At 36.4% G+C, this 288,358-nt stretch overlaps 2 protein-coding genes across 2 annotated transcripts; both read left to right on the forward strand.

Annotated features, from left to right (window-relative positions):
• Positions 1–23,501: 23,501 nt before the first annotated feature.
• Positions 23,502–150,395, forward strand: LOC150098377 (ovochymase-1-like). Its single transcript, XM_090405173.1, has 16 exons — positions 23,502–23,577; positions 38,609–38,695; positions 41,292–41,531; positions 41,638–41,708; positions 56,120–56,238; positions 58,857–59,110; positions 59,224–59,387; positions 63,408–63,578; positions 99,112–99,260; positions 108,963–108,985; positions 143,499–144,278; positions 144,401–144,474; positions 144,563–144,684; positions 146,855–147,111; positions 149,746–149,894; positions 149,990–150,395. The coding sequence occupies exons 2-16, from the start codon at positions 38,635–38,637 to the stop codon at positions 150,149–150,151; spliced, it is 2,796 nt and encodes a 931-aa protein (XP_090261299.1). The 5' UTR covers positions 23,502–23,577; positions 38,609–38,634; the 3' UTR covers positions 150,152–150,395.
• Positions 150,396–171,769: 21,374 nt separating this feature from the next.
• LOC150098378 (venom protease-like) lies at positions 171,770–202,494 on the forward strand. Its single transcript, XM_090405195.1, has 8 exons — positions 171,770–171,849; positions 176,336–176,410; positions 179,950–180,078; positions 182,223–182,296; positions 182,459–182,592; positions 188,563–188,819; positions 189,004–189,155; positions 202,106–202,494. Exons 2-8 carry the CDS (start codon positions 176,359–176,361, stop codon positions 202,268–202,270), a joined length of 963 nt encoding a protein of 320 aa, XP_090261321.1. The 5' UTR covers positions 171,770–171,849; positions 176,336–176,358; the 3' UTR covers positions 202,271–202,494.
• Positions 202,495–288,358: the final 85,864 nt, after the last annotated feature.

Consider the following 288,358-nt stretch of genomic DNA (forward strand, 5'->3'; position numbering starts at 1 on the left):
CTTCCTAGAAACGATCCTTACTGGTGACCAGACGTGGCGTTTTAAGTAGGAGTCCGAAACAAAGCGCCAGAGTGCTGAGTGGAGACCACCGGAAGAGGGGCATCCGAAAAAAGTCGCTTGGAGAAGTCAAAAGTATATATTTGTTGCTGATTTGTTTCTACGATTCCAAGGGCATTATCCACAAAGAATTCGTTCCGCCTGGCCAAACGGTGAATGGTGAGTTTTATCTCGAAGTTCTGAAGCGATTGATAAGGGGAATTCGTCGCTTACGGAATGAATATCGTGACGACCGACCGTTGGTCAAAACACACTGTCACTCTTGGCACTATAACTCTGCTTCTAATGAAACAAATATCATAAGCAGTTTCACAGAACCCTAATGAAGGTTGCCGCTTTTGAGAACAAAAAGATACAACAGGTGGCGCCACTAGTTTCTTCTATTTTCGAAAAATTCAGTGTAGTAGTATTTAGCAACTAGAATATTGTACTGGTAAATCAAGTTGTACTGACAAAACAAGTTGCCGGTAGATGGTAGCACAATATATGTGAAAGGTTGCTAAACTAATCATATTTTCCTGAATACGATTCAATTGCATTCTCATTAAGCAATTCACATGGTCTGCTGGCTTTCCTTGAATGTGATCATAGCAACTCGCTTTCTCATTCCTGTCGTAAGAAAATGAGGTGACGTCAGCTCCCTCTCTATGTAAAATACCTACGATTCTGTAACAGCTCGGATTCTTCTCAGCAAGGTAGTGAAGTTTTCGAGGGCATTTGATATCGTGATGTGTGTGCCAACCACTTGTGACTTTTCACTGTTTGGAACCCAAGGGAAGGACTTTTCAGTTTCCTGACTTGTGAAATTCCAATTCCGATGTCCATTCTGCCCTTCTCCTAACAGGTGAGTCTCTTATCGCAATTATCGTTCAATTTCCGTCTTCGTTTCTAGAAATTCCTAATATCAGAGAGGGCGCTTTGGTCACCTGTTTCCTCCTTTGAGGGTGTCAGACCTTTTCCAACAGGAAACTTAGAATTACCTGAGCTGATTGATAAAATAGTCAGCTACGAACTTTTGGGACATGTTTGGGACCTTCGGGACGTCTAGGTGAACAATTAACCAAGTCACGAATTAAAAAAAAAAAAAACAGGTAAGAGGTGCCAACTTTTTTTTTTTTATTTGTTAAGGTGCAAGTGACAAAACCTTCAATATACGTGCACACATAATCAAGTTTTTATTATAAATAGTTTTAGAAATCAGGAACTCGTTTATATTCTATCTTCTAATTAAACGTGCGATCTGCTTGTAGAAATGTGTGGAAACTGAGTGAAAGTCATATGGGATAATTGCAAAATAAATAGACACGAAGATCATAGTGCTATTTATTTTCACATCTTTTAGTTTGCAGATTTACCAACTGTGAAGAAATTCAATAAAATCATAGTTTGAATGTGATCTTCGAATGACTTAATATCCGTTGATAACTTCAATTATAATTACGACTCAATTATGTGCAATATCATGTTACAAATTCTGTCTAGTAGGTCAATGTGCCGTAATAAAAATTCTTTTAAAATTTTAGCTTAAAGATTTTCAATTGCCTACAAAAAGCCATACATTTAAATTTATCACTTTGGTTCATTTTTTTTTTCTTCATAATTTCAACTTTAAATAAATTTAAAGCTTAAATTTAGAAAACTGAACTTCTTGCAAGAAAAAGTTGACCTTGGATACAATTTGTGTTTCAGCTATTCCCTGAATTATTGTAGACCTGAGAGGTCTTTTAGAACGTATTCGAAATGAAGAGTGAGCGAACAGTAAAGTAGAACATTTGAGAGGATTAACAGGGGGTTACCAGGAAGGTAATAGGGAAAGTGGTTTCTCATTATAAGTGGATGTCTTGTTCGCGGAGTAACACGGCTTCAGACTACACTGGGGATATGGAGAAGGGAAGCTAGTCAAGTCACGTGTCACACACACACACACACACACACACACACACACACACACACACACACACACACACACACACACACACACACACACACACACACACACACACACACACACACACACACACACACACACACACACACAATAGAAAATTCCCGAATTATACAATTTATAATTATATCGGCAAAGTGGATATTAAAGATCCAATGAAGGTTTCGTAAGTTGACCTACGACCTTACGAGACTACAATCCTCGGCATCCACGAGTTTACTTTGCTTGCAGCACCTGAATTAAGTAGCTAGGAATCTTAGGTTGCTAAGATTCCATTCACAATCATATAACTTTATGTTGTTATTATTATTATTATTATTATTATTATTATTATTATTATTATTATTATTATTATTATCTGAGTCCTCCAGGGAGTCAAGGGCTCATCGACGGAGGCTATAAATCACCAAAACCAGATATTATACCTTCCCTTAAATTCATTTACACTAGATACACTCACTACCCTTAAGGGCAAATTATTCCACTCATTCACTGCTCTCTGAGAGAAAACCCTAGCTCTTACCCATTTCTTGACTGAGAACAACCTTAACTTCCATGGATGCTCCCGTGTTTTCTCCCTGCCTTCCATATAACGAAATTTTTCATAATTTGAAATGCTATAAAGCTCATTCAAAAGTTTACAGACCTCTATCCATATCACCCTTCTTTCTCCTGTTAACCAGAGTCTGCAATCCACATATTCGCAATCTGTCCTCATAATCTAAATCCCATAATCCGGATATAATCTTTGTAACTCTTCTTTGCACCCTTTCCACAGCTTCTTTATCCCCATGGAACCCGGGAGACCAAATCTGCGCACAGTAATCCAAGTGTGGTCTTATCAAAGCCTTATTAAGAGGCAAAATTACTTTATCGTTACATGTTAAGGTTCGCTTCAGCATAGAAATTATCTTCTGAGTTGTATTTGCAACTTTTCCTATGTGACCTTTGAACTTTAAATTCTTATCCACCAATACACCAAGATCCATTGCCTCTTCAGTTTCTTGTAACATAACCCCGCTAATATAATATGCCTCTGGAACTCTAATCACGCCAAAGTGCACAGCTTTATACTTATTAACATTAAATGGACAGCCATTTTCTTGCTAAAATTTCCGGTCTGTTCAAATCATTTTGTAATTGCTGATATCAGTAGCATCCCTGATTGCCCTGCCTATCTTCGCATCATCGGCAAACAATTGCACATCTGATGATAGACCCTGCTTGATGTTAATGTATAGATTGAACAATAATGGCCCAAGAACTGAACCCTGAGGTACACCGTCAGTTATTTTTATTTATGTATTTATTTTTATTAATCTTTGTACTGTTTATAGGCAGTACTACCCTTACATCAAGACTTGATAGAGGCCTAAGCCTTTACAAGTGTTTTACCCTATGCCTGTTCTACTTATCACTGTAGTCATTCTCTGGTAGCAACACCATGCCACCAGTGTGCCCTGTAGGGCCCTCAAGGAAAGAACTGTTATATCCTTCTGCGTAAGCCCAAGCTGTTTTAAGTCCTTATAACTTTCTGCGCTCAATACGCCATGTAAAGAGATGGTGGCGCTGGTAAACCTCGGAGTTGCCTCATGCTCCTCCAGTATCTTACTAACTAGATCTTGGGATAAATTAATGGGATAAAAATCCCTTATTATTTTACAGCAAGTATGCGAAACTCTAAGATCGAAAACTACGATCTACGAGTTTCATGCCGAAGAATTATCGGCGAATCCAAGCGTAAGTGACCACTTGGTAGTACAACACCAAGGCAACTCGAAGTATATATATACATATTATAGTATTACTCCATAATACTATAATTGATTCGCTTCCATCCTTGTGTATGGTTTTGTATTATATCGTTATAACAGCAATGAAATAAGTATGGCATGTGGGTGTGGATGTGAGCGAGTGGATAGCTTGTTTTTTTGAGAAAGATACCCGAACACTCAGTATTTCTGAACTGTTTGAAATGTTTCTCTGAATTTGTTGGATGTAAGACATTCAAGTTGGCTTGCATCAAGGGACAGCATTAAGTCCGTTCCTGTTTAATATTGTGATGGAGGTGGTGACGGAGGAGGTGAAAGAAGACGCGCCTTGGACTATGTTGTATGCAGATGACATCGTGCTGTGTGCAGAATCAAGAGAAGAAGTGGCAGCCAAACTGGAAAGTTGGAGGAAAGTACTGGAAGAGAGGGGTATGAGACTGAGCAGAAGTAAAACAGAGTATATGTGTTGCAAAGTGGATGGCAGCCAGGAAACAGATCTGGATCTGGAAGGAAATATCATCAGGAACGTCAGTGACTTTAGAGACTTAGGTTCAACAATGAAAGAGGATGGTGAGGCTGAGAAGGAAGTAGAATGCAAGATGCAAGCAGAATGGAGGAACTGGAGAGAGGTCGTTGGAGTGCTATGCGATAAGAAGGTGCCGATCAATCTGAAAGGCAACATCTACAGGAGAGTAGTGAGACGTATGCTATGGAAACTGTGTCCCTGAGGAAAAATAACATCAGTAGGATGGAGATAGCGAAGATGAGAATGCTTAGGTGGATGTGCGGTGTGACCAGAAAGGATCGTCTGAAAAATGACTATGGCAGGGGAACGATGAAAGTTACAAACTTGGGAGAAAAGATACAGGAGGCAAGGTTGAGATGGTTTGGTCATGTGATAAGGAGGAAGGAAGAGTATGTGGGAAGAAAGGTCATGTAGATAAATGTGCAGGGGAAGAGGAAGGCCAAAGAAGAGATAGAGGGAGATGGTGGAGGAGGACTTGATGATGAAGAACTTGGATGTGACTACAGGCCAAGACAGGAAGTTGTGGAGGAGACTCACTACAAACAGCGAATCTACTTAAGTGGGAAATGCTCCAGAAGAAGAAGACATTCAAGTAATTGCATTATTTTGTAATTCTTGAATAAGGTTTTTGTGATTTTCACTGTTTTTTTGGATTTTCCAAAGATTGTCCTGGATTGTTTTCTTGAGACATAGGTGGTATATACCAGCTATTTGGTATATATATATATATATATATATATATATATATATATATATATATATATATATATATATATATATATATATACCAAATATATATATATATATATATATATATATATAGACCTGTTTTAATGAAGATTTTATTTCCTCAGCCGACAGAAGGCGCATATTTTGAAAACATGTGTGGATGGATGCGATAACATTCTCATATTAGGAGCAAAAGTGGCCATTAATAACCTGACAAGAGCAGATTCTACTCTCAGTGTTTAACACAGCTAAAAAGTTATATATTATTTCACAAGGATTTAAAGAAAGTTCTCTTGTCTTGGACACACCTTTAAGGAAGACACTGATTGGTTCAGAACAGAGATGGCGAATTATGTCGACATCAAATGTCAATTCTAGGCAGTTCTTTGTGAAATGTATTACTCTTACTACATTGCCATTCAATATCTTCTTCAGATATGCTATCAAAAAATATGTTCTCAGTATATGGAAGAGAAGGTTGCACTCCCAACGATAGGCCTCCTGATATCAAAAATCTGAACTCAGTTCTGATCCTCCTACCACAGAAATGTATTCTAAGTCTTTCTTCGACCAGTTCACAGGTTATGCTATCTATGCTTTTGTATCTCGGAAGCGGGTTTTTCGTTCCGTAAATTCAACAAATTTGAGCGCAGAACCCACACATTCAGATAATAATGTGTTTTAATATAGTTAACAATAACAAGATGGCCCCACTTATTTGTGGTTTCTTTAGTGGATGCCACTTAAAATCAGTGATAGTCTTGAACTTGCTATATCTGATTGGCTACCTGTGTAGACTTAACCTTCCCCCTCAGTCTTCAAAGTTAGATGGAGCTTAAATATCTTCGTTTAACTCTGCCATTGAAGGTCCCAAGCCCGGATGAGAAAGGAGGAGGGTTGTACTTGTGGCTAGCAACTATAATACGGAAAAAATATATTGCTATAGAAATCTCAATCATTGTTGGAAAACCGACACGAAACCAAGAGGGAGAAGTACTGGGGAAAATGAAGAAAGCCAGTGAAAGCCCCATTGGGGAAGCTGACAGGCGACAAACTCCAAGAAAAAACCTCTTTTGTCCAAAACGTTTAACCAAAATCGGATGCGAATATTAGGACTTTGTACGAAAGTGGAAAAACTAACTTACTAACCAGAGAACTGGACAGATACAAAATAGAAATACTAGGTCTAAACGAGAGAAGATGGAACAGTAGCGCAGAACTCCAACTAACAACAAACAGATACATTTTATATTCTGGAAACCAGAAAGAGGATGACACACATAGCAAAGGGTTACTTTTATGCTAACAACAAATGCTAGTGGAGCACTAATTGAATGGAAACTAGTTTCTGAAAGAATCATAAAAGCTAGATTTAAAACTAAATACAGAAATGAGACCACAATAAACATATATGGACCAACAAAGAATGCAAAACAAGAAGAGGAAGAAGACTTCTATGATATACTGCAAAAAGAAGTAGATGAAGTAAAAAGTAAAGATATGCTTTAATTATAGGTGACATTGTTATACTGTTACTTTTCCTAAAATAATTTACTTTCTTTATGAATTTACCTCTCTACAATATCTACAAGGCTTACAAAATTTTCTTGACTCTAATATCACTTCTTACGTGTTCATTCTATAAGGAAAGCAAATTCTGTATCTCTAGCCGATTCCTAATTTTACTCACGTGCTTACCGTGACTGTTCAAGGTTATTCCTTGCTAAAAGAAACGAATCCTCTAATTTCTTTCTGGGGCTGTCTCCTCTTCAGATATTGACAAATTTGTTTTTTAAAGCTGTGCCAGCTAATATCTTAGAATAGAGGGGGACTCTTATTCAGGGAGACTTTTCCAGACCTTTTGTGCACATAGGTGAATAAATCTAGTGCTTAAACTCATAAATTAAACACTTTACTGTGGATAAATAAATTCTGGTTTGCAGTCGTAACCTCTATAACAACATGTCATACCTTTCTTTCAATTCCCCCACCCCACTATGGTTCAGATTAATGAGTGGTAGTTTTGATTCATATCACAGGCAAAACTCAGGTATAGAAGAAAAAACATATTTATTGGAATCTAAAGACATACACTAAGACCAATCTCACTTTCCATTAGTTCAATGCCATGCTAAATCAAACTGTATCAAACTTATTAATACTCTGATGCATGAACAATAAATCCTTCTTTTGAGTTAGAGATTAAACACACATAATATACACATTATCCACTTCTAATCAATATTCTACCTACTATGTTAGTCTTGCACATTAAACTAGTCACAATCATGTATGATCATTCCAGACAATTTGTCTTATGGACATTAGCCACTGCTAAATATTCACATAAAGTTCTTAAATACTGTCCATACTCGATTAATACACTATAATGATCTTTCCCTTTTACTGACTGGGTAATTATACAACAAAATCTGTACTTTACCATTTCTTGAGCCAGGATCTCCAGGTCAGTCTGAACTGTCCTTCTTTGTTTGAATTACCTCTTGATACTTCCATAAGCCTGCGTCCACGTGGTGCGTCACTATGGTCATCAGATTAAGCTATGCTCTGTACCTGGCGTTTTTCGCTCGGGCCATCCTCGTTTCTACCGCCGGTTCATGGGATACATCCACGATATTATTCCGTCGGAACTTTCAGCAAAGTAGTGAAGAGAGCACATGCCAACATCTCACGCTTTAGTATCGGCAGAAATTCAGACATCGAAGGGAAAGGCGCACCGTCCGATATCGTACTATCGCCAAGAAACACCATCAGGAACTTCTGGTCCACTGGAGAAGTGGAATCATCTTCCAGCAAAATAGGCGAAAAAAAGCCTTGAGGAAGGGGTGCAAACCCTTTTTATTCTCCTCCCTTCACTTCCCCCTTTTTAGCACCCTATTGTTAGCTGCGATCTTATCCTGCCCGCTACGTTTTTCGTCCGCGGAGATTTCGGCACATCACGAGATCTCTAGCAGCGTCTTCCGGGAAACGAATGTGCGTCGCTTTCCAAGATTGCCAATGACTCAGGCCCCCCGTGACCTTTGGACTATTGTTTACATCTAATTTACCCAATCATTGTATACATGATGCATTCATATAATACTAATTTATATACGAAGTTCTTTAATGGTATTACAATTCTACTAAAAGGAGGTAATTCTATTTCTATTTACAGTTAGTACATTATTTCTTCTGCTCGAGTACAAGTTTTTTCTCCTTGTTTACATTTTAGACTTGTTAGATCCTGAATGAATAATTTATTTTAATAAATGTTTCATTCAGGATGTAACAACAGGAAAGCAAAAGTAGGAGATAATAGCATGGGATATGAATGAATAATGAGAAAAGAAGGTTTAGGAAACTGTAATGAAAATGGGGAAATCCTAAAAGACTTTTGAACTTTCAATGATATGATCATCGGAGGAACCTTATTTAAACATAAAGACATCCATAAACAGACTTGGATATCACCTGATAAGAAATCCAAAAACCAAATAGATCATATTTTAATAAACAGACCTTGGAGAACTTCTTTGATGGATGTAAGAGTTTGGAGAGGTGCAGATGCCTTTACAGACCACTTATTATTGATTGCAAAAATAAAAATGAAACTAAGAAAAATATCTAAAGGCAAGAACCAAAGAATGAAATACAACATATACAAACTGAAAAACAAGGATACAAAAGACAAATATAAAGTAACATTAAGGAATAAGTATGGAAGCCTTATAGAACAACATAAGGAAATAGACATTGAAGAGAACTGGGAAAATTTCAAGAATATATTTAATAGTACCGTCGAAGAAGTTCTAGGAAGGCAGAGTAGGAATCACAAACAATGGATCTCTGAAGAAACCGAAGAAAGGAAAGCTTTATGGAATACACCTCTGCAAAGTACAGAAGAAATCAAAATAAATGGGATAAATGAAAGATATAGACTTAAAAACGGACTGGTCAAAAAAAAACGGGCAAGGAAAGATAGAAGAGTTTTCCTGGAGAGGAAATGTATAAAGAGGCTGAAGAAGCAGCAAGTAAATTTGACTCAAAGAGGTTGTTTGAGATAACAAGAAAGTTAGCTGGGAAGAGTTTTAAAAGAGAAGGACCTGTAAAAAATAAACAAGGAAAGTCACTCACAAATGAAGCAGACATAGAAAAAAGATGGGTAGAACATTTCCAAGAAATTTTAAGTGGAGAAATAGAAATCCTAGAACAAGAAATACCAGAAGAAGAAATACTTAAAATAAATACAGGAACTATAACTAAACTAGAAATAACTCAGGCAGCAAAGAAAACAGCCTGTATGTTGAGTGACAATATACAGGTTGAACTACTTAAAGCAGATATAAACACTACTGTTGAAATGCTACACCCGCTATTTATTCAAATATGGGTAAAGGAGGAATGGCCAGAAGACTGGATTACAGGACTCCTGGTGAAACTGCCAAAAAAAAAAGGGAGATATAACACTTTGTAAAAATTGGAGAGGGATTTCACTTCTAAAAAAAAAAATGTAAGTAAAGTATTTACTAGAATTTTGCTAGAAAGAATGAAACAAGAAATTGACACTAAACTGAGGAAAGAACAGGCTGGGTTCAGGCCAAACAGATCTTGTATTGATCAGATAATAACATTAAGAATAATCGTTGAACAGTCAATAAAGTGGCAGAGTAGCCTATATTTGGGATTCATCGACTTCGAACGTGCATTTGATAGCATAGACAGAAAGACTATATGGAAGTTAATGAAGTACTACGGGATTCCTCAGAAAATGATAAATATAACAAAGAAAACTCATGAAAAATCCAAAATCCAAATAATAAATAATGGCAAATTATCAGAACCATTTGCAATAAACACAGGAGTAAGACAAGGATGTATACTCTCCCCGACCATCTTTCTGATTGTTATTGATTGGATGATGAGGAAAACATCTGAAGAAAGAATTGCCATTCAATGGAGATGGTCAAATAAAATCAGTGACCTGGATTTTGCAGACGAATATGCCTTTTGGCACAAAAACATCAACACCTCCAAAAGAAAATAGATAATTTAAACCAGGAAGCAAATAAATGTGGATTGAAAATAAATCATAACAAGACTAAAGTAATGAAGATAAACCCCTAACAAGAATTAGTCTTTGAAATAGTAGGGAAAACATTGGAACAGGTAGATAACTTTGTCTACCTGAGATTAATCATCAGCACACAAGGAGGAACCAAACAGGACATACAAAATAGAATCCAGAAAGCACAGATTGCATTCAGTATTACGAAAAAAATTTGGGTGTCCAAAGAAATAAAATTAAAAACTAAAATTAGGATTTTCAACACTAATGTTCAACCAGTTTTAATATAAGCTGAGACATGGTTACTAACCAAGGAAAACTTAAATAAAATACAAGTCTATATAAACAAATGCTTGAGGAAGATACTAGGAATATACTGGCCAAATAAAATAACAAACAGAACTTTGGGAGAGAAACGGTCAAACCAGCATCAGAAACGAAATCACTAATAGAAAATGGAACTGGATAGGTCACACAATCTGGAACCCAGATAAAGAAATAGCAAAAATTGCACTAGAATGGAATCTCCAAGGCAAGAGGAAAAGAGATAGACCCAGGATAACATGGAGAAGAGAACTAGAAACAGAGGCAAACCAGTTCGGAGATTCCTGGAAAGAGATGAAAAAAGAAGCATTGAATAGAGTCAAATGGAAGTCAATGGTTGACGCCCTATGCTCCGCAGGAAGCGAAGAGGATAGGTAAGCTAAGGACTTCGCCTACTCCCTATAGGGGAATAAAACGCATTAGCTGATTTATTATTATTATTATTATTATTATTATTATTATTATTATTATTATTATTATTATTATTATTATTATTATTATTATTATGTATATCTACAAAAGTACCCACAGCATCGTGCAATAAATGTAATAATTATATATTAATATTCCATGTATCAAGGCGCCTTGGATCACTACACATATCCGTAGATATTAATTACTGTTTAGCATTAAGCACGTAAACCAAGTACATCCATGTACTTGGTTCTTGATGTTTAATGTCTTAATGTCTAGGTGCTTAATGCTAACAGTAATTAATGTGTATAATATAATATAATATATTTTCCTGCCTATAAAAAGTGAAACAAATTCTTGAAATTTTATTTCCCAAATTTTCTAAAATTAAATGGGAGTTTTATTTAAAACGAGGTGTATTAAAACTATAAAGTGGATGATTGTGATCAACTGCGAAGGCTCTTCTAGCTTTGATAGGAATTAATCGTGCATGGAAAGTGGTCAATGGGGGGGGGGGGTTGTTGAAAGGAAGATATAAGCGATGGTATTTCCAGAGTGTCGAATACATAGGATATAACTGAGTGATTAAGTGATGACTTTGGTAAGGTATATATTTTAGACAACCTCGTTCCCTCCCCCCTCCGAAATCTGAGTTGGATGTGGATGGAAAGATAACGTGCGAGATGCACAGGTATTAGAAGTATTGAAGAGCTTGATGTTACAACAGCTTTGACTTGCGTAAAAGGAATGTTCCAAAGAATTTGCTGTCTCTTAAACATAGTTCTTGGGATATACTTATTACCTTAAACTGATTTGTTTTTTCCATATATAATAAAAATTTCTTTCTTTGATAACTTGAGTCGATTCATCATGCTTTTGACGTCCCACCCATTACTTTAAACAGCTGTCGTACCACATAATTAAACCTTCATGTGCCACAGGATTCTTCTGGTATGAACTAAAATTGAAAATGAAGATTAGATTGCTTTGAATTACTGCAGAAGCAACTAGGGCCATGAGGCTAATGTACTGTGCGTGTCTGTCTGTCTGTCTGATGACCGTGTGTATTACCTTGTGTATTCTTCTGTTCGGTCTGCTTGTTCTTCGGAGCAAGAAAAAGCTCCTTCCTCGACTACATAAGAGAGGCGAAAACTCACTCCAGGTGAAAAGTGCCTTAGAAGATTCTTCGATTTTTAGAAGGGATTAGAACCCAGTTCTTTGCAGCTGAAGAATGTCAAATTTCATTACAAAACGTAAAGTAGTTATGTGTCAAAAGGAGCCTAGTATCAGACACATTTAAATTTTGCCGTATATAATTTACACCTTCTATCCAAAAAGAAACCGAACTTTTCGAAAATAGAAGAAACTAGTGGCGCTACCTGTTGTATATTTTTTGTTGTCGAAAGCGGCACCCTTCGTTAGTGTTGTGTCAACTGTTTATGACATTTGTTTCATTAGAAGCCGAGTCCTAGTACCAAGAGTGACGGCGTGTTTACCACCTAAATGGGAACAAATAACAAAAACAGAAAGAAAATTTAAAACATTTGTTTATAAAACTAGATTATTAAATTAAACAACTATACAATGGCTATATCAACAAAGAATTAACCAATATCTAGATAAAATAAAACAAAATGAAGAAATAGAAATAGAATGGCTTAATATAAAAACGATGCTAAATACAGCAGCAAATGAAAGCTTAGGAAAGACCAAAAATTTGGGATGCTGCTTTCCTTAATGTGTAAGATTTTTATTACTATCCTATTAAGCACTAGCTGTATGCTTCAGATGTTAGCTCGACTAATGTGTCTGTCAGTTGCAGGTTTTACGGTGCTTTAGTTCAGGATCAAATGCTGCTCTACACACATATATATGCATTTCTGGGTTCAAAATGTGGTAGTAAGTTTGTATAATATAAGATATCCAGTCATGAAAATATCCATTTTTCTTCATTTTGGGGTTCAGCTATTAACATCAAATATATGTTATTTCTTCTTCTTCTTCTTCTTCAACCTTTTGGTTCTGTCCACTGCTGGACGAAGGTCTCTCCCAATGATTTTCCAAACCACTCGGTTTCATGCCTCTCTCATTCATCTCACTCCCGCAATTTGTTCCAGTTCATCCCTGCACCATTTTCTCGGTCTTCCTCTTTGTCTTGTTCCATCCATTGGTCTACATTCTGTTGTTTTTCTAGTCCATCTCCCGTCACTGCATCTGGCAATATGGCCAGTCCATCTAGACTTAGCCTGTTTAATGTATTTTGCAATATCCATAACATTTGTTTGAGATCTTATCCAGGTAGTTGTCTTCCTATTTAGCATACGTCTCTCCATGGCGATGTTGTCTGTACACCGGAGTTCCCAAATATCTACCCTAGGTAGCAAAAACCACAAATATTCCAGATAAAAGCAAATCAAGATAAATGTCGGCTACAAAAAAAGTGAAATTTTTGTTCACATATCAAAGATTTTACTGTGAAATTCATCTTTCATGAAGTAAAGTACGAGGATTGTTGAAAAGGTTTGAAAAAAAAAAGTTAAACACATTTTTTGGAAACAGTAACCTTTATTTCTCAACACTGTCTTCATCGAGGTCTACACAATTGATCCAGAGAGTTTCCCATTTTTGCATCCCATCTAAAAAGTAGGATTTGTCAAACTGCAAAATAGTGAGTGGCTGCCCTGATGACATCCTCGTTCTAAGAAACTTTTTTCCCACCGAGCCAAATTTTTACATTTGGGAAGAACAAGAAGAAGTCACACGGGGCCAAGACCGGAGAATAAGGTGGATATGGAACCAATTCGAACATCATTTCGTGCAATTTTGCCATTGCCACGGCGATTTGTGTAGGACGGTATATTGTCTTGATGAAAGAGCACTCTTTTGTGCTCCAAACGTGGCCGTTTTTGTCTTCAGTTCTTCTTTTAAATGGTCCACAATGATGCATAATGGACTCTTGTTATTATCGTACCCTTTTCCAAATAGTCGATCATGATAATTCCTTGGGAAACCCAAAAAAACAGTGGCCATCACCTTCCCAACTGACAAAATGGTCTTCTCTTTTTTTCAGTGCTCTTTCACCGGGAATTGTCCACTGTTTTGACTGTTGCTTGTACTCAGGTGTGAAGTGGTGGATCCAAGTTTCGTCTACAGTCACCAGTCGACTCAAAAAAATCCTGATTAAACATCGCCAAGTACTGCGTTGAAATATCTTTTCGCTTGCGTTTTTGATCGACAGCAAAAATTGAGGCCCCATCGCCCACACAGCTTTTTCATGTGCAATTTTTCGTGCAGGATATTATATTCCCATTCAGTTGAGATGTCTATAATCTCAGCAATCTCACGCACTTTCACTCGGCGGTCCTCCATAAAAATACCATGGATTTTGTCAATCATTTCCTTCGTAGTGACCTCAGTCGGGCGTCCGGGGTGCGCTTCATCTTCGATAGACTTGCAACCATGTTTAAACTCATTTATCCAAAACTAAATAGTCTTTAATGCTGCTGCCGAGTTAGATGCAGTTCCCACGAACTGCATATAACTCGGCTTTGATCTGCACAGCCGTCCACTTCTTCAAATAAAAGTGTTTTTTCACTGCACGAAACTCGTTTTTCTCCATTTTTATGAAAAATGCGAACCCAGTCATTTTAAATGTTTGCCAAACGAGAACTATGCATCGCACGTGGCTAAACGTTTGTTTGCCAGAAATCATGAAAAAGATGATACGTGCTGACACTGGTGTGAAGGAACGAATTGTGTCGTCGTCTAATGGAAATTGACCAAACTTTTCAAACGAAAAATATTGTAATGAATTGTTTCAATATTTCTGTCCCTTTTTTACTTCCTTGTCTAAATTAAATAAATTTTGATTTTATAACTTAATTTAGAAAATATAGAGCACAGTTAGAACGCGTGATATGGCATTACATCTACACAGTTAGGTAAGGTTCATCTTAAATGTCCATAGGATTTAAGAAGATGTCCAGTCACTATGAACCAAAAGAGGTAGGGAAAAGAGGGGTATGTGATGTCACTGACATCTGATTTATGAGAACTAGACATGTGACGTCATTGTAGGCACCAACTGTTGGTGATGTATCAAACTGATAACCATTAATAGTGACGTCACTGTTTGTGATTATCAGTTGAAGGGATGTGTCGACCTGATAACTACAAACGGTGATATCTCATGAGTGACATCACTCATACAGGAGTGACGTCACTCACCCCTCTTTACCCTATGCCTGTTTGGTTCATAGTGATCAGACATCTTCTGGAGGGGTCACTGTAGGAAAGGGTGACGTTACCCTCTCTCTCTCCTACCCCATCATCCTTCTAAAGCTGACCGTATTTGGTTCCTCTGCTCATTACAAACCCATGATAACTGTAAAAATGGAAAAGAAGGCATGATCTCATGAAGTTGTTCATTAAAATATATCTATGACAATTTATCACATAATTATACCATATAACAGACACTACTATAGCCTTTTATCAAGCCATAAAGTCGCATTGTAAAAAATCCTTACAAATACATTAACTCTAGTTACCTATGAACCTTCTATTTTTTTTGTTTTTCATCCCACCAGTTTTTGACATGAGAATATCAAAAGTCTGTAAGAGCAAGTAATATTAGTAAGACTCTCGATGCAATCTTCAAAAACAGAGAGCCAAAAACTAATGACTATGCTCGGGCAGCTAAAGAGGATACAACTTATTTTCTTTTCATGCAATTGTACATGGCAAAGTTTTAATGCACGTGGCTGCCATCGAAATTAATTTCAAAACTTTATGACCCAAACTCTTCCAGTGGCAGAACAAACACAGAGGCTATAGCTAATAACATAATTGTGGCAGATGTTTTAATCCAAAACCTGACTGAAACTCTTTTAAAAAGTTTGTTATAGAAAATAAAAAGGTATTGTACTCTGCAGATAACTCAAATACAAATTTTAGAGGAATTTGAAGTCAGGGAAAACTAACGTTTATACAAATTTACAACAAGAAATGGGCAGAAAAGTTTTAGGAAATGGCTCATACATTTTCGGATTTTTATAGTAAAAATAGAAAAACCAAAGGAAATTTGCGAGTTTTCAGAGAGTGAGTATAAAAACGTATTGTCACACAGTACTATAAGTTTTTTAGTCTTCTACCTAGTCGCAAAGAATTCTTTTGATTTGGAAAGGATCGAAATCTTACTTCCTTTCACAGTGTGAAACATTCTTGCCCCAAACTAATCAGAGACCTTTTTTGAAAATCGACTCACTGAATTAATACCCTTATTTGTTCATGCCTGCCTTCAAATTTTTGAAGAAACTATCTCAACTTTAAAAAAAAAATTCAAATACAGAAGTAGCTTTGAAATACTAGGAATTGAATGTAAAATTAATCGCCAGAAGTGACATGTTCATCCCTAAAGCTTTGCGAGCAAAAGCTGTCTCTGTATGCCAAAGAAAGAGATGTGAATAACGAAGATTTTGAAGAACATATTTTGAATTTCCATGTGGAAATTTAAAATATGTGGCAGAGCATTCTCGAAGCTACAGAGCAGTTTTCTTGAATACAATAAAGTCGTATTTTGAGCCTCTGTGGCCATATATTGAAGAATCTGAAGAATTTGTTAATTCCATAGCTCCTTCTGAAAAAGCAGTTGCTGAAATAGACAAACTTTTTGATGAAGTTTCAATTATAAAAATAATACTGCAAGATTTAAAAAGTAAAATTGAGAAAGCAAGCTATCAGATGGGGGAAATATTGAAGAATATCAGAAGGCCACATTGAGTGTTGTTAATTTATGGATTCAGCTATTGAAATTGATTAAAACCAAAGGGACGTGAATGTCAAAACTTTGAAAAGCTGATGAAGTTCACATTCTGCTTGCCGGGGTGAACAGCACCAGTTGAAAGGTTTTTTTTTTGTTTTTCTCTGATGAACAATGTTTGGTCTGCTGATCGAAACAGATTTTTAAATGAAAACACAAAACGTTTCCTTCAAATAAAAGTGAATTCAGATGTGATATCGAAGTTCTATGAACTGATAAAAAATGACACAACTTTTTTAAAGAAAGTTCATTCCTCCGAAAAATATGAATGGTACAATTCAAGTGAATAAATATTTATTTGAATGTAAATATTTCATTTTTCTTTACACATTAAGTTTAAAGTATCTCGCTCTATGATGAATTCTACTGATTAAACTGTTGCAAAAATGTCAACGTATTAGTCCAGGTGTCAGGATATTAATTCTGACAAATTAACCCATTATTAGAATAATGCTTACAATGTCATGCTAACAGATAGATATAGGTAGATTGGAAAGACAGAAGGCTAATTATTTCATTATATATGGGACAAACTGCCATGTGGAGAGACATATATGGTACAACAGAACCAAGTCTCATTGGACGAGGAGTAAGACAAGGCTCTTCTCTGTCACCAATTTTGTTCAACATATATTCCGAAGCAATGTTAAAAGAAGCACTGGAGAATTCGGAAGAAGGAATAAAGATTGGAGGTAGACAGATATTTGCAATAAGATACGCAGATGACAAGGCATTATTATCAAATACTGAAACAGGACAACAACATCTGTTGAACAGATTACCGGAATCCTGTATCAATTATGGAATGAAAATTAACATCAGAAAAACAAACGTAATTAAAATAGCAAGGAAAGAGGCAAGTATGGATATCAGAATAAATGGAGAAAAACTGAATCAAGTAAAGATATTTAAGTATCTAGGAAGTGTGATTAGCTGTGATGGAAGATGTAAAAGTGACATAAAAGCAAGAATAGCAATGGGAAGAGATGCCTTTAATAGAAAATGGAATTCATTCAGAAGTAAAATGGATAGAAACCCAAAGAAAATACTAATAAAATGTTATGGGTGGAGTGTTGCCCTCTATGCAGCTGAAACTTGGACATTGAAGAAAGAAGAAATTAAGATTTTGGAAAGCTTTGAGATGTGAATTTGGAGAAGGATGGAAAAAATCAAATGGGCAGATAAAATAACTAATTAAGAGGTCTTAAAAAGAGTAGAAGAAGAAAGAAGTCTGTTAAGGAGGATAAAAAGAATCATCAAAGATGCCATCTAAGGGAAGATAGACGGATAAAGACCCAGAGAAAGAGTAATGAAAACAATGCTAGATGACATGCTCAATGGAAGCAGGTACTCAACCTTGAAAGAGAAGGCTCAGAAGAGAGTGGAAGGAAAGTTTCTGCTACTGAAAGAAGACCTACTCAATTGCAGAATACTCAAGAAGAAGAAGTTCATACTAACAATGGTCAGTTAATACATAATCAAAAATTATTGGAAACAAAGATTTCTGCTTATTTATGCATGAAAAAACTATTTACTCTTGAAAATGACCAAATCATAGTGCCAACTGTTCACACTGTAGTGAAATTAACAGAAACTTGCAAACAGGAATTACGATGTCTTTACCAACGCATCCTCACTGATGATGCCATAAAATAAGATATTGTATATCTAAAGTATAATGTTTGGAAGTTGTAACATAGGATTTAACATGAAAATTATAGTACCAGACCGAATATTCAGTTGAAATAATAATAATAATAAATAATTGCTTCATTTTTGTTGGAAGAAATACATAAACATAATAAAGAAACACAATGAAGAAAAGCATTCCAATACGGGTGGAAAAAATCGGAAATTTCCGAAATGACTAGCATTAGAGATGAACAATTTCCTTATGGTAAAGACGCAACTTTATCTCCTGAAGAAATTCGCATTTTGGATGGAGTTATTGTACCATGATAAAACCACTTTATAAGTGGAATGAATTAGCTGAAAAAGTTAAAAAGCAGAATCGTTGATTAATTAAATACAACCACCAACTGAAATGGAACATTGGTTCTCTATCTCTGGAAAAACTAAAAGATTGGATAATACAATCGACATGCAAATATTGTTCATTAAATGTATAGAAAAATCGATAATGTTATTGAAATTATTAGGCAGACTTGATCTTGATTTAAACGATATTGGTTGTCCAAAATGAAGACATAGTGTGTACCTACTCATGTTACTGGAAACATAACCAAAGATTCATTTTATGGCTATTTTAGCCTACTTTTTTGTTTAGGGGTGTCCCATTTATAAAGTCATTGACTTTTCACTCAGTTTTAGGGAATTACTGAAGCTATATGAAGAATATAACAGAGAGAAAATTCGGACATACCTTTGTAGGATGCTGCTGGCTGTCATCTTATTCAGCAGCATCCTGGCATCTAGTGATATACATTCATCTGCTGTTAAACGAAGGAAGTATGATTGGAAGGAAGGGGGTTTGGAAAAGGTGGGGTAGAGCGATGTGTGAGAATTATTGGTGACGCAAGGGGTATGCGAATCTTTTTGAAATATCCATTTTTTTATACATATATTATTAAGGATGGGCAGAGAATATTTTGGGGGAATAAAAACAATTTTTTAGAGGAGGGGAAAGAAGGGATTCTGTTTTCACCCCCTACCAAAGTATTCTCCGCCTACCCAAAGAAAATAAAGTCGGTTCCATCAGCAGGAAAGATCATGGCATCGGCGTTTTGAGATAAGCATTTTGTTTATAATTATATTGAAAAGGGTTAAACAATAACTGGGGAATAATATTCCAATCCCTTAACCAGACTGGACGAAAAACGTTTCGGCAAACCGGGTCTTTTAATGAGAAAAGATACGGTTTGCTAAAGAAAAATATCTTTCATCAGAACAATGCACCTGTCTGCAAAGGCGTTTTCGCAATGAGAAAATTAAGGGATCTGCACTATGAATTTTGAAACATCCACCTTATTCCCCAGATTTGGCTCCTTCTGACTTCTATCTCTTCCCAAAACTAAAACTCTTCCTCGCTGGTCAGCATTTGTTTCGAATCAAGAGGTGATTGTAGCTGTAGAGGGGTATTTTTTAAGATCTTATTGAGAACCATTACAGGGACGGGATAATGGCGCTGCAGCATCGCTGGAATAAATGTATTAGTCTTAAGGGAGATTATGTTGAAAAATAAAAATAATTTTGAAATTATAAATTCGTTTTTTCATTGTTAGACCAAGAAATTTTCAGACCACCCTCTTATATATGTTAAAATTATTGGAAACAAAAATATTTCTGCTTAATTATGCATGCTTAAAAATATTTAAGATTGAAAAATATCAAATCGTAGAGAAAATATTACAGTGAAATTAATACCGGAATGAAGAAAAAGTTGGGGAACATTAATATCCAGTAATTAATTATTTTAGAAAAATATATACTGTTATCTATTGACAAGAAAACGTGAATGTAAAAAAGAAATGTGGTGACATCTCTTTACAGTAGAATGAAAATTCCCATAGTCTAATTAACGGATGGAATACCATACACGCACTTCAATTATTTGAAAACTCTTGCTGCCACTTATAGACAAATATTCTTCCCTATAATTCCACAAATTATTGGGAGAATATTTGACCCCAAAGCCAAAGTCCCCCAACACGTGACCAAATATCCTCTCTCATTATTGCACACTAACTATTACCAGTAACTCCACACTCTAGCCATTACCCAGAATTCCACACTCGAACCAAAGACACAACGTGACGTCATAAACACCTTGGTTCAGAAAGGGGGGGGGATTCCCAGGATTCCACACTCAAAATATCACCCAGAATTCTAATCGAACCATTACCCATAATGCAGCAATCCAACCAATCAAAAAGAGGGCACTTACATAACTCAGGCATCCAAGATACAGATGACATCACCGACAGCTGATGTCCCCACTGCGATATCACGTTTTCAACATCTGATAAACGACGTTACTTATCTCAAACTGATAACCACAGACAGGGACGTCAGCGACGTCACATCCCTTCTTCTTTACCCTATCCCTTTTGGTTCATAACAACTGGGCGTCTTCTTACGTCCTATGGGCATTTAAAACGAATCTAACAGGTATTGTCCTTTTTCAAACGTCCTCTATGTGATCCTTGTATAACAAACAAGATGGGTTTTGTACATATTTGCAATCAGCTATAAATATTATGTGAAATCTGCGCACAAAATATGTAATATTTTACGAAGCACAGTTGAATATAGAGTGGATATGTAAGAACGTTTTTTGCAATGTTTGGCTTGAAAAATATTTGATTTTTCAAGCCAAAATGAAATGGCATCATTTGTTTTTAATGTGCTTATAAAAGTAATTATTATTATGACTGAATGAATTTTATAAATAGTTTAAGGAAATTAGTTATCCCGAAGTTTTAAAACTATTATATGCTTACCAGTGGGGGCTCGTGGCTTGAAATCGTGGGATGCTGCAACTTTCGAAATATACATACATACATACTATAAGTACAGTGCATACATGCATATTTGGATAAATTATCATAATTATGGTAAAAATTAAAAAAAAATTAAACATGAAAAATATTGTTAATTATCGATAAAATTATACAGTTTAGTATAATTAAAAATGACTTAAATCCATTTTCATAACCCCAATAAAGTTCTAAAATAAAAACTATAACAAATGTTACGTCTTTAATTGTAATGTCCAAATATTTAAAGAGACGGAGTAAACACGATAAGCACTACGAACACTCTACTGCTGGCGCAAACAACAGTGGAACTGCGCGACGGACAGTGCCACATTACGCTAATAGCTGGCATCTCACTATGACGTGCATATGCTTGCGCGCGTAGCAATATGACACTGTGGTAAACACAGTGCTGCTAGCGTCCTTCGCCCTCCTAAGTGCTACAAGATGGATTTATATTATTTTTTATACAAAATAAGAGAATTGTTGATGATAAAATTAAATATTACAAGCAAATATAAAAAAAATTAATAAATATATTTATATATCGAGAACAATTGGGGGTGCTGCAGTTCCCCAGTGCCCATGCACGAGCCACCCCTGATGCTTACATAAAAATGTCGCTTTTATTTACGTATTTACCAATTCTGATTTAAATTATACGGATATCTAGTTTAAAAATTCGCTAAATGTCTGGGAAAGATGCTAACTAATAGCTTGGTTTCGACTAGACGAAGTTTAATTAAATTGGGTATTTAGGATACCCATTAAATCATGCCCAACGAAAGTTAGTTTCAACCAGACCATTTTAGTGTCAAGCGATTGGTCAAATACAAAATGACATATTACATATAATGACAACATGCAAATTTTCGACATGCCCCAAATCGCTTTCAGTTAATTGATTAATAATGAATGGTTCCATATTCATGCACGATAATGAAAAGTCCCTAAATAATACAGGGTGATCCAAAAGTAACAGAAAAAGTAAAAATTCAATAATTCGAAAAGCATAGAAAGTAGAACGATGCGGTTTTCACAGCACAGAAAGACATGGGATTTTTTTAATAACGCAAAAGTTTATTACCAGAATAGTCACATTTGCCACCGACAGGTGACGCTTCAGTTGTGTCAGTAGTTTGTGCAGTGGCACAACACAGTTCGCAACGCAGCTAGGATTACAAATGTGCAATGTGACGGTCGTCATTCATGAGAATGGACGTCAGACGTGGCACGACATCCTGCACAGCATCGAAGAGGGTTTCAGATGTAATTCCTGTCACATGATGGCGAATAGCTTCTTTCAACATGGCCAATGACGTCGGCCGACATCTCCACCTGTGACTTCAAGTAGCCCCATAGCCAAAAGTCACAAGGTGTAAGGTCTGGAGATCTTGGTGGCCATTCGTGCGGGAAGGAGCGACTGAGGACAAGGTCATCGCCAAATGTCGATCGCAGCAGGTGCTTGACAGGACCTGTGATGTGCGGAGGTGCTCCATCCTGCATGAATGTTACACTATAGAGCGCTTGCCTCTCTTGCACATTCGGAGTTCTGATAATACATCTTAACTAAAAGTGCTTTATCTCGTAACGATAACATGCCTCACCTTGGCAGAACGTTTAATTTCAGTAATAAACGTTAAATGCTGAAAGTTTAACTTCAGTATTCACTACATCTGAAATTTACGTACCTCACGGTTTAAATAGTCACAAGTAGCGGCTCCGGGACCGCTACAGCGCCACCTGTCGGTGACAAATGTAACTATTTTAATAACGAAAAATAAAATTTTTCGTTATTAAAAAAAGCCCATGTCTTTCTGTGTATTTCTGTGAAAACCACATCGTACTACTGTCTATACTTTTCGAATTATTGAAGTTTTATTTTTTCTGTGACTTTTGGATCACCCGGTACATCCGGATTGTATATGAATCTTTCAATAATTCTCTGCGTTGAACCGATTTAATAAAGACTGAGGAATATTGCCATTTAGAAAATTTGGGAATTGTGAGAGCCAACCAAACTAGCCAATTTCTTCGCTTGTAGGTTGTGTAGGTTTTTGGTTGTGAAGGTTGTGTAGGTGGCGTTTGTGACTTTCCAATGTTTGGAACCCAAGGGAAGGGCTTTTCAGTTTCCTGATTTGTGAAATTCCAATTCCGGTGTCAATTCTGTCCTTCTCCTAACAGGTGAGTCTCTTATCGCAATTATCGTTCAATTTCCGTCTTTGTTTCTAGAAATTTCCTGATATCAGAGAGGGCGCTTTGGTCACCTGTTTCCTCCCTTGACGGTGCCATACCTTTTCCAGCAGGAAATATGGAATTACCTGAGCTGATTGATAAAATAGTCAGCTATAAATTTCTGTGACGTGTCCACTTACCTGGGGGACGCAAAGGGGAACAATTAGCCAAGTCGGGAATTAAAATAAAACAGGTAAGAGTGCCAACTTTTTCTCTTTTTTAAAGTGCACATTACAAAACCTTCAGGATATGTGCACATCTACTGAAGTTTTTATTGTCACTAGTTTTTGACATCTGCAACTCGTTTTTCTTCTAAACAATCGCGCAGTCCGCTTGTAGAAATGTGTGGAAAGTGAGTGAGACGAATACAGAATGATATGAACATAAATATACACGAAGATTATGGTTTTTGTTTATTTTCATATCTTTTATTTGCAGGTTTGACAACTGAGAAACTATTCACTAAGATCACGGTTTGAGTATGATCTTCAAATGACTGGATATCCATTGGCAATTTCAATTTTAAATTCGACTCAATTATATGTTATTGAAATTGACCTGCTAGTAAGAAATTCTGTCTAGGTCAATGTACCTTAAACAAATTCTTTTAAAATGTTTCTACTTGCCTGAACAAAAGCCATACATTTAAGTTTATCGTTTTGGGAGAGTTTTTTTTTTAATTTAAACTTTAAGTAAATTGAAAGATTAAATTTAGAACACTTATTACAGAAAAATATTGACCTTGGATAGAGTGTTTTTTTGTTTCAGCCATTTCATAAATTATTATAGACCTGACTGGTCTTTCAGACTGTGTTAATAATGAAGGGTGAGCGAACAGTAAAGAAGAACATTTGAGAAGGGGAATGAGAGAGAGAGAGAGAGTGAAGATTAACAGGGGGGGTTCTAGAAAGGAACAAGGGAAAGTGTTTTTCCATTATAAATCGATGTCTCGTTCGCAGAGTAGCACAGCTTCAGACTACTGGGGAGTATGCAGAAGGAAGATGGATCAGGTCACGTGTTCTTGTTGTTGGGAGATGTGACAGTGCTCTTGCAAGGGTTGGGAGAATTCCCCCCCCCATACACACACTTAAGAGAGAAAAAAAAGGAAAAAAAAACACTTTCAGTGGATACGTAAAGCAGAAAATCCATCTACTAAACTAAGATATGTTTCAGAAGATGTCTTATATTAATCTATTGAAATGTTTAATTTTGTACCTCCTTTACAAAACGAAATAAAAACTACATTTATTTTCTTCTTCTTCTTCTGCAGCTTCTCCCACTTAAGTGGGGTCACTATTTGTAATAAGTCTCCTCCACATCCTCCTGTCTTGGGCTGTCACCACATGCAAGTTCTTCATCTTCAAGTCCTCTTCTACCAGCTCCCTCCATCTCTTCTGTGGCCTCCCACGCTTCCTCCTTCCTTGCACATCCATCTGCATGACCTTTCTTCCCACATATTCGTCCTCCCTCCTCATCACATGACCAAACCATCTCAACCTTGCCTCCTGTATTTTCGCTCCTAAGTTCGTAACTTTCCCTGTTCCCCTGACATAGTCATTTCTCAGACGATCCTTTCTGGTCACACCGCACATCCACCTAAGCATTCTCATCTCTGCTACTTCGATCCTGCTGATGTTATTTTTCCTCAGGGCCACAGTTTCTATAGCATCTGCCATAGCTGGCCTCACTACTGTCCTATAAATTTTGCCTTTCAGATTGATCGGCACCCTCTTATTGCATAACACTCCAGCCATCTCCCTCCAGTTCCTGCAACCCGCTTGTATCCTGCATCCCACTTCCTCCTCATCTCCTCCATCTTCTTCCACTGTTGAACCAAAGTATCTAAAGTCTCTCACCTTCCTGATGACATTTCCTTCCAGCTCCAGATCTGTCTCCTGGCTGCCACCGCCCACTGTGCAACATATATACTCTGTCTTACTTCTGCTCACTCTCATACCTCTCTCTTCCAGTACTTTTCTCCATCTTCCCAGTTTAGTTCCCGCTTCTTCTCTTGAATCAGCACACAACAAGATGTCATCTGCATACAACATTGTCTAAGGCGCATCTTGTCTCACCTCCTCTGTTACCACCTCCATCATAATATTAAATAGAATATTAAACATATTAAAAACTATATTTATTTTATTTTTTAAAGAAAGTTTCACCCGTCCTTTAGTGCACAACCGCTGCGATATTTTTGACATAATAAGAATTTTAAGTGACTGATTTTAAATGTCATATTATTATTATTATTATTATTATTATTATTATTATTATTATTATTACATATTTCTGAAGTTATTTAAAGTAGGAAGTCACTAATATTATTTCTCGCAAATTACACGATGAACCACATCACAGTCACCACACTGTTATACAGATTCTACACTTACTTCCATCTAGAATCTGTATAACAGGAAATTATTTAAGTTTCACATTTATACATGTCTGTTTTGATATGAAACGTCTGAGATTGAAATCGTCATTTGTTTTGGTTGAACAAATCAGCGAACGTAAATTTCACATCATTGATAGGAGATGAGGAATGCGTTTCATGAACTTTCAGTTCGTTACCTGATTCACAAATGTTAATGATAAAGTAAATACTGATTTTTTTCTTCAGAATCTGGCTCAACATTTCCGGAAATAAAAGAAAAAATCTGTCTCTGATCGAGAAACACTGAAACGTGATGTCAAGTTTATGAAAAATGACTGCAGGTGAGAAGAGCAACTTTTTTTCTGTTCGTTGGATTTTTTAATATTTTTGGTACTAAGAATTCGGACTGCCTGAATTTATTCCTACCCATTAAGGACTCCCAAAGAAAATTATCTCAAAATTTTTTTCTCTATCTTCCACGTGTACTAAAATTGATGTCACATCATAATTCTTTCACCAAGCAGAACTGTATAGAAATCCACGGAAAAGCATCAACCAAGGAAGCCCTAATACAGCCCACCCCAACGTATCCAAATCCCTGGATGCTCAAATGCTCCCTAAAGCAAAAACCTTAAGAGAGGAAAATCTCTGCTGCCCCGAAACTATCAACCAGTTTCACTGCGGGGTTACCTCTCCAAAAACTCGTGAACTCCTCGGATCACCCAACAATAAGCTACCCGATCAAAAACTCAGCGTTGTTCCCCTCAGTAACAGGCTCACCTTGCCACTGAGAACTCTCAGCATTGGCTCTACCCCAGGGTAGGCTCACCCCACCAACGAACAGAGCCACTCATAATTCATCTGGGGTGGGGAGGGGATAACAGCAACAGCCATGCTTCAGTTAACTTCATGGGCTACAGCATTGCCATTCATCACCCAAGCATCCAACCGGTTTCGACCTTTATTGAGGTCTCTTCAGTGGGAGCTAGACCCGGAGGTGATGCTAAGGTTGAAATAATGCAGATGCCATATTTCATATAGGAGTAGCCAAACGGTTTCACATCCTATTATTAAAATACTCCGGATTACAGATAGCTGTTGGTAGTTTTTCCACATGGTTATACTATAAATTAAAAATACCAAGAATTTATTACTTGGTTTAATCCTTTATCCAAGTATAAGCGAACAATTTTTGCGCGTTAAGTGGCTTCACGACTTCGCTGCTTATATATAGAGTCTAATGACATCACATCAATTGCCTTAGTATCCTATAATGCAAAGTGATCACCCTTTATATGGCTATGCATTGCCGAACTCAGAAGAAATCTCAAATTTGTAGTAATGCAAAAATCGTATATTTCCATTTACGCTATTCGATCAAAAGTATCCGCACACCCCTCTGTAATTCGTAAACTGATGTCTAGATGTCACTACGACCTCACTTACTGTAATACAAGGAGGCACGGAGTTGTGTGTTGTTCGGTGATAGGAAGTACGATCAGAATGGGTAGGTCAAGGGTGCTCAGTGACTTCGAACGCAGACTAGTTATTGGGTGCCACATCAGTAAGAAATCTATCAGAGATATTTCAACCCTCCTCAAGTTGCCCAAGTCAACAGTTGGTGATATGATTTTGAAGTGGAAACGTGATAGCACAACCAAAACAAAATGGTCGGGTAGGCCGCGTTTAATGACAGACAGGGACCGTCGAGCGCTGAAGAAGGTGGTTCGTGGAAATCACCAGACACCGAGTGAAACAATCACCCTGGAGTTCCGCAGTGCCACTAACTGTCCAGCCAGCACCATGATTATGCGTCGAAAGTTAAGAGTAATGGAGTTCCATAAACCAAACATTTCTCCTGTGAACGCTAATCGACGCCTACAGTGGTGTAAAGAGCGACGCCACTGGACAGTGGACTACTGGAAACGTGTGATTTGGAGTGCTGAATCACGCTTCGCAATGCGGCAGTCCAATTGGAGGGTTTGGGTGTGACGAATGCCTGGAGAACGATTCCTGCAAGCGTGTGTAATGTCAACAGTGAAATTTGGAGGAGGTCGCGTTAGAGTGTGAGGGTGTTTTCATGGAATGGACTTGGCTCTCTCGTATCACTACAGGGAAATCTAAATGCACAAGGGTACAAGGACATTTTGGCCCGTAGCGTACTGTCTACGGTAGAGGATCAATTGGGTGATGACTATTGTTTGTATCAGCATGACAATGCAATCTGTCATAAAGCAAGTACCATGACTGTAATTGGCTTCCAGAGATGGACTCGCCTGCCCAGAGCCCTGATCTGGATTGCATAGAACACCTTTGGAATGAATTAGAAAGCCGACTTCGCTCCAGCCCTAACGACCCACATCAAGAACTACGTGGGCTACAGCGCTTCAGAGAGTATGGGCTGCCATTCCTCCAGAGACGTTCCGACACCTGGTAGAAAATATCCCGCCAGACTTAGAGCTGCCATAGGAGTAAATAGTAGATCCACCCCGTATTAACTTTCACTACTGGAAAGTGTGTTACAGTTTCGAGTAGGTGGCCGAACACTTTTGATCAAATAATGTATTATTATTATTACAGGCAACTCCAAGGTGTCCTTCCTTAGACTCATGAAGGGAATCCCTAAACACCATGTGAAGAAGGATCCAACATTCGTACAGAATCTAACATATTTTGCTTGAATTCATTCACAGTCATGGCAACCACAATAGACTCTGGCAACTTATTCCACTCATTCATCACTCTTCAAGTAAAAAATCTAGTTCTAACACCCTTGCTAACTACATTTTTGCTCAATTTCCATGGTTACCTCTAGTTCTCCCATCACCAGACCTGTTCTGAAAAGTTTCCTTTGAATTAATCTTGTAAAAACCCTTCAGTAATTTGAATGTCTCAATCATATTACCCCTTTTCCGCCTATCAACCAGTTTCTGTAACCCACAAATCTTCAACCTGCTCTCGTAAAGTTCATTCCATAGACCTGCTACCATCTTGGTCACTCGTCTCTGGATCCTCTTCACCTCCCCTCCATCACCAAGAAACCCTGGTGCCCAGATCTGCGCACAGTAGTCAAGATGGGGTCTTATTAAGGCTCGATAAAGAGGAACAATAACCTGCTTGTCTCTGCTCGTCGAAGTACTCTTCAGTAACCAAGGGATCTGATGAGCTGCTTTAGCCGCTTTTGCTATGTGCCCCCTAAACTTTAACTCTAGTGGCGGCCGGCGAAGAGTTTAAGTGCGAGTGCTGTATATACAAAATTAAAAAAAAAAAAATTTTTTTTTCCTAATCAGTAACCAATTTATTAATAAATAAATTTACATATTAAAAAATTGCTTTATTAAAAATATATCACCCTCACCACGAACAAACACCAATAATAAAAGTTTCGTATCTCACAGAAATAACGCTGCAAGCATACGATTTATCTGTAGCAACACTGCTCTACAAGCAGTGTCGGATTCACTTGTTACGTGCAGTGACAAGTGCAAACGAATATCGGCGAGTCTAGCTGTAATTGGGCGAACGTGATAATTCCGACACTGCGTTAGATCGCAGTGCATTTGTTTCTTAATCTAAAGCGTCAATCAATCAATTCCAATTATTAACTACTCAATCAATGTTGAAACATAAGCTGTAACTTTTAACACGTTGTATTGCATTTATATAATGTTGTAAGCATTGTTATTATTTATAAACACAAACAAAATTTAATTTTTTTCGTTTTTTCCTTGGGGATGCTGTAGTCGCAGTGCTTATGTACAAGCCGCCACTGTTTAACTCCCTATCTACTAACACTCTCAAGTCTCTGGCTTTGTCAATTCTGGAGTACAGATCCACCGATGTGGTATACAATTGGTAATCTTTTTACCCCATTAAACTGACATCGATTTTTCTTTATTCCATTCTACCAATCTTATCTAATCATTCTGCAAAATTTTGGCATCATCTTTATTAACTATTGCTCTACCAAACTTTGAATCATCGGCAAAGTACAAGTAGTCAGTGTCAATTAATATTATTAAAGTACTTTGGATTAGAGAAAGATGTTGAAAGTTTTTTTTTTTTCACTTGCTTCTTGGTTTAATGCTTCATCCTAGGGGTTCTCAATCTTTTCCAGTGGCGTACCACTATATTTAATTCAAGATATTAGATGTACCAGTTAGGCAGTGGCTCACGTACCACCAGTGGTACGCGTACCATAGGTTGAGAATCCCTGCTTTATCCAAATGTAAGCAAACAATGTTTGTGCTTGAAGTAACTTTATGACTGTGCTACTTATATAACGAGACTAATGAATAGCACTATACACATAACGGCGTGTGCTTTGAAACTAAAAAAAATTTTCAACATCCGTCTCTGATCAAGAGTATATTATAATTAGGTGTGACACCAATTAACTACTTGTATATGGAAAATATATGACTTCTGAATTACTTCAAGCTTGGTATCACTTGAAGGTCTGGTTTCCACTGATCACATTTCTTAATCCTTGTCTTTGGGTTGCAGAAACCTTCCATCGAGTGGATGGAAGGTTTTTGCCTGAAACTAGGTGGAACCACAGTTAGGTTTCCTGTCTAGTTAGGAGTAATGAGTTTAGTGGTGATCCTTTATGGTCACTAACTGCGATTTATAGCGATCTTGTAGATCACATATTGTTTTTGGAGAGGTATTCCCGCACTGAAACATACCTCACTAAAGTTCAAAACTAGTCTGGGTAGTGGCCCTTCCCATAATCCATAGCACTGTACACATCCGAAAGACCTTGCTTTGCATTATGGGATAATAAAATAATTGATGTGATGACATTGGTCTCTATATCCAAATGGCTTACTCCTGAAGTTACTTCACTCGGGGATATTGCTAGCTTAAACTGGAATAAGCGATTGGACCAAGAATATAATTTCTTGGCATCTTTAATTTACTAATGGCGCCACCTGTTGTATCTTTTTGTTCTCGAAAGCGGCGGCATTCATTAGTGCCGTGTCAACAGTTTATGACATCTGTTTCATTAGAAGCCGAGTTATAATGCCAAGAGTGTCTTTTGGCGAACGGTCGATAGTCACGACATTCATGCCGTACGCGACGAATTCTCAGTATGAATCGTTTCAAAACTTCGAGATAAAACTCACCATTGACCTTTTTGCAAGGCGGAACGAATTCTTTGAGGATAATGCCTTTGGAATCCTAGAAACAAATTAGCATTGTCTTTACTTTTGACTTCTCCAAGCGACTTTTTTTTCGGATGCCCCCCCCCCCCTTCTGGTAGTCTCCACTCAGCACTCTGGTGCTTTGTTTCGGGCGTATACTCAAAACACCAAGTTTCGTCGCTAGTAATGATCGTTTCAAGGAAATTTGAGTCCTTACGAATGGTTTAATGAGGTCCTTGCAGTGTTCAAATCGATACATTTTTTGGTCATTGGCCAAGTTGTGGGGAACAAATCGCGAATTTAATTTACGAAGGCCCAAACTCTCGGTCAAAATTTTGTGCAGAGTTGATTCTGAAATTCCCAATTCATCTTCAATCAATCTCACGGACGATGTCTGGTTTTCTTTGATGAAATCACGCACTTTTTAGATGTCAACTTCGCTCAGTCCAGTTTTTGGAAGGCCTGGCTTTTCGTCGTTCTCAAGCTTCTCACGACCACTTTGAAATCGCTTAAACCACTGGTAAACTTGAGTACAGGATAAGCATTCATCACCGTATGCTTCGAGAAGCATTTGATGCGTTTCGGTAATATTTTACTAAGTTTAACACAAAAGTCAATCCCAGCTCGCTATTTGAAATTCATTTTCCGACCGTTCGTCAAAACACACCGTCACTCTTGGCACTATAACTCGGCTTCTAATGAAACAGATGTCATAAACAGTTGACACAATATTAATGAAGGTTGCCGCTTTCGACAACAAAAAGATGCAACATGTGGCGCCACTAGTTTCTTCTATTTTCGAAAAGTTCGGTTTCTTTTTGGACAGGGGATGTATAACCAAGTAAAAAAACTGTGAACAAATATCAGCCCATAGTGTTCGTATTAGCCACTTTGCATGAGTTAAAGATTATATAATTTGAAAATTCTCTTCTAGACAATAAACATGGAGCTTAGTCACTTTATGCCTTCACTAGCAAGAGTGGTTCTCTGCCATTTGGAAATTTTTAATTTAGGAAATTCAAATACTACCTTGAATCACTTAGAAAAAGCATCAAGATTACATTTGAAAATAAGCCTGACAAATCATGTCTTGTTCACTGTGCACTTTATCATTCACAAGATTTAACAGAAGGAAACCAGAGAAGTCCTCCACAGAAGCTGATGCCTCATTGATGCAGGCCTGGTTGCCCAGTTGGTTAGCATATCCGCTCTCCAGCCAAAAAGCTGCGGGTTGGAATCCCGCCATGGGAATGGATGTTTTTGATTGTCTGTGAAAATAATAGTGGTGGTGGTGGGCAGTAGACGGCGTCGCTATAGATGATAAGAGCAGTTGTAGTTGGAGAGTTGTAGAGTCGGTGCCCTCCCTCAATGAGTCTTTGGACTCCTTAGAGGTGTCAAGTAATAATAATAATATGATACTAGTAATTTTGATGCTCAAAAGCTTCAGTTGTCTCTACATAAACTGTAAATGAAGGAGCTGATAGAATACGCTTCCTTTCTCTGAAAACCTAGTCACTATCTTTTCAGTAAAAGGGAACAGTTAGCAGGGCCCACTCAGTAACATACTCGTACAACGAACACTGTTCAAGAGTTCAGAACACGTTTGCAAGAACCAGATGAGGAAACCAGACTCCGATACCTGCTTTCAGGCTGCGTTTTAGCAGAAGCCAGAACGAGAAACGATTGCGTCTAGAATTGGAGCGATCCATGGAAAAATGGTAGCCATATATATATATAATTTATTTATTTCTTTTTAAACATACCAAGAAATTTTATACTTGGTTTTAATCCTTTTCCCAAGTAAGCAAAACAAAGTTTTGCGCGTGAAATATAATCACGTCTGAGCTACTTATATATAGAGGCTAATGACTTCATATCATTTGCCTTAGTATGTATGTATCCCATAATGCAAAGCGCACCTCCCCCTTTCAGGCGTGTGTAATGCAATGCATAATGGGAAGGGCCACTACCCAGACCGGTTTCGACCTTCACTGATGTTCAAGTACAGGTCAAACTCCAAAAACTCAGCGTTGTTCCCTTCAGTAACAGGCTCACCCTGCCACTGAGAAGAACTCTCAGAACCGATTGGCTCTACACGGGTTGGCTCTACACTCGCTGGTGGGGTAAGCCGCCAGGCTTACCCCACCAGCGAGCAGAACCGCTCATTTGCTCATATCTCGAGGGGTAACAGCAACAGCATTGCCTCAGTTAACTTCACAGGCTACAGCATTGCCATTCATTACTCCCCAACCCGGGCCTCGGTGAAAGCAACAGCCAAGCCTCAGTTAAAACTTCATGTTCTACAGCATTGCCTTTCATCACTACCCAGACTGGTTTCGACCTTTGTTGAGGTCTCATCAGTGAGTGGGTAGCCACAGATGTTAAGGTCTCATCCTGAGTTCTCTTCAGTGGAATAGAGACCAGGGAGAGATACCGAGGTGACAATTGACATTTATGTCTTTAGGGATGAAGCAAGATGCTTTTCATATTCCCCGCTATCTGTTGTGGTTACAGTGAGGGTAAAATTTACGAGCGGTTTGCTCGCCCTGAATGGGCATGGAGATTATGCATCGCTATAGAAGGCTAATATAGCTTTTGGTCTTCTATATTTGAATATGTCCGTTGGATCGTATGCTGCAGCTTGCTGAACCAAATCGTTGGGATGCGTGGACGTCTTTGGGAAAAACTTGGATGCTAAGGATTGTAGAAAAGAGAAAATATAGGGAATGTTTGTGTCTCTGTGGAGTTGATTGTTTCTAACATACCACGGGGCGTTCAGAATCATTCTCAAGCACTTGTTCTGCACTCGCTGTATTTTGATAATGTTAGTATTAGAGGTGTGGCTCCAGGCCGGAGAGGCATAGGTGATTATAGGACGAATTGTCATCTGGTATAGCTGCAATTTGACTCTGTTGTTGAGCTTGCTGTTTCTATTAATTAGCGGATAGACCTGAGCTATGGCTTTTGATGCCTTTGCACACGTAGACTTGATGTGTTGGTTGAAAGATAGCTTTTTGTCGAGAATCACACCCAGGTAATTTGTTTCTGTCTGCCGGGGAATTTTAGTATTGAATAGTAACACATCTCCTGCAAGAGACATTGGCCTTTTTGAGAAAAGAACGGCTGAGCTTTTCAGAGGGTTGACTTTCAATCTCCACTTGGAGAACCAACCCTCCAGCTTTAGAAGGTTTTCTTGAAGCTTTCTGGTTACGAAGTGGGGTCTGAGAGATCTGGGTGGTATTGCCGTATCGTCCGCATACAGTGCCAAAATGGAAGTCATTGGATTGTGTGGGATGTCTGACATGTATACAGAAAACAGCAATGGAGCCAGTAGAGATCCCTGCGGCACTCCAGCAAAGATATGCCGCTGGGAGGATGTAGAACCGTTGATTTTAACTTGCATTGATCTATTCTGAAGATATCAATGGATTAGATGAACCATTTTTAGTGAAGTACCGGCTGCGATAAGTTTGTGTAGGAGTCCAAAATGCCAGATTTTGTCAAATGCTTTGAATAAGTCTAGGAAAACAGCTCCTGTGCACTGGCGCCAGTTGTAGCTGGTGGTGATGTATTCGACAATTCTGTGGATTTGCTGGGGTACTATGGTGTTGTCGAAAACTAAACTGTTCTTTAGGGAGGATGTTTAGGTCATTTACTGAGGTTTGGAGTCGTTAGAGAATGACCTTCTCTGCAACCTTACCCAGATTGGAGATGAAACTGATTGGACGATAATTCTGCGGTAAGTGTGGGTCTTTGCCTGGCTTATGTATAGGAATCACATCAGCTAGTTTCCAGGTGAAAGGAAAATAGTGAAGTCTTAAGATTGCATTTATTATACTGGTCAGGTGCACTATAGCTTTTCGGTGCAGCAGCTTGATCACCCTGTTTGAGATGCTGTCTGGTCCAGGAGCTTTATTGTTCTTAAGTTTTTTAATAATATCATATAATTCAACAGGTGATGCGGGCGCAATATTGTCCGCACTGGTATCTGGGAGGTTTAGTGCATGCCTGACCTGTCTGTGGATTTTGTACAGATGATTGAAATCTAGGTTGTTATAAGAAGGTTTGCACTGATCCTCAAGATTTTTTAGTATGGCTTCTGCCTTATCTGCATCTGTGTGGACTAGGCCCTGGTTTGATATCATAGGGTGGGAGATCTGTTTTTATTTTTGATGTTTCTCAGTAGTCCCCAGATAGAGTGATCAATAGATGAGATAGAGGCTAATGTTTTATCCGAAACTTGGTTTCTATGTGTTTTAAGTGCATCTCTTACTGCTCCATTCAATCTGTTAAGTACTGTCTTGTCCTGAGGCGCGCAAGTGTTATGAAATCTCTTCCTAGCTCTGCTCTTCTCTCTGATCAGGTCCATAATGTCCTCAGGCAAACGATCAGGCTTGGGAACAGGTTTCTGGACGGTTGCAACCATTATAGCGGACTTAATCTGTTGGGTGAGGCTGGTCACTGCAGATTCCACATCTTCTGGTGTGCATATGTGAGGGATGGGTCCTATTTGATCCCTAAGTGCTTTAGACAATCTCTCCCACGATATGCCTGAATGAGAGGGAGGAGACAGACATTCTTGTTCTCCCAATTGGAGTAGAATTGGGTTGTGATCCGACGACAGCTCGTTTAGTGATATAAGGCTGTACTGTAGTTTAATGTCTTGCAGGATGGCTATATCCAGGATGTCAGCAGTGCCAGACGTACTGAGATGAGTTGGTTCGGTAGGTCCAGCCACCACAGCATAGTTTGATCCTGTGTATCTAGAAAGGATGCGACATTTCTATTGGTAGATTTACTGTTCCAAGCAGGTTGTTTTGCATTGAGATCTCCAGCAATGACGACCGGTCCTTTTACTCCAAGGATAGCATCCAGATCCGAGGTCAATAATGTCTTTAATGGAAGGTTGTAGGCAGAAAAAATTTTAAGGTTTCCAATTGAGTTTGTGAGGACATTAATTCCTGTGATTTCGAGGTTGGTAGTAGTAGGGTTGGTTATTGAATGATGATTGATATAGGTTTTGATAACGGTGGCTGTACCTCCACCTCTATAACCAAGTCTGTCGTTTCTGTAAATCTGATACCCTCTGATTTTCAGGGTGTCAGCAGACCTCAGGTGCGTTTCAATGATTAGCAATATATCTGGGTTGTATCTATTATTAAATTCCTGGATTTCTAAAAGTTTATTTTTTATACCGTTGGCATTCCAACCGGTAATCCTAAGAGAGTTTGTGGCGATTTTTTTCCTATGCATTAGAGAGTGCTGATAGTATGGATTGGGTTTGCTGTAAGAATCTTTTTGTGACACTTAAGGATGGATTTGAGTTGCTGAAATCCTACAGCATGTTTGCAAGAGAAGAGGTGATAACAGCTGTTAGATTTGAATGTGGATTATTCAGGTTCTGGGTTTGTACTATCTGTTTGGAGCAGGCCACATCAGCATATGTTCTCGCTTGATGTTGAAGATTCGTTTTCTTAAGGGGCTCAGTTAATGATGGGCGAGCACCTGTTGTCATGATCTCGCTCTTGGAGAACTGAGGAGCCTGAGCTTCAGGAACTCTCGCACTAGATGACGAGGTAGATTGATGATTTAGATCATTCCATCTGTTTTTGGGGTAATGTATACATCCTCTATAATTAGCAGGGTGAGGACCCCACAATTAGCGCACTTAGCTGGGGTGGATTTTGGCTTGGCTCAGGTGTTTGTGGGGTGATTCTCGCCACATTTTAGGCATCTGAACTGAGCTTTGCATAGCTTCTGGGCATAGCTAAATTTTTGGCATCGGAGGCACTGCCCAGAAGATGCTTTCTTTCTCAATGGTTCTGGGGTGATTCTGAGTCCACAGATTGATTTTAAATTATAGATATTTTTGTAAATGTTATGAATCTCAACCAAGACCAAAGGCATAGGTGTCTAATTTGATCTAAACATTCTAGTGACCTTTATGGGAGGAAGTTCCTGTAAGTTAAGATCAGTAACTATTTCATCCGTGTCAGTATCCTCGGATACTCCTCGTAGGACTACTTTCAGATTTTTTTCGGAGGCAAGTGAAAATGTGTGATAGTGCTCCTCTTGCGTCCAATTCCTTCGTAAGATTTCTATAATCAGCCACCGTGGTGGGCTGAATTCTTATACCTTCGTCTGCATTTTTAGCAGATGTATAACTTATTTGTAAATTAGCCATGATGATTCTGAGTGTTGTCCATCTCTGCTTTTCCCTTAGGATAATCGGTGGCACCTTTTCATTGGGGGAAGCAGAGGGATCTGAAATGGGAACATCCTCGTCCATACCGACAACATTTGTTGCCTCAGCAGCGAGAGGTTTTCTCCTTACTAGCGTAGATTTCTCCTTGATCAGAAGGATTAGAGGAAGAGACAACTAGACTGAGTTTTTCCTCCATTTGAGGAGAGTCTTCATTTTTCTCAACGTCGACTTCAGGTGAGGAATACAAGTTTAAATAGCCGGGCCAATCCTGTTCAAACTTTTTGAGAAGTTTTTTAATAATAGTGAGTGCTAGCCTTTTATCGAGTGACTCGATAATGATGTCAGGGTCGATCATGCTAGTAGACCATGTCAGCTTGAACTTCTTTTGGAGTTTATCAATAAGTACAAGAGCCGGCTCTTTATCGAGAAAATCAGTCTAGGTCAGCTACGCTCATATCGTTTTAACTGCGTATGTGCGTTAATAAAAATCCCGCAGGTCTAAAGACCTGCCAGCAGAAAGTTTTGTAGAATATTCCGCAGCCGTAAAGGACTGCCAGCAATATCAAGCGTAGGCTAAAGAAAGCGATAGCAATTAAATTGCATCTAAACGAAGTCATACCTTGATATTTCACGAAATGCAGAACGCCATTTTTCTAATTCACCACAAATTCACATTCACACCAGCTTATCGAATCACAGTTTAATTTTCTGATCGCTTAACTTCAACTGAAAGCAGACAATTGAAGAGATACTGAGGCTTTCCTTATAAGGACTGGCTTAAAGGGGCGAAGCAAGAATGCTTTTCATCTTCCCCATTATCTGTAGAGGACAGTGTAGAGATAAGGTGTAATTTAGCTATTAAAGCTCTGATCATGGCAGGAGGGTAACAGCAATAGCCCAGCCTCAGTTAGAACTCCATTAGCTACAGCATTGCCATCCATTACCCTCCAAGGGTATTTTTTGGATTGAATGAATCAATCACCGCATCTCACGGTCGATTGATTCCCATTCCTCCTGATACTGAGGCTGAACTGCAGAAATGATATATATCTCATATACAAATAAAAAAAAGGTGCCTGATCTTCTTAATAAAAATCTCTGGATGAGAGAAAGATATAGAAAGTTTTTAGCTTGATTATATTACACGTTAAAGGTACCAAGAAATTTTATATCTGGTTTTAATCTTTTACCCAAGTAAGCAAAACAAAGTTTTGGCATAAGCCTGGAGAGACGTCAATAAAGATCGAAACCGGTCTGGGTAGTGGCCCTTCCCATTATGCATTGCATTATACACTCCTGAAAAGGGGTGTGCTTTGCATTATGGGATACACACTAAGGCAAGTGATATGAAGTCATTAGCCACACACACACACACACACACACACACACGCGCGCGCGCGCGCGCGTGCGTTATAGAAGTATTTGTAAAAAGGGGATATTATTTCCTATTCGTTATTTGCTAACGTTTCCACTTATTTTCGCTCTTTCTTTTCAGACATTAAGGGACCTGAGGTCTTTTCAATGGGGACTTTTTCGTTCCTGGTGTATTTTGCTACAACCATCATATACCCTTCCTGTTCAGGTAATGTTTAGCCAATTGCTTTGGAATAAATTTATTAACGAAGCCTTTGATTCTTCATTTGATTATTAGATTTATTTATTTTATCTTTGGAAAGTCTCTCGAGTCTCAAAACAGCCTTTAGGTATTAACAGAAAAGCAGATAATAAAAGTTCATATGCCTGTCTAATTTAGGGATCATCCCCTGACCTCATCACTCCCTTATCAACTCCTAATCTTTATCTTCTTCATCATGTTAGTAATGATCATTTTAGAGAAGAACAAAAAGATCGAAACAAGCCTGGCAACATATTCCACTCACTCACCATTCGCCATGAGAAAAATGTGTTCCCCACTGTCCTATAGACTGAACGTTTATTTAAAATCGCGAATGACATCTGATACTCTCACCCACTACAATGTGTTAAAAATCTCTCCTGAATCTTATAAAACACTCAGAGCACTTGTTGTTATTGTTAATTTCTTCCTACCTCTGCTTTACAAGCTCTGCAACTTGTAATTTAATCAGGCCTCATAATGAGCATTCTACAATCAAATTTAATTGCGCAGGAAATGCGAAGTGGGAAAAATATTTTAGTTTTAGGTTACTCAAAATCATTATTATTAAGAGTGACCCCAGATCTCTCATAATAATAATAATAATTAACTTTTGATGAGTAAGGGACTCATCAGGGGAGGCTACATACTAAACCCACCCCCTCATAGTTCCTGAATTTCATTCACACTATTTACACTTCCAATATCCAGTGGGAATCCATTCCAATCACATACAACTCTATGAGAGAAAAATCGAGGTCTCACTCTTCTTGACAGCATTCATTTTCAACTTCCAAGGATGCCCTGTCTTCTCCCTTCATAAAATGAAAATTTCATTCCAGGAACAAAGTCTAGGCCTGTCTTTATTATTATTTACGTGACATCGCAAGGCAATAATAATAATAATAAATTAATACAAAGTTACAGAGCAACTTTGTAGTAACTACTAACTATTTGTAGTAAATGTTAACTACAAAGTTACATAATAAACGTGTAGTTAATATTTATAATCTTTTATTTAGTAATTATGGAAACTTTTAAAATTGTTTTAAAAATGTTTCATAAATATAAAAAAAATGTTATTGTTAATAATTCATAACACGTATAATAAATTAGCCTTAAATATGCACCTGTGTGAGTAATCTGGTGAAACAAAACCATATGCACATTTTCACTGGAATTAGACATTAACATTAATAATAATAATAACTTCATCGGAGCTTAAGCCTACTACTGTCGTGAGGCACTCTGTCTTCTGTGCATTTTTCTGCACAGAAGACAGTGTTTTTTTGGGTTTTTCCTCCCCAGAAGAGGCAAACGGGCCCCATGAACACATGCACCTACTGATATAGGACAATCCTGGTATAAGGATTGACTGATCTATTCGATGGGACTTTCGGTTTCGAATGCCTGCATGGTGAATTGTGTGGTCTACACATGAGCATGAATCAGGATCAGGACTCTTTAAAGATGAATAAAATATTGTATATGAATATAACATTTTTCATCAGTATTTTGAAGTAACAGTGCAAATCATGAAATGCTTTGCAAACACACCTCTAATTTATTAATATATTTTTATAATAAAATCATGATGAGATTTATCTCTTTTAGGATGGAGGTGAGCAAAGGATTTCATTCAATCCAATACCCTTGGAGGATAATGGATGGCAATGCTGTAGCCAATGAAGTTCTAACTGAGGCTCAACTATTGCTGTTACCCTCCTGCCATGATCAGAGCTTTAATTGCTCAATACCACCTTATCCCTACACTGTCCTCTACAGATAACGGGGAAGATGAAAAGCATTCTTGCTTCGCCCCTTTAAGCCAGTCCTTATAAGGACTTTTTTAGGATATTGCGTCTTCTATATTTGCGCTAATATTTCTTTTGTTGATGTTGGAAGCTTGTGACATTTAAAGTTGTAAAATTTATTTTCATATCTAAGTTTTTACACAGCTGTAGACTTATATTTTTTTCACAAGAAATTTAAAGAAAGTTCACCTGTCTTGGACACACCTTTCCTATCTTTTAAAGGAATACAGTGTTTGGTTCGGACCAGAGACTCCAATACACACATCGTACTGTCTCCACCACTTTCTTATATATATATATTATTATTATAATTATTCATTATTATTTTATATTATATTATTTTCCTGTTTCACTATAAAAAGTGAAACGAGTTCTTGAAATTTTATTTAAATGTGGGCATATGTGAAACTATAGGTGGATGAATAGGATAATGACCTGCGAAGGCTGCTTGTAGCTTTGTCAGGAATTAATACAGCATGGAGAGTGGTCAAAGGGAGGGGTGTTGGGAGGAAGCATAGGAAATGATAAGAAATATCGAAGAGCTTGATGATAGAACAGCTTTGAATCGTGTTAAAGGAATGTTCCAGAGAATTTGCTGCCTCTTAACGCAGTTGTTTAATTTGGGATATACTTGTTATATTAATTTTTCTTTTATATTATATTTGTCTATATAGATATTTTTGAATGATTACTATTGAAAAATATATCACTTAGCAACATAAGCAAATTAAAAAATACAATTTTTATAGGCAGTGATGATGTATTGCCAAACAAGCCTTGCATAACGTTGGATGGCGAACCAGGACTCTGCACATATCTACTGTTTTGTCCCGAAATATTCTCTTCCTTAGAAAAAGGCAGAGATGAAGTGTGCCAGTCAGAAGACAGAGTTCCTCTCGTTTGTTGTCCCCATGAAAAAAAAGAAGAGCTCGGTTCTAGTAAAAGAATTCAGAAGAGACAAACGCCTATGCCGGATCTGAGAGTACGAGGTAAACTAACAAAGGTTTTTAATACGTTTCATAGATGAGCATCTTTTATAATTACCCATTGAGCTATTTCACTAACCTTTAAATTTTATTTTTTATTCTTTTACAGGATGCGGAGTTAGAACAGACGTCACCAGTTTTGTAATCGGAGGAAGTGATGCAAGTCAATGGCCGTGGATAGTATGTACTGACATAAGATAATATATGGTTTTATAGTTTAAAATATTTAAGTATGAAAGAGATGCATTTACTTTTACAATTATTTTATTTGCTTATGTTGCTAACTTGTGGATGAAGGCCATTGAAAAATATGTAGAATTATTAGCAGTTGCTGTTCTTAGGTATACCATCCTCGTTCTGTATATGAAAAACACATTTTGCTAATGTCATTGCACAGAAAGAAACTTCTCTTTCTTATCTAATAAAAAATTAACTCCACAAAATAAATAAATAATTGATAAAATAAACTAAAATATCAGTTATATATAACATGAAGGATGCTATAAATGTATGAGATAGATCGGACTGTGCTGAATAGGAGTGCTGAAAATCAAGACGTGTTCTGGCGTGTTTTTTCTTGTCCAAGAATCGTTTCTTATTTTTATCCGTTTTTCTCAAACATTGTGCTCCAGAGCTGATAACAGTACAGTATCATCTCTACGATCAATTATAGACAGCGGTTACTTATCCCAACTTGGGAAGCAATCACATATCCAGTATCTTCTAAAAAAAAGGAAGATATTCTAGAAGTCTACTGTCAAACTGCCCACTAATTGCTATCACTTTCGCCGTCTCAAAGTAATGGAAAAAGTCATCGATAGCCAACTTCTCCATTTGTGGGTTTCTCGGTAATGGAGAAATTGGCTGTCAATGGATTTCGTCATTCAAGATCGGCAAGTGGCCTCTGAGCTTACATCATCCACCACTGGAGGCGTTCAATGGAAAGGTTAGTGAGACTTGCTGTCGTTCTTAACATTTTCAGAGCTTTTGATCGTGTTTGGCATCGAGGCTTACGAAACTAACTGGTATCCTTTGATATACCCACCACCCTGTGTAACTGGGTTGCCAGCTTCCTGTTTGGTTGTTCACTGTGTGCTATTGTTGATGGCTTAAACTTTTCGAGTTTCAAACACCAAAGCAGGAGTGCCTTATCACTACCCCTTTTCTCATGTACATAAAATACCTATTCTCAATCACACATTCTTAATCATATCTACAGTTTTTCAGATGATAGTGCTCTCCATCCATCTTATTCATTGACAAACTACGGACATCCCAAGTATCGAGATTATCTACAACTATTGCCTTAAACGTTGATCTACAGCAGTAGGGTAGTCACTAGTGACCAGATCAAGATCAAGATAAGATAAGGAATCGTGACGTGATTGGTTGTTCATTTGATGACGTCATTGTGTATGACGTCATGAGTTGGAATGTTTGGAATTTCCCTGGAGAATATGTGTCAGTGGCTTCAGTTCTTGTGTTTTGGTTCGCATATGGAATTATGGGTGATGGTAGAGATAAGGATTCGTGTCGTCATTGGTGGGACACTTTTAACCAGATCAAGATAAGATAAGGAATCGTGTCATCGGTGTGTGTGTTGTTTTCAGATGTAGATAAGTGACGTCATTTGTTGTTGTAAATAAGTGACGTAATTTGTTAGTTGTAATTAAGTGACGTTATTGTTTTGAATGGAATAGGGAGATATATTAGTGGATAAGGATTCGTGTCGTGATTGGTTGTTCATTTGACGATGTCATTTTGTGTGACGTCATGAGTTTGGAATGTTTGGAATTTCCCTGTGGGCATATGTATCAGTGACGTCAGTTCTTGTGTTTTGGTTCGCGTATGGAATTATGGGTGATGGTAGAGATAACGATTCGTGTCGTGATGGGTGGGGCATTTCTGACCAGATCAAGATCAAGATAAGATAAGGAATCGTGTCGTGGGTGAGTGTTGTTATCAGATATAGATAGGTTGACGTCATGTGTTAGTTGTAAATAAGTAACATTATTGCTTTGAATCGAAAAGGAAAATATCAGTAGATAAGGAATCGCGTCGTGATTGGTGGGACACTTTTAACCAGATCAAGATTAAGATAAGATAAGGAATCGTGACGTGGATGTGTGTTATTATAGAGTTTGGAATGTTTGGAATTTCGCTGGAGCCTCTTCTATCAGGGACATCACGCGGTGTGTTGGGTTCGTGTGTTGTATTGTATTGTGGGTGATATTTAGAGATACGAATCGTCACGTTATGTGTTGGGAAATTTCAGGGGAACATACATCTCTCTGTGATATCACATGGTGTTTTGGTTTGCCTATGGAATTGTAGGCGATGTTTTTGAGATAAGACATCTTGGAATTTTCCCAGGGTGACACACATTCGTCATTGTCATCATGTTTTGTCTTTGGTTGTCTATAGATGTCTGTACTAATTTTCCAATACATTTTGTGATATTTCTTTCCTGTTAAAGGGTGGAAATTCTTAGAGTAAGTCGTAATGGCTGCAGTGATTAGATTTTTCTGAATAATTTAATTATATGCTGGTGACCCTCAAACACAAACCTTTTTTTTGGCTCCGAATTATCTTGTTTACAAATGTTTGGGTATTTGTGTTTTTTTTTAGTTTACCGTGAAGAGAAAAAACAAACGGTACTTTAAAAAAATAATAAATTAAAAATAAACGAGACTTAAAGGCTTACAATAACTTTTTTGTATGTAGTCTAGAAATTCTAATGATAATTTAAATTTACTTGCATTCTTTCCAGAATGAATCTTCTTAATGCAAATAGATACTCCGAAATAGTTGAATTTTTATTCACAGCAGAACACACACACACAAAAGCACAATCTTGAAAGAACGAAACTTCGGTGATAACCTCAATAGCTATTTGATTTTTTTCTTTGATTTTCTGTCCGTTTGTTACTTTGTTAATTCCTTCGCATTGAGTAATAATATGTTTTCATTCCCAAGATGGTGAGTATAACCTCAAACTGTCTTTTGCTGATAATATATCTGCCAGAGATCGATAATTGTTGTGTCTACTTGTGAACTTTTCTGACTGGGGATTGAAATTCTCCTGGTCTTACTTGAGGGTTTGAAAATACTTCCCACACGACACTCCGAACGTCACCTTTTTCATGACTCATATTCCCCTTTGATGTTTTGCTCGGTATTATCAGTTCGGGGAAGTACGACTTTTTCTAGTGAAAAATTCTTATGACACATATCCTAAAATTATTCATTCCTGATTAATGATTTTATACACTTATTGTTTTCAAGTAGATGGCTTGTTTGTTTGTTTACATTTTGTGTAACTAGGAAACTGGAATTTATTTCAAATGAATATTAGCTCTGTAATATATACTTTGCTAATTTCTATGTTACCTTTATTAGGCTGTAACATTATTAACAAATTGTATTTACTGAATCAACATACAGAAATCAAATAAAGTGAAATATATATATTTTTCTTATTCTTTTGATTTAACATTTTGAGCTGATGTTCATAGTGTATGATTTGCAACTGGTGCTTACGTGTAATTCATATGATTTTTCTCCATGTGACATTTCAAAACAAGTTGAACTATGGTTTTTACATAGTTCAATTATGTAAAACTCATTTCCGTTAGTCCCAATTGAGTGTTATCCTCTCAGCCGGACATTTATTTCACAGTAGGGATATTTATGTATATAAATTAACACAAGTATGATATTTGATATTCTTTGCAATACAAATAAATAATTATTTATTCTTATTTCAAATGAAAATTAACTCAGAAAGAAAGAAAGAAAGAAAAATTGTAAAGAAAAAAAATGTTTATCCTCAAATAAATATTTATGATCACAGCAAACAACAAATTTATCACCCTTTCAAAGTTTGGAAATTCATGCACATATTGTTTTCATCATTTGGTATCATTTAAATGAAGAAAGAGTCTGGCTATTAAGTTTGTTAATGTTTTTTTTATTTTTCTCTTCCAATGGCGAGCATTTTGTGATATATGCATGTTGATTCACTTGTTATCTCCATACTACGATATCTTTTTATTTATACAACAAACTTTTTAAGAGTTTAGTAACTTGATGGATTAAAATATCTAATGTCCCTTTGTAAATAACCAAATTCTAACAGTCGTACTTTAAGTACGATTGTTTTTTCTAGTCTATTGGAGGTATCTACATATATAATAAATAAATTGTCACTTTTCAGGTGAAATATTCTCCGCTAAAATTCTGTCTATTAATTTAATACTCGATTCCTTTTGCTTCCAAGTGTTGACACAGTTTCTTGAAATATTTGAGGGCTTGCATGAACAAATAAGACTTTTAATTCACTGAGTGGATTTTCAAAAAAAAAAAAAAAAGAAAAAAGTTCTTACTTAAATTTGTATAACACATCAACGACAAACAATTGTTCATTTAAATTTACATTTCTTTTTTGAGTATAATATGTTGTCCAGAATATCTCTCAAATCTAAATAATTTTTTAGAGTATCTGGGCATTCCAACTTCCACACACCATCCTTCAGATTTCTTCCTAATGCGTTTCTGATGGAAACACGACTTTCATGAAGCAGGAAGGGGAGTGATGACATCTGATCAAATAACCACTTCTTTAAATCACTGTCTTCGACAGCATCAAGAAACAACTTATTTTTTAACCAAGTTTGCTTCTGTAAATTAATTCCTGTGGCCACCATCAACCTAACACTCCTCTTGTTTCCGCTCCTGGCTAGTCGAAACAACGGTGAAGTGTGCCATCTTTTACATTTCCTCAGATCGTAGTTAGCAATGACCAATTTTTCCACAACATCAGGCAGTTCTTAATCTGAACTCATTCGCATCACATCCGATCCTGATGAATCGTTTACATCTGCACCTGCATCGAGCATGTATTGTATGGCTTGCAATTGTTCGTTGTATGAATAGGAATCACCTTCTAAATGATGACGAAGCGTCTGGGTAATGGCAAAGTGGAGAGCTGTGCAATTATTGTTTGAGAATCGGTGATTTACCTGAGAAAAAAAATAAATAAAAATGTTAGCTAATGAAAATTGCACATTTTTAGAGCTTCTGTAAGGCATTCATGGAGAAGATACAATATTTGTCTATTTGCAAGAAATAAGTGGCATGTAATGTCTTTAATTTGCTCCCAAGGTTAGCAAAGACGACACCACATCAGAATTTCTGGAGATAGATGCAATAAGTAATGGGGTAACCCCATCACCATCAATGTAGATAACATCAGCCCCGTTTGCGATAAGATACAAAACTCCAGGATCACATTTTTTCTTGCAGGCCAAAATCAGAGGCGTAAGGTTACTGTTGTTCTCCACATTGATCTCACAGCCAGTGTCAACAAGCATCTGTAAAAAATTCTGAAATTAAAATTTAAAAAAAAATAGTAAAATTAGCGATTATTGTCAACAAAAATTCCAATTAATATGCACAATATATGTTATTTATATATTTAACAGTAGAATATATAATATGTGTATATATTATTTTAATTAAATGGCTGTTAGTAATTATACACTGGGAAATATCTTCTGATTATCAACGACTTTTTAAGGATTTGGTGTGTACCATCGAATGAGCAATGAAATGAATAAGAACAGTCTGCAAATGGGTGAGCAGTTTAAGTTTCATCATTCCAAAAACACTCGAACATTATTAATATGTGATCCAAAATAGAAACCGGGATACTATTTTGTACTACGAAAAAAAAAAAAGTGTACTTGTACTTACCCCAGCTATACTCATCACCGCAAAAAGTCTCGTGCAGGGGTGTGTTTCCAGTAAGAAATGTTTTCACTGAAAAATACGCTCCGTAGTTTAATAGTAAATTCACAATTATCACATCCTTCAGTCTTGTTGCTAGATGCAAAGGAGTCAAACCTCTTCTGTCTTGAATGTTCGCATCATATCCCCACCTCAGCAAACATTCAACTATTAAAAAAAAAAAAAAACATTACTAAGAAAATCATTTGTAGCCAAACGGGAAATAATTTTCCCTTTTTCTTGTAGATGGGATTTAAAAACTAAATGAATAATCTGAATATTACCAAGATCGGCATATCTTCTTCTGTCAGCAAAAAAAGAGCACAGGGACTTCCCTGTAAATTGCATTTGGATCTGCACCATCCATCAAGAGATGAATCACTCATGATATATTCCTCCATTGTAGGGCTCTTAGAAATTGTCGATAACGAATGACGAAATGCTGGAAATTGGTCTTTCCATATTTTGTGATGATTAATAGCAAAAAACAAACAAACAACAAAAAAAGCACTGTATCAACCTAATATTGATGATTTCTGTACTGTTCAGATGTAACAACCACAAAATGGTTTTCTGAATTGAAATAAGGTTTAGAGTCCCAGAAAGTTTTCAGATCCAGGACAGTGACGTCGCTTCCCCATTCATCCTACCCCTGTTTTGTTCAGAATGTCCCACCAATCACTATACGAATCCTTATAGATACACTCATTTCCGCTGAATTCTTTTCACTCCTCTTTTATTGTTCAAAGGTATCGTACGATTTCTTTACTCATATCCTTCCTTTTGATTTATGTGCTCCTTCTGTAGTACTAATAATTCAGTGAAGGTGGGATTAGAAAATTGGTGTCATTAGTATTACAGAAGGACCGCATAAAACATCAAAAGGAAGGATATGAGTAACTGATTTCCTCCCAACAGTTCTTAATGTAGATTTTCAATGGCTTATTTCCTGTGTTTGGTGAAGAAAGTTTTTTGGGTGGGATGACACATACATACATACATACTAAGCAGATTATAATCAGTTCTGTATGTCAACAAAGGTGACAATAAAGTAAATTAAGAAACGCATATTTTGAATTCAGTGAAGGTGAAATTAGGAAATTGGTGACATTAGTATTACAGAAGGAGCGCATAAACATCAAAAGGAAGGATATGAGTAAATAAATCGTACGATACCTTTGAACAATAAAAGAGGAGTGAAAAGAATTGAGCGGAATTGACTGTATTTATAGGAATTCGTATTGTAATTGGTGGGACATACTGAACAAAATAGGGGTAGGGTGAATGAGCAAGCGACGTCACTGTTCTGGATCTGAAAATTTTCTGGGACTCTAAATTTTATTTCAATTCAGAAACCCATATCGTGGTTGTTACATCTGAACAGTACAGAAATCATCAATATAATCATCACAAAATATGGAAAGACAAAATTCCAGCATTCGTTATCGCCAATATTTAAGAACCATACAATGGAGGAATATACCACGAGTGATTCATCTCTTCATGGATGGTGCAGATCCAAATGTAATTTACAGGGGAGTCCCTGTGCTCTTTTTTGCTGCCAAAAGAAGAGATGCCGATCTTGGTAATATTCAAATTATTCGTTTTGTTTTTTAAATCCCATCTACGAGAAAAAGGGAAAATTATTTCCAGTTTTGCTACAAATGATTTTCTTAGTAATGTTTTTTTTTTAATAGTTGAATGTTTGCTGAGGTGGGGATGTGATGGAACATTCAAGACAGAAAAAGGTTTGACTCTTTTGCATCTAGCAACAAGACTGAAGGATGTGATAATTGTGAATTTACTATTAAACGACGGAGCCGATTTTTCAGTGAAAACATTTCTTACTGGAAACACGCCCCTGCACGAGAATTTTTGTGGTGATGAGTATAGCTGCGGTAAGTACACTTTTTTTTTTCGTAGTACAAAATATCCCGATTTCTATTTTGGATCACATATTAATGATGTTCGAGTGTTTTTGGAATGATGAAACTTAAACTGCTCACCCATTTGCAGACTGTTCTTATTCATTTCATTGCTCATTCGATGGTACACACCAAATCCTTAAAAAGTCGTTGATAATCAGAAGATATTTTCCAGTGTATAATTACTAACAGACATTTAATTAAAACAATATATACACATATTATATATTCTATTGTTAAATAGACAAATAACATATATTGTGCATATTAATTGGAATTTTTGTTGACAATAATCACTAATTTTCTATTTTTTTTAATTTTAATTTTGGAAATTTTTACAGATGCTTGTTGACACTGGCTGTGAGATCAGTGTGGAGAACAACAGTAACCTTACATCTGATTATCTGATGTTGGCTTGCATGAAAAGATGTGATCGATTTGGTTTTGTACCTTATCGCAAACGGGGCTGATGTTAACTACATTGGTGGTGATGGGGTTACCCCCCATTACTTATTGCATCTATTTCCAGAAATTCTGATGTGGTATCGTCTTTGCTACCTTGGGGCAAATGTAAATTCCCAAATCATCATCGTTTTTTTTTTTTTATTTTTTTTTTTTTTACTGACAGCTTCTGTAAGGTAGATGACGAAATAAAATTTAGAGGTATGGAATTTGATGGAGTTCGAGGGATTATAAAGACATGTAGAATTCCATAAGATTTTTCAACAGGATCTGTTGAAAAATCGTTTTGCATTCTTCAAAATATCATACCATTAACAGATGTTAATTACAACCTTATACATAATTATATTCAAAATGTAATTTACCTGTTGTAAAACTTTTGGTTGTAATATATGAATGGTCTTTCCTTTCATGCGGAACTACAAAAGGTATGCAACGCATGATATGTATCATGTATGTTTCATGTTCCTATTCACCCAGTCTATTATCGTCATTTGTGGATGAAATTTGGATCTTCCTGAATTACATTCTCGAACTTCGCTATTAGTGCATATGATTGCATAACTACGACTATGTGAGTAACAGAAAGACATTACACGTCACTTATTTCTTGCAAATAGACAAATATTGTATCTTCTCCATGAATGCCTTACAGAAGCTCTAAAAATGTGCAATTTTCATTAGCTAACATGTTTGTTATTTTTATTTTATTTTTTTTTTTTCAGGTAAATTACCGATTCCTGAATAACAATTGCACAGCTCTCCACTTTGCCATTACCCAGACGCTTCGTCATCATTTAGAAGGTGATTCCTCTTCATACAACGAACAATTGCAAGCCATACAATACATGCTCGATGCAGGTGCAGATGTAAACGATTCTTCAGGATTGGATCTGATGCGAATCAGTTCAGATTTCGAACTGCCCGATGTTGTGGAAAAATAGGTCACTGCTAACTACGATCTGAGGAAATGTAAAAGATGGCACACTTCACCGTTGTTTCGACTAGTCAGGAGCGGAAACAAGAGGAGTGTTAGGTTGATGGTGGTCGCAGGAATTAATTTACAGAAGCAAACTTGGTTAAAAAACAAGTTGTTTCTTGATGCTGTCGAAGACAGTGATTTAAAGAAGTTGTTGTTTGATCAGATGTCATCACCCCCTTCGCTGCTCTTCAAAGTCGTGTTTCCATCTGAAACGCATTAGGAAGAAATCTGAAGGATGGTGTCGAGAAGTTGGAATGCCTAGACACTCTAAAAAATTATTTAGATTTGAGAGATATTCTGGACAACATATGTCTTCAGGGTAATTAATGATGAAAAAACTTTCGCATAAGCATTGGGAAATCATAACCTGCGACCGCTAATATTACAATAATAGTAAGGAATAAATTAGAATGCAGTTTTCAGTTTATTTAATTTCTGAATATTAGATTGAAAAAAAAGTAACATTGTAAATAATATTATACTCAAATAAATGTGTAAATTTAAATGAATAATTTTGTCATTGATGTGTTACACAAATTTAAGTAAGAACTTTTTTTTTTGAAAACCCACTTAGTGAATTAAAAGTGTTATTTGTTCATGCAAGCTCTCAAATATTTCAAGAAACTGTGTCAACACTTGGAAGCAAAAGGGATCGGATGATACCAAATGATGAAAACAATATGTGCATGAATTTCAAAACTTTGAAAGGGTGATGAATTTCTTGTTTGCTGTGATCATAAATATTTATTTGAGGGTAAACGTTTTTTTTCTTTACAATTTTTCTTTCTTTCTTTCTTTCTTTCTGAGCTAATTTTCATTTGAATTAAGAATAAATAATTATTTATTTGTATTGGAAAGAATATCTAATGTAATAATTGTGTTAAATATATATATATATATATATATATATATATCCCTACTGTGAAATAAATGTCGGGCTGACAGCTAACAGTCAATTAGGACTAACAGAAATGAGTTTTACGTATTTGAACTATGTAAAAACCATAGTTCAGTTTGTTTTGAAATGTCCCATGGAGAAAATTCACATAATTACACGTAAGCACCAGTGGGAAATCATACACTATGAACATCAGTGCAAATGTTAAATCAACAGAATAAGAAAAAAAAATATTGTCTTTTTCACTTTATTTAATTTCTGATCGTTAGATTCAGTAAACACAATTTGTTAATAATATTTCAGTCAAATAAGAGGTAATATAGAAATGAACAAAGTATATATTACAGAGCTAATATTCATTTGAAATAAATTTCAGTTTCCTAGTTACACAAAATATAAACAAACAAACAAGCCATCTACTTGAAAGCAATAAGTGTATAAAATCCTTAATTAGGAATGCATAATTTTAGGATATGTGTCATAAGAATTTTACTAGAAAAACAGTCTTACTTCCGCGAACTGATAATACTGCGCAAAACATCAATGGGAGAATATGAGTCATGAAAAAGGTGACGTTCCGATTGTCATGTGGGAAGTATTATGAAACCCTCAATTAAAACCAGGAGAATTCCAATCACCCCAGTCAGAAAAGTTTACAAGTAGCCACAACAATTGCCTATCGCTGGCGGATATATTAGTCAGAAAAAAACAGTTTGAGGTTACACTCACCACCTCGGGAATAAAAACATAGAATGACCCAATGCGAAGGAAGTAGCAGTGTAACAAACGGACAGAAAATCTAAGGAACAAAAGTCAAATAGCTTTTCAGGTTATCACCGAAATTTCGTTCTTTCAAGATTGTGTTTTTGTGTGTGTGTTCTGCTGTGAATAAAAATTCAACTATTTTGGAATATCTATTTGCATTAAGAAGATTCATTCTGGAAAGAATGCAAGTAAATTTAAATTATCATTAGAATTTCTAGACTACATACAAAAAAGTTATTGTAAGCCTTTAAGTCTCATTTATTTTTAATTTATTTTTTTAAAATACAGTTTGTTTTTTCTCTACACGGTAAACAAAAAAAAAAACACCAATACCCAAGCATTCGTAAAGAAGATAATGTAAATTCGAAAACGAGGTTGTCATATGCCAATAATCTTTTAGTTATGTCACATCCAACTGATAGTGATAACTTCGGAGCAAAAAAAAAAGGTGTTTGAGGGACTCCAGCATATAATTAAATTATTCAGAAAAACCTTATCACTGTCGCCATCATGACATACTCTAAGAATTCCCACCCTTTAACAGGAAAGGAATTCCCCAAAATATATTGGAAAATTAGTAGCCATCTATAGACAACCAAAGACAAAACATGATGACAATGACAGATGTGTGTCACCCTGGGAAACTTCCAAGATATCTTATCTCAAAAACATCGCCCAAAATTCAATAGGGAACCAAAACACCATGTGATATCACTGAGAGTCATATGTTCCCCAGAAATTTCCAAACACATAACGTCATGATTCTTCTCTCTGAATATCACCCACAATACATTATGCAAACCCAACACATCACGTGATGTCCCTGATAGAAGGGGCCTCGGTGAAATTCCAAACATTCCAAACTCTATAATAACACACATCCACATCACGATTCCTTATCTTATCTTGATCTTGATCTGGTTAGAAGTGTCCCACCAATCACGACACGATTCCTTATCCACTAATATGTCTTCCTTTTCCATTCAAAACAATAAAGTCACTTATTTACAACTAACAAATGACGTCACTTATCTACATCTGATAATAACACACACCCACGACACAATTCCTCATCTTATCTTGATCTTGATCTGATCAGAAGTGCCCCACCAATCAAGACACGAATCCTTATCTCTACCATCACCCATAATTCCATACGCGAACGAAACACAAGAACTGACGTCACTGACACGTATGCCTATAGGGAAATTCCATACATTCCAAACTCATGACATCAGACACAGTGACGTCATCAAATGAACAGCCAATCACGTCACGGTTCCTTATCTTATCTTAATCTTGTTCTGGTCACTAGTGACCACCCTACTACTATCTACGTACCCTCCTTCAATGGAGCAAGGACAAAGAGGCAAAATACAGTCTTGCCTCTTCTCTCATAAAAGAAATTTCAGCTCATGTTCTCTTAACCTTAGGAATACACAAATCACCAGAGAAGATCAGATCTCTCTTCTTGGGCTGACATTCACCTCCAACCTCTCTTGGCACAAACACATCGGTATAGCTTCCTCAGCTGTCGAAAAACTAGGCATTTTCTTTCGTTCAAGATGCTATTTTACACCCAACCAACTCTGAATAATGTAGAAATTCAAAATCCGCCTCTGCTTAAAATACTGCTCACATGTTTCGAGTGGAACATCTAAAAGTTCTTCACAGGTACTTTAGAATGTCCTTTTTACATTGAACTGGCAACAATCATTCTCCCACTTTCTGTTGCACCTGTTAATACAAGAGAGCAACTGACGGGTCCCCCTTTACTGTGCAACTGCAAACACACCGAACCTGATTTTGTTCTTCTTTTATTTCATATATCTCTGTCTTCTGGAACATCCTAACGCAAATTTAACGCTAATTAAATTACCTTCTGCATAGCTGATTAACAAACTTTCGTTCACCTTTCACAATAAGGTTATTAAGAACAAAGAATCAATATTACCTTGAATAAAGTTGGCGAAGTTCGCAAGCTACACTTGGGATGCCATTAAAAAGCACATGAATTGCAAGTAAATTTCATTTGTGAGATTGCTGACTGCCAAAAATTGGATTTGCTCGAATAGAGATAACGCTGGCCTGACTGGATTGCATCCCCCTGCCAATAAATACACCGTACATTAGAATCCATCTGTTTTTCTGGACATTTGTGAGCGTCGTTAAGTTCTAGATAAGAATTGTTTTCTGCTATGTAATCACTATTCTGCTTACTAGAACCTGAACTGGCTTGAAAAAGGGATTATGTTTAGACTCTTAAGCGATGAGCCAGGATTGAGTAACCTTTAACCTATGTACATTCCAAAGACCAAAAAATGCTATTGGTTTACAACCTATCGCAGTTAAATCGCAACTTATCGCAAAATGACATATCACCTTCTTAAAAAAGTCTAGTCTTTAGTCTGTATTATAGAATTTAGTTCATGTGGTAAATTGTGTGTTCTTTTGAGACAGTCTTCATAGGAAATTAACTTCCACTTTTCCACAGAACTATTTTCTCCTGCAGGGATGATTCTACTCATATTGTCCTAATTCAACCCACATGCGTGCGATAGGTATACATTCAAATTTGGTTCAACAGTTTCTGAGCTCATGGGTCTTTCCTCGCCTGGGAACATTGCTTGGTTTCCAGTCGAATTCATTAAAACTAGAGTTATGAAGTGGAGGGATATTCACATCACCATTAATAGAGTCTATAAAAACCAACAGACTAATTCTATACGATCAAACAGTATTCCATGAAATCACCATGAAGATGATTTACAGCTGCATAAACGAGGACTTTCTGTAGCGAGGTTCATCACACCAATGCTTTCAGTCTGTGGACCAAATTCACGTTTGTGGCTTAAGAACCGCAATTGTCGCAAGCATACATGGGTTGTTCGTATGGATGTTCATATGTCATCATCCATATGAATGGCGACACACGAACAACCATATAGAGAGAGGTGAGAAATATCAAGTTCAGTCTAATGGGATTCAGTGTGTTTTTGCGATATGCTTTTGAATATGCACCATGCTATCATTAATTGGAAACTATATATTTAAGAAATCATTTTGATTTTGACCAATCAGTTCTTTTGCTGATTTACCTGCGTGTGCATGGCCGTACCTACAACTTGCAATGATTTGTTTTTGCATATTCAAATACTCATAAACGACCAAACGTCAGGGGGTGAAGAATCATCAAGTTGCCATTAGCAACAGGGATTGTGGAAACATTCAATAAGTACTGACAATAGGGTGACTATTAAGTGTCAGTACGAACGCAGATTTCTCGCTGTTCTGTTTATGAATATTCACAAGATTCATCACTTCCACAAAGAGGAGAGTGCATATCTTGCTTCTTCCCGATTTTTCCCAATATTTAGGGAAAAATCGACCGATTATCTACGTAAAGAAGTGATGCACAATCAAGTATTCTTTGAAATGAAAAGAGTATCATTTCTCTCTCTCTCTCACTCCCATAAAATAAAGTCGTTGTTTGTCTACGAAAAACTGACAATTTTTTTGTTTGATTACGAAGAATATAATATTATGCTTCTGTGGATAACAACACATTCCGCATGAGTGCTAAGATCCGATATACATAAGTCTATTATGCATATTGTCAATAAGTTATGTTAAGAAATTAATGACATTTTAGCCCGCTACATTAAAGATCCACATCAATCTTAAAATTAAAAAATAAAAATGGCCAACTTTAATTTTTTATTCTTTTGTTTAGGTTTGTCGTATTAATTTCTGTATATTATATTTTTGCTAGGCAGCCGTGTATTTGCTAAGGCCGGATTCGACAGAAAGATTCCAATGTGGAGGCACCGTTATTAGCGCCGGATATGTTCTGACAGCAGCTCATTGCATGCTTGATGGAAGGGAGCCTCGGTAAGTATTTGGAATTGGATTCTGTGATGGTCAATGCAACCTGCAGGATATTTTTTAATCTGTTGCTGATTAACTAATGTGTTAGTGATAGTGGGAAAGGTTTGAATGGTTATATGTAATTGTTTGTAGATGATGTAAAGTGGAGAAGAAAAATAAGGAATGGAACAAATTGAAACATAGGGACCTAAATTGGAGAGTGCAATACAGCCAATTTTGCGATCATGCGGAGGAGCACTGACATGTACATCAAGATGTTAAGATTCTATTGTACACATGGCTATGCTCATATCGTATATGGATTACTATAGTATATGGCCATATTTGGTCACTGGATTTCGAAAAGATGACGAAATTTTGGAAGTGGTCTTAAGACTATTCCAAGGTGGTTTCTGGAATGCTGAATATCAGAACAGATTGTGAGAATGCAAAAATGCAGTCCAGCTAATTAGAAGAGGAGGATACACTATTGAGACAAATAATTTAGTAAGGGGTTACTTCCAGATTACTGAGGATGAAATATTTTATATAAATGGAAGACAAGAGGTCATTCCTGGAATCTGTATGAGAAGATTATGAGCAATGAAGGGGACAGAAAGGTTTATACGTGGTGAGTGATAGATGATTGGGATGCTTTGTCAAGAGTCAAGTGAGTGCAGAAATAATGAATGCATTTAAGTAATGGAATGATGAGCTGTGCACGCATCATATCGAAACCTCCAATAATCAATCTTTGACACTTGAGGTCTAATAATTATTTTTTTTTTATCTCGGTGAGATGTAATGTCTCTGCTTGCATCCTCGATCTTTTTAATGAGCTTATCTGAGGATGACACAGTTTACATATATGGTTTTTTTAAATTTTTTTTATTGATTTGATTGCTGTGTTGGATGTAGGATGATGTTTGGGAGGTCAAATGAATGATCTGAAAGGTCTGATCAAAGTGAAATTGTCGGTATGTTCTGGTATGTTATTGCATCTGTGTTGATGGTTCACATTAATTTTTATTGTGGTCTTCTTTTTGAACTCATTAGAAGACTTTTTTTTCCACTGTGGCAGCTTTTCTATGTCTTCTGAACTTTTAATTCGTATCGGTTTTGAATACTGTGACTTCCTCAAGAATATCTTGGCATCTCCGATCCACAAAAATTGGTAATTTGTTTCTGTTTTTGCTTTGTTTGCTTGATACAACAGATTCTGGTTGAATGGTGTTAAATATTCGTATAAGAAGATTGGTGTGTTGTCTTGCAATGCATCCAAGTCCTTGGCAACTGTTTTTTTTTCTGTTTGGTGGCTTTTATGAGATTGTCTCTTGTGGACTTGCTTGTAAGATGAACTATGACTGGTGCAGTTCGTGGAAAGCCTTGTTTTTTGCTCTTCCTAGGAATTTGATTTTCGGTCTGAATGTCGTTAAGCTGTAGGGGGATGTCAGTTGCATGGCCCAATTTTAAAACTACGTCTCTGAGGTTTTCTGTTAGTGCAATTTCATGAAGACCGTTTATGATAAGATCTTCTTTATGATGTTGCTGATTTAAACGTTCGTATTGTAGTTTTAGAAAATGAAGTTCTTGAAGGAGTTCAGATGTTTCTTTCATCAAGCTGTGTTGCCTGTCATGCGTTAATGCTGATTTTGATGTCTTTTACCGTTTGCAACACTTCTATCACTGATTAATTATTATGTTTGACCAAATCTTCATATTCGCTAGTTTTTTTTGTTATTTTTTCGTTCTGTTTGTCGAAGAGTTCTCGCACAAGATCTACTAAGCTGGCTTTTATAGTCTCTAGACCGTTTTCTATTAGTATATTTAAAGAGTTGAAATTATAGGACACACCTGCATTTTTTTGTCTGTTCAGTTTGTTGTCTGATTTTTCCCCTGGTATAATCGGCTGCCTTAGGTGTGATTCTTTGTTCCTCCTGCAGATTACACACTTCTATTCCTCGCATGTTGCATTGGTTTTACGTTGCCAGTTGTTTCGGAAAAGCCAGCACATTTTAAGTGTAGAATCCTACTGCATTCCGTATAGGTTATTTGATTTTCGTCGGATGATAAATCCTCCAGCCATTTGCGACACCTCATGACTCACCTTTCTTGCCTTGAGCAATTGTGGCGTGATTGTAAAGATGGCGACGTCCTTTGTTATTTGCTTGTTGTTGACCGTGGTCCTCTCTGTTCACTTTTCAACACTTCAAAATTTCGTTTCTTCTTAGCCGATATCGGTGAATTTTATATCACTGTCTTCGGCGTGACTGGTAGAGTTACTTGAGAACGCTTTCAAATTAAAATCAGGAGTCGGAGCCAATTTAAAACTATAAAAAACGTGACCAGCGATATCACCATGCACCCGTTCGTATGCCTACACAGCGCCCTCTCTTTTAATAATAATAATAATAATAATAATAATAATAATAATCTATTTATTTCGTATAGACTGGAGTTTACAAATTTGACACCAATTTCAAAGATTATAATGTGGGAACTTTTGGGATTTATAATTAATGCTTTTCTGATGATTTATTGAGGACAAATATCAAACGAACCATGAGATTATATTGTAAACTTCTGCTTTATGAATATGAATTCCTCGAAATAATGAACCTAACTGTTTGGTTTCTTTCCAGACCTGCATCGGAGATTATTGTTCGAGTTGGGAGTAATTCTCTGAATGAAGGGTCTCGTTACGAAGTTGAATCGGTGAAGATTCACGAAGACTACCGAGCAAATTCCCACACTAACGACATTGCTTTGTTGAAGCTCAAGACAGACATTGTGGAAAAAAACGTGAAACCAGCATGTTTGCCAACCCCAGGAATGTACAATTCAAATTTCTACAATAGGACTGCATTTGTACTTGGGTGGGGTCTAACTTCAGTCGGTAAGCGAGGTCGAAATTGATAGAAGCGATCGTGTACTTAATCTACTTGCGCTTTAATTTTTGATGAACTAACCTACAAGTCGATGTTTTTTGTTTTTTTTTTTATTGTGCAGAGGGAAGATCAACCAGCACTCTGCAAGAAGCACCTGTTCCAATCGTTTCTAACAGGAATTGCAACAAGACTTACGCTCAACTTGGGGCTTTCTCTCTTCCACAGGGGATTACAGAAGTAATGCTCTGTGCTGGCTATGACACGGATGGTATAGATGCATGCGCGGTAAGAAATAGCACATAGTTATTTATTTATGAACAGATTAGGCTAGATAGCCTACTTGCAATCATTGTAACTGTTCTAACTGGTATTTAGAATTGTTCCTTGCTAATCAACTATCAGTTATTATCTCGTGCTGATAGGTGACACCTTTCAGAGAGCTCATTTTCGTGTCATTGTAATATTATGAGAGAGAACATTTAAAGCTAGTTTTTAATTTTAAAATTATTTTCAATTTCGGAACATCTTTTAACCTAAAATATTATAAGTAGAATATTCCATTTCCCCTTTTTCAAGACCCAGTAACTCCGCATCTTTGGAACCTAATTGGTGCTCTGAGAGAGCAGTTATTCCTATCTGCATAGTGTATTATGGCTGTCAATTGCGTGTGTGTTTTCAGCCGAGTTCTGATTTGCGGGATGAACAAAACTTTCAACTCTGTATGAGACAGCTAAGACACCTTCAACTGTACAGTACCAGTGAAGGTTTTTCGAACCGTGGTCTTTCTGCTCAAAGAGCATCGTGAAAACTGACTGAGCTATGGATGCTCTTTTACACACACAAACACACACACTCACTCTCGCCTTTTTGTGGATAGACACAACCCAAAAACCTCAACATTTCTTTTCCATTGTAACCACTGCCTTCACCAACAAGTGACTTTGTAAAAGTATCAAACCTGCTCCATGTTAGAAAGCTGCTTTCACATGTGAGGGTGAACATCAAAAATCTTAGAAAGACTAGATGCTGTCCAAAATGGGACCATTGGGCTAATACGAAGTACGTTCTTATTAATTTACTTCGCTGTTACATAAATGATCTTTTACTGTGTTATGCCTTTTTTGTATATACTCTCGTAAATGTTGTTTAATCGAACGAAAATTCAAAACCCCATGACATTCAATGAAATATTTCGAAACATTATACCAGCTGTTCAACACCCATACATCGTCCGGTGTAGATTTTTACAGTTGAAGGAAGTTAGCTGCAATTATTTTGCTCTTTCAAACAGTTCTATCTTCCCTTTATAAATAATTATTATTTGTTTTCAGATCACACTCTACAGCTATTAAATAAAAGCACTTCGCTCTATGAAATACGCGATGGAGCTTGGGAAACTTGTTGAATACACATTTTTTACTTGGTGTTTTCTCATTGTTGTGCATACTAGAAATAACACCAATATAATCGCTTATATTCCAAATTTCACACCAGTATTCTGTCAATAGGTATATTAAAATATGCAGTAGGAAGACTTCTTGTTAAGTACAGTGAGTTTAAATACTTCGCTTGTCTATAAATGCTAAACACAGTTTCAACTGTGGTAAGTTGGAATATAGTCTCTGCATAATGAACACTGAACATCCAAAAACACACATCAAAGTATATGTGCACTTCGGTATCGTGATAGTGAACAAGTATTAAATGTGGAAAGATTCCGTTATTGAGACAACATGTTTATTATAACGAGTTTAATAAAAAAATAAACAAATATAGCTCTACAAGTTTCGTAAATCGTCAGATTGATATTCTGACTGTATGACTGTTCCGACATCACGATGGAACTCGCTCACAGTCATGAATTTGACGTTTTTATTCTGGTTACTTATTTGTATGTACCATTTGTGAAGTTCCGATAACATCTAAATATATGTACTTAATTGTTTCTAGACTTTTGTGGTATATATCTTTTTCAAGTACTCCTGACGATAGTGGAAGTCCCACGACTTACGAAATTTGTTGTGTTACATTTGTTTATTTTTATTAAACTGTGCGTTTTCAAAAGTATTCTTCATTATTCCTACTATAAAGAGGAACAAGTTGAAAAAGAGAAAGTGACCATGAATTCGCATTTGAAATATCGATTTGGATGTTGTTTATAGACCTCTATAGCAAGCTTCTATGCTGTGGTCTTTCCTTTGTCTTTGAGTTATTGTCTAACCAATTTCCTCTCCTGTTGTTGCTGCACACTAAGTGTAGTTTGGCTGCACTAGGACACTCAATGAATATCGTAGTGGCAGCCATGTTGAGATTTCCTTAAAAATTACATTTCTAAAGTCTGTCGCATTCCCAAGAGACTAAAACAATTCTCTAGAAACTTTCTTCTCATTTGAATCCGAGAACCAGTCGAAGATTGGAAGCCAAGAACTGACTATGTTGATTCCCATGGCATTCATAAATGCACAGATGACAATACTATAAGCTTCAACTCAAATGAAATGCAGTTTTATCTTGTATTTCGCAAAACATGTACCTTCCTTTCTGCATTCTGTTATTTGAGTTTATGAATAGCCAGACGGTCATGATTTGTATTTATTAATTTCTCTTGTTTAAACTTTAAGTTATACTATTTATCCTGAAGATGTAAATCCTACGATTTACGAAACTTGTCGGGAACTATAATTTAGTGTTTTATAGAACTGAATAATAAAAATGTGGTGTAATCACCGAAATATGTCTTTTGAACGTGTGTCTTTTGTTAATCGATAATTTCCTGTCTCACTGATTCTCTGTGTTCTCTATCCTCTACTCCCCCCTCCCGCACACACAGGCGATGCCATTTTTAGGAACATCTAAGGAATATTAAAACTGTGTGGTTTCGTAATTTTTCTTCTATTTCTCAAATAAAAACTAGTTGTGTGACCCAGCTTCAAAATTATGAAACCAGATATTCTCTCATACTCTTCCTCTCTATTCTCAAAGGAAGCCTGTCGTCTCTCCCTCATGCAGTTTTTCTTCAAGGATTACATCCCATTTATTCAACACTAATTCCTTCTCTGTTTCCAAACTAAGAGCGAGATGCATATATTAGGACTCCACTTCCCTTAATGTTCAAGATTTTTATTAAAAATCATTTACTGAAATTATTCTCCAATTTAACAAATATTATATTTATGACCTGTGGCCTTAATATCCTGTTTACTTGAGATGTTAGCTCGACCAATCCGTCAATGGCAGGTTTTAAGGTGCTTTATCTCATGTTCACTGATGGACATACTATATGCGTTTCTTTTCTGGGTTCAAAATCCTTGGTAAGTTTGTGTAATATCCCATAATGAAAATATCCATTTATTTCATTTTGAAGTTTTAGATATTAATTTCAAATATATGTCATTTAAAAATTAGTAAACAAATAAATAGAGAATTAAATAAATCACTCTCACTCTGAAGCATCCATATCGTACGTTGAGAAAGCAGTAAACTTGGCTGAACTGGCTTTGTTTGATTTTTAAGTTTCGTTAAATACTACACATTTCAAGTTTCGTTAAATACTACACATTTCGAACAGATGTTATTAAAAAGCTTTCACGTAGTAATAACAAAATAAATAAATTTATTTATTTATTTTGTTATTGCTGCAGCAAGATTTTGGAACTCTAATGAAATAGATCAAACATACGTCATATTTTAAAGCTCTATGTTGTGATCATGAAATAAGACTTTTTTTTTTTTAACAATCCCAACTATGAAAAGAAGTAAAAGTCTTACTATCAGACCAAGAATGACATTTCTTCAAGCTACTTCAGATCTTCGGCAAGGAGAATTTGAACGTGTGAAAATCATGTACTGCTTAAAGTCTTTCACGAAAAACTATGCCACAGTGAGATTCGAATCTATCTCTTGGTTGGAATCCATAGATGCTATTCACTCGCTCAATTAGCTAGCAATTACAAAATCCAAATGTAAACACTGCATTAGAAGTGACATTTGACAGTGAGCTATGATTGAACTGAACGTATTGAGATATAATAACAGTTATGTCGAATGCCCTAGAGCTTCCAGAGCGTTTCTGTCTCTCTATCTCTCTCTCTCTCCTCTCCTCTCCAGCTATCAAGAACCATTAAAAGTGGAAATGTTTTATTAGAATTTGGTGAAACTTAAATTTATGATTTTATAAAATCGCCATGAAACGTTATTTAAATCTAATTCACATTATCTAGGTTTATGTTTCTTAACCAGTAAGTCTTAAGAGGAATGCATATGTATTTATTATTCTACGAATTCTATTGTTGTTCGTCTTTTCAGGGAGATTCTGGAGGGCCTCTTTTGCTCACTGACAAAGGAGGGAAGTGGATTGTTGCCGGGATAGTGTCATTTGGTTACATGTGCTCAGAGCTTGGATACCCTGGGGTGTACACTCGAGTTTCGAAGTACCTGCCATGGTTACGCGATAATACAAATATTCCGGACAGAAAAGCAACTTAAGGATAATGAACAGAACTTGGTGACACACTTTTGTGAAATTTTTACTAATTTTGTATATTTTATATTTACAATGTTAAATAAAGTTGTTATTAAATAGCCTGCGTGTTACTGATTCTTTTTGAATTACTGATTTTGAATGAAAGTTTAAGTCTGTGTAAAAATGTATCACAAATTTGTATTCAGGTTGCACTATTTCTGTTATTTGAAGATAACAGAAATAGTGCAATCAAATTAAAACCAGAAAATCCAAAATTTACAAGAAAATAAAACTGCTTTAGGATAACTGAACCCAAACTATTGATGGATAAAGTAGTTCCATAGTTGAGAAATGCTTTCAACGCCCCTTCTCTTTAGAGATGATCAATGGAACGTTAAATGGCTTTGCGCATATCATACGTATGCTATAGCAGAACCAGCTCAGTACCTTGGTACAAAGTTATAATTGCGGTTTTCAAGATATACGTGTACTCAAAATGTCACCCTTCACTGATCGAAACCATATTATTTTTCGTATGGCTGGTGATCTTAGCTACTTATTGATATTTTTAATTGTATTTTATTGCGTTTTATTGTATTTGAACAATAATAATCTGCTATGGACAAGGTTCAAAAGACATCAAAGTTTTAACTGAGAATGCCAGACTAAAACTTAATTTATATATAAAGAAAAATAGTTGAATTCTTAATATCGAACAAATTACTTTTCATACTGATTTATTTTATTTTTTTCACTATATTTTATATATATAGTGAAAAAAATATATTTATATATATATATATATTTATATAAATATAAATATATATATATTTAATCTCTTATATGAATGATATTTTGTAGATAATTAATTTTAAAGCATAGTTTATACCGAATTTCTATAGATTCTATTATCCTTAATGCAACTATTGATAACAGATTAATATCAATTATTTTATTTCATTTTATTTATTTTTCGCAAATTATTTCCGTGTATGTCAAATTAACAATCAGATAGGTGGCAGCAGAAGTCAAATTACTTGTTATTAAGATGGATATTCTATTTTTACTGTACTGCGTATTTCTCAAACTGAAGTAATTTTAGTTCCATAAAAGTGAGTATATTTCGAGTAATATTGAAGATAAAAGGTACTTTTGTGTATCTTTCAGTAATAAAAAAAAGTTATAAATATTAATAACCAATTGTTAGCTTTAATAAGAATGTGGAAACAAAAACAAAAAGCAATGTTATTTAAATTATGAAAATACGCATATTGATATATTTGGCAAAATTGTATTTCGTTAAGAAACGAAATCTTTCCAGTGAAATCTTATAATGATAATTATAAATAATAATGGTAGCAAGATTTTAAAACCGTGTATAATTTTTTTTTTTGCTACTTATGTAAATACGTTATTTTACTTTAGGAAAGAAGAAGAAAGGCTTAGGAAAAATTCTAGCCACTATCGTCTGTCAAGTGTTAAACAGGAAATAAAAAATTAACCATAAATATTAAATATTACTCATAAATATTGCTTGATAATATTTTATCCATCTGTGTTATTTTTCAATGGCATTTCTTTCTGCATAATGAAAATGAAAATCTACCATTATATACAATGGTAGATTTTATGTAGGTTATGTTTACAAAATTATAAATTATTTATTTACGCTTCGAATAGGAACGATAGGTAGCAGCATTAAGTCACATTACTTGTAATTTCTAAAAGTTAACGCTTAGGTAAGTATTCATTACCAGAGCCGGCGTAAGGGTCTTTGTCGCCCGCATGCAATGTCTATCTAAGCGCCCCTGAAACGATCCGGGCGTGTGTGGTTCTTTTACGATAATAAAAATTGAAATTATTTCAAATGTCTTAAATTATTATTATTATTATTATTATTATTATTATTATTATTATTATAAAAACCTCCATGGAGTCAAAGACTCATCGTGGGAGGTCCACTGTTAGACACACAGTTTATCATACTGTGCCTTAAATATATTCACTGTCTCTGCACACACCACACTCTCTGGCAAAGCATTCCAATCACTCACCACTCTCCATGCAAAAAACCTGCTCCTCACTCCTTTGCTCACACCCTCCTTATACAGCTTCCAGGAATGATCTCTTGTTCTTCTGCTATCCTCACCCATTCTGTGCAAAACCTCCCCGACGTTAATCTGGTAATAACCACTCAACAGCTTATATATCTCAATCATATCCCCCCTCCTCCTTCTATCAACCAATTTCTGCAAATTGCATTTTGTCAATCTGTCTTCATACTCTACATTCCAGAGACCAGAAACCACCTTAGACAATCGCCTCTGAACTTTTTCCAACGCAATTTCATCTTTTTGAAAACCAGGTGACCAGATCTGTGCACAGTAATCCATATGTGGCCTGATCAAAGCCTTATACAAAGGAACCATAACATCCTTACTTCTACAAGTCAATGTCCTCCGCATCATTCCCATTATCCGCTGTGTTGTCTTCACTATTTTAGTAACATGTCCCCGAAATTTTAGGTCCTTGTCTACAATCACTCCCAGATCTCTCATTTCCTCTACCTCTTCCAAGATGTTCGCACCGATTGTGTACTTTACATCCCATCTCTGCTTCCCAAATTTCAAAACCTTACACTTTGAGACATTGAATTGACATCCCCACTTATTTACCCATTCAGCCAGTGTATTCAAGTCCTCTTGCAAAGCTACAGCATCCACACTACTCCTGATAGCTCTGCCCAACTTTGCATCATCTGCAAACAACTGCACATCACCATTCAGACCTTTCCAGATATCATTTACATAAAAATTAAACAGCAATGGACCCAAAACAGACCCTTGAGGTACACCACTATCAAGCTAGTCACCTTCCTCGCCTGCTCTTTGTACTTCTCATGCAACTGGTTGTTATATATACTCATTTTGTGTTTCTTCCATAATACCTTCTTCTTCCATATTGCATACCTTATCTCTTGATTCATCCATTTTACACCCACTCTGTTTACCCTCTTGACCCTCGGAATACACTCTGATATTGCCTCCACCAAATAGTTCTTGAGTATGGCCCAAGCAGCATTGATATCGTTTCCATCCAGTTCTTCTTTCCAATTTATTATCGCAAGCTGTTTCCTGAGCTTTTCGTAATTACCAGTCTTATAATTCCACATATATCCCTTTCTAACAGACGTCCTCGAATGACTGGTCACCCTGCACGTGATCACCTCATGGTCACTCTCACCAACTGGTGGAAGATTTGACACCTCATTTATAATAACATTATCTGATGAGATGATCAAATCCAATACTCTTGAACCTCGTGTACCCTCCGTTACGTACTGCCTAAGGTAATTATCTTTCAAAAACTCCAAAAATTCATTTTCTTTACCCCCAGATGCAGTCTCTTGCTTCCAATCTATATCACCATAATTAAAGTCGCCCATAATGATAACTCGTTTCTTGCTAGCTAGGCCAATTTGCCTATACATTTCCTTCTCATTACCTTCCATATTACCAGGTCTATAGCAACACCCAACTAAATATTTCCTCCTGTTAACTTCTACCTCACACCATACGGCCTCAAAACCGTGACCACTATTTGCACCTTGCAATTCCACCTTAGATGGGCACAACTCATTTGCTACCATTAACAGTTCTCCTCCTCCCTTTCTTCCCTGTCTATCTTCACGAAAAATATCATATCCGTTCATCTCTATTCCTGTCAAGATGTCATCCTTATCTAACCATGTCTCACTTATACCAACAATTTTGTTGCGAACAGACTCGAGCAAAGCAACAATTTCGTTCCCCTTATTTCGAATACTTCTAGCATTAGTGAATAAACATAATAAATCATTACTGCTTCTACAAGTCCTAAGAACATCATTCCTGCGATGTAACTCTTCAATACCTTCTCCTGTAACTTTCTCTATATTACCACCAATTCTACAACTTTCTTCACACCTAAACTCTTTCCACCCATCCCAGGCCATCTCAATTTGTGTTTGTCCGCTTACACATTAATTCTAAATTCAACACCCGCATGTTTCATAAAGTTTCTCCCCGTCCACCCTGACTCCCCCCGTTTCCCTGTTCGTGTTGTACCTCCACTCTCTCATTTACTTCATTCATAATACTCACTTCCCCATTTGCAACTGAACAAATACCTCTCCCTACCTTACTTTTTTGCTCTTTCATATGACTTCCCACCACATCAGATATAGTCATTACAATCATTACTTCTCCTGCTAGTAACAATCTCTCCAGCAGACTCACACCAAAACCATTTAAATACAGCCCATCTTCTTTATAGAATTCCATCCGTCCCTCAAATTCCTCCCACACATTCACAAAATGCACTCCATTCTCCTCACATAACTGCGCTAACATATCATTCATAATCTTTGCCCGCCTCCTCAATTCATCACTATCATACCTTGGCAACACACTGACTACCTTTCCTACCACACTGTTATCTTTTACTCTCCTTAATAATCTCCTTATATCCAATCTGGCATTTTCCTTGTTCCCACCCAAATCATTTGTTCCTACTACAACCACCAACTCTTGTGCTCTCTTACTCCTCATGTCCAATGCTTCAATCACTCTCTCCATTCTACCACCATGAAAACAAACCTTGTGCATCTTCTCATTCACCACACCTCTAATAATGGAATCTCCATAGAGAACCACTCTTGAATCATTCGATATATCTTTCGCATGCCCATCTTTCCTTCTGTTCTTATTCGTTCTTCCATATATGTCTCTAATTCTTTTCATCTCATTTCTCATGCAGTTCATATCTTGCTTCATCATCATCAACTCTGCTTTCATGTCCACATCCAATATATATTCCTGTCTGTCATTTTCATGTAGTTTCATATTATGTCTTTGGATATTTTTGGTCGCGCAGCATCTATAGCAATCCTCACAATGATGTTCTGGCGAGGATATCCAACGATAATTAACTGACCCATTTTCCTTCTCTTAAATAAATTTTGACAGAACAGCCACACGTTGGTTCGCTTAATGTAACGAACCGGGTGTGTTGACTAGGCAGGATAATCGTTAAAAACCCAAATATTCAAAAAATTCTCAAAAGTTAAAGCAAACTTTGATAAAGCCACTTCACTTTAATCGTTGAATATAATGATACAGGGATTATTGCCTTCTCACCGACCCGAATCGCTAACAAAATTTAAATGAATTTTAATTGAAGTTGAAATTTATTTGAACTAAAGTTTAAAAAATTCTTGCATTTTACAAGTTACTAAATTCTTAGTAACTTGTAAAACATTTTTAATAATTTTTATAAGTTGAACTATCTTTTAGGAAAATAAAAGAAACTCAAGATAGATGGGAAAATAAGAAAAGAATTCAGAAATGATTAGAACATTTACTATAAGTATTCAAAAAATAACATCTTTACAGAATAACATAAATAATTAAATTATATAAATATACTTGAAATTTTTTAAATTAAAATTTCAGGGTTTTTGATTTCATATTCACCAAATTAGAAATAATGGTCTTAACGTCTAATTCCGCACACATCATTTTCAATAGCTATTAACGCCAAACTAACAAGCCTTTTTTGTGACATACTTGTTCTTAAGTAGGTTTTAATCAATTTCAACTTGGAAAAGGAACGTTCACTGCTCGCTACACTAACAGGTATGGTTAATAATATTCTTAAAGCAATTGAAAAGTTAGGGAAAGATAAATTATTGGACACAATAAAATTAAGAATATCGAAAGGGTTTTGAATATTTAAATTATCCTTCCGAAAAATATCCCGGAAAGCACATAACTCGTCATATAGTTCTATTGCATTTACGTCTTTATTGTCGCCGTCCTTCAAGAGAATCTTTAAATCGTCACAATTTTTTCGTAAATCTTCGTTATTAATTTGTAGTAATCTATACAAGAAATTGAAATTATCATAATATGTTTTTAGTTGTTCAAAACGTTCTATTAACGAACACATTGCAATATCTAGAAGTGTATAAAACACATTCACTCTAAATTTATCTTCTGGCTATTGTGACGTTTCGTCATGATGCTCGTAGTCAAATTGTCGTATCTTCTTTCGTTGTCGGATTTCCGTACCAGTTTTAAATTCTTTTTCTTCGTCCACCTCTTCAATCAGTTCTTTTGCCGTTTCAGAACCTATTTATTTAAAATTTGTATCTGATCGATACTCTTGTAAGAATATTTTTAAGTTTTCGATAGATTCTAAAGCAAGTGAAATGTTCATATTTTTGTCTTGAGGCATTTTACTCACAGGTTTTATTCTGTTAAGTTAATCATGCCCAGTTATAAGAGAGCAAATAAATTTGTAGTCCTTTATTTTACCACATAATGTTTTAAAACATTTAAAATTTATTTAAAATTTCAAAAAGTGCATAATAAATTTCTCGTAACTGATATCGTAGAGAGCGGATTGCATTAATTTTACTTTCCCATCGCGTTTCTGATGGCTTTCAATGTTAATTTTTTTACGAACTTTAAAAGGATTGCCCAACGTTTGTAAGAGAATGAAAAGAAATTGTATATTTCTTGAATAACTGCAAAGAAACTAATTGTATCTGCATTCACTTTGGCTGCATCGTTAATGATTAAATTTAGAGTATGAGCAACACATGGCACGTAAAAAGCTCGAGGATTTTTGTTTAAAAGCAAATTTTGGAGCCCGTATTTTTTTCCCTTTCATATTTGTCCCATTGTCATACCCTTGATCTCACATGTCTTCAATGGGAATGTTCCATTTTTCCAGTTGTTTTATTATTGTTGCACATAAACCACGTCCTGTGGAATCAGATATATCTGCAAAATCTAGAGTTTTCCCTGATCTCGACAATTCCATTGTCACAGGAAAGAAAGCGAATAATAATGGTCATTTGTTCTGTTTTACTTACATCAGGTGTGCAGTCTAAAATTATGGAATAATATTTAGATTTTCGAATTGATAATCAAATTGTATCTCTGATTGCGTTACTCAAAGTTTCCAATATTTCATTTTGACTGTCTTTACTCAAATAGTGTACTCTATTATTTCGTTGTAGGGTTCTTTCAACATGATTTTCCATAACGGGATCAAACTTGGCAAACAGTTCGACTAATTTAAAAAAAATTGCCGTTATTCCTTTCATATAATTTATCAGATGATCCGCGAAAAGCTACATTTTGGCTACCAAGGAATTTTATAATTTCAATGAAGCGTTCTAAAACACTCATCCATCCAATGTTTCTTTTCCATTTCATACATGCTTTGAGTCTGGCAATCAATAGTAGTTTTGGTTTTTAAAATTTTATCATCAAGTTCCTTCCATTTTAAGAAATTTTTCATGTGAGTTAAACTAGTCTCATGTCTATGCAAAGTTGTACTTACATTTCTACAATCGTTATAACCTTCTACAAGACTACTTGATTCGGTAGGTGCGAAAGGTTTGCAACAAAAGCAAAAAACAGAATTTAAAATTTCGGAATAAATGAGCCATGTTCTTGGCACGAGCTCACTGTTTATCATTTTTCTAGTATAATACTTGTCGCCAAATTTATGACCATATGTATTTCTGGGATATATTATATTTTTCTTTTCAACAGGCCCCATTTCAATTAAAACAACTCGTAATCTTTCATCAATATTTCCCCATTCACCTGGATCTTCTAAATTTACACAGACTAAGAATGTGTTAGTTTCGTGGTTAACTACAACTAAATCTTCTCCTAACTGTTTTTCACTTAAATCATGCGTCTTGTTATGTTATTCAATAGTTGCAATAGTAGCTTCATGCAAACTGGATGATGTGCACAGTTCTTCAACTCTGATTTCTGATGTATCGAGTTGGTTACAATCTGCATCAGAATATTTTAATATTTTAACAAATTTATTAAGAGCCCCAGTTCGTTTCTTAATATCTGCTTCTTCCGCAGCATGACGCTTACGATTTTGTGCACCGGATAACTTTTTTTTTTTAAATTTTTGATTCCATTTCTATTTTATTCCACAAGAAATTATTACACAACACGACACAGTGACGAAATAATAGTCCGTACTGCGCTACTGTCAGTAGCCTACTGAGATGCGTACCATATGACTGGTTAACTAGCAACAAATGTTTTGTACGAAAGTTCGTTTCTGCACATAAAAACAGTTCACCATTTCACTTTAGATAGACTGCAATAGACACAACATTCTGCAGGCAAGTATTTAGCCTGCTCTCACTGCAAAATTGTAAACAGCCAGCTGATCAAAGAGGCGGCAATATACAATTTTTTAAAATATTTTTATTCGATGTATCCGGCCTTATTTATTTTAACATTGATCATTCTAAGAATTTTTTGTTTTCATGATAAAAATTTTGTTTGTTAAAAATGAACTTGTGAACGGCGCCCCCCTTCGTAGCGGCGCCTGCATTCACTGCATGCTCGCTTCCTCTGGCCCTGTTCATTACATGTCATATTTACTGATTCCTAGATATTATATTCAAATACTCAGTGGATGGATATATTTTTAAAATAGGTGAATAAAATATACCTTTCTTTTTTGGTTCTTAAAATGTGTTAATCTTAAAAAAAGTTTTAAAAAGCACCTTCGTAGTGCAATTGAAGTTATAACGGGATATTACCACCTTCGATTGGAAAATACTTAGGCGTGATTCGTCGTAATGGAACTATTTTTACATGGGCTTCGTCAGTTAAAAATGAGTTAGCCGATCTCATATGAATATTGCAGGACTCTTTCTCTTGAAACGCAGATTTTTCATCCCACATACAAGCAAATCAGCAAGGATAATACACGCATTTTACAAACAAAAATGGTTGTAGGTGTATTGTGTGCCTCCCACGATGAGTCCAAGGACTCCTTGAAAGTGCCATATAATTACTATATTGTAAAAAAAAATTGATTAATAGCTTCCAGGTGTTAATATCAGATTTTTAAGTACATTTTATGTTATAAATTATTAGTATATGAGTAAAATAAATGTAGCAATAAATGACAGCACAAATCAGAATTCTTGTTATGTATTATTTTAAGAAATGATCTATATACTTTTACTGATATAATATATTACAATTTCTCTTAACTGTCTTAAACATAGTGAGCGAATATATTTTGTAATACATTCGACTCTCTCTACAGCAAACGCGTAGGACCATAGGAATAGTCTGTTAAAATGGATACTTCATATAGCGAATTTCCTTTAACACTGCATTTGGAGCTTGAATAGGGGACTTTTCAGTAGTTCATTTTATCCACCCGTTCGTAGGAATATGTCATTCCTCTGCTCCTGCTAGACGAATTCGATTGAAACGTAATACTCCCGATTGGACATGCCCGATTACTTCCATGCTTGTCATAATTCATAAAAGTTTGTCTTCTCCGTTTCTAGACTTATGTGGCCTATAATATATATATATATATATATATATATATATATATATATATATATATATATATATATATATATATATATATATATATATATATATATATATATATATATATATATATAGTAATCGGGCATGTCCAATCATGTCCATGCTTGTCATGAAATTGTCATTCTTAAAGTAATAATATCTTGTGAATGATAATAATAAAGTTTTTTGTAGTTGTTAACAGGGTTCCAATTAATTGAAGATTTTTTAAATGAAAATTCCTGGAATGCATACGAAAAAGCTGCATAATATGTGTTTAAGAAGTCTGACAATAAAGTAGCGAGGCTAAATTTTATTACAGGAACGTTACCTTTATTGAGGAGGTTTTGCGCTTTTCTGTTAAGATTGTAAAGTATTTGGAAATTTGAAAAGCAGCGAAAAGCTGCTTATTTAAAGAAAAGCGAGAATGACGAAGACAAGAATAAAGATAATATCTTTCTTCAATAAAATAGCAATCGTACAAAAAAATTATTACTGTCATAAGATAATTCAGTGATTTCAAGATCAGAATTATTTCTAGGCAATTGGAGTTTTCGACAAATCAATGATTCACTCTTCCTAATAAGAAATTTTTAGCAGAAAATATTTAGTCTCCAGAACAACTCCCAAATTTATCGAATATATATATATATATATATATATATATATATATATTGTGCTTTCATCCCATCCATAGAAGATGCTTCAAAATATGCTTTACTTCTTTTAAATAGAATGAACAAAACTGATTTCTGGGATTGTCTAAAGAAGCTAGAAATTCTACATGAAATTTTTCATTTATGAATATTTTTTGAGTAGCTTCGTTACTTTATTGTGTACCTCGTATAGCTATTTTACAACTCAGTATAACATTTAAGTATTTTTTAATAAGTGCGACGTCAAATAAATTACAACAGAAACGAGAGCACACGTATAACTAGTGCATGTAGTTCTTTTCCGTTTTTGTTTCTGACCTCATCAGTGGTATGACTTAAAATGAATTTGGCCATTTTGCACTTTTTTTTTCCTTTTTTTGCTTTCGGATGACTGTTTCGTGGGCACTCTTCTTTGCAGTCTATAGCACTTACGGTTTTGAGTAAACACCACTTAAAAGGAACAAAAATAACCGGACTTAAACTTTTAACAAAACTTTTTCTAGCAGTTAAGTTGATCCACTGGCTGCATCTTCAATACTTGTCTGTTTACGACTACGATGAAGATGACCCGTTTTTAGAATCTAGCATTCACGAATGACTTGACTTGTCTGTGCAGATCGAAATTCCCAAGGCACCTTAGAACTGCATTGTCTTCATAGCTACACCACATATCAATAATACTACCAGAGCAGTCGAGCTGAATTCCACACGGTTTCACCCAACACACGCTGGTCTCCGGGGTAGAGGTCCTGTATTTCCATTCGCTGTCAATTCCTCAATCGCTGGCTGGGAATGGAACACACATTCAAACATCCACGTTATACATATGGCCACAAGCGGTTTGAAACTAGTGCATCCTTCATGATCGCTGAATTTTTTTGTATATCCAAGGAAGGTATTGAGTGACTCTGGTATATACTCCTGGATACCCTGGTTCGGCGCATTTATAGCCAAGAGACACTACTCCGATGACAGTCCACTGATCTTCTCCTGTTTTCACCACCAGAGGACCACCCGAGTCGCCCTGAAAGAAAAAAAGTCGATGAATATTTGGTTTTGGGCAATAATGAATTAAACTTAATCTTGGTTTTTTTTTTGAAAAAAGTAATAATGTTGCATTGGCGACACAAGAATCACTACTAAAATTATTTACGAGTTTAGCTTCTAAATTTTTATTTAAAGCACCTTGAGTTCTTTAAGTGTTAACTGAAATCTAAATTAACACTACTTCGTGATGGTATTCATAATGTGTGTGTGTGTGTGTGTGTGTGTGTGTGTGTGTGTGTGTGTGTGTGTGTGTGTGTGTGTGTGTGTGGTCTGCAGAAGTCGCTTTTATTTTTCGCTGTGTTGAAAATGGGTCCATGAGAAAGTGCAAGCGCGAGAAGAAAACTCATTCTCAGGTCCAATGGTGTCGTACGCGAAAAGCACCTCAGATGACCCCCCCCCCCTCCTCCCTGTTGCTTTTTTTTTTATTAGCGGTCCTTCTCCCCCAACTTTTGTTTTCATTGGTGATCGAAGTTTTACAAGCTAATCTTCATCAATAAATCGATTATGCGTACTCTAAACTGCTATCTCTCAAAGTGTTCAAGTCTTGCTTTTGGTGATCTCCTAAACCGCCAGGGACTGTTAGAAAATTAAGGCGCCACCAGCACTTGCTCGGATTGTTATCATATTGTGTATTATTTCTCATATGAAGGTTTGCTTTTTTTCGACAGGCTTCCTTTTGGAAAACATTCTTTTTTTTTTTTTATTTTCAGAAGATGGAGTTACCAACCTACCGAAAATATCCGGATGATCTCAAGTCGATACTATACTGCTTAGTACTCATTTCACTTGGACTCATTTCAGAACAAAAAAATAAGAATCGTTATGCATAATGAAATTATTGTTTGGTTAGAAGACCTCTCTCTCTCTCTCTCTCTCTCTCTCTCTCTCTCACACACACACACACACACACACACACACACACACACACACACACACACACACACACACACACACACACACACACACACACACACACACACACACACACACACACACCTCCAATATTGACAGGAATAATAAAGGATTCAGAAGCAATTAATTTTCCATAAGTGACAATTAAAAAAAAAATGCAGTTACATATAGATAAAAATGATGATCCATACAACTGTTATCGATTATCCTAATCGTATTAATCCATCAAAATTTAAGTTACTGAGCTCGAATTTTTTTTGCATATCATGACACGCTTTATACATATAAACTGTGTTACAGCCCACAAACTTATGGCATGTGGCTTAGGGGGAAAAAGCCCAATTTATTATTATTTATTTTTTTTTTTTTTTTTTTAAGTTTGTGAGCAGGAAATAAATTTTGCCACTTACCAAACACGCATCCTTCCCACCTTCTCGCAGTCCTGCACAGATGATGTGGTTTGTCCCTCTGACAAGAAACGCTGCTCCTTTCACGCGCGAATAAGCAATCGAACAGTCTTCGTTTGACACTACAGGAACTTGCACTTCGTTCAAAACAGGTGATGTGGAGCCGCCTGAAGAGATGGTGGAAGCGAAACGTTTCAGTTTTTAATTAGTAGATGGAAAGAAAGAAGTGAAGTTCCCCACCACTAGTGTTGGGTAACCACACGAAGTTTGTCTATTTCTAAGGACTTTTGATCGCTTAAATATCATAAATTATATTCTGAAGAATATCATGTTTACAGCGTCACTTACGAAAAGCAGTATCGCCCCATCCGGCTACTGTTCCGAGTTTACCCACAAAATTGTCTCTGGACATCTCTTGAGTAGGAAGACAAACGGGAGCAATCTTGTCGGTGTAAGACACCTCGGCTGAGAGTTTCAGTAATGCCAAATCGTTAACGTAGCTGTTTCCAGTGTAGTTCTCATGCAGGATCAGAGTGGATACTGAGAAGTCTTCACCAGTGTCTAAGTAGTGAGAACCCAGACGGACAAAGAAAGACGATGCGGGACTGAAAAAAAAAAAAAAATGGATAAGAAGTTCATCTAAACATATCTACGTTATATGAACAGAAACCAACTTCATGCAATCATATCTATTACAGCAACGCGAAATTTTAGCATTTACTGTAACAGTAATAAACAGAACGTTTATTCTAGCAGTTCAGTTTATACAAACATATTTGGGAACTATTTAAGACTCTAAGATAAGTGAAATTAAGCAATAGAAACCTCATTGAAGAAACATAACAATTGAAGATAGTTCAACTTTTTTTCCAACCTCACACGTTCATTACAGTAATAAAAATTTCTTAAATTCCATACATGCAGAATTTGTATAAAAGAGAAAATAAATTAGTCACTTACAGGATGACGTAATTATTAATAAAACAATGTGCAGCGCTCATCACATAACGGCTGTTGATCAGAGTGCCACCGCACGTAAATTCGCTACCACGCGAACCTTGATATCTTCGAAATATGGCCACCTGGAACATACAGGGAAATTAATAGTCATTTCGTAATTTGAACATAAATAGATCATTTCATCCTTAATTTTTATTAAAAAAACTTATTGAATCTCATCCACGAAAAATTGTAAATGATTTTATTTAATTATTATACCTTTACACAGAAATCAATGATACATCCTATGGCCACACTACATCAATATCTTGAGCTGTCCATCTGTAGGTCTGGGAATTCTAGATGAAAATCTAGAAGGTCATATTCTGGTTAGTTTATCACGCTGACAGTGTGTACACAAAGAAAGTATCTCAGGATCAGACCAATAAAGAAGTCCAATGCGCCAGATACAGTTTATATCTAAGGTCTTGCTTAAGCTGATAGTGTTAGCAAATGTCAGTTCGGTCTTGAAATATTTTTTATCTATTCTTGCATAACAACAGGAATAAATAATAAAAGTGTGCTTAACTTGTTCTGTAGATGAAAATGTGTCAAAATATAAGGGGGGATCGTAGTGCGCAGATGCAAAACAGGGTTCTGTTACTGTAGCACCTCATATGAAAACAAACAGGTGCTATAGAAGGTAAACAATGAACGATCCTAAAGAAGAAAATACCAAAAAAAAAAAAAAAAAACAGTGTGGACCACTATTTGCGACAACATCCTGCTCATCGGAATGACTTCGTGTTTTTGTGCAAGGTAAACAACCATCTTACATAATACCGAGCAGGTAATTTACTTGCTTCAGGTTAGGCTTTTCTTTCTGCACCGCTTATTTGTGCATCTTTTCCTCAAACTGTCAGCTCATTTTAATTCTGCGCGCGCAACTAAACACCTCGCATTCCGTACCGCTACGCAGTACGGAACAGGACGAAAACAAGCGAAAAATTCTTGCGAGTATACGTAAAAGCGAGTAAAATACAGTTTGTGCATTTGTTAATAGGGAATCAAGTACGTTTCATATGACGTCCAAGTTTTGAAGATTTCCATGAGTCACAACTAGAGAATGTCAACGCATTTGCTTCTCCCAAAGCTGCTATAATCTCGAGATGTTTGCTATGACGTCACTTCACAATTTGACACCAAAGGAAAGTGAGATCCTTAATTAGCGAGAAAGGTTAGTTGTGGTTATTTGGGAATAGGTTATGAAGCTAATGTATTATACCTGCTTGTCTTGAAAAGAGCCTGAGTTTCCGCAAGGAAAAACCCTTCCACATTAGCATTAGACCGAATGATTTCTGCAATTATTCTGCAATTATTCTGTGAGAGAAGGGGCATCAATTAACCTTCCCTCTTCTAGATAGTATTAAACAATGCTGGTGAGACTTTGAATACACCACTATAAATGTATTGTGGGCAGTATTCCATAGGCGGATTTGGGATTTATGCAGTGTAGGTTGTACAGGTGAGAAGTATACCTTTTGGCTGCTGTAGAAGCGATGGCTGAGACATGCCAGAAAGTTAGAAGTGATGTGAGATCTTTTTTGCGAGAAACTATTGAAGCATGAGTTTTGGTAACACGAGTTTTGTGTTTGTGCTACTATGTAACACAAACACAAAACCTGCTTTCAGAGGTCTTGGAGAGTGTCTACAAAGCTCGATTCCCATATGAACAGGAGACCAGTTTGCTATGATTGATATCTCAGAATCTGAGTGGATTTTTTTAGTTGTGCTGTTCCCACTGTAGGCTGAATGTGATGTGAGATGTTTGTTCTTTTGAAGAGGTTAAGAAAACCTGGTGAAAAAGTCGAATTCCGGATGACTGGGTACTGTGGGAGCTATCATAGTTATAAAACGGGAAAAATGTGAATGGGAGCATTACTGAGGAATGACTCCTTCTGTTCTATGCAAGATTTGCAAAAGCACCTTTCTTTTAACTTATTTTTAAAAGATAAAGAAACCCTGCGATAAAACAGCTAAGTTTACCCAATTAGAGGTTGTCAGGATCAGATTGTTACTTTTTTAAAGCAAATCAATAGCTGAGAAATCATGGGAATAGGAGAAGGATCTGTATTCATTTGTAGATTTGGTGAAGGGAAATGATAAGTTTCCTGGAGAAAAAAACTGTTCGAAACATTACAAATATATAATGTAAATGGAACATTATACAGTGCAATACGCAGACATATTTGAGTTACAAGTTAACAATTAGAATTAAAGGAATTGTAGAAAGATGGCTTGGTGTAAAATCAGATGTAAGACAACGGTACATCTCTATCTCTACTCTTATTTATCATCTGTATGGATGACATTATGAAGGAAGTGCATTTAACCTTATTTCAAAATTGGACATATTAATGAAAATCAGCAGTTAAAAAGAGAAAGGAGAAAGCACATGAAAATAAACTCCTTTGAGAACATGCAGAACAAGTTAAATTAGGCACAGTGTTTAATGATAGGAAAATAAACATGAAACTCAATACTAAAACAAAGAAAATGTTATGGTTTGGAGACCACTGAATAATATACATGAAATAAGAAAGCAATTATCTATCAGATTACATGACACTGTTGAAACAAATTTAACCGTTTGTATTTTTGAATTGGGTTAGAAAAAAATGATCAGATACTAGAGACCACAAACATAGAAGTTCTGAGAAAAATGGAGGAGATGGCATCAGTGGCAGAATTATATGAAAAATAAAGATATTCATGGTGGTTAAGAATGAAAAAAAGGTAAGAAAAACGGACATTTTATGCAGGAAAAAGATCCAGAGGAAGACCAAGATCTGGGTGGATTGATTTGGATGTGGCAGTACTGAAGTCCTGACAAGTAAGAGACTAATTTGGTGACAACCTGTCGCCAAATTAGTCTGTTACTTGTCAGGACTTCAGTACCGTGTACATTCTTCAGAGCACATGAGAAATTTGATCATGATGATGATGAGGAGGAGGATTGGTGTAGTGTTCGCTTGAGTTTTGGACAGACCGTTGACAACACACACACACACACACACACACACACACACACACACACACACACACACACACACACACACACACACACACACACACACACACACACACACACACACACACACACACACACACACACACACACACACACACACACACAACGCACGCACGCACGCACACACACACACACACACAACGCACGCACGCACTGTTGATAGTTTAAGTTTCGAAAATTATAAATGCACACTATTCAGGAATGATTCGCAATCTGTAAAACGCTTGTGAATATTCACAAAATGATAAAACAGTTTTTGATTTAAATTTTTATTGCTTACCATCCAGGGCCAGCTGTGCTGCCTGGCTTCCTCTCCGCCAGCTATGAATAAATTGTACGGTTGTCGACCGCAGGCTGAAAAAAATCGAAAATAAATTTCTCGTTCACACAGAACTGTTGATACATAACGAATTATGAAAAAAAAGTAATGAATTAATCAAAATAATTATGCAATATTGAAAGACACTTGTCTTGAAATATTGACTGTACTGGTGGAATTTTTACCAATTAAGATAAAAGGTGAAGTCTTACCAGAGTTCGAAGGGGAGTTCCTCGATGTTGAAGGTCGTCCCGAGTTTGTAGGTGGCCTTGGAGTTTGAAGCTGAACAGCATGGTCGTTGTCATATGAGTCCATGTTAGGTCTTGGGAGTCTGGATGGCCGGCCTGAGTTACGTCCCCCATGGGAAGATTCACCGGGTGGCTGAGATGCAGGTTTGGAAGATGAAGGACGATGAGGATTTCTGTCTGGATAGGGTCTGTTAGAATTATAGCCGGTTCGCGAAGGATGATCTGCTGGCCTGTCACGAGGGTGATCGGAAAATTCTGAAGCTTCAGCGTAAACGGGCGACCTCGTTGAGGTCGAACTGAAGGCTTTGGATTTGTCTTCGGGTAGGGGACAGCAGACAAGATCATCCGATCTAGCATTGCAACCGTTGCTGAACTGGTTACTGGACACTGTTTCTCTGCAGAACCGGTCCATCACGCACACACCCTGACGTCCGTCTCTTGTTTGGCATCGTTCGAAGTGGCGACAGAACACAGTTCCTAGAACAACAAACAAAAGATTTTTTATGAGTCTCATAGGTCGACAGACACTCCATTTCCTTATTCTTAGAGAATAAATTCATAAAGTACCTTAGGATGTACTTTATAGTACTTTATAGTACTCACCTATCAACAGAAGCATCCACGTGACTAGAGACCAAGGCCTGTTGCATATGGTTGAAATTCTCGTCATGTCGCTTCCTGAAACAAGACAAAAAACAAAAGTGAATTAAACTGGACTCCCTATAACAGTATATTTATTATCATTATGATAATATTATACACAATGATGTTTTTGTGCTAGAAGTTCAATAAGAAAGAAAAATATAAAAGTTGCTTCATAAAGACTTGACTGAGGACTATAGATGTTTATATCTCTAATGCCCCATGATGGAATATACTTCACCTATCTGGATGCAAACATCACAAAACAGTTTAGACAAGCTTATAAAAATTCAGAAAAATGCAGCTATAATCATATGGGGACTAAGGAATACAACTCTTGTAAAAATAGCAGAATTCGAATGTTCCAACCTTGTTCCTTTAAAAATTAGGTGGCAAGAAAACCTTACTAAATTTGTAGAAAAAAAAGCCAACCTCGCACATCATAGAACAAGTGAACTTTTTAAAAATTGGCAACCAACAAACAGAATAAAGAAAAAATCAACAATGCATGAAATCATGGAAAATAAAATTCCCTTGGATTGTCCAGTTGAAATAGCCAACTACCCAGCATTTCCTCCAATTCAAGACAGGAAAAAAATAGTTTTTCAATTTTGAAATAGGGAAACATGAGAAAAAAGCTTAGAAAACGCTAAAATCTTGAGATCATTAGCTCTTTCAAAAATAATGGAATATGGACCTGACTCAATAAAGATCTACACAGATGGCTCCAAAAATTCAAATGGCAATTCTGGGAGTGGTGTACTCATCTATGGCTCTCAAAATATAGAACTGAAAACAACTAACAGTATTGGATGCAACTCATATCATGCAGAATTAATAGCCAATAACACATCACTGCAACATTTGGAAACAAAACCCAAAGAAATTTATATTATTCACAGATTCCTTAGTAGCCCTTCAAGCTATTAAGAACTGCTACACACTAGCCATCAATTAATTCTTAGAGACATTGCAAAAACATAAACAAACAAACTACATGAGAATTCCCAAATAATTTTCCAATGGATTCCATTCCATGTGGGATTAAAGGGAAATGAAACTGCAGATGAAGTAGCAAAAATGGCCGCAACATCAAGTGATACCACAGATTTCAATCTTTTTAAAACTACTCAAAAAGAAAGCATAAAAAGAACGAGTCTCCAGGACATGACTCACCACTGGGATTCAGCAGAAAAACCAGGAGCAACCATCAGCTCCAAGTTTAATCGCTGTGCCACTACCATGATCTCACGCCTCAAGACCGGCCACACAAGACCAGTCAAGTTTAGCAATGGCATAAAAGTCTTCCCCATCTGCAAAATCTGTAACATCGAGGAAGCATCGCAAATGCATTTACTAAATTGTATGAATATTTCTAAATGTGAACTTTATAACAACCCAGAAAAGGTGATATATAAAATACATGACTTTACCCTCTATGATCTGATGTAATAATACCATGGGATAATAATAATAATAATAAAATATCTAATTCTACTTTAGAAGTTTCTTTCAGAGATGCTGCATCCACAAGTTAAGCAAAATGACAAGAAATAAGCAATACTCTGGTCTTCAAGATCTGCCAAATTTATCTTCCCCCACACAAGACTTCTTCGTTTAGGGATTAAGAGAAACTCATTTACATCCCCCATTATCAAGAATTCTCAATGAACTGAAAGAATTCTATAAATATATTATTTATGACTGGGAGGAGTTTGAATTTTTTTATTCTGTTGTTTAGTAAAATTAGAGCCATCCAATCTTTAAAATTTGCAAGAATACCGAGAAGTAAAACTTAGCACTTGTTCCTTAGTCCTTTTTTTTTTTTTTAATTGAGCACTTGTCCCTATTAAATGTTCTTTGATTGTGTATTATCACCAACATCGCTGTAGACATACAAGCATTTTAAATCATCTCTTTATGAAAACATTCTGAATATACAGATTCAATTTCGTTCAGAGATGACGTTGAATAAATTGTATTTATGTTGGATGCAATAATGTTGTGCGTTATATGATGCAGATCTTTGACGAGACAATACAGAGGAATGTCTAACTGGATTTTAATATCTGTGATTTTCATGAGACATAAATGAAGGACGGTTATTTTTTCTTGAAAACAAAAGTGGTGTACAGTAACAATAGTTGGATACTAAATGTTTCAAAAGAGTAGATTCTTAAGTGCGAATAAAACTGCCGAATCTGAGAAGGTCCTGTAAAATTGGAGTCACATCATTCAATGATTTGGTCAAATATGTCGACATAGTAGTCGAACGTCTCTTTTATTATTATTATTTTTTTTTTTTTTGTTCGTCCGTTCTTTTATTACAATTCTACTCTGGCTGCGAGGATTTTAATGAGTTCAGTAATTAAGATCGACATTAAAATATTTCTAGGCAATCATTCACTCTATGCATTATTGGTCATTTAAAATACATCCGTCAATAAAAATTTGAAGCGATGTTGAAACAAACCTAAATTAAAAGAGTAGCGAAGTTGAATTTGAAAACAGCCCACTCGCTTTGGTGTCTACGCTTGCTTTGAAGGAAAAACGAACGCAATAATATGCTAGCTAATGATGCGGGACTCTCTTTTTTACGAATACGTAATAAGCAGATAGAAAATAATATTCCTTTTCGTTCAAGTGTTTCAGAACGTTATAAACGCTCTGCTATTGTAGCGTACAAAAAGAAATACCGAGGATGAAATAGGAAAATCTCTTAAGATAGGCTTAATAAAACTGTATGGGATTTATTTGTAAGAAAAATATTTCAAGTAGCCGCGCAAACACGTGATCACCTGTACATAAAAGCTTTAGGAGTCCTGTTCTCGCCTGTCAGGTAGTACCACCCACGCGGTTGGTAGGTTGGTAACCCCCATCATATTGGAGCTGGTTTCCAACTTAAATGGATAGATTGAAAACATGTGTGTGTGAATACACGTATTTGTGAGTAAATATCGTACATATTGATGCGCACATATTATACAAGTTGGTGTGTAAAACATACACATATTCTTTTCCTTTCTTACACCCGAAGGAGTCTTATAAAAATGAAATAAATTAAAGATGCCAAGAAATTATATACTTGGTTTAATCCTTTATCCAAGTGTAAGCAAACAAAGTTTGAGTCTGAAGTAATTTTAGGACTGGGTAATTCGTATATAGAAGCTAAAGACTTCATATCATTTGCCTTAATATCCCACAATGCAAAGCACATATCCTTACGGGTATGTATAATGCTATGCATTATGAGATGGGTCACTACCCAGATATTGAGTTCTCCTCAGTGGGATCCAGATCCACTAAGCAAGTTATGTGAAGTCATTAGCCTCTGTATACGAGTTGTCCAGTCTTGAAGTTATTTCACGCGCAAACTTTGTTTGCTTACACTTGGGTCATGGATTAAACCAAGAATAAAATTTCTTGGCGTCTTTAATCCGTAGTATAACCAAGTGAAAAAACTTAAAAAAAAAAAAAAAGAAATGTTGCGAGACTAAACTAAACCTGTTTAATGTATTTAACAGAACATAAATACATATATTTTTGTATTTAATAGAAAAATCTTTCTCTCTCTTTTTATTACTACTACTCCTACATACGGGAACGTTCAAGGGGTCCGTAGATTTATTTAGTGATTCACCGAAGCATACACAACTGACACTGGCAATCTATTCCAGTGTTTCCCAAACTGTGGGCCGTAGCCCCCTTGGGGGTAGGTTTTGTTGAGGGGGGAGGGACGTGAAATAATGAAAACAAATTTAAAGCATCTTAAATTTTAAGACTAAGTATATTTTTTTATCTTAAAATAAACGTATTTAATTTTTATTTATTTGTTGTTTTTTTATATTTTAATGGAAAAAAATCACACATTGGTGCGGGTTCACAAATTTTTCTTCCTGCGTATTTCGGCGCTTAATGAATATCAGTAAATATATCCTTATTCATATAAGTTTCATTTCAAAGCAGAAATCTAAGAATTGCAGTTTCAAATATTTCACCTGACTTTTTTGTGTAGCAGTATTGAAACACATCCATCACATTAAATTGTTATTAAACTTTTATGTTTTTAATTCTTTATTTATTACTAATCGTTTTACGTTTCATGTGCTTGTACTGCAAATGTACAATAACTGTATATCTATCTATGTAAAAAAATTATATAATGTCAAATGTGTATGTAAGATGCTAAAAATGTAATATTTGCATTTGATTTTTGCAATATTCGCTGCGTATGTTTTGTATTGAATATAAATATAATAAATATTATAATAATATACGTCTATATTACGACTTTTTTCGAGGGGGGCCGTGAATTATTTTAATTTTTCCAAAAGGGGCCCTGACATCCAGAAGTTTGGGAAGCACTGATCTATTCCACTCACTTATCACTCCCCAAGAAACAAACAAACAAAAAAAAAATGTAGTCCTCACTCCCGTGTTATCCACACTGTTACTCAGTTTCCATGAGTGATCTCCAGTTTTTCTCATATTGTTCACGAATTGAAATATTGCCTCCACATCGATCCTATAAATCCCCTAAGCAACTTATTTCACTATCAGATCCTTCCTTCCTTATCCGCCCATCAATCCGCCTGTGTAATCCACATATCTTCAACCTCTCCTCGTATCATATTCTGTTCGCATTATATTTTTAAATAAATTCAGTACGTGTCAATGGATTTTTATTTTTTTTGCTAATATATTTTACTCGATAGAATAACGAATGTTATTCTATCGAGATCGTGTAGCTTACAACGCAGCATTATATTTTACTGTTTCCGAAATATACGTTAATAAGAGAAAGTTTTTAAAAAAACTGCATTTAAAAAAACGACAGCAGATACGTATAACTTGTGATGGATTTTTTTTTTGATTCTCCAAAAATAAATAATAGGTAAATAGCCGGGGGGGACGAGTAAAGCGCTTTAGGGGGGGGGATAGTAATTAAAAAACATAAAAATAAGCATGCCATGTGCTTACTGCTATTTCCATTGATGAGCTCCAAAAAAGCGAAAGACTTGTTGAATTTTTAGCGCAAGAAAAATAATTAATCCTGCTAATGGTCTCTTTTTCTCATGCACACACATACCTGTAAACTGCGTCGGCATTTTCTTTCTGATCAGTTCCTGTCTACTGCTTCACTCAGCCGATGCGAAGCCATCGGCAAGTTCTTACCTGAATATCAAGGTTTCTGTTGCGGGATGCACTCTTCTTCAGATCCATCAGTTGCACTCGCAGGTTAACTTCAATTACTACTATGTGTCTTCTCGCGATGGATTTGTATGTGGCTTACATCCGGGGAAACACCCGGACGATAGACTTTGTGACCAGAAAACTCTTGCAAGCGTTTCTAAGTAAGTCGCACTGATCCCCCCTAAGCGCCTGCGGGAATGGTTCACGGTCACAGACGGCGTCGCACACGCACACACACACACGCAAGTGAGAAGAGGAAAAGTGTGTCACGTAATTTTGTTCCCCTTCTTCGTTCCCCTCTTTCTCATTTGAAGGTTTAATAAAAGGCAATAAACACAGCGCCGAAGTTTGAACACAGATTGAAGGAAGGGTCGCATTATACGGGGGTTCAAGGAATGTCTTTATGCGTCGTATGAAAGGTTGCATACAGCTAATTATTATGACACACGCACATACATACAAGGGCTGGAACATTCATTTAAAAAAAAAGCAAGAAAGGAAAAAAAAGAAGCTTATTTGCTTTGTAAGCTGAAAAAATATCAAAAGTTCAATTTGATGTTGAATTTAACATCCGATGGTCATTCGGTGAAGGTAAAAAATCCACATTCAGTATCTCGGATGATATTCACAACGGATGTGATGAAACAACTTCGTGTCTTCTGAGAATAATTGCAGAAACAACCTTGATCTTTACATGTTTTCCGAGAATTGGCTTGGAATTACGATGCCCTCTGACCCTGTTTATTTCATTCTTCCTACAGTCTTCATTATGTGCGTACAACTCATCGCACGAAATTATTTTCTAATTAAGAAAACCAAATGGCACAAATCATCTACAACAACAACAACAACCGCTGTGGGTATTTTGCTTAGTCAGTTGACCAGCTGATATTCAAGAGGCAACCCGAAGCACCGAAATTTGTTTTTCTTTTTGTTTCGTATGTCTCTTTTAAGTGTATTCTTAACAGTCATTTCAAAGCACTTTTTTTCCTGATCCGAAATATGACGTAGTTTTTTCAGCATTCTTTTATCAAACGCTTTCTTCTTTCTCTTCATAGTATTATTATTATCAAAAAGTTATTTTTCGAATCAGACGAACTGTCTGCCAGCCAATAATATTATGCATGATACTGAACAAGTCATCATTTATCATCTTATTGCCAGTTACTGTTAATCAGATGCCATTTACTAGTTAAAACATTGAAAAACCCAAGGCGGGATTCGAACCCGCAGCCTTTTGGCGGAGGAGTGAATACGCTAACCACTCCACCAACCAGGACAGTACAATTCAACTTACCCCGAGTTTTCTTTGTCACCATTACACTTCGACGTTTCTTTGATAACTTTGTGTATGATTTTGAAGAAATCAAAACTTGGATATGAAATTCCTGAATATAATATTAAAATTTCCCATCTGCTGTATATTGACGTATTATATTGAAAACCGGCATCGCAAATGGACTTATTACTGAACGTAGTTCGTATCTTCATTCAGGACATCAAAACGGAATTTGGTTTGCATAAATGTCCAATTTTATCTATTAAACGAGTAAAAATTAATGACGCTAGCAATTTTAATTTTGATCAAAAGAAATATATAAAAGAAATTTCAGCTGACGAACACTATAAATACCTAGGAATATAAGAAGCCAGTGATATTCTCTACTCGAAAGTTAAGTAACATGCTGCCAGAATACACGAAAAGAGTTTGAAATATTCTGAAAACAAAATTCAATGGATTTAATACAATTAGAGCGATGAACTCTTGGGCATACGAGTGATCTGTATAATAGATTAGACACAGCTGGCATAATAGATTAGACAAAAAAATTGGATCGCAAAACTAGAAAATTAATGACTACGCATCATACATACATTACATCCACGAAGTGATGTTGACCCGCTGTACCTAGCAAGAAGAATAGGTGGACGAGGTCTGCTGCAAGTGAGATAGGCTGTGAAAAAAGAGGAAATTAGTTTTAAAATGACGTCGACAATAGCACTTAGCAAATGCTTCAAGCCATTTCACAAGAAGCCTTCTAAAAGCAATAGGAAAGAAATCCGATTACAAAAATGAACAGTAAAATAACCGATATGTGCGCTAGAAAAATAAACCCTTGAATGGCCAATTTCTTGGAGATACTGAGAAAAACATTCATGTGACCAAGACGTGCCAGTGGCTACAATATGAATACATTAAAAAAGAAACAGAAGGATTTATTCTAGCAGCTCAAGAACAGGCGTTATAAACTAATACCAAATCAAAATTTTTCAAACATCAGTAATATCAGCATAATGCTGATATTACTGATGATATTAGAGATTATGCGATCAGGAAGATGTGACCATAGAACACCTAACAGTACCTGCAGCAAGATAGCCCAAAGTGATTATAAACACCGCCATGACCAAATCTTTAAATTTCTTAGACGAGATTTAAAATGCCGAGAAAATTAATCATTTTTATTACCTAAATGCTAGTAATCGACAATAAAAAAATTTAAATCGTCGATCGTGAACTAGTTAAAAATGTGAAATAAAGCTGGATAAAAAAGTTTTTTTTCCTCGCTTGTTTATAAATTGAATTAAAGATGCCATGAAATTATATTCTTTTTTAATCCTTTATCTAAGTATAAGTAAACTACCTTGAAGATACTTCTCACACTAGTAAGCTAGTGTGAGAAGTATCTTCACTACTGGATGATAGCTTGCATATACAGTAGAGATTAATGAATTCGCATGACTTGCCTTTTATTCCGTAAACCATAATGTGATCCTTTTTACTACTTGTATCATATATGGGAAATATATGATTTCTGTATTAATTCAACCTTGATATCTTCCTGGGTCTGGCTCCACTGATTAGACCTTAATAAAGGTCGAAACTGGTCTGGATAGTGATCCGTGCCATAATCCATCGCATAACACACGTCCGAAAGGATGTGTGCTGTGCATTATGGGATACTAAGACTATCGATGTGAAGTCATAGCCTCTGTATACCTGGTCGTGAAGAAGCTTGCGCGCATACTTTGTTTACACTTGGATAAAGGATTAAACCAACATCAAGAATATGATGTAGGCGGGTTTAATTTCAAGTAAAATGTGTATAGAAGTGTTGATATGGAGACAAAGAGAGAAGTATTAATAAAGGTAAAAAAAAAAGGTAATAAAAATCGACGCAAAACTTTTTTTTTTTTTTGCGATGGTTGTACAGAATTCGGATTGATTCGTTGAGTTGTGCATCAAATCCGAGTAAAAATTAAGAAATACTCCGGGTCCAACTACCCAGATCAGACTTTACTCTAAACTTTATTTTTAAAAATAAAATAATGCTGTTTTTTGTTTACAGCTGTCTGTTACCTCTGTGATAATCATCTTTCAGACATCTGCTAAATATTCGTGTTCCTTGGCCTTGAATGACGTTTTTATTGATTTTCGTTATGGATCCTTTCGCCGCAGATAGTAGCTTAATATTCTGATATGCTTCTAGTTATTTTTTAATAAGTAAGGTTTTCTCTTTTTCTTCTACTGAAACATGCCTAACATTTTTGTTATAGCAAGTTCAAGAGATCAAAACACTTACATCACACACGGCACTGATGAGTTGTAGGTTGTTATACCCTCGTGTGTGGGGAAAAATAATAGAGAACCAGTTTAAAAAGTCGTGGGTCAATAAATTCCCTTATTTCTATGTATTTCACATCGCCGAAATGAAGCTGTATGGCTCTGTTTGTCGATTATACTTTTTTTTTTCATTACTGTTAATACAGCAAAATTTATGGTTTAAATGGGATCACTTTCACTGAAACATTTTCACAAAATTCTGTTTCCAATGACAATAAAGAAACCTCTCTTCTTCTTAGTCTATGTAGACCTATAAAGATGACAGTCCTAACATACTGTCTCCAGACGCTTTTGTCTTGGGATCTCCTTAATAAGATGGAGAACGAAGAATTAGTCTGTTTTCTAATACAAGTGATTCTAAGTCGCCTCCAGTGTTTGTTTGTTTGTTTTTTACCAGAAGCCAAATCCTCTAGTGTTAGTTTAGGTAATTCTGATGTGGACATGTTGCCCATCGACCGGACCAGTAACCTCATCATCTATTACGTGTGTCGTGCATGGAATCTTCAAACGTGACACTTCATCTCAAAAGCCAATAGTCTTTTCACATCTTCCTTTATCAATGTCTAACTTTTTCTTACATCAGCATTATAATACAGAGTTAACAAGGGTATCGACGAGGTCGAGTCTTGCAGTTAGCTGTATTTTATTGTCCTTCTCAAGTAGCTGTAACCTCTGAAGAGAGATAGATGCTTAGGCAATGTATGCTTTAATATCATGTTTGGCCCGGCCATCTCTGCGTTGTACGCTTTCCAAGTAGGCGAATCTTTCCACTTCTTTAAATTTTTCATCACTAACTGAAATGTTCATAGGCTTATTACCTGAAGACATCGCTTTTGATTTGTGATTGCTGATCTTTAATCCATAATCATTAAGTGCCTTAGAAACTCTGTCTGTTTATTTTTGTAATTGATGTTAATTTTCTGCTATTAGGTCAATATCATCCGCGAATCTGAGATTATCGATTTTTTCCCCCACCAACTGTAATCCCAATACCACTGTTTTCCAAGGCTGTTTATCATATACTCGTATTCCAAATAAAGGTTAAATAGCATTGGCGAAAATATGTAGCCTTGATGCACACCCCCTTCCATTTTGGCTTGCTGTAGTTCATTTCTATTAACATTTCTGAGGAACGATAAAGAGTTTTATAAATTTGTGACATAGTACTGTATTTATTATGTTGAATATATTTTTCTCCAATGATATATATATTGTAAATAAGCGATGCATTGTACTCTTTAGCCAATGTCCTCCATCTCATCTAACCTTTGTGAATCATCCCTCCATTTTGTTCTTTGAAGACCCTTTCTTGCTGTATATGTTTGTGCTTAATTTTGTCCATCTTTCGTCTGTTAATCAGCTAACGTTGCCAGTCGGCATCGTTTGTTTGGCTTTTTTTTTTTTTTTTGGGCATCTAATACACAAAACAAGAAATAGTCATTCGAATTTAAAATTCTCTATTTGCAATTGGATTTTCTCGTGATCCACTTTTTGAAGAAAATTCCATATTTTCATATGATTCTTTGCAAAAGCTGGATATTAACAGTAAGTAATAACACCATGACACCTAACGTGGAAGAATCAGTGAACATAGAAATAACACCAGCCATAGATTTTACGCATTTAGTTCAGTGATGTCCAACTGACGGCTCCCTTCAGCGTGCAGCTTGCAAATAACGAATAAACCAAACTTAATTTCTTAAGTTCCTTTCTAGTTTATCATTTCTAGTAGAATATTATCCTGTTCCTAAGTCCAATCAACCAACAGCTATGATTATAGGCCTGCAATCCTAGTTTTTTAATGAACGTCATTAATATTTATTTCAATGCAAAATAATTGTGCATATTTCAACTTCCCTTGCTACTGACTGGTTGCAACTTTGTACGCATGGCATAATCATGTCTCAAACGCTCTATATAATATTTAATTAACTTAAGAAATTCTCTTAATTTAAGGAGAATTTTAAGTTATTGAGTTATAAAGTATATTAATAATTAGTGTATGTGTTTGTTCATTTTTCTGGCAACCCACTTCCAAGTATCTTGAATCTACAGAACCTGCTTTTTGTGTATTACGAATACGTACCTATATCTACGTATCACCGAAAGTGGGTGTATAAGTGTTTGTGTTTGGGTAAAATTACACAATTATTATCAAAATATTCAAAATACATTAAAGCATGATTGGGAGAGTGAGAATTCGTTTACCTTGCTTAAAGGAAAATCGCGGTATTTGATTTGTTCTCCGAGCAGTTAGCAAAGAATATAATCTTTAGACATTATCTTTAGACTACTTCTATACATAAAACAAAATCTTTCCGGTATATACAGGGTGTTCGGGATAAATTTGACAGTTTCGTAAGGAAAAAGAAAATCTTCTTTGTATCTATTAAATTTAATGAATTGACAAAAAAACATTACAGGCAGAGTTAATTACAATACTATCAACAAGATTTACTCAAAATAACCACCATTAGCATCGATCACAGCTTCAATTCTGCTTCGGAACCTCGAACAAGCTGATGCTACAGTCTCCCTGGGAAGGGCCGCAAAAACTGTTTTAATTTTATCCATTAACTGGGCTTTTGTATTACTGGAAGTGCGATTGGTGTCTTTTTCAACTGCGCCCCATACAAAATAATCCATGGGGTTAAGGTCTGGGGAGTTTGGAGGCCAAACATTTGGACTGGTGAAGTCGTAGAAATTTTCAGACAACCATTTTTGACTTTTCCCAGAGGTGTGGCAAGGGGCCGAATCCTGCTGCCATACATACGGCCTACCATTGGCTACCCTTGTTATCCAGGGCTTGACTACAGTTAGCAACTCCACGAACAAAGCCCGAATTCCAATGCCAGGTTCTTCAACACCTGTTCCTGCAGATTTGCGAGGAATTCTGCTGTACGAACGCAATCAGATCGTCTGCTAGGGATCTTTCTTCTTGCTACATCCTCGTAGTCACCATTGCAAGTCTCTAGTTCATGCCTGATTGTTTTTACTGTATTCAGGGAGCATTGGGCAGCAGTCGTAATATCCTTATTTTGATGGCGGGCACGAATCATCATGATACAAGTTATTCTCTTCCATGATTCAGGTGGGTTCCAGCTATCCATCCTTTCTGACATCTTGTATATGAATGAAGAAGGGTCCAAACTTTTAAATGAAGAGAAGTGTGTGTTAATACATGTAACTTACGGAAAAATATAATTAATTATAAATATGTCAAATTTATCCCGAACACCCTGTACAAGAGAATGCAGGATCACTTTAGTAAAGAAATTGAAAAGTTAGTTCAAAAAGCAAGGGAATATATTTGCATCTGTAACAAACACTAAAGAGGCATCTGTAATCGCCGTAATCGTCTTATTTGCTGTTTCTAAAATAATAGCTAAGGAGAATAAAATATATATATATAAGAAGAAAATATTTGGTTTCAGCAAATGCACTACCATTGTCAAGTCTCAAAGGATGCATTGCTTTGTACACCAGCAAGCATCGTGTGGATCTTCGCTGGGACTGTCTAATACAAAGGAGAAGGTAGTGAAAATAACAGTTAATTAGGGGAGAAACTCAAAAAGTTCAAAACATTTTTAGATGAAGTTGCTGCAAGGTACAGTGACTTGCTGTTGCACAAAAGAATCCATTGATTGATTGAGGGCTGGAACATGTTGAGTGAGAATTTTCAAACTTCGGAAAGAACTTCATCTCTCTATCTCTTAACTAAAAATCTCAGTGATGGTTTCCTTAGCTCACTAGCTTTCCTAAGTGATATTATGCAGCTTCTGAACACGTTAAATGTTACTCCGCAAGGGAAAGACCAAAATCAGTAATCTTTATAATCATGTAGCTGTGTCTTCGAGCATTCACGACAGTCAATTACCGACGAAGGCATAAATTTAATATTTATTTCTCAGTTCGACATTCATATTAATAATTCTGATGATGGTATAAACAATTTGATAAACTCTAACCAAGCATACGTGGGTTTTCAGTTGCTTCGGCTTTCAAAGACGGCAAGCATCGAACTGGACATGCGACAACTTTTAGAGCATCCACAGCTCTCATCAGATGTAAGTTTTTCAGATCTTAAACACCACTCGTTTTAATATTAATTAAAAGAGATTCAAAGTTTAATAAATTAAGCAGGACATCATTCTATATATACATTTAAAAATGCTGCCTAACTCTTTTAAAAACTTTGGTCTTATTTGCCTAATTATAATTTGAAGAGAAACCCACCGACGTCAGTGCCACCTGTTTAAAAAATATGTTTAAACTAGATTACTGCTCTCTTAGTCCCCTCCAAGGTACCAATTTGCAATAGGTTTTTAAACCTCTTGTGTGTAGTCTAACTTAAAATGGAGGGGGTAGAAATTTATTGGGGGATTACTGGAAAATATCTCATTATTTTCAGATCCTGCTACATCTACGCAAATCATTCTTTTTACCGATAATGAACTTCCATTCTATGTCTCTGATTAGTTACTGAGAACATTAATACATTCTTTTCACATGAGATTAGCAAACTTTCACGTCATGCTTGTTCACAGAAGACAGTATTTATGCTGAAAGTTCCATTTATTAATGGAACTTTGAGCATTTCATCTCCAGTGAACCAGTGGAAGTTGTCAAGACAGAACATATTACTTTATTTACTTATTTGTTGCTGAAATAGGGCCAAGCAGTGCGTGTGTGTGTGGGGGGGGGGGATCGAAGAGAATGTTCATATATTAATGAGTTAAAAATAATTCGTTGAAAAACATTGAGATCAGACTTCCATCCATGATAGGTTGCTGTAGGTAGTTGCTAGAGGTTAGTAAACTTGTACTACGTACTGTCAGCAGTTATGGATTTAATAATTATAATAATAATTGTTGTTGTTTTAAATAATCAATAAACTCCAGAGACAAACATGGGTTTCAAGCCACTTAAGGCCTTCATAAGAGGTGATGGTAGTCTCACACCAGAGATATGACATTCATCTCGCTTTTTAGGACACTTACAGAATTCCACAAAATTCCAACCCGAAGCCTTTGGCGGGAGTACGTTAATCAATCAGACCAGCAGGTTAATCACCTCGCACTCAGTCCCGCAGGAGATATGGATGGTACTTATTCTTATTAATAATTAATTCCGTTCGTATGTACGCCGACTGCTCTTTTAATGTCTGCTCAATTCTGTGGATTCCATATAGTGATCTCATAAACTTTGGTGGGTTTGGTGGTAATCCCAAGAAAACCTCCTTTACCAAGTTCTCATAATTGATGTATGCGTTGCTTATTTTGGTCTGATGCATGCTTTGTCCTTTCGTATCAGTTTTCTCATCCTTGTTCCTAATACTTTCATTCCTCTATTTTCAAACTGCAAAGTTTTGATTTTACTGTGCTCTTTTACGCTTTTAGATCAATTGTATACGACCTGTAAAAGGCAAACTGTACTCCCCATAATCTAAACGTTTTAATCTTTCGTGTAAACTGTTTATTCATTCACTCATTTTGAGCGTGCCTTTTTTTTTTTGATGATACTGATGGTGATCCTAAACATGAAACGTTGTTTATCCCGTAGTTCGCACTGCCTTCGATGATGGAAGATCGAGAACAGACTTGTTAATATTAAACTTGAAAACCAGCACATTATGCGTTTCAGGAAATACACGTGATTGTTCCGAATGATAGCAGTAGAGGAAATGAACGAAGAGGAAGAAAAGTTGTGAAAAGTTGTTTGTGAGGTTGTCATTTGATCTGCGAATGGGCGGAGGATATTTTCTGCACATGTTTTTACGGATTTATTAGAGAAGAGTAGGGGAATTACGGATCCAGTTCTGACAAACAGCAAAAACGAAATTTCTGCAGAAAAGATGCAACAGAAACTGATTTTTTTTTTTTTTTTTTGTATAAATCAGAGTAACGGGTCAGTGATTTTCTTTTGATTTCCTCTTTTGTATACTGAGGCAACAGTTTTTATGACACGAAGTGTGAGAATAAATTCATATAACTTGTACCAAGTTATTAATTTTAGACTAGACTTGCCAGACGTCCCGTATTTTACGTCGAATTTTGCTGTCCCCTTATTGTACTTGTAGAGACAGCCTAATGTCCCTTATTTTAATGAAAAGATAAAATTATAAATATTATGTTAAGCAATTATAATTTTCAATATTCTTTTCGAATAATCCAACTTAAATTGATTTGTAATCCATAAAAACTGACAATTCGAGGAAATTAATTGTGGTTACTATTTATGACGGCTACGGTTCCTTTCATTGGTGGCTTTTTATTTAGTCTAAGCATTTTATTTATAATTCTGTACAGATGTATCGCATTTGCTATTTTCAAACAGTTCTTATTTGGACATTGTACGGTGCGGTATCGGCACAATACGTGGATGTTGTTTCGATAATTATTAAAAAATAATATCTCTCCTTTTTCGAATGTGCTATTTGGCTAATGCATGAAAGATATAATTAGAGGTAAATTAATTTTCTTTATTAATTATACAAAGGTAAATTACGTTTTGTTTCTTTCCTTAAGCCCTTAACAATGCCAAAACGAAAGTGCGTATTTTTAACGATGATTAGTCGAAAGAATGGACTTTTATTGCAAAAGGAAAACATAACGACGAAGTTGAATGCAAAATCTGTAGACGAATTAGGATTGCACATGGGAAACGATCAGATATTACACAACACATTAACACTCAGAAACCCAAATTGAGCATTTCGAGTTCCATTTCCAAAAGTATTGATATTTATTTTGTAAAACCAAATACCACATTTATTTTTTATTTTGTGAAACCAACTCATCAAAATTGTCCCGCATTTGGTTTTCCAAAATCTGGTAACCCTAGTTTTAGACGCAAACTGATTTCTGGTAATATAGCAAACCAGCCACAGAACGTGAAAATGATAAGGATCTGTTATTCTTTGGAGAATTTGTTGAATAGGGGATTTAGGATGCGCGATAAATATTACTGACATAGGCAAATGTGTAAAGGGTAAACACAAAAGCAAGATTAAACTCTGGAATAAAAATCCACAGAACAATAATTTAGTTAGGAGCACGGAATTTTTGGTATTCTTATGATCTCTTTGAACAATCATTGCAGCAAATGGAAAAGTAAAGAACCATCTTTTTCAGTTTAAAATAAGTGAAAATGGAGTTAGATAAATGACTAGTATTTCGCAAGGGACCAGAAAGTACCATTTGAACAAGACGAAACTTTTCTTCTTTTGGCCATTTCGAAAAACTTAAATTTTCATGCGCGAATAATTTGTTCGTGGACAATCTTAGCATTAGAAAATCAAGACTTGAAGTAAGTTTCTATTTATCATATTAGGTTTAGTTTCTTCGAAAAGAAACTAAACGTCATACTAAAAATAAATAAATAGAGAGAGAGAGAGAGAGAGATCGGCAAATCTACTCTTTCTACAAATTAATAAATGAAATAAAATTTATTGATCAATAAAATGTTTTATTCTTTTGCAGTATTTCTAAAAGTAATCGTTGCCTACATTGCGTAATTATCTATGCACAAGCTCAAGTTGATGCAGTTTCGAAGTGGGACAAAATGATATATCCTAACATCTATAACTTATTAAAAATATTTGCAACGCTTCCAGTAACAAGATGCGCCAGTGAAAGGACATTTTCTACCTGACGCGTTCTGAAAACCTATTTAAGATCTACCATGACACAATCACATTGAACTATATATATATATACACAGAGGCTTTGCTATATATACACAGAGAAATTAATGTAACCACGACTGAAATGATTCAAAAGCTTTGTAAAAAGAAAAGAAAACTGGATTTTATTCTTTAAATAAATTTTTATAATCACCTAATGAATTTTATTGAATTTGCATTAAAAATATTTTTATCCGTTCAACTCCGCTAACCCCAAGATTAAATCTTAAGTACGCCAGTGGTTGGGAGTTCAGCAATTTTTGGTCCAAGTACACGCAGTAATGGTTTGTATTTTAAGTCAACTATCGTCAATATATCTTCAACTTAAGTTAACTTAAATATGCCTAAAATATTCATTTTAGGCATATTTATTATATTATATTTTATTATATTTATTCATAAAAAAATAGATTTTGGAACATCATCGCAGAGCTGGCCACCATTGGTATGGTGGTTTCTCATTTCACTTGAATATAACATGGATGCATCCAACCATCTGTAAACAGTTCATACATTTACGGATTTCTTTCACTAATTCCACATCCCATTAGAATGACCATAACGCTCCACGCTATTAAAGAATAAAATTATAAGCATTATACATTAACATGAAATTGAATAAATTGATGACTTAGCCTTGAGGAGGGACATATTTGCAATGCAAAATCATAAACAGACACGTGTCGCCCATCTGCTTTAAGCACTTTTTTTTTTTCCCTTAGTTGTCCGGTAGCATAAAAGTTTGGCGTCATTTCTGGTTTGTAGTGGAGCTACTTTAATAAACAAACAATTTTCATGTACTTGTAGAAATTAAAACGGAGTTTGTCTTTGCTTTTTATTCTTCTTCTGTATTAGTTTATCTGATATGACCTTTTCATTCTTCCACTATGATTTTCCGCTGCTCTTTGCTTTGCGTCTTATTAGATCTTTTGTAAAAAAATAAAGATAGCTCACTTTACGAGTTAATCCCTTATTATGGAGACATTTGATAGTGTCACAACTCGGTGAAATAATCCTTTGTAAATGAGGGGAATTCACAGTTAGAAATAATAATAATAAAGCAGAAATTCAACTTTATTGATACACTTGAGCGATGTTGGCGGAGGTGAAATATTTACGTATAATTATAGACGAATTTGTAATCCTGATTTCTTCTTTTCTTCGAAATCTAGCTTAATTGGCTCATTTCGTTCTGCATAAGAATCAAAATATAAACACAAGGGACTTCCTTTTTTACACACACACACACAAACAGCAAGGCCACTGGGTCGTTTCCTGTTTCGATATCTCACTTCCTGTAATGTTATCTCACCGATAACATCTGTTCATTATTCCTTTAATTAGTGTGATTTCTTCGAATAGAAATCCCCTCACTTTTTTTATGAACGAGAACAGATAGTTATGGATCACGCAAAGCCTCCAGTGGTTACTACCGGAGTAGCCATAACACTTGCAGGACCTCCTCCATCACCAGTTAATTCCTATGATCGGCGACTAAAAACTTCAGAGGAGTAATTAGTCGCCACTTGAGTCTTTGGTTATACGCGGAATGAGAATGCAAGCAGTTTATTATAGCTGCTGTAACCATGTAGTTTTTTAGCCTTCTGAAACGCCTGTTTTTCATTTGCAGACCAAGCTGTCTCGGCTATGAAATATCAGCCCTGGTCTGCAGGGCTTCAGGGGAAAAAAGCAGCCACACCACGTAAATTATTGGGCTACAATATTTCAAATGGACATCTCAATTTCAGTGAAGTTTTTGCAACTTCGAGGTGCGCATCTTCAGATTTCCATTTTGTCTTAGGTTCGTCTAACTGAAACCTCCAAAGGACAACAAATAACCCATCCAGATGGACATATCGGGACGTTATCTTATTGACTTATGGAACTTTGTGAAAATCTATGGATAATTGACGATTTTCTACATCGATCATAAGATCACCACGCCATTTATTGGAAGCAAGAAATGTCTTGAAAATGTACGCTTGGTTTTTACAACTGGTTTCGCAGATTATTTAAGCAATGGACCATTCATGGCATTAAAATATAAGATAGGCTTGCGAACTTTCGAGGATGATATTCACATGAAAATGTAAACATTTTTGAAGTCCTAAGTTTCACTTACAACTCTCGCAATACGACACTGTTTTGGCCTTAGAACAGTTGCTGCTACTGAGGAAATTCTAAATAGTTCAAAGTTTAAAATGGCTAAAAATGTTCTGTGAACCTTGTTCGCTTGCAATTCCACAGTGTAGGTTTAGCTTTAAGCGAATCGAAAGCAGGAAAGACAAATCAATGAAAAGAAGTATAAAATCCTGCCCTAATTGCTGTGATTTGAATCTAACGAACTGTTGTGGTATATGGCTGGGGATTGAGTTTTAGTACGAGATTAAGATAATATTATTTCTGTGCGAGGTGAGCTATGAACGTGAAGTGGACATAGATAATTTTTTAAAAAAGCTCATCTACTTCTTCGATCGATTGAAGTATTCGTTTACGACAAATTGATTTCCTTGTTCTCATTAATGTTTATTCATGAGTAATACCGGAATAAAGTTGTCTTTTATCAATGTTTCTTACCCTTGAAAAAACTGTATTTGCGTACCATGAACTAGTGAAGGTACTGGTAAATGCTGAATTGTCACTTCCTTTGCAGTTCATACCACGAGTGAAAATCAGTTGGGTTTGCCCCAAGGGAGCTTGGTTTGCATCCGTTCCACGTACACCACCTGCCGACATACAGTCTGTCGGATCGTACATTCACGGAGAACGACCGATACGCTTTCATTAACAATAATTTCCAGGTCTGTTTCCTGCCTATCACACAACTAAATTAACTCTTCTCTTTGCAGTGCGCCTTACCTTACAATTTCTTCTCTTCCACTGATCCACTTCCCCCCATAGTTTATGTCATTATTTCGATAATCCTCTTAAGGGAACAATGCAGCTCTCATCCAACGACTTTTAATCCCTCATCAAGGACGCCATTAGGGTATTTCCCACGACACACTTTCCCCTATTTACAGCTTTTCACCCCTCATCTGTTTCCTGTGTTCACAGGAATATCGGCAGACTTATCTGCAGATCACACTTTGGATAAGATCGCGTCTACCCCCACCGGTCTAAGCAAAGTTCTCCGTGCTGTGGAGTAATTCTTAAAAAAAAAAGCATGTGCCTTAGCGAACCATGAAAGTCACCTTTTTAACGCTTTTTTTTGTCTGCTCCCATAGCAACATAAAGATAGCATTTCTTCACCTGACTTGTTTTAATTTTTGTTACACGGTGTATTCTTACCAACTTTCCCAATTTAGACAAAAAAAAAAAAAGATTTCAGTATCGTGTAAGCGAGTAGTTTATAAAAAAAACTTTATCGTGATAATAGCTAACAGATTTTAATCGATGCGAAAAAAATAGTTTTGCTATTATAGAATGGTTGGCCTAATTAAGAATATCAAGTTTAGTTCTGTTTTCGTATTTAGAAAAACTGAGAGTGATTATCAGATTAAAAGCACTGCGGGTGTAGTTATTAAAACAATAAAGAATGTAGAATGATGAATCGAACAGTCGGGACAAATGTCTAATGCTTTTTTTGTGAGATCCGAACGCATTTATAATTGGTTTCTAAAAATTAACTAGTCGGTAGTGTTCGCAATCTATAAGATATATTCTAAAAATAATAATAATAATAATAAATTGGCTGAGGAGCATACGCAATTTGAAACATAAAAGAATATGAGAGAAAGTTAACTACCTGTCCTCATTTGAAAAAGAAACTCATCTTAGTTGGCCATAAATTCCCATTCAGCTTAGTACACGCGAGATTATCTTAATCAAATATATAAAATGCTCGACCGGTTGAATAAAATGGATTTCAAGTACTTTTCATCATGAATATTCAAGAGACTATAAATTCAGATAATGGAAGCGACACTGAATGGTGTTCTTGAAACGTCATTTAGTTTTACTGAGCCTTGGTTGGCTGGTTGGTTTATTTCACGAAGTATTTTCTAGTGCAAACTTGAAATCTTTCAAGAATTTATTGGCTGAATTTCTTGAAAACGGTTGGAATCAAAAACTACGATTTTAACATCATTGCGCCAATGAATTGATCGGGTTTAGTTTTTCTATCTCTTGTAGGTACTGCTTTTTTGCATGTTTAAGTCTCCCTAGTTTTCCTACGCGGCATGCATGCAACCAGCAGATGGCTTTTGATATGCAAATATTTGGTTAAAATATAAACGCTTTTTAGGCTAATGTAGTTAATTATTATTATAAGGAATTATTCGCTACATGATTTTATACATCGTCATGCGATTAGTGGACACTGCCCAGCGAATATCAGAATTTGCAATAGGCTGAGTTACTGATGGCGTAGAATGAGTACGTAATATTGTGATAGGAGACATGTGTCGTGGAAAACGAGTAGCACTTTCATTTCAGACTACTCATACCATTCAAGGCTTTCACGTAAACCAAGAGCACATTCCTCAGCATAACGACTCCGAACTACTTTGATCGTGACCCAAGAACTCGAAGAATGCTGTCTAGTTTTAGGAACACGTTCCTGTCTGTCAAATTGTTAATTGTAGTTTCACCACAAAGGGTACACTTCACAGTCATCACAATATTTCTGTGAAATTTGCCTGATGTAAAACCAGCCCCTACTGCTTTCATCTACACAATTTCATATTCCCAGATTGTTGTTCTTGTAATTTTAATGGCAGTGTTGTAATTATTTTCAGTTCAAGTGTCGTTAAAACTGACACAATAACGTTAATTTTCGAGTCACGGCTCTGAAACTGATGTGAAGTGACATTTTGATGCTCTTTGACACATTGCTGCTATTAGTACGCTAACACATGGCTTCGTGTTGCAGGTAGAATAAAACAGATTTTTCTTTTTGTTTAATAGATTTTGTCAAGTACAATGGTATAATGGATGAGACAAGGGTTAGGTAATTCGGAATTTCTGATAACAAATCTTCCTTTATTTTTAATACTATTATGTAATGTCCCCATTTCATAATATGTAATGTCCTCATTTCATTCGCCCGCTTGCCTATTCAAGGACTTGATCTGCCGACTCAGAGAAATATTGTCTTATACTTTTCATCACTACGAGATTAATATTGAATTTTATTTGTACGTTTGCGTGTTTTTTTTTTTTTATTTTTTTGCCACATGGCATTTTTTAGATGCTCTGTAATGAGTTCAAGATAAAGAAAATCACCAATCGCGCACTTGTGATTTAATATTTTTTTGAAAATACATTTTCATTATACTAAAATATACTACACATCATACGTATCCAGGATTTAGGCCTATAGTGGCCTGTTCTGGCCTTAGAAGTCATCTTGGAATCTTTTAAGAGGACGTCCTGGTTTTCTTTTTCCTAATGGCTTGCACTTTAAGGTTTGTTTTGGTAATCTTTCTGTTTTCATTCTTTGAACGTGTTCCATCCATTTATGTTTATATTTTTTAATTGTTTCTATTACTGGTTCTTGGTTTAATTCTTTCATAATTTCTTCGTTTCTTTTGTGATCAAAAAGAGTATACTTTGCAGTTTTTCTCATAAACATCATTTCAGCTGTTATTAATCTTTGTTTGTCTTTTTGTTTTATTGTCCAGATTTCGCTTCCATACATTAAGACCGGTAAGGCTAATGTATTGTATACTTTTAGCCTGGTTTGTTTTTGAATTAGGTTTGGTTTAAATACAGAGTTAATTACACCAAATATATTACACTAATATCAAAATGCATTATGGTTTTATTTTGATTAAAATTATATAATAATTTGTGACTCCGATTTTTTTTTTTTGTTCCTGATTAAAAAATGCTTGATCTTTTATTTATTTATTTTTTTTTTTTTGTAAAATATTTTTCCGTGAAATCATTCGACTCATGTCTGAAAGAGAAACGGATCTCTAGATAACGTTTTCTAGATAACTTATAGTTCCAAATTCATAAATTAAAAACTAACTCAACTGATGCATAACAAATAACTTGCATCCCTAGCAGAATATTTAGAAATACAAATAACTTCGGCACATTCAGGTGAATTATAAAACTCCATCTCCTGTCTTTAATTTGAATCTGTAAGAAAAGACTCACGTAAACAAACAGAAACGTGTAGGTAGAAAATTCATGTAAAATCAAGTAATGACCCTAGTAGCAATCACCGCTAAGCTTTTGGTCATCTGACATGTCGGTTATGAAGGACAATGACATACAGTATATAAAAGATGAGATGACATGATCAAAGATGATTATGGAGAAATGACGTTCGGCTAGTTCGATGCAATCCAATTGTATAACAGAATATACAGGTAATATAATCAATGTAATAAATTCTATACAAAGTGTTTAGTAGTATGTCAAGACTCTCCCTAGCCTCAGCTGGTAACGATGTGTTCCCCGAGTTCAAATCTCTTCCTCTCTAGAACGGCACAACTTTTCTAGGACTTTCCAACTGACATTCCAACTGAACGATAGTTTTTCATCCATCATCCATGCACACTGATGTGCTGTAGATCTGGCAATCTTTCGTGTGCATTTCCTCCCTATTTACTATAATTAGGTATATGTAGGATATTTTCCAAGTACTTGACAGTGACAGCAATTTGGGATGAAAAGGCCATACCAAATTAACGTTAACGGTTTGTTAATTAGGAATTTTATGAATTGAAGTAACCTCTAAAGTAATGTTGAAATGTAGAAAGAAGAAACTTATTGATATGCTTCTTGAATTGCTGAAGGTTGTATTCCTTAGGGAACAAAACATAACGAAGGCTGTTTCAAAGTAGGGATAGACGGAATGAAAGAGCATGATGAGAAGTTGGTTCGGCAAAGTTGAAACTGAACTGGGTATGGATGTTATCAGCAGTGTGTTTTTATATGCTTGGAGGAATGATAGTGGGTAATGTTCAAGAAGATCATTGCCCACTATGATCAAGAAGGCTATGGAATTGATGTTGCTTGCATCAGGAAAGGATATGGGTATATGTCAGCATTAGGAGTTTATATAAAGGTGTTAGTATATATAGTGACAGGAGTTGTACGAGTCAATAGTAGTATTTTAAACGAAAGTAGTTACGTGGTGTTTTGGTAACTATCGATGTGATGTGATTGTGCTAGAAAGAACTAGTGGTGTAAGTTAGCGCAAGAAGAGAAATCCGATCTTTTGTAAAGATTGGGGATTATCAAAGATAAAGAGGATTGAAATTAGATTCTTACTGTGAATAAGAGAGGCCTTTTTCTCTGTTTTAGTAGCATTTACGTTTACCTTAAGATAATTCGGGATCACTTAATAAGTCATACTTTTTCACATATTGATTTCGGCTGTTTCATTTGGCTTACTAAGGTGTAACCTTAATCTTAATACCGTGGATTGTTTAAAAATTTTACAAGTATTATCATAATTTGTATGATGATATTTGTACTTTTTGAAGAAATTGAAATAGATCACTATCTTTTCTTACACTACCCAGGTGATCTCTTTCATTTGCTCCACGTAATCTCGCATGGCTGGTGGAAGAGAAATAAGATCCCTCTTCCCACCTTGTGATGTTTCTTATGAAGAAAATTAAAAAAAAATGTTGGTTTGACTGAAGCTGGCGCACTTCTCTTTGGAAAAAGCAAAGGCAAATATATATTTTTAGATTATTATCCTAAATCAGTTCTAAATCCTATCGAATCTATTGGATTCGAGGAAGGAAGCGCTGATTATATCATCCGCTCACAGTGCCATTTGATATCATTACAGCTTATCTAAGGCCACTGTGAAATTGGTGAGAGTGTACTATATATCGATATGTAGTACACTCTCCCCACATTCAAAAGTGTTACTCCGAATTATTTAATTTTTCCAATAAGATCATATTCGAATCGTTGTAATGCAATATAAACTACTCGTAATGTTTGGATTATATAGCGTAAATATATGTAACTTTAAAAATATAAATATAAATGTGGATGCTAATACAAAAATGTAAATTTAATACAAATGTTAATGAGTTATTTAGAAGCAGCATGTAATAAACGCATTGCATGCAATACAGCGGAAATAAATGACCTCCTGGTAGGATTACTATTAGGAGGAAAACATAACATATGACATATGTCATAAATATGTCATCCTCATATGTCATATATCTTCCTCCAGTATTGTCATAAACATATGACAATACTGGAGGAAGACTCCAGTATTGTCATATTTTATATTTCTGTTTTCTAGGGCCACTTACGACTGAATCAACCTAAATCCTGCTAGATACTGACTAGATCATGTCATCTTGGCATCAAACACCTGCTAACCTTTCCCCCCATTCTGTTCGTGATCATAAATTAGCTCCACTCACACATCTTAAATGCTAACTGTGTCAGTTTCCTTCTTAATATCTTCATTTTTAATATGATTTTACCACTGATGTCATCTGCCTCTCTCCGTAATTTAGAATCGGTTTGAACACCGTATTGTATACTGGTGGTCTGTTTTCTACTACCGTATTTAATTTGCAATATTCATTAAAATGTTGTCTAAATAGCGGGAATATTTTACATGTTCTATAGGTTCTACATTGAGAATGCAGTTGAACACAGAAACTATGTTTCAATTTTGGTGTTTCTGTTACTAATTTTCATGCAAATTTGTTACAGTTTATGTTCATTTTAGTTGAAGAATCTTGGAGATTTGCACAAGATCTGTTTAGGGTATGACATCATCTGCAAAGGGCTAAGTTTGGAATATCTAATTCTGATATCAGCTTTACTGTGATTCGTAAAAATGATGAATACCAGCGGAAATAGTATGTACTGATTTTATATGAATTCATCTTCCTCAAGCAGCTTACAACATAAATTTAGAACTGCGTATTACTCCATATGATGTTCCGTTTGTAATTGTCTCATCTAATTATATTGTTTTGAACATCTATTCTCTTGGCACCTTTCGTACGCCTTTTCAAGCTCTACAAACTTTAATATAAGTCCATGTTATATTCCTAAGATTATCAAATATTAATTTAAAGAGAAACTCTGATTCTGAAAACCCATATTTGATCGGAATTCATCTTCGTCTCCAGTTTCTCTTCCACAATTTTTCTCAACTTCTGTCTTGTTTTTTTTACAAACAATTCTCACAAGGAAGATAACGAGACTGGATCTAATTTATTAAGGAGGCACTCTAGCGGCAGTTTACCCCAATAAATGTCCCAATTTTTCAAAAAATAAATATGTAAGACAATCTTCATCTGCATTGCAGTTTTCTGTATCTTACCCCCCTAAAATCTTTACGAAATCACTTTCGTTTAAGAGTCACAAAGAGCTAATATTTGTAAGTTACCTCAACTTTCGTTTATTGACATTTTACACTATCGCGATTTTATTGGTTGGCACTAAAAGCCAGTGTATTATGTGTAAATGGTGTTTGTTCTCCGGCATGTCTGTGGAATAAAAAGCTGGAGTTTCCGAGAGAGATAAACTCTCTCATCCACGTATGATACTAAATCACATTTAATCCAAATGCCTTTATAAAGGTTCTTTGCATTCTAGATAAATTTCTAATCAAAGGAAAATGCTTGCGTTATTAAGATTCTGTTCACATTTGGAGAATAAACATCTTATTTGTGAAAGCCTATCTACCACCATTTTGATTTATTGGAAGCACGACCGTCTCATAACTGCTCTTTCGATGCATTTGGATTCAAACATTCTGATTTAATCACCTACAATAACTCGAATATTGTCTTTAAGAGCTACTCTTCTTTTGTTTATTCTTTATACTTTCTTTTCGACAATCTTTAGAAAGATTTCCAGAATCAAGTCTGTTTATTCATATTGTATTTGCCAGTAAGACACTTTATCACCAAATTAATTATCAAAACATACCCATAATGAACTTTTGCTGGCTATAATACGGTTCATATGAGATCAGATGTATGTATTGAATACTGCTCCCACATATGGGGTGGGGCCCCCAAAAGCTCTCTCAAAATACTCGACTCAATACAGAGGATAGCAATTAAACTTATCAACGATCCATCCCTTACCAACTCTCTCCTCCCACTTTCACACAGACGTATGGTCTCTGCAGTAAGTATATTCTACAAATATTTCCAAGGGAAATGCTCATATGAAATAACAACACTACCCATACTACTAATGTACTATAGGCTGACCAACCAACCTCCTGTGTATGGCTCAACATAAAAAAAAAAAGTATTTTTGTTGACTATCCTGCCCTCTAACGAGAGTAACATTTATCCAGTCTCTTTCGACTAAAGGTGAAAGACTAAAAATTCGGGTTTTTGGTCTGCCAGGACAGGCAAACCGTCCCTGTGAAAGCACGCGGATTACAGTCATGAGTACATCACAGCCATGTACCAGTTCCCGAGCCCGGATAAAATTGGGCGGTTGAGGAAAGCAATGGTGAAATACCCTGTAAAATCTCACCAGAAATACTTTGTGGGCAATGACTACAAATTCACCTACGGTCGGTAAAGACTGAAAGGGAAAATCAGTCAGTCAGTCGGTCATGGTCCATTCATAAGAGGAAGGCTACGCTCATGGGGTTGTTCAAAAAGAAATGGGCTTGTCGGTCATTATAAGTTGCACGTGTCACCTATTCATAATACTTCACAGTTTGAGACATTAAAGTAGTCACTCAAAGTGACTTTTCTTAGAAAACAGTCATTTTGTGAGGTATCTCTGCAGGTTTTGGATAAAATGTAAGAAAGATTTCACAAGTTCCTAAACCAAGTTGTAGCGATGACTTTGGTGCTGTTGGTTGGTGACTGGGTTTCCGATGTCAAAGCATCAATCTGATGGGGAAAAACATGTCATATTAAAATTCAAACTGTGTAATACTAGTCCCTGTCTTAAAGCAGTGGATCCTATTCCACAGTTGTTTATCATGCGGTAAGAGCGACAGTACAGGAAGATTTTCCGTGAAGATAATTATACTAAGCGACTTGTTGACAAATAGACAAATTAAAGAATTAAGTTCGTCCTTTACTTTGTTTTCTATGAAAATGAATGCGCTTCATTCTCCAAAGCAGTGGAGCGTTTATACAACAATCTTGAATTTAGTTATCCGCTCCTCACGACCCTGTCTCTCGATACTCATTTTTCACACTGACGTTTAACTTACATTTGTTTTCATATTATGAAAATAAATGTAATCTAAACAGGTTAACCCTGATTTCTGTTACTTTTTTTAGATGTAATTTTCTCAGACACTCAGGTATGCAGTTCATATCAGTACACCAAGTAAAAGATGGCGAAGTTCCTAATCTGTCAATTATTATTTTTTTTTACGAAGAAATCAAACAATTTCAGAACTAGTTTGTAACTCTTCTAAACTGGATCTCTTTAAATATGTCGTCAACATCCGTAGTATGACTAATTGTAATACTGAATATTTCAACCGAAAAATAGAGTTATTGTGCCATGGAAAAATAAAAACTTCATATGGCTTCTGATATTCTGTTTTGTAACATTTAGTATAATCATTGTTATTCTTCTTTCAAATATGAAAACACCTTTTTGAACTGAGCTCCAGGAATATGAGGCGTGCCTATAAGATAACGAATCAACAAACATAGCCTTATCGACACATTTTTAAAGATCTAACGAAAGTGGGGATAACCCTTGAAAACAGTCGCTGAAGCTACACACCGCTGTCGTCCCCTAAATCATTTGTTTACCTCCTACTTTGTAACTGTCGTCAAAGTCTGCATCACTTCCTCTTTCGATGTGATGCTATCTTTCTCTTTCGAGACCTTTTAGGTTTGGAAACCACTAGAAGACATCTGGAGCACAAGGCTGAACAGACTGGGTGATACGTTTGTGTACCGAAAAACTGTCTCACTGCCAGGTGGTGTGTTGTTTATTTGTCTAAATTAAACCCTTAGGCAGCTAATGGCATAGTTAAGAATCTATCTGATCAAATAAATTCCATATTCTTTTATGGCGCCATAGAATGCTTGATTGAAAACATATCAATCATATCTTAGCTTCTGATATGTTCCGATTTACTGCACGCAAGCTACCGATTACAATCATTCTGAATGTAGCCATTCATGCCTGATATACACGACAACATATTTACAGCAAATTGCTGAAAGTCTAAATTAGTTCATCTGGGATGATTGAAACGTATTCGACTTTATGCAAAATGACTTTAATTTCGAACGCCGACATCATGTTATAAAATTATTTGCCTTTAAAAAGGAGTTAATTGCAGCACTGTATAATGATCACATGTTTGGATAAAAATTATCAGAGATGTAAGATACGTATTTTTAATGTATCAAGTTTCAAGTTTAATGTATAATAATGAAGCATTTATACAAGAAACCGAAGTTCCCGATAATATATTTCAATATCATAGTAAACATCGGTTCATCTTTTGTTCTCCATTGATTACCTCTAAATATCTTCAATCAGATTTTGCCTATGGTCGCATTTCTCCTTTTATTTTAGTCTATCTGTTATATGATAGACACTCGACAAATTGGCTGCAATTCTAATTGTTAGTAAATTCTACTTTTTCAAGGCTATCTCTTTGGGTGATAGTTTTATTTATTTATCGTGCTGTAATTTACTGTAACGATTAGGCTTGCCACATAAAAGCAAAAATTAAAATTAATAACAATAATAATAAAAAACGTTCTGAACAAAAGCTGCGTTTTAGACGAAAACAGAACGAGATAAACGTAAAATTTTCCTGTAAAGATTTCTATTGAAGAAATAGGAATCATTTCAGTTTAGATAAGAAATACCATTGCAATATTTATTGCCAATGTTTTCATCCATGATCTCCGCTGTGTTAGGAAAATGCGCTTTTAGAAACTGGATTTAGAATAAAATTGATCGTAACTAATGATAAAAGGAAGACATATGACAGTTTATTAATTGAGCAATATAGAAGCAGTGACCTACGTATCTCAGTATCTATAAATTAAGGGAATGATTTTAGAAAACACTTCCTTATCTTGTATATGCTTCAGGGAACAACTTTAAAGACCGCTGCGCGAACGTACTAGAACCACGGAGCCTCCCATGAGGTCGGTATTAGGTTACCGTATAAAAAACGGATCGTCGAGGAGGTTTTTAATTACTTGATCATTACTTACGTTGCCTGACTACAGCGAAACCACACAAACCATAGAGGCCATTAAAATAAAAACACTTAATTGTTAATGACAGTCACTTACAATCGAACTGTGGCTCAACAAAATCAGCGAAAAACAAAAGGAGAAAAACCTCTTACTTTACAGGAGATTTATCCGTTTTCGATTACTTCTCACAACAGACATATGTCCAACAGACTCCAACAGATGGTGTAGAAAACGCAACCCACCTAGGGAGCGAGAGTATGTGCTTCGACCTTTTTTTTTTTAATACATATTTCTTGCTCGACTGCATTCCTGTTCGTATCAGAAATAGAGAATACATCAAATCTATCGGAGAAGTGACTTGGGTGTCCTTGGTACGTAATTAAAACCTTCCGTAAAAAAAAACCGAACACGTGGGTTGTAGTTGTCTACCAATCACGAACCACGTGGACACACAGACAGACAGATAAAGATGGGGACGTAAAATATATCGAGCGCTACAGTAAATCTTAAAGGACGTAGTGATTAGGGGGCTCCGAACGACGACTCACCAAACAGATGACATTTTAAATGCGTCTTGAGGCTGCCTTCCAGATGATGCGTTTCCAAGGCACCATCTCACTGACAGCCTCAAGGTTTTTTTTTTTTCCTTCTTATTTTTAATTCTAGCTTCTAAGCTAATTTATTTCTGAGCCTTTTAATTTTGAATGGAATTTTGATGAATGAATGGGTTCCTACGAAAATTAATAAAAAATACTAGCGATTTGCAGAGATCACAAATCAGTTGATTTCTCCGTAGAAGTCGTAAAAAGGTGTTTTTTTTTATTTCTTTGCTGATTAACTGGAAGGCTGAGAAGGAAAAAGTAATGAAAACTATATTTTTTCTGTTTTTCATCTTCGTGTTTCATTTTACAGGTTACATTGCTTTAATATTTGTTTACTGAAGATTTGAATATTTCTCACATTCGTGATGATCAGTAATGTTGATTTTGAATGTTCGCAAAGACCGGTCTTTTCAGCACAAATAGACTATTTGTCAGTTCTCATTTAAAACAGCGTGCTGAAAAAGAATATCCCTCAAAATCATAAGCAGCAATTAGCAATCTGTTCAAGTTACTTTCTGAAGTATATTTTCCAACATCGAGATCCGCCGTATATAATCCACTCATGGCGTTGATGTTTCAATTTTGATTTGTAGGATGGGACACATCGGATACAATGATGCTGTAAAGAAACACTTTGAGATAAAGGCTGCAGCGATCACAGTCTCAAATGTCTCTGTGTGTGTATACATGTGACTGATGCGAACGATTCCACTGCTACCACATGCACGCCACACACTCCTAGGCTGTGGGCACTGATTTACAGCGTTGTCACAATTTCCTCCTCCACTTTCATATATTTATAATGTAATTATTGACAGAAAGTAATTAATATAAGCAAAATAAAACACTTTTCATTATTATGAACTTTATTCAAGCTTCCCTTAAATAGCATCGAACAGAAACAATTTTCAGGTTGTTTCCATTCTGGTAGAATCATACGTTCTTCCCATGAATGATTAAAAGCCTTTGCTTTGGTGATATTAAGAAGTAATCAATAAGTGGAAAATAAAACTTGTTTCTATTTTGCATTATCAAATATCCAATCCAGATAGTGAGTAACACGAGTATAAACGCCTGGAAATCCAGGCTCTCCACATCGATAACCAAACGATACAATGCCAATGATCATCCATCTGTCCCGATTGTATTTCAGCATTAGCGGACCACCCGAGTCACTCTGTAAGAAAGCAGTAGAAATAGGAGTGAGTAAAATATATGATTAAAATAAATATTTAATATACAAAATAGCAAACATTGTTTATTATTATCAACACGATAGCATCAAAATGAAAATAATTTAAAAAAAAAATTAAAATTGTATTAAATTTTGACAGAATTTTGGGAGGTTCCGTAGAACACAGTTTGAATATCACGAAGCTATAGCAACATCAATGACCGAATAACCATAGTGAGAATCAAGCTATGACTATCACACGGAAATTTTTAAGTTCAATATTTTCGCTGTTAATTTACATTTTTCTAAAGTTATGGTTTGTAATATTAAACTTCAGGTGGCATTACATTTAAAAATATTTTTTCATACTGATTTTTAAATGATTTCTCACCTAATACAACAATAAATTACGCTGTTAGTTGGTTCCCATGGTGAGGCGAGAATGAAACGCATGAAGAGAACTTTTAAAAAACTTAATCTTGAAAAATAACATTTACTTGACCAAGACGAGAATCACTAATATTGTTGGGCTGAGATAAGCGATGTTTATTCTTTACATACTTTTACATAATCGTTTGCGACACGATTTCTTCTACAGTTATACTTATTTATTTTTATTTTTGTTAATAATATTGCATTTTTGACTGACACGTTGATAATACAGCTAATTTAACACAAGACAAAACACGACCCTGACTACAGTTCATCGTCTACAATTCCTTATTTGAAGCACTGATGTAATGTAAATTACTTCCGGTTTTGTATGTTTTTTTCGCAAAAAAAGAAATTCTTTTTCTCCATTTGCTGCAAACAAGAATAGGAATAAAATAAAACAAAAAATCCGAAATGAATTGCTACATGACACACTCTACAGCATTTCCTAAATGGTGTAAATTGTGTCATTTCCTCCTTAATATTCATGGAATGGCGCATTATCAATGCGTTTCAAAGGTCAGACTATCACCCTTGGAAACGGGGAGTTTTCTCTTGCACGGCAATAATCTTCCCCGCTCCTGCATTGTCATTGCAAGAACAAAACGGCACGAGTGCACTTTATTTCTCGACAAGATTCCTCACCCTGCGACTTTTTTTTTTTTTTAATTCTTATTTCTTTTATTTGAGTACGTGGATAGCACCGTCAGGTTAGTATTCAAGGAAATTGATTTGATCGTATAATAAAAAAATCTCAGCCTATTCCTATATCAAATTTATGTTATAGTAGAATAGTAGAAGTAAATGGCGTTATCTCAGAAAAAAAAAAAAAAAGAAATTTCAGAAATTTTTTTATCATCTTCCTGGATGCGAATGTATCCTGCTGAATGGTAGTTTGAAAATATAATTTTTTACTTTAATTCTGTAAAGAAACCAGTTAGAAAGATAAATTAAGATTCACTGTATATTTTGCCATTCCAGAATCCATAAAAACTTCCCCGTCCTTAGAGCTAAACTCTTATTACACGATGAACATTCTGGTTGGTCGTTAAAAATCTACTAAAACTCCCCAGACTATGAGATCCTTGTTTTCTATCTAAGAATTAAAATATCCCCCCGCCTCCCATCCAACCCCAAGCAACCATGAATCCAACCGACATGCAATACCGTCGACACGGTGTAGCATAGAGGCAGCCTGCCTCATGGCGCGGCTTAATAAAGGCGCTCGTTCAGCCATATTGTGGCAGGTGCCGTCGCTATGACAGGAATTGTTAGCGTAGCAAGTGCGGAAAGAAGTTTTTCCAAGCTTAAACTGATTCAAAATTATTTGCGAACAGCAATGACTCAAGAAAGATTGGTAGGTCTAGCAATTATCGATAAAAGCGGGCATAGCTTATAATTTAAATTTAGAAGAGCTTATAATCAGTTTTTATTGCACGATATCACCATAGCGCAAACATTTAATTCATATTATTTTGTAATCGTTTGACATTCATGTTTCTCTTGTAATTTTTCTTATATTTTTATCTTATAATCCATCAGAGGCGATATTTAATTGTTTGCCTCAGGGCGCGATCTAATCTGGCGACGGCCCTGCCGACATGCGCATACAAATTTTATACACGCCTGGCAATATATCTTGTGCTTTCAGTGATTATATCTTACGTGAATGAGGATGGCAGTATTCTGGTGGCATTTCATAGTTACTTTCTTCATTGTTAAACAACTTTTTTTCTATTTTTTCTTGGAGGAAATTTTCTCTTTAGTCTTTGATAACGCGTGTTCCTTCGTATTATGCGCATAGGAGGAGGAGTAACGTGAAAAGTCGTAAATGTCAAACCGAAAGTGATATTACATGACAAATGATGAGCCATTATTGGTGGCATTTCGAATGGAGTAGAAAGAAATCCTTGAACTCACCCTACAAGAATCTTTTCCTCCTTCCCTGAGGCCTGCGCAGATGACGTGGGTTGCTCCACGAGCTAAGAACGCTGCTGATTTCAAGCGATAATAAGCGGCCATACATTCGTCAGAAGAAACGATTGGAATCGCTACTTCCCGAAGGTCTTTCTGAGTGGTGCCATCTGGTGACAAAGAAAAGAATTGATAAGATATTAAATAAATTGGCTTATTAAAAAACATAGAAGAGCAAAGTTTATTTTAACATGTTCCTGGTAGGCACTGTTTAATAGAGATTCTAAGTATTAAAGGTGAATTAAAAATTTAAGTATTAGAGAAAGAAGGCAGGAGAAATAGTATTATTTACCTGAATAGGTGATACCCCAACCAGCTACATAGGCACTAGCTCCATTGAGATCAGTATACATATATTCTAAGGGAGGTAGGCAGATCGGCGCAATTTTGTTTGAAAATTGAATTTCACTGGAGAGCTGCAAGAGGGCGATGTCGTTGTACTGACCGGTGTAAGAGAAGTTCTGGTGAATCACTACCTTAGCGATGGAGAAAGGATAGCCCGAGTCGAGATTACTGGACCCGAGTTGCACCAAGAAAGCCGATGATGGCCTGTTGTACGAATACAAGAATACGATTAGTTCTTTAATTGAAAATGGCATTGTCTGCATTTCTTAAAAGGATTCAATAAAAATCAACTAAGAAATTATACAGTCAACTAGAGAAGAGTTGTGGAGAGTATATTTATTTATGATACCTCTTTTTGATAGCCGATATCTTCCCACCCTAAATAGATGTCTCTATTTCTCTCTATATTTTCTTCTCTATATCTTGATCCTATCATGTATGTTATGAAAATCTAGTTCTTTTCTGATGTCTTCATCAGAAAAGAACTAGATAAGTTATCCTGTCATACACTGTGAATACTTTTAACCTCTTCTGTTAATTTATTACTAGTGGTTAAATTCTAAACGAATAAGTTTTTGGGCCCTATACAAAATAACCAATTGTATTTACCTTTTGAACTATCCGGGAGAAGGATAGTTCAAAAGGTAAATACAATATTGACTGTTCATATTGACTTTATATACACATTCAAAACTGTAAACACTTGTTGAATAATAACACAATAATGTGGGCATAATTACCATAAAGGGAGAAAAGTCACAAAACAGAAAAATGTTCCAGGTCCGGAATTGATTAAAAGTTCCTCATAATCTATAAAGGCTAAATGAGTCTCCAATTTAAATTCTTGTCTTTTTTCAATAATTTGTTTTAGCACAAAAATATTGTGTTTCCTTCTAAACCTACAATCTGTTGAACGTTTGTCTTGCCAACATGAATCCTGAACTTCAATTCCCTATCAACCAAACTATCCAAATCATTGTATTTTTGAACCATTTCTAAACCTGTTTCTAATTCAAATCACATTCAACTTAAATACATATACTATCATCTTATTATCAAATATGTTTTTTTTTCTATTTATTTTTCAAATGCTTTTCCTGTGTTAAGGAATTTTTCTCCCTATACTGGGAATAGGACCTGTATAGAATCCAATGAGAGTTAATTGTATTAACGTTTCCAATATTTTACAGCTAATAATATTTAACTGTGAATAATTTACTAATTAATATTTGTTTTTAATATTAATTAAAATGAATGTTAAATCTCTCTAAAAAGCTCACTAAATAGGGACTCGTGCAGGGTCCTTATTTAGCTATCCACATTACAAAAATACGTGGCTATAAGTGGCCAAAAACATCAAGTAAATTAATAGAAAGTGATTTTATTACTCCGAAAAGATAAATGAGCATTAAATGGCTTTATAAAGAATTACGTGAAGGTTTACTTCACTCTCCTAACTTAAACAGATCGGATGGTCTACGTCAATCCCCTTTGTGGAAGATAATACTTTTTTAAATCAGCTAATCTTTCCTAACTTTATTTCATCTAAATATATATGCAGTTTTTTAAAATAAGTTAGGAAATTTACTGTCCTTTTTAGTTACCTTACATTAGCTACTAAGCTGGTCCTTTTTTAGAATTGTCTGTTAATATTCAGTTGCCTTTATGTGTTCTTGTACTGAAGATGTCTATGATACTTAGGCGAACATTCTACGCTAATAAAATATATTACGTGAGTTTTATCCAGTGTTATAATTATTTAAAATTTACCTGAGCTTTATTAGCTACTTTACCGATATGACTCATTCAGTAAAATTAAAATAAATGTATTTATTAACTGTTTCTAACAGCTACCCATTATGCTTACATCCAATTAATATTACCTTCTTATCAAATTCTATATATAATAGTTGCATTTTGTTCTAATTAAATTTTAAATCCAAACTTTTCTATCCACTGCTCCAATGTCTTAAGATCATCACGTAAGCAGAGAGACTTAATTGCTCTGTTCAATTTCAGATCATTAAGAAAGAAACATATATAAATCGTTGATTAATATATGATTAGCCAAGAACCTTGACACAGAAGTATGGGGTACTCTCATAACTCTTGAAGACTCCACCCTAAACGCTATAGTTCGCCCACCGATTAGAGGTCCCTCGACAGTTCTGCGCATGTCAGAAAAAGGAGAACCATTCCGATAATAGGGTAATCAATCTGTCTTCTGGGATGTGTTTGTTTCTTACAGGTCGGAAAATTTAGCTTTTCTTATACAAACATTGTAGTTTTTAAAGTGTAACTATTTTGCTTGTACAACAGTTGTTCGAAAAATGTACGTAAAGTATTAACAAAATTAAAAAAGGTATAGCATAAAACATAAATTTAACGGAATTTATTTTTAAGAAAGTTTTCTATAAAATAAAAATAATTATACAGAAAAACAGAAATTTTTTCAAATGAACTTAGATATTCTAAACTTACAATTGATAGAACTGAGACACTTTAATGTCCTAAACAGATTAATTATTTATGACTTGTTGTGACTCTTTTAACAAACCCATGCAAAAAAAAGGTTGGAAAAAAATACCATTATCAAATGCTTTTAATCTTCATAGTCATCTGAATCGGTGTGCGAATCGCCATCACTTTCACTTAAACTGATCACCAACGGTTCGCATAATTCTTCGATAATTCCGTCTCTGTCCCAATACATATTTTCCAATGAGGTGACATGAGAGCAATATTTTCCCCACTTTTGAACTGTAATACTTTCAATCGCCTGTCTGAAAGCTTATAAAGTTTCGACATGTCAATATCTCCAGTTACGTTGCGATGGCAAATGAAACTTTTCACTTCTGCCCAAACATACTCAATAGCATTAATATCGCAATGATATGGTGGTAGCCTCAAAGCTAGAAATCCATGCTCTTTGAGCATCGTGACGAATTTAAATAGTTTAGTTGTGGACGAGTTTCTTTTGACCAAATTAAGCAATTCAATTTTTCGCATATCTGGGGAATGAGAAATGTTATTTGCAGAGAGCCAATCCACAAGATCTTGCTTCTTATTAGACCAATTTGGACCTTTGTTTGATCGAATAAAGTGATATGAAGCGTTATCAATTATAACAACAGCATTTTTAGGAAGGTTTAGAATCAGTTTTTCTTCTGCCCACTTTTCGAAGATCGTAGAATTCATTTGCCTATGGTAATTGGCTTTGTATAGTAAGTTTGAATTCTGTAAAACACCCATTTCTTCACCCGCACACAAAATTATTATGCGCCGCGAGGCATTTCCGGTTTGTAGCACTCCACATTCTTCTTTAGACTGCCAACATTTTCCATAAGTTAAATTACTCTCAATCCAAGTTTCATCTAGATACAGAATCGTGCTTTTCTCCTCCCTGAAACGTCTTATTGCTCTCAAATACTGCGTTCTACATAAAACAATGTCACTTCGCTCCATGATAAGTTTCCTTTTATTCTGGGACTTTTTAAAACAAAATCCGATTTCATGAAGTATTTTCCTTAAAGTTTCTCTTTTCCAAGGAAAATTAATTTTTTCTTTAAGCACAAGAATCAATTTTGGAACCGTTGGCACTCTTTTCTCGAATACGTAAAATTCGTCAATAGTTCTTCTTATAACGTCTACATCAAAATCATTCAAAGCTACGGTTTCGATGATTTTCTTTCTCTGGCGCTTTTTTTAGGAGATTTAAATTTTGGCTTACCTTCAACTTTTGATTCCCTACGAATTCTTTTATCAGTCGACCCCGATACGCCAAAAATACAACAAATCTTTTGGAATAATCCCAACTAATCGATCTTCTTATTTCTAGCTGAAGAACCAGTCTGACTACCTTAGTTCATTGACTGTTGTATCCACGTGCTCAGTCTGCACAGAGACTTGACCGTTTTGCCTTTTAGACGAAAAAGTCATACATACACACTCTCTTTATTATTATTATTTTTTTTTTGCTCGCCCTCGCTCACACACACACACACACACACACACACACACACACACACACACACACACACACACACACACACACACACACACACACACACACACACACACACACACACACACACACACACACACACACACACACACACACACACGCGCGCCACTTACTATGATTGCATAAGGCATGGTAAATCAGTTTACTTCTTGGATATGTGCTTTGATATCATAATTATGTAATCAACTTTTTAGCACTCACATGATCTCTTTCTCTGAATTGAGAACACAGCAATGTGCTGCAGTAAGAATATATCGACTGCTTATTAAGGAGCCTCCGCATAAGAAATGGTTTGGTTTCAGGCCATCAAATCTTTGAAATATTGCGACCTGAAAAATACAAAGAGAAAGAAATTAATCAGAATATTATAGTGAAAATAGTTGTCACAGCAACTGCAAATTTATTTAGAATTGCATTTATTCGACCAGTTGTGTCTAACAACAATCTATATGCAGTTACAGTTTAGCAGTTGCCATGACAACTAGGAATTAATTGTTATTTAGGCTATCTCTCTCTATCACGTCAAAAGGAATCGTGTCTTTCTGAGTAACTCAGCGCCATCTGTTGGACAAACGGTGATCTCGTCAATATTTTTAATTATAAAAATAAGTAGTTTCAAAAATCACATAAATGACGATTGAATGGTAGGTGAGTGTCTGAGCAAGCTAAAAGCTCGTCGTATTCGTAATATTTTCAAAGCCACTCACAGAGACTGCGATTTAAATTGTCGAAGCTATAATATTATACAGGTACGGTACTTTAGAGTGTTCCTACTAATAATTTTTTATTAATTAAATGTGATGATAATGCTAAGCATTTAAATAACAGAATAATAGGCAAATGATTCAAATGAAAACTTCAGCTGAATTTTTACAAAAAAAAGTTAGCAATAATTGGCATTCGACACACGTGCTTAGATCTGGATTCTTTTTCAGCTTCAGAATATTCTTGCACATAAAATGAGTATATTTATAAAATAGAAAAGACCTATCGAAAAAGAGTATTCATCAATACTGAAACCTAAATTCGACTGAGGTGAATATGATTAATTGCATAATAATGAAAGTTAAAGTAATTTAAATTTATCATCATCATCATCATCATCATCAAATTTCTCAAATGTACTCTCATGGGATGTAGAGGATACTGTGATACAACGTGAAAAGTTTACATCATTATTAATTCCTGTGAACAATTTTCTTCCAAATTTATCTGATATCTGTTTGACTCCAATATTGTCAGATCTTATATTTCGGCCTTCTGAGGCACCTCTTAATGTATCAGTCCACTTAGATGTTGGTTTTCTTGAGGGTCTTTTTTATACAATCCCGAAAAAAAACACACTTGTTCTGTTAACCTTCCTCTTTCGTTCTGTTTAAGTAAGTGTGCCATCTGAGGTTAGCTCTGCTCACCCACTTCTGTATGCTAACAGTATCAAGTGCCTTGGGAATATCCTCGTTTTTAATATGATTCTGCCACTGTTGCCAACTGTTTATTCCCATAATCGTTCTCAGAACTATCACGTGTCTGTGGTCTCGGTCTTTGATCAAGTGTTTTATATCTAACCAATCTTTCAAATTCATAAATTAAAATTGGTTCGAACATAGTTCTCTATACTGCTAGCTTAATGTTTTGACTGATTTCTCTCTTATTTCAAATAAATTTATTCACTTGACTCCCCGCCACCTGCTTTGCTAATTCTGTTAACAATTTCCATATTTAATTTGTTACTTTCACTAAAATTGTACCTAAATAGCTGAAATATTTCCGTTAGGGTTTTTTTCTATAGGGTCTCAATTTAGTATGTAGCTGATGTTTTCAATGTTTTGTTATTTTCATTGTCTTTTCTTTTTATTGCTAATTTTCATACTAATTTTATTACAGTTTAGTCAGGGAATCTGAGACTTGCACTGAATTTATTTAGGATTATAATAGCATCTGCATAAAGCAAAGAGCTCAGATTAACTTATTCAAATTTGATATCAGGTTTAATACCACTTTGCTTCATAATGTGATCCATATGGATGATGAATAACAGTGGAGAAATTGTCGCTCTTGTCTCCCACCTGATTTGACATTAAACCACCTTCCTGTACCTCCATTCTAACTGCCGACTTACCACTCAAGTATCGACTTTGTATTTCTCGATCTAATGTCCCGTTTAGATCATATAAGCGTAGTGTTCTGAACAGTATTACTCTTGGAACCATGTCGATATGCTTTTATCCTTTGATTTAATGTAGACATTAAATCGGACCACTTTAATATAGCCCTCCAAATTCTTTTGGACATAATTAGTATAAATGTAAGGAACTGTAACATTTATTAGAGAAAATTATCGAATGAAATCAAAAGTTCAATTCTAATCAGATTTATCTATTTCAGACGACGCTCAATTTACTTTAGCAATCACATATATTTATATGAAGTTTCCATTCTTGATAATCTAGAAACAAGCATTGATAGATGTATGACAAATGTCGCCTTTTATGTTGAAATCATTTATCAGACAACTTAACTTAAGAAAAACATTCAAGTTACTCAACGTTTGGATTTTCGTATGCTGATAGCGCCCTCTCACACACACAGTTTTAGAAAATGTCAAAATTCAGTAAAATATTATTATTATTATTATTATTATTATTATTATTTATTTATTTTTTGCTAACTGATCCTAAATTCCATTATGCTTTAATTTTTATTTTTGAAATGACAAGTTCAGTGTCGAAAGACAAGAGCGAGTTTTGATCTTTTGACCTGATAGCAGCAACGAATAAAACAGTTCGAGCAGTTCTAATATTAAGTAACATCGCAATAAGTGAAAACACCTGCAATCTTTCTTACTACATGGTTTCATTTTAGAATTTTCTGTGACAAGCGTAGTCTTAGAAGATTCGAAAACGAAACTAGAAATAGTTTATCCTGATCTAATGAAGCAGGTGTTTAGGTTTGTTTTGCCTCAGGAAAGCAGTTTTTTTTAATATGAAAAACAACTTGAAAAGAGGTCCCTGACCTTGAGTCTGCTGGTACAAGTTGTTGGCTTGCGTCGACGTTGCCAACACGTTTTATTTTTATTTATTTATTTATTATAATGGTGACTGCAAGCACAGATGACTATTCAACGTGTAATACACGAAAATTTATTATGAATTGGAGTTTTTTTGGGGGGGTTGGGGGGAGGAAGAAACTTATCAGCATTAATAGACCTCACATCTTTAGGAAATAGAGACAAGGGAGAGGGGTATTTTAAAGAATGAAGATTCTTTAAAATGTTCTGTGTTTGGACTCTAGCTTCTTAACAAGCCATTTTTTAAAATTTTTACATCAATTAAACGGTCAATAAATCTACTTTCTCCTTAGATCCCACACAAGAGAGATTAAAATAGTCCGTAACACAGCTGTGGCATGCATAGGCATGTGTGATGTGTTTCGCTAACAGCTGAAGGTGGTAGTCGTTGATCAAAACAGAAGGAAAGCTTCCGAAAACACACATAGACAGAATGAGAGAAAAGAATCAAAAGTAGGTCCTTTGAAAGTGAACTATATGTGGATGTTGACTAGCAGCTATTCGTATTTTTATATACTTAAAAGAGGGCACCAAGGATTTTGGAGAATGAGACAACCATGGATGTGACATGCTTACTAGGAAATGTTAGCGGTATAAGGCAGTCCAAGAAGAGAAATCTGATCTCAATCAGAGTGTTGAGCACTCTAGTCAAGGAGAATCGAAATTAAACTTTGTTAAGAAATAAGAGAGGATTGTGCCCATAAGTCTGAAAGTTTACTGAGCCGTCTGCCTGCTGGATAATGGCAAGAAGATCAGTGTTTAAGACATTGGTTATGCAATATTTCGAAGCTCGGATGGAATGGAATGTCATCAGCATACCATGAACAGGATTTGATGTCCGTATGCGAAGGTAAATTTATAGAAGAGTGTGTGTAAAGGCACAGGAACGTTTGAAAGTGGAAACCATTCATCCTAACGCGTAGCAAATAGCCAGAGTCCAGCAGGACTGCTTGCCAGACTTCATCAGGTGTTACCCAGACTCGTCAGATGTTATAAAAATGTCAAGAGCGATCACCAAGTTTCTTCAAACTTTGCATGACTGGGATCAAAAGCTGGGAAAGGCCGGCCAGCCAGGTGAACTGCAGTGAAGACAGAGGGGCGAATTTCCTGGCTGGCTGCTTGAAGTATTCCAGTCCTGGAGAGGATTTGAAGCAGCCATCAAGATCAGAACATGTCCAGTGACTATTTCTGTTATTAATTTTCATCTCTGCAGACAGCTCGAGACATTCATTTCTGGGCTGTACTTACTACAGTACTTAAATATCAGTAGTTAATTTTTGGAAGCAAAGATCCTACCAATGATTAGCCATTTCCATCACAGGAGGCGATTTCATTCTCAGAATAACAAAGGAAAAGTTTAAAAAAATGCTATCGTTATCTTTCGCCATTGAGCTGGTTTCTTAGACCAACTATAAGTTTTATTTTCCTTCGTTTATCCTAATATTTCTTGCACAGTTGCCTGCAGTAACCACACTTATCAACTGCGCATTGTCTACTGTTAGAATTTATGTGTAATGTCTGAAGAATTGGCTTACTGAAGTCATGGAGTAGAAATCAAAGTTCTAAATGGTTGATACATAATAAACTCTATTTCCAAAATCATGTGAACAATGGTCACAAATCTTGATTCACGAAGCCACAAAAGTAACATGTTTTCTACTGCTGTCATTATCGCACCGACTCGACAACTGCACCCCTTGGTGGCTAAAACTGAAGTCACGTCAAGAAACTTTAATGTGATTTTTGTAATGTGATGTTTTGCCATTAAAACCTAATTGCTCGCTTCAATGCATTGTGGATGGATTTGGGAGTTGTTACCACGTTGAAGTTAGTTATAATTCCCGAAATGAAAGATATATTTTAAGGTGGGAGATTAGAATCGTCTCAAGGGAAACTTTTATCTTAAATAATATCCAGAATTCTAGAGAAGATATGAGTGGCGGTAAGTGACTCATTTTGCAAGACACTATTAAACATTGCTAGCATTTAAGCTTCATTTAACATGCTTCTATAATCCCATTATTCGCATAATTTTCTGATCAAAAATAAATAGTTTAAATAACCTCCGTGATAACTTTTCATCCCCAAAAGAAGTTAGGCAGCAGTTTTCAAAGCCCTCTGTTAAATTGGTGTGCATCCGATCACCACCTCTCTCCATCGCCATAGTTGAGTACATTCCCAACGTGGTAAGCAATATTCGTATAATTCATGAATGCTCAAGAGTCGATTTTGTATAGTTGGGGAGTACAATTCCGATATCTTCCAATAAGAAGCACTTTACCTAATATAGTATTCATTTCTGTGTCACTCATAAATGCAATGAAGTGGATTTTGTCGTCTTGATGAAATAAAAATCCGATATCTCCAAAAGAACAATTCTACTTCATCCGCTAAATATTGTGAGACATTAAAAAAATATGATCGATAACTAGAACTAGTAATGGACATTCTTCTCCAGAAATAGCATCTTGGAAGTTAACATTATCCTACGATCAATATTCCACTATCCAGTATATGTTAATGAGATGGCCTTTGAATATCTTGAATCGGTTTTGTTGCGATACGTTCTTTTCAGTTTATCGATCACAGTTCGAAATATTAATCACTGTTTCCACTAGTTTACTCAAAGTCGAACTTCAAAATGATGAACCTTTTGAAGACTAAACAGCAGAAAGAAGTCAGAAATATAATAAATTTAGTTTAATCCTTTATCCAAGTGTAAGCAAACAAAGTTTGGACCTCAAGTATCTTCAGGACTGAGGCAACTCGTGGTAAAGGTGGACCAAGCTCTCATCATTCCTTGTCTTAATATCTCCCATAATGCAAAGCACATCTCCTTGCGCGGACATGTGGGAAAAAACTTCCAACATCTTTCTCTAAATCCAGAGCAATTTAATAATAAGGTGGTACACCTTTTGGCAACTCGCATAGGTAAATATGACTTCTCGATTGCTTCTGCCTTAGTATCACCACTTCTGAGTCTGGCTCCCACAGACGAGACCTCAATAAACGTCGAAACTGGTTTGGGTAGTGACTCTTCCCTTAATGATAGCATTATACATGTCCGCAAGGAAATGTGCTTTGTATTATTGGAAATATTAAGACAAGGAGTGATGAGATCTTGGTCCACCTTTACCACGAGTTGCCTCAGTCCTGCAGATACTTCAGGCGCAAACGTTGTTTGCTTACACTTGGGTGTAAGCAAACAACGAATTAAAATGAATGAACAATGAATTAAACTAAATTTATTATAGTCTAACCAAGTGTAAAAAAACTTCCGGAAGTCAAATGTTTTGGGAAAATTTGGAAAAAATGTGTAAAGCTGGATTTGTGTTCAGAACTCATTATTAATTCCATGTTTTAACATATGCACAAATTCGTGTGGAAGAAAACACCAAGAATAAGACAAGGCGTATTGGCTGTGCTATCATTGATAGAGCACCCTGGTTCATCAGAATATAAGAGAACACCTGGAATTTGAAATAGGAAGTGAATAATATCTAATTATAAACAGGATAATGTGTGAGAAAGTTTTATAAATTCAAATCTAGAAGCTTTCGGAAAAGAAAACTGTAAACAGATATAATATATAGATATTAAATAATATCTGTTTCCATAAATAATACACAGATATTATTTAAGGAACAAAATGAGGGAATTTGAAAATCAGAACCACATCTTGGAGTCACAATACCAAATTCTGAAGAAAACATTTATTTGTTTAACCAGGGAGTCTTTTAGTGAAGAGTTGTAAGGATAGAAATGTCAGTGTCATGGCCAAGAATTAAAGTTAGAATCGTAAAAAAGAAGAAAGCATATTGAAAAAACCCTAGCAGGTCAGTTCACAGATGGCAATGGCTTAGTAAATGATGGTCATCTGCGGATTTACTTTGCGTATTTTTCCTGTTAAGTTCCAGGTAAGATTTATGCAAGAATACTTTCGATGACGTCAAGAAAAATAGTGGAATGAAAATGAAAAAAAAAAAAAAAGAAGCTAGCTATGTGCAGACCAAATAACACACTTCGCATTATCAAATTTTCACTTTACGACTAGATGAGAATTTAGTGGAATATAAGTTTCAAGTTTCGTGTTTCAGTTTTATGTCGTAAAAGCATACCATAAGGTTAAAAGAAAAACTTTTCAAAACTGCTACAGTTACATTAGGTAAGTTAAATATTACGGTATACAGAGAACTGATGGAAGTACAGGAAGATGGCTAGATGCAAAGCAGTGTTAAAAGAGTAAAAGCTAAGTACAGTTAAAGAAAAGAATGAACACTATTTCCACTCTTTTTCATCATGTATATCAGTCACATTATGAAGCGTAGTAGCATTTATACTTATACAGCTGATACCCTAAACAAATTCAATGAAATTCATAAGATTTTGTTAACTAAATCTAATAAATGCTGTAGCAAAATTAGCAGGAAATCAGCAATAAAGAAACCAAAAATATAAAAAATATGCAGGAAAACGATAATTTTCAACCACATTCTCGATGAAGAATCTATGGTACAACACATTTGAACAATTTAGGCATTACTTTAGTGAAGATGGCAGATTAAACATGAAAATAGACACCAAGTAAAGCAAAGTAAAGTAAGTACTAGTTATAATAGGCTAATGTCTCTCTATAATAGAGAAATTAGTCAAAACGCTAAACTAGCTGTGTACAAGAAAGTGTTCAAACCAATTTTTAACTCATGGATATGTGAGCCTCTATCTTTGATCAATTTTATCAGTTGATCAAAGCCAGAAGAAAATTCGGATAGTAGTGGAGAGATGATATCAATGGCAGATTCAATAAAACATGAAAATGACAGAGAGGAACTTGGCATTGTTAGCATTCAAGAAGTGGCGAACATAGATTATCTCTGGTAATATGGTCATTTAAACAGAATTAACTAAAAAGTGTTAAATGCCAAGATGACAGTACGTCTGTCTTCCTGTGGGTCTTTTTACTGTCATCATGCCATCTTAGATGCAAAGATGACAGTAAAAATACCCAAAGATTAAAAATACACAGGAAGACAAAGACGTACATGGACTGATGTAGTAAGAAGTGACTTAGGAGACACAAATATTAATGTCAGAAAAAGTTAATCAAATAATTGATGTCAGAAAAAATTATTCAAATAGCAGAGGAAAGAAAAAAAAATGAAACTTCTGAGAAACATAAAAAGGATTAGGCAACTGAGTGCAGATTTCCAAAGACAGGCTAGGAAAGATTAGGAAAAACATCTGAATAGAAGGGTGCAAGTAATTGAAGAAAGAAATATTATGTGTAGAACAAGAGAATTTCAGAAGGAAGTATTCATCTGTTTTATTGATTATAAGAAATCTTTTGATTGCGTGGATCGCAACAGATTGTGGATTGTAATGAGATCAATGGGATTACCTGAACATCCAATTTTCTTGATAAGGGTGATAGGACATCCACGAAGCTTCAGTAAAAACAGTCTTTGGAAAAAGAGACAGTGCTCGAGTGGGAAATGGGATGTGGCAGGGTTGTAGACTGTGGCCCTACATGTTTATATTTATTTATAGTGAATATGTTATGAGAATGGCTGATTTCGAAATGTGAAGGTGAAATTAAAAGAAGGATAGTCACGGGAAAAGAAGCGATGTTAAATCTGACAAAACGTATGAAAGATAGAGGTGTGAGTAAGGACACAAAAGTTGGAATTGTCAAAGCAATTCTAACTTTCAGTAGAATTGCTTTGACAAAAAATCCAGTAGTGGTGTGGATGTGAAAGCTGGATTATTAAGAAGAATGATGGAAAGCGAATTGATTCATTTGAATTATGGATGTGTATGAGACTATTAAGAATCTCATGGACTGATAGAATGACCAATAAGAAGATTTTAGAGCGTATAAAGACAGAACACTCCTTGGAGGTGATGATTGCTAAACAGAAGTTGATGCATTTTGGACATCAACTTCTGTTTAGGCAGTTTAGGGAAGATTGAGGGCATGAGAAAAAGAGGAAGACCACAAACAAGTTGGATGGACAACATGAAAGAACTTACCAACTTGAACTTATCGTTACCGAAAGAAAGGACAAAAGGCCGAGTGGGATGGATAGCCTTTTGTTCACAAGAACAACAGAAGTCAAAAATGACTGGTTGGCATGTAACAACAAACATTAACTATTATGGTATCCTACTTATCCTTTGATAGTGCATATCAGGAGCTTGATAATGATGAGACTCACCAAATATAGTTCTCAAACTCTTGTACTGATGAAAATGATGTACGCATAGTCCAGTTTTATTTCCAGTATTTCGTAAATATAATGGTAATATGGTTGTTGAGGGAAGGACAGTGAAGATGCATTTATTTCATATAAAGCAAACCATTCGTTACATACCATCCAGGGCCATTTAGATGCGTTTGCCTTCCTTCCTCCAGCAATAAATGGTTCATACGGTGGTCGACCACAAGCTGAAAAAAAGAATGAAACAGTGCTGTATACGGGATGCTAGGTAAGCCATCCTGATTTCTGAGAATAAAAAGGAAAATATGATTATTGAAAACATAACTCATCTGTACATTAGTTGAGAAATGAGCTGTCAGTAAATTTCAAACCCATAAAATATTCAGAAATTAAAGACGACTCAGCGAAGTATGAAACATGGTTTATATGAGTGGTTGCTTCAGAATGAAGTGTTGTATAATAAATCACAATTTTGGTAAGCATTGAACGGAACTAATTTTGCACGAGGGAAGATGAAATGAACTAACCTGGCTCCAGTTGAGAAGGGCGAGGCTCAGGATCAACGGCTATAGTATAATATTCGTCTGGTTGATAAGGTCCCGAGGGGTTCCTATAGGAGCCTTCAACAGGAAGATCAGACCAACCATCCTCTTCGTCCCTGATGAAAGACCCGTTTTCAACGATTATGCGATATGTATCATCTTGTTCTCCTCTTCCGCTGGGTTCTACGGGCAGTATTTTATGTTCTTCATTTCTTGTCCTGTGTCTTTCTTCGTAGATTCCTGTGTTTCGTGTTTTGGGAGGGCGTCTTTCTGGGAGTTTAATCCTGGGATTTGTTGATTCACGTCTGTTCCACCTTCTAGGATAGGACCTTGGGCGCTCCCTGTAAGGATTAGGGTAGTTTCTACTCTCTTCATTCCTAGAAGGATGCCTTGGAAAAGAGGCATGCATAGGAGGTTTACTAGCGTCCGTTTTTTTCTTAAGGTTGAACCTGGTCATGTACCACGACAAGGTTTCAAGGAGAATGTCATCGGATCCCGAAAACTTATTACTTTCTTCTATAGGTGGTTCTTCCGGTAATGTAGGAAACACGATGGTAGGCATAGATGTTGTTTCGAATAGTGGAGCATCCAACGACTCAGGGGTGGTCGAAGGATCTAGAAAAGGGCAGCAAACTGCATCGCGATTATTCACTTGACAGTCTGACAAATAAGCTTTGCCGCTTAGCTTCCTGCAGTAACGGGGAACTACGCAGACTCCTTGCTCGTTTTCGGAAGTGGTGCAATAGTCGATACCATCAGCGACCTCTGGTGAATAGAAACGCAAACATTAGTACTGCTTGGTTAAGCTTATACTATATTAGAATTTTAGTAATTGAAATACACCATCTGTCCAAAAAGAAACGGAACTTTTCGAAAATAGAAGAGACTAGTTGCGCCACCTGTTGTATCTGTTTGTTGTAGAAAGCGGCGACCTTCTTTATGATCATTGTTTCATTAGGAGCCGAGTTATATTGCCAAGAGTGACAGTGTGTTTTGACGAACGATCGGAAAATGAGTTTTAAATAGAGAGCTGCGATTGATGCCTGTGTTAAACTTGGTGAAAGTTTTACCGAAACGCATCAAATGCTTCAAAAAGCATACGGTGATGAATGCTTATCCCGTACTCAAGTTTACGAGTAAGTACGGGATAAGCATTCATACGGGATAGGTTTAAGCTACTTCAAAGTGGTCGTGAGACGCTTGAGGACGACGAAAAGCTGGGCCGTCCAAAAACTGGACTGAGTGAAGTTAACATCCCAAAAGTGCGTGATTTCATCAAAGAAAACCCGAAATCGTCCGTGAGATTGATTGAGAATGAATTGGGAATTCCAAAATCAACTATGCACAACATTTTGACCGAGAGTTTGGGCCTTCGTAAATTGAATTCGCTTTTTGTTCCCCACAAGCTCACCGACGACCAAAAAATGTATCGAATTGAGCACTGCAAGGACCTCATTAAAACCGCTCGTAAGGACTCAATCTTGTGACCTCTTTCTCTTTCCCCTACTTCATTTGCCGATGAAAGGAAAGCGATACCACACCATTGAAAACGTTCAAGCTGCAGTAACCACGATCCTCAACAGTATCCCAAAAACTGATATAAAAAACTCATTTTACGAATTAATTGACTGTGCCAAACGCTGTGTCGAAGCTGAGGGAGAGTATATTGATTGAAAATAAATGATTTGAATACTTATAATTGGCCTGTGTTTTATTTTCTATCAAAAGTTCGGTTTCGTTTTGGACAGAGAAAGCAATCTTCCTTCTAATATATTAAACTTGAAGTTTGATTTTTCAAATATTCTGTTTTCATTATGAAATTAACCTTGGCGTTGTAGGATTTTATCAATGCATATTCATATTGTGGACAACTTATTATAACTTCAAGGAAATATTAGCATTATTTTATTCATTGTTCTTTGCTGGAAGTTCTTGTTTTTCATTACACATCCACGCCCATTATTGTTAATTAATATTGATAATGACAAATATAGAAATATTTTCCTGCAACTGGGAGAAACCATTGACAATGTTTATCTTTGATTTATCCCAAAAGGGAAAAAAAAAGACTTATATTTTTATATCCTCGTATGTTCGTTCTTGTGGCTATATCAGTTGCTTTACTATCATCTTTGGTATAGGTATTTATCAGAACTTCTCAGCTCCGCACATCGTCCTCGTAAAAGACGACTGTTTGTTTAAAGTACCGTGTTTGCAAATTAACTGTGATGTCGGGTATTTTAGAGCATATTCGTATTTCTGTTATTATATTTATATGCTTTTTTTTTTTTTCACAAATGCTCCTTCTAACCCCTGACAACATCGCATCACCAAAAGCTGTGTGCATTCTCTGGGGCACAAGTCATACATTCTTAGCATACATACATCCGCAATTAAAGAAATAATCACCACGTAATGCTCACTCACCATGGATGGCGGCTATCAGCACCACCAAATTCCAAGATCTCACGTTGATCTTCATATAGAGGATTAGTACGCAATTACTCCTATCAACGCTTTAAAAAAAAACAGTTCGGAGTCGAACCATATTATTCTTCATGCTTCCATAATAACACGGACAGGATTAACTAGAAAGGAAAAAAAAGTATTTTAATTATTTCGAAATCATATCATTTAATATCATCTTCTCATATATATATATATATATATATATATAAAATCAATTTTTTAACTTGGGGATATTGTATATTAGGATAACCAAGTTATTTTATAAATTTGATTATTTTAACTAAGGAGTTAATTAGGAGTTAAAATAACCACGTTTATAAAATAACTTGGCTATCCTAATATACAATATCTCCAAGTTAAAAAATTTATTACATCTCTATCTCCTCCAGAGATTTTTATTAAAAATAAAAACACCTTTTTGCAACTTCTATAGATAAAGTTAATAAGGCTCCGTATTACTATAAGGGGAAAAAGTCCTTTTTAGGACTTCCAGGGTAATAAATGGCAATGCTGTAGCCAATGAAGTTTTAACTGAGGCTTGGCTATTGCCGTTACCCAGCCATGACTACAGCTTTTTAGCTCAATAACACCCCATCCACACAGATTTTCTTCATTCAGATGACGGGATAAAGAGTCAAGGACTCAGTCCATCGCCCAGTTCTTTTAAGAACTTTAAGAACCTTGATATTTGATTGAGTGATTGATTCATTCAATCCAATACGTAATGGGTGGCAATGCCGTAGCCAATGAAGTTCTAACTGAGGCTCAGCTATTGCTGTTACCCTCCTGCCATGATCAGAGCTTTAATAATAATAATAGCTCAATAACACCTTATCCATACACTGTCCTCTACAGGTAACGGGGATTTTGAAAAGCATTCTTGCTTCGCCCCTTTAAGCCAGTCCTTATAAGGAACCTTGATATTTAGGGTCTAGTTACTCACTGAGGAGACCTCAGAAAAGGTTGAAACCGGGCTGGGTAGTGAACCCACCCATAATGTATTGCAGTATACATATTCTAGTGAGATGTGCTTTACATTATGGGAAAATACTAAGAATAGTGATCAGAGCTTTACCCACCTTTACAATGAGTGCCCTGGGCGTTGCACCATCTTTAGACTTGAACTTTGTTTCAGGCGCAAACTTAATTGTTTGCATACTTGGGATTAGGAGTTAAAATATCCAAGTTTATAAAATAACTTGGTAATCCTAATATATATATATATTAAAATTATATATTTTAATAATCTAGGGACATTATAATATTTAAAAAATATTTTTGCGTTGATAATTTCTCATAAACCGACAATGCATATTGTATATATATAGAGAGAGAGAGATAGACAGAATAAACACTTAGCGGAGAGATTAATGAGACTAGAAATCGAACTGGTTTCTCTTGGAAATTCCCAAGTCCTTGAACTCCATTTCCTGCTGTCCTCAATGACATTTTGGAAGCTTTAAAAGTATTAAATAATCATATTAATGCTTAACAGATGGTTCCTTACCTGTCTTCAACATTCTGGACTTCTGTCGAAATTTTTTCGATCGTTCGTGCCTTTTTTTTGATGTCAGATTGCACGTGGTGAGAGAGTTGAGAAGCGTGCCAACTTGCACGAGAAACCTTCCCGCACAGCACAAGAAATTGGCCTCGCACACACACAAAACCACAAAGCGTTTATTCCCTGAATGATGACTTTGAAACACTACGTCATCGTCCTACGTCACTGAAGGAAAAAACAGTACTTAACATCGTAGTAGATAGAAGAGAGATGGTGAAGCAACACAAAAGCTGTTGTCACGCAATGAAGCCCGCTGTTAACATGGAACCTGATTCTGTCAAGTTGTGCATATATATATTAATTCATAGTAACAGTAATAAACATAAATACTCGATGCGCGCATTTAAGAAGTCAGTCGCGAGAGATATTTCGATTTTCATTGCGAATGTGTAATAAAAAGTTAGTGTGCTCGTGGGACAGCGCAACAGATATAAGTAGAAACATCAAGAACAGGAAAAATTGTTCACACACATACGGGCGAGCAAGGAAGAAGCTAATTGCTACCATTCCATTGGCAGCAGTGAAAGACAAGAAGTGCAGTTAGAGCAGTCACCCACATGGCCACATGACAGGTAGTGAGGGATGTGTGCCAAGAAATCTTTAGAATCTTTTTCTTTTCACTTTAATCCTAAACGTTTAAATATTTCGATGTAAACAGTCTATCCATCTGGTTTTCCCCCTCCCCCCGTCTACCAATAGATCTCCTTTTGTGTTTAGTTTGTAATTGTTAATTTTACTTTTTTTTGATTAAATTTTCAAAGAAATTATCAAATCTTTAGGATGAAATTCTAAATATATAAAATTCATCGCCATGTCATGCACTCATTAAAATCCTCTGGTATCTGTACCAGTCAAACCACGCCTGCTTCACTAGCGGAAATATATGACATCATCAAGAACTTAAAGAACAAAAAAGCTCCTGGCTCTGACGGCATCACAAACACAGTCATAAAACTTCTACCCCGCAGAGCCGTTGTACATCTCGCCCAATATAATCAATGCAATCATCAGATTACAATATTTCCCTTCCTCCTGGAAAATAGCAGACATAATTCCAATTCATAAACCCAGAAAAGATCCACATCTACCTCAAAATTATCGTCCTATCAGCCTGATCTCAAATTTAGGAAAATTTTCAGAAAAAGTCATCCTCTCCAGACTACAGGCCACAGTAAACAAGTTAAATATTCTCCCAAAAGAACAATTTGGATTCGCCAATTTCACAGCACTAACCAACCAATTCAAAGACTGACAAAGTATATCATTACAGGCTACAATTGGCATAAACACACTGGAGCTGCATTTCTGTATATAGCCAAGGCTTTTGACCAAATCTGGCACCAAGGATTACTGTACAAACTTATCGCTGCTCATATACCATTGGAAACGGTGCAGTTGATTAAATTATACCTTTCTGCTAGATGATGCAAGTCAAATAAATGGGACGATATCCACCCAGCATAGTATCCTGCAGAAGTTCCACAAGGATACTTATTGGCTCCAGTTCTGATCGCGATTTATATATGGCAAACATTCCGCAGAACCCAATGTCACCCATCATAGCCTTTTACGCAGATGATACAGCGATACTAACCAGATCTCTTCAGCCACACCTTGTCACCAAAAAAATTTCAACAAAACCTACTAATACTGGAGCAATGATTCTCCAAATGGAGATTACAAGTAAACCCACAGAAGAGCATAGCCATGCTCTTCAACAGAAGAACGCGATCTCCTCATGGGGATATCTTCCTGTTTAATGCCAAAATTCCCTGAAAAACAGAAGCTAAATACCTTGGTGTACTACTGGACGGAAGACTAACCTTCAATCACCACCAATCTACCCAATTCTGTTCTCGATTAGTAGGAACAGTAAACTAAACATCAGGATCAAATTGCTTCTCTATCAGCTGATGATTCGCCCCATAATAATCACATGTGCCTCTCCAGCATGGAGTCATACCGCCAATACTAATATTCTTAAATAGCAACGAGTGCGAAACAAGTGCTTACGTATGATTCTAAATGCTCCTTGGTTTGTCAGAGATATTCAAGTTCATCGGGATACAAATATCCCTTGTATCTTCTCTTTCCTCCCATCCCTAGTTACAAAGTACTTCTTAAAAACGTCGTTGAAATTTTCGTTGTAATTTGCAAGCTGCAAATTACAAGCTGCAAATTGCAAATTACAATTTGCAAGCTGCAAATTACAACGAAACTGAACTCTACAAACACAAAAGACCAAAACCCATATCAATTTCTAACATAGATATGTAAGCTCCATGTCCTCCCAGGGCAAGCATATAGTGATAAACTTTTCCCTCAATGTATCCCTATCAGATAGCGGGGAGTATAAAAAAAGCCTCTGGCTTCACCCTTAGAACCAGCAACGTTAATCTTGGTATTATCATTTCTAGGTTTGGCTCCCTCTGATGCGTTGTAGCATTCAGATGTGAGCGGCTCTGCTCGTGGGGGGGGGGGGGGAGACAGACTTTTGCCTGTCTCTGAGCAGTGCCTCCGCTGAGATTATGGCTCTGCTTGTGTGTGTGTGTGGGGGGGGGGGTTAGCCTCTTAGGCAAACCCACCGCAGAGGACCATCTCTGTTGAAGCGTGGGCCTGTCGTTCAGTGGGACCAGCGCTGAGTACAATGATCCTTCGGGTCGCTCGCACTTGCTGAGTTTAGAGTAATCTGGGGGATCGCCTGAGGTTTTGGAGCCTCCCCTCACTGATATAATGAAACCAGCAACGTTAATTACTGGTCATTTGCCAGTCTGGTAAGTGACCTTTTCCATAATGCATAGCATTATACATGTCCGCAAGAAGATGTGCTTTGCATTATGGGATACTAAGGCAAGTGTTGTGAAGTCATTAGTCTGTATTTACGAGTTGCCCAATTGGGAAGTTACTTCACGCGCAAACTTTCTTTGCTTACACTTGGATAAAGGATTAAACCAAGAATATAATTTCCTCCTTTTTATCAAATTCATGCCATGTACCCTCAAGGGGTGTACAGGATATGACAGTACTACATGAAAAAATTACATCATTACTAACTTCCTATCTACAATTTTCTTCCAAATCAGTCTGTTAAATGTCAAGACTCCAATATTATCAGGTTTTAGATTTCTGTCTTCTAAGGCACTTTTTACCGTATCAATCCACCTATATCTTGGTCTTCCTCTGGGTCTTTTTTCCTGCCAACCTGGCAGAGAACACTTGTTTTGCTAATCTTTCCTCTCCCATTCTGTTTAAGTGACCATACCACCTGAGATTAGCTCTGCTAATGCCTTATTGGATGCTAACAATGTCAAGTTCCTTCCTAATATCCTCGTTTTTAATATGATATTGCCATTGATGCCATCTGTTCATGCCTATAATCTTTCTCAGGGCTCTCATATCAGCGGTCTCTAATCTTTGGTCAATTGTTTTACTTCTGACCCAGCTCTCGGATCCATAAGTTAAAACTGGTTTAAACACGGTCGTGTATACATCTAATTTAGTGTTTCGGCTAATTTCTCTCTTATTCCATATGCATTTATTCAATTGACATCCTACCATACCATACCAGCTTTGTTAATTCTGTTGTCTATTTCCATATTTAATTTACCATCTTCACTAAAAATCGTGCCTAAGTAGCTGAAATGTTTTACTTGTTCTATAGGTTCTCCATTCACAATGCAGTTGATATTTTCAATAGTTCTGCCTATTTTCATTGTCTTTGTCTTTTTAATGCTGACCATTATACCATATCTATTACAACAGTTTCTTGGCATCTTTCATTTATTCAAAGTAGAGTTTAACCTGTCTCAGACGGTGGTGGAGGGTTTATTTTCCTGGAAACGGGTTTCTCGTCCCTCAAAACAAACTGGTCCCGTGAACACATTTATCTAAACAGAATACTACTGAACAAGACTGGAAACCAACTTCTATAATAATTCCCTACTAATGTAGAATTGATACTTCAAAGGTTGGGTTGGAAACACAAGAGAAAAAACAAGGGAAGAAAAAACAAAACCTCCTCCCTATGACGCTGGTTAACTCACCTTCAGTTTAAAAAAAAAAGTATAAAGGATCCTAGACGGGTGTCGACGCGATCGTTGAGACAAAATGATGTGCACGTGATCAAATTTCACAACTATTCAATAAAAAAAGTTAAGTTTCTTTGCTTCCTAGAAGTTAGAATCCCAGATGCTATCAGTGATAAATAAATCCCGTGCATATCGATTTGGATAATATTCTTTCTTGATTGTGTTTTGAAGGGAAGGAAGAAAGTCAAAACCATCAAGGTGAAATGGACAAAGGGGATTTTAGATGGGGATAACCCAGTTGTGCGATCTCGTTCTCCTTCCAGTAGAACGAGTTTCTTATTAGATAACACAGAAATCATTAAAATTCAAGATTGAATTTTTCATTTTTCAACATAATTAATTCCGTCAGAGAATGCAGTTCTTCTTCGTTTCTTTCTCTCTCTGTCTCTCTCTGTGTTATTGAAAGATGGCAAAAATCAATGATGTGGTTAATTGCAAGCTCATCCTGTCATTGTGCTAATCACTGAGTCAGGATCAAATATATTTTAATATTACGTAAGACACGATGGAATTCAGTGCTACAATCAAAGCGTCTTATGAGAGGGTGGGCCATCTGGAAAGTTCTGATAAACACCTAGGACAAAAATTAATTAATTTTAGGTCCTCTTATATATCCTAAAAGAAAAAAATAACGAATTATTGCAGTTTGATGAAATATGAGGTTAAAGGGTTTAAGATATGTTCTTTCTTGTAGTTATATCAGTTGCTTTAATGTCATTTTTATTCTGGGTGTTTTATCAGAACTTTCCAGACCCCCACTCGAATTTATTCCTTTTTATTTCTTTAATCTTCTGACATGGTTGACTGAATGGATAGCGCTTCCGTTCTCCAAGCAGTAGCAGCGGAAATGGATGTTTGGGAAAATCTTAATTATTATTATTATTATTTAACACCTCCAGGGAGTCCAAAGACTCATCGAGGGAGAGTGTGCCAACAGCAGCGAACGATTGTCCCTTCCAACTACTAACCGCGCTGAAACTTGCTTAACTTTTTGCATGAGTCATTAGCAGCAGAGGCTCTACCAATCGACCAACCTTATGATAGGGGATGAGTTCGTCCTCTGGTGTGAAACCATCGCCCTGCTTATTTGGAGTCTGAACTGGCTTGAATAAATTCCATGTCTGGTCTCTAGAGCAGAGTGTTAAGAATAGGTAACCTCTAAGCCTGCCACGACACTAATGTAGATCGATTTACAACTTTTCCTCAGTAGGATTTGCCTACAAATCTCATGGATATAAATGAGTTATATGTACATTTTACAACAATTATTTAAATACTCAGTGCTTTGGTTTTATGCATTTTTGTTATATGTGCAAAGATTTAATACTTTGATTGATTTGGTTGGCAATATTTAGTGATTATCGATCTTTTTATGTCTAGTTTAACTTTTTGAAATATAAATGTCAGACATAAAAGACTGTAAACCTATCATATATTTAAGGCTATAGGTAGGCTAAAGATTCTGCTCTATAGATTTAATGGAATTTTCCAAGTCACTTCAGGTCTCCATTAAGCAGGTCCACATAATAACATTTGCAAAACGTCCATGATCAGGACGGAATTTGAACCTTTTTTTTCGAACCCCTCTTAAAAATGTCGCACAAGCATTATTCAAATACACCTTTTATAAAAATGAAAAGCTTTCCTGGAAATTTATTTCCTGGAAAATTTTCAAATTCACCACTAGAAAACGAAATTTGTTGCGAGAAAATTCTGTAGTTAATAAATATCAGAGCTTTTGTTTCTGATGTACTTAACGCAATTCAAATAAACTTTCCTAACTACTTTTGTAAGTTTGCAAACGAACAGAAACACATACTCACTTAGCTTCCAGACAATCTGATACATTTGGGTATTAAACTGAGTTTTCAGTTGACGAGCAAAATGCTTTCTTCGATACTACTTCCCCTATTAATGAGATTCAAAGAAAATCATGAGACATTTTATGTGAGAAGTGTAAATATTCGAATGTTGTGGGTATATGACGTAATGGGAACTGAATTTCCAGCTGCCCTGGGGAATCACTTGTGTCATGTGAAGGCCAACTATCCCATTTTCAAGGTTAACTTCATCAACCCTTTATACAAACACGTTTCATGGGGAACTGTTGTAAATCTCTGCCATATGATAAGTCACAGTGACGCATTTAATAACCAAACCACACACTACGCCGACTTTATTGCTCCTCTATTATAAAATGTATTTACTTAGCCCAAACCGGATGGAAAAATACTTCAGTGGGGATATTTGATTTTTATTTATTTACTTAGTATTTATTTGCAACAATTGAATTTCAGTGGTTTAGTTTAATTTCATTGACCACTAGGTGGCACTGCATACGCTTATCAAATTTGGAAATTGTAAGAATGTGCGGAATTTTTCAGTCGGTTGAAGAACTTTCCCAGTGGGCTAGAAATCTACCGCAGACATGTACGTGACCTTCACCCCCTCTTCCCCCACTTGATCTGACAAACTGGTTTACTGGTGTCCAACCATGACAGCAAAAATGCGTGACCGTAAGACAATTTTGGGGAAGTCGAAATGGTCTCTTGTAAGCTCTAGAAGCCCTCATCGGTCATCACACTGGGCAACTGGCTGCAGCAGAAGAAACACCTTAGGAGGGAGGGCTGGTCTGCATATCCAGGTGAGAGTTGAATTAAATAATATATTTTTTAAATGTTGTTTATAAAATAATATTCCTTGATTTGTTTAGAATCTTTACTCCATTATTACTATAATCAACGATGCGTAATAATGAAATTTTCAAGTTTAAAACAGCATTTTGTTCTGACATTAAGAAAACCTGTTTACAGCCGTATATATTTGGACAATTAGTTGTCTTTTTCATAACTCAAACTGGAATGTAGTCATTCCACTTTACGTCAGTTTTATGTCTAAGATTATATTTAGTCACCTCGCAACTATCTTTTTTTTTCTTTTATTTCTTTTGTAAAGAAACAATTATTTCACTTAAATATACTTTGGATAAACTAATCTACAACAAGTCTTTTCCTGATGTGACGGATGAAGGAGACAACATGCGGTATCTGACCTTTCGCTTCACCTTTATATCTCCTCTGCTCTTTCCCACATAGAAGAGCTCTTTAGAATCGCTTCCATGAAAATACTTCATAATCCAAGTAGCATCGGGTATTATTTATGTTCAACAGATGTTTCTTGGCACTTCTAGCTCCCACTTTTAGGATTATACTTTTCATATTTAGGAAGATGTTCTTTTAAATATCAGAGTATAGGTGTTTTCTTCCCTTATTTTTTATACAATTTAATCTGCTGCAGTCTATTTGCTAACTTTATTCAACTGAGTTCAGCATTTTTTGATATTAATAATCTTTAACGTGTTTTGTTCCACGATAGATTTGAAAATGGCGGTCCCAATTAGAGTTTTGGTCGTAGTTGCTGTCTGCGCATCAGTGTTAAGTAAGTTTTATTTAATATATATTCACAGTTGTTGTTGATTTAGTGTTCCTACTGTAGAAGTATATTCTCTTTTATTTATAAAATATTTTGAATATTTTAAAAGTATATAATTAGCAAATACATTTCATGTAATTAGCTGTAACAGAAAGGGAAAGAGAGATTGGTTTGCTTTGTCTTGAAGAAATAGTTCGCTCTTTCAATGTAAAACTTTAAGCTCTGTCTGTCTCTTTCTTTCTTTCTGCCTATCTGTCTGTATGCCTTTCTTTCTGTCTCTCTCTTTCTCCATTTGTCTCTGTGTGAATCAGCATTACAATAATGTACTGATAGAGTTTGTGCATAGATTACTACTGTAACCATGGATGGATATTAAATCCCCATAGTAATTTGAAGAAAGTATTAGTCTCACTTGCTGATTTCATTTATTTTCGTTTTATTTAACTAAATGGATTGGATTAACGCCAGGAACTCGATACAATGAGAAACAAATATGTGACATAATTTATGGGATTATCCAAGTTCAGGAGGAAAACCGGAGTTTCCTGAAAAACCCCTCTAATTCCCCGAAGACAATAATGAACTGTTTTTTTTTTTTTTTTGTAATTTCAAGCCATAATCAGATGTAATGAGCATTACTCAGACGTACATATTTTTAAATTACAAAATACGACACTAACAGTACGAATCTCTCTAAAAGTGAAATTATATTTATACATAAGATTTCTAATAGATCAAATGTCCTCGCCTACGAATTATACAGAGAAATACCACCGAGTTTGCATTTAATGAAAGAAAATATAATTAATATTAAACTAATATGTAAGTCCACAGTGGTTTGACTGTTTGTGCATATCTTTAGGAGGCAGATGATTTTCATCCTCAAGTGTAGAACCACCTGCTTACAGAAGGACTGAAGTGGCTTAAAAAAACTTGGTATATAGAGCAGGGTTTGTAGATTATTTCACCCCTTAACTCACCCACAGTACTAATGTACTTTAAGTTTACATTTCGTGAGTGGGATTATATAAACTTATATTTATGTATTGCTATTTATAATATTAATATTTGAATCATTTTAAAATATTAACGTTTTTAGTTTTTCGAGCTCCTGTAATTAGCTGGCAATCTACACCAAAAAGTCAAGAGACCTATAAGTTGTGTATTATACCACTGATAAAGTACATTATTTAAGTAATATCCATCGTATATCGCTTTTACATGCTGTCATACTCATCTGACACCTATCTAATAGCATGGCCATAAGCTTGTATCCAGCTTACTAAAAAGAGAGATAAGTCAGCAATCAAACTGTCTTTCCATTCCCCTGACTTGAGTATTTTTAAAAGTGCTAGTGAAGGTTGTCAGTTAGCATCTTAGCTACTTGAATACCCATCAGTTAATTAATGATCACCAACATAAATTCCGCCACATTTCGTAAAGCAGACCTTACCGACCTTCGGAGACAGGCCATGAAAAAGATTTAAAGAAACTCATCTTGTCTCTGTTGATATTTCCAAGACATTTGATCGAATCTTGCATCGCTGCCTTCGTACCATCCTGTGGTCTGCTTCCTGCCCTTTTTGAGTGGATGGATTGCCAACTTCGTCTCTAGTCGTTTATTGCAAGTCATTTCTTTTCATCAGAAATTCTCCTCAAATTTTCATCAAAAGAATTCTCCCAACCTTGAAATATATTTAAAATAGCTATTTTTGCACACTGATTTTTAATAAAAAAAACAAAAATTGAGTTTACTTTATTGTTTATTTATTATTCTAACTTCTAACGAAAAGGAAGAATAGAATATTACCCCAGTATCTAAGAAACCGGCTAATTAGCAACTGTTATAGTCTTCTATGAGCAAAGCAACAGCTTGATAAATAAACATGTGATCTACTGAGTCATAAATAACTGTGCTCAATCTAGAAATTCCTTAGGACGGCCCACAAAGAGTTGGTTATCTGTAATAGGGGGAAACTGGCATAGGAAAATACCGATGGAACATGAGATAAAGGAGAAAAAAGGCTGTTACCACTGTAGGATTAAGGATCCCAACTTTCCCCCTCCTGGGACGCTGGGCCTTGAGGGTGACAAGGTCTTAATAGCGCCTTTAGTATTGGGGGTCTGCTAGGCGTCAGTTGCTTAAATATCAGCTTTGGGTAATTACTGTAGTCGTTTTCGCCAACCATCTTTTACTACTTTCGCTCCACAGATGGTAACAGTTTAACGAGTTTTCTAGTTATCTTATTTAAATGAGAAATATAATTGTAAAAGAAAGTAAAAAGACTGTAATGTCTTTTTTTTGTTTAATAAAAACTTTTTGTGGTATATTCGGTTTGTCGATATTTTTGTTGTTTACTTTTGGGATTTTTCAGCTTCGTTTTTTTTTTTTTTTTTTTTAATTTCCGTAAATGGAAACCTGTATTTAGACGTGTAGCTTATTATTTATTTATTTGTATGAGCGCCTACTCATTAAACATTGTAAACCTATAGCAGACTAACATTCACAGAGTATCTAACGCCTATCCTACCATGCCTGGGATAAGAGTTGGATAATCTGAAACTTCACTGGAGCTTTATCACGTCATTTCAAAGCCTCAACTAAGCAAAGATGGTGGTCTTATATTGAATATGAAATAATCTATCACCTAAATGAATTTATTACGGTTGTTCTAACGAAAGCTAATTTCTGTTTTTCATTCCTAGATGGCGCCAGCTGCAAGGAGTGCTATTTGAAAGGTAATGCCAAGGGTGCTTGTGTTCCTTTAGGTCTTTGTAAAGTGCCATCTGAACAGGTGCGCTTTCCATGCGCGGATGTCAGCCCTCCTTCCGTCTGCTGCCCAGTTTCCGATTCAGTTTTTGGCAAACGAATCCTCCCTCAGCAGTTGTTAGGAGTTTCCGGGAATGATTCGCAGCTCTCTAGGGTTGTCAGACATTCGGACTACCACGAACATGACAGTTCTTCATGGTCTGGTCATGATCGTCTACAGCCATACAGACGTCGGCCATACAGAGGAAATCCACGCTATCCGTACGGTGATCACTCTCCCAGCTGGGGTCATGGCGAGCCCTTACATCACGACCATCACCACCACCACCACCATTCGTACAGTGATTATGATGACCATTACCATCACGCGCATCCTGACGAGTATCACCACGACCACGGAACTGATCATTACCATCCAGCGGACCACCACGACCACCATCCTCCCAGGTATCCTCCGCGTGATTCTCACCGCCGTCCCAGTTACGATGAGGACCACTATTCTGCCTCTTACAAACAGGATACGGAACGAATACGAGGAGGAGACAGACTCCCTCCGCGTGATTCTCACCGCCGTCCCAGTTACGATGAGGACCACTATTCTGCCTCTTACAAACAGGATACGGAACGAATACGAGGAGGAGACAGACTCCCTCAGAAGCAAACGATGGAAATCGTGCAGCAGGACAGTCCCGCTGCAGATGAGGAGAGGGAGCAAAGTAAGTGTTCCTTTCCATAAGCTTTTCTAGGATGACGTCATAACTTCTGTCGTAACAGTTTTCTTTAATATATTCCTCTCTTCCCCAAATCTTAACCCTTTTTCCCCCTTCTTTCTTTTAAGGTTGTGGACGCCATAGGACTTCCACTCTGGTGGCTGGAGGGAAACCTGCTCAACACAATGCCTGGCCTTGGGTGGTAAGTTACGGTGACAATTTTATTCTCTTGCCGTTAAGCCCAAATAGGGTGATGTCAAACTCATTACGTATCTTTCATTTCCTATTAGGTTGCCCTTTATCAGAGATATTCCGGACTTCAGCAAGAAAAGTTCATTTGTGGAGGATCGCTCATTTCCACTCGCTATGTTCTGACAGCAGCTCACTGCGTGACACACGAAGGGAAAAATGTGTAAGTATGATTGTCGATTTATCAGTAAGATTCCATTAAAATCTCTATAGTGAATATAGGATGTTTATGAGCCAGAAGCGTGTCAGATATGAAAAACAGAGCGTCCATAATAAGGCCAAGCTACATGAGGTGCTGCTCACCTCATATAACCTTCTCAGTTTTCTGATAACATGACAAGACATGTTTTGGTTATTTTGCACCAGAAATACGTTTCACTTATTAACAGAATCACAGGAAGTAAGTAACATAGCGAAACTTGTGACAAGGTGCTTATGATATCATGCGATTAAAATGCAAATTTATTTCTTGATGCTCGTCAAAACTTTTCTACACTCTCTGTCCAAAAAGAAACCGAACGTTTCGAAAATAGAAGAAACTATTGGGGCCGCCTGTTGTATTTTTTTATGTCGAAAGCGACAACTTTTATTAGTGTTGTATCAACTGCTTATGCCATTTGTTTCATTACAATACGAGTTAGTGCCAAGAGTGACAGTGTGTTTTGACGAACGGTCGGAAAATGAGTTTTAAACAGAGAGCTGCGATTGACTTTTGTGTTAAACTTGGTAAAAGTTTTACCAAAACGCACCAATGCTTCAAAAAGCATATGGTGATGAATGCTTATCCTGTACTCACGTTTTACGAGTGGTTTAAGCGATTTCAAAGTGGTCGTGAGACGCTTGAGGACGAAGAAAAGCTGGGCCGTCCAAAAACTGGACTGAGCGAAGTTAACATATAAAAAGTGCCTGATTTCATCAAAGAAAACCCTAAGTCGTCCGTGAGATTAATTGAAGATGAATCGGGTATTCCAAAATCAACTGTGCACAACATTTAGACCGAGAGTTTGGGCCCTCGTAAGTTGAATTCGCGATTCCGACGACCAAAAAATATATTGAATTGAACACTGCAAACACCTCATTAAAACCGCTCGTAAGGACTCAAACTTCCTTGAAACGACCGTTACTGGTGATGAAACTGGTGTTTTGAGTGTGAGCCCGAAACAGAGTATTGAGTGGAGACCACGAAGAGGGGCATCCAAGAAAAAGTCGCTTGGAGAAGTCAAAAGTAAAGACAATACCGATTTGTTTCTACGATTCCAAGGCATTATCCACAAAGAATTCGTTCTGCTTGGACAAACAGTCAATGATGAGCTTTATCTCGAAGTTTTGAAGTGATTGATAGCGAGAATTCATCGCGTAAGCATGAATATCGTGACGACTGACCTTTCGTCAAGACACATTGTCACTCTTGACACTATAACTCTGCTTCTAATGAAACAAATGTCATAAACAGTTGACACAACATTAATGAAGGTTGCCGCTTTCGACAACAAAACGATACAACAGGTGGCACCACTAGTTTCTTATATTTTCGAAAAGTTCGGTTTCTTTTTGGACAGAAGGTGTATTACAAAAATGTAGCAAGCCAGATTGAAAATTAAGTAATTTATAAAGATATTAATTTCTTCATAGTTATGATAAATGCCTCGCCTGTGAAACCTCTGTCAAGGCCATTTTTACAGTCCAATGCATTCCAGAGAACACTGAATAGTTCATACTTAAGGGAGGATTTTTTTTTTCTACATCACTTTATCAGATAAGATCAAGATACTTATTACTTCATTCAAGGGAAATCTTTTCTTATGAAACGCGTAAAAATCCCTTTCGCAATCAATCTGTTTATAGAAGAAATTAATTCTCAACGAAAACATTTCTTTGAAAAGATCTGAAGTTATTTTAGCAACTAAGAATATTTTTAGATGTTTGTTTACTTGGGAGAAACCCTTATAATATAGTCATCCACTGCTGTTCTGTTTTGATTTTGATCTTCAAACTAAAATATTTGTGACTCATAAAATCTCGCGAGTGATTGGCAATGGTTATACAAAACAAAATACGTTAAGAAAATGTTAAAATGTACTTTAAGGAGAGACACAAGGATAAAACAAGTAGTGTTATTTTTATTTTGATTATTTATTTTTATTGATCTTCTAAGTCACATTGCCCTATAAAATAATTGGCCCCCCAGATAAAATTTATTTTAAACGATTGTTCTTAAGTGAAGGAGCTTGCGCTCATGTTCATCCGCGTCGTCCCTTACATTTCTGCAAATGCAAATCACAAACAGATCCAGATTTTATTTATTTATTTATTACAAGCTTTTTTTCTTTCAGGCCGGCATCATCTTTCGTGGTAAAAATAGGGAGCAGAGATCGAGAGAAAGGCGAGAGCTACTCTGTGGAATCCGTGCTGCCACATCACAATTACTCCACCCAATTCTACTACAACGACATCGCTCTTATGCGACTTAACACAAATGTCGAATCCAGTCACGAAGTTCAATCCATTTGCTTCCCTTCTGCTTTTAGCGAGTCTGACAACTTGGTGGGAACGAAGGCATCCGTTGTTGGATGGGGACTGACTGCAAACAGTAAGTACTTCGCTTTCTATTGTATAAGTCTAAACTACCGGAAGCAATTTTGCGTGGATATTAGATTAGACTCATTACGTCACACCCTTCACGCTCTTGTGGGAGAAGGTTTAATTATGCCAAAATGAGAGAAATTCAAACATAAACAAGTTTGAAATACAAAGTACAGATGCCGTCTTTCGATATGACTGAGAGGGTGGTATTCATCCAGCTGTTTCAGTAACGCCCAATAGCTTCATGTTCGATGTATCGCGCTGTTCCACGTCACTTTTGACCCCTCCATAGCAGTGGATTTATTATTTTATTAGTATTATTACGTGACACCTCCAAGGAGTCCCAAGACTCATCGAGGGAGGGCACCTACTCTACACGTCTCAGCCACTCAATCCTCCTACTGCGAACCACATCATTTACACCAATGCCATCTACTGCCCACCACCACCACTAGTATTTTCACAGAAAATCACAACATTCATGCCCACGACATGATTTGAACCCGCAGCCTTTTGCTGGAGAGCGGATACGCTAACCACTCGGCCAACCAGAACGACCTTTTTTTTTTTTTTTAATTGTTTCTGTAAAGGCAAATATTCTCTGTTTCGTTGCTTCTAATAAGCAAATCACTCCAATGTATTTTTTCTCCTTTTACCCTTTAGTTTAAAAAAGACATTTCTAGAGCAAGATTTCATTTCGGGGACTGCGTAAAAATATAAACTAAAATAAAAATAAAAAAGAACAAAAACTCTTAGCACACCAGTATATTAATGCATATAGGATTACAGCCTTTAGTGGACTGAAGTCACATTCATAATTTACTCAGTGAAAAACACCCACAATCAACAGTATACTTGTGTGCTCTGAAAATTTTAATGCCTGTTTTAATTTTGTTGTGATATAAGGTGCAACGAATCAGTAGATTATATCACGTGATGTTTATCTTTTTTTCATTTATTTTAAAAGGAAGTAATATGGCTATTTTTAATCTTGTGTCTAGTTTGATAAAATTGTTTATGGCTAAGTTAGTGTTGAGATTAGGTCTCTCCAAATAAGGAAATATAAAATAAAATTAAGAAAAGGAAAAAAGTAAGCAAAACTAAAATAGAAATTCAATTAACACACATATTTGTTTTTAATGATAATGTTCATATAATATAAATGGTTGTCTCTTGTATATTGACCCTTCATAGCTCAGTCGGAAGAAACGAAACTCTTCGGTCGAAAAGACCTGGGTTCGATTCCGATCGAACCCGTATGTGAGGAACCTTTATCTGGTCTCTTTCGACGAAAGGTGAGTTAGACGGTCTCGTAGAGAGGTAGGGGGTGTTTTTTTCTCCCGGTAACTCGGATTTTTAGTGCCTCAAAACAGACAAACCGCTCCCATTAACACGCACGGCTGCAGTCATAAATACTTGCGGCAAGGAAGACAACAGGAAACCACCTTGCTTCGTAATCATCTCCCTAATATGGTGTCATATCGCCACCCCCACCAGCCACAAGATTGAAGGGAAATACGGGATATATCCTGCTCAAAACAATTAGGGAATATTCTTGTTAAAATTATTTCACACTAAAATGCATAATTTGTTATCTTTGTAATAAATATCGATTATGTAAACAATATCTCCTGAATTATACTCTATCCCTAAGTAAGAAATATTTATTCATGTATCAAGTACCCAATGTTTATTAATATTAAATTTTTAATTTATTAAAAAATTAATATTTATTAAATTTATTAATTATTTTTTTCATTTGAAATAATTATTTATTTATAAATTAATGATTAAATTTATTAATTAAGTTATTGACATTTATTAATTATTTTTTAATATTAATATTAAAATAATTCACTAATTGTTTTGGGCAGTGTATATATTTGTAAAAAACTGAACGCAAGTACGTTGTGTGTATATATATACAGTAGCGACACCACGGTCGAAAATCAGCTCTATCAAAGTTGCATTGTTTGACAGATAGAGAAAAGGATATGCAAGCAATCAATAAATGCAAATTAGTTGAAGTTCTGACAGTAACAGTTTAAGATAAATAATTATTTATCTTAAACGCTTTCGTAAACAATGAAATTTGGTACCATTAATATTGCTAATAGTCGTAATAACTGGCAACTGGATTATATTTTGCCTTTCAGGTTTGGTTAAACATGCATAAATTATAAATACGATGGTTGTTCAATATTTATAGACCTAGATGTGCGTATCTTTATTGATCAAAGTTTCCTTAATTCGAAATCAGGCCTAAATTTTCCTGCGTAGCTCACATGAACTATTAAATCTCCAGTTTGTTAAAAATACGTTAATTAATTAATATTTAATAAATAATTTATGATTAATTATAAGTTAAACTTTGTTCTTTAGATATTGAAGTGATCCCTTTGATTAATTTTCTTGAGTATTTCAGTTTAGTTTATGGAATTCGCCAACTTAACTAATCAGCAATTGATAAATAACTTTTAAAGGTGTAGTTTGCTTTATAAAGTTTACATGATGTAGGTAGTTTCAATAGATCTAACTTGATCTTAAGCATTAACAGCGTATGCTATCATTACAGAGAAGATAACAACGAAGTGCTTTATTCTGCGAAACAAGTTCAAAACGTTTTTATTCTTATTTTCAGACGAGGAACTTCCGGTTCTGCTACAGGAGATCATAGTCTCCGTGTTGGAAAACGAGGAGTGTTACCGAACTTACCAGCGGAAGCATCTACGGAACTACGGTCACGTGTTGTGTGCAGGACAAGGAAGAAGAAACCAAGGAGCTTGTGAGGTAAGTCTCTCTCTCTCTCTCTCTCTCTCTCTCTCTCTCTTTTCTGTTTTTTTTTTTTTTTTTTTTTTAGTGCATGATTTTCTTTATTTTTACAGGGAGATTCTGGTGGTCCTCTGATGGTAGAAAATTCCAACAATCGCTGGAGTATTATTGGAATCGTTTCTTTCGGACATGGATGCTCCGATCCGGGATATCCCACAGTGTACACGAGAGTATCGCATTACATGGACTGGATCGAGAGTAGTATTCGTCGTTGAAGTATTTTTTTTTTTTTTTTTTTGCAGTGAGGAACTCATTCTCTGTAACCGCTGCGTGTCGTGCCGAAAACTCTTTCCATGAAACTACCTCAGTGGAATAGTTTGAGCTTGTCTGCATGCACCGGGAAATTTGAAAGTGATTTTTAAGTGATTGAAAGGAAAATTCTGACATTAAAAGGCTTAAATGACAAAGGCAAAAAAACACCTTATATGGCAAAAAAGGAATCTTCTATTTTTGACTTGTTCAACAATAACACGCCTTCTGAGCACCAAGTTCTATTGTCAGGTGCTCAGATTCTCTCTCTGAGAACCTGAGCACCAGCACTGCTAAAGCATTAACACGTGACTTTCATTACGCTATATGTGGTACAAAAATACATTTTTCCTGGAATAAGTGACGTATTCGCTAGAATCTTTCTGAGCTATCTTTGTTCTCAATCTCAACATTAAAGATGAGACTGTAAGCTTTCATTCGCTTTGAATGGATCCCGTGTCGTCAAAAGTTAGAACAGAAGCAAGAATTAATGCAATAATCTACTTTAAATGTGATTAGCTCGAGCTGACGTAATTTTATTTTTTTTTTTATTTGCGGCTATTTATTTTCACTGTTGTTATTTTATTGTTGAACCTCGTATTCATTTAATAAAGGAATTCATGTTTGCATTGCTATCCGATCTGGATTGGAACAGTAACTTCTATCGGATCTGGAGATGCTTGCTTTCATCTCTTGCCAACGCAACCAAACTGTAATTTAAATTAAGCAATAAAATTTCTCCAAATCCCAACAGAATTTGTTGATCACTTTACTCTGATTTGATTATACAATCGTATGTGCTCTACGAAGTACACTGCGGAGCCAGGAGTACAGCAACTATACTTACTTTGGATAAAAGTGTCTACAAAATAAATCTTAAACTGAGGGGAACACATGATGTTACATGCGACTGTTGTTATAATAGGTAGTGCAGACTACGCATTAGCAAAAATGCTCTCCAATTCGAGAACATTTTTGCCCACGAATTGGAGAGCATTTTACTGTTAGAAGGTAGACGTGCATAGAAACCAAGAAGGCAGAATCTTCTTCTGGTAATACTAACTGCAAACGGAACTGGATTAAAATGCTTTAATCTAAACAGTTTGTTGTGCGACTAACTTTAGTCGACCTGCAATTTTAATGGGCTTTTCTAGGTTCAAACGAGTATTGCGGTGACTCTATGAGAAAGACGTAATATTAAAAATCCTTTAATTTTTAATAAAAAGCCTATGAATTGTAAACAAAACAGAACAGGGAGGGCATCCCCACACCATGATGACACCAAAATTACTCTGACGCATGTCTCACATTGGACAATTACCATGGTAATACTCTTCTGCACCCTCCATACCTAAACAGACCCACCTATTTAAAGAGTGGAATCTGTCTGCGATAAGCCTTACCTCCCTTCTTTTTAAACTCCAAATTACATTTAAAATGACATCCACACTCATGCTACACCAAAGTCCTTATAACCATAGTTTAGTTTGGAAGTTTTTTCCACTTGGTTAGACTATTATAGTCTAATAAGATTAGACTATAATAAATTTAGTTTAATCCTTTATCCAAGTATAAGAAAAAAAAGCTTGGCCTTAAGTATCTTCAGGCATGAGGCAACTCGTTGCAAAGGTGGAGCAAGCTAACATCACTCCTATCTCAGTATCTTCCATAATGCAAAACACATCTCCTTTCGGATATGTATAATGTTATGCATTAAGAGAAGGGCCACTACCCAGACTAGTTTCGACCTTTATTGAGGTCTCTTCGGTGGGAGCCAGGCCCAGGGATGGTGATACTAAGGTTGAAGCAATGGAGAGGTCATATTTATCTATACGAGTTGCCAAAGGGCTTCCAACATCTTTCTCTAAATCCAGAGTAATTTAATAATAAGATAAGACACCTTTTGGCAACTTATATAGGTAAATATGACTTCTCCATTACTTCCATCTTAGTATCACCAATTCTGGGTCAAGCTCCCACTGACGAGACCTCAATAAAGGTCGAAACCGGTCTGGGTAGTGGCCCTTCCCTAAATGCACAGCATTATACATGTTCGCAACGATATGTGCTTTGCATTATGGGAGATACTAAGACAAGTAATGATGACAGCTTGGCCCACCTTTATCACGAGTTGCCTCGGTCCTGAAGATACTTCAGAAGCAAACTTTGTTTGCTTAAGCTTGGATAAAGGATTAAACTAAATTTATTATAACATATTTTAGTTTATTTATTCCTCTTGAGCTTAAATTTTCAGACGTATCCATTCTTACTAACAATTTATTAATATTTTTTATATAATGTTAGAAAATCGAAAACAAGGTGATTGCCAATAACTGTCCAATAAATAACGATTTTTTTCCAAATACATTGATTCTAATAACCAATCAAAACTAGCAACGTCTTTACCTTAAAAAATAATTAACTGTAGGAACTAAGTACGATATATTAATTCGAAATGTACTTGGAAATATTAAACCATTTCTCGTTTAGAATTAGTCACTTACTTCTTTTCAACTTAAATGGTGAAGTAGACGTCAGTGATATTAATTGCATGCTAATCTATCCAGCTGTTTCAACTCTCCGGTAATCAGATAGACAAATGGCTTAACCAGACGAGTTATTTTCACTGGGTGTAATTTCTGTTACGGATTGGTTGGCTTCCAATAAAAACTACAATGAGAAGTAAGGAAATTAGTGTAAACAATAATAAAAAAAAAGTTGATTTAGCAACAGCATCCTTGTATAGTGACACCACTCATTAATACAATAACTAATGTTTTTATTTATATTTTAAAACAGCCCGGACGTGAACTGTTTGCACAACCTATAACATTAACGCCATGTATTTGTGCATGTGGACAGCATGGCAAAGGAGATATCAGTTTAGAGCATTGGAAATTGAAGAAATTGAAGATTGGGATGATAGAAGAATACAAGGTTCTTCAAATGAAAAGGAGTGGGTGGGATGAAGTATATTGTCATCAGCAAAACTATGGTAAGGATTTGAGGATTTTGAAATGAGGCAATTTGAAGAGCGGACACTATCCACCATGATGCTACTTGATGAACTACGAAGAAGCTGGCAAGCTAACCGCAAAGGGTAACAGGCAGATCATAAGATGGCAGTTTAGTAATTGGACTCTATGCCGTACCCGATTAAATGCCCTGAAAATATCAGAAGCCACGAAATTTCGAGTGTCTCCAAACCATTCCATCTTTTGTATTCAAAAGGTGGGTAAAATGCTGACAGGAGATCTTGCAGAATCCACATTGATGTGGCTTCCAACAACTCGCAATATAGTGTGCAACACTGGGAATTAAAAATCACGAGTTTATCACCAGAAACTCGCCAGAATCCTTTTTTCTTTTCTTTCTTTTTAAACATACTACACAGTGGAAACCCGTGGTAACTTGGTTGGAAGAGACGACATGTTTTGTATCACCACCTCATTAGTTATAATCATGTAATTAATAAGGTGCAAAATGAGGAAGGAATAGCCTAACAGAATCCTTTCCCCGAATCCACAATACAATTTACATCACAGACTCATAGCACTTTATCATACCACAACGTAAAAGTCCATAAGTTCCCTGTCAACACTTATGAAACCCAGTATTCGCGCGTTATAGCATTACTTAACTAACTTAGCTAAATTGCTTCATCTTCTACACACAAATTTTATTTCTCCTTCTGACAGGTTTACATGTTTAGTGGAGTAAACATTTTTCACCTCCGTATGCGATCATTTTCATTCGAAGGGTTCTTAAAAAGGATCTTCGCATCTAAACGGAATTTGAACCCAGGTATTTCCAAACAAAAGGCATCGTTGATACCGACGGGATAAAAATAATGGATCATAAAATATCATTAACGATCACTTAATATTAATAAATCAAGTATTTTGAAAATTTTTCTGATAATAATAATAATAATAATAATAATAATAATAATAATAATAATAATAATAATAATAATAATAATAATAATAATAATATTATTATTATTATTATTATTATTATTATTATTATTATTATTATTATTATTATTATTATTATTATTATTATTATTATTATTATTATTATTATTATTATTATTATTCCCCACAGAAGAAAAGCAACAGAAAACAATAATAGACGAAGAAATAGTCAACCACGAAATAAGAAAAACAGACTGGGAACACCTGGCATCAGATTCAGCAGATATCTTATACAACAACATTAAACTCACACTGGAGGAAATATATAAGAAAGCTGCAAAGAAAGTCAGAATTCGTTCAAAAACAATCCAAAATCCTTGGATAACACAAAACTTAATCCTAGAAATACCCAGAAAGAAAGCTCTATGGAAAGAATTAATATCCAAATAACACAGCTTTAAAAACTGAATATAAGATAACAAGGAATCGCCTTACAACACAAATCAGAAATGCAAAAAGAAGCTACTACAGAGACAAACTAACCTCTGCACAAAACAACATGAAACAAACCTGGCATCTGATCAATGAGATGATAGATTCTGTTCCCAACACCACCGCCTCCGAAACCATAAAACATATCTTGATGAAAGACGCAAAACCTATCCAACAACTAGCAAATGACTTTAACCAATACTTTGCAGAATCCATCCAAGAACTGCACAGAAATATTCCCCAATCACAAAACGTGACCGGTCCACTTGGAACACAATCAAAACAGACATTATGGTTCCCAACCATAAAAGAAGCAGAACCTCTCTCTGTAATGCAACAAATCAAACCAAACAAAGGCCCAGGAATTGACGGTATAAGACCTAAGGATATCAAGCAACGTGCAATTAGCTTAGGTCCTACTTACTAAAATTAATAAACAAAATATTTAAAACAGGACAGATACCAAGTATGCTAAAGACCGCCATAATCACACCCATATAGAAACATGGAAAAAGAAATTTAATCAGCAATTACAGACCTATAGCAACATTACCAATTATCAATCAAATTATGGAACGGATCATACTGAAGAAACTCACAGCATATACAAAGATCTTTCATATTATCTCCAAAACACAATATGGTTTTCAGAAAAATAAGGGAACAACATCTCTCTTGGAAGACTTTACAGACGTAATTAATATCGCTTTAGACAAAAACAAAATTGCCATGGTAGTCTTTATAGATGTAACTAAAGCATTCGATACACTTACACATCAAACCTTGTTAGAAAAGCTGAGGCATGTTGGAATAGACGGGCCTCTTCACAGGTGGTTTACAAACTACCTTCAAAATAGAAAGCATATCACACGTATCGGGTCCAACCGAAGCAGAGAGCTACCAGTAACCTGTGGAGTGCCACAGGGAGCTGTACTCTCCCCAACTCTATTCAACACTTACACGCACGCACGATATTAGATATTAATCAGTTACGTTACCACTCAAAGGTAAGATATTCCAATACGCAGACGATACAGCAATAATATCCACCCACAATAACGCAAGCATAGCCCAAACAAATAAGCCACATGACTTAAATCTGATCATAGACTGGCTCACGAAAAACTCCATACACCTAAACTCAGAAAAGACAAAATTAATGATATTCAGAAACCCACTGACTCGACCAGTTGATAACAAATATATAATCATCCGACATCCAGTTTCCAACATAAAAAACACACAGAACAGCAAAACCACTACAATCACTCAGGTTGAAACAATAGGATACCTTGGAATTTATTATTGGAAAAATATTATTTATTAAAAAAATTATTATTATTATTTAAAAATATTATTAACTCGTATCTGTTATTCACAATTGTAATGTATTATATATTGTATATTCAGTTATATATATATATATATATATATATATATATAACTGAATTTATTCACCTGTTGCTTCGCGATTTAGTTGTGTCTTGTGAAGGCCATCCAATTTCAATTTCAAGGTCAGTTTCATCAACCTTTTGTAAAAACTAGTTATTGGACCTCTTCAGCGAATGATAAGTCACAGCGCTATATTTAGAAGAAAGAACAAGACACTACTCAAGGACATTACCCGTCCTTATGAAATCTATTTCTCCGTAGTGGAACAAACACTCCTGGGTAAGATAAAAGTTTTCTACTGAAAACTTGATTGATTGTTTAATCACTAAAATTGCCTACTTCATAACATCTGCATACAATGGCCGGTAGGTGTCACTGAACACGCTTAGATGATTCAGCCACTAGAAATTGACAATGTACAGCATGCTTAATTCCTTAGATCTTGACCAGCCAATAGGAAAAGTGATTTTTTTTTTTTTTTTTTTTGCTAGATCATCGCGGCAAAATGTAAATGGCGACACATTTTTGAAGACGTCCGACGGATTTAATGCGAGTTCAAGAAATTGGTATGACAGCTGGTCATAACAACAACAGAGGAAACAATTTGAGAAGCTTATTTGAAATAACAGTCTATAGAAATATTTTTGTCCTCACACGAGAGCTTCATAAAATAACTGTGTACCTTGACTTTTGTATTCGGTTTTGCAAATCATGAAGGAGTATTATTATTATTATTATTATTATTATTAGTAGTAGTAGTAGTATTAAGAGAGACCTCCAGGGAGTCAGGGACTCACCGAGAGAGGTCACATACTACACACACCAGCTATCATACTTATTCTTGAATTCATCCACACTGCTTGCACTCACAACATCTAATGGCAATCTGTTCTATTCACACATGCACTACTTTATGAAAGAAAAATCTAGATCTCACTCCTTTCTTGACGGCATTCATTCTCAGCTTCCAAGGATGTCCTCTTATCCTTTTCCTACCCTCCAAATATTCCATCAACTGAATTCCTGTATGGCCCTTTCAGAAGTTTGTATGTCTCAATCATACCACCCCTCTTTCTCCTGTTTGCTAGTGTCTCCTGTCCACAAATTCTCAATCTGTCTTCATAATCAGTGTTCCACAATCATGGTATCATTTTTAACACTGTCCTTTGTACTCTCTCCAATATATCAGAATCACAACAGAAACTAGGAGACCAGACCTGCGCACAATAGTCCAAGTGAGGTCTTATCAAGGCCTTGTAAAGTGGAAAAATGGCATCCTTATCTTTACATGTGAATGTTCGTTTCAGCATTGCAATTATCATATGAGTCGTATTTATAATCTTTGCTACTTGGCCATTAAACTTCAACTTCCTATCAACCAACATTCCAAGATCCCTAGCCTGATCAGTTTCTTCTAGGCATAATATTACCAGAATAATACGACATTGGATATCTAATCACGGTGAAGTGAATGACTTTACATTTACTAACATTGAACTGACATCCATTTTCCCATGCCCACAATTCCGGCCTATTCAAATCATTCTGTAAGTACTGCATATCGCCCACATTCTTGATTACCCTACCTATCTTTACATCACCAGCAAATAGTTCTCTGTCACACGTCAAATCCTTCCCAATGTCATTAATATACAGATTGAATAACAATGGACCAAGGACTGATTCTTGAGGCACACCACTGGTCACCTTGAATCTTGCAGATTCACCCCTCCCATATGACTTTTTGATATCTGTCAGTCAGCCATCCTCTTACCCACGCTAATATTTTGTATCCGAACCCATATTCCCCAATTTATGCAACAGTCTTCCATGCTATTTACAGTCAAAAGCCTTAGCCAAATCCAAAAGTATTACACTAATCCATTCCTCTTGTCTAACTTAGTCATAGAATGTAAACAAGTTGCTAAAATATGACAGTTCCTTAGTAAACCCATGATGTTCATTGCAAAGAGATTTTCTGTAGTTAGATACATGGGTCTTTGCGCCACCCTTGTGCAATGGGATTACCATACATTCTTTCCACTCCTGTAGAATCTTTCCTGTTCTGAGACTTAAATGATATATCCGGGTCATAGGAATAGCCAGTTCAGCTAAACTCTCTTTAACATCCGTCTTTTATCCCATCAGTTCCCATTGCAGATTTTCGTATTCGGTTTGTGCAACAGCTCCAGTATTTCCTCATACAGTGAAGAGGTAGCGGTGAGCTCAATATTGCACACACCAGGTTGACAGCTTTAGCAAAATGGAGACTCATTAGTGGAACCGCCTCTTATGCATCTTCCTGGCACCATATGAATTCAGTGGAGTTATTCTTTCATATTAATTCTTTCTTTTACTCCAAGCATATCGATATAATTATTTTGGGTTGTCTTTAGCATGTAGAACCGGTTTCCTTTCATACGTAGCTTATCATAATGCTGGTATTAAAAAAAAAAAAAACAACAGCATTATAATACTATAAGGACGGGAGGAACTATATCTTGACCTTCACAACTAAGTATAAGTTATTCTATTTCCTGCAAAGATAAATTTTTTCTTTTCCATTAAACCAGCAACGCAGTCATAGAGAGTACAACAAACCAAATCAGCCAATGAAATTAAATGTTCGTAATCTGCTGGTTTTGCAAAACTCAACTTCGCATGAGATTTCGAAAACCTGTTTGCGCCATCTCGTGTGCCTTAAGTTAATTCTTTTTTTACGTGAGACGAATAATACTCTAATAAATAATAATAAATAATCTGTAAATCTGTTTATATACAACAATACTCTAAATCTGTTTTATACAACAGAAGTTTAAAGGTTTTCAGCCAGAGAAGATCGAACATAAAATGGCAGGTTCACTTATATCCAATTAATCTGTATATATTCTTTCGTAATATTAAAAAAAAAAAATGGAAATTTAGGACACGAATCATCTTACGACCTAAGATAATGACTTGCATGTTTGACCTCTCACGTCTCGATCTTTGTCATTTTTCTTTTTAATTGTTTTCCCTTTTCTCTGAGAAAAAGGAGGATGTTTGTACGTATGAAATCAGGGTCGAAGGTCGAATTACGATGTACCGCTTTCAAGCGACGTAATGTTTGCCTTTACAAAATTAGTCATTCTGTTTAAACAGCGGTGAAAATGAACGGCAATGAAGCAGTAAAAAGGATTATCGTATTATTTTTGTACTACGACGTGGAATGGATACATAAGTGTCAGATTTCTTTTATCCTTTCGTACGCATGAAATCGCTCTGGTGTGGAGAATATATTCCATGAAATCAAATTAAAATAATAAAATGTACACTTACAAATGACAGCAATAATCTGTCTACGTTTTACAAAATGTTTTTTATTTGTTTAATTTGTGAATTAAAAAAAGTTAAAACCACATTCGGTGAAAAGTCAATATTCGAGAATTATAACTATCATCATCATCATCTTCTTCTTCTTCATCTTCCCTTCCTCAAAACGTATGCCTTTCGGTGAAATATTTTGAATGCATCTTTGCACAGCCATTCTACCAGATTTACAGAAAAAAAATAATATTATTGTCTTGCTATTAATATTTTAGTTCATCAGTGATCATTCAACAATCAAACAAATCTTTACACATATGAAGCACACACACACACACACCAGGTGTCGCACTTGTCATTATTGTTATTCCTATAACGTTGTCATTACTAGTTTTTTTGTACGTTATAAAGATTAACACATCTCAAATAGGAAATATAAACTCTCTCTCTCTCTCTCTCTCTCTCTCTCTCTCTCTGTTTAATTGTTCATCTAGAATTTGAAATACTTCCGAAGCTTTTTTATTTCACAAAAATTTTGAATTTAACTAAAATTTGATGTCTCAGCAATTTGCTAATCATCTCGGTGCTCTGTGCGTCAATATCGCTAGATCAATGAAAACAATAATGTTGCACGCACGCACGCACGTACACACACACACACACACACACACACACGAAGCAATTTTCTTCCTATTCATGGCTGAGCAATTATAAATGAGTTTTATGAGTTTTCGTTATAGTCATAGCTAATTAATCATTCAAATTAAATATATATTCCTTTACTAATTGGTCTAGGGATATGATTCTCGCTTTGGGTGCGAGAGGTCCGGGTTCAAATCCTGGACGAGCCCTTTTTCTTCTCTTTTCTCTGTTTGCTTCGTCCACTGATGAATTTGTATTATAAAATATCTGATTTTATTTTCAAATATTGAGCACACACCGATCTTTCAACTACACGCGAAAGAGAAGACTTATGGAGTTGTCAGTATTAGTAACTATAACCAACTATGGCCATAGAAAAATGAAAGCAAACGTCTTCTTAGTCAAAGAAAGAAAATCAATCAGTTATACATAAAGAGGTAGATTTCAGCCTCTTAGAATTTTTTCAACATGCCCTATTGATGCACTATTTCTACAGGAGTGGAAATAAAATCAATCTCGGAACTTTATTATCTCATCTTGTACGCGGACAGTGGTCGCTGTTTACCTGCGATTTTGAATATTCTATCAATAATACAAAATAAAATAATGACAAAAAGACCTATAAAAAAAAGCTCATAAAAATGAATACAATAAGAAATTTCGCGTGAAAGTATGCACAAGATACTCAAAATTCAAACAGAATGTAATTTTCAACGCTGTCTGAATGTAGACTGGAATCCGATTGTTCAGATAGAGAATGATTCAATATCAGCAATCTCATTCAATACTAATTGCAGGAATAAACCTCACAATGGATTTTAATAAAAAAAGTTTGTCAGCCTTCATTTATAGAGTCTGCTAACAGTAAGAGGGAACCTTGCAATCTGGAAAGTGGTGCAAAGAAAAAAATGTATCCACTGATATTTGTGAAATATCATCAGAGGATGTGTACTTTTCACACACAGATTCAATCATCAATCTCGCAAGGTTCTCCCACGATTCGAACTCGGGTTTTTCCAACCAACGGGTTTCGTCTATATTGATCTCGTCCTCTTGACAGAAACCGAAACAGCAGATACACCAACGACAATTTACCCTTACTATTCTCGTGACGAATCTAATCATTGCATAATTCGCTACAAGAAGGAACCCATGCCTTTGTGAGATTCTTCTGCTTTTGGTCTCTTGTAGCTTTGGAGTTCCCTACATCCCTTTCAGTACCATCCGTCTGATATACTTAGATTCCACAAATTCCGAAAAGAACTGTAAACTTTTCACCTTCCGCTCCCTGAGGATAACTTTCTGCATTTCAGCCATCCAAATAGTGGTGATCTTTCTAGGTGACTTACCTGAATGTTCGTGTTCACAAATCTAACGGATCTCTTTTCCAGCATTGAACAAACTGGACGGGATGAATTAGACAAGGGGAATGGATACACCATGATACTTTTAGATTTTGCTAAGGCTTTTGACAGAATACAACATGGAAGATTGTTGAATAATTTGGAGAATATGGAACAGCATTATAAAATGTTGGCATGGATAAGATGACGATGGGTCACTGACAAATATCAAAAAGTGGTATACGGGGATGTGAGTTTGAAAGATTTAAAGTAACAGTGGTATTCCTCAAGGAATCAGTCCTTGGTCCGTTGTTATTCACTCGGTATGTTAATGACATTGGGAAGGATTTGACAGGCGAAGTACGGCTATTTTTCTGATGATGGAGATAGGTAGGGTATTCAGAAATGCGGCTGATATGCAGTACTTGTAGAATGATTGGAATAGGCTGGAATTGTGGGCATGGGAAATTGGATTTCAGTTCAGTCAAGCACTTTGGTGTGATTAGATATCCACTTTCGTATATATTTCGAGGGCTCTTGCAGGCTTGTAGCAAAAATTGCAAACACAACTCAAAAGATAATTGCAATGCTAAAACGAATTTTCACATGTAATTACGTGTGTTATTTGTTTTGTTTCTTTGCGAGGCCTTGTTAAGACCTCACCTGGACTTTTGGGCACGCAGGTCTGATCTCCTGGTTTCCGTTGTGATTCGGATGGAGAGAATTCAAAGGAGAGTGTTAAAAATATCATGATTGTGGAATACTGATTATGAAGACAGATTGAGAATTTGTAGACTTTAACCACTAGCAAGTAAGAAAAAAAAAAGGGATTGTATGATTGAGACTTAAAAACGTCTGAAGGTCATTACGTGATATCAGTTGGTGGAATTTTTGATTTTACGGAGGATAGGGAAAAGTACTAGAGAGCATCCTCGGAAGCTGAGAATGAATGCTGCTAAGAAGGGGATGAGGGGTGGATTTTTCTCTCAGAGGGTGGTGCGTGATTGGAATGGATTGCTGTTGGATGTTGTGAGTGCAAGCAGTTTGAATGAATTCAAGAATGAGTATGATAGCTGGTATGTGTAGTATGCCCTCCCTTGATGAGTCTCTGACTCTCTGGAGGTCTCTTTTAATAATAATAATAATAAATGCGTGTGTTCTTCGAATAGGGTTGTCTGTTTTGTGAGAGAAAAATCCGGAGAAGATCTTCATTTGCTGTATGAAACTGGCTAATTCGCCATCAGTTGAAAAACCTTCTAAAGATCTTCCGCATCTTCGACGGGATTCGCATCCAGATCTTTTAATCCAAAGGGCATGGGCGATACGATATTAGGCTTGTAAAGCCATATCTGTTGCAACGGTTTTGAAGTAGAAGGCTGTGTCAAAAGCTGACGAGGATTAAGGGGGGGGTGTTAAAGAAATTTGCTACATTAAAGGGCTAGAAAATCGCATTGTTTCTAGAGGATTTAAAAGAAAAGAATAAGCTTCCTTTGTAAAATTTAGTAAACGTATGACGTAAGTTGCACGCTCTTCTGAAACCTGTCTTTATGATGAGATTCGCAGCGAAATGTTGTCAGAATGATTACATTAAAAAAAACGAAATGGATGGAGGGGGGGGGGGAAGAAAGGACCTTAGCTATAAAACTAATGATTCACGAAATCAATATGCAGTTTAAGGCAGTGGCCATGGGGACACAAAACGTAAGAGCGGAAGTGGGTTAACTCAGTGAAAAACTTACTCCCGAAAAAAATATTAGGAAACATTCATGTAAGTAGTTAAAAAATTACAAAGTATTAATGAGCGAAGACAATATATATTTAAGGTCTGAAATAGTGAGGGTTCTACGGTCGATTTTGGTATAAAAGATTTTATATGACACGCTTATCGATACCTGCCATAGAAACATTTTGAGGAAACTAGGCTGTTGCTCTTAACATTTCCAAGATATCTGAGAGAGTGACGCATAGGTGTCTTTTTCTTTGTTCGTTTCTGATCATTTAACTGTGTGTCATATTGAACAACTTGCCCTGTTTTGATTTTTCTACCAATTTAGCAGCACCTACTTTATTCGAGTACTCTGTCAATGTAAGATTTTGTACCTCACACGTGGACAGTACTTACACAGTACACTGGATGGAATGGGGGAGTTTAGGAGCGTCTATTTGGGTGTCATCTTATTTGGTATCAGACATTTTCGCATTAGAAAAAATGTTCGAGTGATCCATCAACACTTAAAGGTAACACTTTAAAAAGGTTTGCTACTGTAATGGACCTATACTTAAAAAAAAAAATCGACTAACACCTTTTTCCTTCATATTAGTAGGTGACGCCGTTTTAGTCCTATCTAACCTTTGGAGACTAAGTAGAGAGTTCAATCTCCTCAGGTAGCCAATCAGAGAGAGCTGGCCAATTTTAAGTGGCATTCAGTGAAGAAACAGCTAACTAGTGTCGCCATCTTGTGGTCCTTAAACCGAACACAATATATTCAACGTCTGAAATAGTATGGGTTCTACGATCAATTTTCTTACGGGACGAAAGACTCGAATTTTCGGGAGAAAATAATCTAGCTTTCTCCTCCCAGAGATCGACTAAATAGGCAACCGATCGCAGAAAGGCTTAAAAAACATTTATCCCATCGGCGACCAGAATCGAAGCTAGGTCATTCTTCTGGCGGTCTAGCGCTGAGGAGCATAAACGCCACTTCCACTGAGCTACTACACACTTGACTTAAAATAGAAACAATAATTTACATTTGCATTAAAATTACTAAATAAGTAGACATTTAATCGCTAGGAATTACTAAAACTTTAATGTAGCTTTATTTAGTTCTTCAGTTAATAATGATGAACAAAGCTTCTCAATTACTCGACCAGAAATTTAAGAACAATTTCTTATATACTTCAATTTGCATCTCTTATACTCCCCCCTCCCAGTTTCTGCGGTTATTCATATCTAGCCACTAATCATTCATAATATGCATCTCTACCTTTTTGTATTTTACGCAGTCTGTTTATTTATTTCTATATGGTGGGACGTTTACTAAATTCGTATTTTAATGGATGTTGGGCTGACACCACATGATTATTTGTGCGGTCTTCCCAGTTTAATGTTCACCAATAAAAGTTTGGAACTTCTGGGAGAAATAGAAGATCTCTACCCTCTGTCCAAAATGAAACCGAATGTTTGGAAAATAGAAGAAACTTGTGGCGCCACCTGTTGTATCTGTTTGTTGTCGAAAGCGGCAACCTTCATTAGTGTTGTATCAACTGTTGTGACATTTGTTTCATTAGAAGCTGAATTATAGTGCCATGAGTGACAGTGAGTTTTGACGAACGGTCGGTCGTCACGATATTCATGCCTTACTCGATGAATTCTCGCTATCAATCACTTCAAAACTTCAAGAAAAAACTCACTATTGACCGTTGGATTAGGCAGAACGAATTCTTTGTTGATAATGCCCTTAGAATAGTAGAAACAAATCAGCATTGTCTTTTCTTTTGACGTCTCCAAGCGACTTTTTTTTTCGAATGCCCTTCTTCTGGTGGTCTCCATTCAGCACTCTGGCGCTTTGTTTCGGGCTCATACTCAAAACACCACGTTTCGTCACCAGTAATGATCGTATCAAGAAAGTCTGAGTCCTTACGGTTCGGTTTTAATGAGGGCCTTGCAGTGTTCAATTCGATTCATTTTTTGGTCATCGGTCAACTTGTGGAGACGAAATCGCGAATTCAATTTACGAAGGCCCAAACTGTCGGTCAAAATGTTGTGCACAGTTGATTTTGGAATCCCTAATTCATCTTCAATCAATCTCACGGACGATTTCGGGTTTTCTTTGATGATATCATGCAGTTTTTGGATGTTTCTGTCCAGTTTTTGGACGGCCCGACTTTTCGTCGTCCTCAAGCGTCTCACGAGAACTTTGAAATCGCTTAAACCACTTGTAAACGTGAGTACGAGATAAGCATTCATCACCGTATGCTTTTTGAAGCATTTAATGCATTTTGGTAAAACGTTTACCAAGTTTAACACAAAAGTCAATCGCAGCTCTCTGTTTGAAACTCATTTTCCGACCGTTCGTCAAAACGCAGTCATTCTTGACACTATAACTCAGCTTCTAATGAAACAAATATCACAAACAGTTGACACAACACTAACGAAGGTTTCTGCTTTCGACAACAAAAAGATACAACAGGTGGCGCCACTACGTTCGTCTAGTTTCGAAACGTTCGGTTTCTTTTTGGACAGAGGGTGTATTTCCTCGTGTGTTTGGCGACCAATATCTTCAAAGAGGCTGGGAACTATAATGAAAGTGTCATCAGCAAACCATATAATCAGATGTCACTAGCTGTTGGAGCCAGCAGTTTGCTCTTTCAAAGATAATATTTGACTGGGGACTGGTTCGCTATCACACACACACACACACACACACACACACACACACACACACACACACACACACACACACACACACACACACACACACACACACACACACACACACACACACACACACACACACACACACACACACAGCTAATTCCTAATGTCGGCCAGACTAGCTTGGAATATGCCTGTCAAACATTCATTAACAGTTACAGTTGGCTCTTGTCTATATTACTTTCGATGCAATCTCTAGTTGTGCAATAGAAGTATCGTGTGAAAGTTCATTCAACCCAGTTACCATCTCTCTAGTTTTAGTATGCAGCTCAGCTTTGCACCAATTTTTTTCTCACTACGCCAACATTTCAACTTACTATCAGATTTGCTTACTTTGGGAATCCATTATGCGCACATTTTGTATCGTTTTTCGTTGATACTTCTGTTGTCATCATATAAAAAAAAACGAGGGCATTTATTTAAAATATAAGCCTGTGTAGCTCAGTGGATGTGGCGTTTGCCAACCACGGCGCTTGGCCGCACGAAGGAAGACTTGGTTTCCAGTCTAGTCGGCGACTAGAGGAAATTTTTCTAAGCCTTTTTTCGACCGGTTCCCGAGTTAGTCGATCTCTGGCACGGGCAAGCAGGTTTTTCCTCCCGGAAACTCGGGTTTTTCGTCCTGCAAACTCAAGAAAATCGACCGTAGAACCCACATTATTTCAGACATTAAATATATTGTGTTAGTGTTAGGGACCACGAGATGGCGGCACATTTGAGCCATCTCTCTTCACTGAGTACCGCTTAATTAGTGATAGCCTTGGGCCATCTATCTCTGATTGGTACCAGTGGAGATTGAACTGCCCACTCAGTCTCCAAAAGTTAGATGAGGCTAAATGGCCTCGCCTACTCCCCGTATACGGGAATAAAAATGCGTTAGCTGATTTTTATTTTTTTTTTGAAAAATATGGTAAAAGAACGAAATACTCTTAGCACCAAGGAAGAACTCAGACGCCATCTGTTGGCAGGAACAGTAGAGCCATCTCTCACTCACAGATGGCGCTAGGCGCTACTGTTCATTCAAAATCAGTAATTCGTTAGGAATCACTAAATACAACAAGAGTTTCCCAAATACAAAATGTATTATTTATATTTTTTTATTTTGCACTAAAACATGTTATTCCCTGATGATTTTTAAATGGGATGTCTAGGATTGTGATGACGGGTTCTCCCTGACCATTTTTGCAAGGTTTTTAAATTTCTATTACATATAAAACTGCTAAATGTAAAACTACCTTGTGCTATACCTTGTGTTATATGAATGTTGTCAGACAGGTTACCATTAATACAGGTTCTGCTGGTTGTACAGGCAGTTTATCGTAAGAGGAAGTAAGGACCTAATTGTGTGCTGTTAGGGTCGAGAGGAAATGGTTGACTCCGTCAATTGCTTTGTTCTGAGAAGAAACCAGTGTTGCATTGAATCTAGGTGTATTGAAAAATATTCCTGAGTAATTTGGTTGATTGAGAAATGTATCTACCTAGAATAGCCTAGGTTTGTTTGAGTTTATTACTGATTTAATATTGGGCTCATTTTGTTGGTAATTATTTTGGCTAGTATTTTGTTATCAGTATTTAATAAGGGAAAAAGCGTCCACTTGTTGACTCAAAAGGCATGCGAATATTTCGTTTCGAAATTAGGGTTATGCTCTGTATTTTCTGTTAGGACGTGAGTTCACCATTGAGTGTTCATAGACCTGAGTTAGGAAGGGTACAAAGACGTTTTTTAATGTTTTATACAAAGTAGCAACCAGTCCATTAGAGCCTGGGTTTCTTCTTTCAGTAAAGAAATTACCTTCCTTACTTCATCCTTGATTTCTCTTTTCAATTCATCGCTATCTGTCTGTTGTATCTGAGGGAGTTGTATATATCTCCTATTTCTTTTTGTTTAGATGTGTTGCAGCTCTCTGTAATAGGAGGAGAATATTTGACTTATTTCCAAAGGATTTGTTGTTGCTGATCCCAGGTGCTGCATTTTGTTCATTTCTTATATTCCTGTGTGTGCGTTTTAACTTGGTCGTTTTGCTTCCGTATTTAAGCTGGTTAGCCTATTTTAATGGACTTGGCTGTGTTTAATTCTTTCTATTTATATTTTATATATTTTGACCGAGTCCTTCATTTTTGGCATAGGTGGTTATTAGAGCCAGCTTTATATTCTGGCTATTTTTTCTGAATTTACTGCTGTGTTTTTCAGTATTGTTATTAAACTCGCCTCTTTCGTGAGTGCTAAGTTGATGCATCCGAAACCAGGAGGTCCACGATTTGGGGACCATTACTTTAGATTGGTGACTATCATCAAGTTATCTGTAATATCTTTTATCGAAATCTTTTATTTTATATTTTGTTGTAATGCAAACGAAAAACCATTTTGAGAATGTGTTCGAGTGAGGCTTCCATGTGAAGTCAAGATTATTGAAGAAAATTGACCTTTGGATTCTGGTGAAGGGCGAGATTTACTGTTTGATTTATTTTGAAATTTGATGTCAAAATCACGGCTGCTTCTTTGGCGATGTAGATCGCGATGCTCTGACTTCTCTTGAATTCTTTCAGCTTGAGGTTTGAGTGTTTCTTACAGGGACAAAGCATGAATGCCCTTTTTCTCATTTGACTGTTTCTTTATAATCACGCATCCCTTTGTGTTTAGGGTGCCCAAACACAAACACACAACACAAATTGCATTTATTTACTATGGTTTTTTTTTGGCTTTGCATGTAAGTGATATAAACATATACCATATATGTTTTATATGGTGTATGTTTATTCACTAAGATTTAAAAATATTTTCAAAACCTTTGAAAACATTTTCAAAGATTTTGTTAACATCACATTTACACTTTATGACAAATAGTTCACAAATCATGGAAATATAACAAGGATCGATATTTAAATTTAGTAGATTTGGAAAAAGCACATAAGGTGCCCCAAAAGGCTTTTCATAGTCGGTGTTTAAGCTGTAACTCAACAGTTAGGATTGAAAGAACTAAAGGAAGATGGTTATGTTGAATCAAGTGTAAGACAAAGTACACATTATCTCCAATCTTATTCTTCATTTATATAGATCGCATTATAAAGAAAGTAAGAGATATCATAATCGGATATATCAAGCAGCGGTTTACTTTATACAGACGATGTTATACCCATAAAAGCATCCGGCTCCACTGCTTAGTATTCTCATACCGGTTTACAAAAATTCTCCTACGTAATTCCACTCGACTAACTTGGCCATCAAGATTGTATTTAAAGATCCTATTTATACGACGGACAGCAAATTCCTGGATTAACTTGTGAAGGCTAGATTAGAATTAAACCTATCAATCAAATTTGTTTTCAGTCCAACGTAAAAATTTGAATGTCTGAAACCAGCATTAATCTATAAAATCTGCATTTTATAGAGATTAAGAAATATATGCGAATTATCCTCTTATAAGTATAAATTTAGGAGGGTTCGTAAAAATCTTCAATAATTTACAAAGGTTTTCTCTTCATTTCTATAATTATTCTTCTGACAGGCGACAATAATAGTAAATCGTTTCAAGAAAACTTTGACAAAATCACCCCCCACATCCACCCACATACACATTGTATTGCATAACGGCCCTCTACTTGATATTTCTTCATTTCACTTTATTTTTTTATCTTCCTGGAATTGTAAAATCACAAATGACACCAATCATGCAATAGTCAGCAATCCACAAAAATCCTCTTCGCCTTCCTTGAAAAGGAGTATTTTCAGTATTTTGCTGATACCAGAATATTAATTTTGCTATGATACTTCAAAAACTAACGAATTTCAACTGAAACTAACGAAATACATCCTGACAATAGATTATTACTATTTATTATCTTGATAACTGAAAGGTATAGCAATAAAATTCATTTTATTTTCTTTGAATTTTCAAAATTTTCTTTCTTATGCTAGATAAGCTAATCTGATATTAATTTTATTTCACTTTTTATAACACCTGTAGTTATCTTTCTGCGTAATAATAATGCATTTTTAATAATAATGAACAAATATCACACATTCTAATATCAATATACATGCATTATTAACGCTAGAAAAAGCTGCTTCGTATTATAATTTCAGTATCCATGGAAACGTTGATTACAACACGTTTAGCACGTTCCCCACATGGTCGATTACATTTGATACTTAAAATGTATTGGATGATTTTTGATAATAAAAATATATTTCATTGTAATGCATTTGCAGCATTCGCCAAATAGGAGACAGGTGATCTTCATTAAGTGGCATGCCAGTGTATTGAATAAGTTTAAAATTTAAAAAAGAACATTAAATAATGCTAAGCAATTAAGTATAGGATTTTGAATATTCATTTTCTTTTGCACTAATTTTTATGTGAGAAATATTACCGAAACAGCTGCTAGGCTTAACAGTTCTGTTTAATGTATCATAGTTTTTAAATTTTATTAATTAAAAAAAAAACGAAATATACTTCTTTTTTTTTTTCCCCGGGAAATAAGCAGATAGTTTATTTAATAATACGAGAGCAAGCACTGCCTGTCACCTTCGCCCAATCAAGCAATGACTCGATATCTTGTATAAAGTTGAAGGATTATTCATCATCCATTGACCACAAACTTTTGTATTTCTTTAAGTTACTCCAGACTTTGGAGTAACTAAATAAAAGATCAACGACTTTTATTTATTGGTTTTAATACATCCCGTGAATTAAAAAAAAAAAAACCATGTTACACTTACACGATGTATCCTTTTTTAGGATTTATCATTCACACAGTCCTTATAAGGACTGGCTTAAAGGGGCGAAGCAAGGATGCTTTTTATCTTCCCCGTTATCTCTAGAGGACAGTGTAAGGATAAGGTGCTATTGAGCTATATAAAGCTCTGATCATGGCAGGAGGATAACAGCAATAGCCATGCCTCAGTTAGAACTTCATTGCCATCCATTACCCTCCCATCCATTACCTACCCATTTTAGTCGCCTCGTACGACATGCATGGACTACACTGGGGCCATTCTTATCCCGGCCACCACACGGGTAATCATCCACACTTAAAGTTCTTAAAAGAACTGGGCGATGGACTGAGTCCTTGACTCTTTATCCCGTCATCTGAATGAAGAAAATCTGTGTGTGGATGGACTGTTGTTGAGCTAAAAAGCTCTAGTCATGGCTGGGTAACGGCAATAGCCGAGCCTCAGTTAAAACTTCATTGGCTACAGCATTGCCATTTGTTACCCTGGAAGTCCTAAAAAGGACTGCATAATCTTCATATAATCATCCACACAAACTGAATCCATAGAATAAATAGATCTGTTATCATTAATAAAATTAGGTTTATAGGCATTGTTTCTTAACTGTATTAAATTATATCAGATAATTTGTAAAGAATGATAAAATATGGTAGAAAATTTATGATTTTCTAATACTATTGAAAAAATTTCGAATTTATTTTAATTTCTCGAATTTTATGTAGAATTCAGTACTTCCCAACAGTTTTCAATAGATATGTCCATTTTTAAACATGTGCGTGACTTCAAAGGCGAGAATAGAAAAGTGTATATAGATAGAAAGACTGCAATTAGCAATAAATCTCTATGATTAAACTAATATTTGGCTACCACTGAGGAAAACTTGTTTTTTTTTTTTCTATTGTTGTTCAGTTTTGAGCATTTATTTAACTGATTCTTTCAACATTGTTTGGTGTCTAGATAAACGGTCGACTATTCATGTGAAGGAAGAAAAAAAAACATGTCAGAACAAAAATTTCTTTATTTATTTTAATAAACAGACTTTCAGTTATTGAGATTGTTTCTTGTCAGCCTTTCAAAAGATATCTTTAATATCTGCCACTTTATCAGTAAGACGACATTTTCTCTGAGGAAAAGGTGTGTGATGCCCCACACAAGTGATAACCAGACTTGGGACTAATGTGCGTCTTTCTTTCAATTCTTGTAACGCAGGAAATATTCTTCGTAGCAAGTGAGGAAGAAATCATGACGAGTTTCCTTCAGAGTTTATTCTCAGCTTGATTCGTCCTTCCATTCTAAGTACTTGTACTCCTCTCACGTTAGCCCTGAGGCGCCCTGTTGCAATATATTCCGAGAACGCAGAGGGAAACGAAGGGCAACAGTCATTTGCTAGTGTGAGAGCTGTCAGGTAAGTCAGAGAGTTTTGTTGCATTTCAGTTAATATACAGTAATTCTTAGTGTTTTCCTACTCTTTTAACAATGATTTGCATCTAAGTAATTGATTAACAAATTATTTCTTATAATGTCTAGAATAAAATAAGTGGAAGATTATTAATAAAATATTTACAAACAATTTTCGGGATATCAACATGCTAAATGTACTTTATGAAATAAGCACGTTAGATGGCGCCCGTGAAATACAGAACAAATCAGACGACAGATTTACGCTTAGTTTTGCAACATCGTTAAATTCATTTTCAAGATATTACGTATATTTAAATATTAACATTTTAAATCTAATCTTTTTACAATTAGTAACCAAATTATTATTTCCTGTACAAATTATTTCATATAATGTCTAGAATAAATAAGTGGAAGATTATTAATAGAATATTTACATACAATATTCGCAATGTCGACATGCTAAATGTACTTTATGCTCTGATCGTTAGATGGCGCCGTGAAATACTAAACAAATCAGACGACAGATTTACGCTTAGTTTTGCAACATCGTTAAAATATTAAAATATCGGAATAATTACTATAGAAGTTATTTCTTAATATTCAAGATATTATGTATATTTAAATATTAGCATCTTAAATCTACTCTTTTTTACAATTAGTACGCCAGATGGCGCCTCTGAAAGACAAAACCAAATAGGATGACAGATTTACGATTGGCTTCGGAACACAGTTAAATAAACAATTAATAATTTCAGAAAATAATCACTGCAGAAAATAGTACTTTATTTTAAGGATATTAAGTATATTTAAACTCAGTGTCATAATTATTAATCACGCTTGTAATTTAAAGTTGATGACAAACGTGATTTCGATGTATAAACTATTGCAAGTCTTAGTCGTAAATATATGCAATGTTAAGTGAGTCATAAGCACACATCTTTTATTCTGGATATCTTTTGTATGCTTCTGAAAGTGTACAACAATAGTATACTTTATTACATTATTTGGATACAACAGTTTACGATAGTATACATTTAAGAAGTACTTAAAAGTACTTCTGTGAACTTACATTAGATTAAAATTTAAGTTAGATTACTTTCCAAATTTTTCAGGAATGTTTATATATAAAATTATATTTTTATTTATTTATTTTTAATGATAACCCACATCAAAAATAGATCACGTTCGTGTGTGTGTGAGATCTGGTTTCTAAAACAGAGTTCGTAAATTATTGAACTTACCAACGACACTAATGCGCTATTTTTTTTTATCTTCCTTCCATCTTTCTTTCTTTCTTTTTTTTTTTTATTGTAAATTTTGTAATTCTACACTACATCATTGCTTTTCAAAAATACAGTCGGATTACATCAAGACCTAAAAAAAAAGTTAGATATTATTTATCTTTCTAATTAGTTTCCTTAACATCCACCACTTTTTTTATATTAGCTAAGAATTTCTGCAGGGTATATACGCTGCTTGGAAAGAAGTAACGGACATCCCCATGAGCAAGGTACATCGTGCCATATAACAAGTGATGTATTTGTAGTCAGTAAATAACTAACATCAAACACCTGATTCTGTATGATTTTGCCATTGATGCCATTTTTTTATTTCCTTAATATTTCTTGGAAATCTTAGTTATGGTCTCTAAGCTCTGATCAATTGCTTTATTTTTAACCAAACTCAGATCTGTAACTTCAGATGTTTGAACACTGTCTTGTATACAGCTAGTTTAGTGTTCTGGCTAATTTCTCTCTTATTCCATATAAATTTATTCAAAATTCTATAAGTTTTCCACTCAGAATGCAGCTGAAGTTTTCTAGTTCTTTCCTGGCTATTTTCTGGTTCTTTTAATTGGTGATTTTCATGCCAAATTTGTTACAGCTGTTATTCAATTCATTTAGAGAATCCCGGAGACTTGTTTTCAATGTGTTTAGGAATACAATATCTTCTACAAAAACCAAGAGCTAAATTTGATTTCTTCTATTCTAATATCATAATGCGATCCATAGAGATGATGAATAACAGTTGACAACCTTTGGAACAGTCTTCCCCACTGCCTTTCCCAAAGATTACAACATTCAGCTGTTCAAGAAAAATGTGAACAGATCCCTTTCTTCTATATCTCTTGCCCACACCCGGCACTAGTGTGCTATGGGTTGTGTGGCCTTTCGTGTGTTGACCAGATACAGTACGTATAAAAAAACCACAATGTGCATTCTTGTCTTATTCCTGCTTTTACATCAAACCACCTTCCTATATTTCCTTTAGTTCTAACTGCTGACTTACAATTTAAATATAGACTATCTGCTGCCTAGTATAATGTTCCATTCACCTCATAAACCGTAGTGTTTTGAAAAGTTTTCACCGGACACCCTTTTGTATGTCTTTTCCAAATCTACAAATCTTAAGTACAGATCCTTGTCATATTCCCACGATTTCTCAGCTATTTGTAGTAAAGTGAAAATGTGATCCTGATACTCTATTTGGTCTGAATCCAGCTTGTTCTTCCCCACTTTGTCTTCCATAATTTTGCTCAACCTTTTTTCAAAGAATGAGACAACAATTTATTGCTTATTGTTATTGCTTCAGGATTACAACAATCAAACTCATTGTCGATCAAGCCCGGAACTCGGGGGGGGGTGCCGTAGGCGCCAGGGGGGGGGGAGAGTCATCCCACTAGTATTGTTACATATGAACAGTATACTGCATAGATTCTCCCATTACTATCAGAGTTAAGGATGCTTGGAACCTTTTTTAAGCATCTTAATATCAATCATCTCGAGTAAGAAATAAAGTTTTATACGATTGCTTACATTTGATGACTGTTTTTGACAAATCAGTTGAAAGTTCAACTGAAATGTTTATTGTTGGGGTGGGGTGGGCTTAGAGTGACTTAAAAAAGTTCTGTTTGGTTTTTAGAACTGTTCTTTCCTACTCTCTAACCCTTAGCCTATCTCCCCACAGCATTTGTGCTACTTTACTAGCGACCAACTACCTTTCGAGAGTGTAAGTTGCATAAAATAAAACTGTATTACTTATTGTATATGCTATATAAAATAAATAAAAAACTAAATTTATTATAATAGAAAGCTTAAAGGATTCCATGACTTTTTAGCCCGCTTTCTACAGTTCTTTCTACGTGCTTGATGAAAATTTCTAAGATTATCTGCTTGATGAAAGGCATTAGACTTTCATCAAGCAGATAATAGGGATCGTAACGAATTTATATGAGTCATCAGTGAAGGCTGTATTGGTACTTCATCTTTGTATTTTAAACCTTCAGTATCTCATCATATGCCGTGTAGTCTTTGAGTGTGATTCAACAATGTGTACACTGTGGAAAGTAAATTCCCTGAAGTGAATTCAAATCAGTATCTAAATTCTGCCCAAAAGCGTTTAAAAGGTCAAGCGTTTAATCTCATATGAAAGTGAAGGATACTTTCAAAATGCTATGTTAAAAACCCCATGAATAACAAGATGTTGTGTCACATAGATCGATATTTAATGGATAATTGTAGAACAAAAATACAGCACCAAAAAAAAGTGCGATCATCCTTGCTGCAAATGAGGACTTTATGTACACATGCTGCACATATCATAGCTTGTCAGGGTAAACAAAGAAGAGTAAAGAACACTATAAGAGGGGGCCTTATCAGAGTCGCCTAAACCCAGTTCTGAAACAGGAACATAATCACCGGCAAATACAACCTTCCAATCAGTATAGCTACACCTATGCTCCCTAGTACATATTTCCTGTAAATCCTGACTAAGCCTTACTAAATTGTGTAGAAAATTTCATATAGGATTGAACTTTTATTCTCAAATCCTTTTGATCTTGTACCGTTTTGATTTTTTTGCTACGTAGATGAAACACTTTATATTTTCAATGTGTCAAATGTTAATTGATACTTCTCACACCATAGCAATATCGTATTTAAATCAGCCCGAAGCAATAGCCTTTGATCCCCGTTGTTAAGTAAACTACCCTACACCCTTTGACGTCATTTGCAAATTTAGACATTAAACTTTTAACCCTTATTTTAACTCATTAGTTTCGCCTGTCAGTAATATTTTTAAGTTTCCTCTAAAACAGTGTTTCTCAACGTGGGGCAATTTGAATATTTTGGGGAGCAATTAGAAAATGTACATGTACATATTTATGTTATGCTTTTTCAAAATTTGGCTGACTATTATGCTAGAGGGGGGCATCAAAATATTTGAGACGTTGAGGTGGGGCGTGATCCAAAAAAGGTTGAGAAATACTGCTCTAAAACTACTTACGCCTCTCAAGTTTTTGGTGCATAGAATTTCATACTTCCCTGACAAAATATTTAAATCTAAATAATGTATTACTTTCCTGTCTCCTCATTAAGATATGCTTAACTAGTAATGCATAAAAACATTTTATCAGTTGCTTTGCTGTTTTTCTTTATATATTTATTGAAATCCAGTGAGATTTACACGAACGTCATGTTTACACCACGTAGGAAACTTCAACAGTGGATTAACCATGCTCGTAAGAAGTTTATTAAGATGGGTATTCTTAAGTTACTGTATAGCAGGTAAGTATTTGTGTTTTTCTATGCAGTATATATATATATATATATATATATTTAAATCATAATTTTACTGACTAGGAACACCGAGATAATATAAATAAAAGCTTTAATTAAACTCAACTAGTTTCGTAGTAACGCCGACTTCTTCAGGTGTATAAATTACATAAAAACTGGAAAAAATAGCAAGATAAAACATAGACTTCTCATATAAATAAACAAGTTAGGAATAACAACAGTCAAATTTGAACTGGTGTTCGCGTGGTTGGTCTAGCGTGAGGCGTTAGCGAGTGGCAACTACCTCGAGAGCTCCAGAACTGAATCACTGCGTTGTGTGAGTCATGGAAGCTATAGCTTAGATTACTGTTCATGTGTGAGGGATCCAGAACTATTTCTTTTGATTCTAAGATGCGTCTTTCTAGTTCGTCAGCGCATTTATGGATATTAGTAGTAAGATTCCAGTCTATCTGGTGTTGACGCTCTTCTAAATTAGAGTCGACAGTTTTATATATAATGGAAAGAATCACTAATCATACCGATATATAAAAATGAAACAAGAGTGAAATGGGAAAAATTATAAAGAGATCATTTCTGTTTACAAGTTAGAAATTTTTATATGACATGATACTGAAGAAAATCTTATCGTTTGGTGAAGAAAACACAGGTGAATTTCGAGGTAGCATTCAAAGAAATAAACCCACCACATTTGCCATGATGATTATTAAGAAAAAAAATTAGGAGAACATTTAGATTATAATCAGCTTTTCTATTCTATTTATAGATTAATAAATATCATTCAGGGAGGCATTGGGGAGTATTAACAGTGTCAGAGATTGTGCTATTTTGTCGTAGGATGGCACTGTGAGAGGAAATGTCTAAAATTTTCTTGTTCAGAGTAAAACAAAATACCGGAAATCTGCACACATCGGGTAAAAAATCCTCATATGAAAACATGGATTCATGCCTATAGCAGTAATATGTAGTTTCGACTAATTTTCGAGTTTAAACACAAGCATGCTATAAACTTGAGCAAGTCGTGCTTATTTCACCATTTTTCGTTGGTTAGTTCGTAATTTCAGATACCGGTAGCAACAGAACACAGCAGTACAATGCATACATGAATTTAATATTGCAATGTCCATGGATACCGATAGATGGCGCTGGATTCGCTTAATTGATGAATATCATGAAAATTTTAAAATATTTTTCATATTTTCCACTTAAAGTTTACACCATTGTCCTATTAATGCAACACATGTACTGTACTACAGTAAAAAAAAAAAAATTGTAGTGATCTGAACAGTAGTCCTTCAAATGAATTCAAAATATTACATAAAATAATAAATTTAGTCGAAATTTGCACAACAGCAGAAGCATGCTATTAGCTAATGGAATTAGACATGAAACGTTTGGTACTCTAGCGGATTGAAGCATGGAAATGTCCTTTCGCCCATCCTGTTTAGTGTTCAGAGAAATATGTAAGAATAAACAAGAAATAGAACAAGCATACAAAATATATCTATTACAAAATTAAGACAGTATTAGAAGATTATATTAATCATAATTAACAGTTTATCTAAAAGAAGCCCGGGTTAAACAATTAAAGTTTAACAATTAAGTTAAACAGTGGATAGAACATTATAAGAATTTATAGTATGAACCAATTTTAATAAAAAAATACTATGAAGAAATCAGCACTGATATAGAACCAATAAAATTGGAAGAAATAAAAGAAGCAATAACGATATATAAAAAAACAGACAATCAACCTGATTAGATGGTCAAAATACTAAGCGTGAGATTAACTAATGTCATGATTACAAAATACACCACTGTACATATTTAATATCTGCAGTATTACATCAGACAATGAGAAAGGTCTGCATGTAGGGGTGGGGAGTGACGAAGGATCAATCGACCTTGAGATGCGGTGATTGATTCATTCCATCCAATACCCTTGGAGGGTAATGGATGGCAATGCTGTAGCCAATGAAGTTCTAATTGAGGCTCGGCTATTGCTGTTACCCTCCTGCCATGATCAGAGCTTTAATAGCTGAATAACACCTTATCCATACACTGTCCTCTACAGATAACGGGGAAGATGAAAAGCATTCTTGCTTCGCCCCTTTAAGCCAGTCCTTATAAGGACTATAAGGTCTGCATGTAATCAATGCAAGTTAAAATCAACGGTTCTACATCGTCCCAGCGCCATATCTCTGCTGGAGTGCCGCAGGGATCTCTACTGGCTCCATTGCTGTTTTCTGTATACATGTGAGACATCCCACACAATCCGATAACTTCCATTTTGGCCGTGCATGCGGACGACACGGCCATACTAACCAGATCTCTCCGACCCCACTTCGTTACCAGAAAGCTTCAAGAAAACCTTCCAAAGCTGGATGGTTGGTTCTCCAAGTCGAGATTGGAAGTCAACCCCCAGAAAAGCTCAGTCGTTCTTTTCTCAAAAAGGCCAATGTCTCCTGCAGGAGATGTGTTACTATTCAATACTAAAATTCCCTGGCAGACAGAAACAAATTACTTGGGTGTAATTCTCGACAAAAAGCTATCTTTCAACAAACACATCAAATCTGCGTGCACAAAGGCATCTGAAGCCATAGCTCACATCTATCCGCTAATTAATAGAAATAGCAAGCTCAGCAACAGAATCAAATTGCAGCTATACCAGATGTCGATTCGTCCTATAATCACCTATGCCTCTCCGGCCTGGAGCCACACCTCTAATGCTAACATTATCAAAATACAGCGAATGCAGAACAAGTGCTTGAGAATGATTCTGAACACCCCGTGGTATGTTAGAAACAATCAACTCCACAGAGACACAAATATTCCCTATATTTTCTCTTTTCTGCAATCCTTAGCATCCAAGATTTTCCTAAAGACGTCCACACACCCCAACGATTTGGTTCAGCAAGCTGCAGCATACAAGGCAACGGACATATTCAAACATAGAAGACCAAAAGCTATATTAGCCTCCTATAACGATGCATAATCTCCATGCCCATTCAGGGCAAGCAAAACTGCTCGTAAATTTTACCCTCACTGTAACCACAACAGATAGCGGGGAATATGAAAAGCATCTGGCTTCACCCTTAAAGACATAAATGTCAATTGTCAATTGTCATCTGCATGTATGTAGATTAATTTTAAGGTGCAACGACTGGTGAATATTGAGGTAAATTTTTATGTAATAATAATATTATTATTTGAAATATCTCTTATTCTAAGAAATGTTCTAAAAATTTTAAACTTTAAATTTAAAAATTATTATTATGTTTTTTTTTATTTCATGTTTATTAATAATAATTTACGTTATATTTTTAAATATTTTATTTTAAGTATCATTTAATTAATTTTAATTCGGTAATATAGGGTTTATATTTGCCAATTAACTAAACATTCACAATATTTTTCATCTCCTATGTTAGGCAGGAAAATCTCCACTATCGCTCTCTCTCTTTACCCACCTTCTAGTTCTGTAAATATATCCAAGAACTTTATATAAGCGGAGTTATTTTTTCTTTCAGTGAATGTGGACGCTTTTCATCTACACGATCCTGACCCAAGTATTTCGGACGTTGACGGCATTAATGATTTGCAAGTACCAAACAACTTTTCCCACCATCGCATACGAAAAAGACAAGTATGGACTGGAGGTAATGAACACTACTTTAATAATTTAGATAAAATTAGGATTATTTTTAACAGTGCAGTGAAGAACAGTTAAAATTATTTCAGTTTTATTGAGTTTTAAAACGAAGTTCATAAATAAGATTAATCATTAGCTTCGAAATAATATTTTAATGCAACAATATATTTAGAAATACAAAGGATGAGAGTACCAGATTAATGGCTTCCAATTCCTGAAAAAAGTGATCATTGGCACACGCAGGAAGATTTTTTCTACCTCTAAGATGGAACTCGAGTTTAAAAAAAAAAAAAAAAAAACACGACTTTAGAACGACACATACGCAGGCATTGATTGCATTCCTAGTCAGGATCAGGAACTTAAGTTAATTACCATGATACGCAAAAGTGAAGATAGAGAGGCCTACCAATAATATCTAAAAGTTAAGGGATGGGGAAATCGAGCCAACTCAATTAAAAATAAAAGGCTTTAAAATAGAATTTTGTTTTATTATTTAAAAATGAAAAGGTATTTCTTATTTCCCGAGTTTTAGAAGGCGCTTATCTATAAATTACAAACTGCTTTAGCAGTTATAAATTGTGGCCTATTCTCATAAATATATATTAAATTAAGATAATGACAACAAAAATTTTATCGATGAGTCTAAATATAAATGTTAGCATCATCATCATCATCATCATCATGCGTATCAAGGATTTAGGCCTAGCATGGCCTGTTCCGGCTTTAGAAGTCATTGTTTAAGAGGACGTCCTGCTTTTCTTTTTCCTAATGGCTTGTACTTTAAGGCTTGTTTTGGTAATCTTTCGGTTTTCATTCTTTGAACGTGTTCCATCCATTTATTTTTATATTTTTTAATGTTTTCTATTACTGATTCTTGGTTTAATTCTTTCATAATTTCTTCGTTTCTTTTGAGATCAAAAAGAGTATACTTTGCAGTTTTCCTCATACACTGAATTTCAGCTGTTATTAATCTTTGTTTGTCTTTTTGTTTTATTGTCCAGATTTCGCTTCCATACATTAAGACCGGTAGGGCTAATGTATTGTATACTTTTAGCCTGGTTTGTTTTTGAACCAGGTTTGGTTTAAATATAGAGTTAATTACACCTGTTATTTTTAAATATTTTATAATTTTTAGGTTTATATCTTTTTAATTTTCATATGTGATCATACATCCTAGGTAGTTAAATGAATTCACCTGTTCTAAGATCTTGTTATCTATTTCTATTTTAGTTCTTGCTGGATCTTGTCCTTTAAAGGCCATAGTTTTTGATTTTTCCGTTTGATATTATCATACCGTAATCTTTGTATATCTCATTTAGATCTAAAATAGCTTTCTGTAAGTTATCTTCAGAATTTGTAATTATTATTTGGTCATCAGCAAAGAGGAGAGTGTTTAAGTAAACTGTAGGAGAAAGTTTAATTCCTTGATGTAAATGTTTACTCCATATTATTATTATTTCATTTAAGTAGATATTAAAAACAGTTGCTGAGAGGGATGTCCCCTCTCAGCAACTGTTTTTTTACTGTATGCGTGTTGGAACATGCTATTTGTTGCTATCAGTTCTGTGGTATCACATGACCCAAAATAAACTAAAATGAAACTTTGAAAATCAACAATACAAATCATGATAAGGTGTAAAATCTTTTGATTTATCAATGCAAATTGCTATGTAAAGAAATAATGAATATTTTATATCAAATAAATAAAAACTTTTACTTTTGAAACTAGAAGAAAAAAAAATTGAATAAAATAAAAATAAAAAAAAAGCGCAAAAATCCATTATAGTTGCATTACTGGTTTTATTGCTACTATTTTACATGCAATGATATTAAAAGCTAATTTTAGTTAGCAAAGTCCTGATTTGATTGTTGCAGAGAGAAAATTGACACGTGTCTTGCCTGGTTCGTTTTACTTTATTTTATTTTATTTTATTATTATTATTATTTTTTTTTGATATAGAGCAAAGCTGAAATCTATTAATATATTTAAAAAATGTAACATTTAAAATTGCAAACTGAATTTTCAATCTCTTCACTTCATAGCTTTATTATTGTACGAGTTTTTGTTATATTTCAATTTCCTGTTTCAATTCATCCTATTCATATATTAGAATAAATATTTTTGCCTCACATCTCTATGCTTTCTTTCAGAATGTGGAGTGTCTTTTAATCCAGGATTTATTGGTTTTGGATCACCTGCCCCAAACCGAAAGTATCCATGGATAGTAAGTGTATCCAATATTTATTATTATTATTATTATTATTATTATTATTATTGTTATTGTTATTTATTTATTTTTTTCCTTTTAAAGAACGGCATTGCAAAATAGTCGTAAATTAATAACGTCTGATATTTGGAAATCTCTCACGAGTTCTCTATTTTATAGGTGGGGCTGTATCAGGTGATTCGTCCTCATAATCTACAGCAGACTCTGTTCTTTCAATGCGGAGGATCCCTGATTTCCTCGCGTCATGTTCTTACAGCAGCCCATTGCGTCATCAATCTTAACAATAATATCATGTAAGTGCACAGTTGTTAGTATCATTATAAATACAAGTAGGTCTGACAGTCAGAATAAAAATTTAACCGGTCTTGAAAAAATACAATTTTTTTTATTAGTATATTTTCAAGTAGTTTGCGATTTGGGATGAAAAATCTGAGTTTCCGGGTTTGAGAAACACCTGGCTACCTCCGCATCAGGGGCGGCTCGTGCATAGTCACTACGGAACTGCAGCACCCCCTCCAATTGTTCTCGATGTATAAAAATATTTATTAATTTATTTTTATATTTGTTTGTAATATTTAATTTTATCATCAAGAATCCTATACAATTCTCTTATTTTGTATAAAAAATAATAAAAATCCATCTTGTAGCACTTAGGAGGGCGAAGGACGCTAGCAGCACTGTGTTTACCACAGTGTCATATTGCTACGCGCGCAAGCATATGCACGTCATAGTGAGATGCGAGCTATTAGCGTAATGAGGCGCTGTCCGTCGCGCAGTTCCACTGTTGTTTATATGCAGTTTGCGCCAGTAGTAGAGTGTTCGTAGTGCTTATCGTGTTTACTCCGTCTCTTTAAATATTTGGACATTACAATTAAATCCTTTAATCGTAATGTCCAAAAATTGTAAATCCCTTCCTTTAATTGTAATTAAAGCAATGGATTTCATTTTTAAGTAATTTTGAATTATACCAAACTATAATTTTATCGATAACAAACAATGTTTTTTAATGTTTAATTTTTTTTTTTTAATTTTTACATAATTTTGATATTTTATCCAAACACGTATACTTACAGTGTGTGTATGTATATTTCGAAAGTTGCAGCACCCCCACGATTTCAAGCCACGAGCCGCCACTGCTCCGCATGTGATCAGCTGACTACCTTCAATTGAAAAAGTTCATATAAAGATTTTTCTCGTCCACCACCGAGAATCGAAATTAAGGGCACAATATACTGCTGTTCTTCGAACTGCGCTATAGAGGTGCTGCTATTATATTTACATATTGTTAAATGTAAAATAATTTATATAAATAAAATTAAAAATTTTATTCGGTCTATATAAAACAGAAATAATAAAAAATTAAAATATATAAGAATTTAAAACACTAATATATATATATATAGAAATTTTTTTTACCTGGGTATAATATATGTTAAAGATGCTAAGCAATTTTAAACCTGGTTTTACTCCATTTCCCAAGTAAGCAAACAGACAAATAAGTCAAGTTTGCGCCTGCACGTAGTGCAAGTCTAGGTGACCCGCAAAGTAGTGCAAGGCAAGTCTAGGCACTAAGTGCAGGCGCACACTTGACTTATTTGTCTGTTTGCTTACTTGGGAAATGGAGTAAAACCAGGTTTAAAATTGCTTATCATCTTTAACATATATTATACCCAAGGTAAAAAACTTTCTACATCTATCTCTCATCCTGAGATTTTTATTTAATAAGGTCAAAGCACCTTTTGGTAACTTGTTTTGGTAAAATACTTATAAGCTCTGTATTACTTAAAACTTAGTATTTCTAAGCCTGGCTCCCACTGATGAGACCCCGATAGGGGTCGGAACTGGTGGGGGCTGCTGGCCTTGAGAGGCTCTGCTTGGGGATAGGTTTTTGCCTGTCTCTGAGTAGGGCCACCGCTGAGATTATGACTCTGGTGGGGTGAGCCTGCCACTGGGTAGAGCCAACGCTGAGAAGTTCTTCTCGGTGATGGGGTGAGCCTGTCACTGAGTTGAATTGGACGGTCTTTCGGCCACTATGGAGTGGTCTAGGGATCGTCCTAATTTTTAGAAAGGTCTTTACTTAAATACGCCTCAATAAAGGTCGAAATCGGTCTGGGTAGTGGCCCCTTGTCTTTAATACAAAGCATCATACATCTCTTCAAGGAGATGGGCTTTGCATTATGGGTAAATATTAAGAAGAATAGTGATGAGAGCTTATTCCACCTTTACCACGAGTTGCCTAAGACTTGCATTACGTATGGGTCAGTTAGACTGGCACTACTTGCAGGAGCAAGCTTGACTTGCTTGTCTGTTTGCTTACTTGGGAAATGGAGTAAAACCAGGTTTAAATAGCTTGGCATTATATATATATATATATATATATAATGCGATATTCAATTGCGATATTCAATGCGATATTCGTTCTATATATATATATATATATAATGCGATATTCAATTGCGATATTCAATGCGATATTCGTTCTATATATATATATATACATATATATATATATATATATTTTTTTTTTATATATATATATATATTATATATGAATAAAGCTCTGTCTGATCACTATTCTTATTATTTTTCCTCTAATGTAAAGCACATCCCCTTCGGAGATGTATGATGCGAAACATTAAAGACAATTAATTAAAAGAAGCACACGTATTAACCACAGTGAAAATTATTTAATTGTAAATATTTCATCCTTCGGACATCATAAATACAGTAGTTTTAAACAATAATAGGAACAACATACAGTTAGGGCGCATGATTACAATAGAATCTCATTAAACGTGCATAACGTGCTATAAAAAAAAATTAACACAATTTTGTATGACAAAATGAGATGAATGAGTTTAATGAGATTCTATTGTAATCATGCGCCCTAACTGTATGTTGTTCCTATTATTGTTTAAACTACTGTACTGATGATGTCCAAAGATACTTAGGATGAATTTACAATTAAATAATTTTCACTGTGGTTAATACGTGTGTTTCTTTTAATTATGATCGCACCACAGGTTTCGTTATTTATTAAAGGCAATGGTCACTACCCATACCGGTTTCGACTTTTGTTGGGGTCTCGTCAATAGTGATCACAGCTTTATCCACCTTTACCACGAGTTGCCTCAACTTGCACTACCTTAGGGAGGATCAGTTACCTTAGACTTGCAGGCGCAAACTTGACTTTCTTGTCTGCTTGCTTTCTTGGGAAATAGGACCAAGTTCATATAAAATTACTTGGTATCTTGAACACACACACACACACACACACACACACATATATATATATATATATATATATATATATATATATCATAAGTTATTGAGACACCAGAAAATTATTTACATATTTTTAATTTATAACTAAATAAGTAATGGATTTATGCTATTCCCAGAAGAGATAATGGGAACTGATTAGAGCCAAAAACAAGGCCAGAAAGCGATATCACAACACCAGAGCCCCGCAGGACAAAGCAACCTTAAACACTTTGAACAGACAGGTTCGAGAAGCCCTCCAGGTCCACAGAAACTCCAAATGGGAAACCAAACTGAAAGAAATCAACCCAGAAGATAACTCCATGTGGAAGTTTGTAAAATCTCTTCGTACCAAAAGACAACCACTTCCCCCTTTAAAGACCAATCTTGGAGTTGCACACACAGATGAAGAAAAAGCAGAAGCCCTAATTGACAATCTGGAAAATCAATGCAGCCCATCTTATGCAAACTTAAATATCAATCTTATTTACAAAGTCCATCGTAAAGTTAGAAATGCACTAAGTCAGCTTAAGGATGATTCAGAAACCATCATCCCCACATCTCCAACAGAAATAATAAATATCATTTCCCATCTGAAGAATAAAAAGGCCCCCGGCCCTGACGGCATTACCAATAGAATAATAAAGCTACTCCCACGGAAAGCCATAATTCATCTAGTTAATATTACCAATTCCATCTTAAGATTCCAATACTTTCCCTCTGATTGGAAAGTCGCGGACATTATACCTCTGAAAAAACCTGGTAATAACCCACAACTTCCCCAAAGCTACAGGCCCATCAGTCTTCTTTCCTGTCTTGGCAAAGTGACAGAAAAGATCATCCTATCAAGACTGCAAACAGCAGTGGACCAACAGAAAATAATCCCAAATGAACAATTTGGGTTTCGCAAAGCTCACAACACGGTGCAACAAATTCACCGACTAACAGAACATATCACTCATGGTTTTAACTGGCACCTTCATACTGCTGCTGTATTTTTGGATGTTGCCAAGGCTTTTGATAAGGTCTGGCATCAAGGCCTTATCTTCAAACTAATTGAAAACAATATCCCAATTAAACTAGTGAAACTCATATATTCATATATCAATGAAAGATACATGCAAGTAAAACTCAACGGAATTGTTTCTTCAAGGCGCAGAATCCAGGCGGGAGTACCTCAAGGTTCTCTTCTGGCCCCAATACTTTTCACAACTTACATGGCAGATGTTCCTCTCAACCCAAAAACTACTACGGCTCTTTATGCCGACGATACCGCTATTCTGGCCAGATCGCTCAGCCCTCACCTAGCAATCACTAGACTCCAAGGAAGTATCAATGAGCTAGCAAACTGGTTCACCAACTGGAGAATTCAAGTAAACCCCCTCAAAAGCTCAGCCATGATGTTTTCAAGAAGAAAGATCTGCAACAAAGAAGACATCCTGCTCTCTGGTCAAAAGATCCCATGGCATTCAGAGACCAAATATCTTGGAGTATTGATGGATAAGAAACTCCTTTTCAACAAACACATCAATCTCGTTTGTTCCAAATCTTCCAAAGTCATAGCTCAGCTCTACCCATTGATCAACCGCAAGAGCAAATTGAACCTACATAATAAATTGCTTCTTTACCGGATGGTAATACGTCCAGTCATCACCTACGCCTCACCAGCATGGAGTCACACTTCAAGATCAAACATTTCAAAATTGCAGAGAATCCAAAATAAATGCCTTAGGATGATCCTGGATGCACCGTGGTTCGTCAGAAATTCACAGATTCACCGAGAAACCGGCATTCCATACATCTCCTCCCTTCTTCGTGATCTTGCAGAAAAATTCTTCGTGAAGTCAAGTTCACATTCAAACCCACTAATCGTGCAAGCTGTCAATTACAATGAGACTGATTACTACAAACACAAAAGACCGAAGGCTATTCTTCTCTCAACTGATCATAGCTAACACTACTGCCCTCAGAGGGCGAGCTTAATTGCTCACAAATCTCCCATTCCCAAATAACTCTCATTACAGATAAAGGGGAATATGAAAAGCACTTGTGCTTCACCCATCCTGTCAGTAACGTCAATGGTCAATGGTGATTTATGCTATTGCGGGAAGAAAATCTATCGTGAGATGCATGGGAATGTTGTAACCAATGAAGTTTAACTGAGGTTCGGCTGTTGCTGTTACCCCCCTTGGGCGCTGAGATTCGAGAGTTATGAGTTCGCTTTCTTAAGGTTTTTGCCTTAAGGGAGCAATTTGAGTCTCCGGGGGAAGTGTTCTCCGGCACGGCCCGCTGAGGGGCTTTGTCTGTGAATGCTTTTCTTCGGAATATGAGGGGTTCTGCTCGCTGGCGGCGTGTGGGTGGAAGGCTAACGCTGAGATGGACGGTCTTTCGCCCACAATTAAGTGGCCTAGGGATCGTCCGAATTTTTAGAGACGGCTTTACCTTTAAATAAATATGGCAGTGTTGTAGCCAATGAATTTCTAACTGAGGCTTGGCTATTGCTGTTACCCTCCTGCCATGATCAGAGCTTTAATAGCTCAATGACACCTTATCCACAAACTGTCCTCTACAGATAACAGGGAAGATGAAAAGCATTCTTGCTTCACCCCTTTAAGCCAGTCCTTATAAGGATTATGCTATTGTTTTATATATATGCTAATAACTTTTTGGAATTGTGAAAACGTGCGCAGTAATAATAAATATACATGATATGCATTAAACAAAAATAATAAAATGTATTATATTATATTATATATTAAAATAAAGTGTATAAAAATTTGAAGTTATTTATTTATATTTATATATTATAGAATTATTCATAAACCGTGAAATTATTTAGATATTCTTTAATCTTTATTTAAATACGTTAAATGACAGATGATTATATTATATGGGAGGTGTCACGTAATAATAATAATAATACGTTGATAACTTTCTGTAATCACCTCGGAAGTTGAGCGCAGTAATATGTATATTATAAAGTTTGTTGTTCTCAACTGCAGGGCACCAACAGAAGTGAAGATTAGACATGGATCGGTTCATCTTGAGTATGGAAACGATTACAATGTAGAAAGCGTTTTAGTTCATCCATTCTACGACAAGGATGACTTGAGCAATGATATCGCTATTCTAAAACTGGACTCTGAGATTAGACCTACCGGTGATGACGTCATGCCAATCTGTCTGCCCACTAACGCCACTCGTGATAATCAACTGAACACTGACGTTTCTGTTGCTGGTTGGGGCCAGCTCAATCCAGGTAAGTGAAACTGATTATTATAGTGTCAACGTTAGAAATAAAACAATCCCAGAATTTCGACTTGATCGTTGTGGATTGAAATACGCATTCTATGTTCACATTTACTCTTTGGATTATTCTGTTTACATTTGCATGCACCTAGTTTAATATATTTCCAACTAAACGCGAATACTTTTATGAATAGGAGGAAGCTCTGTTCTCACTCTTCAAGAGGCTACCATTCCTATCGTAAGCAGACAACACTGCCAACCAGTTTCGCCTCTTGTTACCACCAAAGAGAAGTGTAGAAGCTACCTATGTGCAGGGGATATAGATGAAAGAAGAGGTGCGTGTAAGGTAAGTTGTGAAACATACCATTTACAGCGTATGTTTGAAGAGTTCCTAAAAATATACCAAGTAGTTTGGACACACATTGCAAGTATCATGAATTAAGGCAGCCTTATCTAATTAAGATTTAATTTTCCATGCTCGATTTCTTTCTTAATATCGCCATTTTGAATACGATTCTACTATTTTACTTGTTCTATAGGTTCTCCATTCTGGATGCAGTTGTCCAGTTCCTAATTTTGTGTTTTCTGTTGCTGGATTTATAGAAAATCTGTTATTGTAGTTATTTAATTAGACTTCGGAAGATCTATAGTAGATATATTTAAGAAGATAATGCTACCTGCATATTTGAATATCGCATTTAACGAAACTTTTCTTTATAATAATATGGCCCATATAGTTTATTAAAAACTCGAAGAGTAGCGTTACTCTGCTTTTCACTGGATACATGACCAAATAATTTTCTCGTATCATTCAATTCTCAATGCTCATTTGCAACTTAAAAGCTATTATTGGTCAATATTCAAGTTCTACTTGCGTGATACAGATCTGATGTTTCATTGAGTTTTTCTTTTTCTTTTTTTTCTTTCCCGATTCTCATCTAGTTGTTTCATGCTATTTCTGTGATTTTATCACTTCACCTTATGCTTCCTCTGTCTCTCTCTCTCTGGGAATCTAGACTGTATTAAGGATTGTCGATTTCCCATTTTTTCATCCTTGGATTATAGCCAACCCAGGTTTGGCCTTAATTGGTTTTTTTTTGTCTTTTTGAATAAATCGACAATTGTTTGAGGTCTGCCTTGTTATAATGTAATCCCCACCTTCCTTAAAAGAAATGATCATAAAGTGGCCCAATTTCCAATAATTAGTCAATGATTTGGATATTCTAGGTAAAAATTAAGGTCTCGCCCATTGCAGAATGGTATTATTTGTTCCATATAAGTATACGTCGGCACGTATTCATTGTCGATGCCACTTGGTAAAGTAGGACTTTTTAAGCTACTGTTCGTAATGATTTAAAAAAAAAAAAAATTCTTTTGTAAAATTCGTTTCAAGTCCAACCAGTTTTCTTGTGTCATCCACTTCATCTGTCGTCTCCATCACTGCAATAGAATTACTAAACAGATGGGAATATCATCCGCAAATCGAAACTTCCTGATGTCATTCTTCAGATAGTCAATAATGAATTCACGTATATTTATTCATAAAGCTTCGATGGGCATTTGGCGCTTCATTGTCTTTTTAATAACTGGACAAAGTTCATTCTAGCAATATGTACTTTTTTGTGCGATTTACACTTTAAAATATTTTTTTATTTAAAATCGAAGTTAATAAGGAAAAGGGGGGGGGTAGGTCAGTGGAAGTGGCATTTGCTTCCAGAGCATTAGCCCGCTGAAAGAGACCTAAGTTCAGTTCTTAGACACCAAGAATTCATCATCATCATCATCAAATTCCTGCCATGTATCCTCAAGGGGTGTACAGGATATGACAGTACTACATGAAAAAATTACATCATTAGTAACTTCCTATCTACAATTTTCCTCAAAATCAGTCTGTTACTTGTCAAGACTCCAACATTATCAGATCTTATATTTCTATCGTCTAAGGCACTTTGTACCGTATCAATCCACCTATATCTTGGTCTTCCTCTGGGTCGTTTTCCTGCCAACCTGGCAGAGAACACATGTTTAGCTAATCTTTCCTCTCCCATTCTATTTAAGTGACCATACCACCTGAGATTAGCTCTGCTAACGCATTCCTGGATGCTGACAATGTCAAGTTCTTTCCTAATATCCTCATTTTTAATATGATATTGCCATTGATGCCATCTGTTCACGCCTCTAATCTTTCTCAGGACTCTCATATCTGCGGTCTCTAGTCTTTGGTCAAGTGTTTTACTTCTGACCCAGCTCTCAGATCCATAAGTTAAAACTGGTTTGAACACTGTCTTGTATACAGCTATTTAGTGTTCTGCCTAATTTCTCTCTTATTCCATATGAATTTATTCAATTGACTTCCCACCATACCAGCTTTGCTGATTCTGTTGTCTATTTCTATATTTAATTTACCATCATCATCATCATCATCAAATTCCTGCCATGTACCCTCAAGGGGTGTACAGGATATGACAGTACTACATGAAAAAATTACATCATTAGTAACTTCCTATCTACAATTTTCCTCAAAATCAGTCTGTTACTTGTCAAGACTCCAACATTATCAGATCTTATATTTCTATCGTCTACGGCACTTTGTACCGTATCAATCCACCTATATCTTGGTCTTCCTCTGGGTCGTTTTCCTGCCAACCTGGCAGAGAACACTTGTTTTGCTAATCTTTCCTCTCCCATTCTATTTAAGTGACCATACCACCTGAGATTAGCTCTGCTAACGCATTCCTGGATGCTGACAATGTCAAGTTCTTTCCTAATATCCTCGTTTTTAATATGATATTGCCATTGATGCCATCTGTTCACGCCTCTAATCTTTCTCAGGACTCTCATATCTGCGGTCTCTAGTCTTTGGTCAAGTGTTTTACTTCTGACCCAGCTCTCAGATCCATAAGTTAAAACTGGTTTGAACACTGTCTTGTATACAGCTAATTTAGTGTTCTGACTAATTTCTCTCTTATTCCATATGAATTTATTCAATTGACTTCCCACCATACCAGCTTTGCTGATTCTGTTGTCTATTTCTATATTTAATTTACCATCATCATCATCATCAAATTCCTGCCATGTACCCTCAAGGGGTGTACAGGATATGACAGTACTACATGAAAAAATTACATCATTAGTAACTTCCTATCTACAATTTTCCTCAAAATCAGTCTGTTACTTGTCAAGACTCCAACATTATCAGATCTTATATTTCTATCGTCTAAGGCACTTTGTACCGTATCAATCCACCTATAACTTGGTCTTCCTCTGGGTCGTTTTCCTGCCAACCTGGCAGAGAACACTTGTTTTGCTAATCTTTCCTCTCCCATTCTATTTAAGTGACCATACCATCTGAGATTAGCTCTGCTAACGCATTCCTGGATGCTGACAATGTCAAGTTCTTTCCTAATATCCTCGTTTTTAATATGATATTGCCATTGATGCCATCTGTTCACGCCTCTAATCTTTCTCAGGACTGTCGTATCTGCGGTCGCTAGTCTTTGGTCAAGTGTTTTACTTCTGACCCAGCTCTCAGATCCATAAGTTAAAATTGGTTTGAACACAGTCTTGTATACAGCTAATTTAGTGTTCCGACTAATTTCTTTCTTATTCCATATGAATTTATTCAATTGACTTCCCACGTTACCAGATTTGCTGATTCTGTTGTCTATTTCTATATTTAATTTACCATCTTCAGTAAAAATTGTGCCTAAGTAGCTGAAATGTTTTACTTGTTCCACAGGTTCTCCATTCACAACACAGTTGACATTTTCAATGATTCTGCCTATTTTCATTGTCTTCGTTTTTTTATTGCTGACCTTCATACCATATCTATTAAAACAGCTATTCAATTTAGTCAGAGAATCTTGCAGACTTGTAGCGGATTTATTTAGAAGTATAACATCATCTGCATAAAGCAAAGAGCTGACATTAACATCTCCAATTTTGATATCATGTTTAATACCACATTCCTTCATAATGTGATCCATATAGATAATGAATAACAGAGGGGATAATGTACATCCTTGTCTCACACCAGATTTAACATTAAACCATCTTCCTGTACTTCCTTCAATTCTAACTGCTGACTCACAACTCAAATAAAGACTAAGTATTGCTTGATATAATGCCCCATTGACGCCATATAACAGTAGCGCATTGAATAGCTTCTCTCTTGGGACCTTGTCATATGCCTTTTCCAAATCGACAAAACTTAAATACAGATTTCTGTTATATTCCCATGCTTTCTGGACTATTTGTCGTAAAGTGAAGATCTGATCCTGACAGCCTCTATTTGGCCTGAATCCAGCTTGTTCTTCACCAAGCTTTTCTTCCACAATTCTTCTCAACCGTTTCTCAAGTATACTTGCATAGATCTTGCCGGGAACACTCAGTAGGGAAATACCTCTGTAATTCTCACATTCAGTTTTATTTCCCTTTTTATATATGGGTACTATGAGAGCTCTACTCCAATCATCGGGAATTCGTCCCTCTGTCCAGGCTTTCTGAACTATGCAGTGCAGCCACTGTAAGACTCTTATACCACCATACTTCAGCATTTCTGGTCGAATATCATCTACTCCTGCTGCCTTTCCACATTTCAAGCCTTTGATGGCTTTTTCTACTTCAAGTATGGATATGTATTCCTGACTGCATGCCTGGTCAGTGTTTTTTTACCACTGTACTGTCATCACTACTTGTTTCATTTAGCAGTTTTTCAAAGTAATTACTCCATACTTCAAGGATATCTTTTTCTCCTGTTTTCATTTCACCTTTATCATCTCTAATTCCTTTTACAGCACTCTTTCCTCCATTCCTAAGCTTCTTCAACAACCTCCAGAATATTTTGCCACCTTCTTGATATTTATTTTCTATATTCTTGCCAAAGTCCTCCCATGACTTTTGTTTAGCTAGTTTTACACACTGTTTAGCTTTCTTACATTTGTCTCTGTATTCTGTAAGAGTAAAAGCTGACTTATTTGCCAGGAACTTTTGATATGCTTTCTTCTTTTCCTTCACTGCCTCTTTAACTTCCTGTGTCCACCAGGGAGTTCTTATTTTTTTTATCCTTGCACACAACCTCACCACATGCCTCTCTGGCAGAATCAATCAATGTTTCCTTCAGAGTTTGCCACTGAATCTCCACGGTTTGATTCCTGTTCTCAAACTCTTTCATTTTCTTTTCAATAATATTTCTGTATTTTAGTCTACAGTTCACATCTGTGAGCTGCTCAACTTTTATTCGCTTTAAAACTTTCTTACATGTTATTCTTTTCAATATGAAATTCAATTTTATCCTGCTCAAGACTAAATAGTGATCACTTCCAATTTCAAATCCTCTGTACACTCTGGTGTCCTGCACCAGGGAGAAAACATCACTATCAACAATAACATAGTCAATGAGACTTTTCTTATTCCTAGCCTCTTCTCTCCATGTGAATTTGTGCACATTTTTATGTTGGAACATGGTGTTAGTAATAACCAGTCCATGTCCTGAGCAGAAATCCAACAGATGTTTGCCATTATTATTAGCTTTGCTCTTTTCTCCAAATTTTCCCAAAATATTTTTGTATGTCTCACAATCATTTCCTACTCTACTATTTAGATCCCCAACAAGGACCAACTTTTCCTTTTTCATTGTGTCAGTTGCTTTTTCTAAAGCCTCAAAAAATTCCTCCACTTCTACCTTAGTAGTACCTTCTGTGGGACCATAGGCACAAATAAGTCCCATTGTCCAGTTCCCCATTCTCATATTTGCCCACATTACTCTACTTGAGACTGACTGCCATTCAAGAAGATTAGCCTCGTATTTTGTGTTGAATACTATGGCTACTCCTTCTTTTCCTTGATTGTCATTGCCTGAATATAACATTTTATATTTATTGCTCAGAAAGATCTCACCAGTTTTGGTCTTTTTTGTTTCAGTTACCCCTATTATGTCGATCTGGTACTTATCTAATTCCTCAGCTAGCTCTATTTCTTTGCCATTCAGGCTTCTTACGTTGATAGTACCGATCTTTAACTCTGGTGATGTTGAGTTGGGGTTTGTTTTCAGATTTGTTCCAGTAGCTGACTTTTCGCTGTTCGCCCTGGTTCCCTGGCGAAAACAACGGGGGCCTTGTTTAACCGGGCGACGCCCCAGCCGGCATGAAATTTTGTCATGTTGTACCACCATTTTTTATTTTGGTTTAACCAATAAGAATACAATTTGGTTCGGCTAAATCCCAAATTGCCAGCCCATCCTCGTTCGTTCAGTATCAAAGTAGATACCCAACAGGGTGCACCACGAGAAGGTGAGGATTGGACATTAGGTCAAAAGCCCTGGTCGGTTCTCCGCATTCCTTTAAAGGCTATGTGGAGGTCTCCTCTCATCAAGACACCAAGAATTTTAAGTTTTAATTTTAATTAGCTCAAGTGCTAATAAGCTAACTTTCCAAGCCTGTTTTTATTCTGCTACGAAGAACTGGCATAAATATTTTATGATCTGTGTTTGTCAAAGAAACAGGCCTTCATCCAAGCACACTATTCAGGTCTCTCGCCTTCTGCTAACCTTGAAACTCCTTTTATCCCCTTATAGGGAGTAGGCGAGGCTGTTGTAGCACTATCTATATTTGAAGACTCATTCGGCAGTTCAATCTCCACTAGTAGCCAATCAAAGCTGACTGGCTTAAGATTATCACTAATTTTATGCACCATCTAGCAAAGATATGACAGGGAAGTGCCTCCATCTCGTTGTCCCTAAACCTAACACAATATGTTATGCTGGTTTGAAATAGCGTAGGTTCGATGACCAAAAGAGTAGAAACGTATATCTGAAGAAAAGAGTAGATATAAGGGATGTCGTTGTCACGATGAAGTTGGACATCCCTGACAATCGATAGGACTTTCATAATCATACGCAGGCACTTGTTTTGCGCTCTCTGCAGTTTGAGGATATTAGTATCGGCGGTATGGCTCCTTGCTAGCGAAGCATATGTGGTTATAGGGCGAATCATCAGTTTGTAGAGGAGCAGTTTGATTCTGGTTTAATTTACTGTTTCTGTTTATTAGGGGATAGAGCTAGGCGATGGTTTTTGAGGCCTTTGCACACGAGTCCTTGATGTGGTGGTTGAAGGTTAGTCTTTAGTCCAGCAATCCACCAAAGACTTCTGTTTTCGAAGGAATTTTGGTGTTAAACAGGAAGCTATCCCATGCAGCAGATACTGTTCTTCTGGAGAAGAGCACGGCTATGCCCTTCAAGGGATTTTCTTGTAATCTCCAATTGGAGAACCATTTTTCTATTATCTATAGGTTTTTCTTGAAGTCTTTTAGTGACTAGGTGTGGTTGAAGGGATCTGGTTAATATCGCTGTGTCATCAGCGTAGAGGGCCAAGATAGATGACATTGGGTTTTGCGGAATAACCACCATAAATATCGAGAACAGAATTGTGGCCAGTAAGGATACTTGTAGAACTCCAGCCAAAATGCGGCGCTTGGTAGATATAGTTCCATTTATCTTGACCTGCATAAATCTGTTGCTGAGGAATAATAGGATCAACTGTACCATCTGTAGCGGGATGTGTAAGGCGATGAGCTTGTGGAGCAGACCATAATGCCACACCTTATCGAAGGCCTTGGCCATGTCCAGAAAGACAGCTCCGGTAAGTTGATGCCAGTTGTAGCCTGTGGTAATATACTCGGTTAGTCTATGGATCTGTTGAGTGGTGCTGTGATGTTGACAGGGTCCAAATTATTCATTTGGAAGGATATTCAGCTTATTTAGTGTGGATTAGAGCCTGGTGAGGATGACTCTTTTGGCAATCTTTCCGAAGTTTGAAATCAGGCTAATAGGGACGAGACGATAATTTTGTGGTAGATGTGGGTCTTTCCACGGTTTACGAATGAAGGTTATGTAAGCAGTTTTCCACAGGGAAGGGAAATATCGGAATCTATTGATAGTTTTGACTATGTTGGTAAGGTGCACAATGGCTCTGCAGGATAATAGCTTAATGACTTTATTGGTGATGCCATCTGGACCAGGAGCTTTTTTGTTGTTGATGTTCTTTTGTTGTTGATGTTGATGATATCGTAGATTTCTGCTGGTGAAGTAGAAACGGTTTGATTAGTACAGGCATCGGGAAGTTTTAGTACGTGTCTGATATGAATGAATTTTATACAAGTGTCTAAAGTTAAAGTTTTCACAAGCAGGTCTACACTGCCCTTCTAAATTTTTTGCAATTGTGTCTGCCTTCTCTGCATCCGTGTGCACAAGGCCCAGGTCCGATTGTAGTGTGGGAAGAGATTTGTTTTTGTTTCTGAGATTCCTAAAGAGTCCCCAAATAGAGTGATCCGCAGGTGAGAAGGAAACCAACTTATCTTCCCACAGCCGATCCCTGTGGGCTTTGAAGGCATCTCCCAGAGCTCCATTTAATCTGTTAAGGATTATTTTGTCTTGAGGCATGCAAGTATTATGAAATATTTTTCTAGCTTTATTTTTTATCTCTGATCAGGTTCATAATATCCTCCGGTAACCGATTGGGTCAGTTGTAGATGAAGTAACTGCCGCTATGGCTGCATTAGTTTCTGAGTAAGATTTTTGACTGTTGTTTAAATTTCTTGATTTCACCTTACTGAAGGAACAGGGCCAATGAATTTCTCCCAAGATATGAATGAGTATGAGGAGGGAGACAGGTTGTGTTGTGTTGTGTTCCCAACTGTAATAACACTGGATCATGATCTGATGACTGCTCGTTTAATGTTCTTAAATTATATTAAAATTTAACATTTTGCAGGATGGCTATATCCAAGATGTCAGCAGTACCATTCGAGCTGTGATGAGTTGGACCTGTGACGACAGCACAATTGAACCTGTGTAATTGGCGAGGATTCGTCCGTTGTTATCTTTTCTTCAGCCTGTCAGTTCTATAGAGGTGATATCCTCTAATTTTGGGCCTGTCCGGTGGCCTCAGTTACGTTTCAGTTATCAAAACAGCGTCTGGCTGAGAAGTCTCTGAGTGAACTCTTGGAGCTCCATAATCTTGTGTTTGAGGCCATTGGCATTCCATGCCATAATCTGTGGAGAGTCTGGAGTTAGTTTATTCCTGTTCATCAATAAGTGTTGAGAGGATTGATCGGGTTTCATATAGGAATCTTTTTACAGCAGCTGGTGAAGGATTGGACCTGCTGAAATCCTGTAGCATATTTGTCAAGGCGGCAGTAATGACAGTTGTCAAGTTTGACTGCGCTGCTGATTGATTCTGATTCTGTTACTTCGTTGTCATTTTGGCACAGGCCACGTCCGCATAGGTCCTGGCCTGCCGTTGGTAGTTTTTTCTCTTAGGGCCTCAAACTGCGGCGGTAGGACTTCTGTCACATTTTGTTGAACACTGCGAGACTGCTGAGCCAGAGGTGGAGTCTATTATTTGGGTGTTGAATACATCCTTTATAGTTAGCTGGTTGAGGGCCACCACAGTTTGCACAACTAGCAGCGGTGGTTTTTGGCTTTGTGAAGGTGTTAGTGGGGTGGTTCGTGGCGCATTTGAGGCATTTATACTCTGCCTTGCAGTCTCTGAGCATGGCAAAATCTTTGACACCTCTGGCACTGTCCAGTTGATGATTTCTTCCTCAGAGGCTCTGGAGTTATCCGTAGCCCACAGACTGATCTTAGGTCATAAATATTTTTGTAAGCTTTATGGATCTCCACGAAAACCAGAGGCATTGGGCTTTTGTCAGCTCTAGCCATCCTACTGAACTTAATAGGTGGCAGGTCCTGCTAGCGGAGGTCGGCCTCTATTTCATCTGTAGTTATGTCCTCTATACACCTCGGAGTGCCATCTTCAGATGCCGAGTCGAGACGAGAGAGAAAGTGTTGTATTGAGTATCACTTGAATCTAACTCTCTGGTCAGTTTTCTATAGTCCATCATGGTAGTAGGCTGGATTTTGACAACATCATTGATATTCTTAGCAGAGATGTATTGTATTTGTAGCTTTGGCATGGTGGACCTTAAAGGTGTCGATTTTTCCTTTTCCTGTAAAACGATTAGGGGCACCCTCTCTTTCGGAAAGGCTGAGGAATCGGAACTGGGAATGTTATCTTCCATATCGGAATCTATGGGATGTTCTGCGTCGGCGGTTTTGCGCGTCTTGTGCGCATGGACCTCTTCAAAGTCTGGGGGAGTGGATACCAAAAAATCCAGCTTCTCCTCTATCTGAGCAGTGTCTTCGCCCTCCTCAACATTTCCGGGCAAGGAGTAGAAATGAAGGATGCGGGCCGCTAGTGTTCAAATTTTCTTACAATCTTTTTGAGAATGCTGAGCGCCCGCCCTTTGTTGAGCGATTCAATATAAGCTTCATCTTCCTCCTTGCTCATGGTGATGACGACACTATTCCTCGCAGTTGATAAAATCTCGCAGGTCTAGGAATAAAACTTACTTGGCGTGGCTCGAAATGATCTACCTGGATCATTTACGAGGTCAATGGCCCCAATGACGTACACATTTCGTGTTGAGAGAGAGACATTAGGGATTCGGGTATGGTTAGAGTCAGTGCAATACAAGATTCATGGAATACTTCCGTAAGTTGTGTAACACAGCTTAACGAGCGTGGTTTTCTAGCACAGTAAATAAAACACGCCTGTCCACATGAAACTCACAATCGGGAATCCTCCATCAGATTATTCAATTTCTTCAACTTTACTGACTCCGAGGATGAAGCAAGATGCTTTTCTTATTCCCCGCTTTCTGAAATGGATACAGTGAAAGAAAACGTTTATGCGCAATATGCTCGCCCTGAGAGGGCAAAGGGACAGATTATTCAATTATAACAGTTCAAAAGGGCTGACCAAATAAGAAAGAGATAACTGATATCATGAAACATACAGAAGAGAAAGAGATTTGACAGATTCGCAGAACGATACTGGTTTGAGGGGAATATGAAAAGCATAAATGCTTTTCATATTCCCCTTTGTCTGAAAAGGAAAGTTCTTTGAGTGGAGAATTATTGAGCTATATTCAATCTTATAGTCCTTATAAGGACTGGCGTAAAGGGGCGAAGCAAGAATGCTTTTCATCTTCCCCGTTATCTCTAGAGGACAGTGTATGGATAAGGTGTTATTGAGCTATTAAAGCTCTGATCATGGCAGGAGGGCAACAGCAATAGCCAAGCCTCAGTTAGAACTTCATTGGCTACAGTATTGCCATCCACTACCCTCCAAGGGTATTAATCACCCCATCTCACGGTCGATTGCCATATATTCATTCCCATAATCAAACTAATTCTCAAATTTGTAGCGTAAGTCGCTAAACTGTTCAATTTCTGATGAAACTTCCAGATTCATAAAATAACACTGGTTTAAATTTCACTGTCTCTCTCTCTCTCTCTCTATGTATATTACAGAAACTTAAAATTGCATTAACACAACAAGTACAAAAGAGAGTAGCGTGTTTGAAAAAATATGTTGATATGAGAGGAATCTAGAGAAATTTTTCTAGATTCGACAATCTTTCTCTCGAGTTCATCATAGCACACATGGATGGTAGAAGTTTGAGTCCAGTTCACAATGTGTTGGCGGCCTTCGTCTGAGTTACTGAAAAGAGAACGTGGCTAGAGAGAGAGCGCTGGCTCTGGTCCTGTTTTAGGAGATATCTCTACGGTGTTCTTCCAAACGTAGAAGGATGGACTTAGCAGTCTGGCCATAGTATGGCTTTCCACAATCACATAAAATCTTGCACACTCCTGTTCACTACGCTTCCAAAACTTCGTTCAATACTTAGCAAACCTAAAGAGAAACATCTTCCAACTCAAGGAGTGTACAAGATTTTATATGATTGTGGAAAGCCATACTATGGCCAGACTGCTAAATCCATCCTTCTACGTTTGGAAGAACACCATAGAGATCACCATATAGACACCATTGAGAGAAAGATTGTCGATTCTAGAGAAATTTCTCTAGATTCTTCCCATATCAACAACAGCCTAAGTTTCAATCTCTCTGATGCACACGTTGCCTCTGTTCAGTATTGGCGCACTCATAATAGCGCGTAGTCTACGTTTATTTGGAACTCAAGCTCGCATTTTTTTTTTTCAAACACGCTACTCTCTTTTGTACTTGTTGTGTTAATGCAATTTTAAGGTTCTGTAATTTTTGATATATTTCTTTGATTGTGATACCTGAAGATGCTGATCAATTCAACGAAACTAGTAAACTAGTAGTAACTTTTTAAATAAACCACGTCATCTCTTTATTTCTCGGTATCAGTCATTAAAGCTTTTTCATAATATTCCAACCGAGTAAAAATGAATTTTGAAAAAAAAAAATTTTCTTCATAATGAAGAATTTTTTTATATCAAATATTTTTTATATCAAATTTATGCAAGTTCATAAAAGGTGTTTTTCCTTTTTCCAATAACTTGGAAGTTTTTAGGGAATAATAAGTTTTAGAGTACTGCATTTACATTAAAAATAAAAGTGTTGTATAATATAGGTATTATTTCTGGGAAAATGTCCATGTTACTCCTCTTAATACTTTCCAAACAAAAACAGGCTAAAATAGCCGTAAAAATAATAGTGTTGTATAATAAATAAGAAATATGAATATTTAACTAGAGATGATTACTTGTAATTAATACTTTTGCGAATTCCTGAGACATAGAGAACTTTTAGATCTGTAGAATAAGACAATTTAATATAATTATAGTAACCAAGTTTATTATATAAAATGTTATAAAGCAATTTTATAAATTATTTTAAATTAAATGAAATTTCTAAATTATTACAACAAACATTAACACACCTTTAAAATTTTTACATAAATTTAATATAAATTTTAATGGCAAGGAATTGTTTCATATTTCATATTTCATACTGAAATATAAAGAAAATATGAAATTTGAAATTTTTACATATTTCATACTGAAATATGAAATATGTAAAAATAATGTAAAACTGTAAAATATTTTAAAAATATTTCAGTTATGAAAATAACTGAAATACCAAGAGTCAGCCGATTTGTAGCATCCATAACTAACGTGATACAAAGAACCTTTGTCTTGTTTTGAGAGGAAGGTTTTCTCCTAAGAAACTCGAGATTTTATCATGCAAAATAAGCAAACCAAACAGAAGACCATCAGCAATTAAGAATGTGAAGTGCTCCAATTATGGGCATGGTGGTCAGTCATCTTATGTAAAGATCAAATTCGTTTGAGATTCCTATTTTCCACAAATAAATAAACAGCGAAGCCATCGTAGCCTAAGAATTGCATTATTATTAATTTTTTCTTTCATATTTTAAACGTCTTCATTATGATTTTACCTATTGCAGGGCGACTCCGGAGGTCCTCTGATGTTGAGAGAAGGGAACGATAGATGGACAATTATTGGGGTGGTGTCCAAAGGATCCCACGAGTTCTGCAAATCACGAACTCCAGCCATGTACACAAGGGTGTCTCAGTTCACTAACTGGATTCGACAGACAATGAGTGCCTGATGGCATTTGTTGATGATATTCGACAGTATCCAGCAGAATATTTGCACAGAAATTGTGGTGGAGGCAAAAACGTAAATTCAAGTACAGTCTCTCAAAAATGAAAAAAAAAAGACTTTAGGATTTGTGGTCTTGTTTGCATTGTTGTTATGTCAACTGTATGAAAAATGCTTTTAAAAGAATGGAAAATCGATATGCCTATCAATAAAACCAATGTGTTCTGTGTACTTCATTTAAAATTTCTATTCACATTTCACCTTAAAAAAAACTTATTGAAGATTTTCAAACGTATTTTATTTTATTTTATGAAATTTCATAAACAAAGTGTTTCTTATAAGCATACAAATACCGTGCCAGTGATTACAGTTACGTATCGCCACTGTCTTGGGTAAGTTTCAGTTAAATGCTTATAAATGCATACACCAATTTTGGCCCATTCCTTTAGCATAAAGGCAGTCAGTTGTTATAGCAAAATTGGACGTCTTAGTTCCGATATTGGAACTTTCCTTAGTGGTGATCTATGGGGTTGAGATCAAAACTCTGTGCTGACTTTTCATCTAGAAAAACAAGGAAAAACTGTTAGAAAACACTTGTGCTTACCAGACATAATACATAAGTAATATATTATAATACAGAAGTGTTATATTAAGCCTTAGCTACTGTCTTAACTCCAACAACAGCAACAGCGCCTTGTTCTTCCATTCCTCCAACTACTACCTTTCTGTATAACATGATGCATTATCACGTGGATCATTTCCATAGAGTCGGTACAACGTAATACTGGATTCTAACCATTCAACTCAGGAAAAGCATCGCCGAAAAGTTAACATCACTCCGGGCCACAACGAAGCACATTCATCCGATTTCGAAAATGTCTAACGTGATTCATCATTCGATACCACAGCCGCTTTCCAATAGCCTACTGTAGGGTAAGCTCTGCCCAATGCAAACGGAATCCAAGCATAATCTAGGACGAAGTTTATTTTGTATGCGGCTGACCTTCCATTGTAGGCCGAGAATATAATGTCCAGTACGCAATATTCTGACACGAAATCCTGTACAGCTGTGTGACCAGCCTGAACTTCTATTGGAGAGACTCCACTAACGCATGTCGGTTAAACACACTATTGGTTTCAGTCAGTTTGTGGGTACACGTAAAGTTTTTTTTTTTTTTTACACAATCATATTTTCTAGGTAAACCTTCTCTTAAAAGTTGGTGATTCAGGCCATGCTCCAATGAAAGTAGAATTTTCGATGTTGCACCTCATTGTAGCAAGTAATTTGTCGATGGCATGCAGTGTTTGTGAAAATGGTATTCACATATTTTTAGTACACGCACACGAGATTAAGACGCATATTAATATTTACTGTCAAAACACAAAGGTTTAGTTGCAGTCAGTGTTTCTTATATTATACGTGTATGTACCAATGTTCGTACGTACGTACGTGTGTGTGTGTGTGTGTGTGTGTGTGTGTGTGTGTGTGTGTGTGTGTGTGTGTGTGTGTGTGTGTGTGTGTGTGTGTGTGTGTGTGTGTGTGTGTGTGTGTGTGTGTGTGTGTTAAAGTCCCATATACCATAGACACGTACACACTAGCTTATTATAAATTATATTAATGTTTCCCTTAGAAACCCACTGTGCACAGATCAGAGTTGGATTACAAATCGAAATTCGTGCTTAAAATTAAGAATTTAATTTATTTAATTAAATTAACAGCAGCATTTGACCTTGCTGGTTCTAAGGGTGAAGCTAGAGGCTTTTTATGCTCCGCGCTATCTGATAGGGATACAGTGATGGAAAAGTTTATGAGCTATATGCTTCCCCTGGGAGGGCATGGAACTTACATATCTATATTAGAAATTAATATGGTTTTTGTGCTTGTAGAGATCAGTCTCACTATAATCTGCAGCTTGCTTTGTAGTCCGTTGGGGTGTGGAGACGTTTTTGAGAAGTAATTTGTTGCTAACGATTGAAGGAAAGAGAATATATAAGGGATATTTGTATCTTCTTCTTCTTCTTCTTCTTCTTCTTCTTCTTCTTCTGCAGCTTCTCCCACTTAAGTGGGGTCACTTTTTGTTATGAGTCTCCTCCACACCTTCCTGTCTTGGGCTGTCACCACATCAGATCAAGTTCTTCATCTTCAAGTCCTCTTCTACCAGCTCCCTCCATCTCTTCTTTGGCCGCCCACGCTTCCGCCTTCCTTGCACATCCATCTGAATGACCCTTCTTCCCACATATTCGTCCCCCCTCCTCATCACATGACCAAACCATCTCAACCTTGCCTCCTGTATTTTCGCTCCTAAGTTCGTAACTTTCACTGTTCCTCTGACATAGTCATTTCTCAGATGATCCTTTCTGGTCACGCACATCCACCTAAGCATTCTCATCTCTGCTACTTCCATCCTGCTAATGTTATTTTTCCTCAGGGCCACAGTTTCTATAGCATATGTCATAGCTGGCCTCACTACTGTCCTATAAATTTTGCCTTTCAGATTGATCGGCACCCTCTTATCACATAACACTCCAGCCATCTCCCTCCAGTTCTTCCAACCTGCTTGTATCCTGCATCCCACTTCCTTCTCAGCTCCTCCATCTTCTTCCACTGTTGAACCTAAGTATCTAAAGTCTCTCACCTTCCTGATAACATTTCCTTCCAGCTCCAGATCTGTCTCCTCGCCACCGCCCACTGCGCAACACATATACTCTGTCTTACATCTGCTCACTCTCATACCTCTCTCTTCCAGTACTTTTCTCCATCTTTCCAGTTAAGTTTCCGCTTCTTCTCTTGAATCTACACACAGCACGATGTCATCTGCATACAACATAGTCCAAGGTGCATCTTCTCTCAACTCCTCTATTACCACCTACATCACAATATTAAACAGAAAGGGACTTAATGCTGACCCTTGATGCACGCCAACTGTTACTTGAACACTTTCTGTCTGTCCCAAACAGGTCCGAACACTTGTCTTCACATTTCTGTACATTTCCTGCACCAACCTGACATATTTCTCCGGCACCTTCTTCTCCCTCAGACACCTCCAGACTTCTTGCCTTGGCACTCTATCGTATGTTTTCTCCAGATCAATAAATACCAGATGTAGCTCCCTTTGTTTCTCTCGATATTTTTCCATCATCTGTCGTAACCCAAAGATAGCATCTGTTGTTGATCTACCAGGCATGAAGCCAAATTGTTCCTTTGCAATCTCCACCTCCTCCCTCAATCTACCATCAAGAACCCTTTCTAGGATCTTCATTGTGTGGGAGATCAACTTTATTCCTCTGTAATTTTTACAGTATTGTGCATCCCTTTTACCCTTGTAGATGGGAACAAGAGTACTCTCCCTCCATTCCTCGGGTATATTTTCCTGTTGGCAAACTTTCATGAACAGGTCCCACAGCAAGTCAATTCCCTCTTCCCCCAGTTCCTTCCATGCCTCCACTGGAATTCTGTCGGGGCCCATCGCTTTTCCATTCCTCATCCTCTTCATGGCCTCAGTCACTTCCATTCTACTGATGTTCTGCACCATCCCCTCAGAAGGTTGCCCATCTCCTCTGTGAGTCCTTGCATTTTCCTCATTCAAAAGTCCCTCAAAGTATATTTTCCATCTGTTTCTTATGTCCACATCCCTCCATAATACTCTTACTTCAGCATCTTTGATCTGCCTCACATGTAAGATGTCCTTAGCTGCTTTATTTCTACATTTCGCTAGTTGGTAAATTTTTCTCTGTCCTTCCTTTGTTTCTAATTGATCATACAGATCTTGATATACCATGGCCTTCGCCTGTGCCACAACTCTCTTGGCTTCTTGCTTTCTCTCTTTGTACATCTCTGTCCTCTTCCACTCTTGACTCATCCCACTTCTGCTTTGCCTTCCTCTTAGCTGTCACTGCCACTTGTACATCATTATTCCACCACCAACCCTCCTTCTGCTCTCTAATCTTTCCAGATGTCTCACCAAGCACCTCGATTGCACAGCTCAGGATTACTTTTGAATTATGTTTCCACCAATCTTGTACATTTTCCAGTCCATCCGAAATCCTCTCTAACACTCTCTCCCTAAAACGATTCCTCACACTCTCTTCTTTTAAGCGAAACCACTTAATTGTCTTCATCCCATGGCAACCAGAAGTTCTTATCTTCGATCTTATTTTAAAGTCTGCGCACAGCAGTCGGTGTTGTTGTGCTACTTGATCTGTTGGAATTACTTTACAATTTGTCACAACCTTAAGATGTTTTCTTCTAGTCAAAATGTAGTCAATTTGTGAGCTGTTGTTACCACTTCTAAATGTTATCAAATGTTCTTCCCTCTTGAAGAAAAACGAGTTCAAAAGTGCCAGATCAAACGCTACTGCAAAGTCCACAACCCTCTCTCCTTCCTGGTTCATCATTCCCACTCCGTGGCCACCATGCACCCTTTCACAGTCTCTATTCTGTCTTCCTATGTGCCCGTTCAAGTCTCCTCCGACAATCACCATCTCATTTTCTTCCAATTCCCTCATTTCTTCATCTAACACGTTCCAGAACTCATCTTTTTCCTCTGCTGTTCAACCAACTTGCGGGGCATATACACATAATACGACCACCCGCTCTTCTCCAAGACCCAATTTCATTCGCATGATCCTGTCGTTCCTTCTACCCACGTCCAGTACTTCACCCTTCATTCTGACACACACCACAATTCCTACACCATTTCTTCCCTCGTTATTCGCTCCAGAGTAGAACAATTTATATCCATCTCCCAGTTCCTTTGCCTTTCCATCTTGTCTCCTGCACACATAAAATGTCCAACTTCCTCTTCCTCATCATGTCTGCCACCTCTCTTCCCCTTCCAGTGATGCTTTCAACATTCAGTGTTCCCACTCGCAACATCCTCTCCACCTTCTGGGCTCGCTTCTTTAACCGCACCCGCCCTTGATGCGGTAGCCCTCGTCCACTTCTCACAGCTGTAGGGCGATGTGGCTGCGCGTCGCTTAAGGGGTACGTCCTAGCCCTTATATCATTTTCTCTTCGACTCATAATCATAGTTTGAGTTGGCACTGAAGTTTTCCGACCGGATGCCCTTCCTGACATCAACCCTCGCATTTATCCGGGCTTGGGACCGGCACCTATTGAGGCTAGCTTGCCTCCTTCGGTGGCTGCATAAGACGAAATGACTTAGCAAGATAGGAAAGACTCACCGCGAGCCCTCGAATACTCTAATAGCATCAGGGGGAAGGAGCAAGGAGAGGAGAAAGAAGCAAAGAAAGAAGAGGAGGGACCAGTCTACAGAATAATATAACAGATGTATATTACATGAAGTAAGGCATGGTCCAGCATCAGGTACCTCTGGTTTGCCATTCCCGTACTCACTAAAGTGAGCCCTTGTGGTAAAGGGAAGAGGAGAAGAGAAGATTTGTATCCCGATGAAGCTGAATATCTCTGACAAACCAAGGAGCATTTAGAATCATGCGTAGGCATTTGTTTTGCACTCGTTGTAATTTGAGAATATTAGTATTGGTGGTATGCCTCCAGGCTGGAGAAGCATATGTGCTTTTGGGACGAATCATCAACTGGTAGAAAAGCAATTTGATCCTGGTGTTTAGGTTACTGTTCCTATTAATTAGCGGGTAGAGCTGGGCGATGACTTTAGATGCCTTTGCACATAAGGCCTTGATGTGATGGTTGAAGGATAGTCGTCTGTCCAGTAAAACACCAGGTACAGGTACCCTTGCTGTATTAAAGCGGTATTTGATTAACACCTGGGGAAATTAATTGCTACTATCTCTTGATATACACGGCAAAAGTTTTGATTAACGCGCCTTTAACCTTGTGTAGCTCGCGGCTGATCTGACAGATACATGCAAAATGTTTAGTATAAATATTCTTACACAATTCAGTGTATAGCTCGGAGGTAATCAGTAGTGAGCATTCACGTGTTGAGAATGATATTCCGCTCTGTTTTTTGCCGTCAGTTTGGTTAAACACATGTTATGTAAAGGTTTGTAATATTTGACAGTAAATTGTATCTGAGAGATACCGCGACCTCCGATGTCAGTATAGTATTGGTTTAGTTTTTTTTTTTTCATTTTTTGTTCAATAATTTCTAGATTGTAACTGAAAATAAATAAACCATCATGTATTACTGAAATAGAGAGCCAAAGGCTTATTTATCATACATGTCCTCTAAGAGATGTGCTTTACATTAGGGAAATACTAAGGAAAGTGATCTGGAGCTTACTCCACCTTTACTATGAGTTGCCCATAAGGGTGCTTATGCTTGCATCCGCCAAAGCGTTTAGTTTCGATATATTCGGCACGAAACCCTTGTAGTTTCTATATTCAGTTATGAAATAATGTTGGATTAAGTGGATTCAATATCCACACCATCATGTATTATATTTGCAGTTTTTTTTCTTTATGTTTTATTGCATTTTAGCACATATTAGTATGAATGTATCTCTCAGGTATACCGCAACCTACGCTTCAATTTTTTAGCGCGGCGAGCTCCGCAGGGTTATATTTACCATGTAAAAACATGCAAGCGTCGTGGCGTGATGACGTCAATCCTATTACGCAGCCTCCTACGAATTATTAAGACAGTAATCGATCATAGACGAATTATAATTGTAATTTTCACCATTGATTAACTCGATTTTCATATAAGCGGTAATATTGAGGGCTTAATTAACCCCGTTAATCCAGGGATACCTGTAATTAGGTTCAGTTTTCCAGGGAATCTTAATATATAAATAAAACAGGTGCGCTTCACCAGAAGAGCTATGCTCTTCTGTGGGTTTACTTGCAATCTCTTAGATTACAAGTAATAACAGCACTACTACTCTTTTTTTATGTATATAAATTTGCTTAGAAAAAGAAAGGTGTTAGAATTTGTTACACGTTTTCATAGTAAATTTTTAATAATTAAAATTAAGAATACTGGACTTTAGTAAATTTTAAAATTAGATATATTAATTTAAATATAAGCTATTGTTAAAATATATATCAAGAATAACAGCTAAGTGTTAAATTAATTGAAAAATGAAAATCAGTTAAAAATATATAATTTGAATTAGTTACTTTTATTTGATTGTTCAAGTGGCATCACCAAAACAACGCAACAGGTATTTAATTCGAATATGCTTGCCGTTTAACAGAATAAAAAGTAACTGATCATAATGGAAATAAAATAATAATGGGAGATAGATTATTTAGAATTAAAATCAAGGCTTTCAGGCATTAGTATATTATGTGGGTACTGCATACAGTTTGTGGATATTGGGCGACTAGTGATACGTTCCATTGCGAGAAAGTTAGCCATCATGCTGAAAACGAAAATTGGTAAGTCCATATAACTTTCGTGACACCACACATGTAGTGTGTGTGTGTGTGTGTGTGTGTGTGTGTGTGTGTGTGTGTGTGTGTGTGTGTGTGTGTGTGTGTGTGAAATACATTTATTTCATAAATAGTTATAAACAGATATGTAAAACTTTTACATTAAAATTTGAAAAAAAAATTTCAACGTAAATAATAGCAGGTCTGATAGAGAAATTTTGAAGCGTACTTTCTTGGTTTTTAGATAATGTTTGAGTAGGAGGGGGTTCAGCTTTCTTTAATTGTGTGGGAGGTTGAGTGGGAGTCTGATTATTTCTTACTGTCAGTCTGTTTTTTTTTTTGGGGGGGGGGAAAGCTACATCCACTGTAATTTGCAGGATGAGGGCCGTTGCAATTGGCACATCTGGCAGGTATGGTTCTCGGCTTGGCACAGACGTTAGTTGGGTGATTTTCACCACATTTCAAACACTTGTAGGCCCTGCATAGCTTCTGAACATTACCAAATTTCTGGTAATGCTCAGAAAATTATCAGACTTCTGAGCATTACCAGGCCAATGCCACGTCTGTGGCATTGTCCTGGTGATGTCCTTTTTCTTTGAAGTTCAGGAGCCAAACTGAGACCGCAGATCGCAGTTTTTGTTATGAGAGTTGTGCATTTCTACTAACACAAGTGGCATCGGGCTCTTGTCAGCTCTATACATCTACTCACTTTAATCGGAGGCAAACTTTGATTAATAAGATTCGTTTCAATCTTTTCTGATGTGATATCCTTAAGGACTCCTGTAAGTACCACTTTCAAATTTCTTTCGCTACTTAGGGAGACGGTACGACATTGTACGATATCATTATCCATCAGTTGAGCTAGTTGAGGTTAATCGCCAACAGCAGTGGGCTGAATTTTTATGCCCCAATCTGTATTTTTGCCAACGGGTAGGCGATATTTTGGTCCTTCATGATTGATATGATCGACGTCCATCTGCTTTTGTCTCCTAGAATGACTGAAGGAACCTTCTCGCTAACGGTGATTCAAGTATCTGTTGTAGGAGTGTCATCATCCATTTGATCATCTTTGAGAACATCTACAGTCCTTCGCTTTTTTACGAGCATGTTCTTCCCGGAATCTTTTAGGTGCAGGAGACCACTAAATATATTTTTTTACTTTCTGTTCCCATCTCGTCACCTGCAGTGTCTCGACGTGTCACAGAATATAGATTTAAATAACAAGGCCACTCGACTTCAAATTTCAATAGTTTTTTGAGGAGATCGACTACTTGATTTTTGCCAAAAGTTTGGACTAGGTCATCTTTATATGGAGATGTTCCGTAAATTAAATAAAATTTTTACCTGTTAAGCAGCTACTGACTTTCACAAAAAAACTGGAGTAAAGATCAAGTCACTTTCCGAACACAAACTATATGTGTACGTAAGTTTCTGTGGTTTAGTACTTCTGAAGTTTTCGGTATTGAGACCACATTATTATGTATGTTAAAAACCCGACAAGTTTCGTAAGTCGTACGACACTTTGACGGGTTTTCATTGTTTATTTCATTAAACTCTTTAATTACATAAAGATGTGATCTCAACACCGAAAACTTCCAATAGAATAAGCTAATTTGCATCGAAAATTCAATATCTGACTCCATCACAAGTAAACAACAGTACGGAACTTGCAACTTCTTTGGGAGATGGACCGAGTACTTGGCTCTTCATCCCTTTATCTGATTTTAGGTATGAGGGGATTATTGTGGATAATTTACCCGCTCATTGTGAGCATTGTAAGCTGTATTAGCTTTCCCGTGCGATGTAGCATTTCGGTTTTATTGTGGTTGAAGTGATCTGAGGGTAATAGTGGTCCGCTGCCTGTCGAATTAGCTGATTTCGGTGATTATCTGTGATTGTGAAGAATTTTTCTGCAAGGCTTATCATGCAGGTCTTAATATCTGGAAGGTTGGCTTCCTAGTGTAATTGGAAGTTTCTGATGAACCAAGCGGCATTGAATGCCATTCTTAGCCATTTGTTCTGGATCGTCTGTAATCTGTGGATGTTCTGTTTAGACGTGTGTCCCCAGATTAGTGAGGCATAAGTTATCTGAGATCTTATCAGTGATTTGTAGAGGAGAATTTTGTTGTTTATGTTTAGGATATAGTCCTATTCAAAAGTGGATATAGCTGCACTATCTTCTGATTTGCTTTAGTGGAGACACTATTTATGTGTGCTTTGAAATATAGGCGGTTATCAAGCTGAACTCCTAGATATTTGGTAGAGTTGTACCAATGGATGATTTTTCCAAACATTTGTATGTTTGTGTTCGGTTCTGCTTTACGTCTAGTGAAAAGTACTGCGGAGCGTTTTCCTGGCTTGATGGCAATTCGCCATTTGGTGTACCAATTCTCTAATTCGCTGGCTACTCTCTGCAGCTTGTTTGTGGCCACATGTGGACGGAGGTATCCGGCTAATTGTGTCATCGGCATAGAGGGAGGTGATGGATGGGAACAACTTGGGGAGATCTACCATGTATATAGAGAAGATTAGGGGAGATTGCAGAGAGCCTTGAGGGACTCCTGCCGTGACTCTCCTTTCTGTGGATCTGATTCCATTGAGTTTTATTTTAAATTTTCTGTTATTCAGATATGATTTGATAAGTAGAACTAGTGGTAATGGGATTGCTACTTGGTATAGCTTAAAAATTAGACCATGATGCCAAATTCTCTCACATGCTTGTGTTATGTCCAGGAAGACTGCACCAGAATGTTGTTGTCATTCATACCCTTGATCAACGACTGTGTAAATTTGGAGAGTTGTAGATTGCTGTTTTCTGAATCCGAATTGCTCTTCTTGTATGACGTGGTTGCAATCTGTCGCCTCGTGAATCTGTGTTAGTATAAAGCGTTCGGCAATCTTGCCTACACATGATAGAAGGCTGATAGCTGATAGTTCTGTGGAAATTTTGTATTTTTTTCAGGTTTTAGAATTAGGAAGAAATCCACAAGCTTCCATCACTGGGAAATAATTTAGCCGAAGGATGGCATTAGTTATGGCTACCAGATGCATAACCCCTCTACGGGGGAGTAGCTAGAGCGCCTTGTTCGTTATACCATCCCAACCCCGAGCCTTTTTATTGTTTAGTTTTCTTATGATCTCATATATTTCTATTGATGACACGAATTTGTTCTTGGATTGGAGTGAGGCGTTTTGAGTTATTTTACGCACTTTGATGTGGACGTTTCTTATGAAGTTTAAATCTATATTGGTATAATTGGGGATGCATTGTCTTTCTAAACTATCTGCATGTTTCTGCTTTTTCCTTATCAGTGTAGGAGACTCTGTATTCTCCTTGGATTGGAGGGAGCGTGTTACGTTTCGAACAAAGTGATCTCATCATTCTCCACAATGACTGATCCTCTCTGTTTAAGTGATGTATTTTGTTATTCCAAAGTTGGTTTCGGTGATCCTTTAGAGTATACCGAATCTGGTTTGTTGATCTGCTAACTGCCTGCTTATCTCCATTGTTCTCTGATATTGTCTTCTTAACCTGTTTTTCTCTCGGATAAGACGTTTTATGTCCGCTGTGAGTTTATTTGGTGGTGCGCATTCGGGTATATTTGTTACTTGTGATATTGCTGTTAGTAATTGCTTTTCAAAGATTTTCACTGCGTTTTCTATATTTTCAGTGGATATAGATAACGCAGTGAAAACCTTATATGTGGTACTGATCCAAGGGTTTCCTGGAAGGCTGAGGTAAGTTGCTTCCAGTTTATAAAGGTGGTGGTGTTTTCCGTTAAATCTTGTGCGGTGCCTAGTTTGCAATATGATGAGGTTGTGATCAGAACTTAAGTCGTTCACTTGTATTTGATAGCTGTGCGCAATGTTTTTTACTATTGCTATATCAAGTTCATCTCGACGGCCGGTTGCTCCGTAGTGTGTGGGTCCTATTACTGTCATGTTTCTTGTAGTGGTGTATGAATTCAGTAGTCTGCCATTGATATTTGAATTTCTGCTGTTCCATGTGGAATGTTTGGCGTTCAAATCTCCAGCAACGATTACTGCTTTGCCTGCGTTTAGTATTTCATCCAGATCTCATTGTAGGAGTTTTTTATTTGGGAGGCTGTAGGCTCAAAGATCATGATGCTGCTTGAGTTTTCCTTATATATTTCTATTCCTGTTGTTTCTATTTGAGGCTTAGCTACTGCGTTATGTTCAATGTTCCTTTTGACAAAGATGGCAATGCCTCTTCCTCTTGTGTAGGTCCTGTCTGTGCGGTATGGGGTGTAATTGTTGATTGTGATCTTGTCACTTGAACGAAGGTATGTTTCGGTAATGAGATTAACATCTGTTTGGGTTTCTGCTGCGAATTCTTGTAGTTCTTGTATATTGTTTTTGCAAATGGCCGATTTTAAGGACGATTGAAAAAGAAGAAGAATACCTGTTTAATCAAAGTAATCTCCAGCAGCATCAATGCATTGTCGCCAACGTGTGACAACGTCATTTATACTACATTTATAAAACTCAGTGTCTCTGGAAGTGATGAAGTCCTCCACTACCCGATAAATTGATGCGTCGTTGGCAAAGCATTTCTTGGACAAAACATGGCTGAAGTGCCGGAAAAAATGGTAATCTGTTGGGGAAATGTCAGGAGAGTATGGAGGATGAGGCACAATTTCGTTTCCCAAATTGTTGACTTCCTGTATGGTTGACTTCCTGTATGGTTGATGGCTGGTTGCTTAAGGCACAATTTTTAATGCATTTGCCGCATACCTGTACAACATCGAGCTGCATTTACCGTTTCACTTCGTGGAAGGAATGAGTAGTGAATAACACGCAGAAGACCAACATACAATAAACATCTTCATTGGATGCAGAGGTGCCTTTGGAGTCCTTCCTACAGCGTCTTTCACTTCCAACCACTGCGACGAACGTGTACGATTGTCAAAGAATATCCCCTTCTCATCCACAGTCAAAATTCGTTGCAGGAACCTTTCTTCTTTACTTCTTAAGAAGTAAAGAAGAAAGGTTCTTTGAAAGTTCTTTGAGAAGAGCTCACTTCCAAACGCCATGCTTTGTTTTCATCAGTGAATTCGTGAGGCACCCACTTGTCGAGCTTCCTTACTTTTCCTATTATTGCCAAATGCTGTGAAACAGTTGAGAAGTGTACATTTAGTGTTTGGGCAATCTCTCGTACAGTTTGTCGTGGATCTGATTCGATTAAATCCTTCAATTCATTCGAGCCATCGTCCTTCCTCCATTGATTCGAATGAATTCGAATTTGATGTTTTTTACTGCAGCCGCTGCAGAATTTCCCAATTTGAACTCGTAAAGGTATAGCAACCTTAATTGACTGGGTTCCATGATTGACTTGATGTCGGCAGTAATCAATGTTTAATGCTCGTGGAACGAAACAAATACTAGAACTACATTACCCACGTGTGACGCTGTCACATGACATAAAAAATTTGCATATACTTCAGCGCTTGCTTTCTTCAGCAACCAGAAGAAACCTGACAGCATTCAACGTCCATTTCATTTGCAACAACCCAATATTTTGTTGGGCAGTCTGTTGGCATTCCAGCTGACTACCTGAAGTGAAACGGGTTTCCTTTAAGTCTTATCCATTAAGGATTTCAGCGAGCAGTTGCTGTGTGTGCTTTAGGATAATATCCTTTGCTTCTCGAGTTGGGTTGGTTTGCTGGCGTTCTGCAAGCATTTCACCCATGCAGCTTGTTATGTTGTGGAGGTTAGGTTTGCTCGTCTGCTGTGACTGGTTTGTTCTTGTGTTTGGGTCTTTCAGGTAAGTTGGTTTTGCTACTTCAGCATACATCCTTCCGTTCGTTGAGGAGAACGTGATTTGTTGGAAGGCGTGCGTTCTTTTGCCGGTCTGCTGCTTTGGAGTTGTGTCTTCTGGTTTCGAGGAAATGCTGTAAAGCCTCTGTAGTTTGCTCAGTGTGGACCTTCACAATTTGCACACTTTGCTGGTTGTATACGTGGCTTCTTACATTCTGTTGATGCACGTTTTTCTCCACACTTCACGCAGCGAAATTCAGCGTTGCAGCATCGTTGTGCTTGCCCAAATGTTTGGCATCTGTGGCATTGAGTTGATTTATGTTTAAATGCCTCTACTTTTATGACTAGATCATAGATGGTCTGGAGATTGTATGTGTGTGTTTGGTCTTTACTGATTTCCACCAGCATTAGGGGGTAGGGTGTTTTATCAGCTCTCCTCATTTGGCTGACTTTGAGTGGGCTAAATCCCTTAAATTGGAGGTCTGCTGTGACTTCTTCTATGTGTATTGTTTCAGTCACCCCCTTAACACCACTTTTACGTTCTCACTGTTGCGTGCAAATGTATGGTATGGCAGGTTGTTGGTTATTTTTCTGTAGTCTGAAGATGTTTTCGGCTGCGTATTCCTTCTCCCGTGTTAGTAGCTTTCGTGAAGGCAATATCTGAAGATTTCAGTGCGGATGTCCAGCGCTCTTTGGCCCTTAAGACGACTGGGTACCCTTTCTTTAGGTTCATTATCTGGTTCTATCTCCGTTATTTTGGGTGTTTCTTTTTGACAATTTGGAATCATGTGTGCGTTTCCACTGACTGCTATCTTGGGATGCAATATCCTCTTGATTTGGGGAGTGTCCTAGTTCTGATTGAGTCAGTGTTATTATACTTCCATCACTTAAATCATCCATTTTGTCATCTGTGATTGCTGTAGGGGGGGGGGATGTATCGAACAGCTTTACTTTCCCTGGCGCCAGTTGTTGCTTACTAATTTTGCTAGTCTTACGAATTCTCTGTATACCTCTTCGTTCTTTATCATGGGTGATAAGTGATAATAATCTTGTTAGAATAAAGTTTGAGAAGCGGTCCTGGAGCCCAATGTAAATATCCCGTAGATCAAAGCGACCCACCAGCAGAGGAAACAAAATAATTAGGCTTAGAAAATCGCCTTTCTGAAGTATAGTACTTACTTAAAACGTATAAAAAACATTACATATACAGTCAAATACTTGATCAAACACATCCAAACTTAAAAATTCTAATCATCAAGGATAGTTCACTAAGAAAATCATAAGCCATCAATTCACTCTGACTACCTTTGATCAAACGTCAAATGTATCCATCCATATCCTTCGTTCCGTAGACAACAGCCTTATCCTTATAAGGACTGGTTTAAAGGGGCGAAGCAAGAATGCTTTTCATCTTCCCCGCTATCTGTAGAGGATAGTGTAGGGATAAGATGTAAGATGTTATTGAGCTATTAAAGCTCTGATCATGGCAGGAGGGTAACAGCAATAGCCGAGCCTCAGTTAGAACTTCATTGTTTACAGCATTGCCATCCATTACTCTCCAAAGGCATTGGATTGAATGAATCTCAATCACCGCATGTCACGACCGATTGATATTCCCGTAGATAGACAACAGCACCACGACTTTCTATATTTATATATAAAATTGTTTAGAAAATAAAAGGTGTGGCAATATTTTATAAGTTTTCTTAATCAATTTCCTGAAATTAATTAATTAAATTTTAGAATATTTCACTTATTTTTCTTATTTCACTAATTATAGAAATAAAAATATTTCTATAATTAGTAAAATTTTTTAAAAATGATTTTAAACGTATTTATTGATAAAACTACTTTTTAAGAAAACACAATCCAACGAAAAGCGTTATTGAAATATTTCCCATGTATAAAAACAAACAAACAAACAACACTTTAGAAAAGCTGTTTATACCGTAATTACCATTTTGAAAATGCAACAATAACTGTAATAAATATTGCATGTTCAATTTGGCTTCAACAACCAATAAAAATAATTCTAATTACCGTCGTTCACTGTTCGTTATACTTAATCACAGATACTCTTTTCAGACCTTATGAACAATGTATAATTATATTTGTATTATCTGTCAACGAAGGTAAGTTCAACCATTTGCTGATAATTTTACATTTATACATTTTATAACGTCTAAGTATAATAAAAAAAATATTCAATAAAAATAAATGTTTTTTATATATATAATTACGAATTAGTTACCTTTGTTTGATGGGTAATGTAGTATCATTAATTAATTGATGCTACTTCTTGGAAATATCTTGGATTTACGCTCGAAGCAACTGTGAAGTCTGTACGTTATGACATTTAATTTTATGTGATTCTTCATTCGTTCTGTCTCTTTCGCAAGACAGAGAATCTCGAGATTCCTGGAAGGATACGTTCTTCTACATCCATATGGGATTCAGTACCTTACCACCAGGTGGAAATTCCTTATAAACTTAAAGGTCACACTTGTCCTAGAAAGGGGTTCTAACTCAGTGCTTTGTGATTTTCCCTTTCGATTGTTAAAACACTGAGACCCCTGCGGAGGATTCGAGGTCAATGGTCATTGTTCATTGGCGGAATTCTGAACTGTGGATATCCAGAAATTATAGGAGAACATGTTGTTAGTTAGCGACGAACACTTGTGTAATTTGTATCACTTTTTCTTATGGGTGAGGATTGAATTGTCATGTCATATCAACAATCTCTCGTCGCCGGATCGATGTTGACAAACAGGGATGTTGTCATTGTCTTGCTGTCTTGTCATCGTCATTCGATCAACAACGGCAATCTCGTACGTGGTTGTTCTTTGAACAAGTCAAATGCAAATGCAGTCGGTGCTTGTTTTGATAATATTCTTGACTTTTTGAACATGATCCCAAATGACTCTGCGACGCGGTACATCAACCTTCAAATTCCTGAAATAAATTATCCCAAATTAGATTTGTTTTTATCACTTATTCTAAATAATAATAAGAACAGTAATAAAACACACTTAGGATTAGGATTAAAACCAAACATCATACTGTGCCCAAGAAGAAGAATAAATAATGAATATAAATAAAAGAAAAGACCATAAACACAAATCATGCACAGTTTTAATATTATGTTTCTATTAATTATACCGTCGTCATCGTCCGATAGCATCCTCTAGCAAGAGGGTTGCAGCAGATGAGCAGCTCTTCTCCATTTCTCTCTGTCTGTCGCTTCCATCATTCTTAAACCAGTCCATTCCACGATGTCATTAAACCACTCCCTAGTTGGTCTTCCACGTTTCTCTTCCCCTCAACTTTCCCTTGTAATATAGTTCTTGTCAGGTGTCCCGAAGAACCTCTCAGAAGATTTCCTGCAAATCTGGTCTTTCTTTGCATAATATTCTTGAGCAGTGTTCTTTCCATTCCAACTCGTCTTAAAACTTCTTGATTTGATATTCTTTCTGTATAGCTAATCTTTTCCATCTTTCTATAACACCACATTTCCAATGCATGAATTCTTTCAATATCTCTCTTTCTGAGTGTCCATGACTCACTTCCATAACTTGCAATACTTCAAAATGTTGCTTTAACTATTCCAATTCTAATGCCTATTTCAGTGTTCTTGTTTATTAAAATTCTGTTTCTAATGTCCAACTCTGAAGTTCCTTTCTCTGAGATCCAGCTACCTAAATATTGAAATCTTTCCACTTCTTCTAAAACCTTTCCTCCACATCTTATCTTTACATTATCTCACATTTTTCTGCCCATTGTAATTATCTTGGTCTTCTTTGTGTTAATCCTTCCGTACTCTTTACAAGAGTTTTCAATTCTTTGAATAATTTGTTGTAACCCATTTTCACTTTCTGCCATCACTACCACATCATCCGCATATCTTAAGTTATTAATGATTCTTCCATTTATTTTTATTCCTTCTTCTACATCCTCAAATGCATCTCTAAACATTTGTTCACTATACAAGTTAAACAATAATGGTGATAACTTGCATCCTTGTCTGACTCCTCTTTCCACCGGGAAATCTCCTGTTTCCTCTCCATTTACACACACTGACGCTATTTGTGAACAATATAATATCTTTAAAATTTCCAAGTCATAAGAGTCAATATCAGTATTTTCTAGAATGTCAAAAAGCCTTTCATGTTTCACTGTATCAAATGCCTTTTCAAAATCTACAAATCCCCAAAACAAATTTCCACTATGGTTTAGTGTTTTCTCCCCAATAATTCTTAGACAAGTTATAGCCTCTCTAGTTCCTCTGTTGGTTCTGAATCCAAACTGTTCCTCGTTCATTTCTTTTTCTATTTTGTTCCTAATTCTTTCTAAAAGTATTTGCGCCAGAAGTTTTGCTGTGTGAGTTATAAGACTTATCGTTCTAAATTTGTTACAGTCTAAAACTCCCGTCTTTTTTGGAATAGGGATAAAAACTGATCTTCTAAACTCCTCTGGTAATTCTTGTCCTTCATAAATTCCGTTAATAATTTGCCATAACACTTCCATAGCTTTTTCACCTATATTCCTTATAAGTTCTATCTATACCATCTATTCCAGGGAATTTTCCTTCTTTCATCTTTTGAATTGCTAGATTCAATTCCTCCTTCATGATGCACAGTCTCTGCCCACTACGTTCTTTCCTTTGATTGTCTCCTCTTTCCCTGTCTTCGTAAAGTTTACTTACATATTCTTCCCATCTCTGTAACATCTTCTCTTTTTCTATCAGAATTTCACCTCTTTCATTCTTGACTGCTCCAGTCCTTAGCATCTTTCTCCTTCCTGTCATCATATTAATGTTTTTATAAACACCTTTTATGTCCTTTCTTTCTGCCTTTGCTGTTGTATCTTTACTTATTTCACCTAACCACGCTTCCGTTTTCCTTCTTATCTCTCTTTGTATCTCCCTACTCAAGTCTTTATATTGCTTTTTTTTCTCCTCTGTTTTACTATTAACTAACGTTCTTCTTTGTGTTATTTTGCTCAAAATATTTTCCGTCATCCATGGTTTCTTTCTTTTCTCTCTTTCCTCCTCTTTTTTATTAATTATACCACAAGAGATAAAATGATATTTAATATGTAATTTTTAATTTTATCTTATTTCGTATTATAATTATTCTTTAGGAAAAAAGTTTGGAATATCTTCCTAGTCTTATTCCTGGTTCATATTGTTGACACCTTCTCTATACAAGGAGTTTATTAATCTAAAAGCCTATTTCAATTTTATTGTAATTACATTAACGAAATAATTTATGAATTTTTCTTCCTACGAAGAGAATATGGTTGCAGGAAAATGGATGGGACTCAGAATATGCAGATTTGATGGCTTCCAAATTGGATTATTGGTTCGTTCGGCATTCACTGCGATCTCGCATGAAGGCAGATTAGTATTTGGAAAGAATTATCGGCATTTCAACAGGAGAATGATAACTGGATATCATTTGAAAAAAGTATGTGTACATGCTACTGAGCAGTAGTTAAACATTCCAATGTCCGTCTTGGGCTAATTGTTGACGAAATGGAAATCCTCAAATGATAATGGGTTTACGATATGACACTGGCAAAGTCTCAAATACTGATTGAAAAGAACCGATGATCTTTAAATAATGTGTTTTTCAAGAGCAGAACCTTGGTGGTAGGGCAATGGAAATCAATAGTATGAGGCAATGAGTTACTTCTTTTCGGAATGCGAGAATGAACTCATTTGCCTCATTACATGATCTGATCCTGGTTTCTATCTGCTGGACTGCACAGGTTTTGTTATTCTATATATATATATATACATCGTGGTAATTTACGGTACCACTTTTATATTCCAACATGACATCGCTCCATGTCACAACACGCAGTGATTGTGGACATGTTGTTTGAAGGGGACAACATCGGACCGTTACTGCAATTATCACACCCGGATGTGAACAACATGGAAAACCTACAGGATGAACTGGAACGCCAAATTCGCACGAATTCAAAATGATTTTTTCTTCGGTGGAATTTACTTATGTTTTCAGGAAAAACTAAAATAAAATAACATCAATTCTGTAGCTAGATATTAGTAGAAGTGTTCGAAAGAGCGCTGATCCTAATTAACTTAAAAATCGAAACTCTTTGCCGTCACAAGTACATGAGCTCATGGTTGTTAATGATTTCGAAGACTTTGGAAAGAGGTAGATGAAAAGTTCTACCGTCTTCTGTCCTAAATCCTAACTAGTACGTTCCTTGAAAAAAAAATTGCAAATTTTACATAGTTGGTTTTTTCGAGTTAATGGATTAAAAATCAGTGTTTGAAACAAGCCAATTGGTACCTGAAGTTTTAAGAACCCGAACTTGAGTGGAACTGAAATAAAAAAATCCAGTTGCGTAAGACAGGATCGTGAGAAAATAGTTACATATTCATGATCCTGCTGTTTTTTTAGATTCATAAACGTACAGCCAAAATCAACACGACAATAACTTTACCAGCGTAAAGTGAACCTCAGTAAAGGCGTAATTGACAGAACGTTTGCATTTTATTCCCAAATATTACTGTTATGCGCTCATTTTCAGCAAACTGTCACATACTCCAGAGGCAATCAAAGAGCAATGCTGTATTATTTATTGAGTATACAAATTATTATTTTTTTTTTTTGGTGATAGCGTGTTGCATTGCCAATTCAAATTTGTTTTGTTTATTTTATATTTGTTTGAATTATGTAAAAAAATATTACGCATGTAGAGATGGCTGTGAAAAATATTATGTATGTATTATGAATTTGCGTTTTACGAAGAACACAATAACCATTATAACAAAATGAAAATCTATAATGACTGGTGAAAGTTTTCGCTGAGCTAAACAAGCGCCATCTATAATTGTCGATTCCAAATAGCTTATGCAGTGCAATTAATAAATTAAAAACAAATCTTTACTGATTTTTGATTTATTTAGTGCTATTTCCCAAAAGCAATCGGATACCTCATATTCAAATACAATGCTAACAAATTCTTCTGAACTTCATTCCAGTCAAAGTACTATAGGTTCATGAAGAAGTCAATAGAACTAGAGTATATGTGTACTATATAATAATGAAATATTTTATTATTATTATTACGTGACACCTCCAGGGAGTCCAAAGACTCATCGAGGAAGGGCACCTACTCTACAACTCTCTGTCTCCACCACTCTCCAAATCCACCAACTACAACTTACCGCAACTACACCAACGCCATCTACTGTCTATCACAACCACCACTAGTATTTCCACAGGCAATCACAAACATCCATGCCCACGGCGGGATTCGAACCCGCAGTGTTTTGACTGGAGAGTGGATACGCTAAGTACTCGGCCAACCGCGCTATATAAAATTGTATATTTAATATAAAATTGTATATTTGAGTATATTTGATTGATTAAATATATTTCCCTCAACAATACATAATTTTGGAGAAAGTTTAGTCCGTAGACATTGCATTTTTTCTATCAAGTATAATCGATCTTATAAACTATTTTTAATTACCATGAAATAAAAAAAACAGAAAATTATGTAAGATCAATGAAGAATACTTAAAATTCACTTCCACGTTCGTAGCTCACGGATGCTTTGGATATTCTCTTAGTCAACTGTAATTGATCTAGGGGGCGTGAACAAGACAATAATCCGCTCTAATCGCACGGTTCATCTCTGGTAATGACCTCAATTCACACAGGTGAAAATATTCTCGCAAACCTCGTCTTCTACAACTCAGTCAGGAAGACGCAGAAACAGTTCTGCATCTTCCTGACTTTTGAACTCCATCATCTGTAGGATAACGAAGAATTCATAGGGTTGAGCCACCGCATAATACAACAGTTGTGAGCTGGACAACCAACAGCTTAGCAAACTGACCTTCTCTCAGATACAAAGAAAAGCAAGAGTTAAATAGAAAGGCAAGCTAGTTATCTGATGACAAAAATCTTTAATACAGCGTTATGTAAGTAAGTACGGACCGCAGAGAATCCAAACATGCTTGAGTGGAAAAGTCACAGAAATCCTTTCTTGGTATCCACAGTGCAACGTCATAGACATTCTCTCAAATTCAAGTTTAGTAACTACCACTACAAATAGTTACTAAACTATTTAATAAGTTTACGTTATACCGGAAGTGAGGGTATCTTATCTTTATAGAGTTTATTGGATATATCAAATAATATAATCAGTGCATTTGAAGCTTTTTCAGTAGGCCAAACTATTGGCAATTTTAATAATAAAACATTGGATTTCTGAACGCCCTAATGATAAGCATGAAACATTCAATCACGTTGGAATTAGGGGAGATTAAATGTGGATAACGATTATACTGTATTTAGGGAAAACTTTGTTTGTGATCCTAATACCGAAAAGTATGTTCAAGGATTGAGACTGTGTCAGCATACAGTTCAGGATAACAAAACAAAAGTGTTTGTTTGTGTGCGTGCGTGCGTGCGTGCGTGCGTGTGTGTGTGTGTGTGTGTGTGTGTGTGTGCGTGCGTGGGCGTGCGCTCAGGAGAATAGCAAAATTCCTAAAAATGGCGTCATAGAGCAACTCTTGATTTTCTGTGTCGTTTTTGTTGGTTACCAACTTCCTTCATGAACAAATCACAAAAAGTGCCCGGATCACACATCACGTTTTGTGATTCACGAAGGATTACTTTTTTTTTTTTGAGAAAGGGAAGTTGTCGCTGTGATCAACAGAACTAAATTAGATTCTAGTGTAATTAATTAAAGCAAGGAAACAACTTCAACATTGATTAGCAAGGCAAACTGAACAGAATATCCTCATGGCTCGAAAAAATGGAATTTATAAACACATGTCCAAATTGGGACGATTTACTATCGTTTTCTTTGAATCGTTTTCCCAAGGCTTCATCATAAATATAGATTTATATTTATGTATCTATCCTCTCCTCCCAAAGACACATTCAGGAGGGATTCTACATCATTGCGGTGCGTGTTTGTGAGAGGAGGAACTTATTCAAATTACCCGAATTCACTTCTTCTTCCTCTTCATATCCCTTTTATTCGATAGGTGATACAGAATGGTATCCAGATTTAGCTGGACATCTATAGACGTCATGGCCGGTTGGAGTTGTTAAGACAACTACGATTAGAGTGGTAGAACAGTTAAATCTTAAAGTATTCAGAGAGACTTTAGAAATTTACTATAAGAATTTTTTGATAAAACAGTAATAGTAACACTCATACCAGATTTTCAGTCTGTGATATTTTAATCGAAACAAGTGCTTGCTTAAAAATTCTTTTGCCTTACAATTCATGTTTATGAACTGGAAGTGTATTAATACGAGTGGTTGGATGGCATCTTCGGAAACTTTGATGTATTCAAAATATCATTATGAAGACAACGAAAATCTCCACTAATCTTTAACAGTCGAAGAAGCCCTTCAATGAAAAACAGATAATGGAAACATCATAGAAAATCATGACGAAATCCTCTTATATACCTTGCAGTACTACAGAAATTTGTACCAAGCCAACCCAACATCTATGGAGGCCACGAATATAATTCTCTCCGATGTGAAAAGACTCTCACCAACAACAAGGAGTAACACAGAACTCCCTATCACGTTACACGATAAGAAAACTGTCTGCACCTCCTTACCTAAAGATAAATCTCCTGGCATAGACGGGCTCACCACTGAATTTTATCAGTCCTTCTGGGAACAGCTCTACAGAGTATTTGTCGAAGCGAATAGCAATGGCTTTCCACTCAATATGACAACATCAGTTATCAAACTCATTCCAAAGAAAGGAGACGCGACGAAACTAGGAAACTGGAGGCCCATCTCTATCACAAACACCGACTGCAAAATTATATCCAAAGCCATTGCCAACAAACTTAAACCCGCTCTGAGCGAAATAATAAATAGGCATCAGAGCTATTCCATCCCGGGAAGATCTATCCACGAAAACTTACACCTCATAAGGGATCTCATAAGCATAGCGAACAACAACAGTGAAACAATGGGTCTTGTAACACTAGACCAAGAAAAAGCTTTCGACCGCGTTGAATACCTCTTGAACTGCTTGAAAGCATTTGGCTTTGGCTCAGGCATCATTCACTCTATTAAAATGTTGTATGCCAAGGCACAGTTTTGCATGAAAATAAACAACAGGCTTACCATAACTGCACCATACAGCAGAGGTATTAAACAAGGCTGTCCACTCTCCGGTCCTCTTTACACAATTGCCATCGAACCCTTTTTGTGTAGACTCAGCATGCTGCTCAAAGCATGCCGCCCTAAACTTCCCTACCAAACCATAACCCTGACAGCATATGCTGATGATGTTACAATCATAGCCCGCAAAGAAGAGGACTTTCATTACATACAAATGGCATACCAACAATATCAGGCAGCCTCAGGAGCCAAACTAAACACACATAAAACCATAGGACTGTGGTGTGGCAAATGGAAAAACCGAACCGATTCCCCAATGTCTGGTACCTGGTCCACAGAGGGAAACAAATACCTGGGGATTTACCTAGGAAACACACCCTCTTATGTGGATAAGAACTGGGAAACACTAAACAAGCGTTTCAAGCAAGTTCTAGGAAAGTGGGCAGCAATACGAGCCTCTGCCTCCACAAGAGGGAGAACAATAATCGTTAACCAAATAGCCACCAGTGTCCTTTGGCATACACTAAAGATTCTTACGCCACCAGTGCAATTCATCAAACAAATAAAGTCAACCATATATCGATTCATATGGAATAAAACAAACTGGCTTTCCTACTCCCAGCTATGTGCTTCTCTCAAAGATGGAGGACAAAAGTTGGTCTCCATTGACAACAGGATAACAACGTTCCGCGCTCGATTTCTCATAAATGCCCTACAACAGGAAATATCACACAAATGCACCACTGAGTATATTTTCACTTCTGCCACTAGAGGTCTCTCTCTCTCCACCACCTTAAGAATGACAACAGCTCAAGTGCCTGTAAATTTAACAAACTTCTACAAAGATGCCCTCGACGATGGAAGAAGCTAAACCTCCAGCACACAGTGAAGACAGCATCCCTACCTGAAATCCTCATGGAACCCATCTTTCACAACACGATGGTAAGAAGCCCGATCACTCAGAAAGAATTTTTCTTTCCTCCATGGAGCTGGCGAAACGTGAGGATCTTGGATGACATTCTTTCTCCAAGCCTCACCTGGCGCTTTCCAAATTCGCTCGAAAACCTAGAATATGGGAATGAGTCTGAGCAGATAGACACCGTAAAGGCCGCGTTTCAAGCCGCTATGCCTGACAGCATTACAGAAGTGGGGCTTAGCCCTCCAAACTCAGAAGTTTTGGCGCCTATCTTTCTGATAAAAACCAATAACTCATGGGAGAAAGTTACACCCAGCAACACCAACAAGATCTACAGCACACTAACACAACAGTCGAACCAAAGCACTTTTTTGGAAAATCCTGCATCATCTGATCAAACACTATTTCAATGGGATCTACCATATCGCACAAGAGCCATCAAACCTGACGCAGATATTCAGTGGAGAATGTGGCATAATATATTACCCACTCCTACTATATTACGAAAATTTAACTCAAACGTCTCAGATAACTGCCTCTTCTGCTACCAATTAGGAACGGTCCGGCATATCTACTTGGAATGCCCAGTCAACACTAAATTAATCAGTTTGACTCGGGAAACGGCAGCTCTTACCTGTGGTAATCTTCATACAGAAGAGGAATATTTCAATCTCGTCCATGTGGAGTCAAATAACCATTCATTCTGCAATTACCTTTTCATCACCGCAAAAGCGGTAATATAGAACTTCTACCTCAGACATACAAGACCAGACAGCACAGCAACTTCACAGAGAGAGGCAACTGACCAACTCACTGCAGCCTTCCAACAAAAGGTGAGATGTCGGATCCTACACGAGCATCACCACCATAGGCAAAACAACACCTTAGATCTTTTCCACCAAGAATGGAATCCACGGAATCAACTCCTGGCTGAGCAGGGCAACTGCATTATAATCCACTTTCCAGCATAGAAGTGACACCTTCCCCCCCCCCCCCCCCCCAAATAAAAGAAAGGGGGAAGAAAGAAGGATTGTTGTGCTTAACAGTGCGAAAGTTAATCAGCTGGCACTCTCATGTTAATAGATAATATTGTGCAATAGTAACTTCTATGTTCTTCCACATTTATGTTCTTATGTTAAAATAAGATCTTATGTTATCATGTTAAAATAACTCTTAATGGATTTAATTTATTTTAAAAAAAAATGTAATTAGCCTTATAAGTGACTTCGATGTAACATACCTCAACAAGAGTATGAGCATTTAACCTCTCTGTCTGACTGCAGAGAACCAAAAACCGGTTAATCCTGTATATAAAATTGTTATGTTTACAATAAAAAAAAATATCTATCTATCTATCTATCTATCTCTAAATATGATTCTGCTATTGATTCCATCTGTTCCCTCCCCTACCTTTTCTCAGAACTCTCATATCTATGGCCTCTAGTCTTTGATCAAGTGCTTTATTTCTAATCCAGTCTCAGATCGGTGTAGATCTGAGACTGTCAGACCTATTTTTGAACTCTCTCTCTTATTCCATGCATATTTATTCAGCTGACTTCCTACCACACCAGCTTTACTTATTCTGTTGTCTATTTCCAAATTTAATTCGTCATCATCACTGAAAACTCTGTCTAAACAACTGAAATAGTTTACGTGTTCTGGTTCTATAGGTTCTCCATTGAGAGCGTATAGAACCTGAACACTTCTCTGTGTTCCTACTTTAATCTTTTTATTGCTGATTTTTATACCAAATTTGTTACAACTGGTATGCAATTTAGTTAACTTATCCTAGAGACCTGCACTGGATTTAGAAAAAAAAATATCACATTAAATACCACTTCCTTTAATTTTCAGATGATGAATAAGGGTGGAGAGTGGATGCACCATTGTCTTACACTTGGTTTAACATTAAACCATCTTCCTGTATTTTATTTGCTTTAATTCTAACTGCTGACTTACAACTTAAATATAGACTACGTATTGCTCTTAAATGTAGACTACGTACTTGCCGCCATGAGGAGGTTAGGTTAGGTGAATTTTAAACCAACTCTATGCCAGATCCAAAGTATGAAATGTCTTTTTTTTTATATATATATTTTACATACTATTTCGGCTATATTTTCAGTTTGAAGTTTTCAATTTTGCTGCCATGGGGAGATTAGATTAGATTAGGTTAGGTTAGGTTAGATTAGATTAGGTTAGGTTAGGTGTAAGCGGTTGTTATGAGTGTGACAGACGATGGTTTTTACCGACTTCGGTTCTTACCGACTGCTGAAGGAATTTTAAACCAACTCTATGCCTGATCACAATTCACTTTATGTCTCAAGGACTTACTGAGGGTTGGAGACGTTCCTTACCACGAAATAGCTCTCCGGTCATCCGCTTCCGCTCAGTCCACGGGTAGCGGGCAAGGGTTCGTGAGGTGTACTTGCAAGACCAAGTGCCGAAAGCTGAAGTGCTTTTGTATGAAAAAGTCTGTTCAATGCAATTCAAAATGCCATTCCAGAACGTCTTCAACTCTCAGTAAGTCCTTGAGACATAAAGTGAATTGTGATCAGGCATAGAGTTGGTTTAAAATTCCTTCAGCAGTTCCAAGTCGATAAAAACCATCGTCTGTCACACTCATAACAACCGCCAGCACCTAACCTAACCCCCCCAAGGCGGCAAAATTGAAAACTTCAAAATAAAAATATAGCCGAAGTAGTATTTGTCATTCTATATAATGCCTAGGTATTCTATACAATGCCTAGGGAAAGTATGTAAAATGCAGTATTTAAAAATAACAGACATTTCATACTTTGTCAAAAAACGTCGAGGCATTCTATAGAATGCCTGTTTTTCACACTTTGCCGGTAACATATATATGATAAAATTTTATGAAGACCACTTCTCTTTTGTATTATTTTTGAAAGAATTTTTAATTCTTCAAATAAATCTGTTGCATCTACATCAGATGCTGTCAAATATCTTATTGAAGTAACATGGCGCTTAGTCAGGCAAGCTGCTTCCATGCTACACCCTGTCGACGGTACTGGCAGTAATTTACAAGACTTGAGATAAGTAATGAATAATTCTTCACGAATGACTGAGAAGTGAAAGCAGGGCGCGAAACAGACAACAATGGCAGGTCAGTAGAAATAGAGCAGCTATGAAGACGTGCATATGAGTGGTGCGGTATTAACAAAAGATCGCGCGATTGAAAGATAAAAGCAAGCCAATAATAATTGAGTTGAAATGCTAATTCTCTTCAACCGAATTCCGTAATATGTGAAACTGCCATAACAACATTCACTATATACATATATATTTCTTAGTTTTAACACGTTTACGAATTTTAACACGTTCGGTTGAATTTTATTGCTGCTGTTTGAGCTGGAGGGAGGACTACTAGCAGACATCTAATTTTTAGTTAGATACTGGGTTTGCTGGTGTAACACATGGTTTTGCTTGAGTCTATATAGCAGTTTCTGTGGGAAGAGAATCTGTGATTCATTGGTTAGTGCCGTTTTTATCCCAGTTGTCTGTAATCGCACTATTTGTTGAGAAATATATTACACAGGCTGCAAATGTCTCTGTATCTTGTTCAGTGATACAATAAAACTACTTGTTTTCCTTGCATGTGATATTGATGTGTCCTATTCCAATCTCGTTATGAAATGTAGATCTAAGAATGCAAAGAATATGATTGCAACGCTCAAGCTGTTCAGAAGTGTTTACTGAACACCGATAGGAGAGATCTTTCAAATAGTAAAAAAGGGACAAGAATTAGGGGCATTCCTAGATGTTGCAGAGGTTCTCAAACTCTGCGTGAATAAGTTCTTCAACTTTTTTTAATATATTACTTGGAGTAAGTGATGCGTAAATGGGATTAGGGTGAATAGATTTACAAGAGATGTGTTGATGAATTTATGGACATAAAGGAGGTAGGACAACCAACTTAAGAAATTCCCAAACCCTGACATAATATTTTCTTATTAATATATCTGCAGGGAGATCGCACCACGCGGGTATTCAGCTATCATGCCGAATTCTCATGCGTCCCCCGTGATTCTGCACTGGGATTCAAAAATCTAATCGAAATTGTCTGTCGTTCAACATTGTGCGATAATCTGGATTCGGCATTTGATAGGATACCACACGAAAGGCCGTTGCATAAACTGGAAAATGTGGGATCGGAATAGAAAATATTTCCGTGGATAAGTCGGTGGCAGATGGATGGGTATCAGAAAGTGGTTCGTGATGCGTGTAAATCTACCAGATTTAAGGTGACCAGTAATGTACCTGTCTCCAGCAATCAGTCCTTGGACCATCGTTGTTCAATCTATATATTAATAATATTAGGAAGGTTCTAACAGGAGATGTGCAATTCTTTGCTGATGGCCCAAACATAAACAGAACAACCAGGGATCACCTACAGAAGAATTTCAATAGCGTAGAACTCTGATAATGGCTACCAGTTCAGTGTTATTTAGTGCACGTTGTTATGCACGTAGGCATGATGAGATCTCCAGCGGCATATTATATTGTTGGGATCATGTTACAAAAGAAATTGTTGAGACTAGGGATGTGGGCATTATAGTGGATATGAAACCTGATGTTCAAATTCAAATGTCGCATTGTAGAAAACGAAGCTATTCTTTATTGGATAATTGTGATGCAGAAACAAGCATTGATGTATAAGGATAAGGAAGTTATTTTGACTCTTTTACCAAATCTTGACACGACCGCATCGGACTACTTTCCCCAGATTTGAACTCCTTTATTTATTTATTTATTTATTTATGTAGCTTTCACCGACGTAAGATTTCAATCAAACCTATACATTTGTACTGGGGGTGCACTGATGATTTTTTCCTCAATTTATTATTATTTTTTTGAATTTTTATTTATTAGTTTTTCATAGTTGGAAACTTTGCTCTAGACACGCTACGTGGAACTTTTTCGAGCCACTTCATGCCTCCAATAAGCAGAGCGGTGGTCTCACACCAGGCGATGAAATTCACGTAAACAGGAGAAAGAGAAGGAGGGAGATGATACAGGTCTATAAACATCTGAAAAACAAAAATTCAGAAACAATCTTATATAAATAATAAATTTCATAGAATAAATATGTAATAATTTAGAAACTGTTTATTGTCTTTATTTCATTCCACATGCAAACATCGCCGGCGCATCAACCGAACCTCCAGACATGCGCAATAAGAATTAAATTCAGCGATCTTTGATATTTTGCATAAATTTCAGTCATGGAAAAACCATAACTTTACACATCATTTTCGATTTTGTCTTTGTGAAGGCATATTTGTCAAGATAGGAGAAACAGTTTTCTATCACAATTTATAACTTTTAATATTTAGACCTGTAGAATAGTGTGCGGGCGCCCATTTTTACTCTTGCCCTAGGCCTTGCAAATGTTTGGAGAGGGCCTGTTATAGGTTATCAACTGATGAAATATTTCTTTATGTGGAATTTGAGCAGAGGACAAGGGAACATCCGTGGAAGTTAAATTTACAGCTAACAAGGCTGACGGGAGCTAGATTTTTCTTTCACAGAGCAGTGAGTGGAACAGATTGCATGTGGAAGTGGTGATTGAATCCAGCGTGAAGAGTTTAAGAGAAGGCATCACGTCTCGTATGGGTGATTCTCTCCTTCCATCGTAATCCATCCTTCCAAGTAGCAGAAAGTAAAGTTCCTGGGAAAAGAGACAGGGATAGACCGTCAGTGAGATTTAGGGATGGTGTGTCTGGAGCGACTGACCTTCGGAGAGTTGAAGCCTTCAGAAAAGCATACAACAGAACTATATGGCGAGGCCTGGTGTGGCGCATCATCGAGCATCGGAGTGACCACACGTCATCTGTGGATACCCAGTGAACAGATGATGTGACATCCAGTGTTGTGTCTGCAATGATGGATTTCGGTCTTGCATATTTTCAGAAGTACCAGGGTTGTAGTTGGCGGCTTGACAGATTAGTTTCGCTGGGATGGTTGTCTATGGTAGTAAACACAAATCCGGATTAGCCAATCAAACTACCTACGAATGTTACACAGCATCATGGAAGAAACGCCACACGTGTGAGAAAATTGCAATGTTCAGAAGATTCGAGGAACATAAAGAAACACACAAACACACACGAGAGAGAGAGAGAGCCTCCGTAGCGCAGTCGGTATGACGAAGCCCTGTGGTTAGAAAAACTTGAGTTGGAATCTGGTCTAGGAGTCGCAGAACTTTATTACATTTATTAGGGCTTTTTCACTTTCTAGAAACGCTTCTTATTTCAATTATTTATTTTTTATTTATTTTTCAGCAATGAAAATTTCCCTCTGTGGCTACCGTATCTGTTTCCTTTCTGCGGGTACTCCGGTCGAATGTTGGCTAACCATGGTGATCATGTCGTTGCCTCCTTAGTTCAAGTAAAGTCTTTCTGGTGCTTGGCCGATATATTTTCCCCTTCAATATCTTCCGTCTAGGATGTTCTCCTAGTTGGGATAGATTAAGAGTTTCAAGGTATTAAATGCAACTACTTTGCTATTTCTGTGCAACATCTCCTAAAGGAGTTTGTATTGTGTCTGGGCATACACAAAGCCAAGCATACTTGCTCAGGAGAAGAAATCAAAGTTATCTAACGCTGATAACCAACCTATAGTATACTAATACATATTCTACATTTACAATCTTTCCCCCCCCCCCCCACCCCCCCCCCCCCCCACCCCCCCCCCCCCCCACCCCCCCCCCCCCCCACCCCCCCCCCCCCCCACCCCCCCCCCCCCCCACCCCCCCCCCCCCCCACCCCCCCCCCCCCCCACCCCCCCCCCCCCCCACCCCCCCCCCCCCCCACCCCCCCCCCCCCCCACCCCCCCCCCCCCCCACCCCCCCCCCCCCCCACCCCCCCCCCCCCCCACCCCCCCCCCCCCCCACCCCCCCCCCCCCCCACCCCCCCCCCCCCCCACCCCCCCCCCCCCCCACCCCCCCCCCCCCCCACCCCCCCCCCCCCCCACCCCCCCCCCCCCCCACCCCCCCCCCCCCCCACCCCCCCCCCCCCCCACCCCCCCCCCCCCCCACCCCCCCCCCCCCCCACCCCCCCCCCCCCCCACCCCCCCCCCCCCCCACCCCCCCCCCCCCCCACCCCCCCCCCCCCCCACCCCCCCCCCCCCCCACCCCCCCCCCCCCCCACCCCCAGAAATATATGTCAAAAAAAAGTGTTTGTTGAACTAAATAATAAAAGAAGGAATGTATTACAGTTGTGATAAAAAATTGCTAAGTAAGACAGAAAGGATTAGTCATAAGAAATACCATGTGAGATGCTAGAGATTAAAATATTAAGTAAATACATAGAAAAATTTTGGAAGGGGGATTAAATTAGAGGCTAGCAAAAGAAAAACAACAGACTATCGCTCAGGGTCAATTCCCGGATTTAGACATCTTCACAGGCTCGCCAACCAAAGGATGTTTGGCACAAAAACGCCACCCTGATTGGTCGATGAAGTCGGATCAAGTAAGGGGCGCAGAAAAGAAATTAAAGAAGGTGCCGTTAGGAGAGAAGGTATAAAAGGGACAGAAACCCCCAAAAGGCTTTTGGCTTTTTCCCAGATAGTTCCTTCACGATTTCCTTCGTATAGGTTTTCACGCGGTTTTCCTGAGTGGCGGGATTGGAGTTATATCTTCGTCGTCACAACAAGGAAACAAAAGTGATTTCTATTCCGTATTTCCTATGGTAAGAAACGAGGAATGCCATTTAGCCAAAGGAAGGAAGGTATTGTCAAAGTGTTTCATCGTCCAGTGACAACTACGAAAAAAGGGAAATCTGTAAAGAAGTCGGTGTCCACGTGGTGAGTTTCACAGCCACGGTATAGATGATTCTAAAGTGTGTTATTAATTCAACTACGAAAAGTAAAGATCGCGTAAACACAGTTCAATGCCAAAAGAACTTAGGAGTAAGAGATTATAAGGGAGATCATACCAGGATAGTACAATCGCTAAAAAGGTAGAAGCCAATATAGAAAACTCAAGACAAAAAGGTACTGTAAAAATCTCGTGTTAACTAAAAATCGTCTGTAATTGTAATCATTTCAATTTATTGTTTCACATTCAGACATATTTTAGTACTTTCTCCTTGTTTTTGTATTTAATATCTCAAACTAAATGTCCCAAAATGTGCAGTATAATATAAATATTAGGGACACTAAGGGGAGAAATAGCTTAAATATTTGTATTTTGGGGTGATATCTCATACATAGATAAAAGTTGAATATAGGTAAGCAGAATTTCTCTAATTGGAGTAAAAATCATAAACTGGGACACAACAAGATAACCTATATGCAGCTCTCAATACTTTCCATATTGAGAATGTTTACTTTGTGTATATCAGACATACAATAAAAACCAGGAATTGGCATATAATGCGATCATCTTTTTCTTTTTGTGCATTTTACTGTTGTTGAGCAAATTATTGCTACACGTTTTCTATGAATATTTTTCAAACTTTTGTATACTGTTGTTTACAGTTTGTCTGACACAGTTGGACAACTTTAGAAGTCTTTTAATCAACTAAGTTTGACGGGAATGGGCATAATCAATGATAATACCCATTTCCATCTTTAACACAAATATATATAACATTGTCACTCGAATATAATTTAGTTTCCCAGATTCTCTGTATTATATCTCATGCACTGTGGTGTTGGCCATCCATCTTATACCAATCTAATCTTCCCTCAAACTCAGCCCACACATCCAAACACTCGCATCCATTTCTTCAACACATCCTACGCATCGAATCGTTTACCATAATAGCCCTTCTTAATTCATTTTTATCATATCGAGGTAATACACGTAAGATTTTCACTTTTTTCCTCTTCACTCTCGCCTCGTCTAACAACCCTTTCATCTCCTTGAAGAGGTTGTTGGACAAGGCGAGAGTTGCAATTTTCATTATGAGCTGCAGGATTAAAACCCAGAGTTTTTTAATTCCAAAATAAAACGACGATGACAACAACAACAACAATAATAAACACAATAAGTTTTCCTTTCCCAAAGGAAGCATACAACATAATTTTAACACAGGGATATTGAAACTGATCATTATCATTATCAGACGGTTTCTCTTTGTGTGTGTATATATGATATTGGTATTTCTTCAAATCGTCAATAAGAGTCCTCCTGAGTATTTCTCTAGCGATTCCAAGTGATTTACTTTTTCTTTTTTCTAATCGATCGCTTTGAGCTAAATTCCACGAATTCTGCTGTCGTGTAGAAACTTCCGCTGTTTTCTTTCTGAGTCTGCTTGTGTGTCTTGGGCGATCATCAAATTTTCAAATAAAATTTAAGTGCAGTTTCATATATCCTGAATTTGTCCACCCACCGTTGTTTGCAGGACTCCAGAGAACGTTATTAGTTTGGAATTCCTCAAAATATTCTTGACCAACACAAACTTAGAATTAATGTTTGCCACAGAAATCTTCTAGTTTTCAGTTATGCTTTGATGTGCTCTTTAACATTGTGTTTAGGGTATCCAAGGGCATAATCTACATTAATAATAATAATAATAATAATAATAATAATAATAATAATAATAATAATAATAATAATTATTATTATTATTATTATTATTATTATTATTATTATTATTATTATTATTATTATTATTATTATTATTATTATTATTATTATTAATGTAGATTATTATTATTATTATTATTATTATTATTATTATACAACCCACTCTTATGCAGGAAGCATGGACAAAACACAAAATATTTAAGGTGAAACACTTACGCCACTACACAGTCATGTTAAAACACTCCTTCACCCCAACATATAGAGTAACCAGAACAACATATCAAATAACAAGACCACAGTCAACAAACTACATAACATATAAGTACAACAATCATACGACAAAGCCACCCGAAACTTCTACGTACCAGACATGATAAACAAACTGCCGTTCGACACCAGAAACCTAGGAACATACAGAGAGCTGAAACAGGCACTGTATAAATATTATAGCGAGAATGAAAATTAGAGCAATTCTTGTTTCTCTCTCCCCCACCACACATACACACACACACACACACAAACCTACGACAACCCCCCTCTCAAAAAACTATCACTACAAGAACACAAAGACACAAATACACCATGTCTAAATCCAACCCTATTTGCACAAATAAAAAAAAAGTTAAACTGTAATAGCAGTGGAAGTCTTTCAAGCACGTACCAACAAACAGTAAAATCAACACCTGGCTTGTGACCACTATAGGAACACAACCATGAAACCACCACCCTCTGTCATCTATTATCTTCCTCAGATAAGCTCTGCTAACCTTCGAGGAAGAAAATTACTAACTAGAGTATCTGTTATACACACTTGTAATGCGTTATAAATATTATATACATATAATTACTACAGCAACTATGTATGCAATTCATCTGAGACATAACAAAAAAAATACTGTATAATCCTTATTGTAAATACTGTAAATATTATTATTATATGTAACTTATACTGAGACATAATAAAAAAAATTATATTATTATTATTATTATTATTATTATTATTATTATTATTATTGTTATTATTATTTTTTTTCTTCTTCTTCTTCTTCTTCTTATTATTATTATACATACATTACATGCATTTGATAACATATGATGCATACTTGATTACATATTTTTGTTTTAAAAAAATTCAATCCTTTTTTTATTATTATTAAAATTACGATTAATAATGTGATTACCTATTTACAACAGGTTTACTTCTGTTTTTTTTTTTGAGTAATGAAATTCGTACAGATTTTTTTTCATGTAAAATGTATTAATAATAATAATAATATAATACAACAATTATTCGTTTAACAATGAGTTATATATATATTTACAATTTTGATTTTTTTTTTCTTTTTTTCTTTCTTTTTTTATTAAGCACTGAAATGTGATATATAAATTTGGAATTTTTGTTGTTGTTGTTGTTGTTTATCTTGGATGAGATGTCATTTCTCAACTTTCATCCTCGAAGCTTATTTGTAAGCTTATCTGAGGATGACACCAGTTTATTTATTTTGTATTGGTTTTTTTCTGTGTTGGGAAGCTACGAAATTAAACCTATGCTTAATAGGTTTGATTTCCACTGCAGCCATTGAGTGAGAAATTCGCGCACCCCATGCACACACACACACACACACACACACACACATTCGATAACTTGAAATGCCTCGATGCGTCGCTGAACTGGAACCCCGAACTAATAATAAAATTAGGGAATAAATAAGATAAATATTTTCGGCTATTATTTCGAACAAGACCCAAGCAAGCGTAAGTTAAAACATGCAGAGTAAGAATACCGCTTTCAGCGGTAACCTTCGGCAGTCGGCACGTGTCTTTAACAGTTCGTCTGTTGATTTTATGCTTGAGAAAAGGGTTATTTGTGTATTCGTAGTTAAATATTTCATGATATTTTCTACAATACGGGGATTGGCCCTACACGCCTAATCAAAACACCTATTCAAGAATCACATGAAAAGAGGCGAGCAGTTGATCTTGAAACGAAGTTGCAAGTTACAAAGCAACATGAAGATGGTAAGCCTGTCAGTGTGATCGCACATGACTTCGGATGGTCGCATTCTACAGCGACGACCATTTTGAATATTAAGGATAATATCGTAGAGGCTGTGAAAGCATCTGCTTCCATTAAATCGAGAAGAGTGACGAAGCAACGACAAGTTCCTATCAGTGATGCGGAAAAGCTACTTGCATCATGGGTAGATGGACCTGAACCAGAAACGCATACCCCTTAGCACTCAGACTATAACCGGTAAGACAGTAAGTCTCTTCAAAATGATGAAGGAGAAAGCAAAACCCGATTACGAATACTAATTCAACAATTCTTCTGGTTGCCTCATGAGATTCAAGCAGCGTTTTGTGCTGCATAATGGGAAAATGTATGGGATTCTGCAAGTGCTAAGAAGGCTGCCAAGGAGATTGTGGAGAAATTGGATAAAATTATTACGGAGGAAAATTATTTGCCACACCAAATATTTAATATGGATGAGACGTCCTTGTTTGGGGGGAAAATGCCCGAACGGACATTTGAGCAATAACAAGTCGTGGATTATGACTCAAAAGTTTTTGAGGATGCCTTAATCAACTGTTATGGAGTGAAATACAAAGCTATTGTGTGAAAGAAAATGTAGCATTTGAAATTTTATTACTTCTAGATAATGCTCCTTATCGCGGTGATTTTCACCAAGTTCAAGGTCATGTTTCTCCCTCCAAACACTACCTCATTGATCCACCCAATGGATCAGGGAGTTCATGGAGTATTTAAGGCTTATTATCTACAGAGAACTTTTTCACAAGCCATTTTGAAGGAAATGATCAGACACTCATGCAATTCTGGGAAACATTCAATATTGATCATTGTATTAAAATTATTGCTGTGGCTTGGGACGAAGTGACCTCTCAATGTATGTGTGGCTTATGGAAAACGACATTAAAAAGGTTTATGCATGATTTTGGAAATTTATGATAGTGGGCCTAGCAAACAATCTCAATCTCGAAGTCAATGATGACGACATAATTCAATTCACAGAAGGTTCCGCTGAAGAGTTGAGCAACGAAGAATTGGTCGAACTGGAGGAACAACTGTTGAAGAAGAGGAAAAACAAGAAAAGGAAGAGGGGAAAAAGAAACAGGAAGAGGTAGTTAAACAATTTACAGCGAATGGTGTTGCAGAAATGTTCTTTGCAGTTAGCGATGTTCTCAAAATGGCTTAAGACATGGACACCAATGTTGAATGCTACTTAGTAGAAAGGAAAGTTCATGATGCGTTTGCTTACTGTGAACAAATTTATGATGAAAAGAAGAAGAGGAATAAGAAAAACACATTGGACATTTTGATCAAAAACCAAAGGTTACACCAGAAGAGCGACAGTCTGATCGTTCACACAGGGAAGGTAATGAAGATGTGATTGTCATGGAAGATTTGGGTAATTATTCTCCTGTTTTATAGTGGCAGTAACGCCCAGCACAATTTTATAAGAAGGTTTAAAAATTAAAATGACAGTATACTTATTACGGTTAAGTCCCTAAATCCTCTAACTCTGTTGATTTTATGTATCGACTTACGTCCGATTCGACTTACTTCCTACCGAAGGGAACGGAACCCGGATGTTAGTCGAGGGATGACTGTATTGTGTTTCATTGTTTGTATGGTATTTTGGGTGCGTGTTTCTTGTTCATAGTATGTCCTTAGAGCTCTTTTCAGGCTATTGTACTTTGTAAGGTTTCTGTATTCAAGAGGTAATTTGTTTATCATTTCTGGGATGTAGAAGTTTCGCGTGGCCTTTCCGTAGTGTTTATTGTATTTATATGTGATATAATTAGTTGTCTGAGGTCTTATTATAGGGTATGTATTTCTGACTGTCCTGTAGTTGGCATCGAAATAATGTTTTAGTAAAGCTGCATAGTGACATAAATGTTTCACTGTCAGTATTTTGTGTTCTGACATTGCAGTGTTTATAAGGTCGTGATTTTCTCTTTGTTCCCAAAAGATCAGTTTTATCATTTTGTACAGTAACGACATTAATCTATTTAGTTCGCAGGGTGCACCGAAAGCATGAGTTGCTATGGCGTATCTTAGTATATTTTGTCATATGCTTTGTATATTAGTGTTTTTAGGCGTTTGGGAACTATGTTTTTAACCTATTTGCCAGTTATTGTTCGGAGTTTGTTGTGTAGATGGTTGATGTGCTATTCCAGTTCATATCTGCATCGAAGTAAATTCCAAAGTATCGTATTGTTTCAAATTGAGTGATTGTAGTGGTTTTGCTGTTTAGTGTGTTCTTTATGTTGGAAAGTGGATGTTGGAGGGTTATATATTTGTTATTAATTGGTCAAGTCAGTGTATTTCTGAACATTATTAATTTTATCTTATCTGAGTGAAGCTGTATGGAGTATTTCGTGAGCCAGTCTGTGATCAGATTTATATCTTGTTGCACATTTGTTTGGGCTATGCTTGCATCATTTTGTATGAATATTATTGCTGTATCGTCTGCGTATTGGAAGATCTTACCTTTGAGAGATAGCAAATAATATTGTGCGTTTAAATGTTAAATAGAGTTGGAAAAAGTACAGCTGCCTGTGGTACTCCCCAGGTTACTGGTAGCTCTCTGCTTCGGTTTGAACTGATACGTGTGATAAGCTTTCTATTTTGAAGGTAGTTTGTAAACCACCTGTGAAGAGGCCCGTCTATTCCAACATGCCTCAGCTTTTCTAACAAGGTTTGATGTGTGAATGTATCAAATGCTTGAGTTAAATCAATAAAGACTACCATGGAAATTTTGTTTTTATCTAAGACGGTATTAATTACGTCTGTAAAGTGTTCCAAGAGAGATGTTGTTCCCTTTTTTTTCTGAAAACCGAAATTACAGCGAGAAGTTCGCCTTTTTTAATGGTTGGGAACCATAATGTCAGTTTTGATTGTGGTCCGAGTGGAGGATCACGTTTTGTGATTGGGGGAATATTTCTGTGCAGTTTTTGAATGGAGTCTTCAAAGTTTTGGTTAACGTCATTTGCTAGTTTTTGCATAGGTTTTGCGTCTTTCATGAAGCTGTGTTTTATGGTTTCAGAGGCGGTTGTATAAAGCAATGAACTAAAGCTTGACTCTTCTCACGTAACTCATAGATTAGGTGAAATGTCAACTAATTCAGCAGTGCTAAGACCAGGTTGTTTATTACGGCATTTAAAGTAATACATGAATGCATTCTAGCAGAAGATACGTTGCCTGTTGTTTATCATCATCTGTGAAATATTTCATCTTCTCCGGATCGTAACCTCCAACATTAAAACCCACTGAACATTTGGAAAAGGATTTCTACATTACACCAGCGTTTACACATGGATTAGGAAGGAATACTTGAGTTAATTAAGTAGACAGGGAGAGCTTTCATCTTCTGTCTCTTCTGATCCTCACTGCGTCATCATTAGTATCCTGGAGTACATCCTACTGTTACTTACTATACGAGTCTTGTCTTCCCCATTTACCTTTTGAGTCTCAAGGAAATCTTTTCCTAGGTCCCTCTCCTTTTCGTCTTCTTAACAGGGCATCACTTCCTAATGTTGCTTTTGTTTACTGTAGCAAAAGGCAAGGCTCTGCTCCAAGGCCAAAATGGCATTCTTCCTGAAGATGAGAGTACATGTATACTGATCCAGAACTGGTAAGACTGCGTATCTTATGTAGAGTATTAAATTGATGTGGAGAACAAGCAACAGGTGATATGAGAAGTTCTTCAAATGATACCAGGATAACTCATTTGATAGCTTCTACTGAGTGCTAGTGGATATAACTGTACTTAGATAGATTAAAGAGTATAGAACAGGGAAATAATGCTTGACTATCTTCAAAAGGTGCTGATGCTTGTGGCGGAACTGAGCATCGAATATCTGAAACTTAGCATAAGTGAATTGTTGATATGCAACTAGATTAAACTCAAGACATTGTTAGAATCGTCAAAATATTCCAACATATTTTATTCCATCACTTGTTCCATCAACCCAGATGGCACCAACCGAGATTAAATTCTGAGTTCACATCCAATTACAGTTCTTCGACAGACACCATCTCTTGTGCTAATACCCTTTTCTGAAGAACTGCCCCACATGATAGTGAATATCATGTTATTGCATAGAAGAGTGGGCTGCTACATGATTGTTCAATAATAATCTCTGAAATACAGGACTACATCCAATAGCACCATTTTGTGAGCCTTTACTCAATCCTTCACAAGATAATGTTGCTTCCATTAAGAATTCATTTACAAATAACTGACACAATACGACTAATATATGAGTAGAAAAATTGTTCCATTTAAATCAAACTTGTTGGTTTTCTATCTTTTAGATTTTTATTAACCGTCAAACATTCGTTTAAATATACAGGTAATGGACACAAATGGAAACTTGGATACATTTCAATCAGTATGGCGTTGGTCTTCCGTGGACGTCTATCACAGCTTCTGTGTTGTATTCTTGGAGAACTGAACGTCTATCCTGCATTCTTGGAGCCTTGAAACTCAACAGGAGTAATTTTACACCATTCATCCCAAAGAAACTTGATCGATTCGCCTTTCCTCTTTGGAGATGAAAAACGTTGAGAGCTCCTTCCCAATTGTCCTCATAAATATTGTGCAGTATTTAAGTCTGGTGATTGGGCTGGCCATGGATAGAGCACCTCACCAAAATGTTGTTCAAACCATTGGGCAACCAATTTTGTTTCATGAATGGGAGCAGTATCCTGTTGAAAAATGGCTGGCTGCTAAGAAGAAAAGCTTGTCAACATGGGATGAACACGATTACTTTTAATTGAAAAATTACATGCAGCATCCTGTTTGCCTTACAATACAGGTGGACCCAAACCATGCCATGAGAATGTTCCCCACATCATAATCTTTCAGAGTTGGAAACAAGCACCCTGCTGACGAAAAACGTTTACTCATTTAACATAAAAAATATTGAACGCGGATTCATCGAATCATATCACATTTCTCTAGTGTTGTGTAGTTTACTTCTTGTGATGTATACACCATTAATGTCGATCTGTGTTGCTGGGAGTGATCAAAGGCTTTTGTAAATTAACCGGAGCGTTGTAGCCAAATTTGTGTAGTTCCCAGCACAGAGATTTTGTTGAAAAGGGTTTATCATGAGCAGTGTGGATATTTTCAAACAATTGCTTAGCAGTAGTCTGCCTAGTTTTCCTGGTACAGCGCATTAAAGTGGACGCAAGCGCTTACTGCAACAAAGTTGTGAGCGCTTTCGTCCACTGTTGCACTTCGTTGATGTTGTTTATCCTGTTGACTGCCTTGCTGACATACCTTAGAGACTGTTCTCCACTAATATGTGCGATATCAGCTGTTTTGGTCACAGATACACCTGTGATATGGCTCCAATATCGCAGGTGTATCTGCGATATTGGATTGATCATGCCCCTTTCAAAGTCACTGAGGTCCTTTCTGGATTATATTCTAACATGCAATAAACGGCCACCGGTCTCCGGTTGCCTTCACACACACACACACACACACACACACACACACACACACACACACACACACACACACACACACACACACACACACACACACACACACACACACACACACACACACACACACACACACACACACACACACACACACACACACACACAAACGTCTCTAACACATCGGAGTGCATATACATATCAAGTGTATTTACATTTGCTACATCGTAGACGTTGCATTACAACTACCGATAATCCGACTCGATAGTAACTCAGTGTTCCATTTTTTTGTCCATCACCTGTACAAAGGGCAGACACACTCTTCTCAAACACAAATCAGGAACGATAGAATGATTCTTTCCAAACAGCACTTCAAAATAGAAATTCTAACACCGTTACTATTAAAATATCGTCCTTATGACTATTAAACACATTTGCCGAGCTTCTATCTTTAATTCAATGATCATTTCTTTTGTACGTTGACCAGTAGCAAACTTAGAAACAAGACTAACTACCTACCTTGTTATATCTATTGTCAATGCAATTCTGATTGTGAAGTAAATGTGAATTAGGCCAAACCGGAATCATCTACGAAACTGTCTATGAGAGAATCACATCAGATTACAGATTTAACTCACCATATTAATAAACATTCAACTGCTTTCCGAAACAACTACACTGGTACGAGTCAGTTTAGCTAACACCACTATCATGATTTCACACAATGGCACACCAAACACATAAAAATCACTTACACAATACAAACCGTACCACTGTACAATTGGTCACAGTCACAAAAATATCGTAAATCTGTGGAAGAAAATTTCCTCTGCTAAGCGATACAGCATTCATAAGTAATTAGATATACAAAAATACCAATCTGTAGAAAAATTATCCAGACTACACATAGTGCACCATTAGAATGTCGTAGCAACATTCGTTCGTTGAATACTTAGAACAAAATTGGCGTGTGATTGGTAACATGCTCCTTGCAGTCGTGAAGATTACTTGTAATGAGAGCATCCATCTTCTCACGACTTATCAGAAATCTTACGTTTCAAAACGCCACACACATAATTTGGCTACTTTTAGTAGTCTAAAAGTATCAAAAAAGATTTTTTTTTTCAAATTTTACAAATTATCAGATCGCAGATTTTCCAGTAGAGAATACTTCATATAATTTAAATTGCGATGACACTGTCCACGTTAATACAACAAATCAAATAAAGACACATGAAAAACACGTACATCTGCTCAAGTTCTCGTTTTATTAACATATTAGTATTTACTAAATACATTGTGCATACTACCCATGAATATTTCGCATAGTTGCTTCTACTACTTTAAGACATTTATTGTCTACATTAATAGGAGGAATATATTTTATCTTAAACAGACGTCAATTTCCAGCATGGAACGCATCATTGTGAAAATCCCAAGGACTTCAGCTCAATTCCCACTACAGCCGAAGGCTTCCACCCCAACCAAGAACACTCCTAGCAGAAAGATTTCCGTCCGTCACTCCACCCTCACCTCCCTGTAACAACCGATAGAAATGAAGTTTTCGGGTGCCTAAGATTTCTGCACTCTTTGCCTTTCTTAAAACGCCAACCACCTCCTACCACACAGTGACATCGGGCAAAGTTGAATCCATCCAACCCACGCGTGTCTTCTACCTCTTCCTCTCCTCGTCCTAGATTCCGCTCCTCTGTGTGCTGCTCTCCAGCCTACACACTGGTCGAGGTTCGAGGGGAATAATTCGACCTCTACCAGCCGCTCCTCTTCACGCGTGCTTTCTGCTCCATCCCTCTTTGTTTTGGAACTCTTTGGAACTTTAATTGGTCCACACTTCAGAAGAGTCCCAACATGTACTCCAGTGATTAGGAAAACCTTCAGGTTTCTTTGTGGTCACCAATTCTTTCTTCTCCACAGATCTCAGTTCATCGTAGGCAAATTTTCTTCTATTCATAATAAGCGAGTGAACCAAAACGTCATCAGCGAAACGCATCTGGATACAAAAATATATTGGTGTCAGACCGCGAACTAACCAGGTTTTGTGATAGAGAAATTTCTTTCTTAAAATGACAATGTGATCATTTCATATCTGAAAAAAAAAAAGATGCCAACAGAATAACATTTGAAAATTCTTCGCTCTTTACGATGCCGGAAGTTACTCTCTTTGTTAAAGGATTTGATTAATATTTAAAAGTGAATCTGCCACTGTCATTTCTCCAAGTGGTTTGTACCAGTTACCGAACGTGATCACCGATAAAAGTATTGTTTAGAATCATCAGGATAAGTGTAGTACACGTTCCGAAAATCTAGCTCAGAGAGTGAGTTACACAATGGTACACAATTGGAATTCGAAATATTTTTCCATTTCGAGATCGAATTATTTTTCGGGAAATACATTTTAGGGAAACATTCCTCAGATTTCATAGTCAAGTTAAGGCGTGAAGAATTTCTCCCTACGTTTAACTGTTTGTCACGCAATATTTCGTCCAGCTTGTTCACAAAACGTTCGATTTCTTCTTGTTCAGGTAAATGAGGAAGTGATGTGAATAAATCAGTGCCGTGATGTTTAATCAAAACTAGCAGATGCAATGTGACGCAGCGCAATTTCTTTGTGTAACCCTAGCGCAAAAGAAGTAGAAATGATCATCATGAATGCAAGGACTTGTTCAACTGCGATGAAGAAATAGGCGGTACTCTTTGGTTTCTCTCCGTTTGAAACAATGCCAGAGGCAAGCATTCAAATCTCTGCGTTGCTGTAATAGAAATCACAGCGACGCAGAGTAACTTTGTGTAACTCGACTCATTGGAGACGATCTTAAAGTTTCCGTCGACAAATCCCTGTTCAGCTTCCTTCGTGAGATTAACGTACGATTGCGTTACTGGAATTCATGGCCGAGTTAGTTGTAGAATTTCTCGAAAACATTAGGTTAGTTGTAGAATGTCTTTGTTACTAGTTATGTTAAGGAAAAATGGCATAGGGGTTTCAGATTAGGAATCTCTGGGAGAGAGCCATTGTAAGATCTAATTAATATTTGTTTTCTCTATTTTTGCAACATACACCCTCTGTCCAAAAAGAAACCGAACTTTTCGAAATTAGAAGTAACTAGTGGCGACACCTGTTCTTTCTTTTTGTTGACGAAAGCCACAATCCTCATTAGTGTTGTGTTGACAGTTTACGACATTTGTTTCAGTAGAAGCCGTTATAGCGCCAAGAGTGACAGTGTGTTTTGACGAACGGTCAAAAATGAGTTTTAAACAGAGTGCTGCGATTGACCTTTATGTTAAACTTGGTAAACGTTTTACAGAAACTCATCAAATGCTTCAAAAAAGCATACGGTGACGAATGCGTATGCCGTAAGCAAGTTTACGAGTGGTTTAAGCGATTTCAAAGTGGCCGTGAGACACATGAGGATGACGAAAAGCCGGGCAGTCCAAAAACCCTGGACTGAGCGAAGTTAACTTCCAAAAAGTGCGTGATTTCATCAAAGAACATCCGAAATGGTCCATGAGATTGATTGAAAATGAATTGCGGATTCCAAAATAAACTGTGCATAACATTTTGACCGAGTGTTTGGGCCTTCGTAAATTGAATTCGCGATTTGTTCCGCACAAGTTGACCGATGACCGAAAAATGTATCGAATTGAACACTGCAAGGACCTCATTAAAACTGCTTGCAAGGACTCAGCTTCCATGAAACAATCGTTACTGGTGATGAAACGTGATGTTTCTAGTTTGAGCTCGAAACAAAGCGCCAGAGTGCTAAGTGGAGACCACCAGAAGTGGGGGCATCCGAAACAAAGTCGCTTGGAGAAATGAAAATTGAAGACAATGCTGATTTGTTTCCACGATTCCAAGGGCATTATCCACAAAGAATTCCTTCGGCCTGGTCAAACGGTCATTGGTGAGTTTTATTTCGAAGTTTTGAAGCTACTGATATAGAGAAATCATCGAGTACGGCATAAATATCGTGACGACCGACCGTTCGCCAAAACACAATGTCACTCTTGGCACTGACACAACACTAATGAAGGTTGCCCGTTTCTACAACAAAAACATACAAGTGGCACAACTAGTTTCGTTTATTTTCGAAAAGTTTGGTTTCTTTTTGGATAGATGGTGTAGATGGCGCTTAATTAGTACCGTATTTCCTTGTATTGTCCATTAAAATCTTTTAAACTAGAATCACTGTCATACGACATTGTTGCTGATTTGTGTACTTTGAGAAGCTGTTTTGGTGCTTTATGATGCTAAATATAATGACAACAAATAAGTTAATGAATATTAGTTATTTTATTATCAGACAGTGTTGTAATCAATACCGTTAAAATTAAGTAACATAATGAATACTTTATTTATGATCACATGTATTATATATACACTCTATTATTATTATTTATTTATTTCTGTTTATGTATACGCCTCTTAAACGGACACCCTAATTATTACAGGGATCTATTTGGAATCTCCTCTGATGTCTGAGAAACAATGAACTGCTTTCTAAATAGTATTAGACAAAACAGTTTCAATAGCTTATCCATAAACCTTATTATATCTAAAAGAAACAATAAAATTTGTTGGGTTCTTTGGGTTACAAGAGTCGGTCCCAAAGTAAGTCACACAAGATTATCTAACACTCGCCATTTATTATTATTCAATGAAATTATTTCCACTTCTGAACATATTTTTAAGAAATCTCCAGCTACTCGTCTAAAGGTGGTGCAACACCAAAGCAACTCATTATAACAGTTGGTAAAGCGCTGATCACTATTCTTAGTATTTTACATTATCGAAAATACTAAGAATAGTGATCAGAGCTTTACTCACCTTTACAGTGGGTTGCCCTGGTATAGCACCACCTTATATATATATATATATAAACATCAGCTAACGCCTGTTTGTTCCCGTATAGAGAGAAGCAGGGGCCGTTTACCTTATCTAACATTTTGGATAATGAGTGGGCTGTTCAATCTCCACTGGTAGCCAATCAAAGAGATAGCTGGTCCAATGCTATCACTGATTCATCGCCACGCAGTGAAGAAGGCGGCACGCTAGTACCGCCATCGCGTGGTCCCTAACCCTAACACAATATTTTTAATGTCTGAAAATAATGTGGGTTCGACGGTAGATTTCCTTGAGTTTACGGGATGAAACCCGAGTTTCTGGGAGAAAAAACCCGCTAGACCGTCCCAGAGATCGACTAACCCTTGAACCGGTCGAAAAAAGGCTTAGAAAAATTTCCTCTAATTTTTTTTTTTAATTTTTTTTTTTTTTAAGTCTTGGATGAGATGTAATTTCTCAGCTTTCATCTTTGAAGCTTATTTATAAGCTTATCTGAGGATGACATCAGTTAGTTATATTTATTCGTTTGTTTGCTGTGGTGGGAAGGTAGGAAATCAAACCTATGTTTAATACGTTTGATTTCCACTGCAGCTGTGAATTGTGAAATTCGCGCATGCCATGCACGCACGCACACACTCACACATACACATACACTGATACGATAATTTGGAATGTACTGATGCGTCGCTGAACCGGAAACTTGAACGATTATATTGTTTTCCATTAAGAATGTATGGTATTTTGGGTGCGTATTTCTTGTTCGTAGCATGTCCTTAGAGCTCTTTTTAGGTTATTGTAGTTTGTAAGGTTTCTGTATTCAAAAGATAATTTGTTTATCATGTCTGGGATGCAGATGTTTCGCGTAGCCTTTGCCTAATCATTATTGTATTTATATGTGATATAATTAGTAGTCTGAGGTCTTGTTATACGGTATGTATTTCTCACTGTCCTGTAGATGGCATCGAAATAATATTTTAGAAAAGCTGCATAGTGACATAAATGTTTTCCTGTCAGTATTTTGTGTTCTGACATTGCAATGTATACAAGGTCGTTCTTTCTCTATGTTCCCAAAAGATCAGTTTTATCATTTTGTACTGCAGCGACATTAATCTATTTTGTTTTTAGGTTGCACAGAAAGCATACGTTGTTATAGCGTATCTTAGTATATTTTGGTATAGTGCTTTGTATATTAGTGGTTTTAGTCGTGTGGGAACTGTCTTTTAACCTGTAAACTTTGCCAGATATTGTTCAGAGTTTGTTGTATATATATAGTTTATGTGGCTATTCTAGTTCATAACTGCATGGAAATAAATTCCGAGGTATCCTATTGTTTCAACCTGAGTGATTGTAGTGGTTTTACTGTTCTGTGTGTTTTTTACGTTGGAGAGTGGATGTTGGATTTCTTCATATCATTAATTTTGTCTTATCTCAGTTTAGGTGTATGAAGGCTTTTGGTGAGCCAGTCTGTGAGCAGATTTATGTCATGTTGTATATTTGTTTAGGCTATGCATGCCTTATTATCAATGGTTGTTATAATAATAATAATAATAATAATAATAATAATAATAATAATAATAATAATAATAATAATAATAATAGTTCTATGACGTGTTAAGGTACACCCTGGATGCTTGTTATCACTGAATCAAAAATTCCTAAAATGTATTCTAGGGATCCTTCAGTGAATCCGGATATAAAAGCAGAGATGAGCAAGATCAGGAGAGAGATGAAGTATTAAAATAAAGAGAATTGAAGACATGCAAGGAAAGATGGCCCTCTGAAAGTATAACGAATTTTTAGAGAGAATGATTAGATCTGTATGGACATTCTGTTATTACAAGTGTGGTGAATGAGAAAATGCATAATGCTTGTTTTCCCAAAGGCAGAATGTGCAGAGTGGTTGAGTGAGTGGAATCAGTGAACAAAAGTGTGTTTGGTAACAGTAGGGACAAATCATTTGGAGGGAAGCAAGGAAAATATCTGACTGCATATAACGAGGCTATTGAGGAGCGTAAAACGATAACGGTGTAGTAGGAAAGGTAATCAGTGTGTTGCTCAAGTGTGATAGTGATGAGATCAGGTGGAAAGCAAAGATCATGAATTTTATGCCAGAAGACCTACGCAAGCACAAAGGAGTATATTTTTGTGAATCTGTGGAACGAATTTCATGGAAGAAGGGGATGTTTTTACGATGATGGATTACATTTCAATGGATTTGGTGTGAGTCAGCTTAACAGATTACTGCTAGAAGGAAGTGTAGTGAATAGAAGATCTTATGTAGTGCAAGGAGATGTGAAAGAGCACAAAAGGGTAGGGGAGCTTGTAAATATGGCAGTTTGTAGCAGGAGTGAAGGAGATGAGAACGCTGGGATGCAACACAGGCAGGGAGAGGCAGGGTGGATTTAATTTAGAAGTATAATTTGATTTGCATGAAGTACAAAATACACATAATGCGCGCTTAATACCACGGTTTATAGATTTACAAAACGTTTAAAAGGACTAAAATATAAAATACATCCATACGAAATTATGCAGCATTGCTGCAAAACTCTTCGAAGCAAAAGATATGATGTCGACAAATTGAAGAAAGTCATATATCGTCTAATTTTCGAAACATTACTAAAGTGCGGTATAACTGTCTATGCAACACAACAAACAATAACTTATATAATTTAGTAAAATTCACCGAAGAATCATTTTAACGGTGATTTGGAGAACCAATACACATCATTAAATAACCGATCCCTAATGGCCAAAACTCAAAATGCTAAGTATAAAGAATCTAAGACAAAACGTACTGTTAATAAGACACTATTTCATGTAAACATTGTTTTGCTTCTTTGGTAAAAGGATATGTATATATATATATATTTATCAAAAAGACCTTTATACCCCTATCCCGCTTTAGAAACTGGGTGGGCAATTCACTCTCCAATGGTAGAAATCAGAGATAGCTGGATGTGGTGTGTATCACTAATTAGTTGCCATCTCTTGGTACATACAAGATATGTCACTGTCTGAAATAACGTGGGGACTACGGTCGATTTTCTTGAGTTTACAGGACGAAAAACCCGAGTTTCCGGGAGTAAAAACCTACTTGTCCGAACCAGAGATCTACTATCTCTCTCAAATTCTATATGGACCTAGAGCTTTGCTTCCTAATTTACCAATCATTTTTATAATAGATTTATCATCTAACAATACTAAATCTCCTGGTGCAAATGTCTTATACTTTCTAAAACCATTTATATACTTTCTAGTTTTCTGAGAACTTAATTCTTTATTCATCTTATGAATAACATGAATTTTAGATTTCTCTTTATCTTGATTAAAATGGTTATTCCTAGACGGTCGTCAAATCCTAGAGATCTAGAAAAGTCATCTACTACTATATTTCTTTTTCCTGGAATATAAGCCACATCAGTGTTATATTCCTGCAGTTCCAGTGTCCACCTAATTATGCGTTGAGTTTTATCCTTCATAGTACTTAGCAATGAGAGAGGTTGCTGATCAGATCATATTTGAATAGGTTGTCCTAACAATAAGTATCTAAATTTTCTCAATGGAAAAACTATTGCTAGAGCTTCTTTCTCTCTGGTTGAATAATTTAATTCTAATTATTCAACCATAGAGAAGAATCATTGAACCATGGAGAAGTTGAATTATTCAACATATCTGATAAGACAGAATTTATTAAAGACTGGAATGACATAGCAGAATTTCTTCCATCTTGTGGTAACCGACAAAGTTGATATTTCTGCCATCTAGTAGTAAAGGCGAAGTATGTTCTGTCTTCCTTCTTCAAAGGAATCTGAAAGTATCCAGAATTTAAATCCAGTTTTGTAAAATATTGCGGTCCTTCTAAACAGGTCAATAATTCCTCAATTTTACACAGAGGGAAATCAATAGTTTTGTAACCTTATTGATAGCTCTCAAGTCTAGGACAAACCTCAGGCTTCCATTTGATTTTTCGATTAAGATGAATGGACTGTTCCACTGAGAATTTGACTTCTCAATTTTTTCTGTCCTTCCCGTTGAGGAGATGTATGATGCTATGCAGTAAAGGCAATAGTCACTACAATACCGATTTCAACATTAATTGAGGTCTCGTCCGTGGGATCCAGACCTGACAAAGCTATATATATATGTGTGTGTGTGTATGTGTGTGTGTGTGTGTGTGTGTGTGTGTGTGTGTGTGCGCGTGTGCGTGTGTAGAAAGGTTTTTACCTTGGGTATAATATATGTTAAAGATACCAATCTATTTAATTTAAATCTGGATTTTACTCCATTTCCCAATTAATAAGGAATGTAATTATATAATATCAGAAAAAAAAATTACAGCTAACGCCTATGTTGTTCCCTTATCTAACTTTTGGAGACTGAGTGGGCAGTTCAATCTCCACTGTTAGCCAATCAGCGAGATAGCTGGCGCAAGGCTATCACTGATTCATCCGTACGCAGTGAAGAAGGCGGCAAGCTAGTGCCCCAATCTCGTGGTCTCTAACCCTAACACAATATTTTTAATGCCTGAAAATAGTGTGGGTTCTACGGTCGATTTTCTTGAGTTTACGGGACGAAAAACCCGAGTTTCCCGGAGAAAAAACCCGATAGCCCATGCCAGAGATCGACTAACTAGAGAACCGGCTGAAAAAAGGCTTAGAAAAAGTTCCTCTAGTCGACGACTAGATTTGAACCACCAAATCTTTCCTTCGTGCAATCAAGCGCTGTAGAGAGCAAACGCCACTTCTACTGAGCTACACAGGTTCTTTTATATAATATAAAGTTGTGAAAAACTTCGCTACTATCGCTGAATAATTTTTACCACTTGAAAAAGTTTTCTTCTTCTCTTTAATAATCCATCTCACCTCACACTTTGAGTTTAGTGATTATAACTAAAAAGCTCCACTGAGAAAAGGTCTTGCAATCTCTGTCACTTATTGGACTTACTGTAGAATGATGAAGAGTTGTCGGCAGGTGATCAAAGTTGCTGGATTCTAATTAATTCTAAAATTAAACGTATTCCAACCACTCATTCTAAAAAAGGACAAAGAACACTTTTGTGTTATTTAATTCAAAAATGCAGGAAGAGAATATTAAATTCATAAGCTTATGGTAAGTTTATTTCAACCAACTTATTGGACATGCACATTAACATTTCAAAACGAAAACACCCAAAGAAAGCAAAACACACAGCTTGAAATGAACTAAAGGAAAGAAAATTTCCATCTTTCTGCAAGGTACTTTTGGGTGCTTCAATTTTCTTTTACTATTTATGGTTTTTGGGATTAGAGAAGACATTTCAGACTGGATATTTCTCAACTTCTACTTCACACATATGCAGCATTTCTGGTGTTTTGTTTACAATCCGAATAGTAACAAATCTTCCCACGATAAAGTTGGTTGTGCATGGGAAAGTACGAGATTCTATGCCGAATCCTTTACCAGGAAACACATTGCACAAGGGATTGTCCTTGAAGGGTTTCTTCTGTGTGGAGTTCTTGATGGATACATTTCCCACTCTAATCTCAAAGTCATGAAGCCTATCGGCAACTATGGAAAGAATAAGACAATCGTTTATCAGTAAATTAACATATGCAAATATATATTGGAAGAAAAGGTATAAAAATATCAATACAAACCAGCTTGATGATGCAGAAGAACCAGAATTGCTTCTGGCCACGCCACACAGCAATGGTGATGATTCCCCATCATTTTCTGGAGTGCGTCTACCATCCCACACCTCTTTGGACAATGATGACAGAATTCATTATTGTCCAATTCATGGAATCTTGTCACATCCACCCTAACCCAGTAGGGCGTGTGGGAGTGGGGGGTTCGAGTATTCTCTACATATTGGATATTTTATTAAAGACTTTAGTGGAGGAGGCATTTCGTTGTACTGTGTGAGATCACCACTCTTCTTAATGGATATCCGACATGGTTTGAAGAAGTTCCAGTGAGGGTTTCGGATTGCCTTAACCGTACACAAATCTTCCTAAATGTGTAAAACCATTCACCTTTCACGGGAAGGATTCGTGTATTACTGACAAACACAATATTCATGAATTTACAACGTGAAAAGCTCGAGTTTCCAAATGAAACAACGTGCTTTCCACTGATAGAGATTAATTGACCTGGGATTCTGTTCGAATACTAGAGGAGCTTTTTCTAAGCCTTTCTCCAATTTATTCCGATGTTAGGTTGGGCAGTGTAGTATTACGGATACAAATGCCAGATTCTTGGCTCTACACTGACTTGCTGTCTTTTATCATAGGAAGGAATGTTCCTTATCCTTGATATATTAAGTTGTGGGATTCTTTACTATTTTTAATTATTTGGCTGAATGTTTAGATAACCTATATGCAGCTTTCAACACTCTCCATATTGAGAGCATTTTCCTTGTCTATATCAGACATAGAATAGAATAAAAACCAGGAATTGTCATATAAGCGATCAGCGTTTTCATTTTGTGCATTTTACTGTTGTTGAGCAAATTATTGCGACACGTTTTCTATGAATATTCTTCAACCTTTTGTATACTGTTGTTTACAGTTTGCCTGACACAGTTGGACCACTTTAGATATCTAAACGCCCTATACGTGTAGATATCTTTGAACACATTTCATGTGTCCGAACCGGACGGATACAAATTCAAAATCGTTCTCTTCTCATATTCATTTCAATGATAATGCCCGATCCCGTCATTTACACAAATATATAACATTGTCACTCGAATATAATTTGGTTTCCCAGATTCTCTGTATTATATCTCATGTATTCAGGTGTTGGCCATCTATCTTATACAAATCTAATCTTCCCTCAAACTCAGCGCACCACATCCAAAAACTCGCATCCATTTCATCAAAACATCCTATGTATCGACTCGTTTACCATAATAGCCCTTAATTCGTTTCTATCATATGGAGGTAATATACTTCAGATTTTCACTTTTTTCCCTCTTCACTCTCGCCTCGTCTAACAACCCTTTCATGTCCTTGGAAACGTTGTTGGACAAGGCGAGAGGTGCAATTTTCATTATGAGCTGCAGGATTAAAACCCAGAGTTCTTCTCTTACAGAGTCAAAGAAGAGTTTAGTTGTTGTTTATTTATTTATTCCATAATACTTTTTTCCCATAAGGAGTGTATAAATCCTCACATAAAATGTCAGTTCAAACGGTGGCGAAATAAATGTTATCAGGGTAATAATTATAATATATTAAATTAAAGTTCCAGGCGTATCCCATCAAATAGTATCATCGAAACCTACCGAGCTATGGTAGCTCTTCAAAGAGAGTTACAGAAATATAAAAGCGACTTTTCATCCCTTAAACACGTTTATGGCTGGTGTCTACTTACACTTTTGGTCTTGTCTGTTCCAGATGGTAACGGAGACGATTTGAAAGAAATCGCCGAAATCTACCTGCCACCAAGGAGAACTTTCATTAGCCGTGTGCGAAAAGGATTTTTGGCAGTTTTTGATGCCATCTATTGCCCACTTGGGAAGATAGAACCCACTACGAAAATCAGAACTCTGACTTGCACTTATTATTGAACCTAAAGCGGATGAAAACAGCATATAAATAACAACCGACAGTGTATATAAAACCAAAGAATTAACATGACTGCTCATCAATTAAGATAACTCAACAATCAACATCATTATTATGTGAATCAGGATAACAAAATGTTCTCTCATTTTACTCACTGCACGTTGGTAGGCATCTTCCGTGTTCCAGGCAAGGAGGTCTGTTGACGTTCACCACCTGCAGGAGGAAAAAAATTGTTTCCGGTTGGTAAAAACCAAAAGAAAGATCAAGTATTTATAAGCTTATAATCACTTTCAGAGTAATAACACCTGTTCCGATTAACCCTTCTACGAACATAAGCACTTTTTTCGTTAAGGTCACATTGCTTTCTGTAATATTTGAATATCATCTTGAGGTGATCCCTAAAGTCAGTGTCACGTTTGTCAAAGTATATACAAAATGATGATTAAGATGATCACTACCCGTGAGCATTTTTGTGTGAGTTTTTGTATTTTGAGCACCATATTTGATAGAATAGAAAGAAGTACCAATCCAAGCTGAAGTAGCTCTCTACCTGACATCTCTGCATTGAACAAGGATGCTTATGGAAGGTCACCGTGTACTAGACGAATTTAGTTGCCCGATGTAAGATCACCAAGTTATTTATTAGAATGAAATCCCTCAAAAATTTCACTTTTTTTTTTCTAGAACAATGTCTCATAGTTATCTTAATCTGAGGAACCCTACTCAGAGTAATCCTACTCTTGTTGAGGTTACAGCATTGCAGCTGTTTTGGGAGCAGCAATTTATACGCCACCATTCAGAGGAATTACTATGAGCAAGGTGGTTTCCTTGCCTTTCTCGCCATACTATGTCATATGAATGCACCCTGTGTGTTCACGGGGGCGGTTTGCATTCTTGTAGGATGAAAAACCTGCTGTCCACGTCCCAGATCAGATAACTTGGCTATGGCTGAGGAAGATTCTTAACCTTCTCAGGTCGCAGACGGTAATCGAACCAAGGACACTCCTTCCCAAGGCATATTGTTGCGAAACGCAAAGCCACTAGGGCTAACCGCGGGGACAATCCTACACTACGATAGGCTTAAAACCCTTCTCGATCTTCACATATAAAAAAGAGTTAGTCTGAAATTTGCTAACCTGCTCACATTATTAATCTGCTGCAACTTGCTTTTGCTACTAAAAGAAAATATTGCTTTGCATTTCATCCATCTTAAAACCAGAAATAAGCTGATTTTTCGATACAATGAGATTTATCTACAATTCAAATTAATAAATCGAAGTGACTTCAGTATTTTCTGAAAAAAAAAATAGCATTCGTGGAGGCAGATGTCGTAGTGTAGCAAATAGTGATGCTCTGTCGATTTCTGGTTTCAAGTAATTTCTAAGGATGAATTATGTAGAGTGAAGTGTCCTCCGTGTGGATCATTGATCTTTTTAACAGGAGTCACTTAATCATAATAATTATTATATTACTATCGTTGCCATGCCTACTAATATAGCATTAATAAGACTATTGCAATACATGTTATTATCATATTTCAATTTATTTTCTGTAGCGAAGTAGTAGCGTATCTGCTAGTTGTAAGCATGACGACATTATTTTCAACGTCATTTAGAAGTTCATTAATAAATAAATGCTACGAAAATAATTTTCAGACCAAATGTATCATAGATGGCGAAGTATGTGGTTGATGGATTGTGGCAAATATTCAACACCCACTCATCCTGCACCAGAGACGATACAAACAAGGACTTCACATTTGTTTCGTTATTGGCATACTCTTGAAGATAGCGACGTAACTTTATCACGGGCAGAAGTAAATTTGTGCCATCACGACCGACAAATTGCCAACGATTTGTAAAAAAACAAAAACCGACAGCACATTAATAATTGTAACTAAATATATTTGAGGCAAAACAAGATTACGTCAGATTACCTGTACATCTTTATCAATGCGATCGTAATATCTGTAACCTTGTCGGGGTATCAAAGCAGCATTCTCAGAGTCGCATACAGCTTGTGGAAGAAGGAAGCATGTCTCGTTACCGTAATTGAAGGCTCGACACTTTTCTTCGTGCATGCAGTGAAAAGTGCATTCTTGCAAGGAAACTCCCGGATAGCTTACAAGGGGGGAGATATTCAACACCCACTCATCCTGCACCAGAGACGATACAAACAAGGACTTCACATTTGTTTCGTTATTGCAGCTTACGAATTGTATCAAAAAACACAGCGAGCAGATTAACTTCACTTCCAAGCTGACTGTAGACATCATTGCGTGTGAATCTGCAAACGTAAAATATCCCCGTGCGTAAGAAGGTTGCTAAGATGCTCTTAAAAACAAAGAAATGGAAAATTCTCATTGGTTGTTATAAGCACTGCAGTAGAACTGGACAACATTTCTTTTAAAATTTTTTTTTTATTAGTCTGTTGTTTTATTTTCTGAATTTTATTGCATTCTATTTCATTGGGAATGCTTTTTGTTTATTTATTTGTCATATCTCCACGTGCCGTCGAGGGTACAGAGGTCTGATATGCGTCAGTTTACAGATCGAAGTTAAACCTGTGAGAATGGCCAGTTCTCAGCAGAGTGTCAACAGAATCGAACAATCACCTCTTCCAACTACTAACTGCGCTCAGACTGGCTTAACTTACGTGAGCTATTAGTAGCGAAGACTCTACCAATCGACCAACTTTTGCTGGCTTTTTTTTTATTTATATTCATATTTAAAGGCTAAAATAATTTATAATTTTAGTGATAGGCGTAAACGTCTAAAAACAGACTAAAACATAATAATAATACTGACATTTAGTTTTCTCACAGAGTTTAAAAATGAACATAAATAAAAAAATGCTTTGAATTCATCTGAAATCTTCTGTGATAGTTTCTTTCAGTTGCGCAATATTTGTTGGTTTGTTAGCTAAAAGAAACAGTACTTCTTCAAATAACGCTATGGGTAAAAATCAAGCGGCTTGAAATGGGAGCTTGGGAGATCCTATTCAGTCACGAGAATTATCACTTATCTTTCAAAGTGTTTCGAGAGCTATTCTCTAGCCAGAACTGATGTGGGCAGTATCATCATCCTTGTGGAATCAGAATTTATCCAAAACTGTGAGACAACGACATGATGTCAAATCTTTCTCAAACCTCTCGGTGATATTCGCGTATGATCCTCTGTGATGACGACATTCTTCTAATGCTCTTCAAAGAAAACAGGACAAAATTAAGACCTCTTGAAGAAACTGCTATGCAAACAGTTTACTCTTCTGAATGTTGAATTATTTCTACAAATTGTTAAGGCGGTTGTGACCCTTACCGCAGAAGACTACGCTTTACTTGGGCTACAGATGGAAACTGAAGTGTCCCATTAGTTTCTAAAAGTTAGATAAGTCTATAATGGTCCCTCATACTCCTTATAAGGGATAAAAGACAATAGCTGATTCAGGGTGAGGGAGTAATTTGTCACCATTTCTTTCTCTTAAGTTTATCCTTATCAGAACGTTTCTGCTTTGTGTGTGTATATATGATATTGGTATTTCTTCAAATCGTCAATAAGAGTCCTCCTGAGTATTTCTCTAGCGATTACAAGTGATTTACTTTTCCTTTTTTCTAATCGATCGTTTTGAGCTAAATTCCACGAATTCTCCTGTCGTGTAGAAACTTCTGCTGTTTTCTTTCTGAGTCTGCTTGAGTGTCTTGGACGATCATCAAATTTTCAAATAAAATTTAAGAGCAGTTTCATATATAATGAATTTGTCCACTCAACGTTGTTTGCAGGACTCCAGAGAACGTTATTAGTTTGGAATGCCTCAAAATATTCTTGAACAACACAAACTAGAATTAATGTGCTTGCCACAGAATTCTTCTGGTTTTTCAGTTACGCTTTGATGTGCTCTTTAACATTGTGTTTAGGGTATCCAAGGGCATAATCTACATTAATAATAATAATAATTATTATTATTATTATTATTATTATTATTATTATTATTATTATTATTATTATTATTATTATTATTCACACATCACACGTATTGGATCAGCACACAGCAAAGAGGTACATGTAACCTGTGGAGTACCGCAAGGAGCTGTCCTATCTCGCATTCTATTTAACATATACACACACGACATAAGCCAACTCCCCCTAAAAAGTAAAATCTTCCAGTATGCAGACGACACTGCCATAGTATCCATTCACAACACTGCAAAAATCGCTTACAAAAATATGCAACACGACATCAATCAAATCACTAACTGGTTAACCGAAAACGGCATATATATAAACCCTGGAAAAACAAAGCTAATGATATTCAAAAATCCCCAAACCCTGCCCATAGAAACTAAATATCTCACTATCAAACATTCATCCTCCTATACACAAAGTGCAGAACCTAAAATCACAACCATCACACAGGTGAAAACAACAGGCTATCTCGGACTTCACTTCGATGCAGATCAAAGTTGCAATAGCCATACAAACTACCTACGTACCAAGCTTAGGATAATAGCAAGCAAACTATACAGATTAAAAGACATTGCCCCAACCCACATAAAAATACTAATCTATAAAGCATTTTGTGAAAACATTTTAAGATATGCAATCACATCATACGCATTCTGCGCAGACTACAGACTTAACAGGCTACAATGGTTGCAAGATAAAATGATAAAACTGATATTCTGGGAACAACCCACTCTTATGCAGGAAGCATGGACAAAACACAAAATATTTAAGGTGAAACACTTACGCCACTACACAGTCATGTTAAAACACTACTACAGCCCAACATATAGAGTAACCAGAACAACATATCAAATAACAAGACCACAGTCAACAAACCACATAACATATAAGTACAACAATCATAACGGCAAAGCCACCGAAACTTCTACGTACCTGACATGATAAACAAACTTCCGTTCGACAACAGAAACCCAGGAACATACAGAGAGCTGAAACAGGCACTATATAAATATTATAGCGAGAATGAAAATTAGAGCAATTCCTGTTTCTCTCTCCCCCACCACACATACACACACACACAAACCTACGACAACCCCCCCTCTCAAAAAACTACCACTACAAGAACACAAAGAAATAAACACACCATGTCTAAATCCAACCCTATTTTCACAAAAAAAAAAAGAGTTAAACTGTAATAGCAGTCGAAGTCTTTCAAGCACGTACCAACAAACAGTAAAATCAACACCTGGCTTATGACCACTATAGGAACACAACCATGAAACCACCACCCTCTGTCATCTATTATCTTCCTCAGATAAGCTCTGCTAAGCTTCGAGGAAGAAAATTAGTAACTTGCAAGTATCTGTTATACACTCTTGTAATGCGTTATAAATATTATATACATATAATTACTACAGCAACTATGTATGCAATTCATCTGAGACACACAAAAAAAAAAATTATGTATAATCCTTATTGTAAATACTGTAAATATTATTATTGTATGTAACTTATACTGAGACATAATAAAATGTAAAAAAAAAAATTATTATTATTATTATTGAATTGTGTGTGTATGCTGCATTACTGCATTGTATCGTGAATTGTGGGCACATGGTGCCAATCCACATTTAGCTAGTTTAAAAAAATGTATATTCATATTTATAAAATGTACTCTGCATTTTGTATATCGAATTTTCCTACTGTACAGAAAAGATAATATGTTTTTCATTGTGTGTGCAGATACTCTGTGTGATAGTAATTCATTGTAAAAATAAAAACAAATAAGTCGTTTATAAAAAAAAAAGTATTATTATTATTATTATTATTATTATTATTATTATTATTATTATATTCTAAATTCAAAAATTCTGTATAAACCTTATTGTAAATATTGTAAATATTATTATTGTATGTAATTTATACTGAGACATAATAAAATGTTTAAAAAAAAATATTATTATTATTATTATTATTATTAAACATGCATTACATGCATTTGATAACATATGATGCATACTTGATTACATATTTTTCTTTTAAACAAATTCAATCCTTTTTTTAATATTATTAAAATTACAATTAATATTGTGATTACCTATTTACAACAGGTTTATTTCTGGTTTTTTTTTCTTTTTTTTTTTGAGTAACGAAATTCGTGCAGATTTTTTTCCATGTAAAATGTATTAATAATAAATAATACAACAATTATTCGTTTAACAATGAGTTATATATATTTACAATATAAATTTGGATTTGTTGTTGTTGTTGTTGTTGTTTATCTTGGATCATGTGTCATTTCTCAACTTTCATCCTCGAAGTTTATTTGTAAGCTTATGGGAGGATGACACCAGTTGGTTATTTTGTATTGGTTCTCTTTCTGTGTTGGGAAGCTACGGAATTAAAACTATGCTTAATAGGTTTGATTTACACTGCAGCCGTTGATTCAGAAATTCGCGCACCCCATGCACACACACACACACACACACACACACACACACACACACACACACACACACACACACACACACACACACACACACACACACACACACACACACACACACACACATTCGATAACGTGAAATGTCTTGATGCGTCGCTGAACTGGAAGTTCGAACGAATATACAGTCATCCCTCGACTTACTTCCGTTCGAGTTACGTCCTTTCGAAGATACGTCCGTGATTCCGGAAATTAGGGAATAAATAGGATTAATATTTTCGGCTATTCTTTCGAAGAAGACGCAAGCAAGCCTAAGTTAAAATATGCAGAGTGGCAATAGCGTTTTCAAAGGAAACCTCCGGCAGTCGGCACGTGTCTTTACCACTTCGTCTGTTGATTTTATGCTTGAGAAAAGGGTTATTTGTGTATTTACAGTTAAATATTTCGTGATATTTTCTGCAACATGGGGATTGGCCCTACACGCCTAATCAAAAAACCTATTCAAGAATCACCTGAAAAGAGGCGAGCAGTTGATCTTGAAACGAAGTTGCAAGTTACAAAGCAACGTGAAGATGGTAAGCCTGTCAGTGTGATCGCACATGACTTCGGAAGGTCGCATTCTACAGCGACGACCATTTTGAATATTAAGGATAATATCGTAGAGGCTGTGAAAGCATCTGCTTCCATTAAACCGACAAGAGTGACGAAGCAACGACAAGGTCCTATCGGTGATGCGGAAAAGCTACTTGCATCATGGATAGATGGACCTTAACCAGAAACGCATACCCCTTAGCACTCGGACTATAACCGGTAAGACAGTAAGTCTCTTCAACATGATGAAGGAGAAAGCAAAACCCGGTTACGAATACTAATTCAACAATTCTTCTGGTTGCCTCATGAGATTCAAGCAGCGTTTTGCGCTGCATAATGGGAAAATGTATGAGAATTTGCAAGTGATAAGAAGGCTGCCAAGGAGTTTGTGGAGAAATTGGATAAAATTATTTCGGAGGAAACTTATTTGCCACACCAAATATTTAATATAGATGAGACGTCCTTGTTTGGGAGAAAAAATGCCCTAGCGGACATTTGAGTAATAACAAGTCGTGGATTATGACTCAAACATTTTTGAGGATGCCTTAATCAACTGTTATGGAGTGAAATACAAAGCTATTGTGTGAAAGAAAATGTAGAATTTAAAATTTTATTAATTTTAGATAATGCTCCTTATCGCGGTGATTTTCACCAGGTTCAAGGTCATGTTTCTCCCTACAAACACTACCTCATTGATCCACCCAATGGATCAGGGAGTTCTTGCAGTATTTAAGGCTTATTATCTACAGAGAACGTTTTCACAAGCCATTTTGAAGGAAATGATCAGACACTCATGCAATTCTGGGAAACATTGAATACTGATCATTCTATTAAAATTATTGCTGTGGCTTGGGACGAAGTGACCTCTCAATGTATGTGTGGCTTATGGAAAACGACATTAAAAAGGTTTGTGCATGATGTTGGAAATTTATGATAGTGGGCCTAGCAAACATTCTCAATCTTGAAGTCAATGATGACGACATAATTCAACTCACAGAAAGTTCTGCTGAAGAGTTGAGCAACGAAGAATTGGTCGAACTGGAGGAACAACTGTTGAAGAACAGGAAAAACAAGAAAAGAAAGAGGGAAAAAAGAAACAGGAAGAGGTAGTTAAACAATTTACGGCGAATGGTGTTGCAGAAATGTTCTTTGTAGTTAGCAATGTTCTCAAAAAGGCTGAAGACATGGACACCGATGTTGAATGCTACTTAGTAGAAAGGAAAGTTCACGATGCGTTTACTTCTATGAACAAATTTATTATCAAAAGAAGAAGAGGAATAAGCAAAGCTCATTGGACATTTCCATCAAAAACCAACGGTTACACCAGAAGAGCGACGGCCTGACCGTTCACACAGGGAAGGTAATGAAGATGTGATTGTGGAGGAAGGTTTGGGTGATTTTGCCCTGTTTTATACTGGCAGTAACGCCCAGCATAGTTTTATAAGAAGGTTTAAAAATTAAAATGACAGTATACTTATTACGGAGAAGTCCCTAAGTCCACTAACTCTGTTGATTTTATGTATCCACTTACGTCCGATTCGACATATTTCCTGCCGGGGGGGAACGGAACACGGATATAAGTCGAGCGATGACTGTTTTGTGTTTCATTGTTTGTATGGTATTTTGAGTGCGTGTTCCTTGTTCATAGTATGTACTTAGAGCTCTTTTCAGGCTATTGTACTTTGTAAGGTTTCTGTATTCAAAAGGTAATTTGTTTATCATGTCTGGGATGTGGAAGTTTCGCGTGGCTTTTCCGTAGTGATTATTGTATTTATATGTGATATAATTTGTAGTCTGAAGTCTTGTTATGCGGTATGTATTTATAACTGTCCTGTAGTTTGCATCGAAATAATTTTAGCAAAGCTGCATAAGAAGTCCCTAAGTCCACTAACTCTGTTGATTTTATGTATCCACTTACGTCCGATTCGACATATTTCCTGCCGGGGGGGAACGGAACACGGATATAAGTCGAGCGATGACTGTTTTGTGCTTCATTGTTTGTATGGTATTTTGAGTGCGTGTTCCTTGTTCATAGTATGTACTTAGAGCTCTTTTCAGGCTATTGTACTTTGTAAGGTTTCTGTATTCAAGAGGTAATTTGTTTATCATTTCTGGGATGTAGAAGTTTCGCGTGGCCTTTCCGTAGTGTTTATTGTATTTATATGTGATATAATTAGTTGTCTGAGGTCTTATTATAGGGTATGTATTTCTGACTGTCCTGTAGTTGGCATCGAAATAATGTTTTAGTAAAGCTGCATAGTGACATAAATGTTTCACTGTCAGTATTTTGTGTTCTGACATTGCAGTGTTTATAAGGTCGTGATTTTCTCTTTGTTCCCAAAAGATCAGTTTTATCATTTTGTACTGTTGCGACATTAATCTATTTAGTTCGCAGGGTGCACCGAAAGCATGAGTTGTTATAGCGTATCTTAGTATATTTTGGCATACTGCTTTGTATATTAGTGTTTTTAGGCGTATGGGAACTATGTCTTTTAACCTGTTTGCCAGTTATTGTTCGGAGTTTGTTGTGTAGATGGTTGATGTGCTATTCCAGTTAATATCTGTATCGAAGTAAATTCCAAGGTATCGTATTGTTTCAAATTGAGTGAATGTAGTGGTTTTGCTGTTTTGTGTGTTTTTTATGTTAGAAAGGGGATGTTTGATGGTTATATATTTGTTGTTAACTGGTCAAGTCAGTGTATTTCTGAACATTATTAATTTTATCTTATCTGAGTGAAGATGTATGGAGTATTTCGTGAGCCAGTCTGTGATCAGATTTATATCTTGTTGCATATTTGTTTGGGCTATGCTTGCGTCATTTTGTATGAATATTATTGCTGTATCGTCTGCGTATTGGAAGATCTTACCTTTGTGAGGTAGAGATTAATATTGTGCGTGTAAATGTTAAATAGAGTTGGGGAGAGTACAGCTCCCTGCGGTACTCCACAGGTTTCTGGTAGCTCTCCGCTTCGGTTTGAGCCAATACGTGTGATAAGCTTTCTATTTTGAAGGTAGTTTGTAAACCACCTGTGAAGAGGCACGTCTATTCCAACATGCCTCAGCTTTTCTAACAAGGTTTGATGTGTGAGTGTATCAAATGCTTGAGTTAGATCAATAACGACTACCACGGAAATTTTGTTTTTGTCTAAGACGGTATTAATTACGTCTGGAAAGTGTTCCAAGAGAGATGTTGTTCCTTTTTTTTCTGAAAACTGAAATTACAGAGACAATTTCTGCTTCTTTTATGGTTGGGAACCATAATGTCTATTTTGATTGTGGTCCGAGTGGAAGATCACGTTTTGTGATTGGGGGAATATTTCTGTCCAGTTTTTGAATGGAGTCTTCAAAGTATTGGTTAACGTCATTTGCTAGTTGTTGCAGATGTTTTGCGTCTTTAATGAAGGTGTGTTTTATGGTTTCAGAGGCAGTTGTATAAAGCAATGAACTAAAGCTTGACTCTCATCACGTAACTCAGAGAATTGGTGATATGTCAACTAATTCAGCAGTGCTAACACCAGGTTGTTTAATACGCAATTTAAGTAATACATGAATGCATTCTAGCAGAAGATACGTTGCCTGTTGTTTATCATCATCTGTGAAATATTTCATCTTCTCCGGATCGTAACCTCGAACATTAAAAACCACTGAACATTTGGAAAAGGATTTCTGCATTACACCAGCGTTTACACATTGATTAGGAAGGAATACGTGAGTTAATTAAGTAGACCAGGAGAGCTTTCATCTCCTGTCTCTTGTGATCCTCACTGCCTCATCATTAGCGTCCTGGAGTACATCCTACTTTGAGTCTCAAGGAAATCTTTTCCTAGATCCCTCTCCTTTTCGTCTTCTTAACAGGGCATCACTTCCTAATGTTGCTTTTGTTTTACTGTAGCAAAAGGCGAGGCTCTGCTCCAAGGCCAAAATGGCATTCTTCCTGAAGATGAGAGTACATGTATACTGATCCAGAACTGGTAAAACTGCGTATCTTATGGAGAGCATTAAATTGATGTGGAGAACAAGCAACAGGTGATATGAGAAGTTCTTCAAATGATATCAGGTAACTCATTTGATAGCTTCTACTGAGTGCTAGTGGATATAACTGTACTTAGATGGATTACAGAGTATAGAACAGGCAAATAATGCTTGACTCTTTAAAAGGTGCTGATGCTTGTGGTGCGACTGAGCATCGAATATCTGAAACTTAGCATAAGTGAATTGTTGATATGCAACTATATTAGATTCAAGACATTGTGAGAATCGTCAAACTATTCCAACATATTTTATTCCATCACTTGTTCCATCAACCCAGATGGCACCAACCGAGATTAAATTCTGAGTTCATATCCAATTACAGTTCTTCGACAGACACCATCTCTTGTGCTAATACCCTTTTCTGAAGAACTGCCCCACATGATAGTGAATATCATGTTATTGAAGATAAGAGTGGGTTACATGATTGTTCAATAAATAGTCTCTGAAATACAGGACTACATCCAATAGCGCCATTTTGTGAGCCTTTACTCAATCCTTCCCAAGATAATGTTGCTTCCATTAAGAATTCATTTACATATAACTGACACAATACGACTAATATATGAGTACAAAAAGTGTTCCATTTAAATCAAACTTGCTGGTTTTCTATCTTTTACATTTTTATTAAGCGTCAAACATTCGTTTAAATATACAGGTAATGGACACAAATTGAAACTTCGATACGTTTCAATCAGTATGCCGTTGGTCCACCGTGGAGGTCTATCACAGCATCTATCCTGCATTCTTGGAGTCTTGAAACTCAACAGGAGTAATTTTACACCATTCATCCCAAAGAAACTTGATCGATTCGCCTTTCCTCTTTGGAGATGAAAAACGTTGAGATCTCCTTCCCAATTGTACTCATGAATGTTGTGCAGGATTTAAGTCTGGTGATTGGGATGGCCATGGCAGACAGAACACCTCACCAAAATGTTGTTCAAACCACTGGGCGACCACTTTTGTTCCATGAATGGGAGCAGTATCCTGTTGAAATGTGGCTGGCTGCGAAGAAGAAAAAGCGTGTCAACATGGGATGAATATGATTAGTTTTGATTGAAAAATTACATGCAGCATCCGGTTTGCCTTACAATACAAGTGGACTCAAACCATGCCATGAGAATGTTCCCCACAACATAATCTTTCACAGTTGGAAACAAGCTCCCTGCTGACGAAAAACGTTTATTCATTTTACATAAAAAACCTTGAACGCGGATTCATCGAAACATATTACATCCCTCCAGTGTTGTGTAGTTTACTTCCTGTGATGTTTACACCATTAGAGTCGATCTGTGTTGCTGGGAGTGATCAAAGGCTTTTGTAAATTAACCGGAGCGTTGTAGCCAACTTTGTGTACTTCCCAGTACAGAAATTTTGTTGAAAAGGGTTTATCACGAGCAGTCTGGATATTTTCACACAATTTGCTTGGCATTAGTCTGCCTAGTTTTCATGGTACAGCGCATTAAAGTGGATGCAATCGCTTACTGCAACAAAGTTGCAAGCGCTTTCGTCCACTGTTGCACTTCGTTGATGATGTTTATCCTGTTGACTGCCTTGCTGACATAACTTAGAGACTGTTCTCCACTAATATGTGCGATATTAGCTATTTTGGTCACAGATACGCCTGCTATATGGCTCCAACAATCATGCCCCTTTCAAAGTCACTAAGGTCCTTTCTTTTTGTTTTCTATTTGCTACATCGTAGACGCTGCATTCCAACTACCGATAATCCGACTCGATAGTAACTCAGTGTTCCATTTTTTTGTCCATCACCTGTACGAAGGGCAGACACACTCTTCTCAAACACAAATCAGGAACGATAGAATGATTCATTCCAAACAGCACTTCAAAATAAAAATTCCAACACCGTTAATATTAAAATACGTCATTATGACTATTAAACACATTTGCCGAGCTTCTATCTTTAATTCAATGATCATTTCTTTTGTACGTTGACCAGTAGCAAACTTAGAAACAAGACTAACTACCTAGCTTGTTATATCTTTATTGTCAATGCAATTCTGATTGTGAAGCACATGTGAATTAGGCCAAACTGGAATCATCCACGAAACTGTCTATGAGAGAATCACATCAGATTACAGATTTAACTCACCATATTAATAAACATTCAACTGCTTTCCCAACCAACTACACTCGTACAAGTCAGTTTAGCTAACACCACTATCATGATTTCACACAATGGCACACCAAACACATAAAAATCACTCACACAATACAAACTGTATCACTGTGCAATTGGTCTGCAAATTATCACAGGTCACCGTCACAAAAATATCGTAAATCTGTGGAAGAAAATTTCCTCTGCTAAGCGATAAAGCATTCATAACTAATTAGATATACAAAAATACCAATCTGTAGGATAATTATCCAGACTACACATAGTACACCATTAGAATGTCGTAGCAATATTCGTTCGTTGAATGCTTAGAGGAAAATTGGCGCGAGATTGGTAACATACTCCTTGCAGTCGTGAAGATTACTTGTAATGAGAGCATCCATCTTCTCACGACTTAGCAGAAATCTCACCTTTCAAAACGCCACACACATAATTTGGCTATTTTTATTTGTCTAAAATTATCAAAAAAGATTTTTTTTTTCAAATTTTACAAATTATCAGATCGCAGATTTTCCAGTAGAGAATACTTCATATATAATTTGAATTGCGATGACACTGTCCACGTTAATACAACAAATGAAATAAAGACACATGAAAAACACGTACATCGGATCAAGTGCTCGTTTTATGAACATATTATTATTTACTAAATACCTTGTGCGTACTACCCATGAATATTTCACATGGTTTCTTCTACTACTTTAAGACATTTATTGTCTACATTAATAGGAGGAATATATTTTATCTTAAACAGACGTCAATTTTCAGCATGGAATGCATCATTGTGAAAATCCCAAGGACTTCAGCTCAATTCCCACTAAAGCGGAAGTCCTCTCACCCAACCAACAACACACCTAGCAGAAAGATTTCCGTCCGTCACTCCACCCCCACCTCCCTGTAACAACCGATAGAAATTACGTTTTCGTGTGCCTAAGATTTCGGCACTCTTTGCCTTTCTCACGTGCTAAAACCCCAACCACCTCCTACCACACAATAACTTCGGGCAAAGTTGAATCCGTCCAACCCACGCGTGTCTTCTACCTCTTCCTCTTCACGTCCTAAATTCCACTCCTCTGTGTGCTGCTGTCCAGCCTGCACACTGGTTGAGGTTCGAGGGGAATAATTCGACCTCGACCAGCAGCTCCTCTTCAGGCGTGCTTTCTGCTCCATTCCTGTCTGTTTTGGAGCTCTGGGGAAGCTTAACTGGTCCACACTTCAGAAGAGTCCCAACATGTACTCCAGTGATTAGGAAAACTTCCAGGTTTCTTTGTGGTCACCAATTTTTCTTCTCCACAGATCTCAGTTCATCGTAGGCAAAATTTCTTCTGTTTATAATAAGAGAGTGAACCAAAACGTCTTCAGCGAAACGCATCTAAATACAAAAATGTATTCTTGTCAGACCGCGAACTAACCAGGTTTTGTGCCAGAAGAATTTCATTGTTAAAATGACAATGTGACATTCCATATCTGAAAAAAAAAAAAAAAGATGCCAAAAGAATAACCTTTGAAAATCCTTCGGGCATTACCATGCCGAAAGTTACTCTCTCCGTTAAAGGATTTGATTAATAATTTAAAAGTGAATCTGCCACTGATGTTTCTCCAAGTGATTTATACCAGTTATCGAACGTGATCACCGATAAAAGTATTGTTTAGAATCATCAGGATAAGCGTAGTACACGTTCCAAAAATGTAGCTTATAGAGTCATGAGATACAGAAAGGTGCACAATTCGAACTCGAAATATTTTTCCATTTCGAGTTCGAATTATTTTTAGAGAAACACATTTTACCGAAACATTTCTCAGGTTTCCTAGTCAAGTTAAGACGTGAAGAATTTCTTCCTACGTTTAACTGTTTGTCACGAATATTTCCTCTAGCTTGTTCCCAAAACCTTCGATTTCTTCTTGTTCAGGTAAATGAGGAAGTGATGTGAATAATTCAGTGCCGTGATGTTTAATCAAAACTAGCAGATGCAATGTGACGCAGCGCAATTTCTTTGTGTAACCGTAGCGCAAAAGAAGTAGAAATGATCATCATGAATGCAAGTACTTGTTCAATTACGATGAATAAGTAGGCGGAACTCTTTGTTTCCTCCGTTTGAAACAATGCCAGAAGAAAGCATTCAAAGCTTCCCGTTGCTGTGATTTCTATCACAGCAACACAGAGTAACTTTGTGTAACTCGAATCATTGGAGAGGATCTTAAAGTTTCCGTCGACAAATCCCTGTTCAACTTTCTTCGTGAGGTTAAGGTACGATTGCGTTACTGGAATTCATGGCCGAAAACATTAGGTTAGTTGTAGAATTTCTTTGTTACTAGTTATGTTAAGGAAAAATGGCGTAGAGGTTTGAGATTAGGAATCTCTGGGAGAGAGCCATTGTAATATGTAATTAATATTTGCTTTCTCTATTTTTGCAGCATACACCCTCTGTCCAAAAAGAAACCGAACTTTTCGAAATTAGAAGGGATTAGTGGCTCCACCTGTTCTATCTTTTTGTTGACGAAAGCCACAATCCTCATTAGTGTTGTGTTGACAGTTCCACATTTGTTTCATCAGAAGCCGGGTTATAGTGCCAAGAGTGAGAGTGTGTTTTGACGAACAGTCAAAAATGAGTTTCAAACAAAGAGCTGCGATTGACTTTTATGTTAAACTTGGTAAACGTTTTACTGAAACGCATCAAATGCTTCAAAAAAGCATACGGTGACGAATGCTTATGCCGTACTCAAGTTTACGAGTGGTTTAAGCGATTTCAAAGTGGTGGTGAGATGCTTGAGGACGACGAAAAGCCGAGCCGTCCGAAAAACCTGGACTGAGCGAAGTTATCATCCAAAAAGTGCGTGATTTCATCAAAGAACGTCCGAAATCGTCCAAGAGATTGATTGAAAATGAATTGGGGATTCCAAAATCAACTGCGCATAACATTTTAACCGAGTCTTTGGGCCTTCGTAAATTGAATTCGCGATTTGTTCCGCACAAGTTGACCGACAACCGAAAAATGTATCGAATTGAATACTGCAAGGACCTCATTAAAACTGCTTGCTAGGACTCAGCTTCCATGAAACAATCGTTACTGGTGATAAAACGTGATGTTTCGAGTATGAGCTCGAAACAAAGCGCCAGAGGGCTAAGTGGAGACCACCAGAAGTGGGGGCATCCGAAACAAAGTCGCTTGGAGAAGTGAAATTTAAAGACAATGTTGATTTGTTTCCACGATTCCAAGGGAATCCACAAAGAATTCGTTCCGCCTGGCCAAACGGTGAATGGTGAGTTTTATTTCGAAGTTTTGAAGGTACTGATATCGAGAAATCGTCGCGTACGGCATGAATAATGAAAGATAAGTCATAAACAGTTGACACAACACTAATGAAGGTTGCCCGTTTCTACAACAAAAACATACAAGTGGCACAACTAGTTTCATTTATTTTCGAAAAGTTCGGTTTCTTTTTGGATAGAGGGTGTAGATGGCGCTTAATTAGTACCGTATTTCCTTGTATTGTCCATTAAAATCTTTTAAACTAGAATCACTGTCATACGACATTGTTGCTGATTTGTGTACTTTGAGAAGCTGTTTTGGTGCTTTAAGATGCTGAATGTAATGACAACAAATAAGTTAATGAATATTAGTTATTTTATTATCAGACAGTGTTGTAATCAATACCGTTAAAATTAAGTAACATAATGAATACTTTATTTATGATCACATTTATTATATTCGCTTTATTATTATTATTTATTTATTTCTGTTTATGTATGCGCCTCCTAAACGGACACCTTTAAATATTATAGGGATCTAATTGGAATCTCCTCTGATGTCTGAGAAACAATGAACTCTTTTCTAAATAATATTAGACAAAACAGTTTCAATAGCTTCTCCATAAATCTTATTATATCTAAAAGAATATATACATAAGATATGTTGGGTTCTTTGGGTTACAATTGTCGGTCCCAAAGTACGTCACACAAGATTACCTATCACTCGCCATTTATTATTATTCAATGCAATTATTTCCACTTCTGAACTTATTTTTAAGTAATCTCCAGGTACTCGTCTAAAGGTGGTGCAACACCAGGACAACTCATTGTAAAAGTTGGTAAAGATCTGAGCACTATTCTTAGTATTTTACATTATGGGAAATACTAAGAATAGTGCTCAGAGCTTTACTCACTTTTACAACGAGTTGCCCTGGTGTTGCACCACCATTAGACTTGAACTACACGTAGGCGCAAACTTAGCTTACTTGAGATTAGGAATAAAATAACCAAGTTTATAAAATGACTTGGTAATCCTAATATACATTACCCAAGGAAAAAAAAACTTATTTACACACACACACACACACACACACACACACACACACACACACACACACACACATATATATATATATATATATTTAAAATCTTGGATGAAATGTAATTTCTTATCTTTCATTTTCGAAGCTTATTTATAAGCTTATCTGAGCATGACATCAGTTAATTATATTTATTCGTTTGTTTGCTGTGGTGGGAAGTTACGAAATCAAACCTATGTTTAATACGTTTGATTTCCACAGCAGCCGTTGACTGTGAAATTCGCGCACGCCGTGCACGCACACACACACACACACTCACACATACACATACACACACACACACACATACGATAATTTGGAATGTCTTGATGCGTCGCTGAACCGGAAACTTGATTGAATGTATTGTTTTTCATCAAGTATTTTGTATGGTATTTTGGGTGCGTGTTTCTTGTTCATAGTATATCCTTGGAGCTCTTTTTAGGCTATTGCAGTTTGTAAGGTTTCTGTATTCAAAAGGTAATTTGTTTATTATGTCTGGGATGTAGATGTTTCGCGTAGCCTTTCCGTAGTCATTATTGTATTTATATGTGATATAATTAGTAGTCTGAGGTCTTGTTATACGGTATGTGTTTCTGACTGTCCTGTAGTTGGCATCGAAATAATGTTTTAGCAAAGCTGAATAGTGACATATATGTTTTGCTATCAGTATTTCCTGTTCTGACATTGTTGTATATAGAAAGTCGTTATTTTCTCATTGTTCCCAAGAGATCAGTTTTATCATTTTGTACTGTTGCGACATCAATCTATTTAATTTGTAGGGTGCACAGAAAGCATACATTGTTATAGCGTATCTTAGTATATTATGGTATAGTGCTTTGTATATTAGTGGTTTTAGTCGTGTGGGAACTATGTCTTTTTACCTGTAAACTTTGCGAGATATTGTTCGGAGTTTGTTGTGTATATAATTTATGTGGCTATTCCAGTTTATATCTGCATCGAAGTAAATTCCGAGGTATCGTATTGTTTCAACCTGAGTGATTGTAGTGCTTTGGTGTTCTGTGTGTTTTTTACGTTGGAAAGCGGATGTTGGATTTCTGAATATCATTAATTTTGTCTTATCTGAGTTTAGGTGTATGCATGTTTTCTTGAGCCAGTCTGTGAGCAGATTTATGTCACGTTGCATATTTGTTTGGGCTATGCATGCGTTATTATCAATGTTTTTATAATAATAATAATAATAATAATAATAATAATAATAATAATAATAATAATAATAATAATAATAATAATAATAGTTCTATGACGTGTTAAGGTACACCCTCGATGCTTGTCATCACTGAATCAAAAATTCCTAAAATGTATTCTAGGGATCCTTCTGTGAATCCGGATATAAAAGCAGAGATGGGCAAGATAAGGAAAGAGATGAAGTATTGAAATAAAGAGAATTGAAGACATGCTAGGAAAGATAGTCGGCTGAAAGTATAACGAATTTTTAGAGAGAATGATTGGATCTGTATGGACATTCTGTTATTAGATGTGTGGTGAATGAGAAGATGCATAATGTTTGTTTTCCCAAAGGCAGAATGTGCAGAGTGGTTGAGTGACTTAATAACAGGAATTAGTGAACAAAGGTGTCTTTGGTAACAGTGGGGACAAATCATTTGGTGGGAAGCAAGGAAAATGTCTGACTGGATATAAGGAGGCTATTGAGGAGAGTAAAAGATAACGGTGTAGTAGGAAAGGTAATCAGTGTGTTGCTCAAGTGTGATAGTGATGAGATCAGGTGGAAAGCAAAGATCATGAATTTTATGCCAGAAGACCTACGCAAGCACAAAGGAGTATATTTTTGTGAATCTGTGGAACGAATTTCATGGAAGAAGGGGATGTTTTTACGATGATGAATTACATTTAAATGGATTTGGTGTGAGCCAGCTAAACAGATTACTGCTAGAAGGAAGGGTAGTGAATAGAAGATCTTATGTAGTGCAAAGAGATGTGAAAGAGCACAAAAGGGTAGAGGAGCTTGTAAATAGGGCAGTTTGTAGCAGGAGTGAAGGAGATGAGAACGCTGGGATGCAACACAGGCAGGGAGAGGCAGGGTGGATTTAATTTAGAAGTATAATTTGATTTGCATGAAGTACAAAGTACACCCGTAATACACGCTAAATACCACGGTTTATACATTGACAACACGTTTAAAAGGACTAAAATATAAAATACATCCATACGAAACTATGCAGTATTGCTGAAGCACTCTTCGAAGCAAAAGATATGACGTCGACAAATTGAAAAAAAGTCATTTATCGTATAATTTGCGAAACATTACTAAGGCATGGTAATTACTAACTGTCTACGCAACACAGCAAACAGTCACTTATATAATTTAGATAAACTCCACCGAAAAATCATTTTAACGGTGATTTGGAGAACCAATACACAGCATAAAATAACCGATCCCTAATGGCAAAAACTCAAAATGCTGAGAATAAAGAATCTAAGACAAAACGTACTGTTAATAAGACACTATTTCATGTAAACATTGTTTTGCTTCCTTGGTAAAAGGATTAAAACCAAGTATAATATTTATTTGTGTCTTTAATATATATATATATATATATATATATATATATATATATATATATATATATATATATATATCAAAAAGATCTTTATTATACCCCCTATGCAGCTTTGGAAACTTGGTGGGCAATTCAATCTCCACCGGTAGCCAATCAGAGATAGCTGGCCCATGTCTATCACTAATTATAGCAGCCACCAATGAAGAGGCTGGCAAAGCGGTCCTGCCATATCTTGGTACCTAACCCTAACAAGATACGTCACTGTCTGAAATAACGTGGGTACTACAGTCGATTTTCTTGAGTTTACAGGACGAAAAATCCGAGTTTCTGGGAGAAAAAACCCGCTTGTCCTAGCCAGAGATCGACTAACTCTCTCAAATTCTATATGGACCTAAAGTTTTGCTTCCTAACTTCCCAATCCTTTTAATAATATATTTATCATCTAACAATACTAAATCTCCTGGTGCAAATGTCTTATACTTTCTAAAACCATTTATATGCTTTCTAGTTTTCTGAGAATTTAATTCGTTATTCATCTTATGAATAACATGAATTTTAGATTTCTCTTCATCTTGATTAAAATAGTTATTCCTAGACGATCGTCAGATCCTAGAGATCTAGATAAGTAATCTGCTACTATATTTCTTTTTCCTGGAATATAAATCACATTATTATTATATTCCTGCAGTTCCAGTGTCCACCTAATTATGCGTTGATTTTTATCCCTCATAGTACTTTGGAATGACAGAGGCTGGTGATCGGATCTTATTTTAATAGGTTGCCGTAACAATAAGTATCTAAATTTTCTCCATGGAAAAACTATTGCGTGTGCTTCCTTCTCTATGGTTGAATATTTCTATTCTGAATTATACAACCATAGAGAAGAATAATTCAATCATAGAGAAGTTGAATTATTCAACATATCTGATAAGACAGAATTTATTAAAGACTGGAATGACATAGCAAAATTTCTTACACCTTGTGGTAACCAATATAGTTGATATATCTGCCATCTAGTAGTAAATGCGAAGTGTTTTCTGTCTTCCTTCTTCAAAGGAATCTGAAAGTATCCAGAATTTAAATCCAGTTTTGTAAAATATTGCGCTCATTCTAAACAGATCAATAATTCCTCAATTTTACAACGAGGGAAATCAATAGTTTTGTAACCTTATTGATAACTCTCACATCTAAGATAAACCTCAGGCTTCCATTTGATTTTTCAATTAAGATGAATGGACAATTAAGATGAATGAAAGACAAGGGGCCACTACCCAGACCGGTTTCGACCTTTATTGAGGTCTCGTCAGTGGGAGCCAGGCTAGAAATACCAAGATTTAGTAATACAGAGCTTATAAGTATTTTACCACTGACGAGACCTCAATAAAGGTCGAAACCGGTCTAGGTAGTGGCAACTTGCGTTTAATTCAAAACATCATGCATCCCCTTCTTAGAGATGTGTTTTGGCATTAAGGGTAAATATTTAGATTAGTAATCAGAGCTTATGCCACCTTTAACACGAGTTGCCCTGGTCTTGCACTACCTGTAGGATCTGCTAGACTTCCATCACTTGCAGGCGCAAACTTGACTTATTTGTCTGTTTCCTTGTTGGGAAATGGAGTCAAACCAGGTTTAAAATTGCTTGGTATCTTTAACATATATTATACCCAAGGTAAAACCTTTCTACACACACACACACACACACACACACACACACACATATATATATATATATATGTGTGTGTGTGTGTGTGTGTGTGTGCGTGTGTGTGTGTGTGTGTGTGTGTGTGTGTAGAAAGGTTTTTACCTTGGGTATAATATATGTTAAAGATACCAAGCTATTTAATATAAATCTGGTTTTTACTCCATTTACCAAGTGATAAGGAATGTATTTATATAATATAAAGATGTGAAAAACTTCGTTACTATCGCTGAATAAATTTTACCACTTGAAAATGTTTTCTCTTCTCTTTAATAATCCATCACACCTCACACTTTGAGTTTAGTGAGTATAACTAAAAACCTCCACTGAGAAAAGGTCTTGCAATCTCTGTCACTTATTGGACTTACTGTAGAAAGATGAAGAGTTCTCAGCGAGTGTTCGAAGTGTAGTTGTACGATTCTAATTAATTCTAAAATTAAACATATTCCAACCACTCATTCTAAAAAAGGACAAAGAACACTTTTGAGTCATTTAATTCAAAAATTCAGGAAGAGAACAATAAATTCATAAGCTTTTGGTTAGTTTATTTGTGCATGGTCAAACCAACTTATTGGACCATGCACATCTTTTCAAAACGAAAACAAACAAAGAAAGCAAACACACAGCTTGAAATGAACTAAAGGAAAGAAAATTTCCAGCTTTCTGCAAGGTGCTTTTGTGTGCTTCAATTTTCGTTTACTATTTAACGTTTTTGGGATTAGAGAAGACATTTCAGACTGGATATTTTTCAACTTCTACTTCACATAAATTCAGTATTCCTGGTGTTTCGTCTACAACCTGAATAGTAACAAATCGGCCCACGATAAAGTTGGTTGTGCATGTGAAAGTACGAAATTCTATTCCGAATCCTTTACCAGGAAACACATCGCATAAGGGATTGTCCTTGAAGGGTTTCTTCTGTGTAGAGTTCTTGATGGATACATTTCCCACTCTAATCTCAAAGTCATGAAGCCTATCGGCAACTGTGGGAAGAATAAGACAATAGTTTATCAGTAAATTAACATATGCAAATATATATTGGAAGAAAAAGCATAAAAAGTATCAATACTAACCAGCTTGATGATGCAGCAGAACCAGATTTGCTTCTGGCCAATCTACACGGCGATGGTGATGATTCCGCATCATTTTCTGGAGTACGTCTACCATCCCACACCTCTTTGGACAATGATGACACAATTCATTAGTGTCCAATTCATGGAATCGTGTCACATCCATCCGAATCCAGTATGATGTGTGGGGGTGGAGAGTTCTAATATTATCTACATATTGGATAGTATGTTAAAGACTTTAGTGGTGGATGCATTTCGTTGTATTGTGTGAGATCACCACGCTTCTTAATGGATATCTGACATGCTTTGAAGAAGTTTCAGTGAGGGTTTCGGATTGCCTTAACCGTACACGAATCGTACTAAATGTGTAAAACCATTCAACCTTCACGGGAAGGATTCATGTATTACCGACAAACACAATATTGATGAATTTACAGGGTAAAAACTCGAGTTTCCAAATGAAGCAACGTGCTTTCCTGTGATAGAGATTAATTAACCTGGGATTCTGTTCGAAGACTAGAGGAGCTTTTTGTAAGCTATTCTCCGATTTATTCCGATGTTAGCTGGGGCAGTCTAGTATTATGGATACAAACGCCAGATTGTTGGCTCTACAAGGGCATGCTGTCTTTTATCATAGCAGGAAATGTTCCTTATTTTTGATATATTAAGTTGTGGGATTCTTTGCTCTTTTTAATTATTTGGCTGAATGTTTAGATAACCTATATGCAGCTGTCAATACTTTCCATACTGAGAGTGTTTTCCTTGTGTATATCAGACATACAATAAAACTGAGCAATTGCCATATAATGCGATCGACCTTTTCTTTTTACTGTTGTTGAGCAAATTATTGCGACACGTTTTCTATGAATATCTTTCAACCTTTTGTATACTGTTGTTTACAGTTTGCCTGACACAGTTGGACCCCTTTAGATGTCTACACGCCTTATACCTGTAGAGATCTTTGAACACGTTTCATGGGTCCGAACCGGACGGATTCAAATTCAAAATCGTTCTCTTCTCATATTCATTTCAATGATAATGCCCGTTCCTGTCATTTACTCAAATATATAACATTGTCACTCGAATATAATTTAGTTTCCCAGATTCTCTGTATTATATCTCATGCATTCAGGTGTTGGCCATCCATCTTATACCAATCTAATCTTCCTTCAAACTCAGCCCACACATCCAAAAACTCGCATCCATTTCTTAAACACATCCTACGCATTGAATCGTTTACCATAATAGCCCTTCTTAATTCGTTTCTATCATATCGAGGTAATACACTTAAGATTTTCACTTTTTTCCTCTTCACTCTCGCCTCGTCTAACAACCCTTTCATGTCCTTGAAAAGGTTGTTGGACAAGGCGAGAGGTGCAATTTTCATTATGATCTGCAGGATTAAAACCCAGAGTTCTTCAATTCCGAAATAAAATAACAACAACAGTAATAAACCCAATAAGTTTTCCTTTCCCAAAGGAAGCATACAACATAATTTTAACCCTAGGGATATTGAAACTGAGTGAGTCCTGTTCATCACCCTGATTAGGAAGATTTAACACAAGAACTTGACGCCATCTCTTGTTCCATCCTAACTAGTAATTACATTCTTCCTACGATCCAATATTTCTTTCTGAATTGCAATATTGAAAATCAGAGTTCTCTTATTCCAGAGTAAAAGAAGAATTTAATTGTTGTTTATTTATTTATTCCATAATACTTTTTTCCCATAAGGAGTGTATAAATCTTCACATGAAATGTCAGTTCAAACGGTGGCGAAATAAATGTTATCAGGGTAATAATTATAATATATCAAATTAAAGTTCCAGGCATATCCCATCAAAGAGTATCATCGAAACCAACCGAGCTATGGTAGCTCTTCAAAGAAAGTTACAGAAATATAAAAGCGACTTTTCATCCTTTAAACACGTTTATGGCTTATGTGTACTTACACTTTTGGTCTCGTCTGTTCCAGATGGTAACGGAGACGATTTCAAAGAAGTCTCCGAGATCTACCTGCCACCAAGGAGAACTTTCATTACCCGTGTGCGAAAAGGATAAGGGTTTTTCGCAGTTTTTGATTCCATCTATGGCCTTCTTAGGAGGATAGAACATAAGCAGATAATCAGAACTCTGACTTGCGCTTATTATTGAACCTAACGAGGATGAAAACAGCGTATAAAAAACAACCGACAGTGCATAGAAAACCAATGAATTAACATGACTGTTCATCAATTAAGATAACTCAAATCAACATCATTATTATGTGAATCAGGATAAGAAAACGTTCTCTCATTTTACTCACTGCATGTTGGTAGGCATCGTCCATGTTCCAGGAAAGGAGGTCTTTTGACGTTCACCACCTGCAGGAGGAAACAAACTGTTAATGGTTGGTAAAAAGTGAAAGAAAGATCAAGTATTTATAAGCTTATAATCACCTTCAGAGTAAAACCTGTTCCAATTAACCCTTCTACGAACATAAGCACTTTTTTCGTTAAGGTCACATTGCTTTATGTAATATTTCAATATCATCTTGATGTGATCCCTAAAGTCAGTGTCACGTTTGGCAAAGTAAATACAAAATGATGATTAAGAGGATCACTAGCAGTGAGCATTTGGTGTGTGGGTTTTTGTATTTTGCGCACTATATTTGATAGAATAGAAAGAAGTACCAAGCCAATCTGGAGTAGCTCTCTACCTGACATCTCTGCATACGAACAAGGATGCTTATGGAAGGTCATCGGGTATTAGACGAATTTAGTTGCCCGATGTAAGATCACCAAGTTATTTATTAGAGAATGAAATCCCTCAAAAATTTCACGTTTTTTTCTAGAACAGTGGTTCATAGTTATCTTAATCTGAGAAATCCTACACCGTTGTTGAGGTTACAGCCTTTCGGCTATTTTGGAAGCAGCTATATATACACCACAATTTAGAGAAATTACTATGAGCAAAGTGGTTTCCTTGCCATACTATATCATATGAATGCACCCTGTGTGTTCATGGGGCCGGTTTGCATTCTTGTGGGATGAAAAACCCCAGATAAACTGATAGAAAAAACCTGCTGTCCACGCCCCACACCAGATAACTTAGCTATGACTGAGGAAGATTCTTAAGCTTCTCAGGTCTGCAACCTGAGAAGCTTTAGAATCTTCCTCAGCCATAGCCTAAAATAATTTTCAGAATTATTTTAGTAGCTTTCATAACTTTAGTAGCTAACATAACTTTATCACGGGCAGAAGTAAATTTGTGGCATCACGACCCACAAGTTGCCATCGATTTGTAAAAAAACAAAAACCGACAGCATTCATAATTGTAACTAAATATATTTGAGACAAACCAACATTACGTCAGATTACCTCTACATCTTTATCAATGCGATCGTAATATCTGTAACCTTGTCGGGGTATCAAAACAGCATTCGCAGAGTCGCATACAGCTTGTGGAAGAATGAAGCATGTCTCGTTACCGTAATTGAAAGCTCGACACTTTTCTTCGTGCATGCAGTGAACAGTGCATTCTTCCAAGGAAACTCCTGGATAGCTTAGAAGGGGAGAGATATTCAACATCCACTCCTCTTGCACCAGAGACGATACAAATAAGGACTTCACATTTGTTTCGTTATTGCAGCTTACGAATTGTATCAAAAAACAGAGCGAGCAGATTAACTTCACTTCCAAGCTAACTGTAGACATCGTTGCGTGTGAATCTGCAAACGTAAAATGTCCCTGCTCGTAAGAAGGTTGCTAAGATGCTCTTAAAAACAAAGAAATGGAAAATTCTCATTGGTTGTTATAAGCACTGCAGTAGAACTGGACAGCATTTTTTTAAATTGTTTTTATTAAGTCTGTTCTTTTATTTCTGAATGCTTTTTGTTTATTTATTTTTCATATCTCCACGTGCCCTCGAGGGTACAGAGGTCTGATATGCGTCAGTTTACAGATCGATGTTAAACCTGTGAGAATGGCCAGTCCTCAGCAGAGTGTCAACAGCATCGAACGATTGCCTCTTCCAACTATTACCGCGCTCAGACTTGCTTAACTTGCGTGAGCTATTAGTAATCTTCCAATCGACCAACCTTTGCTGGCATTTTTTTTTTATTTTCATATTTAAATGCTACAATAATTTACAATTTTAGTGATACGCGTAAATGTCTAACAACAGACGAACACATAATAAAAATACTGACATTTTGTTTTCCCACAGACTTTAAATATGAATATAAATAAAAAAAATAACGCTTTGAATTGATCTGAAATCTTCTGTGATGGTTTCTTTTAGTTGCTCAATGTTTTTAGGTTTATTTAAATTAAGGGGATATTAAATTCCACATTGTTTTAAAACCGTATAAGAAACTCAAAGATTGGAATCAGAGAGTTTCATGCCGAGTATAGTAAACTAGTAAAAGTATCGGCGATTACTAGCGTGAGCTAATGCAAGTAGTCCTGGTACGTAGTACAATCTCGGGCAACTTGCAGCAAAGGTGGTAAAGTTCTGATCGCTATTCTTGGTATTTTCCATAATGTAAAAAAACATTTCCTAGGAAATGTATGCTGTTATTACGTTATGGTGGGAGGTCACTACCCAGACCGGTTTCAGCCTTTATGGAGGCTTCATCAGTGAGTAGCTAGACCAAATAGATACCAAAGGGTATAGCCAAAAGTACTTATATACTCTGCTATACGGGTTGTCAAAAAGGTGCGACCCTTAAGTTACTTAAATATAAAGAGCCAATAGACTTCATTTCTGCGATATAAACATTCGGTTTTAAAAACAATGTGGGATTTAATATCCCCTTAATTTAAATAATGTTTATATCGCCGAAATGAAGCCTATTGGCTCTTTATACTTAAGTGTTTAGGTTTGTTATCTAACAGAGACAGAGTTCTTCTTGAAATAACTCCATGGGTAAAGACTAAGAGGCTTGAAATGGAAGCTTGGGAGATCCTACTCGAATTCAGGCATGAAAAATATCCCTAATCTTTCAAAGTGTTTCGAGAACTATTCTCTAGCCAGAACTGATGTGGGAAGTAAGTATTATTCTGTTGGAATCAGAATTTATCCAAAACTGTGGGACATCGTGATATCAAATCCTTCTCAAACCTCTCAATGACATTCTCGTATGGCTCCTCTGTGATGGCGACATTCTTTTCATGCTCTTCAAGGAAAACAGGACAAATGAAGGCCTCTTGATGAAACTGCTATGCAAACAGTTTACTTAAATTATTTCTGCAAATTCTTAAGGCGGTTTTGACCCTTACCGCAGAAGACTACGCTTTACTTGGGCTACAGATGGAAATTGGAGTGTCCCATTAGTTTCTAAAAGTTAGATAGGTCTATAATGGTCTCGCTCTCCTTATACGGGATAAAAGACAATAGCGGTTCAGGTTGAGGAAGCAATTTGTCACCATTTCTTTCTCTTAAGTTTATCCTCATCAGAAAGTTTCTGCTTTGTGTGTATTATTAGTATTTCTTCAGATCATCAACAAGAGTCCTCTTGAGTATTTCTCTAGCGATTCCAAGTGATTTACTTTTTTTATAATAGATCGTTTTGAGCTAAATTCCAGGAATTCTCTTGTCGTTCAGACACTTCTGCAGTTCTCTTTCTGAGTCTGCTTGAGATAAAATTTAAGTGCAGTTTCATATATCCTGAATTTGTCCACCCAACTTTGTTTGCAGCACTCCAGAGAACGCTATTAATTTGGAATTCCTCAAAATATTCTTGAACAACACACACTAGAATTAATATTTGACACAGAAAATAAGATCTTGTAGTTTTCAGTTACGCTTTGATGTGCTCTTTAACATTCCGTTTAGTGTATCCAAGGGCATAATCTATATTAATAATAATAATAATAATAGTAATATTTTTTAAATAATAATAATACTTTATTACATAAGATACATACATTACATAATTTTGATTACGTATGATACAACATTACGTACATTTCTTTACATTTGATATATTCATGTATTCTGAAATAATAGTAATAATTTTTTTCACAATAATAATTATAATAATTTATAACATATGATACATACATTACATACTTATCATTACACATGATACAACATTACATACTTATCATTACACATGATACAACATTACATACATTTGTTTACATGTGATACGTACATTACATGCATTTGATTACATATGATAAATTTATTTATTTATTTATTTTATTTACGTTTATTTATTTATTGTTTTTATCTTGGATGATATGAGGTGTATTTTCTCAGTTTTCATCCTCGAAGCTTATTTGTGAGCTTATTTCAGGATGACACCAGTTATTATTTATTGGTTTATTTGCTGTGCTGGGAAGCTATGAAATCAAATCTGTGTTTAATTGACTTGATTTTTACTGCAGCCGTTGATTGAGAAATTTGCACGCACGCACGCACACAACACACACACACACACACACACACACACACACACACACACACACACACACACACACACACACACACACACACACACACACACACACACACACACACACACACGACAACTTAGAATGTCTGGATGCATTGCTGAACTGGAAGCCTGTGCGAATATACAGTAATCCCTCGACTTACGTCCGTTCGAGTTACGTCCTTTCGAAGATACGTCCGTGATTCCGGAAATTAGGGAATAAATAAGATTAATATTTTCGACCATACTTTCGAACAAGACCCAAGCGAGCGTAAGGTAAAGCATGCACAGCTGCAACAGCGCTTTCAAGGCAACATCCTTCGGCAGTTGGCACGTGTCATCAACAGTTCCTCTCTTGAATTTGTGCTTGAGAAAAGGGTTATTTGTGTATTTGTAGTTAAATATTTCGCGATGTTTTCTGCAACATGGGGATTGGCCCTGCACGCCTAATCAAAAAACCTAGTGAAGAATCTTCACAGAAAAAGAGGCGAGCAGTTGATCTTGAAACGAAGTTGCAAGTTATAAAGCAACGTGAAGATGGTAAGCCTGTCAGTGTGATCGCACATGACTTCGGATGGTCTCATTCTACAGTGACCAACATTTTGAAAAATAAGCATAATATCGTAGAGGCTGTGAAAGGATCTGCTTCCATTAAATCAACGATAGTAACGAAGCAACGACAAGGTCCTATCGGTGATACGGAAAAGCTAATTGCATCATGGATAGATGGACCTGAACCAGAAACGCATACCCCTTAGCACTTGACTATAACCGCTAAGACAGTAAGTCTCTTCAACACGATGAAGGAGAAAGCAAAAGCCGGTTACGAATTCAACAATTCTTCATGAGACTCAAGCAGCGTTTTGCACTGTATAATGTGAAAATGTATGGGAATCTGCAAGGCTGCTGCCAAGGAATTTGTGGAAAAATTGGATAAATTTATTACGGAGGAAAATTATTTGCCACATCAAATATTTAATATAGATGAGATGTCCTTGTTTGGGAAAAAAATGCCCGAGCGGACATTCATCCACAAAAAGCTAAGCTTTATACCTAGTTTCAAAGCTCTTAATGCCCATTAAGAGCATTAAGTGCATTAAGAGCTTTGAAACTATTGAGTTTCAAAGTTAAGTCCCTATTACGGTTCTGTTACGGTTAATGTCGCTGGATATGAACTGAAAAACCATTTGTGATATGGCAGTGAGAATCCACGGATCTTCAAAAACATTAGCAGTGCAATACGAAGTCTGGATGATGACTCCAAAAAATTTGAAGATGCCTTAATCAACTGTTATGGAATGAAATAAAAAGCTATTTTGTGAAACAAAATTTAGAATTTAAAGTTTTATTAATTCTAGATAATGCTCCTTATAGCGGTGATTTTCACCAGGTTCAAGGTCATGTTTCTCCCTCCAAACACTATCTCATTGATCCAACCGAGGGATCAGGGAGTTCTTGCAGTATTTAAGGCTTATTATCTACTGAGAACTTTTTCACAAGCCATTTCTGCTACTGAAGGAAATGATCAGACTCTCATGTAATTCTGGGAATCAATATTGTTCATGCTATTAAAAATATTGCTGTGGCTTTGGACGAAGTGACCTCTCAATGTATGTGTGGCTTATGGAAAAAGAAGACATTAAAAAGGTTTCTGCATAATTTTGGAAGTTTATGATAGTGCGCCTAGCAAACAATATTAAATTCGAAATGAATGATGACGACATAATTCACGTCATAGAAAGTTCTGCTGAAGAGTTGACCAACAACGAATTGGTCGAACTGGAGGAACAACTTGCAGAAGAGGAAAAACAAGAAAAGGAAGAGGGGAAAAGAGAAACAGGAAGAGGTAGTTAAACAATTTACAGCGAAGGGTCTTGCAGAAATGCTCTTTGCAGTTAGCGATGTTCTCAAAATGGCTTAAGACATGGACACCAATGTGAACGCTACTTAGTAGAAACGAAAGTTCATGACGCGTTTACTTCTATGAACAAATTTATGATGAAAAAGAAGAAGAGGAATAAGCAAAGCACATTGGACATTTTCATCAAAAACCAAAGGTTACACCAGAAGAGCGACAGCCTGATCGTTCACACAGGGAAGGTAATGAAGATGTAATTATGGAGGAAGGTTTGGGTGATTATTCCCCTAATGTATAGTGGCAGTAACGCATAGCACAGTTTTATAAGAAGGTTTAAAAATTAAAATGACAGTATACTTATTACGGTTAAGTCCCTAAATCCTCTAACTCTGTTGATTTTATGTATCGACTTACGTCCGATTCGACTTACTTCCTGCCGGGGGGAACGGAACCCGGATGTAAGTCGAGGGATGACTGTATTGTGTTTCACTGTTTGTATGGTATTTTGGGTGCGTGTTTCTTGTTCGTAGTATGTCCTTAGATCTCTTTTCAGGCTATTCTACTTTGTAAGGTTTCTGTATTCAAAAGGTAATTTGTTTATCATGTGTGGGATGAAGAAGTTTCGCGTGGCCTTTCCGTAGTGTTTATTGTATTTATATGTGATAATATTAGTTGTCTGAGGTCTTATTATAGAGTATGTATTTCTGACTGTCCTACAGTTGGCATCGAAATAATGTTTTAGTAAAGCTGCATAGTGACATAAATGTTTCACTGTCAGTATTTTGTGTTCTGATATTGTGATGTTTATAAGGTCGTGATTTTCTCTTTGTTCCTAAAAGATAAGTTTTATCATTTTGTACTGTAGCGACATTAATCTATTGAGTTTGTAGAGTGCACAGAAAGCATATGTTGTTATAGCGTATCTTAGTATATTTTGGCATAGTGCTTTGTATATTAGTGGTTTTAGTCGTGTGAGAACTATGTCTTTTAATCTGTAAATTTTGCCAGATATTGTTCGGAGTTTGTTGTGTAGATGGTTTATGTGGCTATTCGAGTTCATATCTGCATCGAAGTAAATTCCAAGTTATCCTATTGTTTCAACCTAAGTGATTGTGGTGATTTTACTGTTCTGTTTGTTTTTTATGTTGGAGAGTGGAAGTTGGATGGTCATATATTTGTTAACAACTGGCCGAGTCAGTAGATTTCTGAATATGATGAATTTTGTCTTATCTGAGTTTAGGTGTATGCAGTTTTTCGTGAGCAAGTCTATGATCAGAATTTTGTCATGTTGCATATTTGTTTGGACTATGCTTGCGTTATTTTGGATGGATATTATAGCTGTATCGTCTGCGTATTGGAAGATCTTACCTTTGAGAGGTAGCTGATTAATATCGTGCATGTAAATGTTGAATGGAGTTGGG

Source organism: Typopeltis vanoorti, chromosome 15 (assembly GCF_054136105.1).
Source record: "Typopeltis vanoorti isolate ZY-2024b chromosome 15, IOZ_Tvanoo_1.0, whole genome shotgun sequence".
Taxonomy (NCBI): domain Eukaryota; kingdom Metazoa; phylum Arthropoda; class Arachnida; order Uropygi; family Thelyphonidae; genus Typopeltis; species Typopeltis vanoorti.

Excerpts from the sequence above, each read along its gene's own strand:
- LOC150098377 (XM_090405173.1), top strand. The coding sequence starts at position 38,635 with ATGGGGACTTTTTCGTTCCTGGTGTATTTTGCTACAACCATCATATAC. Across the intron at positions 41,709-56,119 it reads CAAGTCAATGGCCGTGGATA|GCAGCCGTGTATTTGCTAAG; the intron begins GTATGTACTGAC and ends TATTTTTGCTAG. Across the intron at positions 144,475-144,562 it reads ACAATGCCTGGCCTTGGGTG|GTTGCCCTTTATCAGAGATA; the intron begins GTAAGTTACGGT and ends ATTTCCTATTAG.
- LOC150098378 (XM_090405195.1), top strand. The coding sequence starts at position 176,359 with ATGCTCGTAAGAAGTTTATTAAGATGGGTATTCTTAAGTTACTGTATA. Across the intron at positions 176,411-179,949 it reads CTTAAGTTACTGTATAGCAG|TGAATGTGGACGCTTTTCAT; the intron begins GTAAGTATTTGT and ends TTTTTCTTTCAG. Across the intron at positions 189,156-202,105 it reads AAAGAAGAGGTGCGTGTAAG|GGCGACTCCGGAGGTCCTCT; the intron begins GTAAGTTGTGAA and ends TACCTATTGCAG.